The sequence below is a fragment of the Notolabrus celidotus genome, chromosome 22 (assembly GCF_009762535.1).
Source record: "Notolabrus celidotus isolate fNotCel1 chromosome 22, fNotCel1.pri, whole genome shotgun sequence".
Taxonomy (NCBI): Eukaryota; Metazoa; Chordata; class Actinopteri; order Labriformes; family Labridae; genus Notolabrus; species Notolabrus celidotus.
The window spans coordinates 2,576,433-2,860,150 of NC_048293.1; the positions used below are offsets into that span (position 1 = coordinate 2,576,433).

Sequence of the window (283,718 nt, forward strand, 5' to 3'; positions counted from 1 at the left end):
TGTTTTCCAGGTTTTCCAGTTTTTCCAGGACGCGTGGGAACCCTGCATGAGGTTCAATCCAGCTGACATAAGTGGTCCAAGAAGCTGAAATTTGTGCTTGTAGATCGGATGGGAACTTATGTAAGTTGGACGACAGCGAAGGAGAAATGGGGGTCAATGAGGGCGGCTGTGGCTGGGAGGTTCGATCCCAGCTCTTGCAGTCACATGCCGAAGTGTCCTTGGACAAGACACTGTACCCCAAATTGCTCCCACTGTCATTCAGTGGTGTGTGAATGTGTATGAATGAGATTAGCTAATACTGATGGTCCCTTACTATGAAGCAGCCTCTAGGACTAAATAAAGCGCACAAGTCCATTTACAATTTACCATGAGGTTCCAGTTTGTTCAAGCCCCCAACAAGTCACAGAACAAGCTGAGTGGGGTTGCTGCCAATGGGGTGAATGATCATCACAGCTCATGATGAATTTAATGGCCTCACAAACCACCGCCATCTACAATCCTGCCACCACTTGTGTCTCTTTCTTTCTATTTCTCCACCGTCGCTGTTTTGTTCTCTGGTGGGACTTTTGAGTCTTAGCAGTGCCCTGTAGTGGATGCATTTTCAACATCCACCCATTCTTCACAACCTAAAGGAAGCATATAGAGCTTTTAAGTTGAGTTCAAAATAATTGATAGATTCAGTTCCTCTTCCTTACTTCATACAATAATTATAGGGACTTCAACATAGAGGACTATATAGTGAGCTTAAATGTGAATGTGTACATTGTGGGATGCTTAGAGGCCATTATACACGGTAGGATATTTTTCACTAAACGTGGCCACCTAACTACACAGTGGGCCTTACAGAGGGTAATGATTTAGTTGAGACACAGCCTCAGTGTTTTGAGTTCATTTGTGCTTTCACTTTGCTCACACTTTGTAATCTAAGTTTGTCATCCAGCAAATATGCAGGGCCGAGTCAAAAAAATATTAACTCAGGCACAGTCCAACCTACGTCAAGGCAGCCTAATTACGTACTTCTACGCATGTTAACAGACCTCATAGTCACTGTGTTACTTCAAAGACACAACTATTCTCCAAATTAAATGCATACATGAATAAAGGGCCTCTGAACAGGAATAGTAGTTGCTCCTGTGAGGCACAGGAAGAGACCTGTTTGGCTAAAGGCCTAAAAGCTGGAGCTGGTTTGCCTCCGTGACGCTCAGGATCAGCCCAACCCCGAGCAGGATCACAGCGTTCCCCGATTCATAGCAGGAGGAACATCTGGTTCTGTTTAGGCACAGTGTTTATTCCACGCGTCGTTCCAAGGGCTGTTTGTAATGCGTTCCTGTGTCTGTGGAGTCAGTGAGGTCCCAAAGACAAGAGTTCAGCCATGAGATAGGGAAGTTAATGCTCCCCCCTCGACTTCAAGATTGTCCCTGAGCCTGCGCTGAAATGGATTTAACCTTTTTTTATCCTTGACCGCCGGATAAGATCGTGTCCTTTCTATCCTCTGTTTTCCATCATTGTTTTGTGGCTGTGTTTAGGGTAAAAGCAGGTGGCTTAACTCTGCCTTTGGACTGGGAATTTCCTAATTCAGCCAACAAATCTGAATCACTAGCGGTTAACACTTCCATTTAAAAGCAAGCTTTTGTTTTAGGAGGAGAAAATTGCACTGTTAGAGCCCTGAAATAGAAAGTAGAGGCCATGGCACATGCTCATTTCCTTTCCTCAAGGCTTATTTTGTACTGCTCCCAAAACAAAACAATAAAGTTATAGAGCTAAACAGAACACTCAACCTGTAAATTGTATTTTTAGAAAAGTGTTGTAACAGAAATTTGGATAGAAACACCAGAATCTTTCCCTTTACTGTTCCAACTCCCTACGCTAAAACCACAATATCCACTGCTACCATCCTTTCCAACTCAAACCTCCAGGTCTAACCATATTCCCAGTCCCATTCCCACTCAGCACTCCCAGTATACCAGTTTCCTCTCCCAGTTTATCACCACCACCACGCTGATCTCCCTGACAATTAGCAGGAAGTGGATGACCTCAGCGTTCTTCAGCTCAGGCACTGTGACCTGCAGGCTGGTTATCAGGGGCACCAGGGATACAATGGAGCGTGTTTTCTGAGGAAAAGGTGTAAACATATCAGCAAGGATTGTTTAGAGGCCTCAGCGGCCTCCAGCTCTGGTGCCAGACTGGCTGAAGATAAAAAAATGCAAACCAGCAAGAACTATTACCACATTATGAGTTGTGGTATTTGAAATGAGCTGTAACAGGCAACGCAGCAAATCTGATTAACAGGTAATAGTTTCAGACTTGCTATTTTTATTTGTTGTATAACTCACAACTTTCATAAAAGCCTTAAAGAATTAACAAGCTGTAATCAGGTCGTGTTTTGAAATACAAGTAGTCTCTAATGGAGGCAAAGCTTTCATAAGTACCATAAAAAATGATATATGAGACACACTTTTAATGGCAACTCAAAAGTGAGCTGCACCTTATACATCCTATAAACAACCGGTTATGTGGAGAGAGGTGTTTAATTATTTAATCTAGCTAAAGCTTTGTAACGGACATCATAGCCACCAGTGTAGCCGACAACATCACCCACTGCAAGTGACATGCCACAGTTGACATTTTGCTCCGTCGCACAAAGAATGCTGGGATATACAGGAATATGGATCAGGATGCACCACTTTTCAAGAACTTCACTCCCTAGGTCACAACAGGCGTTTTTCGACTAGAGGAACTTCACCCCAGAACTAGGGGCTTTACCCCGGAACTACGTGCGTTTCGACCGACAGACCCAGGGCGAAAAAGTAGTTCAGGGTAGATAATCTTCCCCCCTAAGAAGCCCCTGCTAGGGGGGTAGTACTTTCCAAAGGTCCCGGGGCATTTGGGGGGCAGGGCCTGCAACGCTGAACGTGTCTGATTAGTAGATTAACCGCAGTGTTTTTTATTCCGCCCGCCGTCCACAATAACATCACACACATCTGTGATTCACTTGATTTCTCTTTCTTTCATTAGTTTTTATTTGTTCTATCTTTTTTGTATGTGTGTGTACTTTTCAAAAGAAGAAGCTGTGATTCTCTTGATTTAGCAGCTTGTAACAGTAATCTTCTCTCAGTCCACCGTGAATGCGTCTCTCCCGGTGTTACGGTTTTAAAAGTGACCCTGTATCTGGAGACCTTCAGCTGAACATGTCAGTGTTTGTGGAGTTTACACAGCTGTTGAAACACAGAGGGAGTTTTAAGATTCAATATCCTCATCAGATATTTAATGATCGTATAAAGACGTTTATGAGGGATGCATCCGACTGAAAGTCGGCAGCTAACAGGGTCGCTGTTTAAACCAAAACAACGGCCGATCTCTGCCAAACTTTTTTGAGTTCAAAAGGATTTTAAAGCCGTGTTGAAACGTCTTTGCTACTCGCTCTTATCTCCTCTCACGTGTTGATTCAGGGAATCCATCTGTGATGAAATATAGCACCATCTAAAACAGCGCCAGCTGCTAACAGGCTAACTGTTGTGTTGCTCATAATCATACCTGCCTGTCCGTTTGCTCCTATGGTGTCATCTGTGATAAATGGCATTCATCTTTGTTTTACTGCCCTCTACTGGTCTGGTGGTGTAGTGCATTTACTTTTTATTTTCTCCATACGTCACTGGCCTGATTTGCACAATCTACCCGCGGTTGAAACACAGACAACAATAGGGGCACAGGAACCTTTTAGTTCAGGGGAAAGTAGTTCTGGGGGCTGAAAGACCTTGGAACTCTTGGTCGAAATGCACCTAACCATGCATTTAAAGAAAATGCTGGTATACTAATAAGTCAATAAACCTTTGGAGTGCTAATCTGATTGAAATGACTCCTTAATTTAAGGCAGCAAGCGACCGGAGGAGGTAGGTGCCACCAGTCACAGGTAGTGGGTCTGTACTTCCCAGCCATCAAAATGACCATAGGCTGAGCTAAACTACCCAGCTAGTTGAGCTCAGCTTAGCTTGGAACTGCAAACTTAAAACAAAGAGCTACACTGCTTCACAGGGACTGCACATTGCTGAACTTACTAGGAATGGCCACACAGGAAGACCATTAAAGCCTTTCATCCCTCTGGTGGACCCTCATAAACTTCCTGCATCTTTTATACCAGTGCGACCCATATTCCAGGGTTTACCGTAACTAGGAGACATTTTCTGTTGGCACTGTTTCCTCATGAATCCAGCCTGCTTTGTTATGCTAACTTTAGGTTAGCCATTCACTACACTACTCTAGGTAGTAACAGCCTTTAAGTATATTTTGCAAAATTCTCAGCTTTACTTGTAACATCACAAACGTTATTCAGTCAATAGATTCATCTTTGATTGTGTGAAAGTTGTTTAACTTCTCTGCTACATTGAAAACTGTGTCTCTCCATCTTTCATCCCCCTGGTGCTGTAGTTGTGAGTGACTCATTTTACAGATAACACTGTGAGAGAATATTGGTATTCAAAAGTTTAGACACCAGATGTTAGACAATCCCACTTTTTTTAAATGCATCAAATTAAAAAAATGTATTTGCCATCTCACATTTTAAATGCATTCCTGTCATTTGTAACCAAATGGAAATAGGACATTTTAAAACTGTGAGCTTGATTTGAGCAATGAAACATTATAGAAAAAGTTCATGGAAGCTAATCACTTCATCTTTTTTGTTAGACATCAAAGGCTTCTTTAATGCTCACACTGAGACTGTGAGAATCGGTTTTCAGTCAGATCAGACGGACTAATGTGGTGTTGAGGAGGGAGGAGCTGTACAGGTGTACAGGTGCTTTGAAGCTGACTTGCTGTTGGGATGGGGGGTGGGGGGGTTCAGGGTTTGATCACTGAAGTATGGTGGGAAGAGGGGGAGCAAGAGCTGGAGATGAGGTCACTCTTGGAGAAAAAAAGGCATCAGTTAATCATTGTCTAACGTGTTTAAAGAGGAGAGACTGCGATGTGCTCCTGGTTTTCTTTGTAGTGAGTGTGTGTGCTCGATGTTTCCAGAAATGAAAGGCGATGAAAGTGATGGATCACAGGTTAAGATTGTCACGCTCTGGTTTCTGTGGCTGGTTAGGGCTTTCACTATTCAAAAATAAAAAGGGCACATATTTACTGTTAGCTATCTGTTTCATATTTATTGTGTTATTAAAAATTCATACTTTAAGTATATGCTCACTTAAAGATATGACAAACACTAAGTACACTGCAACATTGTAAAACAAAGTGTAGGTTCTCCTCTAGTTAGAATGAAACACATTTTTTGGCTGCAAATTTCTTATGAACCCAAATTAACTCATAAAATGATCGACCCTAAAGCTCGTCTGGCAAAGATATATGGAACCGTTTCCTCTTTGTGTGATCGATGTCAACATACATCAGCACATTACACCCATATGTTCTGGAGCTGTCCCTCTCTGAATGCGTTCTGGTCTGGGGTATTTGGAACATTGTCTATTGCAACTGGAGTAAAACTGGTCCCTAATGCTTGTACTGTTTTGTTTGGTGTGTCTCCTCCTCTGTCTGCTCTTTCTCCAGCCAAAAAGGACATGTTAGCTTTCACGACTTTGCTGGCCAGAAGGCTGATATTGTTAAATTGGAAATCCTCTGCCCCACCTACCCATTCAAGCTGGATTAAGAGTATACTCTATTTTCTTAAACTTGAAAAGATTAGGCTGACCCTTGGTGGCAGGGCTCACATCTTTAAAAAGATCTGGGACCCTTTCTTGTCTTATGTTGAGAGCTCGGCTTGCTGTGTGTCTTTAGACTGAGCATCAACATGGTGTGTCTCACTATGTTCAGATTATTGCTTTCATCAGTTTATTTTGTTATATTTGCTTTTTATCTCAGGTTTTCCTTTTTTTGGAATTCTATCTAGTTAGTCTGGAGGGAGTATGTGTCGGGGTGGGGGGTTATTTGTTGTTTTGTATTTAGTATGTCATTTGTGTGTTTTTTTTTTGTTCAAAGAAAAAAGGAAAATGTGTAAACTTTGAATTTTGGATGTAACTGTTTTTCTATGTGAAAATCAATAAACAAAGTTTAAAAAATAAAATTAAATTAAAAAAAAATAATAATAAAATGATCGACCCTCTCATAGGGGAACCTGATCCTTTTGGAAACCTGGCCTTGCAGTTTGTTCCACGTCATAAACATGAAAACAAAAAAACATCTTTGAAGCAGACTTCCTGATTAAGACAACAGGTACAGTTCACGGCATGGAGCACACAAGGTGGGTGGTGCTCTCACAGGTTACTGTTCTCCATAATTAGGCCATTACAGGATGAGAGAGAAACAGGCCGACCTGCAGGGGATTAATAGCTTTGTATCCCACCAACAACCATCCTGCCAGAAACTGTAAAAAAACATTTACGATGGAGGGCAAAGCAGTAAAATAAGCCTGAAAAACAAACAGTCACCAGGACTGTAATTACACATCTATACTTTATGCCAGATTAGGTGCTTTAATAAGAAGTATGATTAATCCGCTGGCAAGCACAAACAGGACCATGGTATGTTAATGTCCTTACAGAGGCAAACATTAACACCCTGTGCTGCTTAATCATAAACTTTCAGAGGAATCCGGAAACAACGCCTGGATAACTGTTTGAAGTAAAGAGACAACAGGAACGTGTCGTCTCCTCGTGCCTCGTCATGTTGATGTCAGTCAGAGGAAAGACACTCAAAGCTGCGTCATCAGGACAAAAAACATGGAGATCCAATGAACAGGAGGAATCTCAGTTAGGTAAGAAACACCTGAGGAGCCTGCAGGGCTGACTCAGACTCAGTATGCTGTTTAATCACGTACAGGGAATGTACCTTCAGGTGTCTATTTTGACACAGGACACTTCTGTTTCATCTCAACTCAGTCGTGTGCCGAGGTCGGCCAGAAGTTTAGACTTGTTTTTATAGAAACAAGAACTATTTTCAACTCTGTTTATGTCGACTTTAAAGGTGACATATCATGCAAAATTGACTTTTTAATGGTTCTCTACCTGAAATATGTTTCCCTGGCATGTCTACAAACCCCCCGAGAATGAAAATAATCCATTCTGCCCCTGTTTTGATTTCTCCACCTTTCTGTAAATGTGTGTGAAACGAGCCGTTTCAGACTTCAGTGTTTTTGTTACGTCACAACAATATCCGGTCTGTCACGGAGTCAGCGCTCGGAGCTTGTTCAGCCCATAGACTGTATAAAATAATACTGAATCCCTCCTCCGTTTTTCATTACCTGCACAAATGTGTGCTAACAAGGAGCTTAGGAGGGAGGCATGCTAGTTGTAGGCTGTCTTAATAAACACAAAGGTCGGTTTTACTCCCCACGTCTGCAGATTTGAAGATCTAGTGGATGATTTTTATTTACCATGGATAAGTGCTAGCGCTAGTTAGCATAGCCACATAGCTACATGTTCATAGCTGTAGCTGTGTACCAAGACACACGTCGACATACTGACAAATAAAACAACAAGAAACACAGAATCTGTGACCAATCCTTCAGAAAGGTCCTGCTGCCTTTCTGGTAGAGGTCGGTTTTACTCCACACGTCTGCAGATTTGAAGATCTAGTGGATGATTTTTATTTATCATGGATAAGTGCGAGCGCTAGTTAGCATAGCCACATAGCTACATGTTAGTAGCTGTGTCCCAAGACACACGTCAACATACTGATAAATAAAACAACAAGAAACACTAAATCTGTGACCAATCCTTCAGAAAGGTCCTGCTGCAGGCGCCTCTCCGTCAGGATCAGATTCTGGATCAGATTCAGACGGTTGAAGTAACGTGATCTCTGAGCAGCCGTGTATATTCAGCCAACATGTAAACATTAGATCAACGTGCTGGAGAGCCGAGGCCACACCCACTTCCTGAGGGGGCGTGGTCAGAGAGAAAACAGAGTGTTCTGAGGTGGACTGAAGAAGAGGGTTCTTCAGGCAGACCAAAATCTGATTTCAAAGTGGTTTTTTGAGCATAAACTTTAAAGACATGTTTTGGGGACCTCTTAGACCAATATATGTTGATGAAAAAAGCGTGATATGTCACCTTTAAGTAAACCATCTGATTTAAAAATTTCACTCTAGCTTTTTAATTTTGCACAAGTTTTTTCTTGTGTTTCAAGGTTAAAAGAATTTGGTTTTTATCCCTGCTCTCCAGCCCTGCTTGATCAAGCTAGGTCTAAACTTTACCTCAGATCCAGTTATATTTACAGTCTCTGTAAGTAACCAAATACGTCAGACTGAATTACAGGAACACGGGTTAAAAAAAGACCCAAAACAATGACACATTCTTTATTTGCCCTGATACTATAGCCACAAATAATTCAACACGTATTTGTTTGGTATATTTTTAACACCACAGGAAGACCACAGAGTTTCTACTCTATATTTAACACTGTAACTATGGACCTGACATTTTTTTTTCTGCAGAGGGTTTTCCTCTGTTTTATGACAGATCAAATGGAAAACATGAATTTGAAGGGGGCTGCTTGGGGTGACGAGTCCACAGAGTGTTCCTTGGAGTTCCCCTCCAACCTCTGACGTTACCTTTTTGGATCCTCGGTTCAAACTCACAACTTTCAATGCCTTGTTTTAGACACAGTAATGTTTTTTTTTATATTTCGCAAAAAAATGGAGAATTCACCATTAAAAGAGCTATATTTACCAACTGTGGGTGGTGGAGACCAAAAGTGGAGCTAAAAACAGAGTAAGAACTGCACTTACATTTGTCAGGTGCCAGAGAGGAAAAACTTAGGATTAGTGCTGATGTTGGTGCTGTGTATATAAATGGGCAACTGTTTGCTGTCAAACTTGCAATATCTAACTTATGAGGGTTTATAATTCCAATTATGTTTAAATTTCTTGTTTTGCTGCCCTGAAGAGGCCACAAATAAATCAGGTACTGGATCAAAGTTACTTTTAAAAAAGAACATGTAATCTGTAGTTTTTGACAATGATATGTATGACTTTAAATTAGGATGCCACTGTATTTTTGAGTGAATCTATAAATTATCCAATGAAAAGTCTGCCCCGTTCTTGCTTCAGTGGTTCCTTGAAAATTGGAGCATATGAGCATGATGAGAATGTGTCCTCTCCACTGATCTGAAAACATTAGCAGATTGTGGTTTATGTACAGTGTGTTATGGATGTTGTTTAGACATGTACAGAGGAAGCTGCTGTGTTGGGCTCCATGAGAGAGGCAGAGCACAGCATGAGTCACATAGCACTCATCTCAGTCACTACGAAAATCACAATTCTTCACTCTGCTCATTACGAGTGATGATCCGCCAGGAAACTTCCACTCATGAGTTTGTTCATCTTCCTCTGTTGTCCTGAACGTCTCCTCCTCTGTCTACTGAAGCCTGCTGCTCATTAGCATGACACACAAAACATCTCAGATCCAGCAGATCGATGTGACTCGACATTGAGTTCCTTTCAAACTGGCCTTTTGGGAAATTTGAGTAAACGGGGTAAAAATGAGGTTAAGATCGCATGCAATGGCACGGAAAATGGAGTCCAGTCTGAGCCGGATTAGTTTCTGAAGCACTTGAAACAAACATCAAAAGTGTTTTATAAGAACAAAGGCTGCAAATGAAGATCAGAACCACAGATAGAACCACAAGACAAAGCACACACATCATGAACTCGAAGGACTATAAACCGGGAGTATGTGCGAGAGGGTGTGGGTGTGCGTCTAAATGAACCAAGAGCCATTCTTTTCTGATCATTACCTCCAGTTTCTGTACTAATAGATCCACCCAGGAGACGAGAATGCACATAAAACAGGGATTTCTATTTGTGAGGGTAATGACAAGGGAAATTACTGACGGCAGCATCCTCCATGTGCAGACAAAGAGCCCCTTTGGAACATCAGAAAGTGTTTTTTTCTCTTCCTTGGTCTCCAAAATGTCTCCTCTGTTTTGTTTTTCCAAAAGGCTAAAGAGGCTTCCCAAAGCTGGATATGAATAATTAAAAACTTCCTGGTTTGAATAATTTCATTGTTTGATGGTATTTACTGCCTGTAAACACAGTTACCTGCCTGCACTGAATTGTGTTAGGCCAATTTAACTACCAAAACAGGAAGCTGAAGAGACTTAGTTCAAGGCTCCCATTTAAATGCTAAGCAGACAAACAGAGAATCACTGAAAATATAAAAAGTTAGGCATGAAAGGAAGTCCTTCTCCTCTTTTGCTGAGAGCAGAATGACTTAGCGCTGCATTCTCATGTTTGACTCATTGCATACAAAGTGCCTGTTACACTCAGTTCCCACAAAGCCCCTGTTAACTGTTTAAAATGTGTGAAATACTTGATTTCCATTGGTCAAAACTCCATAACAACAGTCCTTCTCAACAACAACAGTGACACTTGGAGCAACCCGATCACAAACATCGTATCAAATCAACCCACAGAGTCCAGCACATACAGTATCCCCTCTGCCTGTTGACACTGTGGCAAAAACATTAGCGTCCATAAGCATTCTAAATAATAAGGCTAAACAACATGGAGGACATTTTTAATATCAGATGCTGTTAGAGCATCCCTAAGTTGTGACATTTGCCTCATCTTTGTTGAAAGGTGTCAACTGCAAAGCTCTGAGAAGGAGAGCTGAATGGCCAAAATAAGATAGTGAACATGTTTATCATTGTACATTGTGAGAAGCTAACAACAGAAACCCCCACTGAAATACATATAGCTCAGGTGATTGAAATAGTTTCAGATTATTAAGATTATGTAACATCCAACATGTGAAACTGAAACTTCACCCAAAGGGTGAAAACAGGCTAAAAACTATGTCAGACACACAATAAAAGCTGAGCTACTGTGACCACACTTGTATTTCACTGCCTCAGTCAATCTTCAGATTACTGTCTGCTTTCATGGCAGGGCCTGAAGCCACAGGGAAAGACAGGCTGTTAACTTTAACTGAACCCTCTTTGCAGTTTTGTTGTGTCATAACAGAAAGAGGACAGACAGAGAATAAGAAAGACAGAAATATTTTCAGTGTTCACATTTTTGATGTGTTATTTCTTATATTTTTGGTTTTGTATATTCTGTTTTCAAATATTGGTATATTATACTTTTGTATTTTGATGCTACAGAAATAATAACTGAATGCCAACTGACCCTATTCTCATGGAGGCCATTTATCTTTAACCTTACCCTTAAGGTTGGAAATGTCGTACCTTTGTAGTCCAGGTTGAAAATCATACACAACAAAAATCTCAAAATTAAAAATAGAACAGACTGCAAACTCCCCAGTCATTGAGCCATATTTGAAATATGAAACACCACTTAAGGCTGATTTATATTTCTGTGTTGAATCGACGGCGTAGCCTACGCCAGGGGTCCGTGTAGCTCCCGTACCTACGCAGAGGCCTACGCACGTAGCTGACGTGCACCTCCTCCAAAATGTAACTACCAGTAGAATCGACATGGGCCGCAAGCCCAGTGATTGGTCCACTCGGCGGCATTGTATTTCCCACATTTACAGGACTTCCAGGACTTAATTGGCTGCTCATCAGCCGTGTATTTCATCTCCTCCTCTCTATTCTTCATGTAATCATGTCTGTATGATAAACAGCAACATGTATCAGCTGTAGATTAACAGAACACGCTCTGAATCTCTGTGGAAAAGTAAACAGAGATCGTAGCGGGGCCGGAAGGAGACAACCGGCTATCAGAGAGACCACACTGCCCTCTAGAGTTTCGGTGGAGATTGCTGCGCGACACGGACACAACGACGCACAAGTATGTAGTGCTCATGTCCGCGTCAGCCACTGCTGCGTAGGGGAGACGCAGAAGTAAATCAGCCTTTAGTGTTACCGTACAGTACTGCAAACTAGCTTATACAACCGTTAGCTTATCGATTATGTTGTAGAGTACAATACAATGGCAATTGTTGCTGTTGCTGTTGCTATTTTTACCAGCACTTATAGTTTAAGTTTGTAGTGATCAGCAATTTAGAAATGCAATGATCATGCCGTTGCTGGGATTGCAGCACAGGATATTGCTCCATCTATCCTTATCAGAGATAGCTGGGGCCCTGTAGCTCCTCAGGCTGCTCTCACATTTCTGTCCTGTAACTATTGACTCTCAAGATTAGCTTGAGACAGAAGCTAACGTTTTTGCCACAGTGTCAACAGGCAGAGGTAAAATGTGCCGTACTCCTTTACGCGGGTTGGTTTGGTATGATGTGTGTGATTAGGTTGTCCCAGCTGTCACTTGAATGGTGTAAAAAACGTTACTCTTTTTCTGCTGGGTTTGGAGAAAAGGTCATAATACCAATCGGTACTCATCGGTAAGTGGGGTAATTTGAGACTATCGTGAAATCTCTGTGTTTTCCAATTCCTTTGTATAAAGCAATGTTATTATTCCCCTCGTTCCCGTTGTGGCGGACCAATCAGAGCTAATCTCCAATCCTCCATCATGATTGGTCGAGTGGCGGCCCCACTGCGTCGCCCTGATTAGCTGGGAAGCCACAACTTCCTTATAGAATGCACACAAGGATCTGTTGTGGTCGGGGTTACGACAGCAGAGAGGGGAGGGGTAGGGCTGACATTTGAAATCTCTCTCAGAACTGATGTTTATATCACGACTACTAACAGCAGCTTTAATCACTGTTGTTTTGGCTTTTGACCAATCAGAATGAAGTATTAAACATGGCAGGTAATGGCAAACGATAAAAAATTGTCATTATCTTTGTGTTCATTCCACTAGCAAAGCTCTAACACATTAGTACAACACATCACATTTGAGCTATCGAGCCAGAGTGTAGCTTCAGACGAAAATGGCTGCAATGACAATGTGGTTATTAAAGCCTTTGAGTTTAATTAAACTGAAACATTTGAGAGACAGATGGCAACTAAGGGTGAGGTCTTTGTCTTTTCACAATAGCCCCACAGTTAAACTAACAGCACTGGCTGTGGTGTTGGGCACTTACGCCACTGCAAAGCCACAATCATGAGGAGACGCTGGGACGGCTCACCAGTCCCAGTGGGATATGATGTAATCAGACGGGCGGCTGGGGGGGGGACCCAGAGTGTAAATGTTAACCCCAGCACCACTCACAGATGTCAGATATAACCCTATACTCTGTCAGTGTCAGGTCGCCCTACAATTACTGACTGTAACAAACCATCAAGTCTCTGACTCCTTACCTCACTGAGTGATTAGTGCTTTGAGTAAATAGAGTCAGCAGGATGACCTGATGTCTACAGATCAAGTAGTGCTTATCCATCACAGTCATGCGTTATTCAAATGGACAATGAAGTCCTCATATGTATCTATTTAATGTTAATTACTCCAGATTATCTTGCCAGTGCTATGTGGAAATGACCAAAAGTGATATAAAACGAATTTTACTTTATTAATAGACCACCTCGTCTAGACAAAAAAGGAGAGGTGTATTTTTTCACATTTAGGGCCTGTGTCCACTGACAGCATTGTTTTGGCGCTCATCATCCCAAATACATTGTTTTTTGGGGCCTCAGCATCCTCAGTGCAAAACATCCTAAAGGTCAGCTGTTTTTGGCGCTGCACTCTCAGTGATCTAAAAGAATATTTTAGCTCCCTTAAGGACACCTAAACAGGTCCTGATCATAACTGCATTACCCTATAACAAAAACAAAAAAATAAACCAATTCAAACATTATATTTATCTAAATAAATGACACAAATTCAATCTTGTGCTAAACTTCCATCACTAGAAATAATGTTTCTTTGTTGTTGATCAATTATGTATCAATTATATATCACCAGCAGGCTGACTTACTGGCTCACTGTGTTGTTTCACCTCAACAGTTCAGCCGCTGTTTTGTTTTCTGCCTCTTTTTTATGTCCAACATAATTCTCCTTACAATATTACTGTCACATGGAAAAAAGTACAAACCATTAAACCTTTAACAGTGAGCGCACAGCGGGACCAATCTGCCTCTCTCGTACTTCCCGAGGGCCCTGAAACTTTTCATCCAGGTTGCTATTTATAGCTCCTCTCCTGACAGTGTGGGACACATTTAGAGTGATGCATAGGATGCAAACATTGAGCCTTTGTGTGAGCACATGATGCTCTGAGCTGGAGAGCAGACAGAACAGGATGGTCCCTTCACTCCACATGTCTATGGTGGACAAAAAAGGCTGACCTCTAAGCTCCTGTCCCCTCAAGTGCTATATCAATGTCTCTGAAGAGAACACAGATACTATGATTTTGGTGCAGAGGTGCTTTTTTTTAATGAAAGTTGAGTTCAGGTCAGGTTATATTTTTATTCTCCCACAAGATTATATTATGTTCCCAGCAAAGCATAAAACATGAAAAAGCAAAGGGCAAAATTATATTTGTGCCTCCTTAAAATGTCATCATGTCAGCTCTGCATCTCTTTTGTTCTTCCAAGCTGAAAGTTTTTCACCTACTTACCATACAATCTTTAAAAGCAAAACATTTTTATTTCATGTACACAAGTACAAATATCCAATGCTTGGTCTCAAATTATATATATCATGGCAGCTGCTCATCAAAAAAAAGTTATGCTAAATAATATGTTCACAAAGCGGATAGATTTATTTGTTTCTTATTTTGTTAGTAAGAGATGCTTTTAACTCCTTAGTGGTAAGTAGAATCAAAGCTGTTTAGAGGTTTTTGTGCTTTTCCAAGATGAAAAATAAAAGAGAGAAATCAAGAAAATGATTGAAATTATATATGTATCTGCTTTACCCTTAGCTTCATTCGTTAGCATGTTCTGCAGACAAATTTTGACCCTTGAGGTACTTCAAAGGAGAAGTAAACTAACTCTTTAAGCTAACATAACATTAGCTTAGCTTGGCTCGCTAGCTAGCTGATTGATTCTACTTCAGCATTTGTTTATTTCAGCTAACAAAACCAGTGGTTATTGGCTAGACATCAGAAGCCTGTTAATGTCAACCACTTTTGGGAATTTCATAACAAATACTTTGTATTGTTATTAGTATTTCTGGAAATGTAATCATTGTACGCTGCAACGTGAGAATGAAAAGATTGTCAGGCATAGTAGCAGCAACATGCTTATTAGCCTTGGAAGTGCTAAAATCAATCAATCAATCAATAAAGCTTTATTTATAGAGCACCTTTCATACAAGTCAAATGCAACCCAAAGTGCTTTACAGTGACTGAAAACAAGAAAGAAGCAGAAATAAAATAATGGCAAAACATATTAAAAAAATAAAAATGGATTTTAAAATAGAGACTAAAATAGAGACTAATGCACACCAACGACAGTAAAATATGTGTAATTAAAATAAGTCAAAGCGTCAAATTAGCATTAAACATATAAATAGTTAAAATAAATAAATGTAAAAAGGGGTAAGGATAAGAGTTGAAAATAAAATTAAAGGTGACATATCATGCTTTTTTCATCAATATATTGGTCTAAGAGGTCCCCAAAACATGTCTTTAAAGTTTATGCTCAAAAAAACACTTTGAAATCAGATTTTGGCATGCCTGAAAAGCCCTCTTCTTCAGTCCTCCTCAGAACACTCTGTTTTCTCTCTGACCACGCCCCCTCAGGAAGTGGATGTGCCTCGGCTCTCCAGCACGTTGATCTAATGTTTACATGTTGGCTGAATATACACGGCTGCTCAGAGATCACGTTACTTCAACCCTCTGAATCTGATCCAGAATCTGATCCTGACGGAGAGGCGCCTGTAGCAGGACCCTTCTGAAGGATTGGTCATAGATTTAGTGTTTCTTATTGTTTTATGTGTCAGTATGTCGACGTGTGTCTTGGGACACAGCTACGAACATGTAGCTATGTGGCTATGCTAACTAGCGCTAGCACTTATCCATGATAAATAAAAATCATCCACTAGATCTTCAAATCTGCAGACGTGGGGAGTAAAACCGACCTCTGTGTTTATTAAGACAGCCTACAACTAGCATGCCTCCCTCCTAAGCTCCTTGTTAGCACACATTTGTGCAGGGAATGAAAAACGGAGGAGGGATTCAGTATTATTTTATACAGTCTATGGGCTGAACAAGCTCCGAGCTCTGACTCTGTGACAGACCGGATATTGTTGTGACGTAACAAAAACACTGAAGTCTGAAACGGCTCGTTTCAGCACACATTTACAGAAAGGTGGAGAAATCAGAACAGGGGCAGAATGGATTTTTTTCATTCTCGGGGGGGTTTGTAGACATGCCAGGGAAACATATTTCAGGTAAAGAACCATTAAAAAGTCAATTTTGCATGATATGTCACCTTTAAGGCTACAAATGTCAATAAAACTGAGTAGATAAATACAAATAAATAAATAAATGAATAAATAAATTAAAAAATAAGCTACAAAAATAAGACAAAAAGTTAAAATTTGTAAAGTAATAAAGCAACATTTAAATCAATATAACAGTAGAAAATAAGTAATAAAGTTGTTAAACCCTACATAAAAGCCAGACTGTAAGGTCTATTTCTGAACACACAGTAAAGAGTATAAAATACTTGATGTGAGTAAGAGTTGTGAATCCTGTCTCTAAGAATAGCACTGCGTTGGAGGATTAGAAGCAAATATTTCCACTTAAGTGTCACATAAAAATGACAAGTAGAGCCGTTACATAAACACAGCGTGGTGGTATTAACATTAGAACTGTCTCTTATCAGTAATTGTGCTGATTCATTGTCTAATCCTTGAAGACTTCTTACACCCACCCAACAAACCCGTCTCGGGGAACTTAATCCAACATCCTCCTCACACCCCTCCCATAGCTGGCACCCGCGTTATCTCTCCCTGTGGAGACACAACACACAGGGAGTTAAACATGTGGGAGGACAGTGAGTTTGTCCATATCAGTGCGAGTAGTATATCTGACAGGTTTATGTAGGGGAGCGTACCCAGCCTTGAAGACATGCGTCAACAGGATTTATAATCCTCCGTGTAGACACTCAGAGCATCATATCTTTCTTTATTCTAGCAACAAACATGACACAAATGTAAGAATGTAAGAATCCAGGGTCAGACAACACCTGTGGGGTCAGACCTCTGTAATGGGATATGTTTGCACTTGTTGGTGTTGCCTGTTTCAGTATCGGCTGCTGGAGTTTGGGGAGGTTAAATATAGGGCAGTTTTAGCTCCTGGACTTTGAACGAGTTGCCCGAAACCAAAACCTCTACAATGAGGATAAATATTTGCTTTTGCCCCTTTCCTTTTCCATTCTCTGTACACCATTGAATTACGTGTGCAACCCTTTTATCTGTTGAAAAGAGCAGCATGCCCTTTATTTATCCTGTTGTGTCTGTAGTGAAGATTGAGTTTTAATATCTAAGTTTACAGGATGTTATCAAGGTCTTAGATTTAGACTCAACACAGATAAAAAGCAAGGTTTCTGATGGATGTTGTGCCTTAAGAAACACTTGACATCCCTCTCCTTGAAGGCTGCACTCTGCTCGGCATAAGTGAGTCATGATGAGATAGATTTTGAGTGTCTCTTTTTGATACCCTATCAGCTTTACTAGATGGACAAATCATGAGAAGACTGAACAGATGGAGGCAAAAGTAGACAGAGAGACACAGACTCACACCAAAGCTTGAGGTGTCAGAGCTGATGGTTTTCGTGTAATGTGAACAGAAGAGCACACAGTCTGCTCTTTTCATCTTGGATTACACCGCATCTGCATGTTTTTCAGATGAAGTCATCCTTTACTCTTTATTTTGACTAGGAAAACATAAAGAATGCTTTGAATGAATGGAGGCAACCACTAAAAGCCAAAGCGTGGGATAGCTGCAGGATCACATTCAAAGGAGCAGCTTTGGCCGCCAATCATTTTCATGACACGTTTCTATTGTGGTTTAATTTTGGATGTAGCTCATGTAAGGCCTGTTTGAAGTGATAGCATATATGAGAGAAATTACAAAAATAGAGCACGATCAAAACACGGACTCACATCAAAGACAGAAGGGATTTACACAAGTGAGCATCAATGACTCTTGAATTTTCGGTTCAGTCCGTAGAACCAGAGTTCTTTCACGAAACAGCAGGGAACTGTTCAGATTAACCAACAGCAAACATTTCAGATTAACCCACTACATCCTTCCACATGACCAACAGGCAAACTAAGCAACAACTCAGGAAAAAAGTTATATAATTACAGTTGGAGAGGATGAGATAACACTTTTCCTAACACATAGAAAGCCTGATATCTGGCCTTGAATGTTGTCCAACACTGAACACTTAACATCACTCCTTTGCATGAAGAAATACACACTACTTCTGCTCACTTTCAAAGACAGCATACTACTAAACCTATATTGATGTGATATGATGTACATGTTATTTGGCCTGACTCAGAACTCTGAAAGAACCATATCCAAAAACAGTCAGAACACCTACAAACAAGCTATTCTTCTGATACCATGACTTTTAACAAAACACTGCTTTACTTTGTATTTACCTGTTTTAAGTGACTTAACTTGGAATTGGAATTCTAAAACTATGTTATAAATAGTTGTTGACATTTTTGCTAGCTTAGCTAACATTCTACACCCAGCTAGCATAGCACTGTTGTTATTTTATCAATTTTACTCAAAAAACAGCTGCTGTTAGTGGCAGCTATGTTATATGATATTTATGTGTAAGATACTGTTTTGGACACAACTTGATTTTTTTAAGGTGACTTAAAATTGTGCTATCTGACATGTTGTATTTATCAGCCTTTTGCCAATACTTGAAACCCTATTTTAGGCTGTAATATAATGTGAACTCCCTAGTCTCCTCCCTTCCCTTTTCTTCTGTTTCCCTTTCCCTGTGTGTTTTGTCTTGTGCTCCTGCTCACCTGGAGATGGGGGTGGACTCAACCATTGACATAGAAAGAATAGACGCCGCATTGGCTGCTGGGGCGCAACAAATACGGCCGCCATCTTGGTCCGGTCAGCCTACCCATGATCCTACCTGTAAACGTAAACTGAAGCAGCAGAGACTTCAAGATTCCAAAGCACTGTGCAGCAAAATACCTAAAATACATCACATATATCACATATCAGAATATTCTATTACTGTTAAGCCCACTATGAATATTAAAATACGCCAAACCATGTGTCCTGTATAATACCAACATGTACGACGTTTGCAGAAAAAAAAAACTGCATGAAAATCAGTTTAGTATTCAGCGAGTTATGATTGATTAAATGCGCTGACACTTAATTGCGCCTGCCAAACAGATTACACTGAGTGGAGCAGGTGACCAGAGCAAGATGGCGGCCCCATGGCTCGTCAGCGCCAATAGGTAGTAGCGATCGATGCGGCATCTACTCTTTATATGTCTACGGACTCAACAAACCTGCTGCTAATCACCAATCAAGCCGTCCACTCTGTCTGCACTGCTTAAGCCCGACTCAGTCCTCAACTCATCACCAGATCGTCCGTTTACCAAGCGTGGTGTTCAGCTCCGGCCCTTTCTTGAGAAGTGTTTTTTGAACTCCTTTTTTGTGAAAGAAACTAAGTTTGTCTCTCCCTGTGACCAGATCTTCCAGCAAATTACTTCAACCAAACACCCAGCTCCACAACCACAGCCAGCAGGCCACTCACCATCTGTACTGCACCCAGGACACCTGAACTCTGCCTGCACCTCCACTCATTAAAACCCTGTTTTCAAAACTCCATCCGTGGCTCCATTTGTGTCTGAACTACTGGGTCCTAACCCGGATTTGTTACAACATATATGGTTTTGATGTAAGATTTTGACATATACACATACGCCTTTTACCATTACCTTAAGAGTCCAATTACACAATAACGGTTGGCTTGCAGCTTCTTTTAAAGTCCTGTGTCTGCAGAGCCCTAAATGTCGGAAACTTTGACTTTGAACAAAACACTACTTTATTTTATGTTTTTACCTGATTTCATTTACGTTACTTTAAATAGGAAAACGCAGCATTGAAAATGTTATGCCAAAACTATTGCTGGCTTAGCTAACGTTCCACTCTAAGCTAGCACAGCGCTGTTATTGTTTGCTACGATCAAATCCCCAATCAAAGCCAAAGGTTGGAGGGAATATGGAACATAAAGAGAATGCAATAAACAGGACTCCAAATTTATGCCAGCATGTTTGCAAGGTGTGTAGAGAAATTTGTGAAACTGCTATCATGTACTTTTGGAATAAAAGTACATGATAGAGCCAAATAATGTCCCCTAGAGTTCGTCCACCTTTAATTAAAACCAAATGGGAAATGATATTGAAACTACAAAATCAGGGGGCAAGAAGCATGACTCTATATTTATGCTAAGATGTTTGCTAGGTGTGCACATAGTTTGCCATTTCAAGCTGAGAAGGTGAAATTATTCCAGCTGAACTCCTCTGCCTTGTATTATTCCTGCAGTGGTTGCATTTGGTTGTTGCTCTACCAGTCACCTGTTAAATAGCTTAAGTCTCTATCACTCTCCCCACTCTTACTTTGCAGTCAACCCCCAACTCACATATTCAGAGAATGTTTTTATTGCAGTAAAGGGGAGGGGGAGGTCATCACAGGAGGGGGGGGTCATGCTTCAATACCCTGCAGATAAAGGTGCCACACTGCTGTACCCATGTTCAGCATGCAGGCAAAGTATTAACCTTCATGTGCTGACATTTATATGTTGGGTTGATACATTAGTTAGTAAAGTAAGCGGTGCACTTACTGAGCATTGACAATGGGGACCAGAGTGAACATACATGCACATTCCTTGCTGTGGGGGTGGGGAGGAACTAAAGGAAAAGGGGAGTTTGTTTGTTTTGTTGCTCCCGAGCCTCCAGCCTTTCCACGGCCTCCAGCTCTGTGACCTCCACGGCCGGGAAGGATCAGTGATTACAATCAATGTTAATCCCTGATAGACACCAACAGAAGATATTCTAATCCCTGCTGCGACAGTCATCCATAAAAACCTGATCCTGCGAGATGGTGGACAAGGTGAGCCTCTGTGATTTATGACTCGGGAACAACCAGTGACCCGTGATGGGACAGACAAAAAGCTGTTGACTGAAAGCTGCTGTTGAGATTTCACCAAAAGGTAAACATCTTAATTCATGATAATGGACTTCGGATGTGCTTCGGAAGTAACAATAAACTCCAGTCTTTCAGTTTGCAGCTAATCGTCCAGAACTGTGGGGAGTGGTGGCTGATGGAGAAAGCTTTTTTTTTTTTTCCAAGGTGTCATGTTTGTGCTTGCTCAGGAGCTTTTCATTGACACACTTTAACCTTGACTGCCAGACAACACATAATATTAATATATGGGAGTTAAAAATAGCACAAGTCACAACCGGGCCACAGGGGCTGAGGTTTAATAGCTGAGTTGCGTGCTATTTTTATGCGCCTGTTCAATATGTGTTTACAGTGACAACATGCTGCAGGGACTCATATTGACATGAAGGAAAATTAATTGCAACCCAAGCAGAAGAGGAATCTGGATGTCACCATAAAGGACAAACACTCTGTTGAACTGAGCTAGAATTCAGGCCCGGGGACAGCCAGCCATCCATGCATTCCTCCTCTATAACCTTCCTCTGAGGTATAACAACCAGCTGAGACTGACCAGCATCATGTCAGAGTCCTTTATCTCTTTCTCTGGCCTGCCATAGTGAATTCAAACCAGCACTGACAGGCAGAGAAAATCAATACCTGTTTACGATTCTTATAAAAAGTCCATTAGGCATCTGTTTGAATTGTCCGTTCAATAATCCTCTAACCTGATATGTGAGTGGTCAGAGAGGCCACCCATGGGCAAAGCACATACACATTTTGCATCATACAATACTCGGAACTGCATTCAAGTCCTGCAATGAATAATTTAGTGCTTGTAACTTAGTGATCTTTATTATGTGATGCCTAATACTTATTCTAATCAGTCTGATTACTCTATTGTGAGATTTTCACAATGAAACAATGATACACAGAGACAGACAAAATTATCTGTGGATCAAAAGACAAAAAAAGTTGCCTTTTTAAACTTAATTGAAGCAGCTTAAGTGTTTTCTTTTAAACTGGAATCAATCATTTCTTATCCCTTATTCCAACAGCACCAGATCAAAACAAAAGTTATCTCAGGGCCCTTGATAGAACTCTTTTTGGCCTAGTAATCCATTATACGTAAATCTCTCTTGTCAGTAAAGATCAGCCTCTGTCAGTATCCAGTCATTTTTCCTGTAATGTAATACTGTTGGTATTTCTTCAAACTGACTAACTGGCTAACTGAGAAATGCAGCATCTGGTTGTGAGAGTTGTCACAGTGCCAAGTGTGTGTGTGAAAAACTCGGGGACAAAGCCAGGTATGACAGCTGGTGCCCGTGTTGACTCACAGCTACTGCCGCGACCTCATGTTGCTACATTAGCCAAAACAAAACAACAGCCCTCTGCACCCAAAACACACACACACACACATACAGACTCACTGTTTACTGTATCCTGGCTCGTATTTGTGACTGTGGTTGAAAGACTCATTAAAATCAGGGACCAATATCTACTGTGAAAATAGAGAGAGCGACAGTAGAGCTAGCTTTTTTTGTGTTTTGTATCAGAGGGATGGATGTGTTAGAGATGATTATTTTAACACAGGATGAACAAAGAAAGCCCCACTATCCGGTTTTAAAGAAGACTAATAAAATAAACAAATTCACTACAGATGCTAACAGACAGATGCTAGCTAAAATAAGCTAAAAATGTCCAATAGAGTTAGAGCTAACCCTAACTGGTTTCACGATTAACCAGTCTTTAAAATACGTATTTAAGTGTAAAGAAAAAAAAATGTACATTGAGTGTTTCTGTCGTCCCTATCAAAAAAGTGACAACAGAAACAAAGTGGATATTACTCAGACGGGAGCATGCCTATGTTCCCACATTTCCTTTTTCATACATTAGTATCAGCTTTTATCCCCCTTACTCCTAATTTGGTAGCCAATTACACCCAACCTATTATCCAGTGGCAATAGACTACAGATGGAATGTAGCTTTAAAGCAAATCTGGTGCTTCCAAAAAGTCTTGTAGGCTTGAAAATGCCCTAGAAATGTGGGAACATAGGGATGACCCCACTCAGACTATGTTCATACAATGAGAACCTCTAATTGCTGCATCTATCTTATCCAATGCAGCTACTGAGATGTAACTTTCCAGTCTGAGTGGGGTGTCAGAAATTTGTGAAATGCTCAATTTTTATCAATATCTTCAGAATATACAGTATATTCAAAGAGGGTGGAACAACATGCAACAACCCCTACTAGGACTTTGAATCCATTCTATTGTGACAAGGACTTTGTACATGGGGCGCCTGCTCTACCAACAGACCTAAACCGACGCCTTTAATTGCATGAATTTTTAACATATCAGGTAAAGGTAATCTGTATTATGTTTAAACAGCTATGGAAACAAGGCCAACTGAAAGACAACTGGGTTGCTGGACATACAATAAGGAATAAGGAAATTGTGCTAATAAACTTTATCTCTAATAACTAACATTCTTTATCTTCAGACAGTGTTGTGTGTATACTATTACGATATAGGGTTACATAAGCTCAATGAAAAAAGCCAGTGTAGAGTTACCATTGTGTATTCTTTTCACTGTACCATCTGGTGACTTACACTCCTCCATCCCCCTCCATTACTCTCCCACTTTCTTTCTTTCTTTCTTTGTGTATGTTTTCCTCGGTCACTCACTCTCTCACTCTTTCTGTCTGTCATTCAGCGATGAGCGCTCAGAGAAACGAGCTGGTGACCGTGCAGATGTGTGTATGACTTGTTTCAGCAGCGTTGTTTGGCCCTTTTGTGTCAGCAATACAGCCGCAATTGTTCCTGCTAAACAATGAATAAAAAAAAAGTGCTGTTGGTGAATCACATTGTAGTCAAATGAGAACAAGCAATGTTTAAATCCAGAGGGAAATGGGGGAAAAAATCTAAGGGAATTACTGGCATTTGATATCAAAAGATGCACCAAATCAGTTCTGTGTGTGTAACAATTAGACAATACAACAAGCTGTCTAAACTCTGCTCCATTATTTCTGCTTACAATGCCATTACTGGTGCCATAGAGAAATTAATGGACAACATCTGAAGGGGGCTTTGCTACAATAACTTATATAACCTTCACCCCCCCCTGCCTGCAGGGATCCCAGGCTGCTTTAGAGAACTGTCTTTATCGTGCACCAGGGCTTCAGAATTACAGCTGTGCTTTGCCTACAATATTACAAGATGAGAAAGTTTGATTCTTAAACTTTAACGTAATCTTTTTCAATAATGCAAGCAGGAAAGATTACTGTACTCTGGAGTGTACCTTGTGGCCTTCAGATCCCCATCACACTGTGTAATTTGTCTTTAAAGCAAAAATCACTCCCCTGTTCCCCTGATATTTCCCCCTGGAGTAAAAATGTTGAATCATGGATTTCATGCAACTGACCTGCCCTCTGCCTAATTGCCTGAGAACAGATCCACGTTCTTAGTTTTTCAGAAAACAGGACATAAAATAAACATGAACGGCACATATGCAGATAGAACCATTTGATCTGGCGCTCCAAACCGGGGGAAACTTCCACATTTCCTGTCTCAACATTGTTCACTTATAACGGTATCCTTACATAATAGAGCACCAAATGGCAACAATTAAACAACATCTGCTGCAAAGTGATTGAACGCACGGCTTCTTAGACTCTGCGTCCAAGTTCAAACACATGCTGTTGTCAGATTTAAGCTGAGGCAATTTACAAGCATTCCTATGAAGGCAAAGGGAAAACACGAATAAAAGGGCCATCAAGTTCAAGTATTAAGTGTGCAGACTTAATGTGGTATGCAGACAAAATAAAGTTTCCAGTAAACTTGGGGAATGCATCACAGCACTTTCCAAATGCAATCATTTGGACCCTACTTTAATGGTGTTAGGACAAAAATAATCTCTATTTACTGATTCTGCATAAATACACAGAATCTCTGGGTGCAGGACTGGATTTTGGTATGGGAGTGTTTGGACAGTAATGGGGAAAGCATTTGATACTGTTGACGATGTAATTTTGCTTTCAAAGATGTTTAAAAATTGCATCCATGGTGTTCACAATACAGCACATCATGTATTTATTCATGTTCATGAGCCACAATGAAATATAATTGGATATGGCGTACCTCAAGGATCCATATTAGGCCTCTTTTTATTCTGATTTATACTAATGATGTTGCTTCAGTATCAAACATTACAGTCCCATTGCTCTTTGCAGATAACACCAACTTTTTGGTTTCAGGTAGAGATGTCAGAATACTTTACTTTGACTTGTTGATCAAATAGATACTGGAAGGGAGTCTCTCCACACATTTCCATCTTTGTTAAACTCTTTCTGCAACTTGGCGAGACTGACGAGTTAACTATCAAACCAAGCTAAGGTGTGAAACCATCTCTTTAGCTCTGTATTTCTGTTTTTCAACAACCATTTCTTTACTTTTCACTTATACAACAACTAAATATTGACCAGGAGAGACCCAAAAAGTATCAAATTGTGTGCTTTCATCTCCATATTGAAGAACAGCTGAAACCTATGTACGAAGGGTCTCATCCCACCTGTGAACAGGAGAGATGTTCTTGGAAATCTAACGTGTGCTTGACTTCATGTTGCAGAATCAAGAATCTGTTGGGGCATAACCAAACCAATACTAAGTCACATTTTTATGCCACACCATACAGCATTAAATGGACAGTAGTGTGCACCAACTTTATGGCATCAAGACCCTGTCAACATAACCCCCTGTGCACACAGCCTAGTCCGTATAGAAATAAATTCCCACTTTGGCGTTGAAGAACTTGAATTATCTGCAACTATACCTGACCTCAACCAAATCCAAAAACCTTAATGGGGAGGGACCTGGATCAACAGCTGAGAAGCGGACCTTGCCGCTTTACATTACTTGCCAAAAACCAAAGTCTTATGGCTGAATGAATGCGTCTCTGCAGCCAGGCTCCAAAATCTTGTGAAAAATGTGAAACTAGAAAAATTGAGGATGATTCTGCAGCTCTGAATTTTGGTGTATAGTTTTAGTTAATGTCACTCAGACAATATCCAAACCCTTTTGAGATTGAACAACATGCAAAAAAAATTCCCAGCTTGTTTACAGCATTTGCAAATGTTTACAATAAATAGCCGAAGAGGTATTTGCTAACCAAATCCAGTCTTGCAGTGTACAAAACAGAATCTGCTTTGTGTGAAAACGTCATGCTATGATGCTCTTACCTTGCTCTGGGGGGTGGAGTTGCTGCATGTGTCACATTAAGCCAAGAGAAACAGCTAATGGCAAGGATTCTCCATCATGATTGAAGTCCAGTGGGAGTCGGCTGGAGGGGGGGAAGTCTGGTACTCATCTTCCCCTGGGGGAGACAGAAACACAGAGGGAGTTATTTCAATTAGTCAGATGGTACCACAACAAAGAGCCCAACCTGCTCCCTGCTGCAACTCCAGCCTGGGCCGAGACAGCTAATCAAATCAGGATGGGGATGCTGCACTCGAGTAGTAGAGCATGTCAGGTATGTTAGTTAAGTAACGGGGGTTTGTATTTGTTTTCAATAATTTTTTGGGGTGGTTAAGTGAACACAGATTCTATAAATGAGTGGTCAGAAAGGAAGTGGTGGCATCAAGTAGCATTGTTTGAGCATTACACATAATATGCCCTCTATGTGCCACTCCCAAACATCCACCAAAAAAGATGGATTTACCTTTGACTCAGCTTCAAACGTGACAGTAACCTGATCAATTCAGTGTCTGATCTCTGGATTGGGGATTTGTGGTCTGCAGTTCCCCTTGTTGCTTTTTGAAGCTAATGGTCTCTGGGTAGCTTTGTTGTTCACAGGTCCCTTTCTGATGTCACTTCAAAGCCATGTACAATCTGGGCCAGAGGGGGTTTTAGCCTGGCTTGACCAGGCACACTTCCGCACCCCTTTTCATGTTTGGCACTTCATTTCTTCTCCCTGACAAGCAGTGGGAGCAGAGTCAGGGGGCCCCCAAGCACTAATTACAGGTCACCATGTCAACTAAGAGGGGCTCTCCCCACTTTTAAACCTCTGACATCTCAAGAGGGAGAAAGAGACTTTGGCATACAATGAATTATCTTTACAAAGATGGGAATGAAGTATGTGTACATTTATTATCAAGGCCCAGCTGGTCTCCACAAAGAGCCTATAATATTCTCTCCCACTTATGTAATGTCGACATTCTTCAGCATCATCCTCTTGGCTTCCCACGCTCCCAGTTTCCCTAATAAGTACTCTTTTGTCCAAGATTTAATTAAAAGATAGCAGCGCAAAAACATGACAGCTCGTGAAAGAGGTCTGCTTTCTTGTCTATTTATTTTGGCCATCTAAAAGTCAATGTCCTTGATGTTGTCGTACTCTATAATAAAGCCTGTAATAGTTCTGAAATTACATGCATGTTATTAAAGCTCCTGTGAGGACACTTTGGTTTGATTTTGGCACCCCCTGTGGACAAATCAATTTAACTGTTTTTGTTTTGTACATTTGTAAGTTGTTTTCTAACAAAAGATATCACCCTGCTTTATTCAAACACTTAAATGTATCACTCATCACAAATTTTGGCTAAGGAAAATTTAAAGAAAAGGGCTCTTGGGGTAGGATGCAGTTAATCCATTCTACTGAAATCTGCCCCCTACAAGCAGTTTGACATTACAAATAACTGTAGGTCTATAAAAATAGTTGTGATGCTGATGCTTTTGTAGGTTATAAAGAGGCATAAATATGATTTTCAGTATTTTTCATAACCAGCTAAAAAAAACCTCACAGGAGCTTTAAGTATTCCATTATTTTGATTGACACCACTTTTAAAGCTGCTGTTGGTAGTTGTGATATTAACATCAGTTCGGAGAGAGATTTCGAATGCCAGCCCTACCCCTGTCCTCTCTGCTGTCGTAACCCCGCCCACAAAAGATCATTGTGCGCATTCTATAACGAAGTAGTGGCTTCCCAGCTAATCAGGGCGACATAGTGGGGCCGCCACTCGACCAATCAGGATGGAGGATTTGAGATTAGCTATGATTGGTCCGTCATAACGGGAACGAGGGGAATAATAACATTGCTTTATACATAGGCATTGGAAAACACAGAGATTTCGCGATAGTCTCAAATTACTTCACTTACCGATGAGTATCAATGGGTATTATGACCTTCTCTCCAAACCCAGCAGAAAAAAAAGTAACATTTTTTACACCATTCCTACCAACAGTTCCTACCAATTTCATTTCATTAGGACAATGTGAAATCCTCCAACATGTGATTGGATATTTACAATCTTGGTATCCTTTTTATTCCTATGAAAAGATTTATTACACGGTTACTGCATTTCTCATTACATTCCTGGCAAAGTAAGGCGTGCAAAAGGCAACCAGCTGCAGGGTGTTGGTGTGGAGCTTAGAATAAGCTGACCATATCACAAAACTTATTTTTTAACGAGCACTCTTCTAGTACAGGGGTTCACAAAGTGGGGGTCGGGTGATGTCTTCTAGAATGTTTTTTTTTTTAAGTTATCTAAAATAGTACATTCAACCTATTATAGTAAAAAGTAGTAGCTAACCTTGAAATAAAACCTTGAAAATAGAAAATGTGATGAGTTTTCTGCCATTTCTTTATGACAGTCATCTGGCAAAAATAGACCTATATGACATCCTCATATACTTTAGGTAGGTAGGTTAATTTTCTGCAGACCAGCTAAATGAAGCCACATTAAAACACTTTGAGGGACAGTGGGATTCGCAGGTCTTTGGCACTTGTATTTTGAGGGTCGCAGGATGAAAAGTTTGGGAACCCCTGTTCTAGTACATACGGTGGGTTGACGCTGTTACTATTGCTCCCTGACGACTTCCAAAATTAATGCGGCAGAGCTCCAGTCCAGCAGAGTCGGGAGGAATGGAATGAGAGGCAGCCGTGGGCGATACCAACTTGGAATTCCATTAGGGGAGTGCACTGCAACCACCACGGCAATTCCTGAAATGAAAGCTACACACGTGTGTTTGAGTGTGTAACTGAGTGAACTTTTACTTTATAAAGCCATATTTATTTTACTTTAACTGTTGGTGTCTCTGTCGTTCATTTAGGTGACTACAGAATGTATTTTGATATCCCGTTCCCCCCTTTTCCCCTCTTCCCCTGACCGCACATGTATCCTCTGTACTTGTTACAGCTCCAGGAGGAGCAGAATGTGGCTCTAGTCGAAGGCAGCAGAACGGCGCTCTGCTCTGAAACTTACTGAAGTCCTTCCCTAACTGTGGATATTTCTTCTCTTCTTGTTTTTTGTGTCAAAATACCAACAACACCTTTCGGATTAACACTTTTTAAAACCAGGAATAACTTGTTTTCTCCTCTAAAGGTGAGTTTCTTTAACGAGCGAGATGCTTAACCTTTTTTATTTCGTCACTCCAGGAATCTTAACGGTTACTAATGGCAGTGACGTCATTTTGTAGTTTGAATTATTTCAAGTGTTTTATTTGAAGTCGTTTTATGTAGTTTTTATCTCAGTTTGACTCTAAACTGTTGTCTAAATGCGGTTGCAAAGCAAAGTTGGAACTGTTAAGTTGTGTTGCTTCACCAACGGGGATGCTGCCAGGATACTTCAGCCACGACATTTGATTCCCGAGTCAAGCTTCCTCTGTTAGGTGGAGTATTTAACCTGATATGAAGCAGATCCGTGGAGGTAACACAGTTGGAAAGCTGAATTTAATTGTTTATTTCCACCTTGTTTCATCGTATTCAAACTTAATCACGTACCCTTCTTGTTCTTTCTTTACTGTGCCTCAATCCCCACCTGGTCCTGTCACGGGAAAGTAACATGCAGTGTAAGTTAGTATCTACTGTATGTTAAAGACCTAGCATTAGTCGAGAAAACTGCTAAAAGTCTTCCTTTTATTGTTGTGTAGTCACCATGCCATTAAATGCAAAACACATCCTTCAGGAGTAGCCTGCTGCAAGGAAGTTAAGGTGTCTGGATTAGCATAAAATAATGTATAACCTGAACCTTGTTTTCTTCTTGTCAAAATGCAAAGTTGTTTTCTTAGCACTCAGGAATGCCAACAATTTCCCCTTCAGTTTAATACTAGACTAGAGTGTAATCAGGAAGAGAGGGACATGGGAATCCTCACGTTTTCCCCACTGATTGAAGGCTGTGCATGGGTATGTGTTTGGGACTGAAGTACCTTGCTTTTCTTGGTATGTCAGAGGTCAGAGTTGAGCACTCCCTGAAGACATTGATGACTTAATGCCTTGCACAAAAGGACATGGGCAGAGAGGATGCTCTGCCAACTAAACTGTGTTCTGAGGTTTATTTTTGTAACCACCCTCTGGAGTGTATGTCCCTTGCTTAGTTATTCAATTTTCTGCACATAGTAAACAAGTTGTCTGTTTCATTTCTTCGATTTTAAATGTACAGATCTATTTTCTCTGCAGACTCGAGCTCAGTTAAAAGATCCCCTGCAGGGCATCCTATCTATTGAAACTCATCCCGTACACACGGTAGGTTAATCAGTGGGTTATCTTGTGTGGCCCATTCCCAAGCATACACCCTGGGACATGCCAACTAGGTCTTCACTCCAGCTGTGTGAGGGAAAACCGATAGAAAAACAACTCGTGTTTTTGAGACAGTGACACTGTGAATGGGAGCGAGAGAAAGGGAGATAGTGCAGGTGCTGTCTGGACAGGAAGAGCTCTGCTTGAGTAGGAAACAAAAAAGGAAACGCGTGAACAAAGGTGGTTGGTGTGTGTGTCTCTGTGTGTGTTGGTGACTCATTCAGATGAATCTCTGCTGGAATGTGTGATGGGATGGTCCACAATTGCACAAGGTAACATCCCTCATCCCACGTTTAACTAAACTTGAGCAACAAACATGTGTTGCCATCTCTTCTAACCTTCTTTGAATGTACTGCATCAAAAACTACATGATACATGACAATAATTATTGCACAACTGCTGGGTCTTTTTGTTTTCTGAATTTCAGTCATTTCCTCAGTTTAAACTGAGCTTCAAAGCTCAACTGAATCCTTAGCCTCAGGGCTGGCTTTTTCTAAAGCTAAAACTGTGCCATGAATACAGAAACTGTTACACAGAGTACCTGAGCTGAAGAAGAAAGTATCTGCAGTGCTGTAAACAGATAACTGGAGATAACCTGTCAAATGCTTTTTACATAATCCACATCACAATGCAAATTCTCCAAGGAGAGCGGCATATACTTCAGGAGCAAAGTTTCATACTGCTCAAGCTTCTCTTGAAATTGCCTGTTCCTAAATTCAACACTTGGTCTGCCTTCAGCCTAGAGCTGGGTGATAATATGAATAAAACAAATGTTCAATAAAAATGCAATATATTTAAACCTGTAATTACAGCCCCCGACCACTAGAGAAGGAGGGGGCGCTAATGTGCCTTAAACGCTAGTTGTCACCCAACATTAACCAGAAGATGTTGGCATTAAACAGCCAATTATGTTGCAGGGTGAGAGGTAGGCGGGGCTTAAAGACCTTTGGAGCAGAATGTAAACACAGCTGAATCGAGCGACAGCGACACTGAAGGAAACTCAAAACCTAGCAGCTCAAAGCAGAGTCGTTAGTCTGACACTGAGTCGACTCAGCAGTAACGGTTAATGTTATACTTTATTAAATATATTTTCAGGATGTGGGTTAAAGAAGAGCACCGAGGTAACTTCTGCTGTGGATTCAAACACGTTCACTGTCCATCGCGACTATCGTGAATAGATGTGATGCATTCACTGCACTGTGGGAAACAATATCACTGCGCCCGTAACCCTTCATAACCTTACAGGGGAGTGCACTGCTCAAAACAATACTCTATAAACTGATACACAGAATACAATTTGATATTTGTTGTACATTTTTATCAAATTATCTGAGAAAAAAAAGAATCTACAAGCTAAAACTTCACAAAAATCTCATCTTACACAAAATTCCTGCTTCCTGTTTGCACCATAGACTGTAAAAAATATGCACGTAGTATCGGTGACGTCACCCATCTGTTTCTGAAGAGCTGTTTTGAGACCAATCGGCTGCGGCAGCCATATTGCTTCTGTCGAGCCAGTGTGACGTAAAGAGGCGGGCTTTGAGCCTCCTAGCCAACAGCTGCAGTGTTCCCACAGTCAGCTGTGCCTCTCATTTGAAGACTAGTAATCTCAATATCTTCAAAATTGCCGAATTAGAAAAAAATTCCCCCCCCTCACAGTGAGAGGACATCGAGAAATGAGCTATTCAGACTACACTCATCTTTTGTACCAGGCTGTAAACATGTTTATTAATGCTGCAAAGATCAGCTTTTCCCCATTCATGTGTATGTGACTTCCGGTACTTCCGGAGCCAGCCTCAAGCAGATCCTCGATGAACTGCAGCTTTTAACACTTCCACATTGACTCATATTTTTAGACCGGAGGTTGCCGCTTGGTTTGCACCATAAAAAATGATGGATTCAAGATGCTCATCAGAAAGCTAAATCCAGATACAAGCTAACAAACTGTCTTCTACTTTCACTCGGGGGCAGAAATCTGCCTTTAAATTTAAATGAAATAATGATTTGATATTTATCCTGATAATATCTTCTTCAATATCGCCCAGCTCTACTTCAGCCCTCTATATGATAAGATACAAGAGGAGCCATATTTCTGAAGGATGAGGGTGGTGCAGAAAACTGTTATTGCTACAAAGAAGGAGAAACTTTATCCCATACTGTCCTGTTGCATTTGTATGAGCTATCTCCAATGTGTGTACGCTGTCAGATTACCTTCTTGGTGTAAGTAATACAGGTGCCTGAAGTGCTCCACTCATATCACTGAACACTGTGAGGGTGATGGAAATAGAGCCAAAAAGGCCATATGTTTCTAAAGATTAAACTTGTGCTCTCTTTTCTGGGTTTATGACCCTTTGAGTGCACGGTCACCAACAGCATGCCTTTTCTGTTACTGCAGGGATGTTGCATGACTCCTCGCATTCATGTCTCAAGTGCACCAAGGGAGAGAAGAAAAAATAGGTCAGTTCTTCCTGCATTTGTCTCTTTTTCTCCCCTTTTCCTCGGATTGTGTTTTCCCCCCGTTTGCTTACATTGCCTTCTTAGTGCAGCTCGAGTCCTTTCAAGGAAGTGGACCAAAGAGATTTAACCTGCCAGCATCCCCCCCCCCAAGGATATTATCAGCTTATCTGAAACGCTTTTTACTACAGCTTGCAGTGCTTCCTGTAGGATTTTGTTGATTTTGGCGGGGATTTGTTGCAGGTAGACGTGTTACTGAGACCTAGGTTCAGTCCTGGTCACTCTTATGGGAGATACCCAAGTTTAAAAATAGCTTGCAGAAGCTTAGTTATGTCTCTGCTGTAGCTTCAATTGAGAGTTTCGCATTAGTTTTGGTGCACTGTGAGAAATAGAGCCAAAATATTGGCTTCTTATATCTTGATTTATGGTCATTTTCAAGCTTTGAAGCTGAAGGAATTGCTGGGGAATTCATGCAGCTGTACGTTGTTACACTCTCTGCCAAGTTTCAGATATCTACAGGCACTTTTTTGACAGGTGACTTCTTCTCTTTTTCCTCAGTGTGACTCCAAACAATGGCAGATCGTCCTGTTACAAAAGTTAGGCCAAAGAAAGAGATCAGATGACTTTCAACATCCTTTCCAGTCCAGTAAAACAGTAGATCTTTGCCTGAAACAATACAGCAGGGTTCGGTTTGGGTTTTTTATAATTGCAGCTCATTTTTTAACCCTCTCTTTTAAAGCTACTTGCACTATTTCGAGCGTACGTAATGGTCGGGTGGACGTCCTCGTGGTGTGTTGCACTGCGATTGCTAGTTTTGTGGGGTTACTCATGCTCTGTCCAAGCCTGAAAGCTGGGCGGGGAGGGAAGGGAGCGACTGCTGACTCTGTTCTAACATGTCTGGCAGTGCCGGCAGTTTAAGATGTATGTGTGTTTGTGTGTTTGAGTGTGTGTGTGTGTGTGCCCTTACTCTTTGCTTGGAGCCACATGGAAGCCAGATGTTGTGAATGTTGAAATAACTTTTCCATATTGGTGACTGAGCGTAAGCTGCTCTCTTCTGTGAAAACACTGACCTCAAACTCTGTGTTATTCTTTTGGTCACTGTTAAATGATTTGGATTTAGTTTTTTGTTAATACGTCATATCCATTGAGCACTGACCTTCGACCACAAATCTCTGCTTGAAAAAAAAACCTCTTAACTGATGTTAATTTGAGGTTGCTGCTTGAAAAACACAACATATTGTTTTTCTGAGAGTACTGCAATACACTGAAGCAAAGAGTGCAAAACATTCCTCCTCTAGCTCAATAACAGATGGACAAACTTGTCCTCAAAAAAGCAATTAGCCAGTGGTGTTGATCAGGCATTCCCACATGTACAAAGCCATAAATCACTTCCAAAGTCCTGTAGCTAACATTTATTTTTCTACTCTGATGTTTCTCAGACGTTAATCCTATGAATACTATCAGCAACGGTTTTCTAATATTCAAATATTCGTTCACTGAGTAAAAATTTACAAAGTTAAAAGTTACTGCAAATATTTTCTCATTTTAAAAGTACAATTTTTAATTGTTTTTACCGGTGCTAGGTTGTGATATGGTATTCCCTCCAGACGGTGGCGACACAGCGTCTTAAAGCTGTTTGCTAACGGCATTAAGTAACAGAAGAAGAAGAATGCTAACTGCATTAAATAGTAAAAGAAGAAGAAAACATTAGCGACAGTCGCAGCGACTTTCTCTGTTTCTGAATCTCACACTACTACACACGTGTTTCCAGAGACTGAGCATGGATGTAAAATGTAAACACACACATCGCGTCACAGAAACGCCGATGTAAAGATCGAGACAGACGCTGTCAGTGCCCGCTACTAGCAGCACCTCGTCCTGCTGCTGGTTAACATGACTCCCACACAAACACCAATTATTATCTACTAGTATTTTGGCTTGAAATGCCCATCCTTAATAAATACCAACTACCCTAACTTCTGGTTCTGTTTCATATTGCAGTTAATCATACTTCAGACAAACGTGAATGGATTCCTCTTGTGAAAAGCATGAAATAATGCCTCTTTTCTTCTTATTCAGCCTTTTAATCCTCTATGGATTACATATTGAATTGCGCCACCAAGAATCCCAATTGAATCATGACTTTCCCTTAGATTCCCACCCTTAATTTAACCTTCAACTGTCCACAAAGCTCCTGCCAAGTGTGATTTATGACACTAATTTCCACGGTACACTTCTTTGCCCTGATAGGTTGTGCTACAAGTCCTGAAGAAGTGTTATCCAACCAACGATTCAACACAGGCATTTGAAAAGCTGTCATGGTGGCAGTTTATAGGCTGAAGGCTTTCAATAGCACTTTCATTTTATGTCTCAACAATACAAAGAATGTGTCATTGAGCAGGCAAGTTCTCTGTCGTCTTAATCTGGGAGTCATTTCTGAACAACAGGTGCCGGGAAGATTAAAGCCAAAAGCCAAAAGAGGTGAAAAGTCTTCAAAATTGTAGAACAATGAGAGTTTTCTGTCCAGTGAGTTCAGATAATGAATGTTAAACATTTTGCAATGAAGGTTGTGGTCGAGCTTCAGGCCACCCACCATCCAATTCCTCCAGTTTTCTTTGTGAATTATGTAACAGTTTGACAATACCATGCTGTGTCCAGGCCTGACCTTTAGGGGTTAATGAGGGTGACATTTGATGAAGGGGGACAGCAGGCGTTCACTTCTCTGATGTTGTGTCTCTGTGAGCAAATATACAGATTACACATAACATAATTCCTTGGTTCTTGAGTTGTGGATAATTACCATATTTCAAATTCTGCATTTCAACAACTTGGGATTAGTCATGAAAATCTGTTTTAGTTTCTCAGACTTTTAGTTTGACTCTGAGCCAGAAACAGACTGTTCCTCCCTGTCAACCCAGTGGAAATAGACATCACACATATCTGCCAGATGATCTTATGAGTAAAGGATCATGGGAATCAGGGTCTTAAATATAGGTGTGTGTTTTCCCTCTGCCTCTGAGATTAGGCTTTAAGGCTAAAAGCACACACACACAGCATCCAGGTATTTATGGAGGAGCAGATAAACATTCCTTCAGGCTCTATTAATATCAGCAAGTGATACACTTATTTGTTTACACCACTTTTAGACTGTCTGCACCAGAGAAGGTCAGATTTGAGGCAAAAGAAAAGCTTTATTCGCCAAGTATAACAGCAGATATCCGGTACATAACAACAGCCACTTCCCGACATCATGACAAGCCAACCAGAATCTAAAATAGAAGCCCAGGCCGTCTAGTATTTGAGGTTTGGATGGCCAAACATGTCGCCCACTATCGTGCGTTCTTTCTGTTTGTTTTGAAACACTCAGCCCCTCCTAGTTTATCAGCGGGTGAAAAAGTGAAGAGAAGGGAAGTCTGACTGTGAGAGCTAATGCCATCTTGTGACTGATGTGATTTAGAGCTACTCGTCAGCTCAGCAGCATTTCTCATCAGCTGAATAAACAGATCTCTTGGCAGCTGGCTGCAGAAAGAAAACGCCTGTATCCCCGCTCGGATCCAGTCGTTGGCACTATTTATAAAAGTTGTGCCCTTTCAGCAAGGGCAGTTTGTGTCAGCATCTGCAGACCATGAAGCAGGCTTCCTCCCATATGACTGCCTTCATAAAATAAGAGATAGGTTTTTTTAGACTCCTAAAAAAGGGATATATTCCAGGTTCATGGTGTGAATAACACCAGGTGTGATTCTGTGGTCCTTTCTGTGTCTGTCTGATGCAAGTTTTGAATACTTCTGTACATGTTTGCAGTGTTTTTACAACACATTCCCATAACAATGGATTTCAAGCTCAGAAAGAATGAAAGAAAAATAATGTACATTTATGGCTTTTGATTATTTTGTTAGTAGGGATTCTTTGCAACTTACTTCGTCTATTTAAGATTGACATACAGGCTCAGTATATTTTGTTTTTAGCTCACTCTATAATTTTCTTGTTGAACTAATTTGATATTTTGTCCATAAAATATCCGAAAAATCGCACACAAAAAATCTGTGTCCGGTCTGCTCCGATCCGTCACAGAACCAGATTTGATATGTTTCTATTCTAGTCAATGTGTTAACTTCCACTGGATCCACACCATCTCTGATCCGGCAGGTTGAAGCCCTCTGGATCAGATACAAAAGACAGGAAGTCAGGTTTCACCAAAACAAAATGAAAACATCCGGTTAATTTTCAGAATAAAACACTCTGTGTTATCACCAGATCGTATTTCACTTAACTACAACAACAAACCAAAGTCATGATGAGCGGAGCCAGGCCTGGAGTCAACAGGTCAGAGGTTTTCAGAGGACCAGAAAGACAACATGGATGAGGAGAGGAGGAGGAGAATCCTTGATTCAGTGATTACCACTGGAAAACCTCGGTCACATGACTCCAGCTGTCCGGAGGTCCTGCTGCGTGCTGCGTTCTGAAAATGCAACCAATGGGTGTTGACGGACGAGACAGCACGGAGCTGGACCGCATTGGATCAGAGATGGACCAGACATGGATTGGTGGAAGTCCCAGATTAGTTTATCAGATCCATAAGCGATTTAACAAATTTATTAGGTGTACTGCAGATCCCAAAAACATACTGAAAACACTTTTTTCATATATAGTTTATGTAAAAAATATGGAAGATTTGGACTGAAATAATATCAATGTGACGGCTTGTTCTTGAAAAACATGAAGTAAAAGAGTAAGATCACAAAAAAGAAGTTTGCGCTTGTTCTTGCTTTAATTAAGATACATAATGGAGACAACTGTGATGAAAATACCTTCTTATTAAATAGTCTGATCCAATCCAAACTTTAATGGCATGTTCTTTGACACATGATCTGCCTTTTAACGAAGTTTCATGAAAATCAGACAAGTCATTTATCTGCTGTCCTGCAAATACCATTGTATAAAGCATAATCTACCTGTTTGTTAATCCATGGTTGAAATACTTGCAGATAATTCTTCCAGTCTTAATTGTTCAGCTCTGAATAGTTCTGATGCTCCTTGCAAACAAAAAACAAAACAAAAACCAATGATCTAAGCTGAAGAAGACAAATGCTGTTCAGCTCCAGATCAGGGGTTACGGTGTGTGCAGGTTCCAGGATGCTGCTCGAGGATGCAGTTTGTGAGCACATGGAGACAGTGGCGCTGCTGCTCGTTGTGTGTGCATGAAGAATCAAAGGCCGCCATTGTTGGAATGAGAAGCAGATGTTAGTGAGGAATTCTCCTGACTGCAGCAGTTTTTCCTTTTTCATGCCTAAGCTTCGAAGCGCTGCCTCCCCGTGCTCTCCCTCTCTCTCTCTCTGCTGCGTATATCCACCCTGTACTCTTTCTTTGTCTCTTTGACACAAACTCTACCTGGAGCTATTCTTAAATCAGCGTGGTGACAGTTTCCTTCACTTGGTCTGTTCCTCTTCTCCTAGCAGAGGAAGTTTTCTTTGGCTCCACCATGGACATAAAGACACTTTCCAGCCCTCTGATGCCGGTGGAGGAGGGAACGAATGAGAGAAAGAGAGGTATAGTTGTTACTGAGGCCCTTTCTATCCTGGAGAGGGATTTGGTGTCAAGCCTGAAGTCTGAGGTTTGCCACGTTGACAGAGTCCCTGTTTGAGGCTGAAAGGCCGGAGGAAGCTCTGCTGGCTGCTTCAGATGGACTGTGGTGTTGCATCACACTTTGCACAGCAGAGAAAGGGGGTCGGAAAGCAGCAGTAATTTCATTATCAAGCACTCTCTTCCCTCACACGCAGCGTTCATGCTCCACAGTGTGTAACAGAATCCACCCTTTCATTTCACGGTGGACATTCCCTCTGTGGTGATGTCTCATGTGTAGACCAGACATGACACAACAGCGTTTGAAAGCCATCAATAAGGACTTTACTCAGTTACGTCTGAGGTATCCGCCGCTACAGCAGACCAACGCTGTTCACCGCTGACATTTAACAATGTGATTAACATAAGAAGGATGTGTCTTTCCAACTCAGGAATCATATTTCTGCCTGAAAATGCAATATGATATGACTTTTGCTGAGCCCACTTCAAGGGTTATTAAGTTTTCTACAGGGAGATGTAGGTGGATGTTTAGATGTTCAACCTTATACTGGCATTTAAATCCTTGCACAAATTCACCCAGGAGGAATTGTGCTTCTTTGATCCTTATGAAACCATTTGAGCTTCCAGATGAACTGAAGTTTGCTTCAGTAACATCAGCTTAATGTTTCAGCAAAGCTCAAAAACACTCTATCTCCTGAGACAATATCCATACCCAGCTTCCTCATCGTCTAATTTCAATCAGTACACAACTAAATCTTGGATCTACTTGTTCCTTCTTCCCTTCTTCACTGGCATAAACTGTAAAGCCACTCAACGGTCTCTGGACTCTCATTTTGAAGCCTCAGGTAGGGCATTTGTGCAGTCACCAAATGCCAAACTTGTCACATTCAGCACATTGGGTAGGTAACCTAAAATGTCAAGTAAGGTGACTGTATTTCAAGTCTAGCAGCCTGTCACTCAAAGCAGCCACTCCCTTCAAATGTTATAGCTTGAAGCCTTTTTATCATTTAATTGGAGTGAGTTATATATTAAAATAATAATTCTCAAGTGAAAAGTGACAAATAGGCAAATTAGCAATGAAATTATGAATAAATAAATAATGATATATGGGGCATTTTAACCTGGAGGTGTATTGATTTGGCGAGAAGTCTTTCCTTTGAGTTTTTAAGTATTGTGAAACTGAAAACACTGGAGGGTGCATGCCAGGTCTATAAATGGCAGCATAACCTGCTAATGAAACACCACCGAAGAACACCACATGACTACACCTCAACAGAGTGAAATCCAGTCCTAAAAACACTGTCAAACAAACTCCAGCCTCCTGCCATCAAACCTTTCTTCAAGTTTAAATCCAGCTTTAGTTGGACAGTGTTGTTTATCACTTTTTGTGTCTATCCTCTCACCAATCTGGCAAACAAAACAATTAAAGGCTAAGTATTTTCTGCAGATATATCAGTCCCAGCTTACTGGAACCACTCTTGATCTCTGGAGTGGAAGCGCGAGATGAAGGGAAGTGATCCAATTAGTTGGATCTCACTTCTAATTAACCCTGCTGCCATCACACACAGCTCAGCTGTTCTGTAGTAACACCTGACATATGGTCACGGCTAGAGCGCAGGAACTTACACTGGATGTTTGTGCGTGCATGTGTGTGTGTGGATGCATCTGATGTACAGTACATGTCTCTCTTCTTCTATCTGCATCTACATATGTGTTCCTTTGTGTTTGTGGTTGCAGTGTTGGGTTCAGTGATGTGTTTAGTTAAGGTCAGCAGCAGCGCAGCGAGTCGTCCTAGTCGGAGCTCATCAGCAGAGTTTGCTGAGTGGCCGGTTGCCCGCCACGCTGCACATCCAATGACCAGCTCTAATGAGAACTGATGCTGAATGTCAACAGTATGTGTATTTATGGCTGCGCTGCCCACAATGCTCCCTGTCTCTACTGCAACAAAGCAGTGTTATATGTGGACAGCAGGCATACTGAAGGGGTACCGAGTCTGAGAAGCACTTTGTGACTCTGCAGCAGAGGTCCAAGCCTGCAGTTAAAGCTGTGTTTATTAGTTCCATCCTGGTCAGTAATTTAAGGGAGGTTTCTGTATCTGTAAGAACTCACTGACACCAAAGCAGATTTCTACTTAAATATTTAATGTTTCAGCTTGTAAAGGCAGTGTGAGTCTCAAATCCTAACTCTTCATGTCTGCGGTCAGCTGGAGGGAGCTTCATACTGCAGCAATAAGCTGGTCTGTTGGTTTGTAAAAACAGACCTGAACTCTTTAAGGTTCCTTGTTGTGAACGGACCTTTAACCCCCGGTAACTTCTTTTTAAATGCTAATTGTTCTTCTCGCTGTAATGTGCTCCTTCTGTTTTGGGCTTCAAGGGTGACTGTCAACAGGAAGAAGTGATAATCTGGATTGATTGTTCTTAAACATTCTTTTGTCTGGTGTGAGACTTTTCACACCCACTGAAGGCCTCACGTCCTCGGGCACAGCTCATGCTGTGTGTGAGCTACCTGCTGCTCTCAGGACAACTGAGTGTTGGAGGTGTGTAGATACTATCTCTCTCTTGAGTGTGTGTGTGTGAGAGGGTAAATGGTGGATGTGGTCATGCTGGGCTATATAACAAAATAGATCATGAGGATAGAAAAAGGACTGTTTTACTTGGTTGTCTTGCAAATTACACAATGAGGCAGAAAAGATGTGATGCTGCAAGTTCTTCTTTACAGCACAGATAGAGGCTGAGAATGTGAATGGATGAGAGCAATGAGAGTAAATGGGACACAGAATGGGGTAATTCAGAATAAGACCCCTACCAGCTAAGACAAAGCAAGGGACTTGTTTTAAAATCAAGCGCCAACCTAAAAACTGCAGTTCCTCGAGTGTCCACTTGAGGCTGGCTGCGGAAGTACAGGAAACCTAATCGTACAAATTCAAAAAAGACGATCTTCACAGCAGAAATAAACATGTTTACAGCCTGGTATATAAAAAAGGAGCTCATTTCTCGATCGACACACACTGTACAGGGGGGTGGATTTGATTTGACCCCCTCCCTGACTTGATTGACAGGCGGGAACACTATAGCTGTTGTCTAGGAGGCTCAAATCCCACCTCTTTACCTCTCACTAGCTGCAGTTAGGTTGACTTCAGCATTTCCAATATGGCTCCCACCTAGAGCTGGGCGATATTGAAAATGATGTTATCATGATAACATATTTCACATCAGTCCATATCGATAAATATCACGATTTAAATTCAAAGGCAGATGTTTGGTCCTGAGTGAAAGTTGAAGTTTGTTAGCTGGTATCTGGATTTAGTTTTCTGATAAGCTTCTTGAATCTATCATTTCTGACAGTGCTGAGTAAGTAAGATGTGCAAGTTTTCTTCAGTGTCGCTGTCACTCGTTTCAGCTGTGTTTACATTCCGCTCCAAATGTCTTTAAGCCCCGCCTACCTCTCACCCTGCGACATGATTGGCTGTTCAATGGCGTCTTCTTCTTCTGTCTAATGTTGGGTGGCAACCAGCGTTTAAGGCTCATTAGTGCCCCTCCCTTTCCACTACGTCCATTATTTATACAGTCTATGGTTTAAATACATTTATTAAGAAATGAAGAAGAATGAAAAGTCTTAAATAGAACAGAAAACCATACCTGGAAAAATGGTGCAGTCGACAGGTCCCTGATTAACTCAACTTTTTGATAAAAGACAAACAAACAAATATGAGTCAGTACTTTTTTATTTCTCCAACATGAAGGTCACAATGTTAAGAGAAGCAGGCCTCTTCAAGTGCTCAGTTTGTATAAACTACTGTGTTTCTCATGGAATTCACAGGAAGTGATATTTTGATATGTCTCATTTTCTGGACGTGAGATTATCATATTTGGGTACTTTTTGGAGACTATTATTATATTGCTCTGCTGTAGCTGATGTATTGCAAAAGTAACTGAATTGTAAATATTTAACCAGGATGAAGCCAAATTTCCAAACACTTCACATCACAACTCTTTCACATGACTCTTTTATAATAAGAGGTTCTCTTTCAGTTCAAAACGTTCATTTCTTTCACCGCTGCAAAGATCCATTTGACCCCGCTCTGTAGATGCCAGCTGACGGTGAAAAAGTCAAACAGCCAGAGGCGACTGAACGAGTTTACAGGACTGCTGCCAGGAGGAAAAACATGACGCTGTTTAAACTACAGAGCCAGCATCCATTTGACATCTAAACCCAGAGCATGAGTCTCTCTACAGCTGTTAAAGTCGACATGTTTTTTGGCTGCGGCTGTATTTCCAGTTTGATGTTTGAATGCCTTAAAGTTAAACAGATTTCTGTTGTGCTTCGAAGTCATGAAAATCACTCACTCACTCCGTCTCTGTGTTTCCTTTGTGCCATCATTGCAGTTCATTAGTTCCTCTCCAAACAGATGTTCAAATGTTTGACGGGAGTCACCGACATACCCCTGACATTATGTCACATATTCATGGACACAGGCAGGAATGTGGCCCTCTCTTTTTTTCTGCATCTGTTTTTTGTTCTTTACTTCTCTTCGGGGACATACAGATTTCTTGCAGGGTTGAAAACTATCATTTTTATTTAGATTTTCAAACCGATTCATATTTTTAGGGTCTGTCTCATTCAGTAGAACACATCTACAGAGATCATAAAGCAGAACAGTGTTTCCTGCTCTAACATTAAATCCCTCTGTTTCTCCGTTTCCTCCTCAGTGGCTGACTGCAGCTCGGGTCCACATGCTCTGCCTTGTAAGTGCTGCTTGGCCTGCTGAGCCTGAAGGTGCTGGTGTGTCTGAACTGGGTTGCAGCTGAAACACAGAGTGCCTGCCGGTCTTGGTGGTGTCGGTGCCTGCGGTGGAAGCAGGCGGAGGGGGCCTGTCCTATCTGAGCCACACGAAGATGAACAAACTGAGCTTCCACAACAACAAAACCATGCAGGACCGCCGCTGTGTCTGTGTCTTTTTGCCGAATGATGACACACTCAATGTCATAGTCAATGTGAGTACAAATGTGAATGATATTTTAATGATAGGTTAACGCTGAGAGTAATTAGACGAAATTGATCCCAGCTTCATATCTGCCTATTAAATGTGAAGGTACAGTGAGCAGCTGGTTAGCTTTCAATCAACCAATCAATCAATCTTTATTTTTATAGCACCAAATCACAACAAACATTATCTCAATAAGCTTTTATAAACATAGCAAGTCTAGACCACTCTATGTTAAATTATTAACAGAGACCCAACACCAAGACAGGGTAAGACTCAGTCTGACCCCACCTTAATCCACCATGAGCATTGCCCCAGTATTTAGCTAGTTACAGTGGAGAGGACAAACTTCCTTTAACAGGCAGAAACCTTGAGCAGAACCAGACTCATGTTAGACAGCCATCTGCCTCAACTGAGCTTTAAAGATTAGAAACAGGGATTATTAATAACAACTAGCATTGCTTTATCTATACTAGTAGCAAATAATGCTGTTCAAAGATAACACTTGTAGCAGTACCTCTTCAAAATAAAAAAAGCACTAGAGCTATTTTTATTTTTGAAGCAGGAATATGTTTCATTTGTTTTCTTGCATGTAACCTGCTGCTACTTTATTAGATTGAGAAAGTACAAAAAAAAGTGACTTAAAGAATCAAGTAACAAACCATGCCATGTCATCAAACATGATTTTTTTTGTTATTGATTTAATCAAAATCTTTATTTTTATTTAAATTCTTTACAGATGAACTAAATTTCCTATAACTTGTTAAAATGCCCTTTAGAGTTGCTGATACATTCACTTTAATTATAATAATAACATTAATCATATGTGTATTTGTATAGCCCCTTTTAAAACACAGTTACGAAGTGCTTCACACCAAAGATGAAAAAAAGAAGAATACAAAATCCACCTGGACCAAGCTGTTTTCAAAGCTACCTGATCTCTCTGTAGCCACATATGTATTATGATATCACTCTCCTCACCTGACCCTGCTCAAGTCAGGGAACCAGCTTCACAAACTTGACTTTGTTGAGCTCACACTGCAGGGTTAGGATTTCAAAATAAATTGTGGCGAGTAATTCTTGGCAGCTGTGAGCTGGTGTTTATGAAACACTGATTTGGTGTTGCAGAAATCTCAGGAATGAATTTAAGCTCATCAGAGATTATGCAATGTTTGATTTATTGCTTTTATAACAACTGCTCTGTACACACTGCTCTATTGTTGGTGACCAAAAAGGAGGGTTCCTGTTTGTTTTGAAATATGTCAAGGCATGCACATCTTTCACAACAACATGGGATACTGGGCAGGGTAGCATATGGCATGGTCTCTCAAAGCTAAACTTGTTTCCTCTCCTTGTTTCCTCTCCTCCCCAGGTGAAGACTTTGTGCCAGGAACTGTTGGTGCAGGTGTGTGACCTTCTGAGGCTGAAGGACTGTCACCTGTTTGGACTCAGTGTTATTCAGAGTAAGACTTCTAATTCCAGGGATCCATTCAATGTGTTCTACCTTTATGTCGGGCTGTTTGAAGTTTATCTGTTGTTTACTTTTCTACTCATCAGTTGAACAAAGCATACCTTTGTTGTCTTTGTTGACCCTCACACTTTTAACTTAAGGGCAGAGAGCCCTGCTTAAAAGTATTCTAAGTTAATGGTTACATCATGCTCACTGTGGAGAGATGCAGTCATAAAAAGCAGCAGAGCCCCGTAGAAAAACAGTGTTACCAGGCAGCTACTTTCCTCAGACCAATAACTTGGCTGGGAAACCGGAATCTGCCCTAAACGCAACATCTCTCACCTACGTGTCACGGCACACTCACAGAAACCAGCGCCTCTGCGTCCTCACTGGCTTCCATTGTGCAGCAAGTCTACAGTTGTTTTTACGGTGACGGCACGGTGAGGGGCGTACGAGTGGAGTGAGTCACTGTGTCTGCACCGCGGCCGGGCAGACAGTCGGTGACAGTTGTAGGCAACTGCAAAGGGGAGAGTAAATTGCAAAGGCAGTGTTTTCAGACAGCTGGCCTTCGAGATGGGCCAATGACAGCCCGGCGGGTCAGTTGAGCAGGAGCCAACGGGTCTGATTGTGGGACATTCCTAAAGTGCTTGTCTGAACAGCATGAAATCCCCAAGGCAAACAGAGGCCACCCACTCCCTGTGTGTCACCCACTGTTCCCCCGACCCCGCTGAGCAGCTACATCAGGCCCAGGTTCAAATATGTCAATGTTTGCTTGGTATTTAGAGGACAAAAAAACAAACCTATTTACAGGATTTATACATGCAGGAAAGTAGTAAGTGCCAATTCTCCTCTTTGTTTAACTGGCTACGATGGGTCAGGTAGCAGAAAATGAATGCACCTATTTTTAAAACAGTTATCTGTTTTCAAACCTTACAAGAAAAAATGGCAATATTTCACTGATTCTAGCATTGGACGTACACTACCAGTCAAAAGTTTGGACACACCTTCTCATTCAATGGTTTTGCTTCATTCTAACTATTTTGAACATTGTAGATTAATACTGAAGACATCAAAACTATGAAATAATCTGGTTTTGCCATAATCTGGATTACAACAGTAGTCAAATTGTGTACTAACCCTACCTCTGAACAACACAACTGATGATCTCCAACACATTAAGAAGGCAAGTCATTCTACAAATGAACTCTTGACAAGACTCATGTTAATTAGAAACCATTCCAGGAGACCACTTCATGAAGCACACTGAGAGAATACCAAGAGTGTGCAAAGCTGTCATGAAGGAAAAAGGGGGCTACTTTACAGAATCTAAAATATAAAACAGATTCTGCTTTGTTTAACACTTTTTGGTTCATTCAATAATTCCATATATGTTCTTTCATAGTTTCCATGCCTTCAGTATTAATCTACAGTGTTTACAATCATTACAATAAATACAAACCATTCAGTGAGAAGGTGTTTCCAAGCTTTTAACTGGTAGTGTATGTAAACCTCCTGAATTATAAGCCCTATTTTCCAGAAACTGTATATCCACTAGCTTTTGCGGTGCAAGACAGACGAAACAAGCAGTGTTAGGAGTCTGATTTTGCAAATAAGGTGTTGAATCTTAAGAAGAGCTGTCAGAAATGAGTTTCTTGTAAAGTGACATAAAGTGACGGACACAAAAAGAAGTATCAAGGTTGAATTCCTCTAAATGTTGAGCACAGAAACCCTCTCTCGCCCCCGGTCTGCTTACTTTGCAGACTACTTTGGATGTTTCTCAATGGAACATTTTCACAGTGATGTTTTTAGATTGGCCTGATCAGCAGGATATTGTTTCTGGAGACAGATATTGCTAAAATGAAATACTTGGATTCTTTAAACCCCACAAATCAAATATAATTGAACTCAATTGTTATTTCTTGGCAGCAGAGGTCTCTGTGGTGGAGAAAATCAAATCAAGACTGTCTTTGTGGGAAGACAATCAAATTAAAGTGTTGACAACAAGACGATATTCAGGACATCACAGTTATGTCTCTCTACTTAGAGTCATAAAATTGTCTTCTAGCCGTCGTTACAGTGTACAGATCTGATGAAACTATATTTGAATGTTCTCTCAATAAGACTCTGCTCTTGTACTTCACTGTCAGCTCTGCTTTTCAGTGGGTTTTCATTGTATAGAAACTCACTCAGAGTCGTCAGATGTGAAAAACTCATGAAAGACGTGAGTTCAGGAGCAGATTAAGACCTGGCAGAGTGAGGTGAGGGAGCGAGGAGGAGCAGCACAGGCTCTGAGTACAAAGAGAAGTGCACAGGCTGTCTGATGTGACGGCTCTGAGGCACACTTTGAACAGGGAGCACTCAGGGGGGATTTCACTGTGCACACACAAACATGAAGGCACCTAAACATCCACGTATACACACACACACACACACACACACACACACACACGCTCTGATGAAACAGAAAATGAGAATGTGAGATAAACCTGTAACTCTTCTCCTCTGACAGATAATGAACACATCTATATGGAGCTGGATCAAAAGCTATCCAAATATTGCCCCAAAGAATGGAAGAGAGAAGCCAGCAAGGTAAGAAGTTCAGACAAACAAAGTTTAAAAAGCGAGTGAGTACAGTAAGTCCTGGTTTGAACACTACACAAGGGAGGAGACACGTCCATCACCTCGGCTGTAACACAAAACTGGATTGAAGATTGTTTACCCAGAATATATCTGCAAGATTGTTCACGCATATTTACTGTATTTACCATTTCAATAGTCAGAGTGTTTGGAAATAAAAATACAATACAAAAATTCAGTCAGTGGATAGAGTTGTTGAACACAGGTTTTCATTTACAACCCTCACTGTGACACACTGAACAAAGTCACTGAGAATTTATTTAACATATTTGTTTGTAGGTGAGACTTATAGGAAGGGTTTCTGAGCTACTTTTGAACTAGCTTGGTACGCTATGTCGGTCTGCCTGTAGTCTTTATGCTAACCACTCATTTCCTCAGGTTCCAGCTCAGTACTTACTGTAAAACTCAGTGTTTAAGATGCACTTTAAAAAACTTGTTTTTGTCATCTAAAAGGTGAGCTCCATCTTATACATCAGTGTGATCAGTATACCAGAATAAAAGTCAGAGATGGTATTTCATTGTGTCGAGCAATTGCTTTAATGTGCAAACCATGCTGAGATATACAGTGAGGTTTACCAGGCTAGTGGTACCACTTTTAAACAGCTTTTCTTCCTCATAATGATTTATTCAAAGACAACTGGGTTATACTATTCAGTATACAAACCTTGTGAAGTGCTGGTTTGATTGAACAGGGTCCTCAATTTAAGACAAGTGACCGGCGAGTCTGCAAATTGGGCAGGGGTCTGTGCCAAGCGGCAACCTCCGGTCTCAAAATATGAAGCCCAATATGAAGCCCATGTTATAACACCAGAAACCACATACACACCAATTCAAAAAGACTATCTTTGCAGCATAATAAACATGTTTACATCCTGGTTCAAAAAACATCTTGGCTCCATGTAGAAAATTTCTCTATCAGCACACACTGTACGGGGGGTGAATTTTGTTCTAATGTGACGGTTCAGAAGATATTAAGATTACGAGTTTTGCCCATTTAAGGACATGACTGACTTGACTGACAGGCAGGAACACATAGCAGTTTGCTAGGAGGCTCAAACTCTGCCTCTGTACCTCACACTAAGTTTGGTTGTGTTCAACATTTCCAATATGGCTGCCTCCGTTGATTTGCTTCAAAACAGCGTTCAGGAACAGATGGGTGACGTCACGGATACTACGTCCATTATTTATACAGTGTATGGTCTGTACCTCATAACAATAAAAGTTATGGCTGGCTAAGCTCAACCACAGTAAAGGTAGCTAGCAGGGTTGCAAATTTAACATGGTGAAAACAGATGTTAATAGAAAGAGCTACACAGAAACTGAACATGGTGGACTTTCATGAATGGAAATCATCATGCAGGATGACGGTTTCCACCTTTTCCCCTTCCACATGTACATGTGAAGCCTGATGCTATCAAAAGTTAGTAAAAAATAAATAACTCTTCCTTGTTTCTCTTTCAGGGCATCGATCAGTTTGGGCCTCCAATGATCATCCACTTCAGAGCTCAGTATTATGTAGAGAACGGGAGATTAATCAGGCAAGTTAAGCCTTTTGACAACAACTAATTATAACTGCAAACTGTCCTAACATCCCTCAGTTTGACACCGGTCACCCTTTAATCCTGTATCCTCTATCTGTCCTGCAGTGATCGGGCAGCCAGGTACTACTACTACTGGCACCTGAGGAAACAGGTGTTGCTCTCTCAGTGTATCCAAAGAGAGGAGGCTTACTTCCTGCTGGCAGCCTTCGCCCTGCAGGCCGACCTCGGAAACTTCAAACGAAACAAGCACTTTGGGAAGTACTTTGAACCTGAAGCCTACTTCCCCCCATGGGTGAGCATGTCCAATGAGCACCATGTGTGTGTGTGTGTGTGTGTCCAAAGATGGCAAACTTGAAGAGACCATCTTAAAATGTGTGTGAGCATTTTACCAAAAATGAAGGCTGCAGGCTGTTTTCATTTTCATGGTGTTTAAACACTGATATCATTATATTCAAGAGTTCCGCATACACAAGAGGCTTATAAGTAATGTTAAATGTGAGTAATACTGTGAACACATCACTGCGTTAGCCTGATATATCCTTCTGTGGTAAGTCTGTCTGATTTCTGGTGAGTCACAGTGACTGTCCTTGTAAAACATCAGTGACTTTAACAGTTAGAAGCCAAACGTGACCCAGATTTACCTGCTGCATCACTGACTGAAGGCTGAAACATACAGGGAAGGTGTGTTAGGTGTCCTGGTCTGCATTGTGTATGGTATGTGTGTATGTAGCCCACTTCCATTAATCACTTTGTCCAAACACTTAGCGACAGCTCCTCATCTGGTGTGTGAGTGTATGTTGGGGGGGTCGGATAATGAGAACTGGGGCATTAAGTTTATTTTTGTCCCTGGAAGTGGCACACATACACAGACCGTCTTTTTTTAATCTTGAAAAATGCTCCCAATGACATGGCTGTACCGGCACCCTCCCCCCTCTCTCCAAGTATGCTATGACAGCCACACCCGTCTGATTGGCCTTCACTTCCTGTAATTAACCTCCTGCCTTCTTATCGCTACTCCAAACCAGCAGTGACAGGAAATTGCTCGATGATGAGAGCTACTCTACTGTAAGACCCCCACAGATTCAGATGCTTAGGAAGTCTTCAGAAGCCACATGTGAAGCTTAGCGGGTGTGTTTCTGGCTCGTGCCTCTGGGCTCAGTCTCTCCAGGTTGACATCTGTTTGGCCTGCAGCGACGAGCTTCATTACCTTTATTGGCAACCTGCGCTGCCAATCTGCCGAAATGACTGTGAACAACTGGAGGGCAGCCAAGTCTGATGTGTCACTCTTTCTCTCCCTGCTCAGGTGATAGCAAAGCGTGGCCGTGAGTACATCCTGAGACATATCCCCAACATGCACAAAGACCAGTTTGCTCTCACGGCTTCAGAGGCGCACCTCAAATACATCAAGGAGTGTGCCCAGCTCGATGACGTCACTGTCCACTACTACAGACTCTACAAGGTGAGAGATGGGAATGTTTTCAGGTATACAGCTACATGAGACAACTCAGAGTGGCATTGTTGTTTGTGTGCAACACAATTTACACCTATTTTTAGATGATTTTCACAGGTATTAGAAGGATGAACTTCCTGACACAGAGCATCAAACCAAGCAAGCAAGCAAAATAAATTGATGTATATAAAGAAAGAATGATATCTACAGTATACATTCACACACAGACAAGCTCCAACAGCTGTTTTTGATTTCTGTGCGAATGCAGGAATCCATAAAGTCAATATACATAAACCCACTTAATATCTCCCATTAGTAATCTTCATATCTCAACTATATGTAGAGGATTGTTCATAAAGACTGGCCCAAAGAAATACAAGGATGTAATATTGATTTAAATTGTTAAATTAATTTAAATTAGTTAAATTGATGTCAGAACCAGAGCACAGATTCTGTTGCACTCTAGTTTTGCTCTTGCTGAGGGAGCATCTGCTGCATTGACATCTTATTGGATTTCAGTTTTTTTGACCACTCACGTTTGACTTCTTCTGATTTAAATTTGATCTTTTCTCTTCCAACAGGACAAGAAGGAAGTAGAGGCATCTCTAACATTGGGACTGACTTTACGGGGAATCCAAATATTTCAGGTATTCAACGCTTCTTCCTTATTCTGAGGATTTGATTGATGTGGTATTCAGGATTTTATTTCTACTTTAAACTTTACTTACGGTTATCTTATCTCTGACATGAGAGTATAGAAAACATTTTCCATCTTAACACTTAATTTGAATTTATTGTAAAAGTAAAAAAAATATCCTTTTAGTAAATCTAACATATCTCCCTTATTATCATCCTATATACTATGTTTCATTTTTCAGATGCTCACATAGTTTCTAGTGATTTATAACAATATGAATAACACATGAAAGACTGAAGGATTTATCATTTAAAGCTCCTGTGCAGAGTTTTTGGCTGGTTAGGAAAAATAATGGAATTAAAATTCGAATTAAAAGTGTTGCATTTTTATGACCTACAAAAGCAAACAAGACCTTTGAAGACAAGATTGACAATTTCTATCTTTTTTATTGCCTGTGGTCACTGTGGTGATCTGACTGTAGGTGTCAGATGAGACAATTTACAGCATGCTGAACATACAACCATTTTACTTTATCCAGCATTTTAATGTTCAAAGAAAGCAAGATGAGATTTTTTGGGGTTACAAAACACAACTTAGACATGTACAAAACCAGCAAAGACATTAGAGGTATCCCTTTGTCTGCAGGGGGTCACCAAAAACCCAAACAAACAAAGTTCCTCACTGGAGCTTTAATCAAAAAATAATGACACAATCTAATCAGTGGTGGACTTCATCATATAAAAATTAGTGCCAGAGGAAAGGGGAACGCAGATTTCCTCTTCAGCTATTGATTTTTGGAAAACTCATGAAAAAACTTGATAGATGAAATAAGATGGCAGCAAAACATGACAGGACATTAAGTTATGAGTCATGAAATTAAAGGTACTTTAGAAGAGATTCTTTGCGATGTGGTGCTGCAGTGTTGTCATGAAAAAGGATCTCCATCCTGTGCTTCATGTGTTTGTGCTTCTCTGTCGCAGAATGTCGGGACTGTGAGGCAACTGTTGTACGACTTCCCCTGGACCAACGTGGGGAAACTTGTATTTGTGGTGAGTCAGACACTCAATCACACCTTTACTCTTCTTATAATGAAACCCAAGCATCCCCTGCTTTATGGGGATCTTTGTGAAATTCCTGCTCCTGCTCAGGGTTGTGGAAATTTTGACGCAGGGCTTCTTCCCTCCACACTGCTGCTTTATCTTGGCCTGCAAGTCCTCTGGAACTAATCAGGGATTTAGGAAGACTTTCCCACACACACACAGTCCCTGTATACTGTATACATATTTTCATGTAATCAGAAGCAGTATTTTCTCTCACATGAAACTCTCTTGATTTATTCCTTTTATCAGTTTTCATTTGGAAAGCCTGTTTAATCTTCTCATCTGTGCTCTGAGTCAGCCTGTCGTGGAGCTGAGTGCAGCAGTCGGTTAATTTGCTTCCACCGGGTTTCTGTTATCTAAGGAGGGGAAGGAGAAGCTCACTATATATCTGTTTCACTGCGACGGCTTCACATTTGCTTCCAGTCGGCCATTAATCACAACCTAAGGAGGTCATTATTGCTTCTCACTGCCGTTGCACTCAAATGGAGCACTTTTGATTCTAATTTTAGCTACTACTTCTGTATTTTTATACACTTTCAGGGACTTTCAAGGGAGGATAAATGTCTGTAAATCTCCTCAGAATCTTGCTTTGTAGTCCAAAATGTTTTGAAGTGTTTTGGCACAAACATCCATCACATCTGCCAAAGAGTTCACGTTAAACACATCCTGTTTTCCTCATTCCTTTTTTTTTTGTTTTGGGTTGTTTTTCTTCGAGTTTGCAGCCAGTTGCATCGGGAGAATGATTCGGCCGTGGCGTGGCGGCTGTGGTTTTCACTGTGGACGTGAAGGGCCTCTCGTGGCCCCGTCCCACCCTTCTCCTGAATAACAGGCTTTCTCCTCCACCACACCCACGAGTCACGTCATCTAGCACCGCTGCCACCGCGGCTCCAGCTCCAGCCGAGCGAGCCAGCGCGCGGAGCAGGGGCGGAGGGGCGTGCGGGTCGATAAACACCAGATGTTGCAAAGGTTTCAGGGGGATTTTCTGTTTCGGATATTGGCCCGGATTACTCAAGCTCATCTATGAATCAAGGTTTGATTTGAAGGAGTGGTAGAACTCAGTCTTTCTGATGCAACAAGTGAAGGAAAGTTGCATATGTGCATCGTCCAAATGAAGTCATCCCCCTCGTGTCCTGTGGTGTTGGATCGGCGACTCTACCTCAGCCTCTCCAGTTCTCTGGATGATGTCGGTCTTGTTGAGGGATTTTTGGATGAAACGGCCCCTGAGTGATGCTGGGAGTTTTCGATGTGGGTGGCCTCTTTGGGAGGAATTTCTGGAAAGAGGAGAAAGTCGACCAGCTGTCCTCAGCAGAGAGTTTAGACTGGCTTATCACGTGTACAGCATGAAACGAGGAAAGTGGCCTCTAAAAACCTTTGAATAACCGAAAAACCTGACACCAGTCTGCTGCTGTGTGCATTTAGTCTGCAACCACCAGCAGAGCAGCAGTGAGTCATCACGTTTACTTACAATTATCTTCATGTTGGAGTTTACAAAACGCACTTTATACAAGGAAGCAGGTAGTTCAGATAATTAAGGAAGGGAAAGTAGATGGGTACGTTCACTTGTTTGATTCCATACTTGGACATTGTACTGTGACAGCAGGTTATCAGAGCATATGTAGACTGAGAATACACACACTAAATAAACTCTATTACTAGAAGGAGAAATATAAACATCCAGATATTCTACTCAACAGCCTAGAATGAAGCTTAAATATAACTACAGCGTAAACATACTCAGCAGGGAGGTAGAGGTGTTAATGTGACAGTGAAGTGATCAGAGGTGTTTAAATGCAAAAACAGTCTAAACAGGTGCTATCTGCAAATACCACATACACTACAGAGGTGTTCATGTGCATATGTAACGATGAAGCGTTTTTAAACTTGCAAAGATGAATCAGCCGAAATGAAAATCAAGCCGGAGCGGTCACTCTGCCCTGTGGTAAGTGCTCAAGGGTACAGGTTAGCTGGGGAAACACAAGCAAGAGCAGGGTTTACAACTGTACCCAACTGTACTGGACCACTTGGTGGAAACACACCATAAGAGAGATTAATCAGGATTTTCTATGGTGCACATAGAAAAATACAAGCATGTCAAGGCTAGGGACAATCATAGAATATCTGAGCATTGCATCCTGAAAGCAACAGCAACAGCAACAGCAGCAGCAGCAGCAGCAGCAGCATGTAAAGGATTATAAAAACATGTATTAAATAATAAATATGCCCTATCCTGTGATTAAAGGGAGTGAAAACCAAGCAAGAACAAAAGGAATCTTGAAATAAAGGTTAAGAAAAGAGATCTCATGCAGCAGTGACGTTATTTGTTCAACTCAGCGTGTGTCATCCACAGTGATTTACCCCCCAGAACGTTTCCAGTCTTTAACTGGGGGCCACCAGAAGCTGCAGAGGAGCAGCTTAAAGATAAATAAGACGGGGAAGAGAACATCTTCAGTTTTCTGTTTAAATAGGAAGTCCTTAACATTTTGACTCTGCTCTGAGAAAAAAACCATGCAGAGAGCAACTGTCTGTGAACTGTTTGATGGTTTAAATGAGCTTTTTTTTCCTTCAGCACAGAGCTGCTTACCTGTAATGTGCTTCCCTACCTGTGCTCAGGCTGTAAACACACTTGGATCAAGCTGGTTTCTTTTTAAACGCTCTGGATAAATAAAGTGAAAGTGCATTACTGTGGTCACAAATGTGCAGCTCTTTGCATTTCCAAGGGCTTTAAAACCCGTCGACTGCCTTTAAAAGTCCCAACCTTTGCAAAAATGTTTATAGGTCTGTATCGAAAAAACCCCACTGACACTGTAGACAGCTGTTTTTGGGTCGAGCCTTTGCCAAAAGGCGCGGAAGAAAAGCACAAACCCTCCATTTTAGTTTTTCCGTGCGTTCGTCCAACATGTCCTCCTCCTGGAAAATGATCAGAACCACTTAAAACAAGCTTTGTCTCAGTGTCTGAATGAAGAAATGAAGAACTGATGGTCTAATTGTTGCATTGTGTTCTGCTACAGAGCAGTTTTCAAGAACACTCTTTTCCTCTCCCTGAGTCGCCTTCAGGCTTCTCTGGCACCTCATCATAATTTCAAATTCACATTCCTCATAATCTCATTTTATTAACCGCTATAAATCACAGACTGCTGTAATCATGCTCTAACTTTTTTCTCTTTCTTCTTCTCTCTCAGGGAAAGAAGTTTGAAATCCTCCCTGACGGTCTCCCATCAGCCCGGAAACTCATCTACTACACAGGCTGTCCCGTGCGCTCTCGTCACCTCCTGCAGCTGCTCAGCAACAGCCACCGACTCTACATGAACCTGCAGCCTGTGCTCAAACAAGTCCGACGACTGGAGGAAAACGAAGGTAAACCTAAATCCTGATTTTTGTTTTTTAATTTATGTATCGGTTCGTATCGTGCGCCGAACACATAAAAACATACAAACTTAAACATCTAAGATAAGATAAGATAAGATACTCCTTTATTCGTCCCACAATGGGGAAATTAATGGAGTTACAGCAGCAAACAAAAAGAAGAATTTCAACGAGAATACATATATAAAAAAAGTTCATCAAAGATGACAGCTTGGCCATAATCCTCCTGTCAGCCACCACCTCCACAGGGTCCAGGACTGAGCTTCACCAGTGTGTTCAGTCTTGCTCTCCTGTATCCTGTCCGCCCACAGCAGGTGAAATCCTTCCAATGTGGCGTTCGTGTCCGGTGTTAGCTCTGTTAGCATGATGCTACTCTGGTGCTGGGTTAGCTTGTCCACCTTATTGTAGATGGTAGTAAGGACAGGTCCATGACGTCTATTTTAGCTTGCACCTCAGTACCAGAACGTCTTGCCTCCTTCTCCTCAGCTCGCAGGGAACATTGGGCCTAGCATCATTTAGCATGCTATGGGCTGCTGACAGCTGATCTCGTATGTAAACAATGTTACCATGGATACACGCAGGATCTCCGTACACAGACAGGAACAAAAATAGTTAAAACACCACTGCAAACGTAGACAGTTTGGTGTCTATGGCAGATGAGTCATTAAAAGTCATGACAGGCTCCAAATACAAAGAGAACTAAACAGATATGAATAAAGAAGAACAAAGAGAGAGCTGCTGCAACAAGCAGCCACTTGAGCGGCGCTAAGCAACGGAAAAAAGATAGAGGTCATATTGAAGCGGACACCTCCAGATATGTTCAAAACTGCAGTTCATAAAGTGTCCCTTTGAGGCTGGCTCCGGAACTACCGGAAACCACATACACACCAATTCAGAAAAGACGATCTTTACAGCAGAAATAAACATGTTTACAGCCTGGTACATTTTTTCTAACGCAGCAATTTCAAAGATATTAAGATTACAAGTTTTCCATTACAGAGGCACAGCTGACTTGATTGACAGGCTGTAGCTGTTAGCTATGAGGCTCAAAGCCCGCCTCTTTACGTCACACTCGCTCTACAGCAGTTATGTTGAGTTCAACATTTCCAATTTGGCTGCCGCCGACAATTGGCCTCAAAACAGCGCTTCAGAAACAGATGGGTGATGTCATGGATACTACATCCATTATTTATACAGTCTATGGTCATATCCTTATGCCACTACTTTGTCAGAATAACAACACAATAGGGGTCCTGTGAGATCCTGAATTTGCCGGAGGCCAACACATGGTCCAACATGTAACCCCTATAAATCTCCAATAAGCTAATTACACTGCTAATGTATTAAGTCAACAGAACAATGTAGGTATTAGCCAGCTTTAGAAGTGCTGGTAGTTGATTAAGTCACCCTTGCTAGCTAGCCAGTCAGCTATTTGTCCATGTTTTTGGCTTTAGTGCTAAGCTCGGCTAACTGGTACCTGACCTTAGCTTCACAATTCACTAGTAGATTCTCTTATAGAATTCTGCACTAGAAACCACATCATTTCTTTCACCCCTTTGACAGGTTTGATATAATTCAACCTAGAAATAACATTTTGAACAATGTTCAAGCTGTTTAGAAAAATAGCACTTATTTCCCTTATTAGTTAGTATGAAAAACAATTTAACCATTCATCTATTTGACTGTAAAATAAACTCTCCAAAGCCCAATTTGACCTCTTCAAACTATTTTAATTTGTCTAACTACCCCTCCAAAATCCTAAAGATTCCCCATTTACTGTCATAAATACAGGAAAAGAACAAATACCCACATTTAAGAAGCTGATACTCAAAAATCAAAGAACTTAAATTGCTCATCTAAATAGTTTCTTATGAATGTTCTTTGCACTGACTAAACTACAAATCCAGTCACTTTTTAGTATGCATTCAAATGTGTCTTTGTCTGTTTCCAGAGAAGAAGCAGTACAGGGAGTCGTACATCAGCGACGCTCTGGAGCTTGACATGGATCATCTGGACAAACGGTCTCGAGCCAGCGGCAGCAGCGCAGGAAGCATGTCTCATCACAAACGCCTCTCCCGCCACTCCACCACCAGCCACGGCAGCTCGCACACCTCGGGCATCGAGACGGACAGCTTCAGGGCCCCCGGTCAGGCCCCCCACAGACCCCTACGGACCTGCAGCTCGTCCACAACCAGCCACGGGAGCTCACACACCTCTGGCATCGAGAGCAGCGGCAAAGAACGCATACTGGACGATGATGGTGAGAGAACTGATTTAGAGTTCTGCAAAAATAATGAAAACGCACTAGAAACATTCTGGATACTGGTTCAAAGTGAACCTCCTCTTGGGATGTTATTGTGAGTTTTAAAATTGAAGACATTTATTCCTGCAGAGATTGAGATGCTGGTGGACGACCCCAAAGACTACGAGGAGCTTCATGAGATGGCTCTGGACCAGGAGCTGTGTATCCACATCACAGAGGACATGTTGACCATGTCACCTGATCAGAGCAACGGATACTCAGGTATGGATACTTACTATTTCTGTTCTCCTCTGAAGTATTGTTTTATTTTAGTAACAATTAGAAGACAGGCAATGGAGTGTACGTCCAGGGTGACTGTGTCTGTATCTGTGAAATCAGTAATAGAAGCTGCCAACAGAAAAAGTTGTTTTTAAGAAAGTTTAACATTCTCTTTCGTTCTCTGCAGGACTGATCGTAAAAGACGTCAGCTCGTCCACATCCAGCTCCTCTGAGACCGTGGTTAAGATGAGAGGACAGAGCATAGAGTCCCTGCCACAGGTAAACCAGACCTCATTCATCACAGCAGACAGAGTGCACCTGTATTAGCTTAAAACACTGTGTCCACAAATACATGGCAACGTTCAAGAAATAAAAATAAACCCTGACAAGCTTCAGTTGTGGTCCAGAAAGTTCCCTACTGTTGGATATAATTTATGATCTACAAGAAAGCAGCAGTGCTGTAGAGATGGATGAAGTGATGAAGTGATGTTTTGGGGTATTTTTGCCTGTATTGGTCAGGAAAGCCGGAGAGAGACAGGAAATGTGGGGAGTAGAGAGTGAGGGAAGACATGCAGCTAATGGTCGAGGCCAGGAGTCCAATTTGTGTCCACTGCGACGAGGACTACAGCCTCCGTATGAGGGGTGCGTGCTTAGACCGCTTGGCCAACGGCACCCCTACTTGTGATTTTTAATTTGCTGCTTTCTACCCACAGACATCAGCCTGCAGGAAGCCTCAGTCTTCCACGGATCGCCACAGTCAGTCTCTCGATGACATCAGGCTCTACCAGAAGGACTGCCTGCAGTGGGCGGAGCTGTGCCAGGACACCGCTCACAGCTACACGTTCGGCTGCGCTCAGGAGCTGAGCGACGGCGGCGGAGGTTACCAGGGCCTCGCCGAGCAGCGTGCCGGCATGCTCAGTGAGCAGCATCCGTTTCCCATAAAGAGAACCAACAAGTACTTCTCCCTGGACCTGACCAGCGAAGAGGTCCCTGAGTTTGTGGTGTGAAAAAGAGGAGACCTCAGGGTGACCTTTTTTTTTACTCGGTGTCAGATGTGGAGATGTTCGAGCCCTCAGGGAATGAGATGAGAGAGCAGCGCTGGAGAGGTGGTTTCTATTGTTGGCAGCAGTCATTAATAAACTGGCAACAAGTCTGCTGTTCCTCGACGAATAACACATGAACAAACATGGAGGAGTCTGACTGAAGAGTAACTCTGAGAACAAAACAAAGAAAACATGCGTCTTAAAACGTAACCTAAGCTGCTCCGCTCTGAAAGGAACAAAAGGGATCGTGTCATCTTCTTTCAAGAAACATTTTTATTCAAATGTGTCTCACTGACTGTTCAAGAACCACACGTCGTGTTTGCCTCCTAAAGAGTGTGTGTGCATGCAGGCGGTGTTACAGAGACTCATGCGCAGACACAAAGAGCATATCAAAGATCTTTTCTGGAGGACACAAAAGACAGATCACTCTGAGCTGCAAACCAAAGACAAGACAAGAAAAAAAAAAAAAGCTTCACACATTTCAAAGTTGTGGACGGCGGGAGGGGAAATGAACTTTAACCCTCCCCTCGATCTCTCCTGCACCATTTCATCGAACCACGACAGGAAGTGCAGCATGCCAGCTCCCGCCTCTCAGACTGGACTCTGAATCATGTGAACACACCCGACGTGCCTTCATCTCTCTATGCAGGTGTCAAACCGTCGCCTTGACAATCACATACTTTCAAAGTTCAAGCCATCAAAACTCAGAGCTTTGCTTATTTCTTAACACGAGACACACACACTCCTTTATAAGATGAAGCCAGTTTTTACAGATTTATTTAAATGTCGAAAGGATTTTAAACATTTCTATGTCTTTTAGAATCAGACTGAGTTTTCAGGCAGGAATGAGGTCGAGTTAGTTCCTGCATGTCTCGGCTTGTGTCGAGCGTGAGGCCGGAACAGCTTCCCTGAAATCTTCTCTAAATTGAGGCCAGGTGAGCTGTGGGCCAAAACAAACCATACAAGTCGATGCAAACACGCAGGTCTGCTCGGGTCTGTTTTATTCTCGTCCTCCTTTTCTTTTCATCCATCATCTAAAACTGGAATTTGTTACATGGTTTTTATTTTGCATCCTTTCTGTTTTACCTGAAAGCTTTGTTCATGTTGTGTTTTTGTATAAGCTGTCCAGACTTGTGTATGTTGAACAGGTATTCTTCGTGCGGTTGGTTTCATTCAGTATTACAAATATGTTAGTGACAGTATTAAGGACGTGTGATGTTAGCGGCTCTGATCAAGACTGGTTTTATCTTTTCTTAGCCCACAGACTCAAGAAGACTGTGGGCTCCACGAAGATGTTTTAAAGCTGTTACATCTCAAATCCCATTCTCAATGATTTTAACTGGTGTGAATGAGGACAGAAGACTTACTTAATGAGACGTCTTTACCCAAAAATCATGCAGTTAACATTCAGAGTGCCACAGTTACATCCTCTTCTGATTTTAATCAATAACGTCATGTTTTTTTAAGATCCAACATTTTGAAGCTTTTCTTCAGGTACATCACTTCTCCTGTTTGTACAAGTTTGGAAATACTGCACTGTCATGTTTCACTGAGATCACAGAGTTGCATTTTTATTTAACTGAAGTCATCAGTTTGAATTTCCCTCGGAGCTCCAGTGAGGAAACTAGCCAAGCTATAAAACAGACTGAAATCAACACTAGCAGTGAGATCAATAAGGTCAATATCATACTTTCTAACGCTTGTAACCACTGCAAGGGGGTAGATGTCAAACTAAACACATTAGACTGTGATAAAGCAGCAGAATTAGATTTCTTTTGCCAGAAAACACTACCAGCAGAGAGATGCTATCAGTGGATCTTGTTCTCACTGAACAGAGCCAGACGACCTGTCTCCATTTTTATGCAAAGCTAACAGCAAGGCTGCAGGTGTTGGCTTCATTCCTGTCTTAAAAACTTGGGAGTGGTATCAATCTGCTCCTCTGAGTCTGTGCAAGAACAGCAGCTGATCATTCTTTTTCTGAAAACTGCCAAAATGAATGAACTGTTCAGTGTTCACTTTGTTTTCTTTTTCAGATCCCGTTTGTTTTTTCAGCTTCTCTGACATCTTCAACAGGTCGTTTCACTGAAGGTCTATCAGCTGTTAGTGAGTAACGACAAAGCTGTGACGATGAACCTCATCATGTTTTATTCACCCTGACTTTGAGCCTAAGGTCAGAACAGTGAAGTGTGTCAGTGTTTCCAAACTTCTGCATGAGACTTGAACTCATTTTAAATCACTGTCGCTTGTTTTGAGACATCGTGTCAGCTTCATCTAACCCCGTGTTGATTTACATCCACATTCTTCACATGCAGGCATGAAAGCGCCTGAACACGTTTTTAAAAGAAACATTCATGTTATAAAAATAAATTAATTTGATACCGCTAAATAATAAAGAATGACTTTTATATTCTTACATTTTTCCTCTTACTGTTAAAAGCTATATTTCTGCTCATTCATGGAGATTGTCATATTTTGATGGACAGAGTTTCTTATATTACAACTGTATGTGTTGAGGTACATAGCCATACACTCATAACCCATGTCCTTAAAGTCTTCATAATTTGTTCTTCCTACATTTTCTGACTTCAGTATACGGTCAAACTTACAACCTGTAAGAGTTTGTATGTCTGTGTCCTTAATCCTTTCTGTGAAAGGATCTCCCTCCCTGTAGTTAAAAAAAGAAAAGAGATGTTATTATGAAGTCTGGTTTGTGCCTTCTTGGTACTAATGCCCTCAATATCCAATAAAAAGGTACATTTATTTGCCAAAGTTGTGCTGTTATGTGTTGATTTCAAAGTGATGCATTTGATTTACTTTTCACAGCTGCAAACATGAAACAAGGAAATCATACATGTAAAGGGAGAGAAAGATGAAGGGATTTCTGAAAGTTTAAATAAAAACACTGATTTCAAACACTTCACCTGTGACCCCTTCTGACTCTTTCAGTTTTCTCTCCAATAATAAAGAGTAAACTGGATTGGTAAGTTGAAATAAATAGACCTACCTATCATAACATCTAGATATAAACGTTGATTAGCAGATGAGAATACTTTTGAGACACTGATTCATGTCTTCAAAGTGTTCCATGAGTGTGTGCTGCCCTCTGGTGTTTACTCACATCCATGTAGGTCTCAGTTTGGCCTGAAGGTGGCGATGTTGACTGGCAGATGGGACACCGGCCAGGCTTGTCCTCTCTACAGTCCAGTCTCTGCCACAAACAGAAAATCACCAGGCAAGGATGAATAAAAAAAAAAAAATAAATAAAAAGCTGGCAAAAAACCTCCTGCTTAAGCTAACTAGCTTGATGCCAGCAGAGCAGTAGCACCTGCCAGTTCATCTTCAGATTGATATGGTTTGGTGGTGAAGCCGTTTTTATGTTAAAATACACTTAAATGCTTTAATTTGGCTTCATTTGTTTTCGATGTCAGTATAAATATTAACATCTATTAACAATAAATGCTTCTCTGCAAAGAGTCTGGAGTAAAAACACAAAACATGTATCTATAAATTTAAACAAGAAAGAAAACAGCATTCATCATCATAGTCATCATGATTTCATAGTCAAAGGTTGTTCAGTCTTAAACATGTGAGACTAACATTATTAACCTGTTTCGCTTTTCACATTTTGAGTATACATCAGTACTGTATCACAGCTCCACTGTCATCAAGCCTCTGTACTTTCATACTGATCCTGCAATGGATTGATGGTGTCCCAGTGTGTTATTTCACATTGCTCTATGACACTGGTGTCATTACAGCATTAAAGCTAACTACCCTGCGGATGATGTCAGAGGAAGTGGCTGAATAATGAATATGGTTAATTAATAGGGTTAAGTATCTATGACTATATATATAATCATCCTAAAAGGTTAAAAAAAAGCAAACGTATAATCATGGACGCCTGAAGTGGACATGGATCTAAACATTTCTTCAACTCCATTTCCTCATAGTAATGAGCAGTTGTCTCGCTTTCTTGGCTAATTCATTTTATTGTCTCTGGAAATTTCGAACAGATGATTTCAACTCATCATCTCATGATGACAAAGCTTGTTTTTCATGCTAATGGGACAATTTCCTGGGGATCAAGGGAAAACAAACACGAGGCTGCTCCCTGTGATAGGCTGGACCATGACACTGTGATGCCACTGCTGATACTTATAAGGTAAGTTAAGCCCATTTATATGTTTGTTCTGTGCTCTTAATCCCCTGGGATACAAGTTAGGATCACCTGGGGTGAAGTCAAGATCACCACAACGAAAATTGATAAGCAGAGTGAATAAAATGCATGGTTGCTCAGGACTTAGGACCAAATGTAATAACCTCTGATTAGTTAAACATTTTTAAGTGGTTCTTCTTTAATTTCTGCTCTTTGAAAAGCCCTCTGCATCATGTGACCACCTTGCTGATAAGGACCACTAGATCTACACTACCAGTCAAAAAGTTTGGAAACACCTTCTCATTCAAGGGTTTGTATTTATTTTCATTATATAACCTTCAGTTATCAGGCCCCTCTCCTTTGGAATCATCTACCAGTCAGGGTCCGGGAGGCAGACACCCTCTCCACTTTTAAGAGTAGGCTTCAAACTTTCCTTTTTGATAAAGCTTATAGTTAGAGCTGGATCAGGCTTGGACCAGCTCTTAGTTATACTGCGATAGGCTTAGACTGCCAGGGGAACTGACACACTGAGATCCTATCTCACCCCCTTCCCCCCAACCCCCTCATCACTTACTTTAACTTTGCCTGTCCCATTAAAGTTACTAACCATAGACCTTTCTGGAGTCCCTGAGCTCCCTTGTGTCATAGGTTCCTCTGAGCTGCTGTAGGCATCCTCCTGCTGTGGACGTTCCGGACTCCAGCGGCAACAGCTTCTACTACTCATCTCATCACTATCACCGCTCCCTCTCTCTCTTATTCTCCTCTATCCCTTTTTACAGACCCAACTCAGTCGAGGCAGATGTGTGTCTAACATGAGTCTGGTTCTGCCTGAGGTTTCTGCCTGTTATAGGAAGTTTGTCCTCTCCGCTGTAACTAGCTAAATACTGCGATGTGCAATGCTCATGGTGGATTAAGGTGGGGTCAGACTGAGTCTTATCCTGTCTTGGTGTTGGGTCTCTGTTCATAATTTAAAATAGAGTGGTCTAGACCTGCTCTGTTTGTAAAAGATATCTTGAGATAACGTTTGTTGTGATTTGGCGCAGGAAAAATAAAGATTGATTGATTGATTATTGGAAACACTGTAGATTAATACCAAAGGCATCAACACTATGAAAGAACATATATGGAATTATTGAATGAACAAAAAAGTGTTAAACAAAGCAGAATCTGTTTTATATTTTAGATTCTGTAAAGTAGCCCCCTTTTTCCTTCATGACAGCTTTGCACACTCTTGGTATTCTCTCAGTCTGCTTCATGAAGTGGTCTCTAATTAACATGAGCCTTGTCAAGAGTTCATTTGTAGAATGACTTGCCTTCTTAATGTGTTTGAGACCATCAGTTGTGTTGTTCAGAGGTAGGGTTAGTACACAATGGATAGCCCTATTTGACTACTGTTGTAATCCAGATTATGGCAAAACCAGATTATTTCATAGTTTTGATGTCTTCAGTATTAATCTACAATGTTGACAATAATTAGAATAAATAAAAACCATTGAATGAGAAGGTGTGTCCAAACTTTTGACTGGTAGTGTAGACAAAAAATGGTGAGGACCAGGGAGGTGGATCTTTTGTTGAGCTGTGGAGATTTCCCTGAACTGTCCAGGGAAACAAAATAAACACACTGATGTAGAATTTAAGAGAAAACATGGACGCTTTCCTCGGTGAGCTCCACCTCCTTTCTCTACCATAGATAACGTGTCTCCCTCTCTCTCTCCCCTCCGAGCTCCACAGCTGTACAGGAAATCAGTCATCCACCATCCACTGCTGTCGCCATGGCAACACTGAGGGGGAAATCCATTCTCTCCATCTCTCTGTCCCCACCCCCCTCCTCCCCTCCTCTCTTTTGTCTTGCTGAATAAGGTGTACATCCATTCAAAACACGTACGTTTTTATTTTTTTATTTTTAACATATTCAGGAGCTCAATGAAGATTTTAGTAAATAGAATATTTGATCCCTTTCATTCCATATTTTCCTCCTCTCTTTCACCTCAGTACATCTTATTTTTGCATCTAGGTGTGTGTGTGTGTGTGTGTGTGTGTGTGTGTGTGTGTGTGTGTGTGTGTGTGTGATCATTTGAGCTGATTGTTTGAGAGTATTAGATGACACTGTGTCTCCAGCAGCAGTGGTGACCTCTCTCTAAATCCCATGGGGCAGCAGGGCAGAGCAGCTAGCGAGGCGGGGCGGCTCTGCACGGCTCGGGCCGGCAGCTGCCTGGAGGAGCCAGATGGTCACAAATCAGAAATAAAATCCAGGCCCCTCCCCCCCGCTGGTCGTGATAACCCCACCCCATGTAGAAGCACATATAAAACCACTGTTAGTACAGGATCATTTGAGCAACCTTCATCCTCCTCCTCCTCTAAATCCAAAATCACTGTTATTGTTTGAACGCTGTGTAAACTCAAGCAGCATTTTATCCTGCATCTAATAAATACTCTCAGCCTTTTGAATATTTTTGCGCCACAATTCGGGTCATGAAACCCTGAAAATGTAATTCATTTGGTCCTATAAAATGTCTTCTAGTTCCTGAAAAGCTCACATATGTTTCAGCCTCAGCCTCATAATGAAATACTATTCATCACACAGGACAATGCATTGTTTAATACTGAGTCTGCTACTAACCACATTCGCCCATGTCCTCTGAAGGGTGGATTAACTGCACTTAATAAACCAGCCTATTAATGAAAACAGCTGCACTGACACCACAAGGTTCAGAGATGATCCTCAGAGCCGATAATAAAACATAGTAATCAGATTACAAATAAACAAATCTCTGGGTTTATCTCCTCTCTGGTGATGGAAGAAGGGAGGGGTTTCACTTTTACTGACTGCTGATGCTTAACAAGGCCATGACGTACTATAACTTAATGTAGCAGTTCATACCCAGGAGTAGCACACCTGCACTTCAGAAGATAGCAAAAGTTGATGGTAGAGTTAAAATTGTACCTTAAATTAAGGATTATAAATTAATTTTGGCGAACGGTAAGCAAACAAATTAGCTGTTTAAGTGTTAGCTAATGCAGAAAAAGTTAGACTACGTAGCTTTTATAAATTGGTAACTGGTTGTAAAAAGTGAGCTCTAAGTAGGCTACAGGATACACTGTTTAAGTTAGAAAAAAGTATGCTGGTTTCTAAGCAGTTCAAAATTGTAAGCTAAAACTCGGCTAATGGATAACACTTGAAAATAGTGAGCTTAAAGTATGTTAATGTCCCTACAGGCATATCTTCAGATTACTATAATCAGCATTAACAGTTAAGATAGTTACATTAAAATAGGCTAAAAATTAGAAGTTAAAAAAAGGGGAAAAAAAATGTTAAAATGTTTAACAGTAAAATCAGTTAGCTTAAAGTAGGCTTGTGGATAAACCATAGACTGTAGAAATAATGGACGTAGTATCCGTGACGTCACCCATCTGTTCTTGAGCGCTGTTTTGAAGCTGATCGGCGGCGGCAGCCATATTGAAAATGGCGTACTCAACCAGTCAAAGTGTGAGGTAAAGAGGCGGAGTTTGAGCCTTCAAGCCAACAGCTATGTGTCCCCGCTAAGCAGCAACCTCCGGTCTCAAACTATGAAGCCCATGTGGAAGTGCTATAAACTGCAATACATTGAGAATTCGCTTGAGGCTGGCTGCAGAAACACCGGAAACTACATAGACGCCAATTCAAAAAAGACAATCTTTGCAGCATTAATAAACATGTTTACAGCCTGGTTCAAAAAACAGCTTGGCTCTACGTAGCTAATTTCTCTGATGTCACACACTGTACGGGCGCAATTTTTTAAATAAAGCAACGGTTCAGAAGATATTAAGATTACGTGTTTTTGCCCAAATAAGGACATAACTGCCTTGACTCCCGGTCGGGAACACATAGCTGTTGGCTAAGAGACTCAAACTCCGCCTCTTTAATTCACACTCTGCCTGGTTGAGTCTCGCATTTCCAATATGGCTGCCGCCGTCGATTGGCTTCAAAACAGCGTTCAGGAACAGATGGGTGACGTCACGGATACTACGTCCATATTTTATACAGTCTATGGTCTCCGCCTGTCAGTCAAGTCAGTCATGTCCTTATTTGGGAAAAAAATCGTTATCTTAATTTTCTGAAATCTTCTGAATCATCGCGTTGGAAATAAATTCACCCCCCGTACAGTGTGTGCTGATAGAGAGATTAGCTACGTAGAGCCAAGCCGTTTTTTGAACCAGGCTGTAAACATGTTTATTTCTGCTGCAAAGATCGTCTGTTTCCCATTCATGTCTATGTGGTTTCCGGTGTTTCTGCAGCCAGCCTCAAGTGGATCCTCGATGAATTGCAGTTTACGCTTCCGCATGGGCTTGATATTTTGAGACTGGAGCTTAACACTTGGGATAAACATGTGTAATACTAGCTAAGGTTAAAAGCTAGCTAGGTTAACAGCTGAAAACATAAAATATGTTATTAGACATACAGTTAAAATAATAACCTTAAGTGTGTAAGTAAAAAAACACTTTAAATACGTTGTTCAAATCAGGCTGACAGACATTTTTTGAAATTGTTAGCTTTAAGCTAGGAATTATCTGATGACGTTATCTCAACTTAATTGACAGACCCTTTCATTTTTTAGCATTAAGTTGGCAGATGGGTGAGCAACATATACAGTATAGTAAACTTAAAATTGAGTAGAGTTTAGATATCCAAGTGTAAAGATTCACATTTGTTAATTTGAGTGAAAGAAACAGTTAAAATGTTACCTAAAATTAACGCTTATAGAACAATGGTTCCACTGCTACCACAGTAACATGAAATCCTAAAATAAAACAGAACCACTTTTAAATGACTTATCATTGTAAATAACAGTTCATAAGTAAGTGTTTCCATTAAATGAGCCACCCAGTTAATAATGAAATGAACTTGGATATGAGGTCTGTCAGGCTATAAGGCTTGAAACTTGCTTTCGGGGACCCAGGAAGGGCTATCAGAGATCACTGTGGTATCCTAGTGACAGAGGCTTCCTGTGTTCGCCTCCACAGGAACCATGACTCACTTATTCTCCATCTTCCTCCTCCCTCTATCTCTCCCTCTATCTATGCTTGGTTGTGTACTGTAAGTTTCTCAGAGAAAAACATCTGTATGAATGGAGCTGAAGAAAATGTGATTCACAGAAAACTTGAGGTTTGGGTTCAGTAGGGCCAGGATGAGTAACTGGCTGAGTTTGCCTGCAGGCGAAGCACGTAGACGCATGAAAGGAGATGAGGATCTACTGTAAGCTGATAAAGCATGGATACTTATGTTAATACATTTGAACATGTGTAAGTTAAAAAGTTGGTAGAGCAGGAGCACCATGTGAAGAGGTGACAGTCCTTGTTGCACAGGGTCGATACCTGGTCCCAGCATGACTTGGTGCATGTTGTTCCTGCTCTCCCTCCCCACATTTCCCATCTCTCTCTCTCAAGCTGTCTTATCTAAATAAAGCCAAAACGCCCCCAAAAAAATGTTAAAAAAATAAGAAAGGTACAATAATGTAATACAATCATCCTGACAAGCTGATGTCTCACACTGTGTGTAAAATATTGAAAACCTGCCCAGGAGCACTTTCTTTTCATTTCACAGTTTTTCAATTAATGCAGCAACTGGAAATGAAAACCCAGAATATCTGGCCTTCATTCAATGTGAAAATAAATGTAACACATTTTCTGGCTGAACTTAACATTGAGCTGGTAAACCTTCCTACTGTGTAACACCTAAACTGTGTAAAACATGGGCATAGTTTCAGGATCGTCAGCTGGTGGTTACCAGATATCTTGTTGTGAAGGCCAAAGATGGTGGCTGGAAATTCTGACTTCTACCAACTTCTTGTGTTCTTGTTTTCATTTGGATTTTTTAAAGAGAAGATAACATCTGCAGACAAATTTCATGGGACAATAAAGGACATCGTATCGTATCGTCGAGTTGGAGTTGAGGCCATAACCTTTCTGCCTTGCAACAAACTAAACCCTTCCTTACAAATATACTACAAATTAAGAGTGAAGATACTTTGGTTTTTGGTGGCAAAAAACCTCCTTGGTTAAAAAAACAAACCCTTTCTTTTTTTTTCCTTTAACAACTTTGTATTGAGTTTAAACAAAGAAAATTACAATACACAAAACAGTGCACAGTGCACCCACCCAAGACCGCTAAACAGTGCATCCAATACAAACACAGAAAACTGACTGCATAACATAATAGTAATAATAATTTTAATGACAATACTAATAGAAATCAAATAAAGTAAATAAGTGGATACAAATAAAATGTTTAAAAAAATAAGCAAATAGAAACAAAAGAAAAACAAACAAACATGGAATTTAATCTGAATTGACATTGAACAGATATGTTCACAGATAATATAAGATAAAGTAAAATGTTGTTTCCAGTCCACATGTGAGTAACCAGACATCAGAAGCCATGTCATGTTGCGTGTCCCACTATTGGGGGTTGTAAGAGGGGTCTTCCACTCTGAAAAGTGCCCTAACCTCAGAAGTAGTTTCTTTAGGTCTAAAGGCAAACAGTCTAGGGATGGTGACCAAACCCTTAAAAACTGCTCATTATTTCCTTTCATGACAGCATGTAATCTTTCATGAGGGAGGATGTTAAAAATCTCCTTGTACCAGAGCGTAACACTTTGCAGAGAGTCTTTAATCCAATTGTTCAGGATGCATTTTCGAGCAATTAAAAGGAGCTTCTCAAGAAGTTTGAAGTGTAATGCAGGGAGGTGCAGTTCCTCGGAGGGAAGGGCCAGGAGAAAAACACCCGGGTCTTTTTTTTATCTTTATTTTAAATATCCCACTAATTACCTTAGAAATACACAACCAGAATCTGGAGATTAATCTGCATTCCCAAAAACAATGGAAGTATGTCCCCCTTTCCGAGTGGCACTTTTCATGTTGTGCAGAATATCAAACCCTTTCTGATGGATAGAAACAGCATGCACACACTCAACATGATTTTGAATTCTGATTGTATTCTTTTCATCCATAAAATCCAGCGTATCAGCTGTTAGATGCGAAGGATTAACGTGTGCTGTAAGCTGTTTATTCTTCTTGTCTGATTTTTTTTAACAGTTGCTGGGATGGTCTCTCTTTTTTAGGTTGTTTTTATCTGTGGTGGATTCACTGTTATAGTCAAGTGGTTTTGAAGATTAGAAGCCTTGACTCTGGCTGTGCGCCTGTTCTGTGTGTCATGCAGGATGGCGCTGTCTTTGAAGGTTGAATGAGTTACTTCTCGCATGCAATGCCTAAAAAAAACACAGTAGATGTAATTGAGCAGGCACATTTTAGTTAAGGAGGACAATGAGCAGCTGAAAGACCTATGTGAGGACTATTATGAATACCTATGAAAGTTAAAATCCAGACTGTCAGATTTCCTGGTATGCATTTGTTTATTGTTGCTGTTTAGAAGCAGTTGAGGCTTTTCCTGTGGACCTTTGGGAGTTGAAGGGAGTGTGTACAGATAGCAGAAAGAGAAAGACAGAGGGAGGGAGGAGGAGGAACAGGGTAGTTTCTTGCAGCCTGAGCATTTGGCGTTTGGCTGAAGGGTGGAGACTCAGAGCAGCAGTGAGGAGGGAGGCAGGGAGGATCTCAGCTGGAGCAGAGAGAGAGAAAGAGAGAAAGGCATACAGAGAGAGGAGTGTGTGTTGTGAGCGTGGATGCACTCGCCTGCTTCGCTCAGTGGCTGACTGTGTGTGACAGAAAGAGCGTGGATACTACTCTACGGGACTGAATGTGTTCGGGGTCACAGACGGAGACAAAACACACAAAGAAAGGTAGGAATTGATTTCACTCTTTTTTTGGGTGCGGCTTTTATTTTTCAGTTTTTGTAGCATGTGGGTTAATTAAATCTAAAGCAGGGTGTGTTCCAGAGCAGGAGGAGGGGGATTTTTCATTTCATGCTGTTGTTTTGTCAGCGTTTCGAGGGGCGAGATTGATGCTGCTGGCTGGTTTACATCATGGAATCCCCTCCTCCCACTAAAATCTGTAAAAAACCTCCTCGTTGTCAGGTGGGCTGCTGCTCTAATTCCCCCCATCTTGTACCTCATTTCATACATGTGTACATCTGCAGGGAAATAACACACTGCCCGTTTCCCCCTGTCATTTTCCTTCTTCTATCCTCAGGATTGGGTAGATCTTATAATACAGAACTAGAGGAATTAAGGGCATCTATTTCAGGGGGATATCAGCTGGAACAGAGGGGGTGAAAAAGCTACATAAAGAGGGAGAGCTGTGAAGAAAGGGGGTGTGATCGAAAGAGGCAGCAGAGAACCATAGAGGAATCCCACAAGCCTCCTGTAGGGTTTTTCCTTTCATTCGCAACTCTCTCTGTACCGTTATGAGAAAGCAGTCGACCACACACAAGGTCTATGTAGTGGTTGTACAAGGCAGATGGTCGGAAGAGGTGTAGGAGGAGGAGGAGGAAGAGGAGGAAGGGGGGGGGGGGGGGGGTTGTGTTTTCATGTTGCTCATAGACAGATACAGTCACTGACAGCAGCATGCATTCACAGGAAATCCAAGAAAACCAACGCAGGCGTGTTGTTTTTCCCCACCATTGGCTCGAAACACTAGAGAGCATCGTCACATACAACTCACGCTTAATTCATCCAATCATGCGTGTGGGGTTGTGCGTTATATACACAAGCCTGTCAGAATTACACAAGAGCACACGTACAGGCGACTGGTACTGTATCTCAAAGGCGAGCTGCTTCAAGGCCAAAGATTGTTCCACAACACGTTGATGATGAGACTAAGAAAAAGTATCCAAGGATAGGAAAGAGAAATCCAAACCCTGGGAGAGGAAAATGAAAAGAGTGTTTCAGAGGAAAAGGGAGGAATGATGGACAGAACGAGTTTCCATCCACACCTTATTGATCGCTCTGACCTCTCTCCACTCCCATCGCTGCCTTTAAACAAGAAGTCATGCCAAAGTCTGCGCTGATCCTGGCTTTACTTCTTAAAAGCATCGTTCTTGTCGGAGTCATCTCTTTTCTTTTCCAACTGTCTTCTGGTAATTCAGAACAGAGAAACTTCTCTGCCAGTATTGCACGAGGACGTCTGGGGAGTATGATATGATAAGGCAGGATGTTGTTGCACTAAATGCTTACACCTTTGTACACAGTGCACTTGTTTGCTTCTGCCAGTGTTGATTCTTAGTCTTACATCTCTCAGACTGTGATGTGGGCTCGCTTCAGAAAAAGCACCAGGCACCACTGATGGCAAAAATGACCAGAATCTCAAGACGGGCCTTTAGAGAACCAAGTTTTTAAGGTGCCAGTCCTATTCTTTGTTGAAGTCTGACTCCAGCCCAAGTCTTGAGAGCTATTTTCTTTAATGGCATTTCTGAGTCATGTTTGAGGCTGGGTTCAAAAAACACAAAAGGTATTTTTGCTTGTCAATGTCTCATCAACTTTTTTGGTATTCAAGTTAACTTTCAAGTCTCAAGTTCTCTTTTCATGGCCTTTAGTCTGAGCTAATTCAATGTTTCAAGTCTCAAGTCCATCTCAGCTTTGTCTCCAGGTGTTGTTCTTATTCTTTGTTTGGACCAAGTCAGGTCAAGCTTTTGAAGAGTTAAGGCTGATTTATACTTCTGCGTCTCCCCTACGCAGCAGGGGCTGACGCGGACATGAGCCCCACATACTTATGCGTCGGTGTGTCCGTGTCGCGCAGCAATTCTCCGCCGAAACGCCTGAGGGCAGTGCGGTCTCTCTGATAGCCGGCCGCCTGCTTCCGGTCCCACTACGATCTCTGTTTACTTTTCCACAGAGTTTCAGAGCGTGTTATGTTAATCTACAGCTGATACATGTTGCTGTTTATCATACAGACATGATTACATGAAGAATAGAGAGGAGGAGATGAAATACACGGCCGATGTCCGGGATCCCGGAAGTGTTGTAGATGCGGGAAAGACAAAGCCGCCGAGCGGACCAATCACAGAGCTTGTGGTCCGCGTCGGCTCTACGGGAAGTTACATTTTGGAGGAGGTGCACGTCAGCTACATGCGTAGGCCTCGGCGTAGGTACGGGAGCTACGCGGACCCCCGGCGTAGGGTACGCCGTTGATTCAACGCAGAAGTATAAATCAGCCTTTAGGCCTCAACAACAAAACTCAAATAGCAGTCAAGTCCAAGAAAAGACCCAGGTCCTCATTTATGGTGCTAAAGTTGATCTGAAGTTAAAGTATACCCTGAGTCTTTTGCACCTAAAGGTTCAGTGAAGCTGAAAGTCCCTGATGTAGAATCATGAGATCTGAATGTTTTCTGTTTCAATGAATCCTCAAGAGTCAAGTTTAATAATTATAAAGTTTGAAGATAATATCTTTCAAATCTGAATTTGAAGTCTACAAAAGCTGCTTGTAGTCTTTTTTATAAAAAGTTAAATAGTAACAAAGAAGTAAAGACAGGAGAGGTCAGAGGAGATGAAATGTAACAGTGTAGGTACAGGATGATGGCACAATACTGTGAATGAAGGAAATACAATGCTACCAAGCAGGTCAATCACAGGGCTTGTGGTCTGCATTGATTTGTCATGTAGTTTTATAGGAGGTGCACATCACATACGTTGGCTTCGGCAAAGGTACAGGGGTTCAGGAACCTATGGTGCATGCTTTGTCTCAGATTTGATGCAGAGTATAAATCAGGCTTTAAGGTGAAAAGTCTCCAGTCAGGACTTTGGTAAATTATGCTTGAGGTCCAAATCTCAAGTTTCTGGTAGGTTGGTGGAATTCTATGATAAGCAGAATCCTCCTTCAGCAGAAATGCTTACAACACTACTCAGTCATGAATCAGTCAGGGTCTGCCCGAGCAGCACACTCAGGCTCTCAGCAGAATCTAAACAAGTCCGGATGTTTGTAATATTGTTAACAGCCCAGGAGTCGGGCCTGTTATTCTTGGCATGCTGATTGATTCCAGAGGAAAAGAAAGTTCATGCCTCCTTGCTTAAAACAAATGCAAAAATCCAGCTGAGTCCTCAAAGTGAGGAGAGATTTTAATGTACATAGTCATTTTGACACAGAGTACAGGAACTTAAACTTAATTTGACGAACCACACCAGCACCTTCCTACATACTGTTTCAAGAGAGGAGAAGAAGAACCTCCTGATGGCTCATTTCCCTACAAAGAGGCAAAGGGGGGATTAACGGCCCTTTTATTGACTGCCAATTTTCACCAGCTGGTGTACATTTTTTCTATTTTGATAACTTTTTTTAAGTGTGTGACTGTAGTGTCAATGGTTGTTTCAGCCCCATTACACTGCAGTTAGAAAACACACTTGTAAAGGATTAAATGACGAGTCTTTAAACGTTTGTAAAAAAAAAAAAAAAGGAAACAAAAACATTTGGTCACTGCTTTGATCTAACAAAGAAGCAACACGCAGCGCCTTGATCGTTTGATTTAATAAACATAATAGACCACATTTGTGCTCCCTAGAGCAATAAGCCTTCTCCCTGCTGCCTCCTTGACTCCCTGGGGATGCATCATTTCCTGGGCCACTGCTCTCTCCCCTCCCCCCTTCTGGGACCTAGATTAACCCCCAACACACACACACACACACAAATATGCATACACATACACACAGCACAGTTTCTAAGATGGTAGGATGGGCAGGGCATGCTGGGGATGGCACAGATGTCTGGGGTAATCGAATAATCACGGGCGGTGGTGGTCTGACTAAGGCACCGACACAAGAGTGCAAAGGTCAGTGTACATTTAAGTTGAAAGCTTCAAATCAAATGTTAATCACATGCAGGAGAGTTATTTAAATAAAAAGACGCAAACAATATAGAAAGGTAGAAGGTAGCAGAATCCAGAAAAAGAGAGCTCTGTATGTGAAGTTTTAACTAGACCTGCTGGAAAAGGAAAGAAAAACCTAATACACAAAATTAACATTTGATTCACGTTATTCATAAAGACTACATGTTAACTTTTTTTTGGGAGTGACTCATCTGAATCTCATTTTCATTTTGAGTTGCTTGCAGGAATATAAGATTTGTAAATCATAAACTGCAGGTTTAAGAGTTTCAAGATGTGCATATTGTCTAAAAGCAGTTACTGCAGCTGCACCAAACTCATACACAGATCATACTGCTTTTGAGGCATTTTCCATTGGACCAATTTGTTTCATCTAAAGCTATTATGTTGACCTGATTTGTTTCTAACTCATGATGTTTACCATTTTCAAATTCCAACTACAGTCATTGCCTCTATAGTCACAAAAGTGCATTATCAAAGTTAAATATCTTGAGATTGATTAGCTTTCATATGAATGTGGCCAGTAATCAAAGTTAATGCATTTAAGTTTTAGAAAGTCACGAGAAAGTAACTGTCTTAGCAGTTGAAGTGCACCCCATGTACAGTGGCTACAGTCCTCATCACAATAGTTGCTTGTTCAACTCCTGCGACCCTTTGCTGCAGATCCTTCCTTGCAGCTCTCTACTCCCCACATCTGAATGAAAGAACTACACACAGTCCCCCCTCATACAGTATCAATCCAAACCTCTTAAGCACTCCTAGGATATCCAACCTTTTTTTCGCCTACATCTGTTGGCATGATGTTTGGAGATCTGATGTCCTTTGTTTTAGGTAAAGTTGTGCCAGATGGCCCCGCGTAACTGAGTAACCCTACATCTGTATACAGAGTGAACAGAGCAAAGGACAGCAGGCCTTTGCAAAGTACTGAACTGCTCACTGCCCAAAAACCCTGAACTGGGGTGCCAGTTTGGTTCAGTTGGTGGAGCAGGCGCCTGAAATACAGGGGCTGATTCCCAGTCCCAACATGATTTAGTGCATGTCCCCTCTCTCTCTCTCTCTCTCTCTCTCTCTCTCTCTCTCTCTCTCTCTCTCTCTCTCTCTCTCTCTCTCTCTCTCTCTCTCTCTCTCTCTCTCTCTCTCTCTCTCTCTCTCTCTCTCTCTCTCCTCAAATTTTCTCTCACTCTCAAGCTGTCTAATCAAATCAAGGAAAAAATGAAAAATGTAAACATGGAAGAAGTTTATGTTTCTAGTCTTCCTCTCTGATATATTATTTTGGAGCTGAATTTTTCCGAGGTTACACCTTCATGGTTGTTACAGCCCAGAGGTCGGCTCCACGTCCAGGTCTGAGTCCTGTGTGACAGAAATAGCGAGGCTCACTGTATCCTATCTTTTTCTCTTTGTGTTTGAGCGCACAGGAAGGATTGTCCTTTCTCCTGTTCAAGGGCAGAGATCTGTGCTCTGTTACATTCAATAGTCTCTTGATCGTGTTCATTAATAACTCTGGAGGTCAGTTTTAAGTTACCTTCCCTTTTTGTGGTCGCTGTAGAAAGCCATTCTGAAAGATTATCTTACACCATGAATTGGTCTATTTCATCTCCTTGATAAACTTTTTTTCTATTTCCAGCTTTTACTTTTTAGTTTTCTGACCCTGTGTAACTTCTCCAGTCAGTTTATGACTCTGAAAGTCCGGCTGAATGTGTGTCCTGTTACACCATGACATCTCTGCCTGTATCTTATTGTCCTATGACAAACTGAGGATGGTACAGTCACTCGGTCACACTGTCAGGGTTGGATGACTCAACTTTCTGCATTCGTGCGACTGCTTGTACATGCTCATGCACCACTGCTGTTACATCTTTCCAGAGAAAATGAAAAACAGACGTGCATTTTGGAAAATCAGCAGAGGGGATTTTGTAGTACAACACAAAAAAAGAAAACTCAGTCAGCAAAGAGATTTGTGTCAGCTTTTATAGTAACAAGATGGGAGTCAGTGGGTTTTTTGTGGGATAAGCAAAGCAGCTTTTCAGTTTCCACCTTTGGCACGATAAGCTCAACTGCTTTAAAGGGTTAGTTCTCTCAAATACAAAGGAACAAGCCTGTATTTTCTGATGGTTCCATACACTTAATCAAAACAAAACAGGTTGATTTTAAAATCCTGATGATACCAAACTAATCAGCCAGCTATACGTCATATTTTTAACCTTCTCGGGATGCTTGAACTGTTACAGACCAAAAATGGGAGGCCTGCTTTTGTCTACCTGTCTGAAATCAAAGGTACACATTTTCAAAACCACTACAACTTCCATTTTCTTTCGGCCACCATCAGACACATTTATTACAGAAGACTAAACCTGCGCAGTTTAAAAACCCCAAACAGTCGCAGCAACAGGGTTGGCGGGGCTTTTCGGCTCTCAAAACGTAGCCTTGGTTTTCTTTGAGTACGGGTCCCACCCTGCCTCCTTTACGCCCCTGCAGACCTTCACACGTTAACCACAGACTCTCCAGGATCCAGAAGGCTAAGCTGGGGACAGATTTTTAATTACCACGCTCTAATTTCACACCCTGGGCATCACAGAGGACAGATCACTCCCTGCCTGGTGGTCTCAATTTATCTCTTTGGAAGGTGAAAAAAAGCAGAGGATAAAAAGGTGTGCTCCAAGGAAAGAAAAAGGAGGGGAAAAGAAATGAGCTGAAAGTCAGCGTGTGTGGGTGTGCGTCAGACATCATCACTCTCGACAGGCCAGGAATTATATTTTCCTCTCCAGGATGTTTCCTGCGGCGCTTAATCACCCTTTAAGTCAGCGACACCCCGAGTCAAGCAGCAGCTATAATCACATCAGTAGAGGGCCTCGTCACGAACACAGACCCCCTGAAAAACCCAGAGGAAGGGGTTCAAAATGGCTCCAAATGGCAGGGGAAGGGTGGCAGAGGGGGGTCAGATTGATTCGGTGGTGTTATCAGCAGGACAGAGCGAGCTAGGGGTGTTTCAGTCCCATCACTGAACACCTGCCTGCCCACAGGGAGGGATGGAAAGCAGAAGGCTAAGACACAGGAGAGAAATGGATCACCAGTCACATCTCATACTGCACCTCTCGGACTTTTTGTTTAGTTCAAGATGCTTGGCTGGCATAAAAGTGGAGAACAATATCACTAAAGCATTAAGATTAAAAAAAAAAAGCTTGCATCCTCAGTTCTAACACTCCCTGTCTCTCTTTCTCTGATCTCTTTGCTGCTCTGCAACATAAATATGATGACTCTAACAGTTCACAGGGAAATCTCACTCAGCGATGTTTTTTTTCTTTTTCATTTGAAAGAACAGTTTGCTTTCTTGCATTTTTGCAGCAGAGTAAACTGATCAAAGAGGGGAGGGGAAACTGAAAGATGTAACAGGAAAGTCAAGACTCAGATTCAATAAAAAAGTGACATGCTGGTGCTTCTAACTTTTGATACATCTCATTTCCAACTTTTCAATTCATCGTGGATGAGGATGTCAAAAAATATAAACCTTTTTTATTTTGGCCTCATGGTCTAAAATACGTTTCCTCAACAACAGTAAAGAAAATCATTATTAGTCAATATACAAATTCTGCTTCTGAACATGATTTTATAGTTTTTAGCCACTTATGTCAGCTGGAAAAAGCTCTTAACCCAAAACAAACACTATTTTTAAGTTGATATACAGAAACGTTTTTAATCTGCTATGAAGCAACTTTTCTTTCTCATCCTAACTACCTCCAAACAGAGGAACATAAACAACAGACGCTTGTATCGTTTGTTAGTCTGGGAAACTCCCTGATGTCAACACAGGTCTGACGAGTGACAAGCCGGATGTCTTTGAGTAAAACTCAACACAGCCATAAATAATGGGTCATGTGATCTTAACTCTGTTTGCAAGTGATAAACTAGGGAGGTAAGGTCAATATTTGCAATTGGTTGTGACAGTGTTTTGCATATTTACACTGTTGTAAGAGTCTTGACACACCAACAGTGTCTTTGTATGATGAAGGAATATGTTTTGTCTACAAAAAAAAATTAGCATGAAAGGATATCGTCACCCTTTTTTTTTTAGCATAGCAGAGTTTGAAATTACACGTTACCAAATGTTGCACAAACACTTGGTCAGATTACTCATCTCCTTTACTTGTTTTTGTCGAGACGGTTCCACAAAAAAATCCAACCAGAGAATATTAAACGCAGACAAGGTTTACATTTTTTTATACCTTCCTGTTTTTTGACATTTGGCATCCAAATCTCTAAAACTTCTAGAGAAAAGTTAAAGTTTTGTGACGGCATCAAATGTTCCCTCTTTGTTTTAAATGTCTAAAAAAAGATGCCCTTTTCCTCCAAATATCCACGAGACCGTCCTGCTACAAACTGCAGCACCCCAGCAGATGGTTTGAGCATCGCTGCTCTGATGAAAATGATTAAACAGCTTACATAACACAGTGTAACAGTGGGATTACAGGCTCCAGCAAACGCAGAGAGGTGACAAAACAGTACAGTAGGGCCTCGTGCTCTTTTTTCCCTTCTTTTTGTAAACAGTAAGCAGTTTCAGTGCTGCTTGAGTACTCTGCTGAAGGGATTTCAGCCCGTTGGAGAGGTTTTTTAATGGATGCCTTACTCTAACGATGCTTTACCGTTGCATGCTACCATGATTTACGATGGCTGGAATTCCCTTCCTCTGCAGATATACTCATGCAGAGAAATTGACCCATTTGTCATAAGCAGCAGAAAACTGATCTGCAGTCACAGGAGTGTTAAGAATGAATGTGTTGGAGCAGAGAAAAGAGAGTTCAGGGAAGAGGAGGAGAGTTGAAAGGTTCAGGAATGAAAAAAACATCACTTAAAGGAATTGTTTGACATAGTTAGGAAATACAGCTATGAGCCAAGAGTTACATGAGGCTACTTACTCCTCTTTCATAACTGTTCAATAAAAAGATTAAACCAGTAGCTGCCAAGCTTTACAGAAAAACTGACAGGATTGGCTTTATCCAAAAATGTGAAAGAAAGGGAAGAAAAATCTGTCAACCATTACCTCTAAAAATCAAACAATCAAAAATAAGAATTATATATTTTTTAATGGTTCATATCAGAATTTGTACAAGACCCAAACCTTCACAAGATTAAGTCTGAAAAGGTGTGGAGGCTAATTACTAGGCTCTGTTCTAAGCTGGCGGTAATGCCTTTATAACTTCATAACCAGAAACCCCGTCTTCAAGCCAAACTAAACTAACCAACTCCTCACTATAGCTTCATATCCAATAAACAGAACAGGTATGATGGTGATCTCAATCTTCTTACCTCACAACTGAAAAACAAGGGAATCAGCTCATTTCCCAAAAAGTGGCCAAATATTTCTGCTAAGCTATCCTAATCATCGCCGGCTGTAGATTTCTCTAACAGACAGGTATAAGCATGGAATGCATCACTGCAATCATTGATCCTTAATACGCACAATTCCCAGAAACTATCCCAGAATGTATACTAAACTAAGAGAACTATTTCATAGCTGTAGCTGAATCTTCTCGTCTCCTTTTTGTAACACCAAGACAGAGATGTAGTCGCTGTTTCCTAAGCTCTGCTGGCTCCAGCTTCACATTAAGCACACATATAGAGTAATATTTCTATTTGTATATCACCCACTGCGAAAAAGCGAACATCCAATAACTAGCCCAGTCAGATATGAGAACTTCTTATCCATCATTTGTTACCTTATGACAGAGCTGCAGCTGTATATTATTCATACAGATACAGGTATGGCAGTAGGGTCAATTTCCATGTCTCAATCTAGGCAAAAAGGAAAAAAGCAATCTTTTAAGATAACTATCTGTGGGCTAAAGCTACATTTTTAATGAGTGGTATCAATCTTCTCATCTACCATTTGTGACCCTGTAGTAACTCTGTAGTTGTGTTGCTTCTCCATCAGTGTCTCTCTTCAAAAACTCCCCCCAGCCATGTTTGTAAGAGCCAGCTGTGACATTTTGGCATACAGTGATCAAAGCACAGTGACACACACACACACACACACAAGACTTGACGTAATTTATCTGGAACGCAGACATGAGAACACAACAAAGAGCTTCTGCCTCTGATTCTCACAAGTTCAACCTCTCTTTATCTCTTCTTCTATTTGCAGAGAGTGGGGCGGAGGTAAACTGCTGACTGAACTGCAGGCAGACAGCAGGGCCGAGTGCGGAGGAGTAAGCAGACAAGGTAAGATACAACAAGAGGAGAAGGCACTTTCGTAATATTACAGCATGAGTGGTCAGAATGGAGCAAAACTTGGTCTGCTTGGTAGTCACTGGAAATTCGTGCAGTCCTGAAAAGCAGCTTCTGCAACGTTTTTAAAAAGCAGACACAGTTTAAGCCTGGGTCTAAAAAAAATGTACTATCAAACAGCGCCCGTCGGGATGTCACAGTTATCAGCATGTTGACACCATGTGCAACATCTCAGGATGGTATTTGGGGCAGTTGACAGATAGGAAGGAGGGCTGCACAAGTGATTTAATGATATACAAAGCGACAGAGTAAAATTATATCCTCAGGCAGGAAAAAGAACAAAACAGGAACAAAGTACAATCTGCACTAATTAAACTACTTTAGTTTCCTTTAGGGTATCAGCTATTGAATGCATGGGCCCCTATCTACACAACCATACCACTTCCTCTCTTGATATGAAAATGTCAGGGTGGCTTTCTCTCACAGCCCACTGACTGCTGACTGAAGCTGAAATCGCTTATATACTCTACTTATATACACACTTTCATCTAGAAGATCTAAAAATCCTCTCCCTGCAGCACTGCTAGCAGCCCTGGTGATAGGTTAGTATGCTAACATACTAAACTGAGATGGTGACCATAAAGAACGTAGTTGGTGCTGCACATCAGACGGTCAAATCATCAGGTAGCATCATGTGATTAGAATTGCGGCTGTTGCAGTCCACGTTAACACGTCAGTGGGCAAGACACTATCAATGCTAACATGGACAACTAATAACCAGTATGAAAGCCTGATCAGCATACAAACAAATGCTACATGTGAACACCTCAATTGGAAGAAACTTGTCAGGTCCAGCCCATTTGGAAGGAAATTTCAGTCTGATCAAGAAAGGTGGTGTATGCTGTTTGTTATTCTGATCAATTCATATAAACACTTGATCTGATAGTTTCCTTCTGGATGGAGTACAATCATTATTACTGCCTATGTCTGTCTTGGTGACATGATGGGTTTTCCACTTTCGTTATTCCTAGAATGGACAGAAATATTGCAAAGCTGCCATCAGAAGTCAAGTCAACTTTATTCATATAGCACAATTAAAAACAACCAGTGTTGGCCAAAGTGCTTTACAAGGTAAAAAGTACATGAAGACAACAATTAACAACACAACGTATCGGGATATTCATGTCCTCCTCACCAGGAGAAGGCCAAAAAGAAGAGATTGGTCTTCAACAAAGATTTAAAACATCCAACAGTGGGGACTGATCTTAAATGGAGTGGCAAGACATTCCAGAGCTTGGGGGCCGCTGCTGCAAAGGCTCGGTCGCCCCGGGTTTTAAGCTGAGTTTTATGCACATCCAGGAGCAGCTGGTTTGTTGACCTCAGTGCTCGAGCTGGGTTGTGAACATAAAGGATATCAGCCAAGTAGGATGGTGCCAATCCATTTAGGGCTTTGTAAGTTAAAAGTGCAACTTTAAAATCAATCCTGTGACGGACTGGGAGCCAGTGGAGAGCACACACAGTCAAAAAGAAATAAAGAAAGAAAGAAAGAAAGACATCCAAAGTCACAGATATAAGCAAGGAGAATAATGAAATATCAGGTTTATAGTGAAGGCCGAGTAGAGGAGCAATATGGAGGCGTGCAGTGACATCCACAAAGTTTTGGATATCCATCTGAATGATTTTAACCAGGCTGAAGAAAAATTGCACATGCAACCATAGCTACTGAATCCTGACAGTAGCTATGGTTGACAGTAGTGAATGTGACAAGTAGTGCAACAGTGCTCGGAGCAGTGAGACGACAAGAAAAGCGAAGTGCAAGTACAGTCCATTTCCCATTTATGCAGCTAGCATGGCTGAGGATTCTGTAAAAATCCAATCAGCATTCTCAAAGATCTAAGTTTTGTCCTCAGCCTTTGCTCTTGTGGTTATTTGTTTTTGGGTTGTGACCGTTTCTTTTCATTAGAGTATCACATTTGTTTTCTTTTCCCTTGAAATGCAATTAGTTTAAGCTTTTATTGTCTGCTTATATTGCCCTTTTCTTTGTTGGTTCAGCATAGTAAGCCATAATATAGTAAGTGTTTTGTGGCACGTCAGCTGAGACCAGAGAAAACAGCTTCCACTTACTCACTATGTGACACTGAAGGGTAACAAAGTCAAGTGGTGAAGTTAGAGATTAAACAGACACTTGTTCAAACCAAAATCTACAAAGGTAAAGGAGGTAACACATCAAACCGGGTGTTTCTTTCTTTGTCTGCCAGCCCCTCAAGACAGTTTCCTTTTGCTTTTATGGTTATTTATATAAAACATTGTCCTACCCTCTCAGCTCCACTCAAACCAGGCTATTGTGTCACACTTTCTGTTTTTTTATATATAAAATAGAGCTCTACTCTTAATTCATCCCAGAAACCATTAAAAGTTATCAATACTTGATTTGATGGCCTTTTTAAAGTTTCCCCTGAGTGTTGAAACAACGCTACGACCTCATTACAAAAGACGACAAAGACTAATTTGTTCTCGTCAATCACACCTTTGTAGTGAGTCTGTGGCCTATTTTTGTTCTTTGGAAAAACTTGTTTCAGACTCCCAAGGTATTTGTCCACGTTCTCAATAAAAGTCATCATTTATCCAACATTTAATACAAACAATGCTCAGAGGTATAGAGGTACTTATATGGTGCTGGACTTTGCTGGAAGCTCAACCCTTGGCATCCTCAGAGGGACACTAGATGTTAGTATTTCAACCTCACAAAATGCAGAACCCTGGAGTCCCTAGAGAAGGTGTAATCCAAAAATCCCTCCAGCTGATGAAAGAAGTGGAACAGATTCTTTCAAACTTCTTGTCACAATTCTCTGCATTTCTCCAAAAAGGGAATTTAAGACACAAGAGTAGATTAAACATCACCTCTTTCAAGGAGGTTATGTTTTCGGTACCATTTATCAGTTTGATCAGGGGGGAACTAGTGACTCTAATAAACATGAAAACACATCAAGTAAATTTTGGAGCAAATCAGACTCAAAACAGGCAATCATTGTTCATTAATGATCGCCAAATTGTAAGACCAGTATCCAGATAGTAGCCGATACAAGCAGTGTTGTTGGTGTTCGGTTTTTAACACGTTTAAAAACTACTCGTCTGATTTTCTTGAGCTTTGGTGGGATGGTGATGAATGTGCCATCAACAAACTTATAATACTATAGAGTGGATCTGGAGTCAACTCACGAACTGGACGGATATCTGGACTCAAGTGTAAATATTTTTTCATAATGCTTGGCCTTCCACTTTACTGCTTAGAAACTCCTTTGATGATGCTAACACCAACATATCTGTAAGGGTCTATGTTTTGTTTATGACACCCATCTGAGTTTGACTTATAAAACCATGACCCTAAAAGGTGAGGACGTCCTCAGAGTGAGAACATCCCGTATCCCTCCGCCGCACTGACTATAAAACATAATGTTTATGTGACACTGTTACTAGCACGCACTCTGCTGCAGGTTGAGCTCATACATCCTCTTCAGATGGTCGCTCGGTTTGCTCTGACAGCTAGTTGAGATTCTGCAGAAGTGTTCAGGGGAAATGTCTCAGTCCTGAAAATGAGAGAACAGGGTAAATATTGGAGGCTCTCTCCAAAATGTTCATATAAAAGCTATTTCCACAGACCATTAACATGACAAGGAATAATATACAGGTCTATTCACTCTCATATTTTATGTTGAAACACGAGTATTTGCTTCATATTCTATAAAAAGGGATGGACACCCGCTCGCTGAAATGAATAAAGTACAACATACTATAAAGTACTCACTTTTTACACATATGTCTGAATATACATACATCAGTTTACACTTGTACTACTGAATGAATCAAATTGGTAAAGGTGCTCTATAACACTGCCATCTAGTGGTTGGGGGGTTTGCAATCGAATCAAAGTACCAGCTGTCTTTGCATGTAAACATAAAAAAAATTAGCTAATGTGTTTTGAAAATGAATTTAGTTTTACGAATTTCCAATACCAAAGTGTGTCATAATATCTTACACCTCTAGTATAGAAGGAAATAATAAGGTTGTATCATCTACCTGGAAGTAGAAGAGGAAAATACAAAAGAGGACAAAAAGGGAAATATTGGGCCTTTAATCTCATCTAGTCAGATGTAGCTGAAACATTTCTGAACATGGACTCTGACGAGCAGAAAAACACACTAATAAACCTGATTAACGTGTGAAACAAACAATCTGGTACCTGTGAACCTGTGCAGCTTTTAAAAGACGATCACATCATCAGGGTCGGTCTGTGTGTGACACTGGAAATTCTTGCATCAGTTCACCGGTCTGCAGGTGCACCACTGTGGGCCATCAATATTCATGCTCAGCTCCAGCAGCTTGCTGAGATCAGTCTTAACCTCACACTGAGTCACACCGCAGCGCAAACAGACGGATGACGGAGGGGAGGCACAGGGAAGATTGATCACGCAGCAAGGATGACGCTGTTTCAGGGCGCCCACAGCTTGAGCCATTTAATCAGAGAGGTTAGGAAAGATGAAGGAGCGCCTGAGGACACGGTGCTAAAACTGTGCACGGAGAAAGACGTGTGAAAGGAAAAACATGAATGAGAGAAATATAATTCAGACGCTTTTAGAATGGTTTGAGGAGAATGAAAACAATCTGAACCACATGTTGTATACTTCAGATTCCCCAGATGCCAACCACATCAAACCTCTGGAGAACTTTGATGTGAGTTGTTGTCCACCATCAGCAGTCTCAGAGGAATGGTGTCTATCCTTCTGGTCCATTTTGCAGAGTTATGAGTAGAGGATATAACCGTACTATTTGACATGAAACAAAGTGATGGGAACTATCTATTACTTCATACAACCAAGAAATCGGACAAGGTGATTTTTAAACTAGAGTTTGAGATCATGACTGTCATGACTTTATATTTCCTGTGATCAATGATTCAGTTATAACAGTATGCTAAGATAAAAATACAAATAAAATAAAAATTAAAAAAAGATATACATATGAACACAATAAAAATTATATATATATGAATAAAATGTCAATCAAATAATACATAAATATGAATAATACAAAAATAAAATAAGATAAATAAGAATAAAATAAGAATAAAATAAAAATAAATGTGAATAAAATAAAAATAAAATAAGATATAAATATGAATAAAATAAAAATAAAATAACATAAATAAGAATAAAATAAGATAAATAAGAATAAAATAAAATATAAATAAAAATAAAATAAGATATAAATAAGAATAAAATAAAAATAAATATGAATAAAATAAAAATAAAATAAGATAAATAAGAATAAAATAAGATATAAATATGAATAAAATAAAAATAAAATAAGATAAATAAGAATAAAATAAGATAAATAAGAATAAAATAAAAATAAAATAGGATATATCAATCAATCAATCTTTATTTGTATAGCACCAAATCACATATAAATAGGAATAAAATGAAAAGAATACAAGATAAAATACATAAAAAATTTAATTAAATTAAATTAAATTGAAATTAAATTATTTAAAAAAAAAATAGGATATACAGAAGTGCAGAATAGTTAGAATTATCTATGTACAAAAGCACTGGGAATGACTGTGATATATACAAGGATGTTAAAGTTGTAGGGATATTAAGAATTCTTGTGTTTTCTTAGCATAGATGAGTATTTCTTCACAGGAAACAGGTTTTGTCCAAGAGGTCTGGATACTATTAGGTGACAAATAAACTCCAATATATCAATCATCTCTACAGCAAGCAAACAGAGCCTATGAAGCTGTGTAAATACAGTGATACTGGATGGCTTTGGAGCATCTGCTACCAGTGAGACGACCTTTGTTAGCTTGGATCAAATCATGCATTTATTGATTGAGGATCCATCGAATGATGTAGTGTGACCACAGTTCCCAAAGGATTGAAAAAGTGACATGATCAAGCATAAAAAAAAACATCATAACTATTGAAGTTGTATTTGTTTGATTTCTGAAGCCTGAGATGTGAGTTACTCAAAACAGAGCTGGATCAAGAACTGCCCCATTACCCTGCTGCCACCTTTCCTGCCTCCCCCTCAACATCATGTGCTGCCAAGCAACTGACACCATAAATAATAAGCCTGTGTCTGTCTGTGTGTATGTTTGTGTGTTTGCAGGCGTGTGATAATAAACATGGTATCTGTAACCAGCACACCTCTTTGCATGCCCTTTTATGATTGTACTTGTGTTAATCAGTGACACACTCTTTGAACCACAATGTCTGAGGTGTTTGAATGACTTTCTCCTCCACGCAGGCCGAGCACACAAGGCGTGACTGACAGGGTCAATGGCGAGCAATAACACGGCGAGCATCGCTCAGGCGAGGAAGCTGGTGGAACAGCTGAAGATGGAGGCCAACATTGACAGGATAAAGGTGAGCAGTACCTCACCTTTAGGGAGTACTTGAGTTTGTGGACTTCATATATTTTTTATGTGGCTTGAAGGAATAATTCACTTCTGTCCATCAGTTATGTAAAAAAGCTGGTCGTGTGAGGCTTTTTGCCAACCTTGGATTAGGATATCTTTGAGACACAGCTAGCTCACTCAGCTCTATAAACATTTGCATACGAGCACCTTTAAAGCTCACTAATACGCTCTTGTACTGTTGTGTTTCACTCCAGCAAAAACAGAAACATAGATCAAACTGTTCCCTTCACACTCTCATGCTTGTGGAATTAGAATTAAGCTTAAACTAGGATGCAGTTAGCTTAGATTAGGAAGGAAAAATAATTAGCCTCTGTCTCTGCTACAGTTCAAAGATTACTTCAGACTCTTTTTTAAAGGATCACTGATGTAGGGTTACAAACATTCCGTTAACACACAGAATAAATATGATAGACCGTCTGATTGATCTGTGATGATTGGGGACATCATTAAACAAACAAATAGATGGTGAAGAATGAAGGCTGATTTATACTTCTGCGTCTCCCCTACGCAGCAGGGGCTGACACAGACATGAGCACCACATACTTGTGCGTCGATGTGTCCGTGACACGCAGCAATTCTCCTCTGAAACGCTTGAGAGCAGTGTGGTCTCTGATAGCCGGTCGCCTGCTTCGATCTCTGTTTACTTTTCCACAGAGATTCAGAGCGTGTTCTGTTGATCTACAGCTGATACATGTTGCTGTTTATCATACAGACATGATTACATGAAGAATAGAGAGGAGGAGATAAAATACACGGCCGAAGTGCATCCGATGAGCGGGGATCCCAGGAGTGCTGTAAATGTGGGAAATATAAAGGCTGATTTATACTTCTGCTTTGAATCGACGGCGTAGCCTATGCCGGAGGTCCGTATAGCTCCCATACCTACGCAGAGGCCTACACAGCTGACTTGCACCTCCTCCATTGGTCCGCTGAGAGGACCAATCACAGAGCTTGCGGTCCGCGTCATTTCTACGGGTAGTTACATTTTGGAGGAGGCGCACGTCAGCTACATGCGTAGTCCTCTGCGTAGGTACGGGAGCTACACGGACCTCCTGCATAGGCTACACCGACAATTTGACGCAGAAGTATAAATCAGTCTTTAGGGCAGATGTGTGTCTAACATGAGTCTGGTCCTGCTGGAGGTTTCTGCCTGTTAAAGGAAGTTTGTCCTTGCCACTGTAACTTGCTAAATGCTGCAAAGTGCTCTGCTCATGGTGGATTAAGATGAGATCAGACTGAGTCCTGTCTGGAAGATGGGACTGGATCTGATCCTGTCTTGATGTTGGGTCTGTGTTAATAATTTAACACAGAGTGCGGTCTAGACCTGCTCTGTTTGTAGGAGCGTCTTGAGATAACGTTTGTTGTGATTGATAATGAAACCCAAAGAGGGATTACCAAATATAGGCTTTTTGGGGGGGGATTTTTGCCTTTAATGGATAGGACAGCTGAAGAGAGACAGGAAATGTGTGGAGCAGAGAGGGGGGGGGGGGGACAAGCAGTAAATGGTCGAGGCTGGAATCAAACATATGACCTCTGCAATGTGGGCTATAGCCTCTGTATATGGGGCACACGCTTAGACCTCTAGGCCAACGGTGCCCCAATTACTAAATATAGTTGACAAAAACAAAAAAGTATAGACTCAAACCCTTAACCTGTTTGTATAATTCCACTGTTTTCTTCAAGTCTCAGTATGTCTGTGATAATAGAGTTTTATGTAATATCAATGTGTGTTTGTCTGTTTCATACCAGGTCTCAAAAGCAGCGGCAGACTTGATGTCGTACTGCGAAGCCCACGCCAAAGAGGACCCTCTGTTATCACCGGTCCCAGCATCAGAGAACCCGTTCAGGGAGAAGAAGTTCTTCTGTGCCATCCTGTAAAAAAAAAACAACAACAACAACAACATGGCCCGTCAGCAGTCTGCTCAGTGTGGGACTTTGAACTATGACGTTCAAAAATACGTAGAAATCTTCTAGCAGGGGGGCACGATGATGATTACTGCCCTCCTTTCTCGAACAGCACCTTGTGTGTGTGCGATAATTAAAACCCACAGAGTTTACGTGTAACTGTTGCGGGGGTTTTGATTGCTTTTTTGAGGGGTGTTGCAGCATGTTGAAAGGGGTCTGTGCTTTTAGATGACACAAAAAGGATGATAATGATGAGGAGTGTGATTACATGACAGACAGCCTTCTAAGTCTTCAGGTTGTGGCGTGTACAAAAGAAAAACAGATAAAATGAGAATAAAAATATTTCGTTGTTCTTCGGGGACTTGCAGATGTTCTGTTGATAAATGGTCTGTGGGTGAGTCGGGCATTGAGGGACAGCAAACAAAAACACGCCTTCTGCTAGACGCCACCTGATTATTGGAATGTTTTTTTTAAGTTGTTTATTTTACATTTGTTTTAACTTTACCTATCATCTAGTTAACTTTCTATAAGTGTGTGTGATTACTGAAAGAGCTCTGTTCACTTTCTTTTCTTACACAAACAGGCTACGACGCTTTTTTAATGGGAAGTTTGAAACGTGCGACTCTGTGACTCTCTTTAAAAGTACCGTGTGAAACCAGTCTCCGTGTATCCACATCTATCAAATGTGATGCAGTTTGTCTCCTTCAGATTCAAACCCTCTTTCTACTGTTTGTATAAAATAACTAGCAAGTAAAGTGTGCTGTGCTGTGAGTCCTGAAGGTTTGTGTTTGTATCATTAACTATTGCATGACATGGACAGATGGTCTTATCTTCTATTTCCTTTCATGTGGACATTGTATGAAACGGGGGCGGCCTCCAGCTGGAAGTGCCAAAACTAATTAAAACTAAATGTTTTAACAGACATCTCTCAAATATAAATCACTCACATTAAAAGCACCACAAAGCAGGAGAAATTAAAACGTTCGGATATTATTTATTAGATAATCTGATGTAACAGGCATCAATTTATGGACTGATTTCATGATTCTGATCTTTAAAGCATGTTCAAAAATGAGTTCAACCTATAATAAATATATTTTCCCTTAGGTTTCTTTAAATATTTGACAGAAAAAGTCCTTTTATAGCGTCCAACAGAAGAAACAAAAAGGATTTCGTAAATAAAGTACATGTCCTGACTCTTGATTGAGGCTGTATGATACGGCAAACCTGTGAGTGACAGCAGGTTTTAAAGGCGACACCTGACTCCAAGATATTGAAGAGAACTCTGTAATTCCCACTGACATACAGCTCTCTTAAAAATGTTCCCTCCCCTCAGAATAAATAAAGAAGTCTGATATTGGTTAATACTTGTTTGAACAATTCAGGTGTATAAAACAGTGTTCTGCAGTTTAGGAATAATATCTAGAAAAGAGCAATATCACTCTACTGCAGGAGATTATAAGCCCTCTACAGTATGTAATGTGAAACTGCATGAATGAATCATGTTAGTCAGACATTACAGGTCATATACAGTGTAACAGAAGAATGCAATTTAATATTTTACAGCTACAAGTGTTCAAACAAGGCTTTTCTGATCAGAATCAGGTGCACAGCAAAGTTAGTCATCAAATACAATACATGTTCCTGAGTATACAGGAAAGATAGTAAGCAGAAATGTATATAAATGTATGTACATTACCAGTCACCTTCTCATTCAATGGTTTTTATTGATTTTTATTATTTCTGACATTGTAGATTACTACTGAAGACATCAAAACTATTAAATAATCTGGTTTTGCCATAATCTGGATTACAACAGGAGTCAAATAGGGCTATCCATTGTGTACTAACCCTACCTCTGAACAACACAACTGATGGTCTCAAACACATTAAGAAGGCAAGTCATTCTACAAATGAACTCTTGACAAGGTTCATGTTAATTAGAAACCATTCCAGGAGACCACTTCTTGTTCTTTCGTAGTTTTGATGTCTTCAGTATTAATCTACAGTGTTTACAATAATTACAATAAATACAAACTCTTGAATGAGAAGGTGTTGTAATGTATAAACCTATGTTACGGCTTTATCTTAGCTGATTGGTCATTTTAGATTCTAGACATTATTGAGACACTTTCCTATACATAATTATAAATTACAATCATTAAAGGTCACCATGATAATACAATCTTCATCTGCTGCAGACAAGGATGCTGCTTACTGTTGTATTAAAATCTGCAACACAAATTAAATGGAAAGTCTTGGAGGAAAATAACATCAGAGAGAATACATGGTGAGTTACTACATTGATTCTAATGCTGCAAAAGCTAATAATCACAGGCATGATGGCATTAACATACTTCAAATCAACACCACTAAATACTAGTTTGACTTACTACACACTATGGTGAAGGCTTGTTGTCTAAGACAAAATAAGGTACTCCTTTATTCGTCCCACAGCGGGGAAATTCATGGAGTTACAGCAGCAAACAAGAAGGTAGTGGGACTCGAATCTGCACCAACAGAGGAGACTCCTACCCTGACGTGATGGGACGATGCTGGGGTAAAGACATAAGAATACAAGCACAGTCAGTGTGTTGGCTTATTTAAACAGTGGGATTCAACACTACGTAGCAATAAATAATAATAATAAATACGGAAAATTAAATAAAAATATAATAAAATATTTTCAGCGTGCATACACATGAGGAAAAAGTGTTATTGTCAGAAGTGGGATTCGAACCCACGCCTCCAGAGGAGACTGCGACCTGAACGCAGCGCCTTAGACCGCTCGGCCATCCTGACATATAAACCCGCTTTTCCCCAGTGCCAAAATAAAGTTCAATACCCTGTTCCAAAAAAATCTGACTTAACATTTTTATTTAAGTCATCTGGGGAAAAATTAGGCACGTGAGGAGACGTTAGAACAACTTATATAGACGCCATAATCACTTAAAATATGCGTCATAATTCTCTGCAGTTACAGTAGTGTTTACAGTCACCGGCTAATGTTAGCGAGCCACTGAGGCGCTGAAGTTGGTTTGTGATTGGTGGCTTACGTTGCGGTAGTTCAAGGTAATCGGAATTTACAGTGCTGGCTGGCCAATCCTCCGCTAAATGGCCGTTAATTATTATAAAATTGAGTTTGACATCTTTTTTAAAGCACTAACGATGTCCTAAAACTAAAATCAGATTAGTAAAGTCTCAAATTTACATGCAAGAAGATAGGAGTTATTTCTATTTTAAGTAGTTTTCACAGTAGGGCCACATCGGACCAGAACTTGGTTAAAACGTTTTTGCTATTGTCAAATGTAGACTTGATAATCCCAAAGATTAAATTTGTTACATGTTGATACTGAACAAAAGAAACACCCAAAACGTCAATAAATCAGATTTGTGGTAGTTTGCTCGCGGGACTCGAACTGGCCTGCTAATTACCTTTAGCTCAACGTTATTAACCGAGCACAAGCTATAGTGCGACACAGTTTTATCTTCACAAGCTATCGTGCGACATAGTTTTATCTTTACAAGCTCTTCACGGTACAAGTGAGAACAATATACGAATATGAACTTACCGTGTTTGTCGTGTATTCTTGGTGAAAAGGTCTTCATTTTGGAGAGAGCTAGCAGCAAACGGCTAGCGAGTGCGAGTGCGAGCGCGAGCTCAAGCTAGCTTAATAAGACTCCGAATCAAGCGAGATAAAAACAGTTTCGCAGGAATAGTGTCAAAATGTCAACATTATCCTGTCAGCTCTGACTCGAGCTGGATTCAGTAATAAAGCACGAGCAGTACAAATAGACTTAGCACAACGTTTAAAAAGGTCACGGACGATTCTCCCAACATGGTCCAGGAAAAGTTTTATAACTGCGTCACACTCTACATGCCAACATGTGAAGGGGGCATGGAGCAGAGACTGTGGAAGGGAGGCGCCGCCTGGCGATGCGTTCAGGTATTGCAGTAAACGTGAGCACCAAAGACTTTTAGCTTCACGAAATAAACACATCTTTTAAATCTCGTCTTAAAACCCATTTTTACAGACTTGCTTTTATGTGACTTTATCTTTCTAACCGAATTTACTTCTATTATATTATTCATTTTAATTTTTATCCAACTAATTAATTGTTTTAAATTGTATTTGATTATTTATTGTTTTTGTTTGTGTTTTCTTTTATTATTTTTATGTTCCTAATTTATCCTGAACATTGTTTCTAATTTTCCCCATGTGATGTCGTCCTCTTACTATGAAAACCTCTTTTATTGTCCTTTTAATGCTTTTATTTACTTATCCATTGTTATTTATTTATTTTATGTATTTATCCTTGAAAAACCCCTCAACAATGATTTACTGGTCTATTGTCCCACCTTTTCATTCGGTTTAATTGACGTGTATTCCTTTTAACCTCTTGCGTTGAATTTTGTCTTGCATTGTTAAAGTTCCTTCCCCCTGTCGTTCGAAATATTTGTTAATATATGTTAATTGAACCATGCTTTGTTTGTCAGAGCACTTTGTAAACATTTGTTTTTAAATATGCTGTATAAATAAAGTTATTATTATTAGTATTATTATCATTATTGTGAAGCAATATTTTTGTTTGAACACAGCGATGCAGGAAGTTAATTGGAATCATCCGAGATGTACCTGAACGCGTCATAACAACCTCTAATCGAATGTGAATCTGACTTCAGCGCCGTCATTCATCAGCTGCCATGCATGGCGGCTGTCAGCGTCAGTTGTAAAACGTCCAGATATTTCTGCTGTAGCTGCAGCTAGAGTTAGCTGACGAGTATGTCAAAGTAAACAAAATTGTTCCTAAATTAAAAGTGAAGATAGAACAAAGTTAAACTGAGTGGGTTTGGTAGAGAGACGGTAAGTAACATGGCGTGTGGTTTGTACTGAGGAGCATTGCTTTGACTGTATAAACTCTCAGTAGAAGTCTGTGGGGGTTGGTGAGGCCTGTGGAGTTCATTTTCATAATAGACAATGTTGAAATATGTACTGCTATGAAACTAATCCTCCTTACAAACACTGAACTATCAAGCTCTCCCTGTTTGCAGAGGGAGGGCTAGACAAATAGCTTGAGACTGTCAGACAGTCTGCATTCACTCCTATAGAGAGTGTTTTTGCCTTCTCAACCAATCTAACTGGATTATTCATCTTATTTGAAAGGTAATAATTGTTAAAATTCTTGCCACAAATGCCAAAGTCATTGTGTTTATGGTTATGTGTGTCAGGAGTTGGTAATGACAGAGTTTCATGAGAAGATTGCACTTATTTTAAAGAATAGGTCTGACATAACTTAATTGTTCAGCTAAGATGTGAACCTGTCTTTGGTCTCACCCTGGTTACTTAAAACAACCACGTCTCTTGTAGTTATCTGAGTAAATAAACAGCCTTCCTGACTTTGTCTCTCTCTCTTCCTCCCAGTTTGACAAGCATGGCCTCCATGTCCCCGAACAACTTCTCCTGGGTTGAACCAGGCAAGTTAGCCGGACTGGCGTTACCGAGGATGACCTCTGATTACCAGTACCTGCTGGACAACGGCATCAAACACCTGGTCTGCCTGTGCGAAAGGAAACCACCGAATCATGACACGTGTCCAGATTTACAGCTGCACCACATAAAGATAGTGGACTTCACCCCTCCTTCACCGAGTCAGATTGATAGATTTCTGTCCATTGTGGAAGAGGCCAACGCCAAGGGGGAGGTAAGGGCTTAGGTTCTTGATGGTCAGTGTTTGATGGATGGTTAGGCTTATGAAATATATGAGGACTCCTGAGGGTTGGGTCTAGGACGGCTCACACTACAACTGAACACATTTGGCATCAAGTTTATTTGACTTTGACAAAACTCCTGGAACAGTGGAAAGGAAAACTTTAACACCCCTGCAGTTCATCCAAAGGACATTAATCAAGTTTTCAATGGAGGGAATACTTTGAGGACTCTGTCAGAGTTCAGGTTTTGTTCTATACTTGAGTTCTTAAAATTTTCACAAAGCTTAGTGTGTTCAGTTTCAGGTTATCACATTTCAATTCTCAGACACATTTTTGCTCCTACATTTGTTCACAGCTTCTTATAAAATCAGGTTGCTGTTATTTTATCATAAATTAATTTCTCATCATTCTTATGTCCTTAAACCTAAAGTGATGTCCTTAAAGTGCTTGCTCTGAGTGATATGGTCAAAACATATCCAGTCTAACAGACTTCCTGTGAAACATACTTCATCTTGTCATCAATAATCAAAATATCTGGCGTGTAGTTCTCTGTGAACTTTTCAGAAATGGACCATCTGCATCATCTCTACTCACAAAAGCAAAATGCAAACTCTGTCTCATATCACTGACTAACACAGGATGCGTTCTTTCTTGCTGCGTCACACATGACTCAACAAAACAAACACTGCTCTGTTTTTCATCAGGGTGTGGGAGTTCACTGCATGCACGGTCATGGCAGAACAGGCACCATGCTGGCCTGCTACCTGGTGAAGACGAGGAAGATCTCGGGGATCGACGCCATCAATGAGATCCGGAGGATGCGGAGAGGCTCCATTGAAACTCAGGAGCAGGAGAAAGCTGTGGTCCAGTTTTATCAGCGTGTAAAGTAGCTGTGAAAGTTCAGGAGCACAAACGGCAATCTGATTTTACAATTCACGAGCTTGAAATGAGAATGAAAAGTGACTCAAATACTTTGCTAAATTAATATTTTATTGTCTAATACATGAGTTTAAAGTTCAAAGAGCTGATACATGAAACAAAAAAGTCCTGGAGATCAATACAGCAGCTTGTATTGACATGACTCACAGTATATCCTGCTGACATTTTACTAGGACACAAACTACATACTCAAGCTGCCTTATTTACACGGTACTGTATGTTTTATACTATTACTAGCACAACAGTAGTTACGTTCATCCCTGGAAGTTATCTCAACAAGGCTTAGGAGGTCTGTCGGAACAAGATCAAAGAGTGTAATGATAACTGACATATAGTGGAATCCACACCTCAATTTTAACATCAACTTAAGAGGCCAATAATGTACCATTGTGATCACTTTGAGATTGATTGAATTAGTGATATAAGCACTGAAAGCCAATCAAAATCAAACTGCATTTATAATTCAGATCATCAAGATACAACTAACAATTCTGACTCAGCCAAAAGTAGGAATTCAATTTGTCTTTGGGCTCTCTTAAAGCTGGGGTTGGTAGTCTCGGAAAACCAGCATGAATTTGAATGTAGCATTTCCTCATGACTCTGTCTAACCCCTCCCCTCCTCCCTCAGAGCTCCTACAAAACGACGCCCCCCCGCTCACATGCACGAGCGCCGCTGATTCTCGACCATATGATGGTGACTGATTCAAAACCGGTCCTCACCAAAACATTCTCATAGTGAAAGTTAGAAACACAAACAAACATGGTTACTGTTAGTACTCACAACTATCATGCTAGCATTATCCAGTTGTACTGGTGACACGATATCAGGAGAAAAGTTATAACACATATATAATACTGTAACAACTCTACTGTTTGTTAAACGTGTTCAGTGTAGATGCTCTTAATTCCTACAGTGTTGACAGTCAGTGAAGGCATCAGGAGAGGTGTAGAGTGTGTGAGTGGGAGAGAGGAGAGACAAGAGGAGAAGTTCTTCATTCATTCAAACATTGATTGTTGTTTTGTTGGTTGGCGTGATCACGGCCGGCAGTGACCGGTTATTAAAGATCAACGTGTTCACGAATCGGCTCGTCATCACTACAGCGTCCGGACGGACGCTACAATAAATATATATTTTCTGTAGGACTTACTGAACGTCATTAATTATTCTGCTTGTTGGTGAGAGCTTTTTAGACTCTGATCCGGACTACAGTCCTGAGCAAAGCACCTCATCAGGTCAGAGGGGACAGGCCCGAGGACGAGCGAGAGGCAGAACGGCTGGACGGGATTTGATTGGTTTAAAATTTAGGGAGCCAAATAACGGTGATTGGTTGTTGTTTTCCCAGGTTTACTCCGGCTGTAGATAGCAGCTTTTTATCACTCTTTTGTAGGAACACATCATGTATTGATTACCATCAGGACATAAAGATCATTTTAACCAGTATAACAAAAAGTGTATCTAAATCTGATTACCAACCCCAGCTTTAACTCCTCTTGAGGATTTTTAAAAATCTCATATTCTTCTGTTTTTTTCTGTTTGTTTCACTGCACATAATTAACATGTCGGCAGTATCAATGTTCTCCTGCTCCAACTCATCTGAGCTGTATGCTTTGTGTTGTTTGTCAGTGTCATTACACATATCATTAAAGTTCTTTTATTTAATTTTCCTTTATGCACTCGAGGCCAGGGAAAAGAGACGCTGACGCTCCTTGAAGGTGAGCTTTTCAGGAGCTGACGCCCTCCTGGTTTTCTCCTCCTGGTTCCTGTGAACAATTTAAAAAGTCAGCAGGAATACTTGAACCGAGGGGAGTAACTTTCTGGGACACAAACGGTAGCCTGTGCTGTTTTAGAGTACGTTCATGTAGGGTCTGCATTTTCATTTTACTCAGGGATCTTTCAAACACTTTTATAAATGTTGGAAGAATTGAATTGTGATAATGCCTCATGAAGTTAAAGAAGTACAAAGAGAAAGATAGTTTTATAGTGTGTAAACATTTCACTGTCTTAAAAGTAGAAACGTTGCAGAAGTAGCAGCTTGTAAACGTATTGAAGCTAAAACTCACTCTTTTGTTGCCTCTTTGTTGAAGTCTTGAATTTGTCCACTCGGTCTTTGATCTGCTTACAACATGCAAATGTTAAATTGTGCAATAAAACAATGCCTCATGTTTAAAGTCTTTTGAATAAAGGACACTGAAAACAACATAGTACAGTTTGTTGAATTTTGTTGAGAGTAGTTACCTGTCTTTGCATTTTCTTTCCTCTGAGACAGATGAGTGTCTCCCTGCTTCTCCTGCTCTTTGAGTTCAGTGATGATGTTTCCAGCAGAGCTTCTCCTGTTCTGAAGGTAGAAAAGATCATGGAAACAGTCATCAATGAAATGTCTCCAATTAACACAGAAGAATCCATAATAATCAACTTTATGTTCATTTGAATTGATTCAATGTAATGTCAAATATCTTTGTAATCCGTAACTCTAATTTCAAATGGGAAGAATGCAAAATGTATTCAATTTCAAGCAGATGAACACTGACCCCAGACGTTACATTTACATGCAATACTCTACAAGAAGTACTGATAATGGTCTGAACTACTTACAGTACTGTTTACAAGTTGTAATAAACATGCAAGGTGAGTCATAATGACATGAAATATAATTAAGAGCATTTATTCTACAATATTTGATAAAATATAAAAAAATCAGGTCCTTTGTAGTTTGTACTTTTAATTTAAATTGTTGTCTACTTGAGTTAATGATTTCCTGCATTCCCCAGAATGCATTTGGAAACATCAGAATTTCCTGAGGATCTTTAAGTATTCTATAAAGACTCTTCCTTTAACTTACATTGTTGTGCCTCACCTGCGTCCTCTCCTCCAGCTGCTGTATCGTCACCATCATGTCCAAATCCTCATCCTCCTCCTCCTCCTCTGCTCTCTGCTGAATCTCCTGCAGCCTCCTCTGAAACTGACACTCCAGGCTGAGCTTTCGGAGCCGGTTGTTCTCCTCTGCAGACAGTTTCACTTTCCCCTGGAGCTCCTGCACCTCCTTCTCGAGGAGCTCCACCGCCTGCAGCCTCTGCTGCTTCTCTAGCTTCTCCTGGGCTTCCCTCCTCCATGGGTCGGACAGCTCCAGGGGGTCTTTTGGCTTGGCGGGGCCCGGTCTCTGCTGAGTGGGAGGTTCTTGGAAGGAGACGTGTTTTGTTGGAGGGATGCTCACTTGGGGTTTTGCTGCTGGAACTTTGTATGTGGCGGATATTTGCTGCTGTGACAGAGATGAGGGGTGAGGTAGCTTCTTGATTGCAGGGATGGGACACGCATAAATATGGTTGGCTGTGTTTTGAGGACTCTTTCCATTAACTTTAAGAGTATGGCTCATTTTCAGTGCCAGCAAAGACGAGCTCTGGAAGGTTGTGAGTGGAGGATTTGTGTGTGTGTTCACTACTCTAGTCACAGGGATATCGATGCGTATCGGCTGGATTGAAGGTGTAGGGGTTGGATGTTGTGAGAAAGGAGTTCTCCAAACTCCAGCGCTACTTGTACGGTTTCCTTGCTGTTGTCTGATAGGAGAAATACTATCTGAGAGGAGGTCATGAGTAGAAACACTGGAGCGGAGTGGGAAAGATGAATAGTGGCTCATGGTTTGCTTTGCATGCTGCTCCCTCTGCTCCCACAAGTTCTGCTTCTCGTCCAGCAGGGGGCCTCCACTGTCCACGCATAAGTTCTCCTGAGACTGAGCTTGACGCTGAAAGGAGAAACATGGAGAATTTTTTTGCACTAACAACTTCTATTTATCATATTAACAATCAGAAATGGAAGATGTTCTAACATTGTTACTTTAAGGGAAATGCCAATCAACAACGTAAAAGTGTCTTGATTTTTTAGGACTGGTTTCAAACTCAGGGACCACAAAAATTGTAAAGGAATGCATTTATATAAGAAGTAAAACAAAAAACACAACTGAATTTATCCTTTCAAATTGGTTTTGTACTTGCATAGTTATTGTTTTTGATGTAATATATTCCACTAAATGAAGAGAAGTAACATATAAAACATCTCCCTCTAAACAGTAAATTAGAAGTGTAAGGGCCTGTGTCCACTAAAGGCAGTTTTCGCTCTGGCAGCACCCACAACCTATATTCCCAAGCGCTTCACTCCAGTACTTAATGTTGCTTTGATGGTGATATGAGTATGAACCCAGAGGGACTCAGCATTTCATTTAGACTCACCATGAAGGTCCTCTTGCTTGCTCTCTGTCCGTCTAAAGGCATCAAAGACACCCTGAGAGGTTGCTGTGGTCGCCCAGATTCAGATATATTCTTGTCCTGGGATTTAGGGGTCGGGAGGGTCAAATATTCCCTGTGATTTGTCTGCATACAGAAACCGAAGGTAAATTAAACCAGACAAAAACATTCTTTCCAGTTTGGGAACTTTTGGGTATTTGACTTTCTTCTTAAAATTTCTACAAATATTAGTCAGAGAAACATATAAAAACCTCTCACATCACTGGTACAGAGGTTGATACTGGATACAGCAGCAATGTTGTGTACTCTCACAACAGGGTCAATATTTTCATCTCCATCTCCAGGGGCATAATCTGTTGAAACAGGAAGAAAAAAATACAAAGGAGCTCTTGTTATGACTTGTCCTTGAGCATATATCACATTTCAGTTAATGCATATGAATAAATAGAATAGCTACCGCTGGTCATATTGGGGTTGGAGCGAAAAAGTTGCCTGTTTCTCTGCATCATCTGCTCCTTCTTCCGTCTGCTGCTTCCATGCAGTGCTTGTGAGGGTCCAGGATCCACAACACTGTACACAGTGTGTGTTTTATAGTTTGGAATAGCATAGATTTCATCTCCTAAAGGAGGAAGAAAGAATTAGATCCAGAAGAGCAGACAGTGAGAAAGAAAACAATGGTTTAAGTTTTATGTTACCTGCAGTTTGCTCTGAGGTTGGATCACTCAGTAGAGCCCCCAGGCCGTGGTAGCTTGCTCCAAACTTTGCAACTTGTAAGGTCACAACAGGACCAGTCTGCATCATGATAGCTGCTGCCCTAAATTAAATATTACAAAGGTTATTCTTTAGTTTAAATAAACTGTCATTAAAGCAACCTTTCCCTTCATTCTGAAACTCTTAAAGGACAGTAAAATATTCTCCTCATACTTTTCAATCTTCATCTGGGAGTTCAACACATTTCTCTTTCATGTTAAACCAGTCGAGAAAATAGAGATAATACTGCAACGCCTGTTGATCATCTGGAGAGATTACTTTGTAATAAACATTCAGTAATTCCATATATAGTTCATACGGTCATGTATGAATGTATATCTACCTGTGTTTAGGATTCAATGAAAATAAATAACAGGTAACAGGAGAGTCTACTGCAGCCTCTCTGTGATGTTGTATTTCTGCATGACAGAAGGTGCTTTGATTTAAGCACTAACTCCAGACTGCTAGAATACTCACAAACAGGCCAATGCTAACATTTATTTCACATTAATTACGTATCTTAGTATAGAACGTGTTTGCATGCTAATATTCATTAACTACCCGCAAAAGAAAAATAAAGCAGATGCTGTCTTTAATGTGAAGTCATAAATTTTTTTACAGAGGTAATATACTAATTGAAATATTGACCGGATGCTAGTGCAAGTCGTAAAAATGAAGTAATCACCAAATATGCATGAATGTCTTTTCATGTCATTAATTTGATGTAATCCCAAAGTGTTTAAGTTTGCTCAGTCTGAAGTCCTGGCCAAACATAAACTGGTTAAAGCCAGTTGAGAGTAAATGGCCAATATGTGGCAGATACCTTTCCTGGCTGATGCCGACCAAACTCTGACCGTCCACACTGAGCAGCTGATCCCCAGCTGTTAACCTGCCATTCTGCAAAAAGTAGAGACACAAATGACTTCTTCAATACTGAAACCTTTCTTTTATTTTAGTCTATTCATCACTCTATACACTGCACTTCTTAGCTAAGAGAAAATGTCAGATCTCACCATTTCAGCCGGTCCTCCTTTCACAATTGATTTGATGTAAATGCCAAGGTTACCTTGCCCTGCTCCCTGTGGCAAAAAAAGAGCAAGGGCATACATTGAGTTTGTCATTTCACTGAAAGTTTAGTGCTTAAAAGGTTTGTTTGCATCAGAGCTACGTCAAATAAGTCGACAACTAGACAAGTCACCTTGGCAGCCACAATGCTGACCCCCATCCCACTGTTCAGAGGTTTGTTAAGAGTGATGGTCACAATCTCTGGCTCTCTGTGTGCCGTCTATAGAAGAAAATGAAATGAACTATATTATTGATGTATAATACTGCTTTATTTTCTGAGTATTCTTTGTATCTGGAACAACTGAAGAGTCAGGGATTTTGCTTACCAAGTATGTTCTGTCTTTAGAGGAGGTTAGTTCCCTGAAGTACACAGTCCAGTCACCTCTAGAGTTTGGCTGGGATGATAAAGAGCAGAGACCTAGAAGGGAAGATGTCAACACAAATATAAAACCCATTATGTGTGTTTTTTTTTCATCTTATTTTAAGAATGGCAAAATATATGTCAAATATCCCAGACCTTTCCGGCAAATTGGCTCCAAAAATTCCCTAAACCCTGGAGGGATTCCTCTGACAGTGTCACAGGAGTATCCTCCCTCTGGCAGCAGGAAGGGCAGGTGGAGGTCGAGGCTCTCCTCCAGCTGGATGTCCCGTCCTTCGCTCCGAATCAGGGTATCTGCTGAGGCCTCCGCAGCCGTCACTACAGCATCGATCAAATCCTGCAGCGAGGATGACAAGTGGATCAGACGGCAGATATATTTCAGGAAAAGGTCGTTCTAGTGTATGGATTGGCATTTGTCATTCTGTGACAAAGCTTCAGGGAAGGGACATCCAATCTGCCTGCTGTGTTCCTCAGCAAAACACTGAGGACCTTCCTGCTGATGACCCTGACTTCATTGTGAAGGTGGAAAAGTATAGTTAAGCAAACTTTATTATACTCTTTTATTACTATAGTGCTTGTGACTAAGCTGCAGAGGTACCTAGTAGCAATTAGTATCTTTAATAGCACAAGTTGGAAGTAGTAGTAGTAAAAGTAGTTGTGATCTGGTGCAATACAAATAAAGATTGATTGATTGATTGATTGATTGATTGATTGATTGATTGATTGATTGATTGATTGATTGATTGATTGATTGATTGATTGATTGATTGATTGATTGATTGATTGATTTTTTCATTTTTTTAGGATACTTTACAATGCACTACATTTCAGAGGATATGAGCAGAAAAAAATTTAGGCATCTAAGCCAAATCTATGAAGGCCTAGTAACAGTATCACTGAGGTTAAAGTAAAGTAGTAGTGGATTACCAAGTAGTCATTGGTGCAAAAGAAGGGGCTACTGTAAAGAATCTAAAATATAAAACATATTTTGGTTTGTTTAACACTTTTTTTTTTAATTAAATAATTCCATATATGTTCTTTCATAGTTTTGATGCCTTCAGTATTAACTTACAGTGTTTAAAATAATTACAATAAATAAAAAAACGTTGAATGAGAAGGTGTTTCCAAACTTTTGACTTGTAGTGCATTCTGATGATTGAGTATAAATGTTATGGATGTATGGTTTATGGCATATATCCTATCACACTAGAAATTGGATAGTAAACTCGTGCTCCACTAGAGGACAGTATTGTATTTGAGCATTGACCTGAGCCCATTCATCAAGTTATTCCCCCTTAATATTGACTTACTGTAAGGCTTGGTATTGCTCTCCTCACTACAGGATTGGTGGTTAAGAGTTTCTTTTACACATATTAATTTCAGCAAAATATTAGAGATTATTATTTAATTCAAAAGCATTATGTTTATATGACATTTCTCTTAATTTTTTTTTCATGTGTAGTTCATTATCATATTATTAATCATTCATATTTTCAAATGTATAATATTGAGCCCCTGTGCTGTGGTAAAGGCTGCTCTTAAATGTATCCAGCTCTTAATGTTAACCATTAAAATGTGAAAATGTGAAATACCTCTCATATTGCTCTTTTAAAATACAATGCTGTGGTTTATGCTCTTATTACTAGTAGCACCCCAATTCAAAAGCCTATCATAAGGATTTATCACCATATACAACAGCACAGAGAGAAAACACATAAGCGTGATAGAAATGGTAATAAGAGGACATAAAAAAGCACTCACTGGGGGGATGTGAGGCTCAGTGGTTGCATAGAGGTAGCCAGCTAGCAAAGTCTTCAGCTGCAGTGAATTCAGCTTAAAACAGACACTCTGGACGTCCTTCGCATCTTGCATCGAGTACTTACTCATGGTCAGGAGCATGGTTGCCTGGAAACAGACAGAAATTTTTATTTTCTAACATCTTGTACAAACTAATGTATGTGCTCTAGTATGAAGCAGTTAATAATCCAGTCTAGTTTCACTGATTTTATGAGTTAAAAAATCTCTTTTTGTTTCAGCAACATTTGGACATGCACAGTGTGGAGGGACTAACCTGGATAATGTGTCCAAGGTGGCAGTCAGCAGCCAGCTCCAGGCCCTGCCTCTCTGCCCAGGCTTCGATGGCTGTCAGCCTCTGGCGGAGAGCAGCTCCCCAGTAGTGCGAGCGCAGGCCTGGGGTTTTGGCCTCTTGGCTCATCAGCTGATTGAACAGCCAGGCACTGATGAAGTGGAAGAGTTGGGAGAAGAGCTGGATGGTGAGGGCAGGGTTGACCCGGCAGCGGCGTAAAAGAGACATGGTGTTCATCAAGGTGTTGAGCACCAACTCTGCAAAAAGGCAAGTCAAAGTTTAATGGGCTTTGAACTGGGCGACAAACAAGAAGCATGAATAACATTGTGTGGGAACATTTACCTATACCAGCAGGCAGTCTGCCGTGTTGCTCAGGATCATTTAAGAAAGTTGGTAAATGCTTCCTTAACTCATTCTGCAGACACTGCAGCAGAAACCTGAGGGAATAAAACAGAACATATAAGAGAACTGTGCACTGTATTTAACATCAAGGCTGTAACTTTTGAGATATCTGTTGATAATGTTCACAGTATATTAATTAGTTGTTTGGTGTATTTTTTTTTAAGTTATATTTTGGCCTTTTACATCTTTATTTATGTTGGAGAGGTCAGTGGATAGAGCAGGAAACTGGGAGAGAGTGGGGGAATAACATGCAGGAAAGGGGCCGCAGGCTAAATCCAGGCCGCCCAGTATATGGGCGTGCAACAACCATTAGGCTAAATCTGCACCCTGTTGGGTATATTTTAAGCCAAAAAATAAAGAGCATCCTATCAAATCCCTCTTTGACATACATATATATGGCATTTCTGCACCACATGTGCTGCTCAGTTATAGCAATGTATCCTTTTATCTGCTGTTAGTGAACTATGGGCTGTAATATAAACACATTAAGGCCACTCATTCCTTCCCTATAGACAACCCTATAAGAAAAAAAGCTCTACATGTAAGTAACACAGAGCTTAAGAGCTTATATATACTGTACCTAACCTTATTGTTAGATTGCCAGCTCAGGCTTGTTGTTGCAGTAGAAAAGGAGCTATTTTTAGAACTGTTTGTTTGGTGGCCAGTGATATGTAGCGCCTCTGGGGTGGAAAGTCTTGAATAGGTTGAGAGCTGGTCAAGCAGCAGGCTAAGATATGATGTCAGCTGTATTTGTGATTCTATGTTTTTAATGCAGTGACTCTTGATGGATGTTGAAAGGCTGTGCTCTTGGTTTGGATTTATGTATCTGTGAACTCTCTGTGGTCTCCTCTGTACCTGTAAGCTTTGTGCACCAGGTGGGACAGATCCAGCTGACTCTGCTGTGTGAGTGAGCTGAGGTCTTTGTCATGATGGAGGAAGTTCAGCAGCTCAGAGGTGTTGGCCACCCAGAAGGCGAGAGCGCCAGCCATGGTCTGCTGCCTCTGCAAAGTAAATTTAGCAGCAAAGTTACGTAATCTCACAACATACCTTGAAGACATGACTTTGATTTCTTAGCTTTTAAACATTTCAATGAAGTCTGTTTGGTTTGATTTTGCAGGATAGCAGCAAATAAAAGAAACAGATTCCCAGTTTGCTGTCTTCATCACTGTGAGCAAAGGTCAAAAAGAAGTAAGAGGTCTTGCCTGGATAACCTTCCCTGTCATCACCACCATTTTGTTCGTGATGGAGGCTACACTTTGTGATGGAGGAGAGCTTCGCCGGTGATGCCTTTGCAGAGAAAAGCGTCCCACAGCATAGAGGACGTATGCAGGTGAGAGCTTGAAATGAACTGTGGAGCTGTTGGTGTAATTTATGACTGCAGACAGGAAGGCTTCCTCAGCTGTAACACAAACACACCAGCAGGGGGCAGGGGGGCATTGTGGGAATAAAGGTGAGCTTAAAACTGACAGGCATGTAAGTAGGATGAAATCTTTTTCATTTCATACTCACAGTTATCACAGAACTGAATGCTGACGGGTAATCTGTCTGTGTGCTTTGCTCCTGTATTTTAAAGAAGAGAAGACATCAGCCTCTGTTTTTGTTACAGTAATGATGCCTGGACTGACTGCTTATTAACAAAGCTGCCTGTTCATCATCATTTATCTTTTTATATTTTGCAGATGACTTACCCTGGTCAGTCTGCCTCTGTTGCATATTTGCCTCATGGTTGGACACACAAATGCTGTTGTTGTTCAGTAGAGATTCAGTTGACCTGGATGTTTGATTTAAAGGTGGATGTTGTTCTGACAGTTAGGAAGGCCCTGAAGCCAGCAGTCCGGAAAATAACATTTTATTGCGAACAAAGATGAATCTTACCCGTACTCATCCTCTGTTGTTTTAGTTTTGTTCTTCTCTTTCTTCTTGTCTTTTCTTGACAGTGTCCTCTTGAAGTTTTGGATCACGCCTCCCTTTTCCTTCTCTTGACAGTTTTCCTTTTTAAACACATAAAACAGCACAGATATGAGATGATGTGTGGGCAACTACAGAATGAAACTACAGACAGTGAAATGTGTGTGGTACCTCAGAACTCTGTTTGTCTCTCTTGAGCACAAAACGTCCTTCTCTGTTGTCTGTGGTCCAGTGTAGCTGTACAACCAAAGGCCTCTCATCCAGATCCAGTTTACGTTCTTATTACGACAACAAATAAAGGGGCTGAAGTGTTTTTTTGAGTTGAAAGAACCAATACTGCAAACACTTGAAAAATGGTGCCGGTTTGGGATAAGCATCCTTCTGAACCAAGTAATTAAAGCATCAACATTTTGTTTACTTGTAAGTTTCTGTTCTGCAAAAATCCAAAATCCAGTTGAAAATTAGTCAATAGTTTTTGTTGAAAGAACCAGGCTATGGTAACATTCAGGCTGGACTAAAAATGGACTATTTTTCAGTTCTAAAATCAACACACAATATAGGTTTTTGCGTGTTAACAATATACAGATCATACATTTTAAACTTCTATGTCACACAAAAGACGCAGTAAGACTCTAAACACTTTCCATCATGGTGTTTTTACCTTTACTGGCGTGGATCTCAAACAAGGAATAACTTGTCGTCAGCATTTTCATATCAGGCCTGAATTTCTCTGAAAGAATTCCAATGACCTCTTGAGTTGAAGAGCAGCTGGACACACGCAGACACTTTGTGGCCACATTTCCTCCAACATGATCCTCAAAGTAGAAGCGCATCACACCATGAAACCCCAAGTCCTGCCATGAAACCAAATCCAGGATAACTTATTCATCAATCATTAGGTTATGACACTGAAGAGGCTAGTTTTCCTTTTTATACAACACCGCTATCCCTGGAATATTTAAAATATGTAGTATATTTTTCTTGAATTGTTTTTCTTACTCTGTTTGCTCTTGAAATAAACTTATCAGATCTTGAGGCTGAACAAATTCTCACATTTGAGAGGCTGACAGCAGTTTATTTTCTAATGTGCCTTACGGTGTAATCTCACACTCTGACATCTTGTTTGCACCAACACAATCGTGCTAGGTGGCATGCAATGAAAGTGATATTACCCCCATGGTGCTGTATCTTCATTTTAATGGTATTTTTATGGCATTTTAAAATCCTGACACACAGACTTACTTTTGGTGATGTAACACAAAAGTTGCTGTAAATGGTTGCTTTAGTTTCTGAGTTTATTTGCACTAAAATTTTGGGCTTAAGAAATCCCTTAACTAAATATAATAGACAAAATTCACACAACAGAAGCTGAGATAGGCTAATTTGGGGGTTAAATGCAAAGAAACAGCACATAAAATGAAATAGCAATAAAGTAGGATAAGCTAGGTAACAAAAGTTAGCAGAGCAGAAAGTGATGGAAGTGACAGGAGGCAATGACTTTTGGTCTTTAAAGAGGTCAGACTCCAGAAATGCTGGATACTACATTTCCCTAAATGCAGCATTTTAGGCCAGTCAAAGTAAAGAGTGTATAACTTCTCACAAACAACCCCATGTCTTCAACACACAGTGCATCAACTATAGAGAAATATACTTAGAGTTGGTTTGTTGGAACCTTTTGTGAATATAACTTTACATCATGAGTTGCATCCTAAGCAGTTTTGCAAAACTAACAGTTTATCAACACATGAACACAAAATCTAGATGCCGTCTAAAGCTTGTCTGCAGGCGACTCACCTCATCTGGTTGGCTTATTTCAAAAAGGTCCAGCCTGTTGTTATTCCATTGTCTGATAACTTGAGCTAATTTCTCCCGTCCTTTCTCCTCCGGCATTTTTCCCTAGTTTCCTCAGGAGTTTTAATCTGACAGGCTGCTGTAGAGTTTCTCCAGAGACAGGCAGAGGGGACTATCCTGTGACAGAAAAAGTTCTCAGCCGTCCTGGGTATTGTATCCGCTTGGACCCCACCCCGTCTTCAATATACTCCCTGTTAGTTATACACCCATTGTACTGTGAAGTGAGTTCTTAAACTTAATTGAGTACTTCATCCCCACATCCACATCCCCTTTCCAAGCCCCCTCGTCCCTCTGCCCCTATTTAACGGGTCAGTGGATCTTTGTTATGTGAGGGAAACAGTTTCTGAATCATATATCCATAACAGGCAAATCATCCAGCACCAAAATAGATCAGTCATTCATTGTTTTTACATCATTTCCACAAACAAAAGTGCATTTTTGACATTCCTTTTAATCAATTCACCTATCTTATCTGTTTTAAACTATGCATGCCTGAACCAATCTATAGGGGTCATCATGTTGTGCCGATTGTGTGCAGGAGTCTCAGACGTTTCCACATTCACCAGGAGAGATTTCCGTCCCATCTTTATTAGCGACATGGATATTTACGCTTGAGGGAATCCCACTTCTCATGCATACCCAGGATTCTCAACACAATTTACGGTTTCATGTCTCCCCATTCAGTCAGCACTATGTATGTAGGGCAGCTTTTGTTGGCTGCTCTGAAGCTTTCTGGGTAAAACTACAATGGAACAAAAGCTTCAACAAAAACAACTCTTAATTAGGTATACGCTAAAGCATTAAAGCTGAATAATCAAGGGTATTGTTGTCTGGATGTGAGAGGATTCAGAGAAGATGCTATTAACAGAAACTTGAATTTGGGAAACAGGAACACGGATACAGCACAATTCTTTTTATTTAGGTAAAAGTCAAAAGAAATGGAAGTATACAGTAACTCTGTCAAGGTTACATAACAACATACAAGTGTAGACACTGTAAAACTGCATCGTCTTCTTCATTGATTTGACTGATGCTGCCTCTCTGGAGGATCTCTAAACCCTCTCAGCTATGGAAGACAGATGTTCTAATCAAGAATTATTTTGACAAAGTTTATTACAAGTCCTTCAAGGTTGGATATCCCCAATACCAGGTTGAATTAGATGTATATGTTTACTTTTATGATGATGAAGTAACAAACACACTGAAATAACATGAAGCCCTTTAAATTTGGCACACTATATGTTTCCGAGCTGCTGAATCAAAACTACTGAAGGTCCGAGCTCAATATTATTAAGTTGATCAGCTGATAAGAATTGTATTTAAACTGGAAGAATGTGGCTCTTGAATCTAATGTAAGTCCATCAACAAAAATCTTGGACCCAGTTTTATATTTTGTAACTACAGGATACAATTAGGCTGAACTCCTGACCCTAACCCAGCAACATCTACAAATTGCTGTTTTAGCCTAATTAATTTGTGTCTGAGTGATCTATTTTGTTATTTGCAGAGGAAAATAGTGGTTCAAGAGAGTCTTCAAACTAGCTAACTACAAAAATATCACCAATAATTGAAAATGACCAGGAAACAAACCAGCATTAAGAAACCTTGAAAAGCAGTCAGGTACTCAAACTGTTTTAAATATCAAAGCAACGTTGATGCTGGTTGGGATCCACAAATTGGGAACCTCTACCTTCTGACATAGGAATAGAAAATCTATGTTGGGAAATGAACACTGTAACACTGAAGTTGATAGACTTTGTGTTGTTTTCTATCAACTGACATTGGTAATTATGGTAATCTCTATCACAGTTCTTTCATAGTCCCTTTGAATGGCTACCATGGACACAGTTGTACTTACAGTGTTGTATCAAGCTAGCAGAGTTGTGGAGAATTGTAATGGATTGTCAGAAACTATTTGGCTGAAATATCTTTATTCATTTTATCAGCCATTGGCAGATTCATCAAGAAATAAATTCTGGACCCTGAGCCAAGCCTTCAGTTAAAGCTCCTAGCCAAATACGCGGCTGAATATCAGAAGAATTATCCTAGAGCGCCTCAAGAGCCAAATTGTTGGGTTTCTAATAGCCACATGGTTGCATGGTTGGATCTTCATACATGAAAAAAACAAACCTAAGAACATTTTTCTTCTGATTTAATCAGTAGATATTATTAAAGATTACTTGCTAAGTAGCAGACATACAAAATACAGACAAAAGGTGCAAAAACAACAATCCTGCTGTTTCATAGTACATCAGTGTCAGCTTTTTATGTGATGTTCAATCAATCAATCAAGCTTTATTTATATAGCACCTTTCATACAAATAAAATGCAACCCAAAGTGCTTTACAGCGATTAAAAACATGTTAAATTGCATAACCCTAATATACGAAACCAAGGTGACATAAATCCCTCTATCTACATAAATATGATTGCACTGCTATAAATTAGAATTGTTGAGGTGTGAAGTTGTAAAGCTATGTCTGTCTTCAGTACATTTTTCATAACATCCTCTGTTGCATCCTCTCACTGTGCAAGTGTCTCGTTAACACCTTTAAGGTCTCAGTATATCAGGTGTAATGAAAGTGTGCAATAACAAACATAGTACTGGAAACACAATGCATATGTTCCAGTCATGATCCAGCTCTTGATGACCTGATTCATATAACCATGCCGTTTGTCTCTGCAACCTTTAACTTCTCCTTCCCCCTAAAAAAAACACAATTACAAAAAGAAGGATTAGACCGTGAACCTTCCTGCCCCACTTCTGTTTGGCACCTTCCCCGCCATCTTCCCCCTTCTTGACACCTTTTTCCTGTTGTGTTGGAAACACCTTTCAGCTTCATTTATTCACCTTTGCTTTTTCTGGTATACCTGAACCTTTGGAGACAGAGGTTTTTTTTTTTTCTGTCGTTGATTTCAATCAATCTTTGAACCCATCAGCTGTCAATGAATGAGAGTTTAGCCTCTGGAAGCAACAGTAGATTTTCTTGATTTCCTATTTGTTCAGGTTAGAAATCCAGGCCAAGACTCCCTTCTACATGTGCTAATTATTTTTTATAGTCTGACTAGCAATATAAGAAATGGTAATGGCATTGGGTAGAAGAGAGGAGTCATTGCCAGGAATGTGCAAATCGTATGCAAAATCTGTTCAGAGATTAGATTTTTATTCCCACTGTTGGCTGCACTTTCTATGAACTGCTTTAGATAGAAGCTTTAGCTAGTAAGGATAAAAAAATATATTATTGTGAAACTAATTTTAAATTGATTTACCCTCTTAGATTCTCCACCTCCTCGATGGTTTCTGGCAGTGCCAGTCCCTTCATCTCAGGTAACAAAGTCACTAATCCACTGTACAGCACCGACATCCCACCTAAAGCAACAAGGCATGATTCAGTCAGAAATCAACAGGCACACATTGGTGAGTTTGAATATTTCCTCATGTACTTTTTTACTTTAGAGTACTAGGGGTACTCAAGGATTGTGGCAGCAATTACCGTAAAGCAAAAGAGGAAGCTCCGTCCAGATACTGGCCAGTCTGTAGAGCAGAAATGGGGCTACAATGGCTCCGAAGTCACTCGCTGATGAACACACCGACACACCCAAATTTCTGTTGGAAATTAAAAGTTAATCTTTCAGAATCAAGTGAGACATTCAAAGTTTATTACCCTTGTGCTTTGTTTTTGAATAATGCTGGTCACGAAGCCCCAAATTTGATGCAAACTCTTAATTGAAGAACTGGCAGGGTATAATGTTTGCACCTCCTTTCTCCTTGCCTTTCATTCATGGTTGCATTTTGCCCTTTTCTCTTTGCCGACACTGTTTATCAATGGTTGTCTTTTCTTCTTCTTTTTCATGTTATTATTCAAACATTGGTGTTTTAAAACAACCAAGAAACTCACATGATAATATTCCTCAACATCTAATATTATAAGGGAATTGTAAGTGAGACAGTAGTAACAGAATGGACACAGGGCCTTTTCTGACCAGAGGATGTACTGCTCAGAAAGACCTAATAATACTGTGTAGTGTTTTACCTGTTCTCAGCTAATCCGACATTAATCGCCCATTATCAGTACTTACCTCAGAGGAGTTGGATACATCTCTGCGTTTGCAAAGTTCAGTGTCTCAAATCCAATGGCAACAGCAAGCCTCCCAATGGTTGCAATACATTTTTTCAACAAGTCAAAATCTGTGGTGCAGACAGAAGGGACAAAAAACATGAAATAAATTGGATCCAAATAAAAGCAACATCTCTTTACCAAACAAGAACTTGTATTTTCTACATCAACAATAATTTAGTGTAGAATAAAAATTCTGACGTGATCCAAATCTGTCATTGCACCGACGATTATTCTTACCCCTGGAGATGAAGGGGACAGCAAGACAGGCAGCACCAGCAGTTAAGTTGGTGATGGCCATAAGGGAGCGTCGACCAACTCTGTCGACCAGCAGGTAGAAGATGAGGCCGGTGGGAAGCTCCACCACAGCAGAGATAAAGAAATCCAAGTAAAGGTTGTCGCCTGTGATCCCCAGCCGCAGGATTAGGCCTTGAAACACAACAGTACTTGTAAACCTGCATGAGAACAATATCAAGAAGAAAAGCCTTTTTAGAAAAATACAACAACAACATAAGACAAAATGAATGTGAAATTATTCCAACTCACCAGGCGTAAATTAAAATGAGTGTGTTTTTTCTTACACTTGGTGTTCTAAATAAATCGGTCACTGATACAGGATTTACTGTTTTCTTCTCCTCCAGAAGAATTATCTAAAAAAATATCACATTCAGTGGTTAATTATATTTAAACACTTCCAGTTTTGCTTTAAAATAAATGATAATTCAAAAGGTGAACAAAGACATGAGCAATCGTTTCATACCTCTGGAAGATTAGGTGGTAAATATCTCCCATTGCGTTTTGCAATATCTGATACAACTTTCATGGCCTCTGCAGTTCTTTTTTGTGAGAGCAGCCATCGTGGAGATTCAGGCACAATCCTTAAAAACAAAAGCACATCTTGATTGGATTTAATATTGCAATGCAGATATATCAAACTGCCCCATGCAAAGGAGATCCCGTGTGTTTACCAGTGGTATGAGATAAACAGAATGCAGGGCAGACTCATGACCAGCTGCAGAATCTTCCAGGAGGACAGGAAATAAGCCAAGCCGGGCAGGATGACCATGCCGATGGAATAGAAAGTCCGACTCACCATGGATACAAATTTCCTGTTGTGTGATCCAAAGAACTCAATGACTGCACCAAAAAGAAAGGATGAATTTAATGACCTCAAAATGAAAAATGACGTTAAAAAAACATTCAAAGAGTGATTTGTGATTTTATTTACTAAGACATAAAATATTTTGTTATATACTTTTTTTTTTTAGCTGGAACAAATGATGCTACACTTGGCACTCTTGTGGCCCAGCAGGCAAGGAGAGCTCATACGTCATTGGGTACTGAAGTCCAAGGGAATCCTGATCTATGCTCAAGTCAGGCAGCATGGCATCAATAAGCTGCCAAGAGCGTGTTGTGTTTACTTATTCAGCCATGTGTTCCTGACTCCAGTGTTTGCAGTTCTGGTTGTTCAGTCGTATACGTGTATAAGGAAACGACTAAACATGGCAGCCAATTTTAACCCGTCAGTGCATATGTACTTAATTCCCCTCCTCTTGAGTTCTGAAGTTTGAGCATACCGAGTACATAGGTAGCTGTCCATGCTCCCTTTCCAAAAAATCCTTGCAGAAATCGAAAGGTGAGCAGTAGCGGGTACCATGGGGACAGCATCACGCCTAAACCTGAGATACCAAGGCCGAGCATCGATGCAATTAAACATGGCTTTCTGCCGAATCTGTAAAAAGACAGAGTATCATCAGTGTTATTGTCGGTGATTAAAGTAACTACATTTTTTTGTCATTGCTGATTAAAACTGTATGGAAGAAAAATAGAAACTGAACAGTGTATTGCAGACCTGTCAGCCAGGTATCCAGTGACAAAAGCTCCAACAAAAAAGCCCAGTGCCAGGAAAACTTGATTTAAATCAGCTAGCCAGGATCTCTCACAGACCAAAGAGAACTAGAAGAAAGAAAAGAGACAGATCTTTAAAGAAGTCAACTGATTTTGGATCGTTATTGGGGTAACTTTGACTAGAACTAAACAGCTTGATTGGGGAAATAGAAAAAAAAAACCAATATTAGGGGAGTCTCAAGTGTCAGAATTCAAACGTACAGAAAGAAATGAAACATACCTCAGAAATGATAGTGCTGTGGCTTTTATCAAACACCCATCCGCTGTCACAGCTCAGCAACTGGGTTTCATTAGAAGGCAGCAGCCAGGTCCCATCATTACATTTGTTCTGACTCTTGTCCACGGTCCAGTCCACGCCAAACCTCTCACACCTGCTGAAGGATCCTGACTGATCAGAGCGGGGAACAGTCATTTCCTGCACCTCGAGGTCTGTCCAGCCACATTTCTCCTGGAGACGCTCAGATTCAGGAATCCAACACCAGTGATCTGGAGTGTACCCTAAGAAAACAACCCCAACAAGAACAAAAGCAAAGACTACCAACGGTAAAGAGCCAAGCAAAACAATCCTCTTCTGGAAAGGCCCAAAGTCTCCTATGTGCTCGATGAGTTTGTTTACGTTTGCCATCTTTGTGAATGAACTAATGTCTTGTATGAGATGCTCTTGGGGGAAGCGGCTCCACTCTGAGAATGTCTAGGAGGAGGCACGTTTTTAAAGAAACCAGTGGGGGCTCCAGTGTTGACCAAAGTCCTCCTTTCTTTCTACTTATTAAGTTACTCGTCATCCTTCCAGGAAACTGAAGAGCAGGCTTCTCATCACATACTTGGCAATTAACAAAACCTATACACTCCTGGTGACCCTGAACTTCCCCTTCCTTCTGTCATCATACTGAGTCCAACAAGGATGAATTTACTCTGTGTGCCTCTTCTAGAACATCTTAGTCCAAAGTATTTATTCCCTGTCCACTTTTCAGGCCATAGCACTGGGATGCTTTCAGTTATTGCAATGCTAGTGCTTAGACTTGTCAGAGGACAACTGTGATCGTTAAAGACTGAACCATCTCAACAATAATCAGATTTCCCGAAAAATTTTGTGCAGACATTTAGATTCCAAGTTTTTTTTTTTTAATGTATAATAAGTAATTTCATTGAGTTTTTTTTAAAAACAGGAATAAAAACAAAGACAAAGCAAATAAAATGGACTATGACAACTTTAGATAAAATAAGTAAATATGTAAATAAATACAAAAAAATAATACAAATAAATAAAAATAAATGAATAAATGAAAGTGGTTGGCAGGAAACAGTGGGCATTTACATTTATGTTTTTATTTACATTTATGTTTGCATTTACAAATTAAGGGCAATTCCCATCCATTCTTCACAGGGTAACGTTGCTTCCCCCAGTCTTAAAGTCAATGAAGCTGTCCCGTTGTTCTGTAATCATATCGTTTCTGGAGTTTAATTCCCCCAACATCTTCTCCCATGAAGCAACTCCTGTCATCATTTCGATTCAAAGTCAACTTAAACTTAGTGTCACAAAAATGTGTTGTTCCTTGTTTTTAGAGTTTGGACGACATTTTACTGCAGTGCTGTGAAATTCACTACTGCCAATCCTCATCCTTTACTTGCAAAGCTAGCAACACCCCCCCCTCTGGGACATTTATGCACTGATTCTATCTTAAACAAACATCTTAGCTCAGCCATCCATAACTTGAAATGTGTTCACTTCTGTTCAGATCAGAAATCATCAATGTTGCTAACTAGATGCTGCAGCTAGAATTAAACTTCAACAGGGCTTCAACACTATTTTTTATTTTAAATTTCAACAGGAAAAAGGAGCATTACTTAATCTGAAAGGTGCAGTGCCTTGTTTATAACATTATGTCAGCTTTAAGCATATTTCACTGACTCAGTGGGCCAAATTAGATTAATGTGTAAAACACAGTAGACCTATATATGGTAAGAACATAGCATGATATAAACATTAACTTAAAATTGTACTTGGGCAACAAGGTGTACTATAAGCCTGGTTACTCTTTCCCTGATAGAACTGAGATGGACTTTTTGTCACGTGGTTTCCAAGAAATGTGGCTTGTTCATTATCCTTTTTTGAGCTTGAACAATGTGATGCATTGTGCACGTGTCAATCCAAAGAATCTCTCTTGCTCGAGTCAAGACCCTTTAGTTTCATCTTAAAGAATAAGCCTCATATCTGTTTTTCCTTAAACAACTTGGTACACTCCAGAACCTCAGACAGAGCTGCAGTCAATACATTTGCTTTCACAGGAGGTCATTCAAGTTCCAGATCCTGTAAGAATGTTTGGGTGAACCAATGTGCAAGATACTTAGATATGTCTTATTGGGACTTAAAGCTGCTGTTGGTAGGAATGGTATAAAAAAACGTTACTTTTTTCCTGCTGGGTTTGGAGAAAAGGTCATGATACCCATCGGTACTCATCGGTAAGTGGAGTAATTTGAGACTGTTGCGAAATCACTGCGTTATCCAATGCCTTTGTGTAAAGCAATGTTATTATTCCCCTCGTTCCCTTTATGACGGACCAATCAGAGCTAATCTCCAATCCTCTGTCCTGATTGGTTAAGGGGCGGCCCCTACCATGTCCTCCGATTGGTTATGAGTCCGGCACTATCATGACTGCACACGCCCATCTGTGTTGAGGGGCTAAGAGGAAATCTGGTTGGGAGGGAGAGTGTTGACATTCGAAGTCCCTCTCTCTGAACAGATGTTTACTCTGTGACTACCAACAGCAGCTTTAAGGTTTAAATATGTTCATCTTTGGATAATTTGTATTAGTTAAGTGATTAAAGTCGTTCATATTAATGAATTGGAATCTTTAAAGTATAACTTATTTTGCTTAATTGGGACCTCCAGGAGAGCTCATGTTTTCAGTAAGGGTGAAAAAGTAGCATAATTACAATCAGCGACTTTTAGCTTTAAAGCTATGTTAATGACCATACTTCCTAGGAGTTTTCACACACTCTTTGTTCAAAATGCTGAAAGATCGCCACAGCATTTGAATTAATTTCCATGAAATGTGGTTCCAACTTTCATGGTCCCCAGAAGCTTTGTCCCTAAAACTTGGTTTTTACTAGCATCACTCTAGCATATTGTCTTTTGGTTTTTCCTTGATGTATCTATGAAAATGATTTGTCAAGAATATTGTTATAGGCTTTCATGGTCCCCAGTGGATGAAAACTACCAACTTTGTATTCTCCTTGTATTATTCATTAAAATTGACTGTCCTTCTTAGTGGATTGTTTTGGGACTGCACAATATATTGTTTAACCATTGCAAATGGGATGTGCAATAGTCATACTACAGGGCTTTTTATAGCAAAGATTTGACTTTAAACACATGATGCTGCCTTTCTTTTGGTGCATAATGCAAAACAAGTCACTAATTCTCACCTACAAGAAAATTCTGTTCAGCCCTCCATTAGATCGCCAACCAATCCAACCGCTGAGCGCTAGAGTCTGCATGTCACATGACTGTAAATAAGCACATGACGCTGCTGCTGGCAGATATTAAAGGAGACATATCACGCTTTTTTCATCAATATATATTGGTCTAAGAGGTCCCCAAAACATGTCTTTAAAGTTTATGCTCAAAAAAACACTTTGAAATCAGATTTTGGCATGCCTGAAAAGTCCTCTTCTTCATTCCTCATCAGAACAGTCTGTTTTCTCTCTGACCACGCCCCCTCAGGAAGTGGATGTGCCTCGGCTCTCCAGCACGTTGATCTAATGTTTACATGTTGGCTGAATATACACGGCTGCTCAGAGATCACGTTACTTCAACCCTCTGAATCTGATCCTGAATCTGATCCTGACAGAGAGGCGCCTGTAGCAGGACCTTTCTGAACGATTGGTCACAGATTTAGTGTTTCTTGTTGTTTCATTTATCAGTATGTAGACGTGTGTCTTGGTACACAGCTACGAACATGTAGCTATGTGGCTATGCTAACTAGCGCTAGCACTTATCCATGATAAATAAAAATCATCCACTAGATCTTCAAATCTGCAGACGTGGGGAGTAAAACCGACCTCTGCCAGAGAGGCAGCGGGACCTTTCTGAAGGATTGGTCACAGATTTAGTGTTTCTTGTTGTTTTATTTGCAGTATGTCGACGTGTGTCTTGGTACACAGCTACAGCTACAGCTACGAACATGTAGCTATGTGGCTATGCTAACTAGCTCTAGCACTTATCCATGATAAATAAAAATCATCCACTAGATCTTCAAATCTGCAGACGTGGGGAGTAAAACCGACCTTTGTGTTTATTAAGACAGCCTACAACTAGCATGCCTCCCTCCTAAGCTCCTTGTTAGCACACATTTGTGCAGGTAATGAAAAACGGAGGGGGGATTCAGTATTATTTTATACAGTCTATGGGCTGAACAAGCTCTGAGCTCTGACTCCGTGACAGACCGGATATTGTTGTTACGTAACAAAAACACGGAAGTCTGAAACGGCTCGTTTCACACACATTTACAGAAAGGTGGAGAAATCAAAACAGGGGCAGAATGGATTTTTTTCATTCTCGGGGGGTTTGTAGACATGTCAGGGAAACATATTTCAGGTAGAGAACCATTAAAAAGTCCATTTTGCATGATATGTCACCTTTAAGTTAGGCAAGGCATCTTTCAGTGCATGTCGTCCCATTGTAGCCACAGATGCAGGCTGTCCACAGGGTTATGCTGTGATACTAATTGAAAAGTGGCTACATCTAAAGTATAGTATTGCATCAGTCACAGGCAAGGTTCAAGGTTCAATGTTCATTTATTGTCATTCAGTCACATTTAAAAACATGAAGGAACGAAACACATTACTCAGGTCCAGCAGCATACAGAATAGATACCAAGCTAAAAGTAGACTCTACAAATAAAGAAATAAATATATAACCTCAAGCCTACAGTAAGTAAATATAAAAACGTAGTTTAGAACCAGCGAGAAAGTGCAGTAATGTGTGTATGCAGTCACAGCAGTAAAGTGCAGAGAACAGACCTAAAGACAGTTCACAAGTCTCACAGCTTCTGGAAAGAAGCTACACCTTAGCTTCGTTGTTCTGGCTTTTAGGCTGCGCAGCCTTCTGTCTGAGTGCAAGATGCTGAGCTTTCATTTCCAAAAGCTTTTGTTAAAGGTCCGCGGGGGGCACAGGAGCTTGGCGTGTCAGGTCCCTTGTCATTCAAAGCCTATGACAGGATAACTAGGGATTGGTCTAAGCTTGAGCCAGCCTTAAGCCTTAAGCTTTATCAAACAGGTATGTTGTAAGCCTACTCTTAATAGTAGAGGGGTGTCTGCCTACCAGACCTTGACTGGCAATGATTCCAAAGGAGAAAGGCCTGATAACCGAAGGCTCTACCTCCCATACTACTTCAAGGATCTTAACTTTATTCTAGTTTTTATAGGAAGCTATGGAAACAAAGCTAACTAAGGAGACATTTAATCTCTTTTGCTAATTTTGGTCAATACCAGAGCTGCAGCATTTTGGACCAACTGAATAGACATTTGAGGCTTATCAGTGCAACCTGCTTATCCATAATTGCAAAAATCCAATTTAAAATATATGAAATAATAATCTGCTTTAAAGAAATTGTCAAACCCCTGTTACATAGCTGACCCAGTTTTCACCGTGTGATCCACAGACGTGAAGGTGTACACTTTAGGGCTTGAAGTCGTCATCATGAAATACAATAATATAAACATTAACCAAACCGGAGCACTGGAGAACAGTAGAAGTTCAACCCAGACATTTTTCTGAGAAATGTACCCATGAGTGTGACACACTTGGTACATGTGACGCTGCATATTAACCTATACACAGTGCCTGTCTTATATGTCCTATCTGCCCCCAAAAATGTTACATGATTTGTAATCTGAACCTCTCTATATTTGTTATTTTTTATTACACTTTGGTTAGATTAAATATATTGCTTTTCTGTGCACTTATTTGTTATCTGAATTGCTTTTTCTTTAAATACCAAATATCTTGAGCCTTGAATGATCCTTGTACATTGCTGAAGACTCTCTTATGTTCGTCAAGAGCCTCAGAAATGAGAGGATTTATAGCTTTGTCACACTTGAGAAAATAATCCATAATTATTGTGAAAATTAATCACCTAAGAAAAAAGAAACGTGTGTAAAAAAGTGTAGCATATTATTGTCTGTTGTGCTGTTTAAATTTTTATATCATTACACACCACCTTTGCAACCATCTGCCAACCTTACATACTACCTTTATAGCTTTGATGTATTTTTTTGTGGTTTGCGAGTAGATAAGGCACCTTCATGCACAACATAAAGAGGAGCAATTCATTATTTTCCTATTTGCTGTAAATGGGGTTTCATTGTGCCCTGTTTCCATAAAAACCCCATACCATAAAAAGCATAGATATTTCTCAGTGAGGTCAAGCATTGGTTTCTAAAGAGGGCTTTTGAAGCCAAACAATGGCGGTTACCATATTGGAAATGTTGCCTTGACCAAACTTCAGTCAACCTAGATCCAGACAAAGAGGTGCAGCTGAGGCAAGTCAGTTGGCTGCGCTTCTTAGTCCTAATAGCTTCAAACATAGGAGTCATATAAAGAAATCACCCCTCGTACAGAATAAATAGATTGGCTATTTGCACCTAGCTGTAAACATGTTTAATGTTGCTGTAAAAAAAAAGGGCATTTTAACATGAGGTGTTAATGGGATGTCTTTGGCTTTAGCAGCCAGCCTCAAGCTGAAACTCTTGGAACTGCACTTCTGCACTTCTGCATCAGCTTCATTTTTCAACGCATCATTCATCTTTATATTGAGATTTATGTGTTAACTTTTAAAAGTGAGCACAGTCAGAAACTCAACAAGATGAGACCTTTTTTTTAAATCTTGCTTTAAACTGATTGTAACAATATATGGCAAACCATGCAGATTGTCATAGCGGTAAGGAAACAAATAGTTTTTTCATCTGAAATCACAGGTTTCTGTTTCTATTGTTCAGTGTTGTGCACAAAGGAAGCTTTATCTTTGTAAGACAGATACAATGTCTTCCACTGGGGGTCTGTCTATGGGGCTCTGACAGCAGTGAGAGAACAGCACCCTCCCATGTTCGTCCAAAACAAAGTTGCCTCCCAGCTGAAAAACACAGATAACAATCAAAGGGTTATTTTATGAGGATCACAAAGATAAGCTGTACATATTTATGTAAAAATGTGACTGTTGTGAGAGATTAAAAATAAAGTGTAGAATTTCTAAGAAAAATATCTGAACTTAAAGGTGACATATCACGCTTTTTTCATCAACATATATTGGTCTAAGAGGTCCCCAAAACATGTCTTTAAAGTTTATGCTCAAAAAAACACTTTGAAATCAGATTTTGGTCTGCCTGAAAAACCCTCTTCTTCAGTCCTCCTCAGAACACTCTGTTTTCTCTCTGACCACGCCCCCTCAGGAGGTGGATGTGCCTCGGCTCTCCAGCACGTTGATCTAATGTTTACATGTTGGCTGAATATACACGGCTGCTCAGAGATCACGTTACTTCAACCCTCTGAATCTGATCCAGAATCTGATCCTGACGGAGAGGCGCCTGCAGCAGGACCTTTCTTAAGGATTGGTCACAGATTTAGTGTTTCTTGTTGTTTTATTTGTCAGTATGTCGACGTGTGTCTTGGTACACAGCTACGAATATGTAGCTATGTGGCTATGCTAACTAGCGCTAGCACTTATCCATGATAAATAAAAATCATCCACTAGATCTTCAAATCTGCAGACGTGGGGAGTAAAACCGACCTTTGTGTTTATTAAGACAGCCTACAACTAGCATGCCTCCCTCCTAAGCTCCTTGTTAGCACACATGTGTGCAGGGAATGAAAAACGGGGGAGGGATTCAGTATTATTTTATACAGTCTATGGGCTGAACAAGCTCCGAGCTCTGACTCCGTGACAGACCGGATATTGTTGTTACGTAACAAAAACACTGAAGTCTGAAACAGCTCGTTTCACACACATTTACAGAAAGGTGGAGAAATCAGAACAGGGGCAGAATGGATTCTTTTCATTCTCGGGGGGTTTATTTGACATACCAGGGACACATATTTCAGGTACAGAACCATTAAAAAGTCCATTTTGCATGATATGTCACCTTTAATGTTCATTTTGCTTTATGACCCAAAAATGTCAAAACAAACTGATATGCACAGCTGGTTGTGACAACCCTTCTTTTGCTGCTTCTTTGTTTGTACATGAATCAAGGTATATTATTGTACCTGAAACATGTCGTCTTGTATTGAGGGCAGCCCTCTGGGAAACTCCATATTGTCCACCACGTATTCAGCATAGAGCAGCATGTTCCTGAAGTTCAGAACTTTCTTCAGAGACGCTCCCAGGCCGAAGGCAGTGTATATCTACAAAACCCAACAGACTTGTTAGATGTTAAATTGGATTATCACAAAGTCAGGATTTTAAACTTCGTCCCAGTGCTATGAAATTAGTAATCAATACCTCTCTAACCCACATTTAAAAAATTGTGCAGACCTACTAAAACATATATCTCTTAATTATCACTTATGACCTGTCGAGGTTTCGCTTTGTATCTATATTTTGATTTTTTTTGGTGACATCTTTGGCCCTCATCCTATGGGCAGTTGTGCGATCAAGTGTTTAGTATGAAGTGTGTGCTCTGTTGACCTCTGACCTTCCTGTCAGAGTCCAGCAGCATGTCATACTGACAGCCAGTCTCCCGCAGCCAGTGTAAAGCTCCCTCCTGACACCCAAATGAAAGGACCACCACTTGAATTGAGTGTGCGTTCAGGGACTGCTGAAAAATCGTAATATACAGACTGAGTCAACTTACATGAAGCATATAGCTGATTGGATTTTAATTGTATGCCTGCAGTGTTAACCAGTGAGGAATAATTTACTCAGGATTCACTGAACATGAACTAACAGCAGCTTACAGGGCAGTGAGCCAACGTAACTGAAGAAAATGTGATCTGTAATAAACATCATGTATGCAGTCTTTCTGGGTTACCTGGTTTTTCTCCAGATCTTTGAGATGGAGACGGCAGAGTAGACAGGAGAACTGACGGATCAACACCAGCAGGATCTTTTTACCTCTCCCAAAATATTTCTCTAATGTTACTGCTCTGCAAGTCACACAGAAACAGTCAAATACATAACACTGCTAACAAAAAGACTTCCTGTCATATTTTTTCTTCAACTTTTCATGAGTTTAAATAAAAAATTACTAACAAGGGTATCAAAAACGGTGTGATGGAACATTAACAATACCTATCCGTTTACTGTGCATAGAGCAAGTCTTAGATTGTTTATTTATGCCTTTATAACATGAAAGCAAAGACAAAAAGGTTTTTTATTTAGTACAGTTTAAACTGGTAAAGTCTCTGGCTTTACTCCACAAGTATAAGTATGTGAAATAAAAAAAATGCAACATACTCTCCTGTTCTGGCGTCAGTTAGAGGTGTATCAGGTGAAAAGCATTTTATCTGTGAAGTACCATCCAATCTTTTAGCACTCAGTTGTAACTCATCATCCAAATGTTGCAGAAAGGCATCCCACTGCACCTGCAGTACATCGGCCACAGTTGGTAAAAGCTCATCACTCAGACAGTGTCTCCGGTAAGAATGTTTGAAAAATATCTGATTCAGGAACTCACTTCTAATTCCTGAAAGTCCTGCACAGCGTCCTGTAGAGCAGCACAGCTGGAGAAGCAATAAAACATGTTTGTTTAACTGTTAGTGGGCTGTGATTGTGAGTTGCATCACAAAGTTACTCTCTTTGTAGTCTTTTTTTACTCTGTCATTCTTTCAGCTCCAGTAGCTTTAGTGAGTGAGTACAACTCATCTCCTGCTTTTGAAATTGTAATTCAGAGTGTAAAATATAAAATCAGATATGTTCAAAAAACTTAATGAAAGTTATTTCCTAAAGGGGAGGGCCGACTTAGTCTCTTATAATAGTTCAGCTTAGTCTTTTCCTCATTGTTGCAAGTTTTTGGTGCAAATTCTCAGTGTATGGGAGGCTACTATAAAAAGTTGGAATGGGTTGTGGCTTTCAGATATTCTGATGTTTGTTTGACTTAAAAATAATTGAATATTTTGTTTGGTCCTTTGAAAGTGAACAAAAATAAGGTAAAGTGCAGATTTTGCAAGTAAAAACATATCTAGATCATATGTATACATACCAAACGATCATATCTACAACATCTATACACAGTCATGAGTCTCTCTCTCCCCTTATGTCTGCGTGGGCGGTCAAAGGGTGGAGAGGACTACCTAAATAATAGTGGAATCGTCCCTGCTGACTTTTAGGCAGTACTTTTGCTTGAAATGCCCATCGCTGATAAAAAACTTAAATGTTCTAGTATTATGTGTGTTATGTTTTAGGGTACATTTACCATGTAGTGGCAACTGGACCACTGTTTATAATAATTTTTGGCATTTGTGGCATTATTACAGCCAAAAGAGTTATTTAATCACCAAGCCTTAAATCCAAATTGATAACTTGTGTCAAGTCTACCCAGAGGAACATTTTACTGCTCAAGACTTTCTCTTCTAAGTCTCTGGAGACAATATTGAGATTCTCACTTCAGCCTCATTCAAGTTTCAAATTGTTCTCATTCATTTCTCATTAGTTTCTCCTAGAAATTCACTAGGAGAAATAGTTGAGACCATGACGTGAGTCTTATTTGAGACTTAAATGAGAGATCTCATTAATGGCTCATTTTCTTCTCCTTTTTTAAAATACATTTTTGGCCTTTATTTGACAGGACAGCTGAAGTGAGACAGGATATGTAGGGAGTAGTGAGCGGGGGAAGACATGTAGGAAACGGTCGACCAGCCGGGAATCGAACCGACAACCCCTCCGACGAGGACTGTAGCCTCTGTATGTGGGGCGCTTAGACTGCTAGGCCACCAGTGCTTCCACCAATCCATCCCTTTAACTGTAGTAATCTGGCTAAATCTGGTCAGCCCTTTTGCGGCCCACATTTTAAATAAATCACCATACCTGGTATGAAATCTCTATCTTTTGCAATTTCTCTCAAATCCACTAAATCTTTGTGAAGTTGTTTTGTTCCAAACAGACTTGTAAAGGTGGGACCATATTGTGAAGTCAAAAAAGAAATCATTTGACATCTAAATAACTGATCTTGCAAGTGGTTCAAATGTTTGAATGAGAATTGTAAGTTTGAGGACAATTACATTGAAATCTTAATTTTGCAGGGCACTATAAATGTTCATGAAAAGATGAGCTCAGGCTCCTTCTTTGCTCCATCTGAGCTCAACTTGAGACACAAACACTGAGTCTGACAAAAACAAATGGATGAGGTTAGATTGAGACAATTGAGAGAGCTCCCTGATTTCTCCACCTGAGCTCAAAAGGAGTCACAACACTTGAGAAATATCTGAGAATCATTTCAGATTTTGATGAGATCTCCTTTTGAACTGAAAGGGAGACTAAGCTGAGACTTTTTGAAACTTTTTTTCTGGAGGCAAGAATGAGAAACAGGAGACATAAGCTGTAGTCTCATTTTGCTTTCAAACAGATCTCATTGTTGTCTAGGAGACAGAAATGAAACACTTTTGAGATCTCTTCTCTAAATTTCTTTTCCTATGGGTATAGTCCAAAAGCAAATAAAAAGGATTGATTTACTGTCAATTGATACCAAAAACACAGATTATCATTATTAAAATGCTTGATTTAGGGAGTGTTCAGTGTTCATTTTAAATGTAGGGGTGTAGATAAATTGATTTGGGAAATTAGACCGAACTGTTTCAGCTCCGGGTCTTACTCTGTCTTTTTTCTCCAAAGGTCCTCTGCTTCCTTTTTTCTTTTAACGGACAAACTGTGATAATGGAAACAGACAGAAGTTAATATCTTATCTTCCGACGTCAACACAGAATGTGTGCTGCTCAGTGGTGTTCATAACCTTCTGTACAAAGCTGCGCCGGCTTCAATCAGACCCAGCAGAGACTGTTGTTGCTCTATGCAGAGTTTCTGCCTGATAAATTCATCGAGTGAGCCTGTGTTAGATAAAGTCACTCAAGTTAGTATGTAACAGTGTTGAGTTTGTCTTGTACTGTATGTGTAATGATTGATAAGCCCCACTACTCATGATATAATCTGAAAATGCTCAAATTATCAAACATGGTATCTGCATGTTTCTGTTTACATGAATCACCAGTCTGGCCCGGTGATAATGCTGCCTACCTTCCTTGCTCTCCGTCTTGGCGAGGTCCAGCAGAGTTTTTCCAATTTCAACAAAAGCTGTGAGAGCTTTAACACAAGGTGCTGCAGTGGCGTCTGCTCTGTTGGCCATTTCCCGCTTCAGTGTGGTTCAGTAGTCGTTTCATAAGATTATGCAACATGTTATCAGTGCACCAGAGTAAAACAATCTGTGCTTTCTCTCAAAGTCCACCCTGCGTTAATGGGCAAATAAAAGATTTGCTATTGAAGCTCAGTTTAAGGATTGTTCCACTGATATTACACATGAAGATTAGTTTACTGAATAAGAGGAAGCAGTTTATGAGGATTGTGATGCACTCTTGGGCTCTGGATAGAGCTCTAATCATTCATAGAAAATAGGTAAAGAAAACATAATTACTCATCATTTGAGTTTTTGTAGGTTGACCTATCTTTTGCTATTGTACCTTTAACAATCATTTATCGCAGGTTGGAGTAATTGTACTGTTTTATTTCTTAGTACAAGTCAGCTGTGTTTTATGGAAGGCCTAAGTGGACATGCATCCATTTATTTCATTTCCTCTATTTTCCTGTGATCAAGAGATCATTTAAGTTGCTTTCTCAAGTTCACAAACATCAATTTCTTCACTGATTTCCTCAGTAACTTTTTTTAGATTGCAAGTTAATCATCAGGTTACTATGAGAAAACAGTCTTTGTTATAAAAATGGTAATGAGATAAATTAACCTGTTTTTTATTCCAGAGATAATGATAAAAATAAGTTGAGATCTTGTTGAGCCGCATTTTGTAATAACGGTGCATTTTGTAATAAACGTCCAAAATGTAATAACTTTTTCATTTCATTTTGTAATAAGCCGCATTTTGTAATAAACTGCCGCATTTTGTAATAAACTGCCCCAAAGCATTTTGTAATACATTTTGCCGCATTATGTAATAAGTTATTACATTTTGAGAAGATTATTACAAAATGCGGCTTTATTACAAAATGAAATGAAAAAGTTTTTACATTTTGGACGTTTATTACAAAATGCACCGCTATTACAAAATGCGGCTCAACAGATCTCAAGAAAAAAACCTGACATTATTCATCATCGCAGGAAAACAATCTGACATTATTCATCATCGCAGGAAAACAACCTGCATGTCCACTTTGGGCTTCCGTAGAGTTGCAATACATTTCCACTTACTATGATTTTCCAATTTAGTTTGCACATTAGTGGCAGCATGCAACATATTACCTTAAGTAATTGTTTCATATGGCATAATTCTCTCTGTATACGGATTATAAACTAACCTTAAAGGAAAACTGAAGTGCACATTGGATGTATGGTAAAAAGAAACTTGCCAAGTAGTTGCAAATGATCTGCATAGATAAAGGCCATGGAAGACATTGGCTTTGTTGTGATGGAAACACTAATACAACAAGCTCCAGCCTTAGTAATTTATCAAAATACTACAGTACCCATGAGCCTCTGCTGTTGACTATATGGAAAAGAAGTTTCAGGTGTGAATAAAAATGTTTTAGGATTTGAATTGTATCAAACTTGATGGACGTCTCTTGCTGAAATGCACCTTGGGAACAATATTTCTCAAGTTAAGACTCTATTTAGCTTTACAAACTTTTACCTTGACTGTGAATAAAACAACCACATTTATAGAGTTATTAATATTTGTTCTGGTGGTTAATCAGTTGAGCTCTAGACTAGTCTATGCTTCGTTTGAGAGTTCAGCCGCTCTGCTCCCCAACTCTGAAACTCTCACCCACCTGACCTCCATGACACTGACTCACTCCCACATTTTAAATCCAAACTCAAAACCCATCTGTTTAAACTGGCTTACTCCATCTGACCACAACTCCACTGTCCATTATTTTAAAACTTTTTAAATTGTATTTTAATAACTGTTTGTTATTTAAAATCGGTTTGTTTTAATGATGTAAGGGGACCTTGAGTGTCAAGAAAGGCGCCTATAAATAAAATGCATTATTATTATTATTATTATTATTATTATTATTATTATTATTATTATTATTATTATTATTATTCATCTAAAATGATCTTTTGTGGAAAATATTAAAAGCCAAAAGAGCTTCACCAATAAGAGAATACAGAGAGGGATATTGCAGTTAGCAACTTTATCTGTGCGCAGTAAATTAGGAAGGGTATAAACACTCTTAACTTTCCCTCTTATAAAAGACATAAAACAGTTAAGTGGTTTTTGGCAAGTTCTTCTTGCAGGCACTAGAATTAAGCTTCTCTTAAATCTTGACACATGAGGATCAGACACTACACTCAAAGCCAGCATTTTTCTTTTTATTGCTACGAATCTCGCATGAAATATTTTTCTCTCTCAAAGTAGTGAAAGCATTAATCAACTGACTCCATTTCCAAATCTCTCTGTTCTTGGAATCCATCCTCTGCCTTCTGGAGGAGATCGCCGTTGCTCTTCTCTATGTGGTGCTCCTTTGGCTCCTCAGGGCCTTCAGAGAGTCCTTTCGATTGGCTGTCGGCTATTTCTGTGGGTACAACATGAGAGATGGTGAAAGAACTGGCGATATCCTTCAGTCGTGCCTGCTCGGATTTTAGTTTAGCCAGTTCCTTGGTGAGTGGAGTTTCGACTGTTGGTGTCTTGGTGGAGGCCGCAGGAGCAGGAGCTGCAGGGGCTTCAGGAGCTGCAGGAGCTGCAGGGGCTGCAGGGGCTGCAGGGGCTGCAGGAGCTGCAGGGGCTGCAGGAACTGCAGGGGCTGCAGGAGCTGCAGGGGCTGCAGTATTCTGGACAGGCTGGTCTTCTTTGGGGACTTCAGGGGTCTCCAGGACCTCAGGGCCTTCTTTCTCTGTTGGTTCAGTTGGGTTGCTGTCTGGTTGACTCCCAGCTTCCTGCACTTTCTCATAAAGATTCTTCCTTTCCTCTTGTAAAGCCCTGCAGAGATTCTCAAGCTTCTGGTTCTTTACCGTGACAAGCTCAAACTCCTTTTCCTTAATTGCTTTCTGTGAAGTATTGTGAAAAATATCAGTAAAAATTGAGAAATCTTCCAGTGAAAAGAAAGTCAAATACATGTTTTGTGCTATAAATGACTGAAAAACAATGTTTCTCACATCTGCCACCATGTCAACAAGACTCTTGTTGCAGCCGTCAAAGCGAGTCTTCCAAGACTGACACTCCTTTTCCAGCTTTTTCATCTTCTTGGTCATCTACAACACACACAAAAATCAAGTTGCACAACGCACAATCAAAGCCACTTCTAAAAATAGCTGCTGCAGTACAGTTTAGGATTATACAACTTGCCAGTTTAAGTGTAAATCTCATGGGATTTGTTTCAAATTTTCCTGTTTTTATCATGTTTCATTTGCAGATAAACAAAGTTATTCAACCATAATCATGAAGCTGTCTTCAAATACTCAGTCTTACTTTGTCCATATCCTGTTTGAAGCCGCTGTAGACACTGTTACTCTTTGATACTGTGCCCTGGATCTCATCAAACTTCTTGGAGTACATATCAAGCTGAGGAGAAATGGTGGAAGAATATCATGAGCCTCCAGGGACACAGACAATTAAGACAATGTTGTCCATGATGCCCCGTTACTGTACCTGAGCCCTCATATCATTTTCTTGCTCCCTAAAGGCCTTCACTTGAGTTTTATACGCCACAGCCTGTTTCAGCATCTGCAAGATATTAAAATGTTCAGCAAAAATTAGCATTAGTGCATACAAACTGCAAATATGTGGAGCTCGGATCAATCAATAAATCTGATACACAAGAACATACAAGCTCTTTCTCCAGCTTGTGCCTCTCCTCGGCCTCCTTCATTATCATGTTTGCCTGCGTGAGTTTGGTATCCAGCAGCTTTTCTTTCAGGTCTCTGTGTTTGAAGACCTTTTCCAGGTTCTGAAAGACAATCAGGTGAATTTATGAGACGTTTTCACACCGAAAGCTGTTTCATTTCTCGCTAAGGGCGCTTTGGCCACATAAAACTGAAATACACCAGCTCATAAATGTAAGACCTGGGTGAAATGTGCAAATAATTCATGTGTTTGAGACTGGCAGAGAAGTCCAGATGTGGGAGGTTGTACATAAGTATGTTACAGGTATTGTCAGCGAGTTTTAGACTTGGGTGTGTGTGGTGTATGTTTGTGTATATATGTATGTATTTGGTAGGATCAGTACCGCCTCTCGCTGGTCGTATTGTGAAATGAGCCCCTTCAGTTTCTCTGCCAGAGCGCTGTTTTCCTGGCACAGCTTGGTGTTTCGGCTGCTGTGTTCCTCGATTTGGGTCTGAATGTCAGTCAGTGTCCCCTGGAAGTGAGTGGTGATCTCTTTCCTCTTCAGGTCGTCTTCTCTGCACCTCTGCAGGGTCTCTTCCTGTATAGCAGGGATGGATGTTACAGATCAAAGCTCAAAATTTCAGTGACGGAGAGAAAGGGGCTTTATCTGCGATTTTATAAGGAGGGAAATCTTTAAGTTTCATCTCTCTTAGGTCGGTATATGTTCTTGCGTAAATTGAAATTAACGTAATACATTATTAATCTCTCTACTTTGTCCCTTTTGGCATGCTGTATTTAAGCTCCCGCAGTGTCTTCCTGCTTCCTTCTGCGGCTATAATGGAAAATATTAACACCACTCATCTTTTGAATCGCACATTTCCCTTTAAAATACCCCCTGAAGCCTCAGTTGACAATTCAAAACTAATATGCACTTTGTGTCAAACAGATTAAACTATCACTGAAGTATTTTGAGTTTGAGCTACCAGCCAAGAGCTAAGCATACAGGTGCAGCTAATCAGACTGATGTCAGAGGATGATCATTTCAAATATGAAAATGTCCCCAGATAAGCGGGAGAAAATGGATGGAGGGATGGATGGATGGATGAAATGTTAAACACACAATTGAAGATGCAATTAATAGCAATTAGCTATTGAAACTCAGTGATCAACCATGATTTAAAAGATTGTTTGACAGTCCAAATCTCTCTTTCTAAAAATCCCTGTTATTGTACCTGCTTCTTGTGTTTAGTTGTTTCATACTGCTTCAACTCTACTTCAATAAGAAGCCAACTTAAGGCTATAAAACATGATAAAGCTGTCTATTTAGTTTCATATTAAAGTCTGCACTGCTTTTAAAGGCACACATGGGAGCTAAATCTCAATTAATTCTGTGAGTGGTTCGTGTCCCGGATGCATGTTTCCCCCCACTCTCTAATCCCCACATTTCCTGTCTCTCTTCAGCTGTCCCATCAATACAGGCAAAAATGCTTCTAAAATATCTGTTTATCAACTGAAATGTTCTAGGTTAATGGTTTTGAGTAGAAATGATCAAAAGCTTCCAAAAGTAAATGTGATTCCCTTATGTTGCTTGTTTTGTCTGACAATCAAATAGTAGAAAATGATCTGATTTCTGTCACATGACTCAAAGATAAACAGGAAATTCTCTCAGAAGAGAAACTATAATCAGAAGTGGGATTTCTTCTGAAAGTTTCTGTACATATAAAACACAATTCAGCTGATGCTGTTAAGTAGATGACATTTCCTTCTGTTAAGCTGTTACCCCATGTAATTTCATGTACCAGTAACCCTTTAAATTTACACCAAGTCTCTGCTGCTGATGTCTTTTTAAATTGGATTTCATTTCTGTGTGGGAGTAAAATATAGAGCTGAGTTTTTGGTATGTGACTGTTTCAGTTGTTAAAACGGCTAAGAGTGGGAAAAGTTCCTTTGAGTAAATCAAAAGTAAAATGAGTGCCAACTATTTTAAAACATCAATCAATCTTCTCTTGCAAAGACAGCTGATATTCGCTTGCTTTCATGAGGTAGCAGACAGAATGATCAGTTTGACGGGTCTCAGGAAATCTGTGAATAATAGTTTTGAATAATAGCACATGCTGTAAATCAACCATTCGAACAGTCTTACTGTTCATACTAAAACAAAGAACACCACTCTTAGATCGTGTGAAAATAAGTTGTAGATTAACTATTTTGTCTAATTTTCCCCAATAAACACTGTAATAGGCGTTATTCGACTTTGAGATCTCTCTACTTGTACGAGAAATAAAATCTGCTTTTAAACAACACATGTCTTCTCAGCATGACGTGTGGGTGTGGCGGTTTAAGAGGTCATAGCCTGAGCTCTGACATAATGGTTGATCTCTGATGTCAGCTGATGTCACCTCCTGTTGGGTACAACATATGGCAACAACAGCCGGCCCACACCAAAAAAAAAACAACTAACAACAAATGGTGATTTGAAGAGCCCTGATTAGAAACCAGCATTGTGGAGGATTAGTCAAAGTACCTTTAAGGTTTTGTTGTGCCTCTGCAGCTCCCGGCAGAGCCCCTCCAGCTTGCTGCGAGCCAGCACGGCCCGGCTGTGCTCGCTCTGCAGCTGATCCTTCTCCTTCATGACTTGAAGCAACTTCTTCTGCAGAACCTTGAGCTGCTTCTGGTCACTCCGATGCTCCTCCAGCTGAAAAAAAACCACACAGAAAAATCAACCATGTGTCTATTAGGGGAGAGATTCAAACCACTTGTATTTTTTTATCCTTTCTGTTTTTTGTATTCATTCACTCACCAGCTCAGCGTGCTTCTTGATGATGGCTTCCAGTTTCTGCTCTGGAGTGTTGAGCTTGTTCAAGCTTTGCATCAGCAGCATGGCTTCTTTCCCTGAACAGCCGCAGATAACTTCATGTCAGTCAGGTTTAAGCTTAAATTATTTCACATAATAACCCCAGAGCAGGAAGAGACTCAGATTAACTCACAGAGATGTACAAACAATATGTAGAATTATTTATAATCATGAAATAATATTAAGGCTACGTCTCTGGGATTACGAGAAGTCCATCACTGTATGTGGAATCGGTATTTTACCTGCTTGTCTGTTGCAGATGGATGCACTTACACGCATTTCATCTCTGCGTACACACCTATCAGTTTCAGTACTACTTGGACTGCTGCTGACTGAGCTGAATAAAACCCACTCCAGCTATAATCAATGAGACATTTTTAGGGTAAAAAAAAAAACAAACACCTAGATTTTTGAGCATCTTCTTCTCCAGTTTCTGGTCCTTGCGGCTGTCTGACTCTTTGACGGCTGTGACCTCCTCGGTGTCCTCTGGCTCAGCGGGAATCTCGGCATCCTGGTAGGTGCTAATGATGTCCTCCAGCTGCTGGGCCAGGTCTTCTGTCAGGTCAATGTGGTGACCCTCGGCTGGCGACGCCTCAGGACCCACGGGTGCAGGGATGCTCTCCTGACGAGTCTCCATTATTCTGAGCTAGGACTGGGAGGGAAACATTTGGTCTCTGTAATGAAGCTGGTGTTCTTCTCATCATGGCATTTTGTCCTAAAATTAGTCCCTCGTGATAAAACCTGACCTGTTTCTAATATCAGTATTTTTTTTTAAAGACAATAAGCATGCTTACAAGGACAGACATCCACAACAACAGTCACTTTGCTCTACTTACCAACCAGTGTTTATCACTTTAAAGATAGTGTCTAATATTTAAGGTTATTTATAACAAACTTGGTAGAAATGGAATATAATATTCATAAGAATTTTATATTTGCACACTTGCACAACCATGTTTCTACAGCAGCACAGAACAGACAAAATAGTAACACACGCTTTCATGTATTTAGTGTGTTCAAAGATAGAAGAAGAAGAAGAAGAGAGTGGTTGTGCATGAAATATTTTCTAGTGATTGTATGAGACAAAGTAATGTTACAGGTTATTAATGACTGTTTATAGATTTATTTAGAGTTAGTATAGTTGAGAAATTGTAAGTTGTTTTACTGTGTCTGTCTGGTATATTGTTTATTAGAATGGAATCAAGCATCATCTGTTGAATTTTTGGTTTTGTGACACTAAAGGAACAACAGAATAAAGTTGTTTTTGTTTTTACAATATCCAACGGCTCAAGAGTGGATGATTGCTCCGGATGCAACAGGGAGACACGACAGACTTCCAGCTAGCAGTGCAGTTTTGTCAGCTACAGTGATTATTATTTTGATATTAAAAACTTGAGAATCATGATTATTATGCATCACAGGAGCTTCTTCTTCCTTTTTGCCATTTCTACACACTGTATCTTAAAGTGGTTACCTGTCTGTCATGGTTAAGTGACTCCTGCTTTTGACAGCCAGTTTAGAATTATTAAATCTGCACAGCTGAAGGTAGAGATTATTAAATCTGCACAGCTGAATGTAGAACAGATCTAATAATTCAAGTGGATTTGCTTGAATAAGTTCACCACAAATTGTCACCTTTCATAGAAAGATTGTCACAGATCAAAGTAATGATTGGTCTTTCTACCTAGCCTGCAACAGTGTGACAGTTAGCCAATGCAAACAATACAAAGAACATGAAACTGAAGCAGGTAGATTAAGTGACTCCATTATAATGTAATAATTAAAAACTCCTCTTTCCCTACTTAGACAACATGCTCAACAAATAGGTGTGCCAGCCTCACATATTAGCTAATAGTAGCCTTTTTTAAGACTAGGGATGCAGCAATCTGTCAATTATTATATTAGTTGAAAGGTTTCAAATTCACCATTATGTAGGTTTTTTTTTTTGTCATTGTCTGGCCAAGATATGAAAAATGTTCCACAGTTTCAGCATTTGAAGATTTGGTAATGCTGTGGGATTTTATTTGAGGATGTTTTTTATATTCTGGTCTGCCTTTTTTTTTTTTTTGTCCAACCAGTGAGGATCAATCACAACCACGAGACTAACAGATGATACAATTTACCGTGAGCATGAAGCAGATACTTCCATGGTGTCTTTGAGAACAGCTCTTAAAACAGCTGTTTATTCTATACTGAAGCAGCCAGTTGTGACTTTTTGAAATTACTGTGGCATCTGCAGACCTACAGTGTTTCCTGGTCTTGACAACATGTTGTGCAATCAAGGGATGTGTTGGGATATTTTTCTTTTTACAAGAAAGTGATTCAACCCTGGTCAATGTCGGTGATAGGAAAGGTGACTATTTTACGACAGTGAACAGCATTCAGTAACATGGTGCCTTAGAGCCTGTCCTTCTTGTGTTGTACAGGCACAAAGCCAGAGCCTGTTTACGTGCATAAAATTAGTGCAGCCTTCACACTGCCTGTGCTTTCACAAGCAGAGCACATGGCACCTGTTCCAGAGCCCACAGGCTATTTTAGGAACTTCTTTATATGGGCAAGTTATTTATTTATTTCTAATCCACTCTTATTGATGTCAATGTCAGCGGTTGTGCATACAAAAGCTGCATTTACAACTATTAAAATATCAGTGTTACATAAGTGACCCCCACTATATTCAATATTTCCAAAGGAGGCCGAGATCCAAATGGAAATTCAACTAAAAATTCATGACAGAAGTAAAAGCATTGATATTTACAGAGTGGTAGTGCACAGGCACATCAATCAATTAAAAAGAATACGTCCAATTTCAAAACAAAACGTATCTCGTAGGTTCAGAAGTGACACAAGCATGTCTCGAAGGTTGAACTTCTCCTACAGAAAGCCATGAGGTTCAAACAGTTGTTAGTACTTTAACTTTTAAGAACAAGAAGCAGTTTGAAAATCATCTTAACCACAGAGTGTTAGGTTATTTCTATGCAGTATGAAAGTAAATCTCACAAAGAGGCAGGATAGTGAGCAAACAGGGTCTTACCAGGACCAAGGGCCGGAGAGGGAAAAGGAAGAGTGTCGAGGGGCTTGGACAGGCTGCCACCACAGATACAACAGCTGTGATAAGAGCGCCTCAAAATAAACCAGAGGAGCACGGCTCACCCTCAGCAGAGAGAGGGAGGACAGAGATACTGTATGTGTCTGTCTCTGTTCAGGACACCTCACTTACTAAATCATAGTCCCCTGGTTGTAGTCTAAACAAGAATTGACCTCAGTGCAACACAAAGTTGCTGTTTGCAGGAGTACGATCACGTTTCATCATTCAGATGTGTTTTTTGTTTTGTTCAGATCTCCAGCAGCCATTTTACGCAATGCCTCTGCTGCTTTAAACCAATGCAGCACCAATTTTATTTTAAGCTGGGATGCTGTTAACAGCCATATAATTATTCTAACAAATGAGCCTGACAGGCCCAGTCACTGAGCAGCAGAGAAAAAAATTAACTGTCTCTCTGATTGGCCAGAATTAGAACAGACCTCCTTCCTTGCTCAAAGAAGATAATGCACTCTAAGATCAGAGTCATTCCCTAGCTTAATACATGCCTCACACATGCAGTATTCACTGTAGTGCTGCTGATACACAGTGGTGGTTTGCTGAATTTGATGCAACCTGAAAATGGATGAATATTATCCACAAGGTGAGAGCTATTTTTGGAAGCATTCATTTATTTTTTCTTGTTTCACGTTATGACTGCAGTAATAATTTTTCACCAGAGGATGTCACTGGTCGGAGTCTCTGCAGTTTTTCACTCTGGAAATATTTTTTTCCCAAACTCCCCCTCAAGATAAAAAGTGAATGATTTCTTCTGAAAACCCTTCCTTGTGTGCTCTAATTTGAACAACCATGAAGGTATGCAAGCCATTTTGAACAACAATGTTAAAAACATGAAATAAGCTGCAACACACACCCTTTGGGTCCGAAGTAGATTCTTTTAAAACAATTTTGAATTTAATCTGAAAAAGTAGAGCACCAAACAATAAAGTCCCCATAGCATAAAAGAGGCACTCCGTCTTGACTTGCCAGTTTTGATGCAAAAAGCGAAACAACAGATTGGCTACAGAGGGTTTTTTCTCCTCAAAGATTTTTAGCTGAGAGGTAAAATGATTTGTCCTCCGTGTGTTTTACAGGGAATTTCATAGATATGAGAGGCACAATGCAGTTCACTTAATATGAATACACAATAAAAACAAAACACAAACACATTCTGAATACATACTGTATGCAAAAGCAAAAAGGCTTCACTTTCCCTTCACATTTCATGAGCACTCTGCATCTTTATCACAACAAATAAAATCACATAACCGTGAAATCAAAGCTACATACATCTTCAGAGAGGGAAACAAATTAAAGCAGTGCACCTTTGAATTTTTTATGTAAACATGAGTGAACAAAGTGTTTTCAGATTTCAAAATCTATTTCCCAAACTGGTAACGTAACCACTTGAAGATGTGATGTGAATACACTTTTTTTTTTAGAAGATGAGACACACGGTGTTAGGGATCAACACTGTGCTATTTTCGCCCTCATTACACCTCCATTACGTCAACTGCAGACATTTTACCTCTTAGAGAGATATAAACAATCTGCATTAAAAAGTTTTCAGAATTCAACACTGCAAAAATAGTTTAAATAATAAAAATACACGTATATTTACAGAGAAGAAGTAATGCATTTGGTGAACGATTACTTACATTTTGAGTTGAAGCACAGTTATAGTCAAACAACTCACGCTGTTATAACATCATTACTTTAGTGTTACTAATAGTAAGTGATATTGATTTATCCAGTTACACTTGAAATGCAAGAAAACACACTTTTGACTGATCATCATAGCCCCTTAAAATTGTGTGCAACATGTTTCACAACATGGGAAACGTGACAGAACGACTGGAATGTTTCAAAATCACAAGAGAACGTAACATGTTTTACTCCCCTGTGTTCTCTGACCGAGTCAGTTAAACATCAAAGATGAAAGGATGAAAGTGCATCGTCAAAACTCATAAAATGCTTATGGTCATCCGTATAAGAAAGAAATAAAAGCTGTTCAATAAAAGCAAGTACATGAGATCAAAAGCAATGCCAGCGTGGCTCACTGCATAACTGCATCACTGCTGCATAAGTACAGATATACCATATAAATAGTAGTCAAATATTTACCAGTATCAATAAGTGCTCACGTTCTAATATATAAATACATCTTACAGTATTCATAATTACATAATAACTTCCTCTATTTTTGTGCAATAGCAAATCCCATGCATTTTTACCAAGATAAAAACCACAACATTAAGAGAAATGCAACAAAAGAAACGTTATTTAAGATTGTTTCACATAAATCAAGCTGCAACCGTCTGTCAGAAGACCTGACCGAAAAAAAGAAGCTTTCCTTTGAGAGAATGCTCTGACGGCGCAGACATGTCTGAATAAAGAGTACCTCGACATTTTCCTTATTCAACAGCAACCCTCGGATAACAATGGATGAAAAGCAAAATAAAGGCACAAACCCTTGCTGCTTGATTAGAAGCACCAAACTGCACAAGAAGCGTCTACTTAAAATTTGGTCAGACTGTTTCATAGTACACATACTTTTCCTCTTATAAATAGTCTTCATTTACTGCACTACTGTATCACATCTTGATATGATTACATTAAACAACAGTCTATTTTCAAAGTACACATACAGTAAAATACACTGTTTGTATGCATCTAAGAAGGAGTATATGTTAAGGACATTTGTACAGAATCCATAAATATAATTTATGTGCAATTGTACGCAAACTACTTTGTCAAACAAAGGCATATTAGCATAATATCTTTCCATATTGCACCTGCACCCAATAATGATTTTCATCTTCCCAAGACATCCCACTGCTCATCCAATAATTTCAAAGAATCTCTGAAGAGAAGAGCACATCAGACAGTTTTCCTCTTCACTGTGAAGGTTTGGTGTCCGCTCAGATTTAAAATGAGCTGTCTGGAGTGTGTTCAAGACCAGAGGAAGTGTTATTATATTGCCTCTAATGGGATAAAGATGGAGTTATATGCCTAAAGGGCAGAGGGCAACAAGATTGCAGTTGTTGCAAAGGGGCGTCTGTTCCTGTGTCAAATCAAGAAGACACAAAAAAGAGGCTTCAGTGAGGGTCTTCGGTGGTAATTTTCAATGAGGCAATGGCTTTCAAGCAGGTCTGGACATTCTCCTCCTGTCCGCTGTCCCCGACACTGAGGTCGAGGGTTTTCTCCTGAGCAGCCAGCTGGTCCTGGCCTCTGATGTCCTCTCCTCCCGTCTCAAGCCCATGAACAGATCCCTCCATGCTGCTGCAACGCTGGCCTTCATTGCTCTGGGGTCTTGGCACCAAGGAAGGGGTGACATCAGTGGTGGATGAAGGTGGGGAGTGTAACATCTGGAGCCCTCCGACAGGAGCGATGGGGAGCAAACTTTGGGCCTGCTGCTGGGAGTGAAGTGGGAGGTGGCTGAGGATGTTCTGGTGATGAGAACTGGCAGCACCAGGCAGAGTAGAAGCCAAGCTGCTCCTTTGATCCTGAAACGACATATTGGCAGCGTCAGCAGAAGTTTCAATATTGCCAAGATGATTTCTCATGTGAAAATAAATTACAGTAGGCAAAAATGTAGAAATGTGAGAAATACATCATTTCTTTTGTAGAAAACTTTAGAGAGCACATGGAGATCACATTCCACCAATTAGGTTGTAGTCAGTCCCTCACACACAACATATCGCCAACATTTCAGGCCTTGAATAATAAACTATAAATAACTTGTTTAATCAACTAGTAATCCTGGTGCCAACTAGTGACCGTGAAGACATTTAAATGTTTGGTCAACAAAACACACATCCCAAATACATACCATTTCCATTTCAAGGGCCACTTGGTGTTGAGCCATTTCCATCTTTGTCTGGTGTCTGGTTTTATCACTGCTGCCTCTGTGTTGGTGCGAGCCTCTGCGTGGAGAAACTGCCCTCAGCACAACTCTTTGCCGGCCTCTGACTGACGACTTTCCAGCAAGCTCTGTTCCAGGAGACATGGGACGTTCAATTGAGGCCGGGGAGAGGTGCTGAATGGCTGTCAAGCTAGGCGAACCCGGCCTTAAGGAGGAGGTATCCCATCGAGGAGAGGAGCGGCCACGTGGGGAGATTTCTCTCCTCGGGGACGGGTAACGCAGACGTGAAGGGGAGGGCTCCCTGATGGGGGACTCCCAACCAGGAGAGAGCAGACAAGAAGAATAAGGGTCGAATAGAAAGCTGGCATGGTCTGGAGACAGCAGAGCCAGAGAATCTTCATCCATGGACTTCTCTCTCTGATCTGTTGCCAGCATAGGACCTGTCCGCATACTAGAGGACTGTTGCCGGAGATCAGGATCAGGAAGAGAGGTGAGGGAACAGCCGTGGATAGCAGCAGTAGCTGTGACTGACAGAGAAGTGACTCCACATGGCTGAGGACTTGTGCTTCTTGAGCGCAACTTTGGAGTGGAGTCACCCTCATAATCATCATCCTCATCGTCCTCTTCATCAATGTCATCAGCTTCTTCATCCATGCCGTCAGAGTCTTCTGCATCTGAGAACTGGTGTTTGGTTGGGACCACCACCTCCGTCTTGGATTCTTGTTGGTTGTCATCAACTACAAAAGATAAACAAAAGTTTAGATTTGATCCGCTGTGATTCATTCATCTGCAAGAATGTCAAGTCAGTATCTTACCATGTTCTTGGATCTCTGTGTCATCTAATGTCACTGATACTCCAAGTTCAAGACATTTCTTCATGTGTGCCTTTGACTTCATATGTTTTGTCAGGTTTCCTGTGAAAGGATAGAACAAATACTAAGTTATGTTTGTTCTTGTAAAGGAATTAGTGTGCAATTTTTTTTTAAGTCCCAGGAGCTTTGCTGCTATTTCTTTGTGGGTAAAAACTTCTAAAAAATCACAAACTGCAATTACGTTAAAAAGAAACCTGAAAATGTGTAAGTGTGAGGATCCTTACCTTTAGTTTTAAAAGCAAAGTTGCACACCCTGCAGATGTATGGCCTCACGTCTGTGTGCGTCCTGATGTGTTTTTTCAGCATGCTTGGTTTTTTACAGCGAATGCCACACTCTTCACAAATGTATTTGCCCCGACCTCGACCTCTGACGTACACATAGTCTTCATTGGACTTGAACCTGAAAAATGTATAAAGTTCCATTGAAGACAGGCTGTGCTTTAAACAATCCTGAATAGATAAAGGAGCACAGACTTAAACATAGTATAAGGACTGACAGCCTAGCTGTATTTGCTGTCAGCTGAAATGGCAAGTGTTATGATAATTAATATCTTGACTGACCCTCCCTCGAAGATCTTAATGCGTGTTGGCACTGTTTGGGTTGTGGACGCCTCCCTCTCTTTCCACTCCTCCTTGGTAGTTTTCACTCTGCTGCTGGTGTCTTTCACCTTCTTCCCGTAGGTGATGTCCACCTCTTTGGGCTCTGGTTTCCTCTGCAGCTGAATCAGACGAATAAACATTTTGTTAACATCCCTTTTAAGTGGACACTGCAATGACAACGTAATGTGATGCTTCCAGCAGCGTAAGTCACACATGGTTGTAGACAGCATGTTTTGCAAACAGGAATTAAACTGCAGCTGCTGATGCTGGAGGAAACCCAGTACAGGTAACTAATTAATGTGTTGATTATAATGTTTCTATTATTGGAGAGCTACACTAACCATGAGTTTATGTCATTATGTGTCACATTTATCAGCCTAAATCAAATTCAATGAAGCAGTGCTTTTGCCAAGACGCAGGATTTTTTATTTTGAATGCATTTTAGTATTTGGTATTGAGTATTTCTACTTCCAAGACAGTATTTGTTCATGGTAACTGAGCAACTGATGAATAAATGCTTAAAACATCAAGTAGCAGAAAAAGGATTTCTTGCCAACAGGAGCTGAATCTTCTGCCAAAAGATTTTTAGAGCGCAGTGTTCTACATTCAAGGTAAAAGGGTCCTTCAATAAAGCACTTTCCATACTGTTACCTGCAGCTAACATTTGGGCCTACCTACCAAGGGGGAAAACTGCCCACTGCAGCTGAAGTATTTAGCTTATTCATTTAATTCCTTATAGGTTGAGTTAATATTAGAAAGACCTATTAATTTATGCCTCATATTTGAAATGAGACTGTTTTTTATGCACAACATGGTTCTAGAAACACTGTGAAGATGGGATAGTTTTTTTCACCTGTTCCATGGTCTGCCTCCACAGGATGAGGGATGAAACCAGTTTCCCCGTTCCAGCCTGAGACATGGCAGCCACTGTGTATATAACCTTTTCTCCCCTCTGTTTGGACCGCAGCAGAGCCAGAGCAGCATTGGTAGTCAGTTCCAGAGGGTTGGGGTTGTGGGAACTCACACACCAGGTGGCGTACACAGAGAAGAAAGGGGCGTTGGTGTGAGAGCAGCTCGGCTTGGTGTAGTTGAGATAACACCAGCTCACACCTGTCGTCGTGCGAAGGCTTGGAAACTGAGATAACAGTCTTGAATGCTCAGTGTCTGAGATCAGGATATCTGGACTGGTAACCAGCTGTGCCATCGTATCCATCTGCACTTGTTTCTCCATGCCAACCTCTTTCACTTCACTGGCTGACATCATGTAGGATGGTGAGCCGGTTTCCAAGGAGCTACTTTCCATAGTTGACTCAAGTCCGTGGTCAGTTGGCTCTGTTACTTTCTGCTGAAGTGTGATAAATTTACTCCTATGTGAGTCATCCTGAGCATGAGGTGTTGATGCACCCTGCTTCTCTGACCTTTGCCCCCTCTCTTCGCTCAAATTACATTTTCCCAATTCGACAGCACTCAGCTCCTCTACAATTTGGCCAAACATTCTTTCCTCTTTCACACGTTTTTGCTGCTTGACCTCTATGAAAAGGTCCAGGCTGCTAGCAGGGGACAGCATCCGTTTGTTAGCGCCACCACTGGAGGCGTTAGTGGTTGAGATAGTTCTTGAGGTCAGAGAAAGAGGGATGCCTGTCTTGAGTTTAGCTGATGACAGATCAAGGGCTTCGACAGTGAGGTTTTGCATGGAAGATGGTCTTGTATGAGAATCTAAATTTCCAGACAAACGGGCAGTTTGATTCTGAGGGGTGGATGTAAGGGAGCAAACGCCTTCATACTGATTGTCAATTATCTGAGATACTGAAGTGTAGGTGATACTGCCAAAGGATGGCACATGGGTCTGTATTCTCACAGGAACTAAGAGGCTCGGATGAGACAGCTGGGGAAATGTGTTCCCGGTGGAGAATATTGGCAAAGTCTGTGGCAGGACAGCAACTGCTGTGAATGGGGGAGACGTGCTACAGAAGTGCTGCGGAAACACTTGTGACGGGACTTGTGTTACCTCAGTGTCCATATTCAATGACTCCTGTCGCACCAAGTTTCCCCTCCTTCTCTCCCTCACAGCCGAGTGGCCAACACTGATGTCCACGTGTCTAACTTTGGATGTTGGAGAAAGACTGCCATAGTCAAATGATATGCTGCGTACCTCTGGGAACTCCTTGCGCAAGTTACACGGCGCCTGCTCTGAGGAGGAGCGTCTCATTTCATGTTGTTGACGCTGGTTAAGCACAGAGAGGGAGTGCCCACTCCCTGGCACAGCTAAGAGCTCTAACGGTTTGCCAAATTCATCTTGCCTGGCTGGAGAGACTGACTTCAAGCTCTCCTCCCTGTCAAAGGAGAAGGTGGAGCTATAAGACAAGTTGCTGTCTTGGCTAGGGCTGCGAGAGAGACTGGTGCAGGCAGACTCAAAACTAGATTCACCAGAGGAGTGCTCAATATCAGCTAAGCGAAGCCTTTTTTTCTTTGGAGGGAGCTTTTCTGGAGGGAATTGTGCTAAAGTTTCACTCCTTTGAGGCCACTGAAACTCCTCCACGTGCTTCTCTGGCTCCTTCACCTGCACCTCTGGAGCTTTTTCTGGACTGTCAGGCTCTACTGTGACCCTAATTTCTGGGACTTGTATGTTGGGCTGTCGCACAAGTTTAGGGCCTATTTGAAACGATTGCCTGAGGCTGCTATCAGTCCTTTCCAACTCATATGATTCACTTGCCTCCATAGCTTGAAATGAAGAAATACTTTCCTGTCTCTGCCCTTGATACTTGTACGATTCTGTCTGTTCAGAGAGAGGCCTGTTTATTGAGTTTGTGTGCTGGATAACAGAAATGACATTCCCTAAAGTTTTTCGTCCAGACATCTCAAGGCTTACTGATATGTCCATGTCACACCTGTCCACCTGTGTTAGCATACTTGAAGAGCGTCCTTTTCCTAAAGCCGTAATCCCAGCTGCAGGTTGTTTTGAATCATAGTCCTTGCTTAAATCAAACATCTCTTCACACTCGTGATGAACTTCATATTGACCTGCCAATTCTTCTTCTTCCCTCTTCTCCTTTCGACGCTTCCTTGTTGCCAGTTCCATTGCATGTCTCTGATGGCTCATATTAGTTGCCATAGAGGGGTAACTTTCCATTTCCAATCCATGAGGTGCATTGCCACTCTCGCCCATCTTTCCATGGCTGTCAGTGTCTGTGTGGCCTTCATGTGCAGAGTGTTCGAAAGCAGCTTGCCGCCTTAGTCTCCTATTGCCTCCAGTACTTGTTCTCTCATCAAACGAGTGGCTGCCTCTAAGGGCTTGAGGCATGGTCAGACAAACTGCTGAGGCTGCTGGCATGGAGTTGCTTCTGATCAGAAGCCCCACATCAGAGCCAGCATCTAACTGGGGTTCTTTTAGCTCTTCCCTCGTGAATGACTTTGTGTTTATTTTGATTGACTCAACAGTGTCTTTTTCTTGAGTGAACACACGGGACACGCCTTTCTCAGCACGTTTTGTGGTATACTCACTTGAGTCTGTGCTACAAGCCACAAAGGCTGCTGTCTGTTTAGGGCTTGGTCTGTAACACTTCCCAAACATAATTTCTTGATAGGTCTTTGCGTTGGTGTTGGGGGGACCAGTCTGGTGCTCGGTACTCTCAGAGCGCGAGAAGTAGCCAGAGTCCGTGCTGCCCTTGCTAGACTGACTCGGTAGGGACAGATTGTGCTCCGAGTCGCTGCTTCTTTTTTCAGACAGCCGAAGTGCGAGCCTCTGTTTGATGGTGCAAGATTGAATTGCACGGCTAGCCTCGGAAGCGGCAGGAGGTGCATTGATTTCTGGGGTCTGGGATGAACCATCCTGAGCTGACATCGACGTGGCTCCCTTTTTCTGAGCAATGAGATTTAGTACTTTTACAGCAGTGTTATCTGATCCCTCCACTGGAGAGTCCAGCAGCAGCAGCGGGTCATTAAGAGTGTCCTCGTCCGTGTCCGTGCTTTGCTCAGCATCAGAGAATAACTCTCCTTCCCCTTCAAAAGACCCCTGGTCTGTATTGGCATTATAAGAACCAAGTTCTGAGAGTGGCACTGTTCCAGCTTTTACCGAGTGAGCATGGGACTTTCTGTGTTTATATAAATTGCTCTTGGTTTTGAAGGAAAACCCACAGGGGACACATGGATAGGGCCGTTCCCCGGTGTGCGAGCGTATATGTTTCTTGAGCACACTGGGTTTGGCACACGCCCTTCCACAGTAATCACAAACATACTTCCCGGGCTTTTGTGGCTTCTGTTCCACCTTGCTCACAGTCTCCGACAGCTGATCCATCCCTGAATGGGAGCACTGTTGTTGGACTTCAGGTGAACTGGTGGACTTCATGTGAGATGCAGGTCCTGGTGACTGTGCAGAACCTAGCTGACATAGAGCTTTCTGTCTGCCACTAGGAAACTGTTTTGTGGACTGTCCCGGATATGTAGACCCCTCATGGTCTGGATGGATTGTGGACTGGATTTGGGAGTGCTGATCTTCTAACTGCAGGGATTTCCCTGAGTCAGACATTTCTATGAAACCACTTGTGTCTCTGCTCTGGTCTTCTTGCAGTTGTTGGTGCCACCCCGTGCCTTCTGATTCCACTGATGGACTCCTTTTAGTCTGTGCTGCCTCTGAGGTGCATTTCTTCTGTGCAACATTTCTGTCCTGACCCTCAACAGAGCTTTTCACCCCTGCAGTGGCTTCAAGTGACTCCATGAATTCAATGTCACTTTCTTTGGGATCAATTTTCAAGGACACCGTCTGTTATGTAACTGTAGTGATATTAACATATGTGTGAATGATTCCTGGGAAGGGTCATCTGAAAGAAATAAGACAGAGATGGCAATTAGACAAATGAAATAAGGATGTGTGAAAAAAGAACAATCAAGATGAGTCTGAAAAGAAAGTTTCCCCTTAACAATCAAATCAGCAGTTGAATCTGATTCCCTCTTTGAGAGAATGCGTTATTCAAGACTGTTTCCCAAAAGCCTTCCTAGTAAAACTGGAGTATAAAAGTCATAATGAGCTCAATTACAGCAGGAATGGAAATATTTTCTCTGTTGCCGTCTCTGAAAACCTCTCGTCAATCCTGGCAGATGACCTAAACTTGCTGAAGCCCTGTTAGGGTGCATAGACTTGTGTAGGTATTTAAGGCACATACTTTTAGAATATGTGTGCCATAAATGAACTTGTTAATGTTATTAGGGCATGTGTGAGCTAAATAGGGGTCTAATAGACATCCAGTTCTTGGCCAAAGCACCATCTGCTTAAAAACAAAACATTTTTTCACATTTGTAAATGTGAGATGTCACTTATTCTTTAAGTGCCAATATGTGTTACCATATGAAGGAATGGTTGTGTAGGTTTATTCCATACCCTGAGGAATAAGTAGCCAGAACAATTTACAGCCAAGCATACAATACCTATAGTTTTTCAAAATAAAGATGTATTTTGAAAATCTGTATGTATTGTATGCTTAGTTGGAAAATATAAACAATGAACCACCCGGGTCTTTGTCTCATAACTTTCCTCTGTATGGTTTCTGTCAACATGGTGGGGTACCTCAATAGTAATAGAAGTTTATATGGCAAGAATCAGTGACCAAAATAAAATACTTGGATCTCTGCAGAAGATGGGGAATTCAATTTTAAAAAGTGTTGATAAATGTTAGTTTTTCAAATTGATGCACCCCACTACACACAGATGAGACAGTCAAATCATGTGTGATGAAGTGTGAGGAGTCCACCTGCACCCCTCTTGATGCAGTGTCTACATAAAAATAGTGAAATGCTTTGCTGAAGTCCTAAACTAAGCCAGGATGGTACTCTACATGATCGGGTGCCTTGTTCTTTCGGGATCAAACCCTTTAAACTCGTCTGTGTTACAAGTGTCATCAACTCCACTCCGAGCTGCCGGGGACTACATACTGCCCTGTGCATAAACATTCCCGACTCATCATCATCATCATCCCTGTGGTTAAAGTGAATTGCTTTTGCCGCTACACTTTCGCCTCATACCATGGGGATGGATCTCTGAGGGCACGTCATTTCCATCTTCTCAGTATCAAATGCTGTGTCCTCCCTAACGAGGTTATGTAAGATTATCTGGTTCAAACCCTCTGAGTTCCCCTTAATTAGGACATCCTCCGACTCTCACTCTCTTTCTCTCGCTCCCTCTCTTTGTTAGCACACCGCACACTCCTCAGGCATAAACCAGAGGATACAAATCCAAGGTGACTCTCGAGATGCCAAGAGATGCTTGAAAGCAGCTGTAAGGATAATATATCACATTTTCTTTTCAATTTGTCTTTCTCTTTTTTTTTCGCAGATGCCCATTGCCTCTTTTGGCTGTTCATGCTTCTGTAGCTCTGCTTTCAAACAGATTTGATGGCTTCTTCCAGAGCCGGATAGAGAAAAAATATGAGAGCATATGAAGGATGGTGAGGGCTGCCTCGGATTGGAACGTTCCATGTTTCAACGAGGAGGTTTACTGAGGTAAACTAAGTGGGGTGCCTGGGGGTAACAAAATTCAGAGGCCTGAAAGGGAGCTCCCTTTCAAGGTCGGTCTGACCTCATTGCTTAGTTTCCATCCTCTGTAAGCTACAAGAGAAGGGAAGGGGGAATATGGGTGCAGAGTGACAGCAAGATAAGACCCTCAGAAACAATGCATACCTTTGAACTAAGCACGATAGCGAGGGAACAGAGCCGACATATTCAGAGGCTCACTGACAAGTCCCTCAACATATTCAGACTTTTCTGTATGAAGCCTGTACTTGCAGATCTTTCCCCGCAAATTTATCTCGCTCATGGCAACAAGCACTAACCTTTACCAAAATATATGACACAGCAGCAATGACGTGCAACAACAGGAGGCAGGTGGGTGGCAGTAGGTGTTTTTCAGGATGACAGTGGGCTGACGGTGGTACAGTATGATCGCATGGATGGAGAAATGACTTAATGGATAGATGTATTTAATCAACAGACATTCCTGGGGCACATCCTATACTGCTCTTCATACAGAAAAGGGGACAATGACCAAACACTTGCTGAATATGGAGAGCATCATTATGCCACTGCATTACATCATTAGAGGCAAAGTTGGCCATGAAAGGGAACAGACATGAAACCTCACGCTGACAACAAATCCATAAATATCATAAAGAGATGACCGGCTTCAGAGAAGCTGGATGGTAAAACCCTCTGTGGTTCTCTTGGAGCAACATAGCACATAGCATGCAGTATCAACCGTCAGCCCTGACTGTGATCAGAATGACATAAAGCACACGGTCTGATGGGAAGAAAGCCTCGACTCATACAGCAGCTGACATTCAGATATCAAACATAATCCTCATACAAACCTGACATTTGAATAGTCCCTTGTCCCATATCGACAGTCACATGTGACATTCCTCATACTGCATAGTCCATTTCTCCATTCTCCTCATGCCCGGGTAACAATAATGAAATAAATTAGCAAGGTAAAGTCCCATCAGTCATGAAGCTGCTGGCTGACTGGGTGTACATTAGAAGATCTATTGATGCGAGCTAGTCACCAGAGAAAATACCCAACCGTGACGTGCGGACCCAGGCACAAAAATAGCAAAGGGGCCCTGGGAGGGATTACACAACAGCCCACGTTTAAGGACGCTTTTCCTCTCACTCTCTCTCTCTCACACAGCAGCAGCTGCCTCACTCTACACACAAAGTGGGGGAGTCAGATATCATGATGCAAAGAGCTGAACATCACCTTTCTAGACAGCCAGAGCTCATTCATCCCCAAGTTTAACTCTCTATTCCAGTCTTAAATGAGACATCTTGGATGAAATCATGCAGGTACATGTATTCATTCAGATTATAATCTATATACAATCATTTGTACGGGGTATGCAGAGCAGAAGGTACAGGCAAAAGTGACAAGCTCTCTGAAAGGCACTAATCACATGGTGCTGCAGCCCTGAATATACATTTCCTACAGAGTGATCCTATTCAGTTTGTATAGTGAGAGGAACTCAATGAAAAGACTTCATGTGGCTGGCTGCGAGGATGCTGCAAAAATTAGACATGTTCTCTGAATCCTGAGACACCCACAGCCGGCTCTGAGCCAGTTCTTCCCATCACGACAGGATTTGCTTTGTGAATGGAGAGAGTCGTGATGAGGGTGTCATTAACACAGCAAAAAGTAGGACAATACAGCAGATTATGTGCAGCTGCAAATCTCATCCTCTGAATCAGATGTATGAGTTCAGTATGACATGGTGCTTTTTCAGACTCTACGTTAATGCAACAACTTCTGAGTCTACGCTATTTACCAAAAACTTCATATTGTGATGATGCTGTTTATTATTCTCCAAGCCACAGACTGTATTATATTATTTTGTATTGTTATATTATTGTGTTAACTTCAAATGCTCCACAATTCATGATTTGTCATCATTTAAAATTGAGACTAACATTTCTGAATGTAGCAAGTATCAATTTAGTTCAAAGGAAATGCAACCTGGACCAATGCATCAGATACCATGAAGAAGTACTCTTTTACATTTCAATGCTACAGACTAATACATATGTTAACACTGTGTTGAGCAGTTACTGTTTACAGTCCTGACTGTTTAAGTTCTGACGACCACTCACTGTGAACACAAGCATTTGCATCTTATAAATGCTACAATGTGGCATAACAGTTGCTCAAGCAGAGATGATTCATTCATTAGCAAATATTGATTCAGCAAATATCTATACTGACCTCAAGTGTGCAAACATTTGCTTTCATTGCCAAAACAAGTCACATGGGTTAAACCAAGGAAGGTTATGTCAGGACAATCTGTCTTTACGGTTGTGTTAGGCAAATACTACTCCACAAAGATGTGTTGAATTACCTACAAATGTACTGATCCAGCCCAGACAATAGTTGAATACTGCAATTTCAAATCATTTTCTATAATTCAATGTGCGTTTTTTTTTTATAATGTTGTTCTGTAAAGTAATGATCTTATTACATTTGTCTTCTCTTTGGCGCCATCTGTGGAGATAAATGATAATAGCAGGATTTTTTTTGAGGGGGTGCATAGACTGTATATATAATGGACGTAGTATCCATGATGTCACCCATCTGTTCCTGAGCGCTGTTTCAAAGCCAGTCGGTGGCAGCAGCCATATTGGAAATGCGGAACTCAACCAGGCATAGTGTGACATAAAGAGGCGGAGTTTGAGCCTCCTAGCCAACAGCTATGTGTTCCCGACCGGGAGTCAAGTCAGTCATGTCCTTATTCAGGCAAAAACTTGTAATCTTAATATCTTGAACACAATATCTTATTGGGGGCGGCAGTAGTTCAGTCCATAGGGACTTGGCTTGGGAACCAAAGGGTCGCCGTTTCGAGTCCCAGTATGGACGAACTTTGGCAAGTGGACTGGTGGCTGGAGAGGTGCTGGTTCACTTGCCTGGGCACTGCCGAAGTGCCCTTGGGCAAGGCACCGAACCCCCAACTGCTCTGGTTGACGGCAGTATCCTCACTCTGACATTTCTCCCTAAGCATGTTCACTGCATGTGTGTGCATTTGTATGAAAAAAAACTGTATGTGTAGCATGTCCAAAATAGCATGAGTGAAAAAATTTAATTTCCCCCCTGGGGATCAATAAAGTACGTTTCTTTCTCTTTTGAACCGTCGCGTTAGAAAAAAAATCCAATTCAATGTGTGCCGATAGCGAAATTAGCTACGTAGAGCCAAGCCGTTTTTTGAACCAGGCTGTAAACATGTTTATTAATGCTGTAAAGATCGTCTTTTTTGAATTGGGGTGTATGTGGTTTCCTGTGTTTCTGCAGCCAGCCTCAAGTGGATTCTTGATGAATTGCAGTTTATAACACTATAGTAGCCATTAACTTGCAATGCTAACAGAGACTGGAAAAAACTATGGCCAGTGTGTATTGTCATTTGAGTAACTGAATAAAGAATGCTTGAATAATGAGATTTTTCATGTAAATTTCGCCACCAACAGCCAGTTTGTTATACTACTACTAAGTGAAGTCTATGTGCCAATACACAGGTACCTGACTCGGGTTTGACTACGTTCAAAACAATCTTAGATAAACTACTGATAAGGCTAAAGCTGTAAAAAGGTGTAGTTGTCAGCAAAAATTGATGACAAATTAGAATTTTATAGTCAATTATTTTGTCATCACACATATTTAAAATTGAGTTGTTTTCCAGCGCTTAGTTGCCGGGTCATCTCGCAACCGTACTGTCACTGCTGAGCGTTGCGCTCGCAAAACAGTGACAGGGAAGCGACAGGCAAAGAAAACTTAGCAAAATGGTAGCGACTGCTGGCCATCGTGTCCTAGAAGTTTTTCTTCCTCTTCTCCTACCACTAAACAGTTGAACAAACTCTAACAACATTACTATAAAGGACACACTAAACATTAAACTCATCCAACTTACATGAACAATTTATGTTCAAAGCCAAAACAAAGATGAGCCTTGAGTTCAGATATCTAAAGGCATGTTGTTAGTCAATGATTATAAATAAGCACCATTAAATAATTGCGCAATGTGTTATCCAAATACTCATATGTTTGAATAATCAATACCTAGTTTATTCTGAAAAATAGTTGTTAGACGCAGCTTTAATTAGGGCAACAAATTAAACCACCTATAGTCTGATTTCTGCTGGACCGGCACCAGGTGAAAAAAGATGACATTTCTCTGCCATTTTTAAATCCACAGTGATTGCTGAATATCTGCCAAAAGCCATCTGTTTGATAATTTGATTTGGATGCTGCTCTTGTGTTTTTGCACTCCAGTAAACTGGGGTTTCCCTCCATGATCTCAGTGTATTTATGATCACCCACCTCAGTGATTTATGTGAAACTCTGGCCTTTCAACACAATATAATTTACACAACTATAAATATCTCACCCGCTTTGACCATCCTCCTCAGTTTCCCTCTGTGCCATTGGGTGAGAACAACTGGGTGCCTCTATGAATAGGAGTCCTTGGCTTTGGGCTACAGCTGAGGCATATTTAACAGAGGTCTTAACATGAAGCTTACACAGCAGAACAAAGGCTTCAAACTTATGCAACAACTTCAGTTTAACTTTGCTGTAGAATTCTGAATCCTACCAAAATGGCATGCCTGTGTTTCTTGTGCAGCAAAACTGTAATTTCATAGAAAACTTCCCCTCCCTGTGAGCCAAAAAGCAGTGAATGCAGAGACTGTGGATCGACAGAGTCCCTCCACAGTATGGAATTGCAGAGAGCTATTATTAGATATTGCCTCTAACAAGCCGAAGATGAAGTTGAAGCTAACTAACTGCACTGTAGCTGAGATCCATTATGCTGTATTCAGTATCTAGAGGAGCGGCACTAAAATGGCTGATACTCTATGTGCAGTGAAGGTCAAGTCGCCCATCTCTATAAATATAATGGTCTGTCCCCCAGGATGTTCCACACTGCTTGGCATTTCCACTATCTAAAGCTACACCGCTGACCGGCTCAAATCTGCCACAAATTTGCATGTGATTGAATGCCACACATGCACTCGTCTACTAGCGGGCCTCTAATGATATTAGCGGTTAAACAGATGGGAGGGGAAGGGGGGGACAGAGGGGACAACACACACACAAAGAGAGAGAGAGGGAGGGGAGGGGTTGGGATGATGGAGGGGGAGGGGGGTGGTGTTTATGAATGGAAGGAATGAGGTTTTCCTCCCTGCAGGCTGTAGTGGCTGTCATATGGCTGACTGAGATATCACTTACAGGGGAACACTACAGGTTGAACAAACAGCTGATACAAACACCAATGAAACACTGTAAATAAAACCGAAGTCCACCTCTCGCTCGCATCAATCATTCATTCCAAAAAGAATTTATTCAAAAACTTCACCTGCTTCACCTCCCGGACCATCGTTTCATTTATCCGTCTCTTTAAATCAGCCTCTCGGAGCAGCTGTACTTACGCCATTATCGCAGCAGTACCTGAAAATAATCTGACATGATTGTGTGTTTCCATGGAAACCATGCCAACGTCTGTAGCAGTTTGCAGCTTCCTGTCTACATATATAATTACCACAGCAGATTACAGCAACAAGCCTGCAGAAATGAGAGGAGAAAACAGGCTTCAGCCACACAGTGCATCAATATCTCATCATGCAGTGTTACAGGTTATACTTATTGAGATGGAGGACGTAAAAATAAAGCTTCTTCTGGTGTAAACTCACATAAAAATAGTCCTTGAAGAGAAAGGAGATGTAGTCTTGGTCTATCATCCAAAATGCTGCATTCGTTTCGGTGAAGGCAGTGGTTATAGAAATGAAAAATAGATGCTGAATGTAAGGTGCTTAACAAAATGTCTTACATGGTACAACGGCTTCAAGAAAATGTCAAAAAATGACTCTAAATATAACACTGATCACTTACTATTGTAATTAGGGATGGTCCATAGCAATTTACTTCCTAGTCGTTAAAAGGAAAATTACAATTTTTACTATCCGACTAGTCTAAAGGTTAGAAAACACTCAGAATACAGCCAACATGGCCGAACGTGATCACACAGTTTGTGATAGCAATGTCTATTTGGTTTACTGAGTGTGGATTACACTAGCAGAGCAAGCACCACCAGCCTTCGGTCCTCTTTGCACGTAAACATAAGGTCATCATATGTCGGTCCCATGTTCAAGCTCCATGTCCCGAGTCCCAACAAATATCTATAAAACCCTAATATATCCCTATTTGGAACAATAGCTGTCTCATGTTTTAACAAGTTGGAAAACCCAAAACAATGCACCTAGCTTGATCTGTCTATGTATATCTGTTACTGTTTTAACCAAAAGAAAACCATCTCCAAATGCACCACAAGTCAGTACATGTGTCAATCAATCTCAGTAGCTGTTGCTTAGTTAGCCTAGTCCTAACAGGAGCTGCTGCATGAGGTCAGGTTTATGGGTCAGGTAGGCTAGCTAACATATGCATGCCATGAGAAAGTCAGCATCTTCCAGAGAGCTCCAGGAGAGTTACAGCTTCTTTCAAAAAGTACTCTGCAACAAATATTCAGCATTTTGCATACATTGCAGACTTACACATTAAAACCAGCAAACACAAACAGTGGGTACCGGCAGGAAGCAGCACTGGTGCAACCAAGTGCAATGTGGCATAATCTGGTGACAACCAACTTGATTGCCCACCACTTTGTAAAGCACAACCAAAGCTTTTACATTTTACAACAAGCGTGTGTGTTTGCACTATAGCTGAGTTAATTGTGACCAAAGTGTCCCAATATGAAGGTTCTAAAGTCTAGTCACTCTCGGTTCCAGGCCACATTCCTGTGCATTGCTGCGGTCGATTTTCTACGGAATTTAATCTCAGAATTCAGACTTTTTTCTCAGAACAAAAACATAAAAAATATATATTGGACCTTAATTTTCTTTTTTCAGTAATCCTCTTCCATAGTTATTATATACAACTCATAACAGTAAGCTATTGATTTAGTCTATGATTGAGTTCTGCCCACATATGTTAGAGCTTTAATTCTTACATTTAAAGATAACTCAGTTGTAATCTTAAACATTGACTCAACATGTCCGCTAAGTCTTTTTAAAAATGGTGGTTTGCCCCTTTAAATCGCCATTTTCCAGTAAAGAGTAGAATCTCTTTAGTATTCTCCGTCTTGTGCACATCTGTCCTCACATGATTTACATCCTCACATCCCCCTGTTGTGTTATTGGTGTTGTTGTTGTTTGGGGGATCAGCTGTCAGGTGGGCTGGGGATAGCCTGCTGAAAGAGGGGGAAATGCAGGGACGTGAGAACCCCTTGCAAACCCCCCATCTGCACGTCATGGAACATTTGCAGAACAGGGACCTCCCACCTTAAAGGCGTGCAGCAGAGAGCAGACACAACACAGAGATCTGCCCTGCACCGGACTCACCATCTTAGGTGACATACACCTCTCGCTATCGGGGATCAGTGGAGGAAGCAGCCAGCTTTAAAAACACTGTGCGAGCGTGGAGAGTGACGCCGCAGGGCGCAGAGGCTTACCAGACACTGTGCGACATGCAGAAGATTTCATTTCACCGACATTTCTCTCATGCATGACACGGGATCTGGTTTTCCGGGTCGTGTGTGCTCAGCAGGGGGTGTACAGATCCGTTTTGCGCCGTCAGCGTGCTTTAAAAAATGCACCGCACGACCAAGATGTTATTCCCGAAGTGAGCAGCAGGGGGCGCTAAGAAGGTGTAATACCTGAGATAACACTGGCATGAAACAAGGAGTCCTTAATTCCAGATGATACAATCAAAACGTATTAGAAATTGAGATTTGTTTGGAGATATGTCATTTATTTCCCCAAGCAACTTTTATAAAATAAAAAAACATGAAGCTTCAGTGGTTGAAGATGTTATTCAAACATTCATTCACATATAAAACACTGGCTTCAACACTGCATACATTGGTGCTTCTGAATTTAAGATGAACCTCACTTATGGGTCATTCCAGAATTGTGGGTACATTTCGTGTCTCCCAGATAAACCTTTTATTATTTCCCTCCACAAAAAAATCTTTATTGAATCAACTTTGAGTAATATCACTAACAGTGTTATCCTTTCTCTAATAATAATAATGCTTGATCTATATTTTACACACAATTTATATTTAAAGGTTGTATTTTAAATCATATTAGATTTGTTCATTATTTATATGACCAAATTTGTCCCTAACATTGATTTCGGCATTGAATATTTTAAATCTTACAGGTTTAAGCTTAGCAAATGCTAAAAATGTTAAATTTAAAGTGTGTTCTATGAGAATAACAAAGAAAGATGGATAAAAACTGTACAATCTTTCATTTTCTTTCTATACCCAAAATGTACCCGCAATTCTGGACTGACTCAAATGTAGCCTTGATTTAAAAAGAAATTACTGCAAAAGTACAGAAAAATGTATGCACATTTCAATGTTTTACCAAAAGTACACAGTTATATATTGCGTTCAGGTTGTAGATCAACTTTGAAAGTAAATAACTCAGAGCTGCAACAAAGACTTTAATACATAAAGCCAAGAAAAAAGAGGATGTAATAATATTTACACATGTATTGAAAAAATGATCATTCTCATGTGGTAATAGTGCATTAGAAAGCGTCCCTATAAAATCCCTGGGCTCTCTCTGGCCTGCAGCTCTGTCTCTTCCTCTTCATGTGATCTGGTTTTAAGTGGCACCTGTCAACCTCAGTGTCCAGGCCCACTGGCATGGCATCTGTCTGAAGGACAGCTGGGGCAGGAAGACCCGCAGTCCGCTGGGCTTTACAGGCTCCCACTGCAGAGACCCGTGACCGAGGAGTGCAACCTTTTATAGAACAAAAGAAACACGTGAACAATGTTGAAATGTTGACAGAGAAGGGGTGGAATAAAGGGTTTATTGTATTGGACATTGTAGCAGGGTTTGACCAGTTTAAATATATTGAACCTTTAATGATTGTGTTATCTTTTTTTTTTTGTGACTGTGATGCCGGTTCCTGCTAATTCCCGGGAGCTAAACTACATCGTAACAAACAATAACCAAACCACATAACTTTGAATATTTGATCAATTCATGCAACCAATAAATGCTCCTAAATCTAAATTAACCAATAAATGCTCCTAAATCTAAATTAACCAATAAATGCTCCTAAATCTAAATTAACCAATAAATGCTCCTAAATCTAAATTAACCAATACATGCTCCTAAATCTAAATTAACCAATAAATGCTCCTAAATCTAAATTAACCAATACATGCTCCTAAATCTGAAAACAAATGGAGAAGTTGATTGGCAATCATATTCAATAATTTTTAAATATGGCCATTTGCTTGTTATTTAACCACTACATATCTTTGTTTATGAGACAGTTGAGAAAAACTTTGCATCCAGTAAAAACTGATGAACACTTTTAGTATTTTCCTACATTTAATTGACTCAACTTTTCATCATAATACAGAGGATTAGATGTTAGATGAAGTAATAACTCAAATATTTGTCAATTTTAACATCCTCTACTTTAATCAACTTAAAGCTCCACCTGTCGTACCTGAGTCTGTCCTTGTGTCACAGCAGGTTCATTCAGAGTCACGGATACTTCATCGGGCCACTCCAGTAAAATGGCAAAGATGCTCCCTTCTTGTGGTCTAGAGGTGTACCTGTTGGTGGCCCATTCAGAAAAAGAGAAACAATATTTATAAATATAAAGGTTTTTCTGTTAGTTACAAAAATAATGAACATAATAAAATCCATAATCAGATGCATTAAGTTTTACTTGATAAAATTAGATTAGAGTAGATGAAACGAGTTAGAGCAAAATAAGAAAGTCAAGCAAGACACGGTGTCAAACAAGGACTTATGTCTATCATGTCCTTAATTCTAAGTTAGCCAACACACAGGTGTGAAGGGGACAAGGTGTCATCCTACAAAACCACAAACTAAATACCTAAATCATCCTATATTAATCCAGCAATCTGATCATCCATCCATCCATCCATCCAGCCATCCATCCATCCAAAAGACCCACCAGATGTTAGGAGTGACAGTGTCATTTTGAACCCTCCATGCTGTCGTGTTGTAAATGGCCTCTCCGTTAACCTTCAGCCACTGACCCATCTGCCTCAGACGCTCCTCAAAGATCGGGGCGATGCGTCCATCATGTGTCGGACCAACGTTCATCAGCAGGTTTCCTCCACAGGACACAGTCTCCACCAAATTCTGAATCACACGTGTGGAAGAGTTACACAGGCTGCTTAAAAAGAATCTATAACTTCAGGTTAACTTAGGGTTGGATATTAGGTAATAAAAGCAGAAAGGATTTAAAAGAAGATCTCTGTGAGTGCTTACTGCACAAAGATTGCTGCACAGCTAGAGGTCGCTGTTTCATCAGAGTAAAAGTAACCAAAACTTAGAGAGTAGAAATTTTAACTGAGTCTGCTGACAAAACAATAATGAGCAATAACTCCTATAGCCAATAACCATTAAGGTTTTAGCTTTTCATGTGTAATCGCTGCTCTTCTTTTTATAGTTTATAATATTAGAGTGACAAACTTTCAGGTTGAGTAATTCTGATGATTATCAATGACTCTCTGACATTCCTTTTACCAAACATTCGAGGCAATAAAATGCAGTTTGACTTGCAGATATCCTCAAAAGGTGCAAAAACACACGCAAGAAGGAGGGCATGTTATCAGAAAGAGAATATTACATGTAAATGTTATGAAATAAAATGAAAGAGGAGAAACATAATAGGGTAATAATAAGTTCATATGCTGTCATTGTTTAATGGAGACAAAACTTTTTGTCTTTTTCCCATCAGCAAATTCTTAGCCTCTTTTTTTTTTCTCCTTTCTTGGATGGGAAAGATGGAGAGAGACAGGAAAAGTGGGGAGTGGAGAGTGGAGGAAGACATGCAGCAAATGTTAGAGGCCGGGAGTCAAACCTACTACCACTGCAACAAGGCCTGTGGCCTCTGTATGTGGGGCGTGCGCATTGACTGCTAGGTCAAGGCAACTTAATTCTTAACTTTCAAAACTGAAATTCTCAAACAACTGTAACTCAAATTTCACTTCCTGACTTCTTCTGGAGCTTTTGGGACTTTATCATAGTTTTTGAAACAGTGGCTAAAGTTGACCTTAAGTAATAAAAGTCCTCAGAATCTTGTAGTATGGATGTATCATGTAGGATTTTCATGCTATGGATGAAAACCCTGCAATGGTTTTGAAAGCTCCAGAACCGCTAGTTAGAAATGACTTGAATGATGCTTCAACAAATCCATATGTCAATTGTTAGAAGTTATTCTGATGTATTGGCAACATTTGAAAAGTTTTATACTAAAAAATGCAATATCTTACCTTATTTCACACAAAAACCTGCAGCACAGAGTTTAGATGGTAGAAGTATTTTACATGATTACAGTTGGTGGATGTTTGGAGTGGTTGTAAAATGCCCCCCTCCACTTAAATGTCTTAGCTTTAAATTTGATGTGTGAAATTTTTGTAAAAAATAAAGAGCTTGTTTTAGTTTCATGCACATTTTCCAGCTATCTAAGCCATTTCATAGGAACACGCTCCTGTGACCACATCACCCCCGTCCTCCAACATCTTCATTGGCTCCCCGTCCCCTACCGCATACAGTTTGAAATCCTCCTCCTCACCCACAAAGCCCTCCACCACCAGGCCCCTTCCTACCTCACTGACCTCCTCCACCACCAGGCCCCTTCCTACCTCACTGACCTCCTCCACCACCAGGCCCCTTCCTACCTCACTGACCTCCTCCACCACCAGGCCCCTTCCTACCTCACTGCCCTCCTCCACCACCAGGCCCCTTCCTACCTCACTGACCTCCTCCACCACCAGGCCCCTTCCTACCTCACTGACCTCCTCCACCACCAGGCCCCTTCCTACCTCACTGACCTCCTCCACCATCACACTCCTTCCCGTAACCTGCGCTCCTCACACGCCAACCTCCTGTCCCCACCTCACAGAACCAAGCATCGAACCTTGGGGGGACAGAGCCTTCTCAGTAGCCGCCCCCACCCTCTGGAACTCACTCCCCTCCCATATCCAAAACTGCTCTGACCCTTCAGCTTTCAAATCTCTTTTAAAAACTCACCTTTTTAAGTTAGCTTTTCATTTGTGATTGTACTGTTGTGTTGTTTTGTTTTATCTGTGTTATTTGTTATTTGTTTTTTTTTGCCTGTATTGATTTTAACAATTGTACAGTGTCTTTGAGTTTTTGAAAAGCGCTATATAAATAAAATGTATTATTATTATTATTATTATTATTAACACTGATGGAATTATTGAAGACACTTCAGACATCATAAAGCAGTTCTCAGGTTAATGGGGTTTTCAGTTCTCACCGCTACAAGCTGCTCGATGGTGAGGATGTCACTGAGAGGAGCATTTCGCCTGTAGCCCCACGACTTCGTGTCGATGGTCATGCAGTTTTCCCATTTGTGCTTGAGCAGGTGTCCCGGCTGGTAGCGATCAGCACAAGTGTAATATCCTCCATGAGTGCAGATGGAACCGTAGCCCCAGCGATCGTTTGTCACCACTGTGTCTCGTACAGGACTGTGAATGAAAACAGGTTAATGATAAATCCAAAGAACACACACTCACTGTTTTAACAGATCTAACTTCATCACCTGTCATTATACAGCCAGGCTAAGAAACCTGTGCTGTTCCAGTACTTATCAGGTGCGTCTCCATCCCCATCAGACCACAGCACCTCTGGTTTGTACTTGACAATAAGCTCATAAAGCTCGGGCAGAGTTTTACTCATGGGAAAGTAGTTTGTGGTGAAAGCATTAGCAGCGTCCTGTTCAAAGAGCGGATTGAACCACTCGAAGAGAGAGTGGTAGAGCCCTAAACGGAGGTCACTGTTAGCACGGAGGGCACTCGCCACTTCATCTACCACGTCTCTTTTCGGTCCGACGTCCACTGCATTCCAGTTCCAGGAGTTTTTTGAGCCCCAAAGTGTGAAACCTGAAAATTACAGACAAAAATGAATCTCCTGCATGGTTGAAAAGATGCAGCCAAGCCCTTAAACTCCAAATATATGCAATAAAGTTCTGGTTTCATTACACTATACTGCAAGTAGAGCAGGATGTCTATTATACCTTCATGATGTTTTGTGGTCAGGACGATGTACTTCGCCCCTGATGACACAAAGATGTCCGTCCATTCCTCAGCGTCAAAGAACTCAGCGGTGAACTGTGGTGCAAACTCTTGGTACGTGAAGCCTGGAGGATAATTGCGCTGCATGAAGTCAACATACGGCTTTAGCTTTTGCTTCTGCCAGTACCACCTGGAACAGAAAACAAAAGCAAAACATGCTGAAGGAAGACAACTTTGATATATGATGGCAAAGTAAATATTCCTATGCAAATGTTTTAACTCATACATTAGTTCATGGTCTTTGTTTGAAAGTGAACCATTGTTTTTGGTTTGTTTTTGGACATTTTGAGATGAATACGAAGCCGAATCTCAGCTGTAATTTATACAAGATGTTTGATAAAGCCTTAGATTCACTTTAGGATGATCTTTGCTTTGATCAAACAGAAGAATGTAATGATGCTCTAATAAGTAATCATGCAAAACAAGTCCATAAAGCTGTGCTACTTGATATGAAAACCTACATTATATCATAAGATATTGTAAGACAAATGGAATGGACTTGTACTTATGTAACGCTTTTCTAGTCTGCCTGACCACTCAAAGCACTTTTACACACTAGTCATCACATTCACCCATTCATACCCATGGTAGAGGCTGCTATAGTAAGGGACCATCAGTATTAGCTAATCCCATTCGTACACATTCACACACCACTGAACGGGAGAAATTCAGGGTTCAGTGTCTCACACAAGCACACTACAGAATGTGACTGCCAGAGCTGGGATCGAACCACCAACCTTCCAATTGATAGACGACCAACTCTACCCACTGAGCCACAGCCACCCTGTGATCACTTTTGATTGATTATTTTAGTATAGTAGTTTCTTAGTCAAATCAAATCCTGACAATCAGCCATCTATAACCCAAACTTTTCACATTACATAACTGGGTTATTGAAGTTATTGTGTATTTTTTGCTCATATTGACATTTTCTTCTTCATCACTAGAAATGGTCCAATTGTCTTACAATGATCAATTTCCATTTTCCTATCAATCAATCAATCAGACTTTTTTTATAGTGCCTTTCATACAATGACATTGTAACACAAAGTGCTGTACATAAAAACAACTGCAAATAGAATAAATTAAGAAAAAGATCCCACCCCCAGCCCCAACCCAAAACCCACCCCACAAGCCTAAGGTTAAGAACACAATATATGCAACAATAGTAAAAAAAATATAATAAATATAATAAATAAATGAAAAAAAATAATATAAAAGAAGTTCCTGAGCAAACGGAGGAAACCCTCTCATGATATCTTAACGAGGAAACGCTGGAGGTAAAATAAGATGTTAAAACTCAACACAGGAAATTCAAATCACCAAAATAAAAATACATTTCTAAGATAATAAAACACTAAAATATGAAACCATTAAAAGAAAATAAGATGCTGTACTTCAAATAAATAAATAAATAAATAAATAAAAGTGAATACAATTTAAACTAGATAATAAATAAATAAATAAATAAATAAATAAATAAATAAAAGTGAATACAATTTAAACTAGATAATAAATAAATAAATAAATAAATAAATAAATAAATAAATAAAGTAAGGTGAAATAAAACTGTTATAAGAAAGAAACTCAGTTAAAAGCGAGACTAAAAAGGTTGGTCTTGAGTTGGCTTTAAAAATGTTGATGCTCTGTGCAGCCCTCAGATGTTCAGGTAGGGTGTTCCACAGACGTGGGCCGTGATAATAAAAAGCTGCCTCACCGTGGGTCTTAGTTCTTACTTTTGGTACAGTTAAAAGTCCACAAACCGGAAGACCTGAGGGCTCTCACTGGCTCATACAATAAAAGCAAATCTGATAAATAAGAAGGGCCAAGACCATTAAGAGATTTAAAAACCAATAAAATAATCTTAAAATCTATTCTAAAAGATACTGGAAGACAATGCAGAGACTTTACATTTAGTGTAATGTGGGCTCTCTTTCTGGTCTTTGTCAGCATTCTAGCAGCTCAGTTTTGGAGCAGCTGAAGCTGAGACATGTTCTTTTTGGGAAGACCAGAAAGAGCAATACAATATTCAATTCTACAGGTTATAAAAGCATGAACTAGTGTCTCTGCATTGGCTTGAGAGAGAAACTGACGCACTTTGGAAATGTGTTTCAGGTGATAAACAGCCTGTAAGAGATGAGGATAAAAAGCTCACCAGAACCACTCGCTGCCGAAGCTGGGAACAGAGAAGACCCCCCAGTGAATGAAGATCCCAAACTTGGCCTGATCGTACCACTCAGGTAAGGGTCTGGAGTCGATGGATTCCCAGTTTGGTTCGTATTTAGCTCTGATGGTTCTGATAAACAGCAATGAGCAAAGGAAGGGGACGATCAAAAATCCCATGTTTAGGTCAGAATTGCCCTGGGTGGCAAAATATCTGGAGTGGTGTTAAAGTGTCACATTACGACGTGAGAGAGAGCACTCAAACTGGGAATACAACAGAGTGGAGTACTCTGCATTAGAAGGTAGGATTCTGCATACACGTTCAGGAAGACGCAGCTTCCTTTAACTGGGAATGTGTCCTGTTTTGGTCCTTGATGCGCTGATGACGCTCAGCCAATCAGATTGATGGTGCGCCGCTCTCTCGGGCGACGCTGCATTTTAAATCTCGTACTCCCACAAGTATACGCATGCGCGGTCTGCCTCTCTTTCCGGAAACGGTAATGTTTTGGTTGTAAATGTTGAACACATGCACGGCATGGCGACGTTGACTGCCGTTATCATATCTCTTCAAGGGGTTTTGACAGGTTATTATAATGCTTCGAAGAGTTAAGGTGGATGAAATGCATGTGAAATATTTATAAGGCTCTAATTTGTGCTGTTATTGTTTAAAGGACATAGAGTAAGTGGTTGAGAACTACAAAAAGGTGAGCAGTCCAAACTTAGAACTGTTAAGAATGAGTTGTATAGAAAAGTGACTCATTTCTTCATTGTATTGTTTCTAAGGGTGGGTTATAAGCTCTTGCTGCAGTGGCCTTCAAGAAGTTTCCACAGAGCAACAGAGGGGGCCTTCTCTGCAGGTAAGATCCAGGTTTAAAGGCTCAGTTCACACAAATAACAAGACATGTCTTTCAATGATTGTGTTGTTGTTGTCGTTATATGCTTCTAGCTACATGTTCTGCAAGTGGGCTAAGTGACATCCCAAGGTGATGGCTCATCATTCCAGGAAAGCCTGCTCCTCCACCAATAAAAAATGTTATTTTTGAGTACTAATTTCAAAATCACTATCAGGTCCAGAGTGTTAGTATAATGGCAAAATAATCTCAGTGACAGATATTTTAAATCCTAGACCACTCCACAAGATGACTTTTCTGAATTCCTCCCATTTAAAAGAGCGTTGGTTTTCATCCTTACACATGCACATGAGCAATTAGACTAAACAGAAAAATTAACCCGATATTTAATCTTCAAAAGAGACACATTTTAATGATGTCTGGTGAAGTTAGCTCGTGTCCTTGTGACTTGCGCTTACAAACATGCTTAGATCCCTGGCATCCTCATGAGCATAAAGCTGTTCATCCAGAACAGGTATGACACTAATAAAGGTGTGGTTCTGACAGATGTCTGTCACAGGGCCCTATAGCTCAGTGGTTAGAGCACTGGTCTTGTAAACCAGGGGTCGCGAGTTCAATTCTCGCTGGGGCCTTTAACTGTTTTAGAAACATCTTCAGAGGGTCAAAGGTCATCGATACAGGACCAGGCTCTCGGTGAAACAATGAGCATCTTCTAAACTCACTTGAACCTGAAATACTCGATCATGTTTGGATTGTAGGAGGAGAGACAGTAACAAGGTGTGACGTGAGTTACCTCCTTGAAGTCTCCTTGGTAAAACTCAGACTCTATAAAATGTATTTATTTGTTTTAGATAAGACATATTCACACTTTTTGATAATGATAAAACCAAACAACATACATTTACTGTTTGAATTCATCTCACTTTATATTCTGCAAGTAGAGAGGAGGGAGTCTAGATGCCTATCATCCCTTCATGTTGTCTTTTGATCAGGTCGATGTACTCTTCCCCCTGATGAGACAAAGATGTCGGTCCATCCTTCAAAGAACTCAGCAGTGAACTGTTGTGCAAAGTTCTGGTACGTGATGTCTGGAGGATAATTGCACTGCATAAAGACAACATATGAAATACAACGTAGAATAACCCACATTTAAGATGTTAAAAATGGGGGGTGGGATTCTTTGCAGGTAAGCTCCAGATTTAAAGGGTCAGTTCACACAAATAACAAGTCAAGTCTTTCGATGAATATTATGATTTTATTGTTGTTGTTATATATTCCTAGCTTGATTTTCCCTACAAGTGGGCCAAGTGACATCCCAAAGTAACCTGTTATCAGTCCAGGAAAGAAATTACTTTTCGATTGTATTCCAGAAAAAAATATTTTTTGGGATACTACACACAAAATCATGATCGGGTCCAGAGTGTTGGAAAATGTCAGAAAAATCCCAGTGACAGATATTTTCAATCCTGGTCAACTTCACAAGGGTTAGGAGATGACTCGTTGTGAATCTCTGCCATTTGAAAGGCCACATATTTGATCCTTAAACATGCCCGTCGACCCTTTAAGAAATCAGAAAAAAGTGACCAAACAACATACATTTACTGTTTGAATTCATCTAACTTTATATTCTGCAAGTAGAGAGGAGGGAGTCTAGATGCCTATCATCCCATCATGTTGTCCTTTGGTCAGGTCGATGTACTCTGCCCCTGATGAAAAGAAGATGTCCTTCCATCCTTCAAAGAACTCAGAAGTGAACTGTGGTGCAAAATCTTGGTACGTGAAGTCTGGAGGATAATTATGCTGCATAAAGTCAACATACAATATACAACATACAATAACCCACATTTAAAATAATAATGATAATAATAATTGTGTTATTGGAGTTACTCAAGGGTTTTTGCTCATATTGCATGATCTTCATCAGCAGATAATGTCCAGTTGTCTTACCATTAATCACTTTTCATTCTTCCTGATCACTGCTAAGGAATTTCTGCTCACATATAGTTTTGTTTTGAGTTTACACACATAAGTTCATGAAGTAATGTCTTGGCAGGGACCACTTCATTACTGTTTGGAAACTTTCAATCAAACTGCATGATCTTCATCTTCAGATAATCTTATCTTAACCTTAGATTTCATAGAAACTGTAACTACTAAAGTAACATAAAGTTAATATAATATGTTGCCTGTGGCTGAGTAATGACATGTTTGAGTTTCTGCAGGTTTCCAGATTTTATCTTTCCCTGCCTCGGTGTTCATCCTGTTCAAGAAGTTTCTCCAGAGCAACAGAGGGGGGCTTCTCTGCAGGTAAGCTCCACTTTTAAAGGGTCAGCTCACACAAATTACAACAACATTTTAAAATCTAGATAACATATAGTCTGACAAGCCAAGTAGGAGAGATATCATTTTCTGATTATTTTCCCCAAGAATAATTTTTTTAATACTGCACACAAAACCACGATCAGGCCTAGAGTGATAGTATAATGGCACAGAAAATTCTCAGTGACAGATATTTAAACTCCTGGACAACTCAACAAGGGTAAGGAGATGACTTTTGGGGATTCTCTGCCATTTAAAAGATTGAATATTTCATCCTTGCACATGCATGTTCACTTAAGTAATCAGAAATAGTTAACTCGATATTTCACCTTCCAACACGAGCCAAATTCAAATGATGTCTGATGGAGTTAGCTCATGTCACTGTGACTCTTTGCGTTTAAAGATGTACCTAGTCCCCTCCTGAGTCCCCATGAAGCCTGAGCATAACGTTACTAATCCAGAACAGGTATTGACACTAATAAAGGTGTGGTTCTGACAGATGGCTGTCACAGGGCTCCATCGCGGTACCCGACGACCGCTCGTCCGTATCCCTGACTCCTATCACAGCGCCAGCTCCATCTTTCGTCTGCCAATCATATGAGCAAGTCTATCTTTCGTAATTCAATCAAATGCCCGTATCCATCTTTCGCCGAACAATCACGGAGCGAAGATCATCTTTCGACGAGCCGGCCAATCAGGGCTCGCTCTCGATCTTTTGGTGAGCCGCCAATCAGGGCTCGCTCTCCATCTTTCGATGAGCCGGCTACTCGGGAGCAAAGCTGGGGCCGGGAGCTAGATGTCAAAGAAGAGGTACGCTCCGAAAGAACGGCGAAAAATACCGGCGAAAAGAGTTCAAGGTACAGTATGTCTCAACGAATTTCTATACTTTTATCTATGTATTGGTAGAAATGTCCAAGCTATGTTCTCATTGTGTTGTTTCACAGTGAGGGTTAATACCTTGTTGCGAAAAACGGTCGTGTAAGTAAACAAGCGGTCATACGACGTAAACAAGTACATTGACACTTGTAAAGCTGTCGACGGCAGAAAAAACACAAGATAGATCTAAAATAGTCAGAAAGCTTAATGTAGGTATGTATTACATACATGTGTACACGTACGGCACACTGTTTAGTTACAAATTGTTCATTCATTCATTCATTCATTCAAAACGCCGGTAAAGCTTGTGTTACTTAGTGTCTCGCTAGCTTGTTACATAATGGCGGAATGGTGGAGGAATGTAAATAAGTACATTCATTTTATTAAGCGCGGACAATAAGGCGCTAAGACGCAGTTCGTGCAGAGATCGTGATATAATGCTAATGGTTATGGTATGTTATTTGTTCAGTGGGGGTATAAAGCTACCCAGGTACATTTGACTCAGTTATACTTGAGTTGGGATAGTGTATGTTTTTATTGTATTTTTTTACTATATTTCATTTTCAGACAGTGTTATTCTTCAGTGTAACGTGTATCTCTAAGTGGGTTGAGAAAAATCTCCCACTTCTTAAACCAAATTGGAAAAGGTTTCTTTTATCATTCTATAGTGCCAGTAATAGTATCTGTGTTTTGAGTGTATATTTTTCAACCGTTCAAATTTTTATTTTAGATGTCTGGAAAGTCACATAAGGCCATGGATGATGCCCACTGGCACAAACGCCTGCAAAAGTTTGCAGACACCGGTGTTTGGTCTTCCGGTGAGGGCAACAGACCCGCACCCCGCCAGAAAAAGTGGCACAGCTACTATCAAATGGTAAACTTTTACAAGTACACACACATCATACGGAAATCCACTTAACTGTCATTTCTAATACATAACTAGCATGGTAAATGGTGGTAAGTTAAGATTTCATACTGTTTCAGTGCTTTTGTTAGTTTACAGTTAAATTGTGCAGTTCTTGCAGCTGATATTGCTTTACCTTGTGGTTACAGATAGAGAAGTGCCCTCTCCAGTTGAGAGGACAGGCTACCCTTGTTCAAGGACCTCAGAGCTGTTCTTGTGGCTTTCACAAGGTAACCTTAATTAAATTCAACATACAACTACAAAGGGTTAAAGTGATTCCTCTGAATGTTGACTGCTTATCTTATTATGTACACTAACAAACTTATTACTGTTGTTTTATTTTTTTAGGCAAGGGAGCATGCTAGGGCTTTATCATCTGGGGGTGTGCAACCTCAATCCAGTCAGTCCACAGCAGGACTGACCGGATCCACAGCCACTGCATGCACAGCTGGTCCATCAACGGGAGCAAGTCCTGTAAAAAAGACCAAACTGGTTTTGTCCATGGTAAACGTAACCTTCTTTATAAAGCTAAACACAATACAGTTATTATCAGATTGTTACACAAGCCTCTGAAATATGTATTTTTTGTGACATAGAAATAGACATTTTAATTATTGGTTATATTTTTCTGTTGCTTTATTCAGTTTGAAAGATCGAGGTTTGGCTCCCACGTTCACACGCCAAAACCAAACCTCAATGTCCAGAGAAAAAACGTTCCTCGGGTAAGTTTTAAGGACTATGACTTAAGGTTCACAAAAACCTGTTGTGCTGCTTTGTATTTCTGATAACAACTGTCTACACAGACACAAAGTAACCCTGGCTCTGCTGCTGCCACCACTTCCCAATCTCCATCTTCATACAACCCTCCATCTCCTCACCATTCCCCATCACCTCGCCATTCCCCATCTCCTCACCATTCCCCATCTCCTCACCATTCCCCATCTCCTCACCATTCCCCATCTCCTCACCATCCCCCATCTCCTCGCCCTCGTACCCCTGTGTGCCCATCCCCATCTGACTTTTTCCTAGCTCCACCACCAGCTGTGAAAAGACCAGCCCCAGTTCTCCCCGTGCCAGTGCATGTGGCTGAGATGGACCCTGTAAGTTGCTTTTTAAATCTTTAACATAACACATACTATTTTATCCATTACTGTTTAATGTTGCTTCTCTTCATAACTATGCTCCTATTTTATCACAGCAGGACCCCCTTCAGCCACAGTCTTCTGGGGCACTCCCACTCTTGTGGCCAGAGACCCTCCCTGTGCAAGATCACAAGTGGGTGTCTGCAGCTCTTTTTAAGGTTGGAGCAAGTGGAAAGCTGGAGCTGCGTGACTCCCTACAGCTTTGGTACAATCCTCCACCACCAGCCCTGTTGTACCACCAGGCTCCCACCCCTGACCGTTTCTTCTCCCACCGTCTCTTCCTGTGGATGCCATATAGGCTGTGGAAGGTGCGGTTTGTTTGTACCAACCCTAGCTGTACAAGACATCCACTAGCTGGGGGTGGCTTGCACAGGAGAGTCAGGAAGGTGCTAGACATAGACTGCTTCTATGTCCTTGCTACAGAGACACTGATCTGCAGCAAGTGCAGAAGCAGCTATGTCTCTACTGGTCAAAACATCCTCCAGCAACTTGACCTGGCCCACCGATCCGAGTTCAGGGTCATCCTTACACGCAAGTAAGTAATACAATACACTGAATTGTTAACTTTTTTTTCTACAAGGTTTTTTTTTTTTTTTTTTGAGTAATTTATTTGAACACTCTTTCTAAGGTACGCCTGTGACATACGTGTCATTCGCCTCATGCGTGAACGAACACTTGGAAATGGGCCTGCACGAATCGTCAGACAGCTGAAGGAAAACCACAGTGAGGTAAATTGTAAAATTCACAACAGCATTATGAACCAAGGACTATGATGCCACATAAAACACACACCCACACCCACAGACTTCTTTCTCCACAGTGGCTAATTCACATGAGACAATCACCTCTGCCTGTCAATTTTTGCTCTTCTAGACTGATTAATATACCTCACCATACTTGTTCATTTATTCTTCATTCTAGATAAACTCCAGCAAAATGTAAAATATTATCATCTATCCCATCCATTATGTAAATACCATTACTCAATTATGTTTTGGTCATCTATACTTTTTTCAAAGACCTACTGACTCTGCTGCTTTTAATAAAGCCACCGTCACTTAAAAAGCACCAGTGTTTTTGTTTGGGTATTAGTAAAGATGTATCTTCTATAAATTAATGTCATTTTAGGAGTGGCTCCAGCATGTAGGCAGATACACCTCTGAGTGTGTTGCCTTCATGTCCAACCCTAGCCTGCTGCCACACAATTTCCAGGAGCCCCCACAGCCAGAAGTTATCCCCAGCTACAAATGGATCCTGACTGTTTACAGCCACGATATCCTCAACAGGCTCGAGGATATCAATGCTCATATCACCAGCACATACGGATCCATTTTGAAGCTGGACTCAACTAAAAAGGTTTGAATTGATATCTGGATAACTGCATTCTTAATTAAAGTTGGGACTTTGATTCTGAAACAGTAATTTACTTCTAAGGCTCCTTTAGACTAGAGTAACACATTTTTGACACATACGATCCTTGAAATCATTTCACATGTTGAGAAATCGTTTTACTTGGAGATAAATTGTACATTATTATAACCTTTATTAAACCAGGAAATGCTCATTGAGATTAAAAATATCTTTTCCAAGAGAGTCCTGGCCAAGATAGGCAGCAGCACAGTTACACACTTACAGTAGACTTAAACACAAATAGCATACACATACAACAGGTACACAACGAAGACCTCCAGATAAACAGTACATGATTCAGATCATGCTGTACCAACACAAATTCTAACAACTCTGTGTCTAATTATTTATTTTCAGATCACTAAGAAGCTGACAGGGCCTGCTAAAGGCACGGCACAATGGCTGACGTCAGTGGGAAATGAGGTGGGCCAGGTCCTCATCAGCGTCCTGACGGCAAATGAAGGTCCTGGATTGGACCAGATGGCTGCAGGCTTGATACAGAGGTATCAGAAGGCAGGTGTGGCTCCCCCCATTGCTTTGTATGTGGACTGTGGCTGCTGCAAAGAAGGGGGTGAGACAAAACTGAAGATGCGCTTCAGTGGGTGGCCAGATCTCATTGTTCGCCTTGATATCTGGCACTTTATGCGGCGGCTGGCAGTAGGCTGCACCACAGACGCCCATCAACTGTATCCCACTTTTATGGCCCGCATGTCAGCATGCATTTTTGAGTGGGATGCAGGGGATGTGGCTCTGCTACGAAGGGCCAAGAAGGAGCAGCTGATGCAGCAGAACTGGCCTGCACTTTCTGAGAGGGAGCTGGACCGCCACATAACCAAGGCAGAGCTGGCCTTGCACTGTAGGAGGAGGACCAGAGGAGAGGCAAAAACTATTCTCCTCCTTGATCAGCTTCTGTGGGAGCTCATGAGTGACAAGGGGAAGGATGCACTCGGTGTTCCCCTGTTTAACATCCAGAGGATGCAGCACATCTGGAAAACCCAGAAGCGGCATGTGACATGCATTCAGGATCCCCAAGATGTGTCACTTTACACCGAAACAGGAACTGTGTCGAAGGGAGGTGTCGAACTAAAAAAATACAGATGTGCGAGGGGCTCCACATCCCTGGAATCCTTCCATTGCCACCTCGTACGATTCGTTCCAGGTTTGTGTTCATGATTTATGGTATTAATGACTTAATATTCCTGTCTTTATAAAAACGTATTAGTAATCTTACAGATGCAGCTACAATCTGTATGCACTCAATGATATTTTGTCATATATTCTATCATTGTGCCACCTTCTGGTCAAAGACCTGAACAACACAATGAATCGATGAAAGATCTCTTAATGCCCTTGGTCATTAAATGCACACACACCAGAATGGCAATATTATAGAAAAAATACTAAATTGAGCTTTGAAAATTTGTTGTTTGTTTTTGCATGATACCACAGTTAACCTTTTCCTCCCATTTAAAAGTTTACTTTGTGACCTCCTGAAATAAGAAAAACAAGCTTTTCAGTAGGGGGGCTGATATGAAACTTTGCTCAACATAATAATCTCATTTTGCAAACTTTTTCTATGTCTTTCTTTTAGGAAACAGCGCCAATGCTTTGAATTTTCAAATTTACCTCCTGGATGGCCTGCACCGCTGGAACCAGAACCGTGCTGCTGAAGCTATTGCAACTGAACCATCTCCGCTGCATAGTTACACAGGAGAGTTGGTTCATTGCTTCAACAGCCAGTACGAGCAAGTGTTTGGCAGGAAACTGGATCCTACCTTTGTGCCACCTGCTAAATACACAGGTGAGGGTTTTGTAATTACTGCATTGAAAACATCTTGTGTTTAGGGTTATATATATATTTACAGTGTCTGTATGTGTGTGTGTGCAGGTCTCATTTTAATTTTCTTATATTTTCTCAGGGGAGCTGATTGGTTTGCAGTATTTGCTGCAGCAAAACAATGAGCCACTGCAAAACATGCAGAGCAGTTGCGTGGAGACCTCCGAGCAGCTGGAGGACCTGGATGTGGAAGAGCAAGGGGAAGATGATGAGGGATTCATTGAGGAAGTGGGCCAAGAAGCCACTGTGGCAGAACTGGTGGTATGCGAGGAGGTTCAGCCACCCAGTACCTCTCCTACCCCCAGCACTTCCTTGACATCCAGCAACTTGTCCCCTAAAGCGCCTCTCCACCCACCAGCAGAGCTCTCTCCTCCAGCTCCTGTTGCTCCTCCAACTCCTGTTGCTCCTCCAACTCTTGTCCCTCCTCCAGCTCCTGTTGCTCCTGCAGCTCCTGTTGCTCCTGCAGCTCCTGTCTCTCCTCCAGCTCTTGTCCCTCCTCCAGCTCCTGTTGCTCCTCCAGCTCCTCCAGCTCCTGTTGCTCCTCCAGCTCCTGATCCACATGCCCCTACCCAAGCTGTGGATGCAAACAGCCTGCCTGGGATGGATAGAGTGGATGCTCTTGCTGAGTACCTGGTGGAGCTCCGCCATCAGACAGGTCTCACTCTGACCAATCAGCAGGCCTACACCATCGTCAGTCTGTGGCAGAATCTCACAGATTTTGATAAGCAGCGGGTGGTGTATGCAGCTCGACACCAAGAGAGGCTGTTGACTGGTCGCTTCAGAACCCCAAAACAGCAGTCGGGTTTTACCCCTGGAGTGGATAGCACAAAGAGGTGTGTCATTGGCTCAAAAGGCTCCCCTGCACAGTGGCCAAGCTGCTGCAGACTCATTGAGACCATCTTTGTCAGGCTTTGTGACATCCATAGAAGCCCCAAAAAGAAGGAGAAGGAAAGCCTGTCAAGATGGTCTCTTATCCTGCAGGACTACAGGAAAATTAGGCAGCTGCTGCTTGGCAACGGAGTGGTGATGGAGCAGACTACTCTTCAACCTGTTGAGGTAAATCAGAACACCGTGATACAGTGGCACAATAAACGGCTGAAAAATCAAGAGGTTGGAGTTCTTTTGAAGGATGTGCAGCTGCCTGAAGCACGGCCACTGGCACCTGTACCTTTACTGCCTGCCAGACTGCAGCCCCTGTTTCCCGTTCAGCATCACCATCCCGATCAGCTGCATACATATGTGTTGCCAGCTAATACAGCAGGTCAAGCCAGGAGGAAGATCCGGCAGGCTCCAGCCACCTTTGTCCAGCCTCCAGCTGCCTTCATCCAGCCTCCAGCCACCTCCTTTCAGCCTCCAGCTTCCTCCATCCAGCCTCCAGCCACCTCCTTTCAGCCTCATGCTGCTTTCATCCAGCCTCCAGCCACCTCCTTTCAGCCTCATGCTGCTTTCATCCAGCCTCCAGCCACCTCCTTTCAGCCTCATGCTGCTTTCATCCAGCCTCCAGCCACCTCCTTTCAGCCTCTAGCCCCCTGCATCCAGCCTCCAGCCACCTCTTTTCAGCATCCAGCTTCCTCCATCCAGCCTCCAGCCACCTCCTTTCAGCCTCTAGCCTCCTGCATCCAGCCTCCAGCCACCTCCTTTCAGCCTCCAGCTTCCTCCACCCAGCCTCCAGCCACCTCCTTTCAGCCTCTAGCCTCCTGCATCCAGCCTCCAGCCACCTCCTTTCAGCCTCCAGCTTCCTCCAGCCAGCCTCCAGCCACCTCCTTTAAGCCTCATGCTGCCTTCATCGAGCCTCCAGCCTCCTGCATCCAGCCTCCTGCATCCACATCCAGCCATCCTCCAGCCACCTCCATCCAGTTAATACCGGGGCCCAGGCCCATTCAACCAAGGCCCATAGCTGCACAGCGGCAGCTGTTTCCCGCAGCTCAACCTGGACCTGCTGTGCCACCGTTGCCCCCCTGCCCTGCCCCTGGGTCATCCACCTCCTTGGCCGACAAACCCCAGCAAACTACAAAAAAAAGGAAATACACACGCACAGCAGTATCCAATGTGTGTAAGAAGTGCGGTTCCTTCCGTACACAAGAAACTGGCCACAGCCAGTACAAGGGTAAAATATACTGCCCCGAAAGAGAAACTTGTACAAGGGAGGAATGGCTAGAGGCCATGCAGAAGGCAGCTTTTGAGCGAAGCCTTAACATAAAGTTTTAAAAAAAAAAAAAGAGTTAAATGTGTATATATGTATGTACGTATATGTTGCTTGTTTAAAGATTTTTTTTAATGTTAGTTAATACTTTATTAGTGCAGCCCTATTTGTTTGTTTAATTTAGTATTGTAAATCCATTCAATCATTCAAATTTTATTGATATTTTTATTTATTATGTCATTATTTATATTATTACTGATTTTATTATTTATTTTTCTGTTGTGTTTTTTTGGATTGCATTTTTCTTAATTGTTTTGGAGTTTCATTTGTGTGCCTGTTCGTGATCATATTTTGTTTTATTCATTCCTAGTAATTAAAAACTGTTCTAAAAGCTCAAACAAAATCTTACAGTGTTATTTATTACATTTGAGTGTCAGCATATCAATTGTGGTTCTAAAGGCATAAAGTAACACCATTAAAATAAATACAAATTTAGTACACATAAATCCAAAGCCGATAGAACATCTTCTAGTATAACAAGTAAGATCTATAAATACTGCTATACTGCTCAATAATATGAGTAATATATTTCACACAAAACTTGCACTGCAAAGATAATTGATCATTTTTCACAGATTCCAGAACATTTACATGCCTAAACTGATGTGATCAGAAATTAACTGCATTGAAAACACAATCAACAAATTCAGTTTTGCCCATGGCTGGATTCGAACCCGGATCCTTCCTTTTTTTCTGCATTTTTTTCTTCCCTTTTCTCCCCCCTTCTTCCCCTTCTTCCCCCCGCCATACAGACAATTGTTCCCCAGCTTTCGCGGTACCCGACGACCGCTCGTCCGTATCCCTGACTCCTATCACAGCGCCAGCTCCATCTTTCGTCTGCCAATCATATGAGCAAGTCTATCTTTCGTAATTCAATCAAATGCCCGTATCCATCTTTCGCCGAACAATCACGGAGCGAAGATCATCTTTCGACGAGCCGGCCAATCAGGGCTCGCTCTCGATCTTTTGGTGAGCCGCCAATCAGGGCTCGCTCTCCATCTTTCGATGAGCCGGCTACTCGGGAGCAAAGCTGGGGCCGGGAGCTAGATGTCAAAGAAGAGGTACGCTCCGAAAGAACGGCGAAAAATACCGGCGAAAAGAGTTCAAGGTACAGTATGTCTCAACGAATTTCTATACTTTTATCTATGTATTGGTAGAAATGTCCAAGCTATGTTCTCATTGTGTTGTTTCACAGTGAGGGTTAATACCTTGTTGCGAAAAACGGTCGTGTAAGTAAACAAGCGGTCATACGACGTAAACAAGTACATTGACACTTGTAAAGCTGTCGACGGCAGAAAAAACACAAGATAGATCTAAAATAGTCAGAAAGCTTAATGTAGGTATGTATTACATACATGTGTACACGTACGGCACACTGTTTAGTTACAAATTGTTCATTCATTCATTCATTCATTCAAAACGCCGGTAAAGCTTGTGTTACTTAGTGTCTCGCTAGCTTGTTACATAATGGCGGAATGGTGGAGGAATGTAAATAAGTACATTCATTTTATTAAGCGCGGACAATAAGGCGCTAAGACGCAGTTCGTGCAGAGATCGTGATATAATGCTAATGGTTATGGTATGTTATTTGTTCAGTGGGGGTATAAAGCTACCCAGGTACATTTGACTCAGTTATACTTGAGTTGGGATAGTGTATGTTTTTATTGTATTTTTTTACTATATTTCATTTTCAGACAGTGTTATTCTTCAGTGTAACGTGTATCTCTAAGTGGGTTGAGAAAAATCTCCCACTTCTTAAACCAAATTGGAAAAGGTTTCTTTTATCATTCTATAGTGCCAGTAATAGTATCTGTGTTTTGAGTGTATATTTTTCAACCGTTCAAATTTTTATTTTAGATGTCTGGAAAGTCACATAAGGCCATGGATGATGCCCACTGGCACAAACGCCTGCAAAAGTTTGCAGACACCGGTGTTTGGTCTTCCGGTGAGGGCAACAGACCCGCACCCCGCCAGAAAAAGTGGCACAGCTACTATCAAATGGTAAACTTTTACAAGTACACACACATCATACGGAAATCCACTTAACTGTCATTTCTAATACATAACTAGCATGGTAAATGGTGGTAAGTTAAGATTTCATACTGTTTCAGTGCTTTTGTTAGTTTACAGTTAAATTGTGCAGTTCTTGCAGCTGATATTGCTTTACCTTGTGGTTACAGATAGAGAAGTGCCCTCTCCAGTTGAGAGGACAGGCTACCCTTGTTCAAGGACCTCAGAGCTGTTCTTGTGGCTTTCACAAGGTAACCTTAATTAAATTCAACATACAACTACAAAGGGTTAAAGTGATTCCTCTGAATGTTGACTGCTTATCTTATTATGTACACTAACAAACTTATTACTGTTGTTTTATTTTTTTAGGCAAGGGAGCATGCTAGGGCTTTATCATCTGGGGGTGTGCAACCTCAATCCAGTCAGTCCACAGCAGGACTGACCGGATCCACAGCCACTGCATGCACAGCTGGTCCATCAACGGGAGCAAGTCCTGTAAAAAAGACCAAACTGGTTTTGTCCATGGTAAACGTAACCTTCTTTATAAAGCTAAACACAATACAGTTATTATCAGATTGTTACACAAGCCTCTGAAATATGTATTTTTTGTGACATAGAAATAGACATTTTAATTATTGGTTATATTTTTCTGTTGCTTTATTCAGTTTGAAAGATCGAGGTTTGGCTCCCACGTTCACACGCCAAAACCAAACCTCAATGTCCAGAGAAAAACGTTCCTCGGGTAAGTTTTAAGGACTATGACTTAAGGTTCACAAAAACCTGTTGTGCTGCTTTGTATTTCTGATAACAACTGTCTACACAGACACAAAGTAACCCTGGCTCTGCTGCTGCCACCACTTCCCAATCTCCATCTTCATACAACCCTCCATCTCCTCACCATTCCCCATCACCTCGCCATTCCCCATCTCCTCACCATTCCCCATCTCCTCACCATTCCCCATCTCCTCACCATTCCCCATCTCCTCACCATCCCCCATCTCCTCGCCCTCGTACCCCTGTGTGCCCATCCCCATCTGACTTTTTCCTAGCTCCACCACCAGCTGTGAAAAGACCAGCCCCAGTTCTCCCCGTGCCAGTGCATGTGGCTGAGATGGACCCTGTAAGTTGCTTTTTAAATCTTTAACATAACACATACTATTTTATCCATTACTGTTTAATGTTGCTTCTCTTCATAACTATGCTCCTATTTTATCACAGCAGGACCCCCTTCAGCCACAGTCTTCTGGGGCACTCCCACTCTTGTGGCCAGAGACCCTCCCTGTGCAAGATCACAAGTGGGTGTCTGCAGCTCTTTTTAAGGTTGGAGCAAGTGGAAAGCTGGAGCTGCGTGACTCCCTACAGCTTTGGTACAATCCTCCACCACCAGCCCTGTTGTACCACCAGGCTCCCACCCCTGACCGTTTCTTCTCCCACCGTCTCTTCCTGTGGATGCCATATAGGCTGTGGAAGGTGCGGTTTGTTTGTACCAACCCTAGCTGTACAAGACATCCACTAGCTGGGGGTGGCTTGCACAGGAGAGTCAGGAAGGTGCTAGACATAGACTGCTTCTATGTCCTTGCTACAGAGACACTGATCTGCAGCAAGTGCAGAAGCAGCTATGTCTCTACTGGTCAAAACATCCTCCAGCAACTTGACCTGGCCCACCGATCCGAGTTCAGGGTCATCCTTACACGCAAGTAAGTAATACAATACACTGAATTGTTAACTTTTTTTTCTACAAGGTTTTTTTTTTTTTTTTTTGAGTAATTTATTTGAACACTCTTTCTAAGGTACGCCTGTGACATACGTGTCATTCGCCTCATGCGTGAACGAACACTTGGAAATGGGCCTGCACGAATCGTCAGACAGCTGAAGGAAAACCACAGTGAGGTAAATTGTAAAATTCACAACAGCATTATGAACCAAGGACTATGATGCCACATAAAACACACACCCACACCCACAGACTTCTTTCTCCACAGTGGCTAATTCACATGAGACAATCACCTCTGCCTGTCAATTTTTGCTCTTCTAGACTGATTAATATACCTCACCATACTTGTTCATTTATTCTTCATTCTAGATAAACTCCAGCAAAATGTAAAATATTATCATCTATCCCATCCATTATGTAAATACCATTACTCAATTATGTTTTGGTCATCTATACTTTTTTCAAAGACCTACTGACTCTGCTGCTTTTAATAAAGCCACCGTCACTTAAAAAGCACCAGTGTTTTTTGTTTGGGTATTAGTAAAGATGTATCTTCTATAAATTAATGTCATTTTAGGAGTGGCTCCAGCATGTAGGCAGATACACCTCTGAGTGTGTTGCCTTCATGTCCAACCCTAGCCTGCTGCCACACAATTTCCAGGAGCCCCCACAGCCAGAAGTTATCCCCAGCTACAAATGGATCCTGACTGTTTACAGCCACGATATCCTCAACAGGCTCGAGGATATCAATGCTCATATCACCAGCACATACGGATCCATTTTGAAGCTGGACTCAACTAAAAAGGTTTGAATTGATATCTGGATAACTGCATTCTTAATTAAAGTTGGGACTTTGATTCTGAAACAGTAATTTACTTCTAAGGCTCCTTTAGACTAGAGTAACACATTTTTGACACATACGATCCTTGAAATCATTTCACATGTTGAGAAATCGTTTTACTTGGAGATAAATTGTACATTATTATAACCTTTATTAAACCAGGAAATGCTCATTGAGATTAAAAATATCTTTTCCAAGAGAGTCCTGGCCAAGATAGGCAGCAGCACAGTTACACACTTACAGTAGACTTAAACACAAATAGCATACACATACAACAGGTACACAACGAAGACCTCCAGATAAACAGTACATGATTCAGATCATGCTGTACCAACACAAAATTCTAACAACTCTGTGTCTAATTATTTATTTTCAGATCACTAAGAAGCTGACAGGGCCTGCTAAAGGCACGGCACAATGGCTGACGTCAGTGGGAAATGAGGTGGGCCAGGTCCTCATCAGCGTCCTGACGGCAAATGAAGGTCCTGGATTGGACCAGATGGCTGCAGGCTTGATACAGAGGTATCAGAAGGCAGGTGTGGCTCCCCCCATTGCTTTGTATGTGGACTGTGGCTGCTGCAAAGAAGGGGGTGAGACAAAACTGAAGATGCGCTTCAGTGGGTGGCCAGATCTCATTGTTCGCCTTGATATCTGGCACTTTATGCGGCGGCTGGCAGTAGGCTGCACCACAGACGCCCATCAACTGTATCCCACTTTTATGGCCCGCATGTCAGCATGCATTTTTGAGTGGGATGCAGGGGATGTGGCTCTGCTACGAAGGGCCAAGAAGGAGCAGCTGATGCAGCAGAACTGGCCTGCACTTTCTGAGAGGGAGCTGGACCGCCACATAACCAAGGCAGAGCTGGCCTTGCACTGTAGGAGGAGGACCAGAGGAGAGGCAAAAACTATTCTCCTCCTTGATCAGCTTCTGTGGGAGCTCATGAGTGACAAGGGGAAGGATGCACTCGGTGTTCCCCTGTTTAACATCCAGAGGATGCAGCACATCTGGAAAACCCAGAAGCGGCATGTGACATGCATTCAGGATCCCCAAGATGTGTCACTTTACACCGAAACAGGAACTGTGTCGAAGGGAGGTGTCGAACTAAAAAAATACAGATGTGCGAGGGGCTCCACATCCCTGGAATCCTTCCATTGCCACCTCGTACGATTCGTTCCAGGTTTGTGTTCATGATTTATGGTATTAATGACTTAATATTCCTGTCTTTATAAAAACGTATTAGTAATCTTACAGATGCAGCTACAATCTGTATGCACTCAATGATATTTTGTCATATATTTCTATCATTGTGCCACCTTCTGGTCAAAGACCTGAACAACACAATGAATCGATGAAAGATCTCTTAATGCCCTTGGTCATTAAATGCACACACACCAGAATGGCAATATTATAGAAAAAATACTAAATTGAGCTTTGAAAATTTGTTGTTTGTTTTTGCATGATACCACAGTTAACCTTTTCCTCCCATTTAAAAGTTTACTTTGTGACCTCCTGAAATAAGAAAAACAAGCTTTTCAGTAGGGGGGCTGATATGAAACTTTGCTCAACATAATAATCTCATTTTGCAAACTTTTTCTATGTCTTTCTTTTAGGAAACAGCGCCAATGCTTTGAATTTTCAAATTTACCTCCTGGATGGCCTGCACCGCTGGAACCAGAACCGTGCTGCTGAAGCTATTGCAACTGAACCATCTCCGCTGCATAGTTACACAGGAGAGTTGGTTCATTGCTTCAACAGCCAGTACGAGCAAGTGTTTGGCAGGAAACTGGATCCTACCTTTGTGCCACCTGCTAAATACACAGGTGAGGGTTTTGTAATTACTGCATTGAAAACATCTTGTGTTTAGGGTTATATATATATTTACAGTGTCTGTATGTGTGTGTGTGCAGGTCTCATTTTAATTTTCTTATATTTTCTCAGGGGAGCTGATTGGTTTGCAGTATTTGCTGCAGCAAAACAATGAGCCACTGCAAAACATGCAGAGCAGTTGCGTGGAGACCTCCGAGCAGCTGGAGGACCTGGATGTGGAAGAGCAAGGGGAAGATGATGAGGGATTCATTGAGGAAGTGGGCCAAGAAGCCACTGTGGCAGAACTGGTGGTATGCGAGGAGGTTCAGCCACCCAGTACCTCTCCTACCCCCAGCACTTCCTTGACATCCAGCAATTTGTCCCCTAAAGCGCCTCTCCACCCACCAGCAGAGCTCTCTCCTCCAGCTCCTGTTGCTCCTCCAACTCCTGTTGCTCCTCCAACTCTTGTCCCTCCTCCAGCTCCTGTTGCTCCTGCAGCTCCTGTTGCTCCTGCAGCTCCTGTCTCTCCTCCAGCTCTTGTCCCTCCTCCAGCTCCTGTTGCTCCTCCAGCTCCTCCAGCTCCTGTTGCTCCTCCAGCTCCTGATCCACATGCCCCTACCCAAGCTGTGGATGCAAACAGCCTGCCTGGGATGGATAGAGTGGATGCTCTTGCTGAGTACCTGGTGGAGCTCCGCCATCAGACAGGTCTCACTCTGACCAATCAGCAGGCCTACACCATCGTCAGTCTGTGGCAGAATCTCACAGATTTTGATAAGCAGCGGGTGGTGTATGCAGCTCGACACCAAGAGAGGCTGTTGACTGGTCGCTTCAGAACCCCAAAACAGCAGTCGGGTTTTACCCCTGGAGTGGATAGCACAAAGAGGTGTGTCATTGGCTCAAAAGGCTCCCCTGCACAGTGGCCAAGCTGCTGCAGACTCATTGAGACCATCTTTGTCAGGCTTTGTGACATCCATAGAAGCCCCAAAAAGAAGGAGAAGGAAAGCCTGTCAAGATGGTCTCTTATCCTGCAGGACTACAGGAAAATTAGGCAGCTGCTGCTTGGCAACGGAGTGGTGATGGAGCAGACTACTCTTCAACCTGTTGAGGTAAATCAGAACACCGTGATACAGTGGCACAATAAACGGCTGAAAAATCAAGAGGTTGGAGTTCTTTTGAAGGATGTGCAGCTGCCTGAAGCACGGCCACTGGCACCTGTACCTTTACTGCCTGCCAGACTGCAGCCCCTGTTTCCCGTTCAGCATCACCATCCCGATCAGCTGCATACATATGTGTTGCCAGCTAATACAGCAGGTCAAGCCAGGAGGAAGATCCGGCAGGCTCCAGCCACCTTTGTCCAGCCTCCAGCTGCCTTCATCCAGCCTCCAGCCACCTCCTTTCAGCCTCCAGCTTCCTCCATCCAGCCTCCAGCCACCTCCTTTCAGCCTCATGCTGCTTTCATCCAGCCTCCAGCCACCTCCTTTCAGCCTCATGCTGCTTTCATCCAGCCTCCAGCCACCTCCTTTCAGCCTCATGCTGCTTTCATCCAGCCTCCAGCCACCTCCTTTCAGCCTCTAGCCCCCTGCATCCAGCCTCCAGCCACCTCTTTTCAGCATCCAGCTTCCTCCATCCAGCCTCCAGCCACCTCCTTTCAGCCTCTAGCCTCCTGCATCCAGCCTCCAGCCACCTCCTTTCAGCCTCCAGCTTCCTCCACCCAGCCTCCAGCCACCTCCTTTCAGCCTCTAGCCTCCTGCATCCAGCCTCCAGCCACCTCCTTTCAGCCTCCAGCTTCCTCCAGCCAGCCTCCAGCCACCTCCTTTAAGCCTCATGCTGCCTTCATCGAGCCTCCAGCCTCCTGCATCCAGCCTCCTGCATCCACATCCAGCCATCCTCCAGCCACCTCCATCCAGTTAATACCGGGGCCCAGGCCCATTCAACCAAGGCCCATAGCTGCACAGCGGCAGCTGTTTCCCGCAGCTCAACCTGGACCTGCTGTGCCACCGTTGCCCCCCTGCCCTGCCCCTGGGTCATCCACCTCCTTGGCCGACAAACCCCAGCAAACTACAAAAAAAAGGAAATACACACGCACAGCAGTATCCAATGTGTGTAAGAAGTGCGGTTCCTTCCGTACACAAGAAACTGGCCACAGCCAGTACAAGGGTAAAATATACTGCCCCGAAAGAGAAACTTGTACAAGGGAGGAATGGCTAGAGGCCATGCAGAAGGCAGCTTTTGAGCGAAGCCTTAACATAAAGTTTTAAAAAAAAAAAAGAGTTAAATGTGTATATATGTATGTACGTATATGTTGCTTGTTTAAAGATTTTTTTTAATGTTAGTTAATACTTTATTAGTGCAGCCCTATTTGTTTGTTTAATTTAGTATTGTAAATCCATTCAATCATTCAAATTTTATTGATATTTTTATTTATTATGTCATTATTTATATTATTACTGATTTTATTATTTATTTTTCTGTTGTGTTTTTTTGGATTGCATTTTTCTTAATTGTTTTGGAGTTTCATTTGTGTGCCTGTTCGTGATCATATTTTGTTTTATTCATTCCTAGTAATTAAAAACTGTTCTAAAAGCTCAAACAAAATCTTACAGTGTTATTTATTACATTTGAGTGTCAGCATATCAATTGTGGTTCTAAAGGCATAAAGTAACACCATTAAAATAAATACAAATTTAGTACACATAAATCCAAAGCCGATAGAACATCTTCTAGTATAACAAGTAAGATCTATAAATACTGCTATACTGCTCAATAATATGAGTAATATATTTCACACAAAACTTGCACTGCAAAGATAATTGATCATTTTTCACAGATTCCAGAACATTTACATGCCTAAACTGATGTGATCAGAAATTAACTGCATTGAAAACACAATCAACAAATTCAGTTTTGCCCATGGCTGGATTCGAACCCGGATCCTTCCTTTTTTTCTGCATTTTTTTCTTCCCTTTTCTCCCCCCTTCTTCCCCTTCTTCCCCCCGCCATACAGACAATTGTTCCCCAGCTTTCGCGGAGTGGTTAGAGCACTGGTCTTGTAAACCAGGGGTCGCGAGTTCAATTCTCGCTGGGGCCTTCAACTGTTTTAAAAACTTGTACAGTAGGTCAAAGGTCACCGACTCAGGATCAGGCTCTTGGTGCAACCATGAACATCTTCTGAGCTCACATTGAACCTGAAAAACTCAATCATGTTTGGATTGTAGGAGGAGAGATAGTAATAAGGTGTGACATCAGTTATCTGCTAAAAGTCAGTCTCTATAAAGTGACTCTATTTGTTTGTTTTAGATACAACATGCCCCGGTGTTCATCCTGTTCAAGAAGTTTCTCCAGAGCAACAGAGGAGGACTTCTCTACAGGTAAGCTCCACGTTTAAAGGGTCAGTTTACACACATTACAACAACAACATAAAATCTAAATAACTGTGTCCAGCCAGGTAGGTGAGAGATGACTTACTGATTTTTTTCCCAATTAAAAAAAATATATATGATATTACACAAAATCACTATCAGGTCCAGTGTTAACATAATAGCACACAATAATATCAGTGTCAGATATTTCAAATCCTTGATAAGTCCACAAGGGCTAAGAGATGACTTTTGTGAATATCTGTTATTTAAAGATTTAATATTTTATCCCTACTCATGCATATGTTCACTTTTAGGTAATTTGAAAAAGTTAACTCAGTATTTAATCTTCAAAATGAGGCAAATTTAACTAATGTCTGGTGAAATTAGCTCTTGTCATCGTGACTCTTTGTCTTCACAATCTTACTTATTTCTCTCTCGTGTCCTCATGGCGCCTGAGCATTAAGTCCTTTATTCAAAACAGGTATTGACACTAATAAAGGTGTGGTTCTGACAGATGTCTGTCACAGGGCTCCATAGCTCAGTGGTTAGAGCACTGGTCTTGTAAACCAGGGGTCGCGAGTTCAATTCTCGCTGGAGCCTTAAACTGTTTTAAAAACTTGTACAGTAGGTCAAAGGTCATCCATACAGGACCAGGCTCTCAGTGAAACCATGAGCATCTTCTAACCTTCCATTGAACCTGAAATACTCGATCATGTTTGGCTTGTAGGAGGAGAGACGGTAACTAACTTGAAACCTTTAATCAAACTACATGATCTTCAAGAGCAGATTATCATATCTTAACCTTAGATTTCAAACAAGAACAAATCCTCTGGAAAAAAAATAATTTTGAGTTTCTTTTCGACAATTCAAAAAGGAAAACTCTGTAGACTGAGGATAACTGTGGAACATCAATAAATTTTTTTCTTTCTTTCTTTCTTTCTTTCTTTCTTTCTTTCTTTCTTTCTTTCTTCATTCATTCTCCAACTCCCTTCGTTACACTGTATTTAACAGTGGCAGGGAAACTAATCAATGATAGACAACATTTTGCTAAGTGTCCCAACTGTCCCTAGACTTAACTTGCATATGGAGTTATGTGTTTGTAGTGTGGTAATTGATTGTTTAAGAGATGAGGGAAAATTCTCACCAGAACCACTCGCTGCAGCAGCTGGGAACAGAAAAGACCCCCAGTGAATGAAGATCCTAACTTTGACCTGATTGCATCACTCTGATAGGCAGTGGCGGTTCTAGACCAATTTTGCTAGGGGGGGGTGGCAAAGCAGAGTATAGTTGTTAGGTTCTTTAGAGCTCTGGGGAGAGCTTGATTGCCGCTGAATGTCGTCCCCCATGTTGGATTTACTCTGGGAATGCTCCAGTTTCCCCAACTAAAATTTAAAAAACCCACCTCTTCTCTCTTCAACCGTCCTGCATATATAAAGCTTAGATTAAAAAAAAATATATATATATTTTACTGCTGTTTTTTCTCTGTTGTAAGAAGTTAACAAATGTTTCCCAAATTTATTTTGTCTTTAAAATATTACAGTTAGCTATAAAAATAGAATCCTGAAAAAACTTTATATTTTGTGTCTGTTTAAAAAGTTAGTTAAGTTAAAATTAAAAACACCCCATAACTCAACATCACTATAATTGCTTTTAAGTTGTTCACTCCTGTCATATTCTTGTATTGATTGTTCTGTCTCTAGGTTTCTCTGTATGTCCTCTCTGTTGTTTTTTTTTAAATGTTTTATTAGCTATTAAAAATACATAGTATTTTCTCAGCTAACAGTGCATATTCAATCTGTTAATTACTACATGGATAGAGCTGTCACAATAACAACATTTCAGAAAAAATCTTACAATAATGACTCCTGCTTTGATATCACTTCATCAGAGATGTATCTCTTGCACACCCAAAATGAGTGCTTGTACAGAAGAAGTCATTGAAAGTCTCAAAATGAGCATTCCTCATCCAGGTGAGGTGTGAGAGTCGGTGCTCTCTGTCTGTCTATTTTCATTTTCATACTTATTTCGTACTTATCATTGTGCGGTGTTGTAAAGCTCCCTGTCAGCAGTCTGCAGGCCAGGACTACTAAAAGTCATACGTGGACCAGGTGACATTGCGGTCTGTCTCCTCTGCTCTCTGTCTGTCTGAAACCAAGCGGCAACCTCCGGTCTCAAATGATGAAGCCAATGCGGAAGTGATATAAACTGCAATACATCGAAAATCCTCTTGAGGCTGGCTGCAGAAACACTGGAAACCACATAGATATGAATGGGAAAAAGACGATCTTTGCAGCATTAATAAACATGTTTACAGCCTGGTTCAAAAAACGGCTTGGCCCTACAACGCTAGTCTCTCTATTGGCACACACTGTACGGGGGGTGAATTTTTTTCTAACGTGACGATTAAGAAGATATTAAGATTATGAGTTTTGCCCAAATAAGGACATGACTGACGTGACTCCCGGTCGGGAACACACAGCCATTGGCTAAGAGACTCACACTACATCACACTCTGCCCAGTTGAGTTCCGCATTACCAATATGGCTGCTGCCGTCGATTTGCTTCAAAACAGCTCTCAGGAACAGATGGGTGATGTCACGGATACTACGTCCATATTTTATACAGTCTATGTCTGAAACAGACATAAATGTAACATGTGCATCTCCTGAGACGCTAAAGACTGAACAAAAAAGTAATATTTGCTGACCTGGGTTTGGGGAGAGACAGCAGTGTAATGGAAAATTGAGCACCTTTCTGCACATTTCTGCACATTTACACAAAAGCGATACCAAAGCTTTTTTTATTGTATAATATTTGTTTGGTGTGGAGGGGGGGCCACAGGGGGGCCCAGGTTCAGTTTTACAGGGGCACTGGCCCCTGTTGGCCCCTCCCCAGAACCACCACAGTTTAAATGAGAGTTGGTACTAAGTTAACTTTCCTGGTAAAATAAAGGTAAAATCATAGACTGTAAAAAATATGGACGTAGTATCCGTGACGTCACCCATCTGTTTCTGAAGAGCTGTTTTGAGACCAATCGGCTGTGGCAGCCATATTGCTTCTGTGGAGCCAGTGTGACGTAAAGAGGCGGGCTTTGAGCCTCCTAGCCAACAGCTGCAGTGTTCCCACAGGCAGCTGTGCCTCTCATTGGAAGACTAGTAATCTCAATATCTTCTAAATTACCGAATTAGAAAAAAATTCACCCCCCTCACAGTGAGAGGACATCGAGAAATTAGATATTCAGACTACACTCATCTTTTGTACCAGGCTGTAAACATGTTTATTAACGCTGCAAAGATCAGCTTTTCCCCATTCATGTGTATGTGACTTCCGGTACTTCCGGAGCCAGCCTCAAGCGGATCCTCGATGAACTGCAGCTTTTAACACTTCCACATTGACTCATATTTTTAGACCGGAGGTTGCCGCTTGGGTAAAATAAATCAAAAGCTATTCAATACTGTCAGGTATGTACATTGTGTCGTGAAGGAAAATTTGATTCAGGTGAAAAAACGCATTTGGCATTGTTTTTCACACACATCCAAAGATCAAAACTACTTGAAATTTACATCGCTACCGACAACGGTGATGTCACATTTCAGATGAAAGGATTCTGACTTGTGACATCACAAGGCCACACCCAAAAAACCACTATGACATCACCGTTGGAGGTATACAGACCCTGAGGACTCTTGAAAACACTTCTTAGTTTCCAGCTTACAGAAAGGTGCCCGTCAGAGCAGCCCTGCGATCCAAAGACATAGACTTTTCAAAAAACACACAAGATTGAACAATATCGAGATGGAAAACAACTTGATTTTGATCACGTCAGAATCTCTCCGTCCCCTTGTGGACAAACACTTCGAGAGGATTACTTCAGCACAATGGAGTATGTTAGCAGCAGGAGTATGGGATTCAGACACAGGAGACACCCTGACTGACCTGCTGACAGAAATAGTGCAGACTCTTTCCGCAGATATCCTGAACATAATGATGCCAGTGTTTCAGGAGCGTCTGTTCGGGAATGAGTCTGAGAAGAACATCGTTCAAGCCATGGAGGAGGTGAATTTGTCACCATGCCTGGGTGACTCCATCCCAGAAAGCTTTGCAGCAGCTCTTCAGGTACCAGCAGAGAAATGTGAGAGTGCAGAAAAGCTGACAGATTTGGTAGAGAGTGAAGTTTTACAGAAGGTAGCTTCTGTTCTTTCAGTGGCCATCAACAACAAGAGTTGGCCAGAGGATCCTGCGGTATTTGTTCCAGCATCCACATCAAAAATGTCAAGCCTGCGTCGCATGTTAACGCACGCCACAGAGTGTTTGAAGGCGTTTGTAAACAAGCACTATTTTGGAAGGTATACATGTATTGAGATTTCTTCCTACATCAGTAACAGATCCCAATCAGTAAATGAAGAAGAAGAAGAGAGATGTGCATCGGCTCCCAGCAGAACATCGAGGATCTCTGTCCTCTCAGCGACCAAAGCTGTGAGTGAAATCTTAGAGAAATGGTCCGATGAGAAGCAGGAAGTCACTGAAGACGTAGAAAAGGCTACCACACCCCCAGACACCTCTCGTGATGCTGAGATAGCAGCAAATGAAATAGTCTATCAAATTATGGAGGACAACGGAGACATGGACTTTGAAGATGCATGCAGTGTAGTCGGTAGCCCTGTTAAAAGACACTTGAACATGATGTCGATCCATAACATGGTGAAGGACTTCTTCTCATCAAGAGATAAACATCCAAAGGAGGAGAAGAAAGAGGATGTTAAAGAACAATTTCATAAAGTTGTCGCAAAGCAGTTCCAGAAGATGAAAACAGAGCTGTGGAGCACGTTCGGGAAAAAGGACAGCAGCCATGTGGTGAGTCTGGAACAGGTTTCAAAGTCCCCAGAGGAGGCTGTTGGAGTTATTCTTCCTGGAGAAATACCAGACCCAAAGCCCCCCAAGCCCAAATGTAGGGTTAGATTAGAGATGGACAACGTCGAAATGATCAGTGTGAGAAAGCAGAACTTTTCTCCAATAGACTATGAAAGCATTAAAAGTGATGTTGACCGCTTGTTTCACCAAGTCAACTCCCAAGACACAGTAGACAGTGAAACTCTGCAAATAATCATGAGTGGCAACGAGATCAAGAAGTTTACAAGGGAACTGACTGATAAGATGTACGATCATTTGGTTCGGTCTCAAACGTATCGGCTTCCCATGGCTACACCAGGAAAATGTCTGTCTGACTCGGTCATCTCTCAGGCCCACGGGAAACTCGATTTCCAAACTTCTCCTGAGGTCCTATACGTCATGACAGAGGATGCAGTCAGAAAGTTTATGCAGAAGGTCGCACTGTGGATAGAGACGGATCCAGCAGAGAAAACAAAATTAAACAAGGATGTGTCCGGGGCATTGACTGACATTGAAAATGCAATCACAATACTGCAGCATGCACCAGAAGAAAGCAGCTACAGGCAGTCTGTTGTACCCTCGGATGCTAGCCAGCAATCAGCAAACAGTGTTGCCTCATCAAATTCATCCATGTGCCATAACTACTCCCTCAACACTACACTCCCCCCCACTCCATCAACTAGCCTCATCATGCCAGCACTGACCTACAAGCATATGACTGTTGCTGCAAGAATGACCGAAAACCTGGTCTGTGCTGTGATCATTGAGCTCCAGTTAAAAGCCTCATGGGATGCCAGACTGTCCCTGAAAACAGAGGATCTCAACGACCTCATGGAGCGACTGTCAAACAAAGTCCTGAATGACAGTGACGTCCCTCCCGTCAGCCGAATTAAAAGCAGAAAGGAATTCATCAAGGGCATGTTGAAGGACCTAAACAAAGAGTTTGGCTCTCCAGGAGAGACACTGTTGGCAGCGATACACCAAACGACATCTTTTAACGAGGCTGTCCTGAAGTATCTGAAGATCCGACTGAGCACCCCCCAAGATGTCCCAAAGCAGAATATAGTTGTTAGGTTCTTTCGAGCTCTGGGGAAAGCTCTGACCAGGCCCTTTGCAGAATGCTTGACTGAGAGCAACTACGAGGACTCACTGCCCCCCCGCCCCATACACAAAGACACACACACACAACTCAGACAGCACCCACGATCTTGATCGCCGCTGAATGTCGTCCCCCATGTTGGGTTTACTCTGGGAGTCTCCAGTTTCCCCAACTAAAATAAAAAAAAAACCCACCTCCTCTCTCTTCAAAAGCTTAAATAAAAAATAAATAAATAATAAAAATAATAAATGTAAAAAAAATATTTTACTGCTGTTTTTTCTCTGCTGTAAGAAGTTAACAAATGTTTCCCAAATTGATTTTGTCTTTAAAATATTACAGTTAGCTATAAAAATAGAATCCTGTCTGTTGTAAAAAAGTTAGTTAAGTTAAAATTCAAAACAAGCTACTTTTCTCTGGTTTAAGCAGTTAGGTTAAAGAGCCAATACAAATCCCCCCCCCCCATCCCCCCATCACTATCCTAACCCCAGCCCGACCCCAAATCCTCCCACAATCCATTTGTAAGGTTTAGAACATGACATGCTAAAAATTAGAATAATAAAAAAAAGAATATGAATATGTCATGATATCTTAATGAGGAAACACTGGGGATAAAATAATGTTAAAATTCACCAAAATAAAATAAACTAGAATGGTTGCATTTCCTGAAAGCAAATGCGTTGAAATGCTGAAGCTGAAGTCTGAAAGCTGTAAACACAGTTGAACATGTGGAAATGTGAAGTAAAGAAGAAATAAGCAAAAGTAAAAACAAAAACAGAATAAGTAGGTTCAAGGTTCAAAGTTCAAAGGTTCAAAGGTTTTTATTCTCAATTTTCACTGTATATACGAGATATAGAGGAAAAACAAGATGTTGTTTCTCTCTTCCAGCTTTTAAATATCTAAAATTTAAATATAAAATACAATAAAATATAATACAATACAGTTTTATAAAAACAGCCTATGTACACAGTGCAGTCAGTGCAGCGACAGTTTAAAAATAGACAATGAAAATAAAAATAGATAACAGTGCAAATGATATTAAGGTGCAGACAGTATTCAAGATAATATGCAAATAATAATGTGCAAAAAGCAGCTGAGGTAGAGTCCTTGTATGTAGTGTGTGTGTGTGTGTGTGTGTGTGTGTGTGTGTGTGTGTGTGTGTGTGTGTGTGTGTGTGTGTGTGAGAGTGAGAGTGAGAGTGAGAGTGAGAGAGTGAGAGAGTGAGAGAGAGAGAGAAAGAGAGTGAGAGAGAGAGAGAGAGAGAGAGAGAAAGAGAGTAAGAGAGAGAGAGTGTGTGTGTGTGTGTGTGTGTGTGTGTGTGTGTGTGTGTGTGTGTGTGTGTGTGTGTGTGTGTTACAGTCCAGGTAGTGAGTGGAGTTCAGCATCCTGACAGCCTGATGGAAAAAGCTGTTCAACAGTCTGGTGGAGCGGGCCTGGAGGCTCCGGTACCTTTTCCCTGAAGGCAGGAGACTGAAGAGGGAGTGGTAGGGGTGGGGGGTGTCACCAGCGATGCTGATGGCTCTGCTGGTGAGGCCGGTGTGGAAAATGTCTGTGAGGGGGGGCAGAGGAGCACCAATGATCCTGCTGGCTGTGTTCACTATGCGCTGTAGAGTCTTTTGGCAGGAGGCAGTGCAGCCAACAAACCACACAGCGACGCAGCCAGTGAGGACGCTCTCGATAGTACCTCTGTAAAAGGAGAACATGATGGGGGGTGGGACTTGTGCTTTCTTCAGTTTGCAGAGGAAGTAGAGCCGTTTTTGAGCCTTCTTGGCCAGCGATGCAGTGATGTTAGTCCAGGAGAGGTCATCAGAGATGTGCAGTCCCAGGAACTTGGTACTGCTCACCCTCTCCACAGCAGCGCCGTTGATGCCGCTGTCGGCCTCTCCTGAAGTCCACGACAATCTCTTTGGTTTTCCTCACGTTGAGGAAGAGGTTGTTGTCGCTGCATCACTGGATCAGTTGGCTCGTCTCTTTTCTGTAGTTGGCCTCATCATTGTTGGTGATGAGGCCCACCACTGTAGTGGCGTCCGTGAATTTGATGATGTGGTTGGTGCTGTAGGTGGGCACCAAGCGGCAACCTCCAGTCTCAGACGATGAAGCCAATGCGGAAGTGCTATAAACTGCAATACATCGAAAATCTGCTTGGGGCTGGCTGCAGAAACACCGGAAACCACATAGACATGAATGGGAAAAAAGACGATCTTTGCAGCATTAATAAACATGTTTACAGCCTGGTTCAAAAAACAGCTTGGCCCTATGAAGCTAATCTCTGTAATGGCACTGACGTGACTCCCGGTCGGGAACACACAGCCATTGGCTAAGAGACTCACACTACGTCACACTCTGCCTGGTTGAGTTCCGCATTACCAATATGGCTGCTGCCGTCGATTGGCTTCAAAACAGCTCTCAGGAACAGATGGGTGACGTCACGGATACTACGTCCATATTTTATACAGTCTATGCTTTTAACACTTCCGCATTGACTCATATTTTTAGACCAGAGGTTGACGCTTGGGCGGAATGGAGTCTTCTCAGAGCATGTGATGTCAGCAGGCTGTGTCCTTTGATCCCTTCTAAAGAACGAGCCTGCTCTCTTCTGATTGGCTGGTTCCCTTCTTGTCCACTTTTGATTGGCCAGCTTTTGAATGCGCATATCTATGGCTCTAGAAAGGGCCATAGCATCAGCTGTAGTGTTTGATGGCAGACGGTATGCACCTTATTTTGTGCGGTTAAACAAACGCAGGCAGTTAACGGTTATTTTGTGAAGCACTTCCAGTTTCTTACATCCGGTCAATGGTAAACACCGTTAACTTTACCCATTCAAAGCCCACAGAGCAGCAAATCTCTCCACAGTTATGTCTTCGAGGAAAACAGGAAGTGGTTACCTCTTTGACAGAAGCAGGAGAAGGCAGGGAACATTTTGATGTCTTATTTTTGTATGTGGAGTTAATTGTTTGGATTTTCTGGCAGTCTGTTCAGAGAATTTCAAAGATCTCATCAGCAGGCCTCAGCCTCTGTTTGATGACATCACATGCTCTGAGAAGATTCCATTCCACCATACACACCAATGTTAAAGTTAGAAAAGCAGCAAAAAACTTTCTGTCATTTAAGCTGTAAAATATCAAAAACTGTCAAATATTGAATACTGCATTAATAGCTGAAAGATTTGTGAACATTTTAATGCAAAAATGAAGGCTGTAAGTTGAAGTATGCTGAAGCTGTAGAATCTCAAAGTTGAATGAGTGAAAGGCAAATTTGCTGAATTGTCCCATCTGTTTCTATGTTAATTTTTTTTTAAATAAAGTTAAATAATTCAAGAAGTATAAGATGAAGAACGTACTGAATTAATTCAATTTTTTCACTCGTGTTATTTTTCGGTCATGTTAGACAGTTTTTCGGTATATACATACACATGCAGTGGACATGCACTTAGGGAGAGATGTCAGAGTGAGGATGCTGCCATCAACCAGCATACTCCAAGCAGTTGAGGGTCCGATGCCTTGCTCAAGGGCACTCCAGTAGTGCCCAGGCTAGTGAACCAGCACATTTCCAGCCATCAGTCCACTTGCGAAACTTAGTCCGCACTTGGACTCGAACCGGCGACCCTTCGGTTCCCAAGTCAAGTCCCTATGGACTGAGCTACACTACTACTGATGAGCAGGAATGATAAACGAAAAGAAACAGGTTAAAATTCTCACTTTAAGTCAAATGCCCAGGGTGGCAAAATAATTGTAAGGACTTGGTGGCTGTCACATGAAAACGCATGAAGTGATGATAAAATGTTAAATTAAGAAAAGTGAGAATGACTACTTAAATGGGGATAAGACAAAGTGGAGTACTTTGAGATCCGGTTGGATTCGAACCCACCACCCCAAACCAGCACCACACTGAGAGTGTTTCTCGACGCTCAGCAAATCAGATCAGATGAAACGCCGCTCACCCGGGCGACGCTGCCTTCGAAATCTCGCGCTCCCACAAATACACGCATGCGCGGTCTGCCTCTCTTTCCGGAAGTAGGTAATGTTTTGGTTATGAATCCTGAACACATGCATGGCTTCGTTGACTGCCACTGTCATATCTCTGCGAGGGATTTTGACAAGGTGTAGTAATGCTTTCCAGGAATTCAAGTGGATATAAAACATCTGTAATATCTGTTAGGGTTTTAACTTGATGTTTTCTGCGTTTTAAGGACATAGAGGAGGTGGTTTCGAATTCCAAAAAGGTGAGCAGTCCTAACGTAGACAAATCAAGAATGACTTTAATAATATAGTTACTTATTTCTTGATTTAATGTTTGTAAGGATGGGTTGTTGGCGCTTGTAGCAGTGGCCGAGCATGCTGGAGAATTTGAGAAGATTATTGAGTTGTCCAAAAGGTAACTACGACTATTAAAGATACATACATTCAATATAATATGTTGCCTGTGGCTGAGTAATGACATGTTTGAGTTTCTGCAGGTTTCCAGATTTTATCTTTCCCTGCCTCGGTGTTCATCCTGTTCAAGAAGTTTCTCCAGAGCAACAGAGGGGGGCTTCTCTGCAGGTAAGCTCCACTTTTAAAGGGTCAGTTCACACAAATTACAACAACAACACAAATCTAGATAACCTGAAGTGTGTCTAACCAGGTAGGTGAGAGGTGAGTCACTAAATATTTTCCCCCGAAATGTTATTTTTTGAAAGTGCACACAAAATCACTATTAGGCCAAAAGTAACCTAACCTAACCTTAACCTAATGGCTCAAAACAATCTCAGGACAGATACTTCAAATCATGGACAACTTCACAAGGGTTAGAAGACGACTCTTTGTGAATCTCTGCCGATTGAACGTGTGAATATTTCATCCTTACACACGCACATGAGCAATAAGAGTAAACACAAAAAGTTAACTTGATATTTCATCTTAAAGGTGAAGCAAGTTTAAAAGATGTCTGGTGAGGCTCACTCATGTCCCTGTGACTCTTTGCCTTTGTAAACGTACTTATTTCCCTCTTGAGTCCCCATGAAGCTTGAGCGTGAAGTCATTAATCCAGAACAGGTATTGACACTAATAAAGGTGTGGTTCTGACACCATATTTCACAGTAGCACCAAGGAAACAAGTCACCCATAGATACAATATTGCAAAGTGTCCCAACTCACCCTAGAATTTCCTTGTATGTGAAGTTATGTTGTTGAAGTCTGGTACTTAATTGTTTTAAAGAGGAGAAAAAAAAGCACACCAAAATGTTATGTTTCATTACTGCAATCAAAATCATGATCAGGTTCAAAGTGTTAGTGTAATGGCACAGAAAAAAATGGTGATAGATATTTAAACTCCTGGACAATTCAAAAAGGGTCAGGAGATGAGGTTTGGGAATTTCTGCTAGTTAACAGATTGAATATTTTATCCTAGGACATGCATGTTCACTTTATATCATCAGGAAAAATTTAACTTGATATTTCATCTTCAAAATGAGCCAAATTGAAATGATATCTGGTGAAGTTAGCTCATGTCACTGTGACTTTTTGCCTTTTCTAATTTACTTATTGTTCTTACTTAGGTTAGGAGATTACTCTGTGAATTTCTACTATTTCAAAGATCGAATATTTTATCTAACGCATGCACATGGACACTTGTAGTAATTAGCTTAATATTGTCTGGTGAGGCTCACTCATGTCCCTGTGACTCTTTGCCTTTGTAAACGTACTTATTTCCCTCTTGAGTCCCCATGAAGCTTGAGCGTGAAGTCATTAATCCAGAACAGGTATTGACACTAATAAAGTTGTGGTTCTGACAGATGTCTGTCACAGGGCTCCATAGCTCAGTGGTTAGAGCACTGGTCTTGTAAACCAGGGGTCGTGAGTTCAATTCTCGCTGGAGCCTTAAACTGTTTTAAAAACATCTTCAGAGGGTCAAAGGTCATCCATACAGGACCAGGCTCTTTGTGAAACCTTGAGCATCTTCTGAACTCACATTAAACCTGAAATACTCGATCATGTTTGGATTGTAGGAGGAGAGACAGTAACAAGGTGTGACGTGAGTTACCTGAGTAAGTCAGACTCTATGGATTGACTATTTGTTTTAGATACGTCATATTCACACTCATGACAATGATAAAGCCAAAGAAAATACACTTACTGTTTCAATGAATCTCACTATATATACTGCAAGTAGAGAGGACGGAGACAGGTCGTCAGTTACATCAGTATTTTGAAACTTTCAATCATACTTCATGATCTTCATCTTCAGATAAACATAACTTAACCTTAGATTTCCAACAAGAACATGTGATCTTTTTTAACAACACAAAAAATCAAAACTAGATGGACTGAGGATATCACTGGAACAGGAAAAAATAACACTTTCTTTCTTTCTTTCTTTCTTTCTTTCTTTCTTTCTTTCTTTTTTTCTTTCTTTCTTTCTTTCTTTCTTTCTTTCTTTCTTCAAATGCCTTCATTACACCATATTTCACAGTGGCACCAAGGAAACAAGTCACCCATAGATACAATATTGCAAAGTGTCCCAACTTACCTTAGAATTTACTTGTATGTGAAGTTATGTTGTTGAAGTCTGGTACTTACTTACTTAGGTTAGGAGATTACTCTGTGAATTTCTACTATTTCAAAGATCATATATTTTATCTTACGCATGAAAACTTGTAGTAATTGGAAAAGGTTAGCTTAATATTGTCTGGTGAGGCTCACTCATGTCCCTGTGACTCTTTGCCTTTGTAAACGTACTTATTTCCCTCTTGAGTCCCCATGAAGCTTGAGCGTGAAGTCATTAATCCAGAACAGGTATTGACACTAATAAAGGTGTGGTTCTGACAGATGTCTGTCACAGGGCTCCATAGCTCAGTGGTTAGAGCACTGGTCTTGTAAACCAGGGGTCGCGAGTTCAATTCTCGCTGGAGCCTTCAACTGTTTTAAAAACATCTTCAGAGGGTCAAAGGTCATCGATACAGGACCAGGCTCTTTGTGAAACCTTGAGCATCTTCTGAACTCTCATTGAACCTGAAATACTCGATCATGTTTGGATTGTAGGAGGAGAGACAGTAACAAGGTGTGACGTGAGTTACCTGAGTAAGTCAGACTCTATGGATTGACTGTTTTAGATACGTCATATTCACACTCATGACAATGATAAAGCCAAAGAAAATACACTTACTGTTTAAATGAATCTCACTATATATACTGCAAGTAGAGAGGACGAAGACAGGTCGTCAGTTACATCAGTATTTTGAAACTTTCAATCATACTTCATGATCTTCATCTTCAGATAATCATAACTTAACCTTAGATTTCCAACAAGAACATGTGCTTTTTTTTAACAACACAAAAAATCTAAACTAGATGGACTGAGGATCTCACTGGAACAGGAAAAAATAACACTTTCTTTCTTTCTTTCTTTCTTTCTTTCTTTCTTTCTTTCTTTCTTTCTTTCTTTCTTCAAATGCCTTCATTACACCATATTTCACAGTGGCACCAAGGAAAAAAGTCACCTATAGATACAATATTGCAAAGTGTCCCAACTTACCCTAGAATTTCCTTGTATGTGAAGTTATGTTGTTGAAGTCTGGTACTTACTTACTTAGGTTAGGAGATTACTCTGTGAATTTCTACTATTTCAAAGATCATATATTTTATCTTACGCATGAACACTTGTAGTAATTGGAAAAGGTTAGCTTAATATTGTCTGGTGAGGCTCACTCATGTCCCTGTGACTCTTTGCCTTTGTAAACATACTTATTTCCCTCTTGAGTCCCCATGAAGCTTGAGCATGAAGTCATTAATCCAGAACAGGTATTGACACTAATAAAAGTGTGGTTCTGACATATGTCTGTCACAGGGCTCCATAGCTCAGTGGTTAGAGCACTGGTCTAGTAAACCAGGGGTCGCGAGTTCAATTCTCGCTGGAGCCTGGAACTGTTTTAAAAACATCTTCAGAGGGTCAAAGGTCATCGATACAGGACCAGGCTCTTTGTGAAACCTTGAACATCTTCTGAACTCACATTGAACCTGAAATACTCGATAATGTTTGGATTGTAGGAGGAGAGACAGTAACAAGGTGTGACGTGAGTTACCTGAGTAAGTCAGACTCTATGAAGTGACTATTTGTTTTAGATACGTCATATTCACACTCATGACAATGATAAAGCCAAAGAAAATACACTTACTGTTTAAATGAATCTCACTATATATACTGCAAGTAGAGAGGACGAACACAGGTCGTCAGTTACATCAGTATTTTGAAACTTTCAATCATACTTCATGATCTTCATCTTCAGATAATCCTAACTTAACCTTAGATTTCCAACAAGAACATGTGATCTTTTTTAACAACACAAAAAATCAAAACTAGATGGAATGAGGATATCACTGAAACAGGAAAAAATAACACTTTCTTTCTTTCTTTCTTTCTTTCTTTCTTTCTTTCTTTCTTTCTTTCTTTCTTTCTTTCTTTCTTCCTTCCTTTCTTTCTTCAAATGCCTTCATTACACCATATTTCACAGTGGCACCAAGGAAACAAGTCACCCATAGATACAATATTGCAAAGTGTCCCAACTCACCCTAGAATTTACTTGTATGTGAAGTTATGTTGTTGAAGTCTGGTACTTACTTACTTAGGTTAGGAGATTACTCTGTGAATTTCTACTATTTCAAAGATCATATATTTTATCTTACGCATGCACATGGACACTTGTAGTAATTGGAAAATGTTAGCTTAATATTGTCTGGTGAAGCTCACTCATGTCACTGTGACTCTTTGCCTTTGTAAACGTACTTATTTCCCTCTTGAGTCCCCATGAAGCTTGAGCATGAAGTCATTAATCCAGAACAGGTATTGACACTAATAAAGGTGTGGTTCTGACAGATGTCTGTCACAGGGCTCCATAGCTCAGTGGTTAGAGCACTGGTCTTGTAAACCAGGGGTCGCGAGTTCAATTCTCGCTGGAGCCTTAAACTGTTTTAAAAACATCTTCAGAGGGTCAAAGGTCATCGATACAGGACCAGGCTCTTTGTGAAACCTTGAACATCTTCTGAACTCTCATTGAACCTGAAATACTCGATCATGTTTGGATTGTAGGAGGAGAGACGGTAACAAGGTGTGACGTGAGTTACCTGAGTAAGTCAGACTCTATGGAGTGACTGTTTGTTTTAGATACGTCATATTCACACTCATGACAATGATAAAGCCAAAGAAAATACACTTACTGTTTAAATGAATCTCACTATATATACTGCAAGTAGAGAGGACGGAGACAGGTCGTCAGTTACATCAGTATTTTGAAACTTTCAATCATACTTCATGATCTTCATCTTCAGATAATCATAACTTAACCTTAGATTTCCAACAAGAACATGTGCTTTTTTTTTTAAACTAGATGGACTGAGGATATCACTGAAACAGGAGAAAATAACGCTTTCTTTCTTTCTTTCTTTCTTTCTTTCTTTCTTTCTTTCTTTCTTCAAATGCCTTCATTACACCATATTTCACAGTGGTACCAAGGAAACAAGTCACCCATAGATACAATATTGCAAAGTGTCCCAACTCACCCTAGAATTTCCTTGTATGTGAAGTTATGTTGTTGTAGTCTGGTACTTCATTGTTTTAAAGAGGAGAAAAAAAAGCACACCAAAATGTTATGTTTCATTACTGCAATCAAAATCATGATCAGGTTCAAAGTGTTAGTGTAATGGCACAGAAAAAAATGGTGATAGATATTTAAACTCCTGGACAATTCAATAAGGGTCAGAAGATGACTTTTGGGAATTTCTGCCAGTTAAAAGATTGAATATTTTATCCTAAGACATGCATGTTCACTTTAAATCATCAGGAAAAATTTAACTTGATATTTCATCTTCAAAATGAGCCAAATTGAAATGATATCTGGTGAAGTTAGCTCATGTCACTGTGACTTTTTGCCTTTACTAATTTACTTATTGTTCTTACTATGGTTAGGAGATTACTCTGTGAATTTCTACTATTTCAAATATCATATGTTTTATCTTACGCATGAACACTTGTAGTAATTGGAAAAGGTTAGCTTAATATTGTCTGGTGAGGCTCACTCATGTCACTGTGACTCTTTGCCTTTGTAAACATACTTATTTCCCTCTTGAGTCCCCATGAAGCTTGAGCATGAAGTCATTAATCCAGAACAGGTATTGACAGTAATAAACGTGTGGTTCTGACAGATGTCTGTCACAGGGCTCCATAGCTCAGTGGTTAGAGCACTGGTCTTGTAAACCAGGGGTCGCGAGTTCAATTCTCCCTGGAGCCTTAAACTTTTTTAAAAACATCTTCAGAGGGTCAAAGGTCATCGATACAGGACCAGGCTCTTTGTGAAACCTTGAGCATCTTCTGAACTCTCATTGAACCTGAAATACTCGATCATGTTTGGATTGTAGGAGGAGAGACAGTAACAAGATGTGACGTGAGTTACCTGAGTAAGTCAGACTCTATGGAGTGACTATTTGTTTTAGATACGTCATATTCACACTCATGACAATGATAAAGCCAAAGAAAATACACTTACTGTTTAAATGAATCTAACTATATATACTGCAAGTAGAGAGGACGAACACAGGTCGTCAGTTACATCAGTATTTTGAAACTTTCAATCATACTTCATGATCTTCATCTTCAGATAAACATAACTTAACCTTAGATTTCCAACAAGAACATGTGATCTTTTTTAACAACACAAAAAATCAAAACTAGATGGACTGAGGATATCACTGGAACAGGAAAAAATAACACTTTCTTTCTTTCTTAAAATGCCTTCATTACACCATATTTCACAGTGGCACCAAGGAAACAAGTCACCCATAGATACAATATTGCAGTGTCCCAACTTACCTTAGAATTTACTTGTATGTGAAGTTATGTTGTTGAAGTCTGGTACTTACTTACTTAGGTTAGGAGATTACTCTGTGAATTTCTACTATTTCAAAGATCATATATTTTATCTTACACATGCACATGAACACTTGTAGTAATTGGAAAAGGTTAGCTTAATATTGTCTGGTGAGGCTCACTCATGTCCCTGTGACTCTTTGCCTTTGTAAACGTACTTATTTCCCTCTTGAGTCCCCATGAAGCTTGAGCGTGAAGTCATTAATCCAGAACAGGTATTGACACTAATAAAGGTGTGGTTCTGACAGATGTCTGTCACAGGGCTCCATAGCTCAGTGGTTAGAGCACTGGTCTTGTAAACCAGGGGTCGCGAGTTCAATTCTCGCTGGAGCCTTGAACTGTTTTAAAAACTTGTACGATACAGGACTAGGCTCTTTGTGATACCTTGAACATCTTCTGATGTCACATTGAACCTGAAATACTCGATCATGTTTGGATAGTAGGAGGAGAGACAGAAACATCGTGAGACATTAGCTCACTCCTTGTACTCTCCTTAGAGTTTTGTGTAATTGTCAGCCTCTTTAAAGAGAGTTTGTTTGTTTTAGATACATAAGATGATGTTGAAACTAAACATTCTGGTCTGTCTTTCATGCAGGATCTGGATGCTGCTCTGCCCATAATAGAGAAATACAAAGACCATCTTATTGCCATTGGGGAGGTAATGATTCACTCTCTCTAATATGACTCCAATCAATAGCAGCTTGCTGTCCTGGCTCTGTTTGCTTTCATGTTAACACGTGAGTCTTGTGTCTGTTGTTTCAGGTTGGTTTGGATTTTACCCCCAGATATGTCAGCTGTGACTCTGATAAAGAGAGCCAAAGGCAGGTCCTCATTCGTCAGGCACAGATAGCCAAAGAGCTGGATCTCCCTCTGTGAGTCATACTGTACCAATCTACAATACACATTAGAGATTATGAAGGGCTGTCAGAGATAACACAGTAAACATGCAAATTCCATTTAAGGCCACTGATTTTTTGGATACACAATTAACGTGTTCTGGGATTATGACTCATAGTCCGCCCTGTAGTTTTGGGAAATCAGGAATCAGCAATACAGCAGTGACGTGGATGACACGCAGCAACATATAAAGAAACAGTCTTTTAAATTGGCAAGTTCAGCTTCAAAGTCCTGCCACAAGGTTCTCTTCAAGACCAACATTATTTGCATTTACTGTCCATGTGAGTCGAGTTACCAGCGATGTACGTTGAGTCTCTTAATACCTCTTGTTGATGTAGAGAGCCCTCCCCCACCTCACCAAAGGCAGGCCACACTGGATAGTTTGAAGCAGAGACGCTGGACAACTCTACAAACAGCAAACTTCCACTAATGATAGCTAAATGGGTAGCTACAGCTTGCAACCTAATTTGTAAATTGAAATAATTAGTATCCTAGAGAGCCACTGTTGTAAACAAGCTCATTTGATTTGCCAAATCAAGTCAGTGGTAAGATTTGCTGTGGCTCAGTGGGTAGAGTTGCTTGTGTCTCAATTGGAAGGTGGGGGATTTAATCCCAGCTCCTGAAGTTCCATACTGAAGGGCAAGACACTGAATCTCAAATTGCTCCTGCTGTTGATGTATGAATGGCATTAGCTAATACTGATGGTCCCTTATGATAGCTACACAGCTGCTGAAAATGAGTAATCCATTAATATTGAAGTTAAATCCATGTTGTTGTTGTTGTTTTGTAGAAATGTTCACTCACGCTCTGCAGGAAGACCCACCATCCACCTCCTGAAAGAGCAAGGTACAGTTCAGATTCTGTATTTGTCTGTTGATGAACCATTTCGTTTGATGTTTGAGGAGAAACTGCATTTCCTCCAATCTGCCACTAGGTGTCGAGAAAGCCCTGCTGCATGCTTTTGATGGTAAACCGTCTGTTGCCATGGAGGGAGTTAAGGCTGGATATTTCTTTTCTATCCCGCCATCCATAATACGGAGTGAACAGGTACAGCAGAGCGCCACATCATAATACATATACATATGCATATATATGCATCAGAACTAGAGTTTTACATTCTGTCTTTTTCTTTTTCAAACACTTTTGTCTTTCAATTACTTAGATAATCATTTGAAATGTATGTGTGAAATTGATACTGATTTTAAACATCTTGTCTTGAGTATGTGAGCATTTACACTTTCATCAAACGTCCCTCCTGACAGCACTGACATGTTTATTTGGTTTTCATGGCGTTCTTCTAACGCGTGCGGTGTTAATGATTGATGATGTTTTTGTGTGTATTTTCCAACAAGAAGCAGAAGCTTGTGAAACAGCTGCCATTAGAAAACATCTGTCTAGAAACTGATTCACCTGCTCTCGGTCCAGAAAAGCAGGTAAGGGACTTCTTCCAACATGAGTCTAATGTGAACATTTCCCACTCTGAGTACTATAAATACTGACAGACCTCTGCCACATGGAAATTAACCCACCTGATACATGATGACCTGTTTTATCAGATTCATTCCAGCATCATTTTTTCTCCTTAAATTTTTCATTTTTCTGTGTACAATGGTTATTGTTGTTTTGTTTTTTGTATTTATGTCTGCAGGCTTATTTTTTAATGTGTGAGCATGGAGAGCAAAGTCAAAGGGGAGTCACATACCTTGTTTGTTTACACATACCTGACCAATAAAGCTGAGTCTGGTCTTCTGATTTAAAAAAAAAAAAGTAGCTAAAATCAAAGTACAAGTTTGTTGATGAACTTTCTTTCTATAAGAAGCAGTAATTTATGCCATGACCTGTGTTTTGTATACTTTTGCAATATTTGTCTTTGAGACACACAGCTTAAATCTATCGTGTTGTAAAAGCTTCATTCACTTACTCTTGTTATTTCCTTCTTGTTTTGTGCCCTGAATGTAGGTGAGAAATGAGCCCAAAAACATCTGCATCTCTGCGGAGTACATCAGTAAGATTAAAGGAGTGTCTCTGCAGACGGTGATGGAGGTGACGACACAGAATGCTCTCCGACTCTTCCCAAAGCTTAAGTCTGCCATCAGACCCTGACAGACACTGTAAGATTCATGTGAACGGGCTTGAACATCTTCAAAATGACAAAATGTAGGAGTCTAATTTAACTAAGATGGCCTGAAGTGTAAATTATAAGTGTAAGAGCCACAGAGTTGAAGCTGCATGTGGACAGTATAATTGTGCCTGAGACCTGAAAGCTGTATATGTCCATTCATTTTAAATAAAGGAAGAAGATAACAACTTACCACACAACTTGTATATGTCTCATGTAGGTGACACATCTTAAATATCCAGCGTTACAAAAACACTTTGTCATGTAACAAAACAACAGCTGACATCATCCACAGTCTAAAATTATAAGTCAAGTTAAATAAAAACCCTGACACATATTTTCTACAGGCCTGTGAAGAGTAATGATATCAGTTATGTCAATGTTGTGGCTTTTGATTTATTAAATGTAATAGCCCTGGATCATCCACAGTTCACAGCTGTATGGGGTATTAATGCCTTCAAGTCCTTATCATACCCTGCTTTGGGATCTGTTTCACCCTGTTGTTGAATACTTAGGATGTTTTAATGCTATACACTATGAACATGCTTATTTGCTTTGGTTGAATGGATTAATTTTATATTGATGAGTTATTTTGAGATTTATGGGCTATATCTTTTAGACTACACCCCATGGAAACCAATTTCCTCCTTCAAAGACACTAGCACAGCCTAACACATCAACTCCTGGCTGGCACTGTCTTAAAAATATCTGCCGTAAAGTCAGGATAAGTGATTTATGGGCTTAAAGTGATTAACTAAGGAATATTTTACATGAAAAAGAAAATATCAGAATTAAATCTAGAATCATGGTTTTGGTTTTCACAAAGGATGGGACATATTTTCATCATTTCAAATGTCTGACATCAATGCATGACACAGGTATGATAATACATAATTAAAAAAGCACACTATGAAATTATACAATATTAATGCACAGCTATTTTAAATACTTGATTCTGATTGGTTAACCACTGCATTCCGAGGTCCGAGTCCTGCTCACCATATTATGTCCCATTCTTAAATAACAACTCAACTTTATTTATAAAGCACCTTTCATACATTAAAACATGCAGGCCAAAGTGTTTCACGGAATAACAGAGACAGAAAGCAACAGCAAGAGGTAGAATTATAAAAGGAATAATTATAAATAAAATACTTAAAATTAAAGGCACTATGAGGAGTTTTTCACCAGCTGAGAAACAGACTGAAACCAACACTGATGCCTCTTTATGACCTTCAAAAGCAAACAAAACCAAAATTAACAACACTGATACCTTCTCTGTTGTCATTTTAATGCCTTATACCACTCAGTGAGGGTAGGTGTCAGACCACATGATTGACATTTGACTTTAGAAACATCATTTTTTGGCTGTTTTCATGGCAAATAATCATATTGAGTGATCAATCTGGCTGTTAAAAGACAACAGGATGAGGTTTTTGTTGAAAACACTACTTTTGCATGTACAGAACAAGAGATAAGAGGTATCACTTTGTCCACAATGGGGCACCAAAATGTATATTAATCAAAAGTTCCTCACAGCAGCTTTAAGTAAAATCAATACAGTAAAATTAATACAATAAATAATAGTAGAAAGAGAAGTTAAAAATTAGGTAGCGTTAACAAGATCAGATGAATACAAGAAATAAATAGATAAGTACACAATTAAATATGATAAATAAATGTTAAAGCAATGATTAAAATAATAACAATAACAATAACAATCCACTCACTGTGCATCATGCCTTATCTCAACAGACAGTCTTTCATTATAACTTTTTTTAATTATGATAATGAAGATCCAGTTTATTTCAACCCCATGAAGGCTTGTTTTCTTTCTTTTCTTTCTTTTTTTTTGTTGACTATTTTTACGGTTGAACGTGAGATGAAATACGTTTTATATCAAAATTCTCCTCGTAAGAAGAGTTAAGCCTACTTTCTTTTTAGACTTTTATTAAGTCTCAACTTTACTTTTCATTTTTGAGTTGTATTAATAGAATACATTTCACACAAACAGAGGTCATTGACCCCAAAAACACATTATTTTTATTTTTTAAACATGTTTTACTCAGCGTCACATATATACATACATATCTCAGTTGTTGAAACATGGTCAACATTTTACAGGAATTATTTACAGTTCTGCAAACATAAAATAAAAATGTCATGTTAACATCTTCAACCACATAATGAGGAGACTATTGAAAGTAGAGGGGAATATTTGCTTCTTCTGCATCAGATATATCTGTCCATGAACACACAAGCATAGTTAACCTTTCACATACATTCACTCAATGAATGTATCTACTGACATAACCAACAGTAACCAAAGGAAGTAAAGAAGTAAACTGAGATCATATAAATCAGTCTCTTATCCTGTGTGTAGTGTAAGGTAAGCCCTGACAGGAGCCCATAGAACACTTTATTTGAATGTTGGTATGACTAACCTATTCAAGGACTTTACTCAGGAGAACTGATAAATGGTTAAAAAAGTACAAATTTCGATGTGGACTGAACGCATCATGTGTGCACTTCACGGACCGCCCTTTTCGGACACGTCAGTATTCACAGGAGGAGCGACTGACAGTCCGTGGAACCAGTGCGGAGGTTTGCTGTCACCCTGAGCTGGCGACTGGACTCTGCCTCATTGGTCCGTTTTGGGTGAACTGCCCTCCGGGGTCGCCTCAGGAGAGAATTAGCATGTCCTTCAGCGTGTCGCGCGCTGGAGTTTAGGTGTTTACATGAAATTGTGTCAAGTCAAATCAAGGTGAGGGGGGGAAACTAGAGTCGCACGATGCTCAGTGTGTGCTCACACAGCTGAAAGGACTTCTGCTGTAAAGTTGGTGAGTAGGATTCACACTTTTGTCCCTTTTTTCATGTGTCTGTTTGAGTGAAGTCATCTCTAAAAACATTTGAGTCCAAGTTGAGGGTTTCATGTTTGTTTTAAAACTTCTCAGTACATGTCTTTTTCTCATGTTTACTCTGTTATCACACAGGCAGCCATGTCAATATTGCACTTTTATCAGTATTTGATTAGGTTGTATTTCCCAAGCATGCAGTGGACATGGATTCTTGTTTTACCCCACAAGCATGGGAATAAAAACGGATGACCAGACCCCTCAGCTTAACTCTTCCATCAACCTGTTACAGAGAGCATCACCTTGTTCTCCCTGGCTCCACAGGTCTGAAAAACACCACCATGACAGGTGACACAGTGGTCTGGAGGGGTCTGACCTGGATGAAGCAGGCGGCCAGTAGAGTCCCCCCAGGTGGCCTGAATGGCACAGGGAACCAGAGGGTGGTAAACTTCCATCATGCCACCGGACCAGGGAGGGTGAGCAAGTCAGTCGTGATTTGGCAGTTAAACAGCTGCAGAGAGGGGTAGAGTTTCACAAACATGCAACCCAGATACCTTCTGTGTCTGTTTCTGCACCATCACCTCATCAACGCTACAACAATAGTGAGTTGAGAGGCAGATAGTACTGGAGTTGAAACTAATGCAGAGTTTTAAAGTCAGACTGATCTTTAACAAAAACAGCAAAATCAACAGGTTTATGCTGGGAGTTTAAAGCTCCTGTGAGGATATTTTTACTGGCTGTGAAACAGACTGGAAAAATATCCATGCTACTTTATGACTTCAAGAAGCAAACAAGACCATCAGCGTCAAGATGGGCTGTTTTTAAGTAGTTATTTATGATGTCTGAAACCGCTACACCAGGTAGGTGTCATTGAAGTGTAATTTACTTACCTTTGCCACATTTCCCACAGCAAAGATCCTCAATGATTTATACATTTGACTATAAAAATATCAGGATGAGATTTAAAAAATGTATGGGAAAAAGTCAGCATAGATAAGAGGTAACACTTTGTCCACAGGGGGCGCCAAAAATGACACAATCTGAAAATTCCTCACAGGAGCTTTAAACTTCAGAAAAATTCCTAACAAAGGTTTTTCCCCTTTTTAATTGTTTTTGTTTGTTAGCTGTTGAAATAAAAAGCCTCATCCTGTTATCCAACATTTCAGCTCCCACAGATTTTCGAATTTGCAACTTGACACGTTGACATTTTTAGATTTCAGTGAAAAGACGAAGATTTAGCTGAAATAATAAAAGGCTTGAAGAGTTGAAACTGTTTTGAAACACTTTTCTTTTACTCTTTTCTTTTATGTTTCATCTTCATAAATCATATTTTCTGTAACTGATTGCTGCTTCTGAAACAGGAAACTCTTTTTTGAACTTATTCACACAGTCTGTTAGCCTCAGGTTGGGTACATCTCGCTCCATTTGAGAGAGATTTCCATCTGACCTGATTCAGGGCAGGCCATTACAACTTCAGTATCTAAAAAGACTTAAGGTTCATTAAGATGACTGGAGGCAGTTGATGCAGTTTCAAAACAACCCAGACAGCTGCTGCTGGAGCGAGTTTTTCTAAACCCATGATGATTTCTTGATATCAGACAAACTGGGGTGTAGTTCATACAAGTGTTAAGTTTTAGCTAATAGATCATACCATGCCTAACATTTGTGTGTTACGTCAAAGCTTAATGAATTGGATGTTTGAACTGCCTACCTAGCCTAGCATCGTACCATGGAATCACATGATTCATTTCTCTGATTGGTTGAAGGGCCTTGAAAACGCTCCTTGGTAATTAGAAATTGGGATCCATGTTGACACCCATAGCACACGCCAGCTACTTTATTTTCCCAGAATTCAATTCTGGACAAGCTAAAAGATAGATTTGTGAAAAGATTATTAAAAACCTTTAATAATGGATTAACTGTCAGGCATTTATTTAAAGATCGGTGGCTACACACTATGACACCATGCCAGTGGTACAAAAATCTCCATACCCTCAGTGTTCTTACACCTAAAACAAATGTAATGTAATGGGTTACTAAATGGGCTTTAGGGGCTTTGTAGGTTTATTTATTAATTATTTAAAGGTGACATATCATGCAAAATGGACTTTTTAATGGTTCTCTACCTGAAATATGTTTCCCTGGCATGTCTACAAACCCCCCAAGAATGAAAAAAATCCATTCTGCCCCTGTTCTGATTTCTCCACCTTTCTGTAAATGTGTGTGAAACGAGCCGTTTCAGACTTCAGTGTTTTTGTTACGTCACAACAATATCCGGTCTGTCACGGAGTCAGAGCTCGGAGCTTGTTCAGCCCATAGACTGTATAAAATAATACTGAATCCCCGCTCCGTTTTTCATTCCCTGCACACATGTGCTAACAAGGAGCTTAGGAGGGAGGCATGCTAGTTGTAGGCTGTCTTAATAAACACAAAGGTCGGTTTTACTCCCCACGTCTGCAGATTTGAAGATCTAGTGGATGATTTTTATTTATCATGGATAAGTGCTAGCGCTAGTTAGCATAGCTACATAGCTACATGTCGTAGCTGTAGCTGTGTACCAAGACACACGTCTACATACTGACAAATAAAACAACAAGAAACAGAATCTGTGACCAATCCTTCAGAAAGGTCCCGCTGCCTTTCTGGTAGATGTCGGTTTTACTCCCCACATCTGCAGATTTGAAGATCTAGTGGATGATCTCTATTTTTCACGGAGCAGTGCTAGCGCTAGTTAGCATAGCTACATAGCTACATGTTCGTCGCTGTGTACCATTACACACGTCTACATACTGATAAATAAAACAACAAGAAACACTAAATCTGTGACCAATCATTCAGAAAGGTCCTGCTGCAGGCGCCTCTCTGTCAGGATCAGATTCTGGATCAGATTCAGAGGGTTGAAGTAACGCTATCTGTGAGCAGCCGTGTATATTCAGCCAACATGTAAACATTAGATCAACGTGCTGGAGAGCCGAGGGCACATCCACTTCCTGAGGGGGCGTGGTCAGAGAGAAAACAGAGTGTTCTGAAGAGGACTGAAGAAGAGGGTTTTTCAGGCAGACCAAAATCTGATTTCAAAGTGTTTTTTTGACCATAAACTTTAAAGACATGTTTTGGGGACCTCTTAGACCAATATATATTGATGAAAAAAGCGTGATATGTCACCTTTAAAGTCTAGCTGTTTTGCCTTTTTTCCAATATGCTAGGCCCACTTAAAGTTATATATATTTTTGGGCAGTTTTGCCTTTAAATGGACAGGACAGCTGAAGAGCGACGGGAAATGTGAGGAGCAGAGAGTGGACATGCAGTAAATGGTCAAGGCTGGAATCAAACCTATGACCTCTGTGACGAGGGCTACAGCTTCTAAATATGGGGCACGTGCTCAGACTGCTAGGCCAACAACGACCCATGCTAGGCTAATTTAAACAGCTTATTGTATCTTCACGTTATCAGCAGGCTTGAAAGTCATATTGATCTCCTCCTCTAATTACAGAATGAAAGCATATTTCCCATAATTTGAAACTATTCCTTTGACTACCACACTCATATGATTCTCTGTTGTATTTTCCACCTAGGAGATGTTCAACAGACAGCAAAACGTCTGCGTCGGAGCCACATCAGCACAGATTCACAGGTATTCCACTCTGGGAGCTTGTTTCAGTACCTGTTTCATTGGAGGTGTAAACGGAGGACAGAGCACGTGCAATACAGGAACCAACACTAAACGTCTGAAGTACCACAGGAGCTGGTCGAGCCAGCTGCTCTGTGGACACGCTCGGTTATTTAACCAGGACAACTCCACAGCCGGACGACTCACTTCAGAGGACATCGAGAAAGAAGGAAACGCCAAGAAGACAGAAGTCAAGCAACATAAGCAAGTGGTAACCTGTCTCACTCATTTTACTATCAATATTCCATTAGTATCCATCAGATCTTCTTTTAGAGATCATCTTTTTAATGTGGATTACGTACGTCTTTTGTCCTTTGAGTTGAGTCTTTTTTGTTTTTCAGCTCAGCGACAGAGCCAGAGAGAGAAAGGTTCCCGTCACAAGGATAGGAAGGCTGGTGAATTTTGGAAGTAAGTTGTGTATGAACCATAGGTTGTATAAAATATGGACAACATGACAGTTTCCCTGAAAGTGAAGCCAAAAGATTTAGAACTCCCCCCTACTGACTGGCTGCAGTACTCAAGTTTTTCCTCTAATCTGCACCGTGTTGATTCAGAGCGTCTCGGAAAGTTGCTCATAAATGTTATCATGGTTGTGAGGAAATGTCACGCTCTTTCCTTCCTAAAACATGAAGGCACCAGAAAAAAAAATGGGACTTTTTGTTTTTGGATCTATAGCAGCCACAATGTAGCTGTCTGTGCTCTCCACTTCACTGATGACCCCTTTGTAAAGAAAGGCCGGTACAAGCTGGATTTGTGTCTCAACTGTTACTGAGACCAGGGGCTTCTCCATCTATAAAGACCTTCCATAGAGGCTCAGAAACATAAGCTGCAAGTAACATTAGAACAGCAGGCTATATAACAACAGCTAACAGCTGATAGCTATAAGGGGGCGCTGACGACTAGCCTTAGACGTTTGTATTTTAAAGCTATAACTTTTGTGTCGTTTCAAAGCTGACAATCACTCGAAAAGCAGCCAAAACAAAGTGTTGAAGCTGAAATGAGTATTTTGATTGTTGGAGCTATTTGTTTATTTTTTGTATTTAGTTGTTTATTTAGTTTGGAATTAATAAGTAGTATTAGTTGTTAGATTTATCTAAACTTTTCTTTTTATAACTTATTTAAGTTAGATTTATGGGGTTATATTTTTTACTAGTCATTTGTTTAGTATATTTAGATCTTTTGTATGTTTAGTATTTCTTTTGTTTGTTTTTGTTTGTTTGGTAATTAGGAACTGTGGGCACTGGAGGTTATTTAGGTAGGTAGGTGGCAGAAGGCCGGCATGCACCTGGGTGGGCCTATGGTTTTTTACCAGAGCAAGAGAGGCAGCAGGAGCTGTGATTTTCTTTGTTCCTTTTTGTTTGCTTGCTTGCCATCAAAAATAAACCATTGGAAACCGCTGAACTTCTGCATGGACATTAGACTTCTTTTGCCTGTGTACATCACATCCCCACGGTGCATCAGTGACCCTTTGATTAAGTTTAGTTAAAGTTTGAGTTTGATACTTTAATTATTCTTTGAGTTTTTTATGACAAATGGCCACTACATTGATGGATGCCAGTTTAAGATAAATTAGCTTTTTTAAACTCTAAATCATGCAAAGCCACTCTTCAGGTGTACCAGACTGACATTATGAAAGCTGCAAAAGAGAGTAATAGGTCTCCTTTAAAGGATGTGTTTTGATTAGCCGATGTAGTCCCGTTAAATATTTTGAGTAGCACATGTAGAGGGCATCTGACCCTCAGTGACTCCAGCACAGTGCTCTGGATCTATTGTTGAATGAGTATGCAGAGACCAGTTGCTCTAAGGGCCTCCTGGTCTCACTTTCTCACTTTGTTGTGCTGTATTTTTTCGGAGTTAGTAAGTCGTGTTTGCATTCAGCGCCTGTCACTGAAACTCACCGTGTGTTTCCTTTAGGCTCAAAAAATGTGTTGAAATAATTTCCTTCCTCATAAAATATTTGCAAATCAGATTTTTTAAGGGTTTTTTGACCAACACTGTTTACATCCATGTGCACTTCTTCTTCCCTTCCTCTGCTGTTGCATTGTGTCAAACAAGAGAGAGACCAATGCTTAACACCTCTAACTTGATAGTGTTTGGTCTTTCTTAAAACAGAGGGATACTTTCAAGGTGACATATCACGCTTTTTTCATCAATATATATTGGTCTAAGAGGTCCCCAAAACATGTCTTTAAAGTTTATGCTCAAAAAAACACTTTGAAATCAGATTTTGGTCTGCCTGAAAAGCCCTCTTCTTCAGTCCTCCTCAGAACAGTCTGTTTTCTCTCTGACCACGCCCCCTCAGGAAGTGGATGTGCCTCGGCTGTCCAGCACGTTAATCTAATGTTTACATGTTGGCTGAATATACACGGCTGCTCAGAGATCACGTTACTTCAACCCTCTGAATCTGATCCAGAATCTGATCCTGACGGAGAGGCGCCTGCAGCAGGACCTTTCTGAAGGATTGGTCACAGATTTAGTGTTTCTTATTGTTTTATTTATCAGTATGTAGACGTGTGTCTTGGTACACAGCTACGAACATGTAGCTATGTGGCTATGCTAACTAGCGCTAGCACTTATCCATGATAAATAAAAATCATCCACTAGATCTTCAAATCTGCAGACGTGGGGAGTAAAACCGACCTCTACCAGAAAGGCAGCAGGACCTTTCTGAAGGATTGGTCACAGATTCTGTGTTTCTTGTTGTTTTATTTGTCAGTATGTCGACGTGTGTCTTGGTACACAGCTACAGCTACAGCTACGAACATGTAGCTATGTGGCTATGCTAATTAGCGCTAGCACTTATCCATGATAAATAAAAATCATCCACTAGATCTTCAAAGGGAATGAAAAACGGAGGAGGGATTCAGTATTATTTTATACAGTCTATGGGCTGAACAAGCTCCGAGCTCTGACTCCGTGACAGACCGGATATTGTTGTGACGTAACAAAAACACTGAAGTCTGAAACGGCTGGTTTCACACACATTTACAGAAAGGTGGAGAAATCAGAACAGGGGCAGAATGGATTTTTTTCATTCTCGGGGGGTTTGTAGACATGCCAGGGAAACATATTTCAGGTAGAGAACCATTAAAAAGTCAATTTTGCATGATATGTCACCTTTAAGATGGTCAGGACAAGTGTTCTGTGCTAGAGCTGCAGATATAACTTAATGTCTAGCATGTTTGTTCTTTTAATACATCTAACAAATTGAAAATATTATATTGACACTGTATTTGCACAGCCAACTTCCAACTGTCTTAAGAGAAGTTGTGCAAACACGTTTTGCAAATGACATTGGCAGCATCGATACTTCCTCCAGAGCAGCAAGGACTCATGAGGACTGTCAAACAGCTCTGCAGGCTGTCCGTTGTGCAGAGTTTCTGTAATGAGATATGACTTTTATGTGATTTAATGGCATGTAGTCAGCACATTTCATATGCATTTAGTATGAATTGTGTTGTCTAGTGTTACAAGAGGAGTGGTTATTTCATTTCTCCTCTTTCTGTCTGTACGTGGAGGAGTTTCAGCGTCAGGTTTAATTTTAGGATTATGCAGAGAGGGTTTGCATTGATGACCTCGGTCAGTTTGTTTGCTCGGTGGAGGAAATGCTGACGTGCTCCTGCACAGGACTGAAGTTACAGAGTATCAATAGCTGAGAAAATGTTGCAGGGTCCTGCTGGAGATTTGAGTTAATAGAAAACATGTTGTTAAATCGCAGCCTTGTCTTCATCAAAGGTCAGCATGCTTACTCTAGTATCGGGTCTAACTCAGAGACTCTTTCTCTCATCGCTTTAATTTCTCCCTGGACTCTCACAGGATCTCAGTGTTGTGCTTGAAAATAAGATCCACCTCTGATTACTGACTGATTTTATCACATCTATTTTTATAAAGCTGTTGTTATTGATGTTGTCAGATGCAGAGTAAGACACTGATAAATTACACTGATAAATTACAAGACTGATAATGTCTGCTTTATTAGTGCACCACTACACTCACAGAAAATTAAGTTTGCAAATGATTTATACATTTTCTGTTGTAGAATAATACAGAAATATAGCAATTTGCCAAAATGTTGATTTCAGATTATTTCTTACACGAGAGGTCATATACAGTGATGCATTTATGCTGTGGGCTTGTGTAGGAGCCTATATCATCTATTTGACATACTGTAGTGTGTAAAGCTCATGTGAGAGTGTCTTCATGGATTATAAAACAGACAACAATCAACACCGATGCTTTTTGACAACCAACAAACGCAGACGACACCATCAGCATGAATAGTGACTAAACATATTAAATTATTTTTACTGTCTGAAGCTGCTGCTGGAGGGTAGGTGTCAGACAAAGTGCCAAAGTTACATTTTACAAGGTAAAGGTTCACGATGAGTGATCATAAAGCAGAATGGGGGCGGCAGTTTGGCTCAGTTGTTGAATCCCCCATAAACACAGGCTGTTGTCCTGAAAGCAGGCGGCCCAGGTTCAAATCCAAACTACTGTTCTTAGACTCCATCTCTTGTTTGTTTTTTAAATCATTTTAATCTATTTCATTTACTTTGCAGGTCTGGCGGTTGGACTCGGCTTTGGGGCGATCGCAGAAGTAGCCAAGAAGAGTTTAAAACCTCAACAACAAGGTGAGCAGAGGAAGAATTTTATTTCAAGAGTTTAAAACAACCCCTTATAAAACACTTTTTCACCAGAAATATTTCCAGGGAGTAACAATTTTGATTTGACTCTCTCCTGAAAGAGTTTTATTGTTTAGTTAAGTTTAGAAAACTTGAATGTCCTCCAAGAGGCAATTTGTGGTACAGCACAGCTTTAAAAAACACAACAGCATGAAAGGTACACCAGACACACAACAAAACAATCCAAACAACCCGTAGTAGCTGTTACACAGTAGTAGTCAGTGCTAGCCCAATGTGAACAACAATCACAGTTTAAATACAAATACATAAAACAACATTGGTTGTAGACAGCCTTAATTAGATCACTGGTGCATCTTATTTAATTGAGTTGTTGCCATGGGAATGAATGAGTTTTTAGCATGATTTTTTCTTATCTTTGGTTATCTATACCTCCAGCCAGAAAGGAGAATGTGACTCACACATGAACAAAACAGGATTAGCAGAAAGATAAGAGGTTCACTTTGTCCACAGGGGGCGCCAAAATCAGCACAATCAGAAAGTTCCTCAATGGGGCTTTAAAAAGAGTTTATTTAAGACTACAGAGAGTAAGAAAAGGGCTTGTATCATGGACAGTGTGATCAGCCACACTAATTTACTTTTTATCTATCCAATTGAGAAATAAAGAAGCACAGACATGTCAGCTTTAAGGCTGAATTTTGTGGATCAAGATCATTTTGATTCAAATCGTCTAATATCTCCATAAAGAGGTTCAGCTCATTGATCAGAAACATTTTCTACTACAGAGAGAAGAAATGGATTTATTGGGATAAACCCCTTGAGATGTATAATCTCGTTTTAGAGGGGGTCTAACACACCCTGAGATATTCAAGGGTAAAGTACACTGAGGTGAGGTTTATAGAACAATCTACACAGGCAGATTCATAGAGAAATATAAACCACACTGTGAAAGGATAGGGTTAAAACAAACGTCTAACACAAGCTCAAACAGTAGGATATAAAACAAGACCTTTTAATTATATGCATGCATTCAAGTGTGTGGCATTAGTCATTTCAAATGATGAGACAGATCGTGATGAAGTTTGATCAAATGATTTCTGAGCTTTTATGATTCATTTGAATGTTTTCAGAGTCAGAGAATACACTATATTCTGTCAAACAGTAGGACTGTGTTGAAGTACTGCAGTAGATAAATATCAGAAATAAAAGCAGCATCATTCAAATCCCCTGCTGAAGAACAGTATCCCCTGTACTGAATGACACGTTTGTCTTTCAGGTGATAAAAAGTCCGTCCTGAACTCCAGCGCCTTCCTCTCTGAAGCCAACGCCGAAAGAATTGTCCGGACGCTTTGCAAAGTCCGAGGTGCTGCGCTCAAACTCGGACAGATGCTCAGCATTCAAGGTGAAGTGTCATCAAAAAGCGTGCTCTGATTGTATTCATCGTATGTGTAGAAAGTCTTCTTCTATGACAGAATATAAGCACATGAGAACGGCACACCCACTGCTGATGCACGTTCTGGACAGTAAATCCACTTTGTGTCAGTGTGTAAATAAAGGTTCAGCTTTCATCGAACACAAACAGTAAACTGATCCTCCATCTTCCCAAAAAGTCTTCATCATGTTTTGGAGTCCGACTCGCTGGCAGACAAACAGAACTCCTTCACCATCAGGGAAATGTCATCACTTAAAATAAACCTTGGGCCAGCTGCACACAATAAGTGCCATTCCTGTCGAGCTATTGAAGGCAGTCGAGGCTAAAGTGACAGCGTGGCCTGTTCACTTTAAACAGCACACTCACCGTACAGTCATGTTGTGCTCTTAGACATTCACAGCACAGGCTGTACCTCTTGTTTTATCATTACTACAGACTTTGATGAAACCGACATGCCGCCCAGCACCACTTGTCGTGCTTTCAGAACCCTCAGGGATTTTCCATTTCATTTTATCAACTCATTTCCTCTTTCGGTCAAAGACAGTGAACTGAAGAAATGTACTGTACGAGTGACAATAACAACAACCAGGAGTTATTCAACTCAGGAAGAAATGTTCTGATATTTTCAGATATTCTTTTGAACTTGTTCAGCTGTAGGTCATAATCATCAGTACTGAAATAGAAACATCTCTGTTAATGAGGAGGGTCAGAGGACACTTTTTGAAACTGCTTTTGATATGTGTTTTCTCAGTCTCCATTAGAAGCTGTTTGCAGGGTATTAAAGCTGGGGTTGGTAATCAGATTTAGATACACTTTTTGTCATACTGGTTAAAATGATCTTTATGTCCTGATGGTAATCATTACATGATGTGGTCCTAAAAAAGAGTGAAAAAAAGCTGCTATCTACAGCCGGAGTAAACCTGGGAAAACACCAACCAAACACCGTTTTTTGGCTCCCTAAATTTTAAACCAATCAAATCCCGTCCAGCCGTTCTGCCCTCCTCCTGCGCGTACATTTTCCCGGCGTGCACTCCTCCGAGTCCCCGTCTCCTGCCTCTACTTCCCCTGACTCTACTGACTGCCCCTCTCACTCGTCCTCGGGCCTGTCCCCTCTGACCTGATGAGGTGCTTTGCTCAGGACTGTAGTCCGGATCAGAGTCTAAAAAGCTCTCACCAACAAGCAGAATAATTAATGACGTTCAGTAAGTCCTACAGAAAATATATATTTATTGTAGCGTCCGTCCGGACGCTGTAGTGATGACGAGCCGATTGGTGAACACGTTGAGCTTTAATAACCGGTCACTGTCGGCCATGATCACGCCAACCAACAAAACAACAATCAATGTTTGAATGAATGAAGAACTTCTCCTCTTGTCTCTCCTCTCTCCTACTCACACACTCTACACCTCTCCTGATGCCTTCACTGACCGTCAACACTGTAGGAATTAAGAACATCTACACTGAACACGTTTAACAAACAGTAGAGCTGTTACAGTATTATATATGTGTTATAACTTTTCTCCTGATATCATGTCACCAGTACAACTGGATAATGCTAGCATGACAGTTGTGAGTACTAACAGCAGCCATGTTTGTTTGTGTTTTTAACTTTCACTATGAGAATGTTTTGGTGAGGACCGGTTTTGAATCAGTCACCATCATATGGTCGAGAATCAGCGGCGCTCGTGCATGTGAGCGGGGGGGCGTCGTTTTGGAGGAGCTCCGAGGGAGGAGGGGAGGGGTTAGACGGAGTCATGAGGAAAAGCTACATTCAAATTCATGCTGGTTTTCCGAGACTACCAACCCTAGCTTTAATTAAGTCGCTTGATCTCCGTCAGCAGATGGTGCAGAGCTCAACAGTTAATCCTTGCACTAACAAGTCACTTAATAGACCGATGCTTGTTTTAACTGCTGAAAGAGGACGTTTTTTAAACATGGGGTGGTTAGATGCATTTTTACAGCAGCATCACCTTTCAGAATAAAAGAAAAGAGTTTCCAGATGTTCATGTGATACCAATGTAAGCACAGAAAAGCTACCAAAAGAGCCTTTTCCATGTGTTTTACAAACACATGTATTCACGTTAATGCCTTTTTCTATGTTTATTCTATTAATGAATGAAGAGAGTTTTGATTTGTTTTGGGGATAGTAAAATTCCTGTTTTTTTCCTGAGTTTTTTAGTGAATTATGTTTCTGAAAAACAAATGCTGAACTTAAGACTCATTCCCAAGAGACCCTGTTTTAAAGACTGCATGCCTAGCAGTTTCCTCACATGATTTTCACTTTTCCATCTTTCTTTTTTCTCCTTAGATGACGCCTTCATTAACCCTCAGTTGGCCAAAATCTTCGAGCGAGTTCGACAGAGTGCAGACTTCATGCCTCCTAAGCAGATGATGGTAGAGTACAGAGTTTTAAAAAGAGATGTCTAAATTAATCAAATCAGCAGAGTCCATACATACAGGTACTACTCAGGAAATTAGAATATCCTGAAAAAGTGCATCGATTCTGTAACTCAACTTTAAAGGTGAAATGTACATATTATATGGACAAACAGTATGCAAATCAATATATTTCAAGCTTTTATTTGTTTTGATTTTGCTGATTAGGACTTGCAGCTTCAGAAAACCTCAAATTTAAAAACTCAGAAAATTAGTATATTGCTTGAAATCAATAAAAAAAAGGATTTTAAATACAAAAATGTCAGGCCTCTGAAAGTAAAATCTTGCATCTGTACTTAGTACTTGGTTGGGGCCCCTTTTGCACGAATGACTGCCTTAATCCGGCGTGGCATGGATGCTACCAGCTTGTGGCATATCTCAGGTGTTATGGAAGACCAACGTGCTTCAATCGCGGCCTTGAGCTCTTCTTTATTGTTTGGTCTCTTCACGTTCAGCTTTCTCTTGGCAATGCCCCACAGATTTTCTATGGGCTTCAGGTCAGGTGAGTTTGCGGGCCAATCAAGCACAGTAATCCCATGGTTGTTGAACCAGGATTTTGTACTTTTGGCAGTGTGGGCAGGTGCCAAGTCCTGCTGGAAGATGAAGTCCGCAGCCCCATAAAGCTGATCCGCTGAAGCAAGCATGAAGTGCTCTAAAATGTCCTGGTAGACCGCTGCGTTTATGCTGGACTTGATAAAGCACAGAGGACCAACACCAGCAGCTGACATGGATCCCCAAGTCATCACAGACTGGGGAAACTTAACACTGGACTTCATGCATCTTCTATTGTGCGCCTCTCCGGTCTTCCTCCAGACTCTGGGATCTTTGTTGCCAAATGAGATGGAAAACTTGCTCTCATCAGAAAAGAGGACTTTGGACCACTGGGGAACAGTCCAGTCTTTCTTTTCTCTAGCCCAGCTAAGGCTCCTCTGGCGTTGCTTGCTCGTGAGGAGCGGCTTGACAAGAGGAATTCGACATTTGAAGCCCATGTCGAGCATCCGCCTCATGTCGTTTCTCTTGAAGCAGCAACTCCAGCCTGAGTCCACTCCTTATGAAGTTCCCCCACACTTTTGAATGGCCCTTTCCTGACCATCTTCTGCAGGCTGCGGTCATCCCTCCAGCTTGTACACCGTTTTCTTCCACACTTCTGCCTTCCACTTAACTGTCCATTAATGTGCTTTGAGACAGCACTCTGAGAACACCCAGCTTCTTTTGCTATCACTTTTTGTGTCTTACCCACCTTGTGCAGGGAGTCAATGAGGGTTTTCTGCACATCCAAACAAGACACAGACTTTTTAAAGGCTCAGGACCCTTTTGCAGGTGTTTTGGATTACTTACCTGATTAGTGTGTGACACTTTGAGCCTACAATACTGAAGCTTTTCACAGTATTCTAATTTTCTGAGTTTTTGGGTTTGAGGTTTTAATAAGCTGTAAATCCTAATCAGCAAAAAATTACAACAAAGAAATGCTTGAGATATCTCACTTTGCATGTAATGAGTCTATAAAATGTATTGGTTTCACCTTTTATGTTGAGTTGCCTGAATAAAACAACTTTTACACGATATTCTAATTTTCCGAGTAGTACCTGTAAGTCGGTTTCTCTCCTCTCTGTAGAAAGCAATCAGCAGCGACCTCGGCCCAAACTGGAGGGACAAACTGGAGTACTTTGAGGACAAGCCGTTTGCAGCAGCATCCATCGGTCAGGTGCATCTAGCCAGAATGAAGGACGGCAGAGAGGTGGCCATGAAGATCCAGGTAATAAAACACAGAAATCAAACACACAACCATGAGAAAATACCAAAAAGGAAATGTTGCAATCACATGTGTTATTTCAGTATCCTGGAGTTGCCAAGAGCATCGACAGTGACGTGAATAATATCATGACTGCTCTGAGCTTGAGCAACGCGCTGCCTGAAGGTAACATTGTTTGAAAGTGATTTATCAGGTTTATGATAGCAGCAGCTTTTTAGTCAACAGACTTCAGCACACAGGCGCCATGATTCTCATCTGTTTAACGTATGCCCACCTTTCACAGGTCTGTTTCCTGAGCACCTCATAGAGGTCATGAGTCGTGAGCTGGCGCTGGAGTGTGATTACATAAGAGAGGCCAAATGTGCTAAAAAATTCCAGTAAGTTGTTCTTTCTTATTCTTGCAACACATCCTGACGTCTGGTGGGTTTGGTTAGAATATGCCCAACATCATGTGTCATGCTACCAAACTATCATTTTTTATTTGTGTTCATCTTAAGGTTTTAAACGAGGGCAGTTTTTCTTTTGACTTAGCTAAAAAATATTAAGCTGTGAGCAGCAAATATTTTAAAGGATACAATGACAGTTTTCTAAAAAAGTAGCCAGAGAAAAAGGAAAAAGAAAGTATCATCATTTTGTGTTTGAGAACTTTGGTTTGTTACTCTCTGTCGAGGGAATCTCATCTGATATTTAATGGAAATGTTAACCCTCCTGTTATGTTGTGGGTCAAATTGACCTTTTTTAAAGTTCAATTTTTTAAAAACTTTTTAAAATATTTTTTCGTGATGAAACTTCTTCTGCTCGGCTTAATTAGCGTAAACAACATATAAAATGAAAATGGCTTATTTCACACATTTGCACCCCCCCTGCATGTTCATATTACATAGATACTGGTTGCGGGTCAATTTGACCCTGCAGTCAAAGTGGAGGCTAAAAGAGGTGAAGTGTCAAATACTAAATGTTTCTTTGTAACTGTGTTCATGAAAAACAAGTGAATTATTATTGAACCATGATCTGTGTGAATTAAAGAACATGATTGCACTAAATATTGATTTAAACAGTTAGTAATGGAGTTAATAATAAGATTTAAAAGATGTTTATTGTGATTTATTTGGGGTTCTGACACTTTTGGATAATTGAATATGCCCCGGGTCAAGTTGACCCAGAAACATTATTGCTGTCCCTGAGAAACAAACAAAACAGGAGGGTTAAGCTAAAGCTAGCAGCTTTTTACCCTTGCTTATCCTAGCATGAAGACTGGATGCAGGGAAACACAAGTTTAACATTATGCATAATGATAGTCTAAAAGACTGATTCTCCCGTCGGTAGGAGAAATAATCTGTAAGCCCAGTAACCCGTTAGCTTAGCCTAGCTTAACATAAAGACTGGATGCAGACAAACTGCTAGCTTGACATTGTAAGATTATCTTTGTGTGGTTCCTGTCAGATGACTGACACCACTCTAATGTCTCAAGGATGAATATTTAGTGTATGCCAATCGGTTAGCTTAGTTTTGCTTAACTTAGCTTAGTTTAGCAAAAAGTCTGGGAACATGTTAGCTAACCTGGCTGTGTCCTGTAAAAACTAAGAACACCAAGTTGTTAACATGATATTTCCTGTTTTTTAAGCTTAACTAAAGCCAACTGTGATTTTTCTTATTTGCTACCCAAATAACTGTACACATTAGGCAAAGTTTTTGCATTTGGCAGAATCAAATGCTAAGTTTAGCAGCTGTTGGATGTGTTATATGTACCCTATAGATGTGAGAGTGGTATCATTTTCTTGTATTAATCTTAAGAAGAAGAAGAAACATACTTTATTAATCTCCATGGGGGAAATTCAATTTTTCCACTCATGTCATTTTTTGGTCATGCTACACACACAGTTTGGTATATACATACAATTTTATGAACAAACATGCAAGGGACATACACTTAGGGAGAGATGTCAGAGTGAGAATGTTGGCATCAACCAGCGCACCCTGAGCGGTTGGAGGTTCGGTGCCTTGCTCAAGGGCACTTCGGCAGTGCCCACGCAAGTGAACCAGCACCACTTGCCAAACTTTGTCCATGCTGGGACTCGAACCAGCGACCCTCCGATTCACAAGCCAAATCCCTACGGACTGAGCTGCTACCGCCTCAAAAGAAAGAAAGAGAATGGTCTTAGTTTCCCAAATGTCAATCAAAGTCTGTCCAGCACTTCAGCTGTCACATTAACAATAGTTATGTTCTCCTGTGCACCAGAATAGTCTCTTTGTTGTTGACACTTTCTCACAGTTATGTGGGTCAGGTCCAGGTGTCTTTTAACTTTGTTGTTTGTGCTTCAGAGAGCTGCTGAAGGATCACCCGTACTTCTACGTACCCGATGTGATTGACGAGCTGAGCAGCCCGCACGTCCTCACCACAGCGCTGGTGCCCGGTTTCCCTCTGGACCAGGCCACTGACCTCAGCCAGGAGCTCAGGAATGAGGTATGACGACCGTGAACCTGCGGGACAGTTTACACCTGTGTCCTGCCAACGCGCCGCTCGCATTGTGGTTTTTGAAGGTCTCTGCACTTGGCCCGTGATGCTTCCAGAGTCATGTCAGCACATCGCAGAGCTTCACTGTCACTGCACACAGTACATCATCTTAAAATAACACACAATGAGCTGTTTTCATTTTCTCTATCTCATTTCTTCCTGCTAGATTTGTGAGCAGATTTTGATCTTGTGCCTGAGAGAGCTCTTTGAGTTCAGATACATGCAGACTGATCCAAACTGGTCCAACTTCTTCTTTGATCCACAAGCTCACAAGGTCTGCTCCTCAATAGCTCTACACATGCACTGATATTTTTTATAATTATTCTGTAAGTGTGCTGTTATATATCATTTCACTGACATTTGTTTTTGAATCTTCAGGTGGCACTGTTGGATTTCGGGGCTACTCGAGGATTCGATAAGAGCTTCACAGACATCTACATTGAGGTGAGAGGATGTAGAAAATACAGTTTCATCCAGTTTATTGTTATATAATAGCACATTTTTATTTCAACATACCAAATTATTCAGGTTTAACAATCTTTTTTTATTATGTTTCATCATGACAAGGCCTTTGTTGTTATAACTCCAGATGAATCCAGACAGTGAGTTAAGAGAGAGAGTACAGTCTACATGTTTTCATTTAAATTTTACTTAATGTTTGGGATTTTACAGCTGAGGGTATTTGCACAACAACATATAGATTTTTTAAAGAAGGAATAATGGACAGAAAGAAGATAAAAGATGTCCTTGTAACATGAAGACTTTGATGGTAAAACATGAGGGTGTGCTTTAAAAAGTATTGTTATGGTGTCTGCAGAGGCCAAGCCAAAGCTTTAAGCCACTGAGGCTCTGCACCTGGAATACCTATCTGACACGCTGGAGTTACCATGCTTGATGAATTAAAGTCCAAGTCATATTTGCCAGTTTAACTCTGGGTCTGTTTATCTTCGTGATATGAGCTCCAAAGTGTCCAAAACATGACATTTCACAGACGAACATACACACATAACTTCTGCAGCACCCTGCAGCACCATGCTGCTTCAGTGGTCAAAAACTGTTTAACCTTCCGGGCGGAACACCTGACCACACAACAAAGGTTCCTACCTTAAATAGACAATGACCCTGTACGACCTTAAGTACGGACACAGGTCACACACACACATTCATTCATGATCTGCCTTTACAGTGGCAGTAACAAAATGACAGTTATGGATTAAATGGTTAGAGCTTTTTCACATGGACACTTCTATTTCTCCTATCAGGTTATTAATTCAGCTTCAAATAAGAACAGAGAAGGTGTTCTGCAGAAATCCAGAGAAATGAATTTTCTCACAGGATACGAGTCAAAGGTAAGAAACACAAAACTCTTTCTGATAATCTAGAGTTGACAGTACTGAAACCGGCTGCAGAAATGTCACATATCACTTAAAACGTAGGATCTGCTGTCTGTGAGCACATCAGTCTACCAGTTAAAATCATTTATCATTCAGCAATATCCATCCATCATCTATATCACTCATCCTGTTTGGGGGAGCTGGAGCCTACCCCAGCTGTCTCGCCCTGAACAAGTAGCCGGCCTATCACAGGGCCATTTAGAGTGACACTGTTTGAAGAAGCCAGAGTACTCAGAGGGAGAACACCCAAACTCCACACAGAAAGGCCTGCGCAGTGATTCCAATCAGCAGCCTTCCTGCTTTGGCAACATTAAAACCAGAAATAAAGTTGTCCATACTCATATTGACCTCTACTGGTGATCAGGAGGAACTGCAACAACTTGGTTTTGAATTAACTATAGCTTTTGATTCCTGAACACAAAGGAAACGCATCACAGAAGGAAATCTTTAAAATATAAAAACTAGAGTTTGTAGTTGTAGTTGTTAAAGTAATATTTATTATAAAACTTGATTTGATTACTTTATAATGTGTGCTTATTAAAGCTAAAACCACACAAAACTGAAAATTGAACGTCAATGAGATTAAAGTTTGTGATTATAAAAAGCATGAATATATTACTTAGTATATAATTGGATTTCTTGGATTTGCAGAGCCAGGCTAGTCGTATACCTCCGTTCTCAGTCTTACTGCTAAGCTAGGCTCACCATCATCATAGATAACTATCAGCTATCAGACATGTCTATCATCTTAGCTAGATATAGATGTTTCATTTCCCTACATGTAGAACCTTTGCTTCAGAGCCTGTGAACTGAGTGTTATTTCCTGACCTCAGGCGATGGAGAACGCCCACGTGGATGCTGTGATGATCCTTGGCGAGGCCTTCTCCTCTGAGGAGCCCTTTAACTTTGGCTCTCAGAGCACCACCGAGCGGATCCACAGCCTCATCCCTGTGATGCTGAGAGAGCGACTCACGCCGCCACCTGAGGAGACGTACTCCCTCCATCGTAAGATGGGCGGCTCCTTCCTCATCTGCTCCAAACTCAAAGCTCAAATATCTTGCAAGAAGATGTTCCAGGAGGCCTATACAAATTACTGGAAGGATGGAGGCCCAGAGACCACAAACTGAAGCTAAATATTTCCATAAAGGTTGCTAAACCAGAGTTTTCTGGCTTTCTTACCCCAAACGTTCTCACCTTGGAGGATCATTTTGTGCAACCTGGGCCAGAAAATGTCTGTATGTCAAAAACATTCACATATCTGTGTGCTTTTTATTCCATCACTCATTGTGAACAGGACTTACATCCAGACTAAAACAAACTAATGTCTGAAGATAACATGTAACTATTGTTTAAATGAATATATGATGCTTATTGTGCAGCCTAATAATGCGTCTGTATGTTTTGAAGAGCTGTATTTCTTCTGACCAGGACTGTCAGTTGAAATAAATTAACTCTGACTGTCACAAGAGATTTGTACTTTATTTTAAATATGGATTTATGTTCTCATCTTTAATGTTGCAAGAAAAAGAAGACCTCTAAAGGCTTAAATATTTTGTTTATATCAGAAAATGACAAAACAAACAATAACACAACACAGGAATAATTTTTAACTTGTGTTCAATTAAAAGAACTTACTAACTTAACTTTAACTGTAGTAATATGAGTGTGGACCTAACTTAGGACAAGAAAAATCAAACACCAGTTCCTAAGTCTCTGTCTCTGTCCTGGCTCAATATAAAGATCTAATACACAAGTATCCTGAAATCCTGAAATCCTAAACTCACCTTATTATAAAACTGCCAAAATGTCCTAATGCTCCCTTTTCCACCAAATACTGACCCGGCTGTATTTATAAAAAGTGCTTTAAAAAGTGATCATCAGGCCACACAGTTACATCTCTGCAGAGATCATTTTGAAAGTCAAATACATACGGTAACAGGGTTTCTTATATCAGCTGTTACATAAATAAAATGTAAATTATTGGTCACATTTTTCCAAACTGCTGGGTCTATAAACAGTAGCACTGAGGGCTGCAGAGCGGTGTAAGGATTACAGCTGAGAGCCATGCATTACAGGAGTCATTGAAATCGTTGTAAACACAAACCCCAGGAGCCTTTTTGTGCAGGAGTAACCAGTGATTGAGCAAGTTCCTGCCCTGTTATCAGTCTATCGCAGTCCCGTTTACGTCTCTTTAGCGCTCCACTTGGATTGTGATACTGGAGAACCCGAACTCAGAGCGCAGGAGCTTTGTTGTCTTCGTGAGGACCATCTGTGAGTCAGCGTTTCCTTCTGAGGAGACAAATAAAAGCAGCATGTTCTCAAAGTTCTGGTTCATGACCACTTCAAAGATTTCACAGTAGGATATGTTTGACATGATACATTTAGGTGTCTTGTTTGGTGTTTTGTAGGACTGTATTCCTGATCTGTGCTCAGCAGGACCTGTTTCAGGTAAGAACAGGTTTTATTGAATAGAGCTCTGATTAAATAAGTACAAATTAAATTATTCAGTCAAGCTAATTCTGTTAAATAGCTGTTTTAGAGGTGAAACCTGGACAAGAAGCAGTAATAAATGATGCAGATCAAACAAAAATAATTTTATAATTTTATAATAATTTTTAAATTAGCAGCTAAATTGTGAAATAAGACATAAAAAATGAATTCTGAAAGCAGGATAGCCTCTGGTGTTACAGGTGGGAAGAGATACTGATTACTGGTATACAACTTTATATTTTTAAAATTTAATTGGCCTAAAATGAACTCGGTTAGGCTATTGCACGGCTGTTTTTAATACATGTGTCTGATTGGTTAATTACAGCTTTAGACAAGCTAGTCGCTAGGGACACGGTTCTGCTCACACAATTTGGTCAGTTAACTGTAAATCATAGTAACCTACCGAAAGTCCAGTAAGCTACATAAGATGATGGTTTGATTAAGGCAGGAAAATCAAGAAAAGAGACTGAAACAGAGAGGGCATGAGAGGTTAAAGGTTGAGGCATGATGGCTGTCTAACATGAGTCTGGTTCTGCTCCAGGTTTCTGCCTGTTAAAGGATGTTTGTCCTCTCCGCTGTAACTAGCTACTAGTACTGTGAGGTGCAATGCTCATGGTGGATTAAGGTGGGGTCAGACTGAGTCTGATCCTGTCTTGGTGTTGGGTCTCTGTTCATAATTTGACATAGAGTGGTCTAGACCTGCTCTGTTTGTAAAAGAGTCTTGAGATAACGTTTGTTGTGGTTTGGCGCTATACAAATAAAGATTGATTGATTGATTGATTGATTGATTGATTGATTGATTGATTGATTGATTGATTGATTGATTGATTGATTGATTGATTGATTGATTGAAGACACTCATACCAGAGGCTAGGACCAAAGGTTAACACAGGTGTAAGAATCTAAATGTATGAGCTACAACATATAATTTTATAAAACCAAAGATGGCGCATGAATTAATTTAGGGACTTAATTTAGGCTATGAGATATGAGGGTGTTTGAGGACTGACAAATGGAAATGAAAATGTCAACGACTGACAGTGACAAGGCAGAAAACAATTCTATCAAGTGTGCGAGGAACTTCACGCTGTCCTTTTCACCATGTTTTTTCCACCTTCAGTGGAAATGTTCAGTGAATTTGGAGTAATAAAAGCTTTGTTAGCTCATATTAAGAGTTCAATTCTATCGTGGAGTAGTGAAGGTAAAGTCCAATTTTTTTAAATTATATTTTTCATCGAAAATACAAAAAAAATGAAAACCACTACAGCATCCATTTGGTTTTTTATAAACTTTTTAAACTTTTTTAAGTGACCCAGCACTTGGTACTCTGGTCATTATGACATATCATGCAAAATGGACTTTTTAATGGTTCTCTACCTGAAATATGTTTCCCTGGCATGTCTACAAACCCCCGAGAATGAAAAAAATCCATTCTGCCCCTGTTCTGATTTCTCCACCTTTCTGTAAATGTGTGTGAAACGAGCCGTTTCAGACTTCAGTGTTTTTGTTACGTAACAACAATATCCGGTCTGTCACTGAGTCAGAGCTCGGAGCTTGTTCAGCCCATAGACTGTATAAAATAATACTGAATCCCTCCTCCGTTTTTCATTACCTGCACAAATGTATGCTAACAAGGAGCTTAGGAGGGAGGCATGCTAGTTGTAGGCTGTCTTAATAAACACAAAGGTCGGTTTTACTCCCCACGTCTGCAGATTTGAAGATCTAGTGAATTATTTTTATTTATCATGGATAAGTGCTAGCGCTAATTAGCATAGCCACATAGCTACATGTTCATAGCTGTAGCTGTAGCTGTAGCTGTAGCTGTGTACCAAGACACACGTCTACATACTGACAAATAAAACAACAAGAAACACAGAATCTGTGACCAATCCTTCAGAAAAGGTCCCGCTGCCTTTCTGGCAGAGGTCGGTTTTACTCCCCACGTCTGCAGATTTGAAGATCTAGTGGATGATTTTTATTTATCATGGATAAGTGCTAGCGCTAGTTAGCATAGCCACATAGCTACATGTTCGTAGCTGTGTACCAAGACACACGTCTACATACTGATAAATAAAACAACAAGAAAAACTAAATCTGTGATCAATCGTTCAGAAAGGTCCTGCTACAGGCGCCTCTCCGTCAGGATCAGATTCAGAGGGTTGAAGTAACGTGATCTCTGAGCAGCCGTGTATATTCAGCCAACATGTAAACATTAGATCAACGTGCTGGAGAGCCGAGGCACATCCACTTCCGGAGGGGGCGTGGTCAGAGAGAAAACAGAGTGTTCTGAGGACTGCTGAAGAAAAGGACTTTTCAGGTATGCCAAAATCTGATTTCAAAGTGTTTTTTTGAGCATAAACTTTAAAGACATGTTTTGGGGACCTCTTAGACCAATATGTATTGATGAAAAAAACGTGATATGTCACCTTTAATTGTTGATGATGATAATGGAAGGTCTTAAATGGTTTGGTTGCTTCATTGTAGATGTTCCTTATTTTGAAAAAAAAAACAACCTTATTTACTTTGTGCATTTCCTTTACACTGCTTGGCAGTACCTGCACCCAAATGGACTTGAAGCCCTTTGTTACTCTTACTGATCTTGTTTCCTCTTGTCTAGATCTTTGCTTGTGTTGTTCTTGTTCTCGTATGTACGTCGCTTTGGATAAAAGCGTCTGCTAAATGACATTGTAACATTGTAGCATTGTAACTTAATCGCCATGTTTGAGTGGGGTGGAGGGATAATGTATATTGAGCTGGTAGTTTTTGAGGAGGAGCTCATTCAGGGTGCTTTGTAATTTTTCCAGCTTTTTGTCCTTTGCCAGTCACCAGCCTATCTCCACCTCTAGACTGTGTGTGGTGAGGAAAGGTAGAGTTGATTTTAGTCCGTACCTGTGGTCACGTGAACAGAAAGTAAAGAGTGGTTCATGTTGAGACTCCACATGTGCAAGCTGTGAACAGCAACCACTCCTCTGACAGACAGCAGCAGATCTCTCACAGCGTTGAAGTTGATGAGCTGAGGAGCGCCTACAGAATGAAGAAAGACCATGTCAATGCTATCTAACAAATTAAACACATGACCTGCAGTCAGTAGAAACATAATGTGGACACAGGCATAGCTGCAGTGTGTTTACCCTCCATCAGTATCCGGAAAATGTCCTTTGTGACTGGAAGTGTCGTTCCGAGGACAAGAACCGAGAACAGGAACGTACAAATCGGATCTGCCACTTTGTACTCAGGCTGCAAAGTCAACAGAAGTATAATTAAAGATAAAAAAAGCATAAATGTTTTCTAAAGTCTGCACTCAACTCTTATTCCTACTAAATGTAATGACAGCTCAGGTGGGTTGGATCACACAGAGCTGTAGAGGGGACAACAGCCTCACAGAGCTGCCTTCATGGCTGTGGACTCTCATTGTGACCTTCCAGTAAAAATCCCTTTTTAATTTCAGTTGCAGTGATGTTAACTCCTTTAGTATTTCAGCTGACACTGACCCAGAAGTGGATGATGGTGGCCGCCAGCAGGACTCCCACACTTTGCAGCAGATCTCCCACCACGTGGATGAAAGCGGCCTTCACGCTTGCGTTGCTGTGGCTGTGATGATGACTGTGATGGTGACCGTGACTCTGACTGTGTTTGTCCCTCTGCTGCTGGCTGGTTGAAAAGCCGTGGCTGTGTCCGTGTGAGGCTCCAGACTGATGGAGGATCAGGACCATCCTTAATAAAACAAAGTGAAACCAGGTTTTAATAGAGCATCTGACCATTTTTTAAAAATACATTCAGCCTGATTTTGACCCAGTCACACTCACAGGACGTTGACCACCACAGCACATCCGGAGGTTATGAGCATGATCTGACTGTCGATGTCGTAGTCCGCCTCAGTGATCCTGTGCATGGCCGAGATGACCAACAGTGCTGTCACCAACCAGATGGACACAACGGACAGCAACATGCCCAGAATCTCTGAGCGCCACAGAGCAAATGTGAGACTTGCACATTAGAAATGTAGTCATACACATAGTAAAAGTGAGAGTGTTGAAACAAAGAAGTGTGTGGTAAACTTTATCAAAAATGACAAAAAGTGGTTGAGAGTAAGTATCTTCTCATCTCCCTCTCAGCATAACATCCTGACATTAATACATCTGTGTTTAATCATCTTATCAGCACCTGCTCGATGCCAGCCAAACGTCATGGTGTGTGTTTGTGGCCTGGACGAGATCCACAGAGAGAAGAGGCTGATCACAATGCTGCCAAAGTCCGTCAGTAGATGAGCTGCGTCTGTCATGATGGCCAGGCTGTGAGCAGCGTATCCGCCTGCACAGAGGAGGGAGATTTTATTCAGGTGAGTAAGAGTGTGTGCTACATGGGGGACCTAAGTTATGAAAACCCTGACAGGTGATATTCTTTCTCACGTTAGATATTAAGCTCTCTCTCTTCAATCTTATCTTTGTCTGTATGTAGAAAACTGAAGGATGAATGGGGTTTTCAGAGTTAATGTACTTTTTTTGTGAGTATTCCTTTAAGACAGGGGTGTCAAACTCATTTCAGGTCAGGGGCCACATACAGCCAGAGTTGATCTGAAGTGGGCCCGACCAGTAAAATCACAACATAATAACCTATAAATAATGTAAACTCCAAATGTCTCCCTTTGTTTTGGTGCAAAAATCAGGAGAAGACATCGAACGTTTTGATGTCTCATTTGTGTATGTGGAGTGAAATTTGTGGATTTTCTGGCAATGTTTCCAGAGGCCATGTCCCATTGTTTTCCCACCCTGCCCACTCTAAGATTTGAACCTCTCACTCTGCTCACCAGAGTTCCATCCCACACACACCAATGTTAAAGTGAGGGAAGAGCTGAAATTTGATGAATTTTTTGAACAGTGAAATCTGTGAAACTGTGAAAGGTATCAAAAAAGTGAAACACGTGTAGATAGCTGACAGTCTTGTGAACAGTTTAAAGTTTGAATGGAGTCTATAAGTGAAAGTATGCTGAAGCTATAAGCTGTAGTAGTTGAAGAAGTTGAAGTGGATTTGAAGATTCTGCCCCATCTGTTTCAATGTCAAAAAAAAAGTTCAAATAAAGTTGAATAATTCAAAAAGTATCAGGAGTGGAAATGTGAAAAGATAAAGTTATACTTAATTATGTTGAAATGCTGACTCAGCATTTCAACATAATAAAGTTGAATAACAATATGCTGAAACGGGCAGATACAAGCACCTTTATTGGTGCATTTGATCAAATGATACTAATTGAAGTGGTTTTGACTGATTGGCGGTGGGATCTGTACAGTCATGGCCAAAAGTTTTGAGAATGACACAACTATTAATTTTCACGAAGTCTGCTGTTTCAGTTTTTATAATGGTAATTTGCATATACTCCAGAATGTTATGAGGAGTGATCAGCTCAACTGCAATTAATTGCAATGTCCCTCTTTGCCTTGAAAATGAACTTTATCACCAAAAACACATTTCCACTGCATTTCAGCCCTGCCACAAAAGGACCAGCTAACATCATTTCAATGACACACAGGTGTCACACACATTAACACAGGTGTGGGTGTTGATGAGGACAAGGCTGGAGATCAATCTGTCATGATTGAGTGACTGGACACTTTAAAAGGAAGATGGTGCATGACACCATTGTTCCTCATCTGTTAGCCATGGTTACCTGCAAGGAAACACGTGCAGCCATCATTGCATTGCACAAAAAGGGCCTAACAGGGAAGTTTATAGCAGCGAGTAAGATTGCACCTCAGTCAACCGTCTATCCGAATTATCAAGAACTTCAAGGAGAGAGGTTCAATTGTTGCCAAACAGGCTCCAGGGCGCCCAAGAAAGTCCAGCAAGCGGCCAGGACCGTCTCCTGAAGGTGTTACAGCTGCGGGATCGGGCCACCACCAGTGCAGGGCTTGCTCAGGAATGGCAGCAGGCAGGTGTGAGTGCATCTGTACTGCACAGTGAGGCGAAGACTTTTGGAGGAAGGCCTGGTGTCAAGGAGGGCAGCAAAGAAGCCACTTCTCTCCAGTAAAAACATCAGGGACAGACTGATATTCTGCAGAAGGTACAGGGACTGGACTGCTGAGGACTGGGGTAAAGTCATTTTCTCTGATGAATCCCCTTTCCCATTGTTTGGGGCATCTGGAGGAAGGCTTGTTCGGAGAAGACCAGGTGAGCGCTACCATCGGTCCTGTCTCTTGCCAACAGTGAAGCATCCTGAGACCATTCATGTGTGGGGTTGCTTTTCGGTCAAGGGAGTGGGCTCTCTCACAATCTTGCCTAAAAACACAGCCATGAATAAAGAATGGTACCAGAACGTCCTCCGAGAGCAACTTCTCCCAACCATCCAAGGGCAGTTTGGTGATGAAGAATGCCTTTTCCAGCATGATGGAGCACCTTGCCATAAAGCAAAAGTCATAACAAAATGGCTCGGGGAACAAAACATTAAGATTTTGGGCCCTTGGCCAGGAAACTCCCCAGATCTTAATCCCATTGAGAACTTGTGGTCAATCCTCAAGAGGCGGGTGGACAATCAAAAACCCACAAATTCTGACAAACTCCAAGCATTGATTATGCAAGAATGGACTGCCATCAGTCAGGATTTGGTCCAGAAGTTGATTGACAGCATGCCAGGGAGAATTGCAGAGGTCTTGAAAAAGAAGGGTCAACACTGCAAATATTGACTTATTGCATGAATTCTGTGTAATTCTCAATAAAAGCTTTTGATACTTATGAAATGCTTCTAATTGTATTTCATTATACCATAGAAACATCTGACAAAAAGACCTAAAAACCCTGAAGCAGCAGACTTTGTGAAAATGTAATATTTGTGTCATTCTCAAAACTTTTGGCCATGACTGTAGAAGTTGAAGAAGTTGAAGTGGATTTGAAGATTCCTCCCCATCTGTTTCAATGTCAAAAAAAAAGTTCAAATAAAGTTGAATAATTCAAAAAGTATAAGGAGTGGAAATGTGAAAAGATAAAGTTATACTTTATCATGTTGAAATGCTGACTCAGCATTTCAACATAATAAAGTTGAATAACAATATGTTGAAATGAGCATTTCAACATAATAAAGTTGAATAACAATATGCTAAAACGGGCAGATACAAGCACCTTTATTGGTGCATTTGGTCAAATGATACTAATTGAAGTGGTTTTGACTGATTGGCGGTGGGATCTGTAGATCAGACGATAAATCTATTTTCTCCACATGCACAGTCACATAATAAACTGAAGCTTTTAGATAAACATGTTTGGGTAAATTAAGAAAATTATACATGTATGAATAAAATAATAGAGATGTGAAAGGTAACTGGACAGGCATGTATTCACATACAGGTAATCTGTCTCCAGTTGTCAAGGCCCTCTGTACACAAAGATTAAAATCCAACTATTTAAGCCCTTTACAAACACTGTCAGTGACCATCTTTTGTGAGTTGGTGACCTACATTATAGGTATCCTAAAAGTACCTGGTTTTGTCTGTGAAAACTACCACTGTTTACTATTACTCATTCAGGCTTTAGGACATATGTTAGAGGTGCAATCAGGTATGACAAGGCTCCGTCTTCTCACCAATCACCTCTCCAATCATGAAGATGAGGCTGATGAAGCAGGCGATGGAAAGTTTCCTTCTGGCCAAACGTCTCACATCGCCTTCAGCTCCCGACACCGTGTCCGTCTCCGGGCACAGACGCTCAGGCTGCCACAGACCGTCCATGCTGGACACATCGTCACTGAACTCTGATGATGCAGAGTCTGAGTAACGTTCACCTGGGGAACTCGTCCTGAGGAAACACAGAGCTGTGAATAATTCCCTAAAAAACAACCTTAAAAAAGTGAGCTAAGGTAGGGAAATAAAATAATACCTGTGCAGACATTAAAGATGACATGAGAGGATAAAAAAGGGCAAACATACCATCCAACAGGCTCCAAATGAGCCTCAATCAGGTGCAGTTTCTCTGACTCAGCTGAAAGCTCCATTTCCTGCTGTGACTGCTCTGAAAGGACTCTCTTTTAGTCTGAATAGAGTTTAAGTGAATCTTGCCACCTGCTGTAGCACGTGTTATCTGACAGGGGTGGAGCACAACAGGAACCAATGACAGGTTACTAATCTCAGGGTGCTGGACACCTACGCTGAGCTGTTGGAATTACAAGACGACTTTATGAGGTCTTTCATTTCACCCAAGTTTATTGATCCAACAAACACTGATGTTACAGAGACAAACATTTTAAAACATGTTCAAAGAAAGAAAGAAAACAGGGAATGTTGAGATGATTTAACTAAATATGTCATTTCTCTTTTACATCTGACATAAACCTTAAAAAAGAGAAAATCCCACTCACATGCATTCAGGCACTTTTGTTAAGTCAAGTATTATTTCTAGTTTATAAAATCAACAGAATTAAATTAATCTCTGGGATTGTTAGAGCTCTACAAAAATACAGAGGATTGTCCAAAAGCTGATAAAAAAAAAAAAAAAGTGAAAATTGTACACAAACTAAAATATCTGAACAAAACCCCATAAAGCACAAACAATCCTACACATTCCTGCACCCAGCAAAAACAGAACAAATGTAAACATACTGAGAGATGGTATAATTTAATGTGTTATCTTAATATACACTCAATTTCTCATAAAACTTTCAATCAAAAAATATATAAATCTGAATTTACATAAAAAAAACAATCCTGACTTAAACAAAATATAAAGATACATAAGAGCACAATTTAATCATTGCACACACACAAACATACACACACATTCACACACACCACAGAGATCGCTGTCTTTAAAATAAAGTTTTGACACGTGGATAAAACCCTTGAGGTCGAACAAGAACCCAGAACATTAGACACGAAACCTGATCGGCTGGTTTTACCGTCAAGTGTAAGAAGAGTCATAAATATCTGAAATATCTGCGCTGTCTGAACTTCATCAGCAGCAAAAAAAAAAGAAGGTTCATGCTGATGTGTGTTTATTCTTGAGGTCACTTTATGTGCAGCCATGGCAAAAAGAACAAGTTCCACTTTAAGGATTTCCTCAACATACTGGGAAACCCTTTTTTTGCTTCCTTTAGGAGATGAGATGTATACCACTACTAGCCTGAGTCTGCACTAATGAAAGTTTTATGCATGTCTTTTAACGCCTCTAAGGCTCCCTAATGGACACATTGTTAGGAGTTTTGTTTTACATGTAGACAAACATCAAATTGTTTCAAGGAGAGTCAAGTGCTTGAACTCTTTTATTTTTAAACAAAGAGCATATTTATCTGCCCGTTCCATCTGTGGAGTTAACTCTAAATAAAAACACAGACTGAAACCCCAAGGTGACTTCAACCTAGCAACCTTGTTACACTTGATTCCAGTCTTTATGATAAGCTAGCCTAATCACATCCTGGCATCAGCCCATGCAGAATGCCTGAAATACTGTTTCATGTTGCATGAAATCCTAAAATCAATAGAAGTGTTTTTATTTCTGTTAAAGCAGTATGAGTCTCTTAAATCATTCTCATCAGGCTTTAAACAGGCAGTTACATCCAAACAGTTACACTGCACTGTTTGTTTCAGGGAGAATATGGAGTACGTTTGAGGAACATCGGTGGAAATAAAGATCATTTCAGTAAGCCCTTCTAAAGTATGTCACTTTGTACAGTATGAGGAGTCTTCAAGTGGCTGACCTCTCACTATTTATTATGTTGCATAAGAATTTCTGAGCGGAGCAGATCTTTAGCAGATATGTTCTCAGACCATTGTGGCAGTTTCAGGATTTTAATCATGAACTCGATATATTAAAGTGCACATAAAATTATACCAGAGCTTTGATCTGCATGGCTAGGTCCTTACATATCACTGCAGCCCAGAGATTACACCTCAAGAATAAGAAGTTAAAAAAATAAATACAAGATCGCAGTGGAGACAAACCTATTGGCACTTAGAAACAGAAACTATGGCACTTTAAAAAAACGCTTCTCGATTCGCTTAAAAACATCGGAGATAAAAATGAGTCCTGCATGACGGCCACATTCGACGCCTTATCAGTCGCTGCTGGTGCAGATGTGGTGTGATCAGACAGTCCAGACTCCGAAGGACTCCACCCATTCACTCATTTATCAGCTGAAGGGGGACAGCAGGGTAGAAGGTCAGGGTCCTGAGGTGCCGTTGGATGCGTGGGGCTGAATCACAATAGGTGCGTTCTCGCCTGGTGATGTGAAAAGAAAACAGATGTTTTTAAAAGACAAAATTCTCTTTTCTTTATCTCCTTTTCATTCAGTGAAACAGACTGTTTATAAAAAGTGGATGTTGCCTACAAGGAATGGAAAGTGAAGATGTTGTAGCTGTCTGTTAAAGCTGCTCTAGCTTAAAGAGACATCTCCACTGGTAGCCCAAAAAATGCAGATTAAATTGAAGTCTATGAATAAGTTAACCTAATTTAAATTGAATTTATTTCATGACTAAGTTTTGTCCACATCAGATTTCATGTCTACAACTGGTTTCGGGTCATTTTCAACAAAATGCAATGTTTATCTTGTAAATAATGAATAGATATATAATGTACCCATTAAGTGTAAAACAGACATTAAAGCTTGCTATGATTCAAGGCCTAAAATATGTCCCTTTAATTTAGCTAAAAGAATGAGCATCAAAATTAAAGTCACAGCAACCGTGAGTTATTAATGCACCCTGCTGACAAAAGGTAGTGCTAGCATAAGCTGATGACTTCCCATCTGGTAACCACATGCCCTTCAAGCTCCGCCCTCTTTTCTTAAAATAATGACTTGTGGCTTCAAAAAAAAAAAGTAGTCCACAAACCAAAAGCATGTTGCACCAAGGCTTCATCCACTTCTTATATACAGTCCATGAACAATTCAAGATTGTACTGGAAAAAGAGAGTATCTTTTTTTTATTGTTATTGTTAATGAAGAAGATTAAATCAGATTTGAAATGATTCAGTTAATATTTAGTAGTATTTAGTATTTCAATTAAAAAGACGACATTTATCAGGGATTAAATGAAAGAAAATGTTAGGCAAAAATGTTAAATATTTGCTGGTTCCAACTTTTTGAAGGGATTATAATTATTTTAGGGTTGTTGGATCAAACACGTTGGGAAACTGACTTTTGTTTTTCACTATTTCCTGGTGTTTTTTAATATTACATTAATGCTGTTTCATGCGTTTATAAAATACAGATCTTAGAGATATGGCGATAAATTAATATGTTGAGAGAAAAATGTTATCAGCCACAGGACAATTTTATTTTAACGTCATATATAAACACCAGAAAATATTTCTTCTCCAAAAGTTGGAACCAGACAATCTTTGGCATTCTTTCACTACCTAGTGTATGTTTTATTCACCAAGGAATACATTTGTAAAGTAACTGACATGACAGATTGGTTGATAATGGAAATCCTTCTAAGTAGGAGTTGACATGTTAACACAAAGATGAATTAGAGAATCGTTAGTCTCCTCAATTATCTCCCAGATTGAGTCTACTGATCTTGAGCTCCTGGAACTTTAGGAGCACAATGCATTCATTAAACAACGACAAGTAGAAGCAGGAAAGATTATCCATTAGGACGAAACAGATATTAAATAACAGCTGGAAGGATTCTTCTACAAAGTTATTAACACAATTAAGTGCCAGTTCCCCCAGCACTGTTAGAAGCTGTTAAAACACAAACGTGTCCACGGTCCGCTTTAGCTTTTGCCAGATAAATAAAGCAGCACAGAGCGGCAGCCAGCTGAGGTGAACTTTACCTGAAGAGATGACAGCTTCACCTGAAGCGTCAGTGGCAGCACTAGGGCTCGGCTGAATTATTATTACACGGTGTCCAGCTGTGAAACAAAATGTAGCACTGAGCAAACCCATGCAGCCACATGTCTTACTGAAACAATGACTGCTTACTATCACAGCTAGAGACAGACAGAGAGAGAGAGAGAGACAGAGAGACAGAGAGACAGAGAGAGAGACACAGAGAGAGAGAGAGACTGTACAGTGACTGTATCTGTACAGTGTCAGAGATACAAAACAAAGATGTATCCTGACCAAATACAGGCTGAGTGACCACCAGCTGGCTATAGAGACAGGGAGATACAGGCAGACATGGCTGCCCAGAGAGGAGCGTCTATGTGCTCACTGCTCTACAGGGGACATAGAGACAGAGATGCACTTCCTCCTCCACTGCAGCAAGTTCTCTTCTCTAAGAGATTCCCACTACAGGGACATTACTAACATGGTACCAAACTTCCCAACATTAACCCCAGAAGAGAAACTGTCAGTTCTCCTGGGGGAAGGGTCAGCAGCTCCTCTGGCTGCTAAATATGTGTCTGCCTGTCACAGCCTGAGGGACGCACCATCCCATGGGGTTTGATTTTGGGTGGAGGTTTTGTGAGCGCGCCGAATCGGGTGAGGACATTGAGATATGCTGTATAGGTGACACCATCGTTCATTAATGCATATAAAATATGTAATATATGGTTGATATGTATGTGATGAATATAATATGTAATGAATATGGTGTGTGATTAATGTATATATGGTGAGTGTAATGTGTTGTGAATATATATAATGTACTGTATGAATTTATGTGCTTTGGCAATAATATCTCGTTGTTCATGCCAATAAAAGCAAATTTGAATTGAATTGAATTGAATTGAGAGAGAGAGAGAGAGAGACAGAGAGAGAGACAGAGAGAGAGAGACAGAGAGAGAGAGAGACAGAGAGAGAGCAAGACAGAGAGAGAGAGAGAGAGAGAGAGAGAGAGAGAGAGAGAGAGAGAGAGAGAGAGAGAGAGAGAGAGAGAGACAGTGAACACGACCTCGCCATTGAGAGAGGACGCCACCGACAGACCTGGCTCCCCAAAGAGGACAGAATCTGCACCCACTGCACCCAGCATGAAGTGGAGACAGAGCTCCACTTTTTAACCACCTGTCCTCTATACCAGGACATCAGGGACACATTCCTCCCACTGATCACAAACACACACAAAGAATTTCATTCACTTGACAACAAACAAAAACTGATGTACCTGCTGGGTGAGGAACCACAATGTGCAAACACTGCAGCACGCTTTATCAGCTGCTGTGAGCGGGAGAGAGCGTCCAACAGCTCCAAACCCCCGTGAACATCCCTGCACCATCATCTAACTAGACCTGTACACACACACCACAGAGCTGTACATACACACACATCACAGACCTGTACATACACACACCACAGAGCTGTACATACACACACATCACAGACCTGTACATACACACACCACAGAGCTGTACATACACACACATCACAGACCTGTACATACACACACCACAGAACTGTACATACACACACCACAGACCTGTACATACACACACCACAGACCTGTACATACACACACCACAGACCTGTACATACACACATCACAGACCTGTACATACACACACCACAGACCTGTACATACACACACCACAGACCTGTACATACACACATCACAGACCTGTATATACACACATCACAGACCTGTACATAAACACATCACAGACCTGTACATACACACAACACAGACCTGTACATACACACAACACAGACCTGTACACACACACACACCACAAACCTGTACACACACACATCACAGACCTGTACACACACACACACCACAGACCTGTACATACACACACCACAGACCTGTACATACACACATCACAGACCTGTATATACACACACCACAGACCTGTACATACACACACCACAGACCTGCACATACACACATCACAGACCTGTGCATACACACACATCACAGACCTGTACACACACACACACCACAGACCTGTACATACACACACCACAGACCTGTACATACACACATCACAGACCTGTATATACACACATCACAGACCTGTACATACACACATCACAGACCTGTATATACACACATCACAGACCTGTACATACACACACCACAGACCTGTACATACACACAACACAGACCTGTACATACACACACACCACAGACCTGTACATACACACACCACAGACCTGTACACACACACACACACCACAGACCTGTACATACACACACCACAGACCTGTACACACACACACATCACAGACCTGTACATACACACACCACAGACCTATATGTACACACATCACAGACCTGTACATACACACACCACAGACCTGTATATACACACACCACAGACCTGTACATACACACACCACAGACCTATATGTACACACATCACAGACCTGTACATACACACACCACAGACCTGTACATACACACACCACAGACCTGTATATACACACACCACAGACCTGTACATACACACACATCACAGACCTGTACATACACACATCACAGACCTGTACATACACACATCACAGACCTGTACATACACACACCACAGACCTGTACATACACACATCACAGACCTGTACACACACACACCACAGACCTGTATATACACACATCACAGACCTGTACACACACACACCACAGACCTGTATATACACACATCACAGACCTGTACACACACACACCACAGACCTGTACATACACACACCACAGACCTGTATATACACACACTACAGACCTGTACATACACACATCACAGACCTGTACATACACACATCACAGACCTGTACATACACACACCACAGACCTGTACATACACACATCACAGACCTGTACATACACACACCACAGACCTGTACATACACACACCACAGACCTGTACATACACACATCACAGACCTGTACATACACACATCACAGACCTGTACATACACACACCACAGACCTGTACATACACACATCACAGACCTGTACATACACACATCACAGACCTGTATATACACACATCACAGACCTGTACACACACACATCACAGACCTGTACATACACACATCACAGACCTGTACATACACACACCACAGACCTGTACAAACACACACCACAGACCTGTACATACACACATCACAGACCTGTATATACACACACCACAGACCTGTACATACACACATCACAGACCTGTACATACACACACCACAGACCTGTACATACACACACCCCAGACCTGTACAAACACACACCACAGACCTGTACATACACACACCACAGAGCTGTACATACACACACCCCAGACCTGTACAAACACACACCACAGACCTGTACATACACACATCACAGACCTGTACATACACACATCACAGACCTGTACATACACACATCACAGACCTGTACATACACACATCACAGACCTGTACATACACACATCACAGACCTGTACACACACACACATCACAGACCTGTATATACACACATCACAGACCTGTACACACACACATCACAGACCTGTACATACACACACCACAGACCTGTACATACACACATCACAGACCTGTACATACACACACCACAGACCTGTACACACACACATCACAGACCTGTACATACACACACCACAGACCTGTATATACACATATCACAGACCTGTATACACACATCACAGACCTGTACACACACACATCACAGACCTGTATATACAGACACCACAGACCTGTATATACACACATCACAGACCTGTATACACACATCACAGACCTGTACACACACACATCACAGACCTGTACATACACACACCACAGACCTGTATATACACACATCACAGACCTGTATACACACATCACAGACCTGTACATACACACATCACAGACCTGTATATACACACATCACAGACCTGTACATACACACATCACAGACCTGTATATACACACACCACAGAGCTGTACATACACACATCACAGACCTGTACACACACACATCACAGAGCTGTACACACACACATCACAGACCTGTACATACACACATCACAGACCTGTATATACACACACCACAGAGCTGTACATACACACATCACAGACCTGTACACACACACACATCACAGAGCTGTACACACACACATCACAGAGCTGTACACACACACATCACAGAGCTGTACATCTTTCCTCTTTAAATCTTTATATTTTAATTTTACATTTCTGTAAATAATCTATAGTCATCTGTAAAAGATAAAAGAAAATATTATTATTATTATTATTATTATTGTTGTTAGTATTACTGTTGTATTTATTATTTTTGTTGTTAGTATTATTATTGTTATTTTTATTTTTATTATCATTATTATTTTTATTATTCATATATTTTCTTTCTTCTATACAGCTCTGTTAGTTTAACATTTAATCTTATTATTCTGTAATTGTTTGTAATTTTGTGTTTCATTTCTTTTTAAGCTTTAGCAATGATTACGTATGTTTTCCATGCTAATAAAGCCCTTTGAATTGAATTGAATTGAATTGAGTGACAGAGAGAGAGCGAGAGAGAGAGAGAGAGAGAGAGAGAGAGAGAGAGAGGAGAGAGAGGAGAGAGAGAGAGAGAGAGAGAGCGAGAGAGAGAGAGAGAGAGAGAGAGAGAGAGAGAGAGAGAGATCTGAGCAAGATTTAAAGGAATAGTTTGACATTTTGGGAATATGCTTATAAACTCTTTGTACTTCTGAGAGTTAAAAGAAAACATAAACACCACTCTGAGCGATAAACAGAGAAATGAGAAGTAGATGGTTGGCTTAGCTTAGCATAAAGCCTTGAAATGGAGGAAGTATGTGGTGTAGCTAACTCAACTCGTGTACATGTAGTTGTGTTCTCTTTGTGGACCTTCGTTATCCCTCATCAGTATTCAAAGCATTCCTAACTGAAATGTGAGAGCAACACGAAGTGAAACCGTCTCGACTTCGAGACAAAACCAGCAACCAAACTGGAAAACTGGAAAGCTGGGTGAGTCTGAGTCAGTAGAAGTGCCACAGTCGTATTAATGGAGGCTCATTTGGCAAATCTGAATCTGGGGGTTTGGAAAAGGATGTCTTCTTTGTCAGTATTGTTAATGTTATTATTACCATAGTTATTATCACAATTACTTTATTATGTTATTATTGTTGTATTTTATTTACTTTACTTATATTATTTATTTACTTTTACTCCTCCTTAAAGTGCAATTTTAAAGAAAGGCCAGTTGATTTATATGACTGAAATAAGAGAAGTGATTTTAGAATTGAGATATTTGAATATATATTTTCTCAAAAGGTAAATTCTCACTAGATTTAACGGCAATTTAGTGTTAACGACATCCTATTATCAGTCACTCCATCTTATCAATTGATTTAATACATATTTTGTTTACTAAAAAAGAAAGAAAATGTCATGTTTTTCAGATGTATTGAAAAGTGTTCTAATGACATGATATCTCAAGAAAAAGAGAATTACAAAAGAAGGTGAGGCTCAGGTGAGGATTCCCTCTCTTTCCAATCTGTGATCTGCAATGTTTTCCAAGCAAGTGGAGCTGAGCAGAGCCGCGTAGTGTCATGCAAAAGAGTCATTACAGCTGTATCGCTCTCCTAATCTCACTTTAAGCCAGAAAGCAAATAAGCTTATTTACCAAAGTGTCAAACTATTCCATTCATTTACATCTTGCTTTATTGTTCACGTAAGACTCTTAGGTTCACACTTGCTCTGACAATCCAGAAAACAAGTCGCAATGTAGAAATCAAGCACCTTAGCTTATCATTTAATTCAATCTTAACTTTATTATTAAAGAGTTCAAACCATGTATTTTGTCCCTGAAGAACGTTCTCATTTAGACACTGGATTTAATTTAGAATTCTGACATTTTTCTTTCATATCACAACTCATATATTTCTACAGAGAGTAGAATAACAAAATGTATCATTGACACTTTATAATTCTTCCATCAAACTCACCCTCCCACCTGCTCGCTTGACCACCATGAGGTGGAGGGCCTTCAGCCGCTCGGCCCCCCGCCTCTGGAACTCTCTCCCCGAGGACTTACAAAAGTCCACCTCTCCCATCACCTTCAAATCCCGCCTAAAAACACACCTTTTCCACCAAGCCTACTCACTCTAATCTGTCTCTGTGGGACTGGAATGACTTCCCCTCCCCTTTCATTTTTCTAGTACTGTATCTTTATTCGAATGTATTTATGTATTTATTCACTGTTGACTGTTGCTTTTATTATTGCTATGTTGTAATGTGACCTTGAGTGTCCAGAAAGACACCTATAAATAAAATGTATTACTATTATTATCTTTCCTTTTTAGAGGCTTCGCCCTGACTGACTGAAAGTTGCTCTTTGTCCAACTAAAACTTTGGTTGATATTACAATAAAGCAAGTATTCACAACAGAAAGTAATAAAAAAGTGTTTTTGAGTCTAGTCTTGTCTCCGTGATTTCCTCCATCTTGGATCAGATTGTTCCGTTTGTATCACAAGATTTAGCCAACCCTGGAGTTCTCCATACAGATTTTGAAATATGATAAGTTCTTACTTTCGCTTTAACTCACCCCCGTCTGTGTGCAATCTCACGTAACAGACACCATCGAGGCAAAACAACATGTGATTTTACACAAGTGGGAGAGCAGCAGGAAGATGTTCTCTTTATCTCTACACAAAGCTGAAGAGAACCCAAAAGGAGTGAAACACTCACCTGCATCCTGATCTCTGATCTCTGCCTCAAGGTCCTCTGGGTCCATGTAGGCAAAATGTTCCTCTTCCTCTGAGGATTTGCATTTCCCACAGCAGAAACAGCAGCAGCAGAAACAGCAGCAGCAGGTGAAAATACCGCAGCACACCACAAGGGCCTGAAAACAGGAACAAACAGCATTACTTAAAATTGTAGCGAATTTAAATATATAAAGGCAGTTATATTCTAAAAAAGCAGATCAAAATTTAACTTGTATTCTAATGCTCTTATAGATTTTTGAAACATCACCTTGAACCAGCACTTGGACATGAGGAAGTAGTATTTGACGCTCTCGTCCCCAAACTGCTCCGCCACGTACAGGCCCATGGAGCCGTACTCGTCGTAGATCTTGCGTTTGTTTTCATCACTGAGGATCGAGTTGGCGTTGTTGATCTCTTTGAATTTCTCAGCAGCTTCTGGATTGTCTGGGTTCTTATCAGGGTGATGCCTCAGTGCCAGTTTCCTGCAAATAAATGGGTGATGATTAAGAATGTAGGTGTCCACTCCACTGAATTGTATGATTGTTTTCATCCTAATCTGTAGCAGACCACCCTTAAGGTTTCTAATACCAGGGATTCAGAGCTAAAAAGAAATGCATCAATAAATGTTAGTGGCAAACTCCTACAAAAGGTTGTGTCATGCTTGGCCAGCCCAGTAAAAAAGTCTGACTCTGCCACTATAAAAACATGAGAAAAAAGTCTCCTTACCTTTTTAGTCTCACTTTTAACTGATTTACATTCTTATAACAGTTTTATTTATTTATTTATTTATTTATTATCTAGTTCAAATTTTAGTCACTTTTATTCTATTCCATTCATTTATGTACTTATTTATTTTATTTATTTTAAGTATAGCATCTTATTTTCTTTTGATGGTTTAATATTTGAGTGTTTCGTTATCTTAGAAATGTATTTTATTTTGGTGATTTTAATTTCCTGTGTTGAGTTTGAACATCTTATTTTACCTCCAGTGTTTCCTCATTAAGATATCATGAGAGCGTTTCCTCAATTCGTTCAGCAACTTCTTTTAAATTTTTCATTTATTTATTTTATTTTTATTGTTTTGTATTTCAATTGTTGCATATATTGTGTTCTTAACCTTAGGATTGTGGGGTGGGTTTGGGGTCGGGCCTAGAGGTGGGATCTTTTTCTTAATTTATTCTATTTTAGGTGGTTTTTATGTACAGCACTTTGTGTTACAATGGCATTGTATGAAAAGTGCTTTATAAATAAAGTCTGACTGACTGACTGACTGACTGACTGACTGACTGATTGACTGACTGACTGACTGATTGATTGATTGATTGATTGATTGATTGATTGATTGATTGGTTGATTGATTGGTTGATTGGTTGACTGATTAATTGGTTGACTGGTTGACTGATTGATTGAATGTAAACATCAGTTTTTGATTATTTTTTAAATAGTTTCATAATCATAAAACTCCAGACATATTCTGCACAAACTCATACTTAATTAATAAGTTCATAAACATGTGTAAACATGGAACACTGCCTGAGATCTTAGGCTCTGAAAACTGCAGCCTTATGTAACCAATAAGTTCTCCCATTTTAAATATTTGCTAAGTTTGTTTGTTCTGTGTACTGCTTCAAGTATTCACGCATTGGTACCTGTCTGTAGCCTTGCACACAGAACGTCAGTTTATCCATGTAAATAAAGCCGTTTCAAAAATTGTTGTTGGAGACGTCAAGCATGTGTTGGGATAGCCCAAAATGGGTAGGGCTCTGGGAGAATATCCATAAATACATGACAGATTTTGGTATCAACTTTACTTTTACATTGTGCATACTCCTCTGAGAATATGACTGAGAGAGATGTGGTTTCCTTGGTGAGAGTTCTGCTTTAAATAGCCAAAAGACAGTAAAAGCATCCTGGCTGTAGCTACAATTTCCCAGCACGATGCAATAGAGGAACAGGGTAAAATGACAGGGGAACTGTACGGTGTAAAGTCAGCTGGTTGTACAAATAGAATCCTGACAGAGTGAGCAGGGCCCTGACATGAAGGGATTCTTATTCACATAACCACCTTCTCACTATATATTATCCTGCTGTGATATTTATTTAGTTTGTTAAATACACAAGTCTGCACAATATATTAACTTACTGATTATTTTATTGATTTAAATGTGATTTATGATCACAACTTATAAGATAGTCCCTCTGATTCCACAGTCACTAATGCTTCCACAGCAACTGAGTCTTATGAGCCCACTTCCAGGACGAGTGAACAAACAAGTAAACTAAACTTTCAATTCAAGGTCAAGTTAAATTATCACCTGCTTATTTGATAAACTGCATCAAACTGAACATTTTCAAAAAAGTGTCAAAGTGTCAGAAATGTCAGAAAAGGTAAACAGGAACACTTCTATGTTGACATTTTGTCCTCATTCAGCTCTCCTTCTTCTCAGAGCTCTGCGGTTGACAAACCTTTAAAAATAAATGTTGTTCATGTTGTTTCACTTTCTGATTTAGGTAAGTAAGGTAAGACATAGTCATCACACACAGGTGAAATGAGGCAGACTCCTTTACACAGATGGATTTTATATGATCAGGTTGTCCCTGGAGTCCCTTTTGCTATTGATAATTAGTTCACGTTGTTATGGAGTTTTGTCCAATCAGGGTCAGTGATTAGTAAGACAGTCAGGTAACATATGACCTTATCAAAGAGAATATCACAGAAAAATTACAACTAACAAGGTTTTTATTTCTGAAATATGAGGCTGAGTGACTCAGGCAAGTCAGTTCTCTCATAACCTTTATTTTAGTTTATATATATTTAATTGATTTTATGTATCCCTGCTGTATTATTTATTTAATTTTATTTTTTTATCTTGAATGCACTTGTTTATGTTGTCTGATAAATCAGGTACTAAGACTGAATGAGATGTGGAGATCCTGAGTATATTGACAGTCCGTTGGGCCATTGTCTATGGGGGGGGGGGGGTGATAGGGACAAGAAACTCCTTCAGAGGCTCATTGGATCCACTACCTGCAGACAGAGGCTTGAACGAGGAGGTTTCTTTATCCTGTTTCTTGTAACATTTATTTATTTGTCTTTGGTCTTTTGATGACCCACATTTGGATGACAGTAGAGGTTGTGGGGGGGGGGGGGGGGGGGGGGGGATTTTTTTATTGATCTTTGTGTTTTTTGTACATTCTTCAGTCTGGAACAGCAATCAGGTGTTTTATTGGCCCTGTTGGAGCCATGAAGGGATTCAAGTGTTTATATTATGTTATTTTGAGGTTTAGGGTAGGATATTGTTTGTATACTGTTTGTGGTGTTATTATGGTGTTTGTTTACAATAGGGTTTATTGTGGGATCAGTTAATTAGGTTATTTACGGGTCATGTGTTAGGGGCGGGGATATTGAGTTAATTTAGGCCACCTGTGTTCCTTTGTTTTGCAGGTAGAGAGAGGGGGTGAGCTGGGTCTCCGTACTTTTTGTTGACCGCTTAGTTTTCACTTATGAATGCTATTTTCGCTTAATTTACGCTCAGTTCAAGCTATCTATCACTTATTTTTGCTATCTTTTGTTTGTGCACTTTATCATGAGTTTATCATCCTTTTTTGGCAATAAAAAGTTAAACTTACTTTTTTGTGCATTAGTGATTTTTGCTTTAGCTCGTCTGACAATAACTCGGCCCAGCGTCAGCCTCTCAGCGGTTTTTGGCTCTTAGTAGTCGCTACAGGCCCGATTTGGTTATTTCTTGGTTATATCTTTGACCATTTTATGCAATGTTTTTCTTTGTGCAGTCTACAATGACCACAGAGCCTTGTATCTTGATTCGTGACTGACTGTTCCATTTATGTATTTGTTTATTTTCGGCTCCTGTGTTGTTCTGTTGTTGATTGTGATTCATCACATTGTGTTATTATTTGTTATTTCCTGTTAACTCAAGTTGTTCCTTTGTATAATATTGTATTATTTTGTCAAGTTGTTTTTTACTGTGGTTTCACACCTGGTGATTTACGCTCATAACAGAGACACACCCACCTTGTGCGTGTGCTGATGAAAGCCTCGGGCTGAAACACGTTCGTTTCTTTGAGCTGCTCTATTTCTACTTTAAAAGTTTTGAACTTATTGCGAGTGCTGACATTTTTTCAACTCGTTGTCCTTTTGGGTCAGCACCAAATGACTTTTTCAGTTCTTTCGAGTGAGCACTCCATTTCTTTGTCCTATTCCTATACTAGTTCCCAGAAAATATGAAAATAAAAACAAGTTAATATTGAATGTGTCTCCTTAATGAATGTTTTGTGTTAAATAAAAAGCAGGAACAAAAAATGTCCTATGCATTCCTGCACATGCTCAGTTAATCAAATCTCTGTTAACTGAAAATGAAACTTACACATAACACGTAAACTCAGCCCCACTGTCTGATAACATGCTTAAACTCCAATAATCAATGTTCATGATCTCACCTGTAAGCTTTCTTGATTTCATCAGGAGTTGCTCCTTTCTCCAGACCCAGGGTTTTGTACAGACTGTCCCCTGCTGTTGACATTTTACGCTGAGGTCTGTTTGGGTCCTCCATGTTTGAGGATTTGGCGGCTGTGACATTGAAAACACAAACACTTCTCATCATTCCCCAATAAAGATAAGAGAGCACACTACAGTAACTTTAGTGAGCTCAATAAGGAAGTGAATATAGCACCATAAACTTGAGATGAAGCGTGCACAAAGTCCACAGAGGCATGGGAACACACTTTCAACTATGTCAGCTGAGAGGAAGAGATACATGAAAACTTTGTTTTGACTCAAATATTGAACTTCTTTACTTGGTGTTAAACCCTGCGGGGGAAAGTCAAACTGCTAACTGACTTAGCTGTGTGTAGCAACATGAGGAGGAGGAGGAAGTTTCATACCGCACTAATGAATATCGTTGTTTTTGGCCGACTCATAGAGTCCCAAATGTTCCAGTGGTTCGTCTCAAAGTTTGTTCCATGAAGTTAATCAGGCAGACGCCCTTTTCACCGTTTTATTGCCGCTCCGGTCTTCTTCGCGTGATGACCCGGAGGAGCCGCAGTATGAAGCCGGAAGTAAGGACAGGAACTAATCATGTGACGTCACTGGTTAGTTTGGTGCGCGCTCGGCAGCGTTTCAAATACGCAGCATGTGTATCTTTGTGTTCTGACACTGATGTGTTTAATAGGCTGATTCTTATTGGCCAATACTCCACAGCAACGGTCTGTTATTTATAGATAGCATTCTCTGACAGACTATACACAGAGACTATTCTAAATGTGTTCCATAACCATATCTAGTATTTTCCTCTTTTTGGTATCCAAAACTGGCAGCTGTTTATGTAATTACTTCTTGTAGACGAGTTAGTGTCAGCAGTGTCTCGCAATTTTGGTTACTAGAATTTTGTAACTTTTTTAAATGTTCACATCTTTATTTTAATAAAAGGTATTGTCTTACAGTTATGTTAATATTTAGAGAAAGCAAAGAATTAGAATTCAAACAGACGTAAGCTGCAAAAAATGAAAATAATGTACTGACTGATATTTAGAAGATTCAGGCTTTATTATTATTAATAATGGAAGTATGATTTATATGTCTTTCTTACTTTTTTATGTATCTATCTATTATTATAATTATTTAATGTTTGGTCCATCCATCCATCCATCCATCCATCCATCCATTTTCTACCGCTTATCCAGCGTCGGGTCGCGGGGGTAGCAGTCCAAGCAAATTGACCCAGACATCCCTCTCCCCAGCAACACTTTCCAGCTCCTCCTGGGGAATCCCGAGGCGATCCCACACCAGGCGGGAGATATAATCCCTCCACCGCGTTCTGGGTCTACCCTGGGGCCTTCTCCCAGTTGGACGTGCCCGGAACACCTCTAAAGAGAGGCGTCCTTATCAGATGCCCGAACCACCTCAGCTGACCCCTTTCGACGTGTAGGAGCAGCAGCTCTACTCCGAGCTCCCTCCGGATGTCCGAGCTCCTGACCCTATCTCTAAGGCCGAGCCCAGACACCCTTCGCAGAAAACTCATTTCAGCCGCTTGTATCTGCGATCTTATCCTTTCGGTCATGACCCACAGCTCATGACCATAGGTGAGGGTTGGAACGTAGACCGACTGGTAAATCGAAAGCTTTACCTTCCGGCTCCAGTCTCCAGTCTCTGCCACTGGGGATCAGCATGCCCAGGTCTCTTTAATGTTTGGTATCTATTAGTTTAGCCCCCCTGAAATGTTCACTTCTTGTCTTGTCTTTCACTTCGTTTTGTATATTGTGTATGGTATTGTCATGTCTCTCACCCATCTTGTATCATTAAGCAACACTTTAATAAACAAAACTCTTTTTTTTTAAATAGAATATTCAGGCTACCCCAATGGTAAACTTTATTTGGTCTTTTACATTACATGCAAAAATCACCCCTGGGAGATTGATGGATAAAGCATATTCAAAATTGTTTTGTAAGTAGAAAGAACTTCTGATTAATCAAGCTTTAAAAGGACATCATTTCACAAAACACTCATATGCTTAAAATCCTTAACATTAACGTAACTGCAGCTGTTCATGACAAAGTTTCCTGATTCTGTGGAACCACATTCACAACAATCTTCCCCATGTTCTTGTTGGCCTCCATGTGCCTGTGAGCTTCTGCAATGTCCTCCAGGGTGAATGTGCTGTCAATCACTGGCTTTAGAGAGACTGGCTTCTCTGAGAAATATGGTAACGCTCTGCTCGAGAAGGCCTGAACAAGCTCTGCTTTGTACTGTGAAGGGAAGATGAACGGCAAACATGAAGCTTGGTTATATTCATGCAAATATAAGTTCACATATTGGTGTATCATTTCTGTAAGGTTTGAATTCTCACCTGAAGACTGCGAGAGCGGAGGAGGCTGCAGAGTAAGTGGCCTCTCTTGGAGAGCAGTTTGCCCAGCAGATCTCCCTCTACTGTCCGGCCTCCCATGGTGCCGTACAGCACCCACCTGCCGTCCATAGCCAAGGAGCTCACATTTTGCTCCCAGTTTGACCCACCGATGCAGTCCAGGATGACGTTTGCTCCCTTGCCTGTGAACAACATTATCAGTCATCCACTAAAAAGGAACAGATATTTAATCCCTTTCCCTTTAGGCCGCTCATCCCTTCTCTTTAGTGATACAGTGACATGTTATAAATTATCAAAACATCATCTAGACTTCTAAAACTATGTATTCAAACACATAAAGGACATGTCTGGTCATGTTTTATAATTTTCTGTCTGTTAACCAGATATATGCTCTTCCTCTGTATCCTACAGCTCAAGATGTTTTCCAAAAACTGTTGTTGTACTGGATGACAGATCCCTTTATTTCCATGAAAGCAGTAATATTTATGTTGGTCTAATTCAACATACAGCATCTAGCTGCAAAAATACAACAGCAACAAATCTGTCACTGAAACTAGTCCCTCAATAAATACTTAATTTGGAAAGAAATATAGAAAAATTTGACCCTCCTGTTCAATAAACTAAAATTCACCTCCTGTAAAGTCTTGCACCCTCTGTGCAAATCCCCCTTCTTTGTAGTTAAATCCAGCTGCTGCTCCAAGTTCCTCAGCTATCTTCAGTTTTTCTGGGCTCCCTGCAGTAACGACGGGCACAGCACCGAGCAGACGGACCAGCTGAACGGCAGCTGTTCCCACTCCGCTGGCTCCAGCATGAACCAACACCACCTCGCCTTCCTTCACCTGAGCTGAGGAAGATGAGACAGACACAAGTTCAGAGTTTAATACTGCATATACTACTTTGTTAATAAAAGAAAGAGAAGAAGAAAGAAGGTTGGGTCAAAGTTAATAGAAAAAGATTTGTAGATAAACTTATTTGAAATATTACTTTAAATTACCATATTGAGTTTCTATTATCATTATTTCTTTTTATCACTCTTTGAACAAATATGCAAAGAAAAATAAGCTAGCATAATGTTAAAAATGCCAGTTTTAATGATTTTTTACTCTATGCTCTTTCTCTGCAGGGCAATATATATATTTAATCATAAATGTAAAACATGTCCACTGTACCGATGAATACCAGAAGCTGAAAAGCAGTGAGCCAGGCCTCAGGGATCGCAGCAGCCTGGCAGAGTGGGAGATCAGAGGGAACAGGCAGAAGAAGCTCCTCCGGCACTGACACATATTCTGCATATCCTCCTCCACAGAGCAAGGCCATGACCCTGTCATCCGGCCTCCAGACTCTTTTAACCCCAGGACCCAGAGTATCCACTGTACCAGCAACCTCCAGGCCAATGATGTCACTCTCACCTGGAGGAGGAGGGTACAGTCCTCGCCGCTATGCAAAACAGAAAATAAGCATGACTCAGGAATTGTAGCGTACAAGCAGAGAATACTTCAAAATCAGGAGGTTTGTGTATTCAAAAATGTTTACAACTCAAATGAAACAACCACGGGACGACAGAAAAGTTTATAAAGAAGATAGCAGAGCTTCAAGATTTGTAAAATGTATAATAAACCTGCAGCAGGTCAGCTCTGTTGAGGGCAGTTGCATGAACTTTAATCAGGACTTCTCCATCCTTAGGCTCGGGTCGAGGGACAGTTCTGAGCAGCAGATTCTCTGGTCCTCCGGGTACATCCACACACACCGCTCGCATCATCTTGGAAAAGCTAGAGCAACACTTGTGCCGGACCAGTGAAAAGAAAAAAACTAACATTACATTTGTGCAAGTACATCCAGAAAAACCATAACAACTTAACCAAAAGCCCTTTGAACAAAATGCCACGTCTGCTTTCTTCAAACACTCACTGTCTGGTAGGTATATCCTAGTGAAAGTCTTCCAGTGTGCAAGAGGTGATGCATTTAAAAGTCCCAGCAGAGGCCACTGTGGTTGGATTTTTTCAAGAGGAAAAAAAAATGCACAAGTTATCATTAAAAATAAAAACTGCATATTACTTTGACAGACAGAGAAGTAGAATGAACAAAATCTGTGTGTTGCCCCTCTCTTGGTCGATGGTTTAAGGAATCAACAGCAAGTCTAGCTCTTGAAAAATGTACTTATTTTGTGAGTAAGAAGGCTTCTGAGTTTATTGATATCTGGGAGACATTTTTTTATTTTATAAAAAATGTTGACATTGAAGAAGTGCTGGAATTGTGAGGCGATGATGCGATTGACACATTCTATATTTATATATTTATGATGTGAGGATTTTTTTTGCTACATTTTAGTTTTTTATGTATCGTTATTATTATCATATCATTATTATTATTATTTTCAATGTTTTTTATTTATTGTAGGGTTTTGTCTAGAATTTTCTGAAAAAGTGTTCCTCTTATTTTTTTATTTTTACGTTTTCTGTATGTGTTTCATGTGTGTAATATTCTGCCAATTTTGAGGGGGGGGATTCTTTATGTTTTGATACATTCTGTGAATACCCTGTAAATTGTGAAAATCCATAAAACATATGTTTACAAATAATAAAAAAAAAAGGAATTTACAAAATCTATCATTAAATATTTTAAATTGGCTATGTGCTATATATGTTTGATCTGGATAAAATGCCCAGTAATTTATATTTGATGTGTTAATATCCACCTCGTGAAGCTTTGGAGAATATTTCTTTTAAATTTTTAATTCCCTCTGTTCTTCCTAAAAAAAAACTAGGCCTACATCTGTTTACAAATCCCATTAAAATAAAACCTCAACCCATTTAAAGTCATTGTTTTCTTAACAGTAACACCAAGAAGCACCAAGAACCCCCCTGTTTGGTGTCACTGCTTAGATCTAAGTATTCTAGTGGAGTGCAGCTTTAGAGAGCTTAACTGTGGTGAACACACAGACTGTATGGGTGAACATGGGTTGGCCTACTAATAACAAAACTATTTTGGAGAAGCAGAAGTTAAAAGAGGTAGATAAGCAGAACTGATGAGGTGACGAGGGAGGAGAGGAAGTGGTTACACTATTAGGAAAGTTCATTTCGGATATGACCATACAGTCTATGGATATGACAAAAGGTCGAAAGGTCCCATTATTTCATTATACAGTACTGACCCGTTACGCAAAGCGCATGCGCTGATAACACTGAAGTTAGCGTCGTAATCGTAGCATCCGATTCGGCTACAGGGAAGGTTATGGAAACAAGGTTCTGATCCAAAACCACTACACCTAGAATTAACAGTCCTAGATTATCTAAGAGCATCTATAGACTTCTTAAAACGCCGTTTTAGATAAGTGAAACCTTTGATCCATTGGTGAAACTGCAAGAAAAAAGGGCGATTCCACTACTCCCCCCCCCCCCCCCTCTAGACAGCAGTGGATCCAATCCTGATCCAGACCAGAACCACAATACCTAGAGTTTAGGCAAATTTAGATTTGCACTAAAGTATTGCAGAGGCTACAGACCCTTCAAAGCAGCGTTTCAGATTTGCAAAACTCTATTTGTAAAAAAAAATTGAACAGGGGCGGAAAATCAGTGGAATTGCCCTTTCTTGCAACATAACACATACAATAAAGGTTTCACGAATCTAAACCTGTGTTTAGAAGAGCATGTAGCCTTTCTACAATCATTGAGTCCATATATGATTCGGTGTAGTGGTTTTTTAATCAGGACCTTAATAGTAAAATCAGAAGCCACCAGTAAGACGCCAACTTCAGCGACCTCCAGCGCTGTGCCCATTGTCAATAAGACTCCAGATGTTGAAGTTTTTCATTAGAATTGTCGAAATTGATGCATCAGCAGGTTAGATCGTTTTAAAGGTACAAGGTAAACACGTCAATTACTTTATCTCACGGGATAGCATTTACTGTGACAGTACATCTACTCTGTTATCATTATATTCTGCAATGATTTAAAGGAGTGCACTTACCAACAAGGGATGTCAACAGTTCATCAGTTTCGAGATTACTGTGAAAGTTCTTGGGATCCATACTTCTGCCATAGACCCGGCTTGTGTGTTGTATGGCGCGGGAGGGATCAAACCACCAAAGGGGCAGGCTTCTGGACACATCACAAGACATTTTAAAGGGAAACAGCAAACTTACGTTTTCTGTATGTGTTTCATGTGAGTAATATTCTGCCAATATTTGGGGGGGGGTCTGTATGTATTGATACATTCTGTGAATACCCTGTAAAATATGAAAATCCATAAAACATATGTTTACATATAATAAAAAAAAGGAATTTACAAAATCTATCATTAAATATTTTAAATTGGCTATGTGCTATATACGTTTGATCTGGATAACATGCTCATTAATTTATATTTGATGTGTTAATATCCACCTTGTGAAACTTTGGAGAATATTTCTTTTAAATGATTAATTCCCTCTGTTCTTCCTAAAGGAAGGTTTTTTTTTTTCAGGCTCAGTGAAGCCTTTGAGTTTATTTTCCCCTTTAAAGCTCATTTCTATTGTTAAGAGCTTTCAAAATGATCTCCTTCAAGCATAAAGACAGTGTGGAGGGATTAACCTCACCTATACTCACACTGAATCCTTATGTCCCATTACAAAAGTCACATAATGCATATTAGTTTCACAAGCATAGAAGACCAAGAGTACAGGATTACACACTTAAGAAACCACATATGTCCTTCCTTTATTTAGAGAAAATTAAGTATAGTTCTAGAGGTTGTTCAGATCATTTTAAAAAGACCTGGGGTCCTTTTCTGTCATTTGTAAATTCTATTCCCTCTTGAGGACTAATGTAATATATGTTTCATCAGCCAAGTTGTAGAAATTAATTTCAAGATTTTGTTTGTTAGAAATATTTTTTATTTAATTTATTTGATGTATCATATCTTCTTTTTAATTCATGAGTCCTTCCTGTTTTCTTGAAACACATTGGATTGGACTCTAGTGGTTGTCATTGTACGATGTGTTCTTGTTTGTCTGTGAAAATATTAAACTGGGTAACATGCACTTTTTGATTGATGTTTACAGCAGAAAAACCTAATAAAAATATATTATTAAAAAAAAGAAACCAGATATGCAGAATTCTTACTGTTTGTATTTGAAAGCTCCTGTGAGAAACTTTAGGCTTGCATTGATTTTAGCAACACCTGAACCACCAGAAAAACAGTCTCTCCTTGCTAAGTGTGTCCTGTACATTAGTAGGTAGTATCCTGAGTTTAAAATAATCTCATCCTGCTTTCTATGCAAAGGGCTGTTTGTGCAGCATGCAGTTAATCACTTCATCTGACAACTATCTTGTGGAATTGGTTACAGGCATCGAAAATTAGAGAATATAGATAACAAATCCTTGCACATTTGTTTGCATAAGGGCCTTATGTGTCTCAAAAGGGTTAGGGTAAGATAATATGAAGTAATATAATAGTAACAGAGTATTAGATCTGCATAAAAGCAGTGAAAATGTCCCCCTAGTGTTGTTTATAAGGTAAGTCATTACTTTTCAAATGTACAACCTGCGTGACTGCAAACCTGAAGCACCTTGAAATTGAATCTCTTGGGTATGTGGCAGCACACAAAGACCAACAATCACTTCCACTTTTCTTCAAATATAACAGGCTATCATATTACACGCATGACAGCCATGGCAGCAAACACACTCATATGACAGAGCACTCTGGTGGATCACCACACATATACCAGGTAGGGAAAAGACAGCCTTTTCTTTAACTTACAGAACATGACTGAGGTTTTGATTTAACAAACAGAAAATGTATATTTGTCGTTCTAGCTCTCGTATGTAATGGATCACAGTTTCAGAGGACCCGCTGTGCTGAAGAGAAACCTGAGAGTGCTGAACCAAAAGGAGGAGAGAGATCTACAGCAGAGATTAAACATGCTGGACAAACAGTACAGGTACACTTTCAAAATGCTCCAGCAAAGGAGAGACTCGCTGATGAATGAACACAGAAGAGCGGTGATGGTGAAAGTGTGCGAGCCTAAAGCTACAGTCAACATCGCAATGAAAGACATTTGGGAATTAAAAAACACAGAGACGTTCTTCAGAGGTCCTCAAACGTCTGAAGACAGAAGAACGTATTCAGATAAAGAGGAGCATCAGGTGGAGATGAGTTGCTCCATATCAGCACCTCTACCATCTATCAAAGCCGCCAGTTCAGTGAGACACAGAGGAAACATCCAGAGCAGCATGTCGTTCAGGCAGATGAAGAACATCGCAGCTATCGACTCGATATCAGAAAAAGAGCTGGCAAGGCGACGGCAGGAAGCCCGAGAGGAAATGGAGAAACTGAGACGGTTTGAAATGGAGACTTTACACCAGAGGGTGTCAGCATTTATTGACAAGATTAAGGACAAAAGCAACATGCAAGTACAAGTGGAACCTCCATAGAGGAACCTTCTTCTAACTGTTTAATACTTCCAAATCTGCAACTTCAAGGAAGAGCAGTGTCTTACTATAAACTACAATAATGTACATAATTAACAATTATGTTGAGATAATATTACACAATAATATCCATATTCCTCATGGTCGTCAAAGCTGTGTGCACAGGAGTCTCCATGAGCAGGCTGCAGTTGTTCTTCCATTCTGGAGAATCAGGGAGCTCCTTGTCCACTAAAAAATGAATAAAGGAATACAATGGAAATATATAGAGTTTGATATTTCTCTTAGAGAGGCGTACAGGTGTTGATGTTGATGCTGTACTTAAAGGACTACCTTCCTAGTCTTTGCTTAAAACATAAATAAAGCATCTTTTAGTTTTGAACTAACTTCTCAAATGAACTCTGTTTCTTTTAAATTCATCTTTATTAGGGTGTTTCTCTCAAAGCAAAGTTTTTAAAAGTGAATAGGATACGCTAAAAGACTAAGTTAATTCTTGAGAAGTTATTATGAAATTAACTGTCCTTTTTTGACAGAACAAATAACTTCCATTTCTGTAATCTGATACATTTTAGAGTCTCAATTTCTGCTTGCTTTCTTTTTAACAGTGACGAATGCACATGATCATTCCTAAGATCTTGTGAATCACTTTCATGATTTCGTCTTCAATTTAAAGCACACATCCAATTAACAAAGACACATCCCAGTGTCATACATTCTACCTATTTATAACCCTGCTTTCTTACTAATCACCCAGCTGTTATAAAAACTTGATTTTGCTGGGTGGTTATGCAAAATCAGAATCCTGACAGGGTGAGCAGGAACTCAAAGGGAAGTGGAGGAGTCTCACTCACCCTGAAGGGATTCTAATTTGTATAACCACCCGTTCGTTCACTATACATTATCCCTCACACAGATTGATCAGCGTCCGTTCTTACCTTCACATTCACAGTGGACTCAGATGGATCAGTGTCTCTTCTTACCTTCACATTCACAGTGGACTCAGATGAATCAGTGTCTCTTCTTACCTTCACATTCACAGTGGACTCAGATGAATCAGTGTCTCTTCTTACCTTCACATTCACAGTGGACTCGTGTGGGGAGACATCTGGTGTGGTCGGTGTATTCCAGCGTGCAGAGAACATGTGTTTTCTTTCTTGGCACGGTCAACAGCATCACCAGAATTGAACACAAAACGTTACTCTCCATCACCTCCACGGACTTGTGGAGTTCCTGTGAACAAGCAGGAGGAGGGGTGTGTTATTCTTCTTAAACATCTAATGGGAGGAAGTCATGGGCTAGAATATGAGTTTAGAAAATCTAAGCTCAGTTAACTTGATTAAATGTATTAAAAACAGATTTATAAAAATCATATGAAGTTATCTAGCTCCTTTGATATTCAATTTGTCAAACAAAGCAACAATTTAGTGTAATGCAGGGCTGCAAATGAGATTATTTCCATAACTGATTAACCTGTAAATAATATGATGATGTCAAAGCAGCCATTTCATTAGCATGTAATAAACACAAAGACTGGCACCTTAACAAGCTTCAGCTGCTGTTTGCGACCAGCAAAGCCGTTGAGATGTCTGCTAAGAGAGTCCAAAAAGGATGTGATGTCTGTCTGCATGTCGCTCTGCTCAGCCAGGCTGTTCAAGGGAATGAACGGGGGAACATTGTGACGAGTGATCCTCATCCTCGGCTTCACGTTGAGCTCCACATTGTAGGTTTCTAAGTAGACACCTTCATAGGCTGTGGCCAGAGACACACACACTCCTCTGCCATGAGTTGTCTTTGTGACGTTGTACCCACCTGGTGAGATCGACAAATAAAACAGAGAGGGTTAAGAAGGGAGGATTTTGACCATAGTGGGATTAATAACCAAAAGTAACACTATGCAATATAAAACAAGTGGTGAAACAGAACAACTTGTAGTGATACCGATGATGTGATGAGCATGTAGGAGGTCTTTCAGTTGTGTGTGTCTGGCCATAAGTCGCAGGAGTTGTGAGTTTTCAGAGTCTGCATCCATTTTCTCCTCCTCCTCCTCTGGTTCTTCTTCTTCTCCATTTGCACACTGTTTGTCCATAGACGCCCTCAATTTCTGGAGATTCTGTGACAGGATAAACATAAACAGGTCAGCTAACAGAAAACAGAAGTACTGTGGTGTTTTAATGAAGTTATTGGACCTCTCTTTCTTCAGATCAAGTCAAGTTAAGTTCTTCCAAACGTTTTTTTTTTATTAAGAGGCCACTTTATAGGAATGAGGAGACAATTATAGCAAAACCTGTCAGTTTTATGCAACAACAGAGACAGAATCACAAACTACAACAGTCTCCATAATAACAATGGCACGCAGAGATGTTGTAAACACTTCACCACAGTCAAGTTTCTGGGCATAACAATTGACTTGTGGAATCTTGCTTAATTTCCTGATTATATTCATGTATTTTTCTTGTTATATTCATGTATTCTCTCTTAATAGTTATATTCATATGTTTTCTTTTTTGTATGACTTATCAAGTAACAAGCTAATAGTAGGGTATAAGACCAGCGATCTATGCAGGTCCTAGAAAACATGTTTGACCGAGGTCAGATCTATTCGCCTCTGTATCACAAGGTCAGTCAGCCAGGTTGTGGTACTTCATCTTTGCTGAGTTGCTTTGCAAACACAGGAAATGTTAGCTCGTGCTTTTCTTCGCGGTTGTACGTAAGCTTAGGGGATTTCTGGCTACCAATGCCACGCGCTTTATGCTAAATGAATAACCACATGTGCTGATGTGTGCACATTTAGAGTCTTCTATGCATTGTGGCTTATAGGTCACAAGACTGATGTACAGTCATGGACAAAAGTTTTGAGAATGACACAACTATTAATTTTCATAAAGTCTGCAGTTTCAGTTTTTATAATGGCAATTTGCATATACTCCAGAATGTTATGAGGAGTGATCAGCTCAACTGCAATTAATTGCAAAGTCCCTCTTTGCCTTGAAAATGAACTTTATCACCAAAAACACATTTCCACTGCATTTCAGCCCTGCCACAAAAGGACCAGCTAACATCATTTCAATGACACACAGGTGTCACACACATTAACACAGGTGTGGGTGTTGATGAGGACAAGGCTGGCGATCAATCTGTCATGATTGAGTGACTGGACACTTTAAAAGGAAGATGGTGCATGACACCATTGTTCCTCATCTGTTAGCCATGGTTACCTGCAAGGAAACACGTGCAGCCATCATTGCATTGCACAAAAAGGGCCTAACAGGGAAGTTTATAGCAGCGAGTAAGATTGCACCTCAGTCAACCGTCTATCGAATTATCAAGAACTTCAAGGAGAGAGGTTCAATTGTTGCCAAACAGGCTCCAGGGCGCCCAAGAAAGTCCAGCAAGCGCCAGGACCGTCTCCTGAAGGTGTTACAGCCGCGGGATCGGGCCACCACCAGTGCAGAGCTTGCTCAGGAATGGCAGCAGGCAGGTGTGAGTGCATCTGCACGCACAGTGAGGCGAAGACTTTTGGAGGAAGGCCTGGTGTCAAGGAGGGCAGCAAAGAAGCCACTTCTCTCCAGTAAAAACATCAGGGACAGACTGATATTCTGCAGAAGGTACAGGGACTGGACTGCTGAGGACTGGGGTAAAGTCATTTTCTCTGATGAATCCCCTTTCCCATTGTTTGGGGCATCTGGAGGAAGGCTTGTTCGGAGAAGACGAGGTGAGCGCTACCATCAGTCCTGTCTCTTGCCAACAGTGAAGCATCCTGAGACCATTCATGTGTGGGGTTGCTTTTCGGTCAAGGGAGTGGGCTCTCTCACAATCTTGCCTAAAAACACAGCCATGAATAAAGAATGGTACCAGAACGTCCTCCGAGAGCAACTTCTCCCAACCATCCAAGGGCAGTTTGGTGATGAAGAATGTCTTTTCCAGCATGATGGAGCACCTTGCCATAAAGCAAAAGTCATAACAAAATGGCTCGGGGAACAAAACATTAAGATTTTGGGCCCTTGGCCAGGAATCTCCCCAGATCTTAATCCCATTGAGAACTTGTGGTCAATCCTCAAGAGGCGGGTGGACAATCAAAAACCCACACATTCTGACAAACTCCAAGCATTGATTATGCAAGAATGGACTGCCATCAGTCAGGATTTGGTCCAGAAGTTGATTGACAGCATGCCAGGGAGAATTGCAGAGGTCTTGAAAAAGAAGGGTCAACACTGCAAATATTGACTTATTGCATGAATTCTGTGTAATTCTCAATAAAAGCTTTTGATACTTATGAAATGCTTCTAATTGTATTTCATTAGACCATAGAAACATCTGACAAAAACACTTAAAAACCCTGAAGCAGCAGACTTTGTGAAAATGTAATATTTGTGTCATTCTCAAAACTTTTGGCCATGACTGTATGTCTCTATTGTTTCCGTGTGCTATAGCTCTAATCGACACCTTTTACCCTTAACTGCAAACCACACGCTTCCCTCCTCCCCAGGGCACAAAGAGATGTATAAATAACTGAATGCTTCTCTAATCGGACAGAGAACTTCAGATGCTCCTTGAGTACGCTGTAACTTCTCTCTCATGCTGCGTGATTAAACTTTGTGTGTAAACTTTGTCACTGTGTTCGAAGCCTCATTTCTGGTCACTGCTCCGCTGGACGATCGCCTCATGCCGGGCCACGCCACCACAGACTCCAATCTAAATTTTAAGAAACATGTAAAAAATGTCTGCAGAAATGTAACAGCCAGCCTTATGAACTTCGGATATGTCAGCTGTTACCTTTGGCCGCTGCTAAACTGTACATGCACTCAATGTTTTTTCCTCATCTGTCTTATTGTGTCTCGAGCTGGTCTCAGGCTGGAGCAACCACTCTAAATGTATTATACACCCTCTACAAACCATCACTGCAAACTAGGTAAAACAACAAGGAACTACCACTGTAACATCATGAAGAAATATAACTTAATGACCTTTGACAGTTTTCTTTGTTATGTAGATATGTGTCTGATGTATAAACTAATTCATGATCAGGCCCAAACACCACTTAAACAATGTGTGTTACTCTGCAGGAACAATCTTAGGGAGACCAGGGCATCAGCAAGAGGAGACTGCTCAGCTAAACTTAGGAAGACTGCATTTGGACAGTCTGCATTTTCAGTCAGAGCAGCAGGAAAATGGAACTCAATTCCTACTCACTTTAGAGACTGTACACGCCTCAGTGTTTTTAAAAGTACACTGAAATTATGGCGCAAGGAAAAACAATCATGTGATCACTGAGTTGATCCTCTGAATGGATCAAACTAGAGACAATGAAATGTCATTTTAAATGTGTTATTAGTAATTGACTGTTGTTGAGTATTGTTTTGAATGCTAGTATGTTTTTATCATTTGTATTGAACATTCTTTTACATCTTCCTGCCCAGGGACCACAGATGAAAATGAGCTTATAGCTAACTCTGGATTCACAGTTTTTGTTTTGCATGGCCCCTGTCAAATAAACTGATAAATAAATTGTATTTACAAGATGAGCTGACAAACCAGTGTATGGCAGAAAGCACGTGTTTTTCTTGCCTGTTAAACTGTGATTTTTGTGAACATCAAGTCAACACGACATGACATTAAACAGGGTTCCCACTCTTTTCCAGAGATCATTTTCCAGGACATTTCAAGGACATTTTCAGTGATGATCAAGCTGGTATGACAGTCTAAATTGAGTTCCTAATTTAGTTCCTAAATAGTCTAATACAGGGGTGTCAAACTTATTTCAGTTCAGGGGCCACATACAGCCCAAATTGATCTGAAGTGGGCCAAACTAAAATCATAATAACCTATAGGTAACGACAACACTACAGGTTTCCCTTTGTTTCAGTGCAAAAAAGTACATTCTGTAAATGTCTCTTTTACATAAACAGCTGTTGCATTTTTCACCATGATGAGTCTCATAGTGGGCCAAATATTATATTCTGTAAGCACTGAAACCTGCTGCGAACACACCAAACACACAGGTTTCCCAGTCACCTTCCACACAGAGTGTGATGTTTACTGCAAAAGAACAGAGATTATAATAATGAAGAAGGTAAAGTGGACTATTAAGGACCCTGCTGCTCCAGCATGAACAGTTTGCTTGTTGGACAGTGTTGTATGCAGGGGTCCAAAAAGTCACAAATCTCGACCAGATTATGCAAACTGAAAATATTATTTTTCCTCACTTTGAGAAAAACAGTCCCGGAGTGCTGTTCAGATGCGCTCTGTCAGCCGTCTGATTGTAGGACAAATTTGAAACAGTAGTTATGTTTATTTAAAAATTGCAGTTAATGTCTTCTCTGTAATTTTTTTCACTTTGCAAAGTAATCCTGTGGGCCGGATTGGAACCTCTGGTGGGCCGGTTTTGGCCCGCGGGCCGTATGTTTGACACCCCTGGTCTAATATGTTCCTCTCAGTGGAAGTCTACATTGAAGACATGCAGTCTATGGCTATTTATAAAATCGTCTCTTACATGCTTAAAAATTATGGCAAATTATAGAATAATGCAACCGCAGATGTACAGCACTTCACTTTATTAGTGCAACCAAGTAACAATGATGGGCAACTCTCATCTCAGCTTCTCTTTTCTCAAAAAATATAAAATAAGCTAAGTAAAAAACAAAAGAGCCTGCAAAGGACTCTGGAAGCTGCCTTACTGAAATAAATAATGATAATAATAATCAGAGGATCAGTGCATAAATTGACCTAAATAGATCTGAATGACAAAAATGGCTACAACTGTTGAATGGGGGTGTGTTTTTTTAACCTTGTCAGGTCGCACACAGTCATGTTGGAATAATTTTCCAGGACAATCTGTGATTTTCCAGGACATTTGACTTGTTCTCCCATTTTCCAGGTGTTTTCCAGTACTGGAAAACTGGTCAAATGTTTTCCAGGTTTACCAGTTTTTCCAGGACGCGTGGGAACCCTAATTAAAGGTCATAATGTGTAAAAAGTCAGCACATAAAACCAAACTGCTTCACCTTGTGTGTCTCTATCTCTGCTCTCAGCTGGTCTCTCTGGATCCTCAACGCTTCAACTTTAGCTTTCAGCTCCTTTATACGACTCGACTGCTGAGGTCGGGTCTTACGACTTCTGGCCTGAACTTCCAGCAGACTCAGGTGACTCAAAACCCCTGAGGACGAAAATCAGTAGATGAACTCTCAAGCGAAATAACATAAAGGATTTAATGTTGTACTTTGTAACTGTCTTGGTTATATTTGCTACAGCTAGCACTGGCTTACAAGGCTAAAAACAACCTCGGTTTGCTAGCTGTAGGCAGTGCACGGTGAACAAAGAAGTGGCAGTAAGTCCGCATTACCTTTCGTGGATGATACCTCCATGTTTCGATGGTTTGATGTATTTCCCTGTTAGGTTATTTTGCTATTTAGAAGTTTGGATTTTGGCGGCTCGTGCGTCAGTATCCGTAGCCCCGCCCACACGCAGCACCCCGGAAGTAAATTCAAAACAATTTCTGATCACATGGCGCAATGGACCTAGTGGTAAGCCAGATGGTACGTTATTTCAACTGTATTTTCACACTAAAGAGGAATATATCTCCATGATAAGCCTACTTTAGATCCAAAAAGTTATTGGTAAGTCAGAAAGATATTCGAACAAGCTGTTTATTTAACTATCGTGTCGCTCCTAGTAAGCTGTATGGTGCCTTTGACAGTTCAGCCCTACCCGGATGCCAGGGGTGCGATTATGTGAAGGTGAGTCTGGGTTATTATAGTCTGTGTGTTATAGTACCTTCCCGCCACACTTCAGTCACAAACATTTGATCATGCTTTTAGTTTGCAGCTGTAGCTAGAGAAGGTCACTAAATGAATTTATTTACTCAATAAAGTCCACATTTATATCAGAGATGAGTTATTAATGACTAATATAGTTCAAATTACAGTCTTCAACTGAGGGAAATGTCACTTCAGTGTTCCTCTAATATTCCTGGCTGCACTCCTCGCTTATCAGTTTGTTTGCAGAGGCCTAACTGAACTTTGTTCTGTTTTTATTCATGGGTTTGTTTATCCAAGTAGAAACACCTATCATGTTTTGCTTCCAGCTTCTCAAAAATGAGGATTTGCTGGTTTTACTCAGTTTGTATCATAGCCAAGACAAGACACGTGGGAACATCAAGATAGAATCTGGGCCATTTTAGACATGCCTTTTCCCTGTTTTCCATTGTTGAGTTGAGAAGACACAATAGGCTGATTTACTGAGGAAATAATCTTCATATTAAATACCAGTGAGTTGCAGCCCAGGTGTAAATGAATGTGATAATGAATCATCGATATGTGTAAGGCTGCCAACAATAAATCTTTTTTTATTATTGATAAAACGGCTGTTGTTTTTCTTAAATCTTCTTTTTCTTTTCATATTAGACAGCAGTGAAGACTGCTGGTCACCATTTTTAGAAGTTTTCTTGGCCCTCTCACTTTACAAACCTCAAAGATATTATCATGAGAAACTCTAAATGGCAGGAAACAAAATCTGATATGAAAGTCAGCCAGCAATTTTTGTCTTTTTTTTTGCCAAAATGACTGAAAATTCAAGTCACAGGATTAGTAAAATAAATGCTAAAATCTTTTCTTCTTCGTGGCTTTTCATTAAAACTTTATAATAAGCAACTTCTTTCTGCTCATATAATTTATTACCTCATGGATTTAAACTGTGATGGCAGCAAAATCCTTGTATGGGGTTCAGACCAAACCATAATTGCATAGTTCCTAATAACTCCTGCTCAATTTGTTGCTTTTGACTATTAAAACCTGCCACTTGCTGCTGCTCTGCCATCTGCAATATAACAAAAAGGCCAGCAGATGGCAGAGCAGCAGCGCCTCCCCTGACCAAACAAGTTGGGTATTTTTGGATCAGCAAACAGAAGCAGGGGAAAGTTGACGCAGGGGTTGTGTGACCTCTGTATGTTTCCACATACTGAAGGTTGTCTCGTGTAACAAAGCTTGTCTACTGCAAAGAGTTCAGTTGAGGTGATGCAGACAAAAACACTGAAAAAGTGCAAAAAGAAGCTCAAGGGTGATCTAGAGTATGAGGAAGCACAGTGTAATTGTTGATTTATTTATATGCCTGTAAAGTAAAGAGATTTCTGTTTGATTTAAACGCTTCATTAGCTGGATTTTAAAGATAATTAGCAAAGCTGCCAAGAAGGCCAGCACACAAAAAATATCATGTATTAAGCCAGTCACCTTATTTACAGAAGACTGGCCTTCCATTGTGGGACATTTCCTTCTTACAGCAGTTCAAAGGAAAAGACAAGGGTACTCATGTTATAGATTGAAACATTATAAAAGACAAGAATAAAAATGAAAACTAATCAAAATGATGTTTTTATTCTAATCAGTGTTTTTCTGCTTCACTATCCTCAAGGCTGCAGGCCTCCTCTGACTGATGGGTGTGCACAGAGACATTTTCACTCCGTCTGAATGTTCGTCTGCAGGAGAGTCAAACCCTCTCAACCTGCTGCTGAGTCTCAAGGACAATCACTATGGATCCGTCCCACCAGAAGCACTTCACAGTTGTCGACTATGTGATATTCGGTGTGCTGCTCGCTGCCTCGATTGGCATCGGGCTGTACCACGCTCTCTCAGGCGGTCGTCAGCGCACCACTCAGGAGTTTTTGATGGCCGACAGAAGCATGAGTTGTCTTCCTGTGTCCCTGTCCCTCATCGCCTCATTCCAGTCCGCCGTGGCGATCATAGGCGTACCAGCGGAGATCTACACCCACGGTACTCAGTACTGGTTCATCGGCTGTGCCTACATCCTGGGCCTCCTCATTCCTGCTCATGTTTTCATTCCAGTGTTGTACAGACTGCGGCTCTCCAGCGCTTACCAGGTATAAAAGCACAGATGATTAGTTGGACAGGATTTGAATAAGTTCATATTAATAGTGAGTTTCCTTTTTAACCTACAGCTCCGATGTTTGTTTTGTCTGACAGTATCTTGAGCTGCGCTTCAGCAAAGCAGTGCGTATCTGTGGAACTTTGACCTTCATCTTTCAGACGGTGGGTGCAACACTTCACATAATGAAGCACCAAATCTGACTTTTCTCTCTCTCTCTCAAAGACTAATTCAACGTCTTTTCAAACATCTTAACTAAGAGTAGATAGATACAAAGATGGATGGATACTTGACTGTAACTCAGGAATCCAATAAACTTCAAGACACATGTCATGGCAAATTTGTTACAACTGACTTCTCTTCATTGTTTTCTGCTCTTTAATTTAAACATGTTCTATGAAGTGGATTGTCTCTGATTGGTCTTTAACTCATTACAGGTTGTCTATATGGGAGTGTGTGTATATACTCCCGCCTTTGCACTAAATGCAGGTACATAAAGTTCCTTAATATTTAAGTTAACTCACTTACTTTGAGTTGTTGATGACTCATGTTGTATTTTCTTTCAGTTACTGGGTTTGAACTATGGGGAGCAGTGCTGGCCACTGGACTCGTTTGCACATTGTACACATCAATGGTGAGTTATGAAAATAATTTTTCTGCTGCTTAAGTCTTTCAATGTTATTTTAATGTTGGTCTTTAAAAACTCAATATTCCACATAGTTACACTTGTTAGAAAATACAATGCAGCTTGAATTCTAAAAAAAATCCACATTAAAAAGCTCATGAAACAATCCTAGACTTCTATGTATTAGAGTGTTGATGCATTGAGATAACGGGCAAATTTAAAGAATTTTGACAGGTATCCAGTGTTCAGAAAGAGAATATATGTGCTTGATCCTGAATCCTCCACACGTCTTCTCTGTTCCTGACAGGGGGGTCTGAAGGCCGTCATCTGGACGGACGTCTTCCAGACTGTGGTGATGTTTGCAGGGCAGCTGGCTGTCATCGTGGTCGGGGTGCAGCAGACCGGAGGAGTATCAGAAGTTTGGAGGAAAGTCCGTGAAGGAAACCGCATTGCTGGACTCGAGTATGTCCATACTGCAGTCCAGACTTCAGATATACAAGTGTTTGTTTGTTACATTTCACTGTTTGTTTGTTTTTTCCTTTTTACACCGATGTGTAAATAATCCTTACGTTACAGTGTCTGCAAATCTCAAGGATTCTCTCTCCACTGTTTTCTCTATCAGTCTAAACCCAGATCCTACAGAGAGACACACCTTCTGGACCCTGGGGGTCGGAGGGGTTTTCCTCATGTTATCTCTGTACGGAGTGAACCAAGCTCAGGTCCAGAGATATCTCAGCTCTCGCACAGAGAAGGAGGCTGTCAGGTACACAGACCATTGATCAGATTTTTTTATAGTTTTGTTTTCACAAAGCAAAGCCTTTATGACTGACTGACCACGAGACTGAAATATGTCAGCAACAATAAGATACTACTAACTTACATTTCCAACAGCTTCAGCTGAGCTTTTGAAATAACCTTTGTGCTAACATAGTAAACAAAGATGAGAAACTAGACATCATAAAAGCAGAACATTTGCTGCCATTATGGCTGTATCATTGTTTGATGTTGATGAAAGAACAAAGTCAGTGCAGGACAGTGCAGCAACAAAAAGGCAGAGTGCTGCACCCTGCTGTTTGTAAAAAGCAACCTGTATGCCTGTGGTTTAGTCTTGTTTGACTGTTCAATGCTTTTATAGTTAAAATGCTCTTTATCTAATTTTTAACATCATGAGATCTTTAAGAAAGTATTGCTCACATATTATTATTTTCATACTTTTATTAACTGCTGACATCCTTAACTTTTATTGTAATCTTATCAAGCCCTGAAAGAGAACCCTCAGAAATGAGCATCTTACTTTTTCCTCCCCTCTCTGCAGGTCGTGCTACATGGTGTTTCCCTCCTTGCAGCTGGCTCTGGCTCTCAGCTGTGTGATGGGCCTGGTCATGTTTGCACGGTACTGTGGAGAGGATCACACAGACAAGCTGGGCTCCTCTCCACGAGATGCAGTGAGTTCCAGTATCACCTGAATCTTAAACTTTATGTCAAGTGAAACAAGGTGATCGTATCTCCATAGATACAGTGGGGCAAAAAAGTATTTAGTCAGCCACTGATTTTGCTGATGATCCCAAACACACCGCTCGGGCAACGAAGGAGTGGCTCCGTAAAAAGCATTTCAAGGTCCTGGAGTGGCCTAGCCAGTCTCCAGACCTCAACCCGATAGAAATTTGTGGAGGGAGTTGAAAGTCTGTGTTGCCTAGCGACAGCCCCAAAACATCACTGCCCTAGAGGAGATCTGCATGGTGGAATGGGCCAAAATACCAGCTACAGTGTGTGCAAACCTGGTGAAGACTTACAGGAAACGTTTGACCTCTGTCATTGACAACAAAGGTTATGTTACAAAGTATTGAGTTGAACTTTTGTTATTGACCAAATACTTATTTTCCACCATAATTTACAAATAAATTCTTTAAAAATCCTACAATGTGATTTCCTGGACTTTTTTATCTCATTTTGTCTCTCATAGTTGAAGTGTACCTCTGACCACTCTCATCTTTCTAAGTGGGAGAACTTTTTTGCCCCACTGTATCTATGATCTCACTTGTTGAATTAGGAACCCTTCCGGACAGACAGACTTAACAGTGAAATGTAAAAGGAAAATTTGCATCTTTTTTTAGATCTTTTTAGCACATTGGACTCATCATGTAAATGTGGGGCTTCTACTTGAGAGCTAGTGTTATCTGATTTGTATGTTGTTTCTGGTAATGGATGAATATATGCAAATTACTCTAGGTGGCAAGAAATGTTTACAAAGTGTGTTTATTCCCCAGATGGTGATATACTTTGTGATGGACATGCTGCAGGGTCTGCCTGGACTTCCTGGGCTGTTTGTTGCGTGTTTATTCAGTGCAGCTCTCAGGTATTGGCCAGTATGTTTTTGTTTTTGATTAACTCTGACGGCACCGGGGCACTGGGTCAGCTCAGGGGGTAGAGCATGTGCCTCATTTTCAGAAGCTGTAGTCCTCATCACATCTGTTGTAGGATCAATTCCTGGTCCTGACATGAGTCAGCGCATACACCCCTCTCTTTCCTCAAATTTACTGTCTCTCTCTCTGAAGCTGTCCTATCCAAAAAAAGACACAAAGGTTCATTTCATTTCAAAATGTTGTAAATGAAGCTAAATTAAATTGTTATAACCTCATGTTTTTTTTCAAATGTCTGTAATATTTAATGGTTATTTGATTCTGTTTTTTTCTGTTGCAGCACCATCTCTTCTGCCTTTAACTCTTTGGCCACTGTGACCATGGAAGATCTCATCAAACCACATTTCCCAGCTATGACAGAGGCAAAAGCAACCCTGCTGTCCAAAGCCTTGGGTAACTTCTCCTTAAAACTACAATCCAACACACAAACGCACAACACAGAGCTGAACTAAAACGTTGTTGAATGAACTGCTGTAAAGTTTAAGTCTTGTCTCTTTAAACAGCTATGTTCTATGGGCTGCTGTGTATAGCCATGGCCTATGTCACTCACCTGATGGGTGATTCAGTCCTGCTGGTAAGCATCACATTGTTTGATGATACAATAAACAGTATTTGTCATTATATTTGATATTTTTAGCTTTTTTGTGTTTGGTCTACAGGTGGCTTTGAAAATCTTCGGGATTTGTGGCGGTCCAATTCTTGGTGTATTTTGTCTTGGGATGTTTTTCCCCTGGGCCAACTCCACTGTAAGACAAACTTATTAATACATTAAGGTCTCAATGATAAGGATATCACTCGTTATCAGTAATTAAATCATTAGATGGAGTTAAAGTACCTGATACTTGAGTTATACACAACAAACATCAACAAATCTTTAAAAACACTGGGAAACTTGTTTTTGCTTCTGATGTCCAGGAGTGGAAGAAAGTCAAGTTGTAAGAATGTTTAACTTTGACCTTCTTATAAGTGATCATTTTCTGGTTGTTTCCAGGGAGCAGTTGCAGGTCTGGGGACTGGCCTGACTCTGTCTTTCTGGGTCGGTATAGGAAGCATCGTCACTCGAAGCTCCAGCGCAAGAGCACCGCCACCAACATGCATCGCCCCCCTGCTGTCAGACAACACGACTGCTGTCATTCAGACCGCACTTAGCAACGTCACTCATCACAGGTACCAAACACACAAACAGCACTCTGTGTTGTGCTCTTATGCCGCTTACAGTGGGGCAAAAAGGTATTAAGTCAGCCACTGATTTTGCAAGTTCTCCCACTTAAAAAGATGAGAGTGGTCAGAGGTACACTTCAACTATGAGAGACAACATGAGATAAAAAATCCAGGAAATCACATTGTAGGATTTTTAAAGAATTTATTTGTAAATTATGGTGGAAAATAAGTATTTGGTCAATAACAAAAGTTCAACTGACAGCAATGACAGAGGTCAAACGTTTCCTGTAAGTCTTCACCAGGTCTGCACACACTGTAGCTGGTATTTTGACCCATTCCTCCATGCAGATCTCCTCTAGGGCAGTGATGTTTTGGGGCTGTTGCTGGGCAACACAGACTTTCAACTCCCTCCACAAATGTTCTATGGGGTTGAGGTCTGGAGACTGGCTAGGCCACTCCAGGACCTTGAAATGCTTTTTACGGAGCCACTCCTTCGTTGCCCGAGCGGTGTGTTTGGGATCATTGTCATGCTGGAAGACCCAGCCACGTTCCATCTTCAATGCTCTCACTGATGGAAGGAGGATTTGGATTAAAATCTAACGATACATGGCCCCGTTCATTCTTCCCTTAACACGGATCAGTCGTCCTGTCCCCTTTGCAGAAAAACGGCCCCAAAGCATGAGGTTTCCACCCCCATGCTTCACAGTAGGTATGGTGTTCATGGGATGCAACTCAGCATTCTTCTTCCTCCAAACACGACGAGTTGAGTTTTTACCAAAAAGTTCTATTTTGGTTTCATCTGACCACATGATATTCTCCCAATCCTCTTCTGGATCATCCATATGCTCTCTGGCAAACTTCAGACGGGCCTGGACATGTACTGGCTTAAGCAGGGGGACACGCCTGGTGCTGCAGGATTTGAGTCCCTCTCGGCGTAGTGTGTTACTGATGGTAGCCTTTGTTACTTTGGTCCCAGCTCTCTGCAGGTCATTCATCAGGTCCCTCCGTGTAGTTCTGGGATTCTTGCTCACCGTTCTCATGATAATTTTGACCCCACGGGATGAGATCTTGCGTGGGGCCCCAGATCGAGGGAGATTATCAATGGCCTTGTATGTCTTCCATTTTCTTACAATTGCTCCCACAGTTGATTTATTCACACCAACCTGCTTGCCTATTGTAGATTCACTCTTCCCAGCCTGGTGCAGGTTCACAATTTTCTTCCTGGTGTCCTTGGACAGCTCTTTGGTCTTGGTCATGGTTGAGTTTGGAGTCTGACTGTTTGAGGCTGTGGACAGGTGTCTTTTATACAGATAACCAGTTCAAACAGGTGCCATTAATACAGGTAACGAGTGGAGGACAGAAGAGCTTCTTAAAGAAGAAGTTACAGGTCTGTGAGAGACAGAAATCTTGCTTGTTTGTTGTTGACCAAATACTTATTTTCCACCATCATTTACAAATAAATTCTTTAAAAATCCTACAATGTGATTTCCTGGATTTTTTTCTCATTTTGTCTCTCATAGTTGAAGTGTACCTCTGATGAAAGTTACAGACCTCTCTCATCCTTTTAAGTAGGAGAACTTGCAAAATCAGTGGCTGACTAAATACCTTTTTGCCCCACTGTATATATACCAGTTAACTCTCTCTGTTTTCCCTTTAGTCCTCCGTCTGGGCTGAAGTGGTTTTATTCATTGTCCTACATGTGGTACAGCGGGTTCAGCTGCATCTCAGTCATTCTAATGGGACTGATCATCAGTTTGATCACAGGTAGACCGGCTCTTAAATGCACATTTACTCTCTGAAATAAGAGACCTCTCTCAACAATCATCTCTAGTCTTGCATGAACATGTTTCAACTTTGTGTTTTTTGTTTTTTTTTATGAAGGTGCTATGAAAGAAGAAGAAGTGACACCAGGAACAATCTATCCCTTGTTTGGGGAACTGTGTTGTTTTTTACCTGAGCGTCTTAAAAAGAAGCTCTGCTGTGTGACTCCTCTGGGACAGACGGTAAGAAGAATTCAATCTAAAGTGCAGAATAAGCATCACATTTGAACATACTATCACTATTGTGATGACTAATCAGGAAGGTTCAGGAGTTGAGATCCTTTTCAAGTTGTTACCAGCCACTAACTACTGCAAAAACAACAACAACACACATTTAAATGTTAAACAAGTGTGACGAGGGACGTTGGTAACACACCACACTTTAAAGCCTGTATTTAAGCTAGTTCTAAGCAGAATGTCCACACTTCCTCAGAGGCTGCTGTCACCAATGTTTACATTTCAGCTGTCTGGTACAGCAATGATCAATAACATCTAAAAAAATATACATATCACATTTATTAATGACAATAAGATCTAGCATTATTTATATAGTTTTTTCATCTGACAATTGAAGCTCAAAGTGTTTTTCAATCATGAGAAAATAATAATGCTACAATGTGGGCAAAGTTTCAGATTGTGAAACAAGCTGCTCTTAACGGCTTGTTCAAAAACTCACTCAAGAATTAAAGCTAGGGTTGGTTGTCTCGGAAAACCAGCATGAATTTGAATGTAGCTTTTCCTCAGGACTCCGTCTAACCCCTCCCCTCCTCCCTCAGAGCTCCTCCAAAACGACGCCCCCCCGCTCACATGAACGAGCGCCGCTGATTCTCGACCATATGATGGTGACTGATTCAAAACCGGTCCTCACCAAAACATTCTCATAGTGAAAGTTAAAAACACAAACAAACATGACTGCTGTTAGTACTCACAACTATCATGCTAGCATTATCTAGTTGTACTGGTGACACGATATCAGGAGAAAAGTTATAACACATATATAATACTGTAACAACTCTACTGTTTGTTAAACGTGTTCAGTGTAGATGTTCTTAATTCCTACATTGTTGACGGTCAGTGAAGGCATCAGGAGAGGTGTAGAGTGTATGAGTGGGAGAGAGGAGAGACAAGAGGAGAAGTTCTTCATTCATTCAAACATTGATTGTTGTTTTGTTGGTTGGCGTGATCACGGCCGACAGTGACCGGTTATTAAAGATCAACGTGTTCAGTCCTGAGCAAAGCACCTCATCAGGTCAGAGGGGACAGGCCCGAGGACGAGCGAGAGGGGCAGTAAATAGAGTCAGGGGAAGTAGAGGCAGGAGACGGGGACTCAGAGGAGTGCACGCCGGGGAAATGTACGCACAGGAGGAGGGCAGAACGGCTGGACGGGATTTGATTGGTTTAAAATTTGGGGAGCCAAAAAGCGGTGATTGGTTAGTGTTTTCCCAAAAAGTGTATCTAAATCTGATTACCAACCCCAGCTTTAAGTGAGAGCCACACGAGATTTGCTCAATTTGTGATGTCACAGATTGGTGAATCTCTTAAAAAGAGCATAATAAACGGAACACCCACCAAACATAAACGTTCTGCTGTGTTGTGCATTGCTGGGTATTTTATTGTTGTTCCCCTTCTTAAGTTTCTGGGTCAGATTCAGTTTCTAAAAACAATGGCCATATTTCATAACACGAAAGAAACACTGGTTAAATCATGACGACGTTGTAGCATGGTAACAGTGACAGAGGCTTCTGGAGAGCAGAAGCTGAAATGAGAGTTTGCTGAGCCTGAGATAAATAACAGGCCTTTTAAGATATGATTCTACTACTATAAAGCTACTACAGTACAGAGATATCACAGGACATTATAAACCTCAAAATGAGCATAATCAGGGTTCCCACGCATCCTGGAAGCCTTGAAAACAGTTGACCAGTTTTCCAGTACTGGAAAACACCTGGAAAATGGGAGAAAAAGTCAAATGTCCTGGAAAATCAAATATAGTCCTGGAAAATGATTCCAACATGGCTTTGTGTGACCTGACCCTATTAACAAAACACATCCCCATTCATTGAAAGTTGAGTGCACACTGTGCTGGAAAAGACAGACACTGCACAACTTTTTTCACATCTTTTCTCCTTCACTTCATAATCATGCATTCACAGAAAACAGGGGTATAGTGTTCATGTTTTATGGTACATGAACCTTGTAGAGTGCTCTTTTGATTCAAAGACTCTTATATTTAAGTTATAGTGTGACCAGTGGAGTCGGGCAGAGAGCTCAAGGGTCTGTGCCTCACAACTTTCTCTGCAGGCTGAGAGCTCAATTACCGTACTCTAGCTCAGTTGTTCTCAAAGTGGGGTCCTGGGACCCCTGGGGGTCCGCGAACCATAGCGTGGGGGTCCATGAAATCATTTGAATACATTTCTAATAAATCATAAAATTGTGCTGTGTCATTACAAAACAGAATATACACCATTGTTATGATACCATTTGGTGGCTGAAGGGATATGTGAGTCTTGCTCCTGTTAATTTTCTGAAAGTGTTTAAGATCAATTACTTGAAAAGTATAAATGCTGTCATGTTGAGTCCACAAGGAATGACATGACCCTCTGTTTTAAAGTATACAAGTGGTATTTACTTGATTCAAATTGAAGTGTTATCTGTTTATCACTATGGTACAGGTCTGAAGGATTTACATTGATACGTTTTACAATACTAATAGTTCCAAGGGCATCTAAGAGTGCAAATGGTAGTAAGCATGTGCTTTAGTGATGGGAAGTTCTTTTCAGAGAGCCGGCTCTTTTGACTCTGCTCCCAAAGAAGAGCCGGCTCCTTCGACTCCCGAACGGCTCTTAATTTAGGATCTTTTGTAGCCGTATATTTTACCTTAACTTTGCAAAAACTAATAGTTTGTGTTAAAAACCCCTTTTACACACAGTGTTTTTATGAGAAGACTTATAATTTAGGGTTAGGGTTAGGGTTAGGGTTAGGATTAGGGTTAGGGTTGGATTAGGATTAGGGTTAGGGTTAGGATTAGGGTTAGGGTTGGATTAGGATTAGGGTTAGGATTAGGGTTAGGATTATTTAGGATTAGGGTTAGGGTTAGGATTAGGGTTATGATTAGGGTTCGTGTTAGGGTTAGGATTAGGATTAGGGTTAGGGTTAGGTTTAGTGGTAGGGTAAGGGTTAGGGTAAGGGTTAGGGTTAGGGTTAGGATTAGGGTTATGATTAGGATTAGGGTTATGATTAGGATTAGGGTTAGGGTAAGGATTAGGGTAAGGGTTAGGATTAAGGTTAGGTTTAGGGTTAGGGTAAAGACTGGGTTAGGGTTAGGATTAGGGTTATGATTAGGGTTAGGATTAGGGTTAGGGTTATGATTAGGGACAAGGTTAGGGTTGTGATTAGGGTTAGGATTAGGGTTAGGGTTAGAATTAGGGTTAGGGTTAGGATTAGGGTTAGGGCTAGGGTTGTGATTAGGGTTAGGGTTAGGATTAGGGTTATGATCAGGGTTAGGGTTAGGATTTGGGTTAGGATTAGGGTTAGGATTAGGGTTAGGGCTAGGGTTGTGATTAGGGTTAGGGTTGGATTAGGATTAGGGTTAGGGTTAGGGTTAGGATTATTTAGGATTAGGGTTAGGGTTAGGATTAGGGTTATGATTAGGGTTCGTGTTAGGGTTAGGATTAGGGTTAGGGTTGTGATAAGGGTTAGGGTTAGGATTAGTGTTAGGGTAAGGGTTAGGGCTAGGATTAGCGTAAAGGTTAGGGCTAGGATTAGGATTAGGGTTAGGGTTATGATTAGGGTTAGGGTAAGGATTAGGGTAAGGGTTAGGATTAAGATTAGGTTTAGGGTTAGGGTAAAGACTGGGTTAGGGTTAGGATTAGGGTTATGATTAGGGTTAGGATTAGGGTTAGGGTTATGATTAGGGATAGGGTTAGGGTTGTGATTAGGGTTAGGATTAGGGTTAGGGTTAGAATTAAGGCTGATTTATACTTCTGCGTCTCCCCTACGCAGCAGGGGCTGACGCGGACATGAGCCCCACATACTTGTGCGTCGGTGTGTCCGTGTCGTGCAGCAATATTCCCCCGAAACGCTGGAGGGCAGTGTGGTCTCTCTGATAGCCGGCCGCCTGCTTCCGGTCCCACTACAATCTCTGTTTACTTTTCCACAGAGATTCAGAGCGTGTTATGTTAATCTACAGCTGATACATGTTGCTGTTTATCATACAGACATGATTACATGAAGAATAGAGAGGAGGAGATGAAATACACGGCCGATGTCCGGGATCCCGGAAGTGTTGTAAATGCGGCATAGAAAAAGCCGCCGAGCGGACCAATCACAGAGCTTGCGGTCCGCGTCGTTTCTACGGGGAGTTACATTTTGGAGGAGGTGCACGTCAGCTACGTGCGTAGGCCTCGGCGTAGGTACGGGAGCTATGCGGACCCCCGGCGTAGGGTACGCCGTTGATTCAACGCAGAAGTATAAATCAGCCTTTAGTGTTAGGGTTAGGATTAGGGTCAGGGCTAGGGTTGTGATTAGGGTTAGGGTTAGGATTAGGATTAGGGTTATGATCAGGGTTAGGATTAGGGTTAGGGTTATGATTAGGGTTATGATTAGGGTTAGGTTTAGGGTTAAGGTTATGATTAGGGTTAGGATTAGGGTTAGGATTAGGGTTAGGATTAGGGTTAGGATTAGGGTTAGGATTAGGGTTAGGATTAGGGATAGGGTTAGGGTTGTGATTAGGGTTATGATCAGGGTTAGGGTTAGATATAGGGTTAGGGTTAGGATTAGGGTTAGGGCTAGGGTTGTGATTAGGGTCAGGATTAGGGTTAGGGTTAGGATTAGGGTTATGATCAGGGTTAGGGTTAGGATTTGGGTTAGGGTTAGGATTAGGGTTAGTATTAGGGTTAGTATTAGGGTTAAGGCTAGGGTTATGATTAGGGTTAGGTTTAGGGTTAAGGTTATGATTAGGGTTAGGGTTATGATCCGGGTTAGGTTAGGGTTGTGATTAGGGTTAGGGTTAGGATTAGGGTTATGATTAGGGTTAGGGTTAGGATTAGGGTTAGGGTTAGGGTTAGAACCAGAACTAAATTTAAGCCAACAGAACCAGAACCAAACTCATGCAAACAGAACCAGAACCAAACCCAAGCAAACCCAAGCAAACCCAACCAGAACTGAACCAGACCCGAACCAGAACCGAACCGGAACCAAACGAGAACCCAACCAGAACCGAACCGGAACCAAACGAGAACCCAACCAAAACCGAACCGGAACCGAACCAGAACCGAACTAGAACCGAACCAGAACCGAACTCGAACAGAACAGAACCAGAACCGAACCAGAACCGAACCAGAACCGAACCAGAACAGAATCGAACCAGAACCGAACCAGAACCGAACCGAACCGGAACCGGAACCGAACTCAAGCAAACAGAGCCGGAACCAAATTCAATCAAACAGAACCAGAACCAACTCAAGTTAACAGAACCAGAACCAAACTCATGCAAACAGAACCAAACTGGAGCAAACATTATTAATGTCCTCAGGTTGGCATTGAGAAAAATCAGATGCCTCAGCTTGGATGGGCTGATCCGATTTCTCCTCTCAGTGAGTATTTGCCTGGTCTCTGAGAAGAACCCTAACCCTCTCGGAAGGAACAGATGAAGCCAGGATACACAGCCTCCCCTCCATCACCTGTATCCTATATCCTCACATGTGATTGGCCGCATGGCCGCCATGCTGACCAATCAAAACAAAGTTCTGCTGTGAGCAGAGCTGGAGTGGAGCTCTTCTGATTCACTATAAAGCATCGTCTCTCAGAGCCGCAGCTTTTGATCATGACACATCACTAATGTGCTTAATCTGTGTTACAATTATGAGGGGGCCATGGACATTTTTCTCACCTGTAAGGGGTCCCTGGCTCCATAAAGTTTCAGAACCCCTGTTGTAGCTAGTAGGAGTGCAAACTCCTGATAGTGAAAACAAACGGAACAAACAGAGCGACACAGCTTCACAGAAACTCCACGTTGTAGACATCGCTGATCATAATAGACATCGCCATGCAGGAAGACAGTTTACATTTTTTAAATCTCTGAGAGATCTTCAAATACAGAGTGTGTCTTTACACCGGTGAGACTTTTTCAGAGTTTATGGTAACTCAAATAAAAAAACGTGACATATGCTTTGTTTTATATCGACCACTTAGCAGGATGAATATCAGGATTAAGCAGGTATATTTTGAGTTGAGTTGGGTTGAGAAACATTTGTGGCCATTTTTGTTCTATGTAGGTAAATTTAAGCACTGATCCTCTGATCATTATTATTATTTATTTATTTCAGTAAGTATTTGCAGGCTCTTTTGTTTTTTTCTTAGCTCATTTTATATTTTTTGAGAAAAAAGAGGGTTAAGTTTGTTGCCCATCATTGTTACTTGGTTGCACTAATAAAGTGAAGTGCTGTACATCTGTGGTTGCACTATTCTATTTTAAATTTGCCATAATTTTTAAGTATGTAAGAGATGATTTCATTGATAGCCATAGACTGCATGTCTTTTAATGTAGACTTCCACTGAGAGGAACATATTAGACTATTGAGGAACTAAATTAGGAACTCAATTTAGACTGTCATACCAGCTTGATCATCACTGAAAATGTCCTGGAAATGTCCTGGAAAATAATCTCTGGAAAAGAGTGGGAACCCTGATAATGCCCCCTCCTTATATTCAAATGTATGAATTGATATAACGTGCATTAGATTAATCAACAAAGTATCATTATAAAAGTCAGAATAAGAGCACAGAGACATCTTAACATAATTTAAAATAAGAAAGCCTGACTTTGAAAACACTAGCTCCTTCCTAAAACTGTGCAGAGAGGAGTTCTTAAGCTGAAGTTATTAACACAGGTCACTTCATTCTGTGTATTTATCTTGTACAGGTGTCAACACAGCAAATTCAACCTTCTCATCACAAAGAAAGCAACGGATTAGTCTCCCGTTATGAGGACAAACAATCACCAGAGGAGACGGACACTTTTCTTCCTGAGGCTCACGTACCTTTTATGGAGTTTGAAACAGCTGTGTGATATCACCGCTCAACAGTCTTCATGTCTTTACACAAGACACTTAGACTAAAAATAGGGACTGTTAATATGGTTCTCTTTTTCATATCGTAGCCTTTGCTTCGAGACAAAATGGCTTCATTTGGATCTGTACTGTAAAAGCAACGTCAAAGTTGCTCCTGTTTTTTAATCTGCTGAAGTCTTCAAAGAAATCACTGAATCTGAACCTCTTTCAGCATGACGGTTAATTCAATTCTGTTATTTTTCAGCTTCATGTTTACGATGACTGATTCATATCCATACTGCACTAAACTGTTTTCTGAGATCGACATACACATTATAATGTTAATGTGGCTTTACCACTA

At 40.7% G+C, this 283,718-nt stretch overlaps 18 protein-coding genes, 2 long non-coding RNA genes and 9 other non-coding genes across 44 annotated transcripts in view; 18 read left to right on the top strand and 11 right to left on the bottom strand.

The window, feature by feature from the left end:
- Positions 1-26,186: 26,186 nt before the first annotated feature.
- On the bottom strand, positions 26,187-93,729 carry LOC117805797. 3 transcript variants are annotated; one of them, XR_004629523.1, is made up of 5 exons: positions 93,348-93,728; positions 92,169-92,330; positions 89,617-89,742; positions 62,390-62,479; positions 26,187-26,314 (listed from the first exon to the last, which is right to left on the bottom strand). It is a non-coding gene; the product is annotated as an uncharacterized LOC117805797 (long non-coding RNA). The 3 variants fall into 3 exon arrangements; XR_004629524.1 differs by lacking the exon at positions 26,187-26,314 and adding an exon at positions 51,700-53,615 and having other exon boundaries at positions 93,348-93,729; XR_004629522.1 differs by lacking the exon at positions 26,187-26,314 and adding an exon at positions 59,525-61,936 and having other exon boundaries at positions 93,348-93,727.
- Positions 29,128-62,040, top strand: frmd6 (FERM domain containing 6). Of its 2 annotated transcripts, none has more exons than XM_034674349.1 (14): positions 29,128-29,318; positions 43,255-43,539; positions 44,902-44,992; positions 47,489-47,568; positions 49,078-49,154; positions 49,263-49,449; positions 50,461-50,616; positions 51,189-51,254; positions 52,225-52,293; positions 55,524-55,698; positions 57,659-57,967; positions 58,100-58,231; positions 58,416-58,507; positions 58,942-62,040. In XM_034674349.1, exons 2-14 carry the CDS (start codon positions 43,441-43,443, stop codon positions 59,233-59,235), a joined length of 1,827 nt encoding a protein of 608 aa, XP_034530240.1. In that variant the 5' UTR covers positions 29,128-29,318; positions 43,255-43,440; the 3' UTR covers positions 59,236-62,040. The 2 variants fall into 2 exon arrangements, with proteins under 2 accessions (XP_034530240.1, XP_034530241.1); XM_034674350.1 differs by lacking the exon at positions 29,128-29,318 and adding an exon at positions 29,454-29,642.
- On the top strand, positions 70,989-90,697 carry LOC117805796 (guanine nucleotide-binding protein G(I)/G(S)/G(O) subunit gamma-2). The gene is made up of 4 exons (XM_034674352.1): positions 70,989-71,199; positions 81,307-81,383; positions 87,699-87,817; positions 89,620-90,697. Exons 3-4 carry the CDS (start codon positions 87,731-87,733, stop codon positions 89,746-89,748), a joined length of 216 nt encoding a protein of 71 aa, XP_034530243.1. The 5' UTR covers positions 70,989-71,199; positions 81,307-81,383; positions 87,699-87,730; the 3' UTR covers positions 89,749-90,697.
- Positions 92,495-92,577, bottom strand: trnal-cag. Its single transcript has one exon. It is a non-coding gene; the product is annotated as a tRNA-Leu (tRNA).
- Positions 93,730-94,445: 716 nt separating the features above from the next.
- Positions 94,446-97,053, top strand: dusp23b (dual specificity phosphatase 23b). Its single transcript, XM_034675943.1, has 3 exons — positions 94,446-94,640; positions 95,199-95,478; positions 96,190-97,053. Exons 2-3 carry the CDS (start codon positions 95,209-95,211, stop codon positions 96,373-96,375), a joined length of 456 nt encoding a protein of 151 aa, XP_034531834.1. The 5' UTR covers positions 94,446-94,640; positions 95,199-95,208; the 3' UTR covers positions 96,376-97,053.
- A 1,038-nt stretch (positions 97,054-98,091) lies between these two features.
- On the bottom strand, positions 98,092-109,140 carry LOC117806442 (afadin). The gene is made up of 23 exons (XM_034675389.1): positions 109,045-109,140; positions 107,912-108,104; positions 107,422-107,528; positions 107,218-107,333; positions 107,031-107,113; positions 106,545-106,741; positions 106,198-106,343; positions 105,283-105,377; positions 104,926-105,197; positions 104,616-104,759; positions 102,993-103,191; positions 102,802-102,893; positions 102,609-102,695; positions 102,424-102,489; positions 102,234-102,307; positions 101,351-101,474; positions 101,118-101,232; positions 100,919-101,013; positions 100,646-100,786; positions 99,280-100,161; positions 98,661-98,760; positions 98,486-98,537; positions 98,092-98,185 (listed from the first exon to the last, which is right to left on the bottom strand). The coding sequence occupies exons 1-23, from the start codon at positions 109,138-109,140 to the stop codon at positions 98,092-98,094; spliced, it is 3,570 nt and encodes a 1,189-aa protein (XP_034531280.1).
- A 2,618-nt stretch (positions 109,141-111,758) lies between these two features.
- oct2 (organic cation transporter 2) lies at positions 111,759-115,752 on the bottom strand. The gene is made up of 11 exons (XM_034675390.1): positions 115,348-115,752; positions 115,072-115,175; positions 114,797-114,951; positions 114,188-114,356; positions 113,980-114,097; positions 113,766-113,869; positions 113,460-113,674; positions 113,182-113,290; positions 112,596-112,708; positions 112,372-112,471; positions 111,759-111,807 (listed from the first exon to the last, which is right to left on the bottom strand). Exons 1-11 carry the CDS (start codon positions 115,750-115,752, stop codon positions 111,759-111,761), a joined length of 1,641 nt encoding a protein of 546 aa, XP_034531281.1.
- A 6,279-nt stretch (positions 115,753-122,031) lies between these two features.
- LOC117806444 lies at positions 122,032-127,392 on the bottom strand (the record flags this gene model as incomplete). Its single annotated transcript, XM_034675391.1, has 7 exons — positions 122,032-122,260; positions 123,391-123,528; positions 123,819-123,941; positions 124,155-124,269; positions 124,580-124,707; positions 124,800-124,845; positions 127,352-127,392. Coding segments are annotated over 7 exons (705 nt in total), but the record flags the coding sequence as incomplete, so codon positions are not given.
- A 2,254-nt stretch (positions 127,393-129,646) lies between these two features.
- LOC117805749 (beta-taxilin-like) lies at positions 129,647-156,569 on the bottom strand. 6 transcript variants are annotated; one of them, XM_034674288.1, is made up of 10 exons: positions 156,398-156,516; positions 134,363-134,612; positions 133,907-133,998; positions 133,631-133,801; positions 131,510-131,704; positions 131,111-131,230; positions 130,933-131,007; positions 130,753-130,845; positions 130,440-130,535; positions 129,647-130,331 (listed from the first exon to the last, which is right to left on the bottom strand). In XM_034674288.1, the coding sequence occupies exons 2-10, from the start codon at positions 134,595-134,597 to the stop codon at positions 129,711-129,713; spliced, it is 1,698 nt and encodes a 565-aa protein (XP_034530179.1). In that variant the 5' UTR covers positions 134,598-134,612; positions 156,398-156,516; the 3' UTR covers positions 129,647-129,710. The 6 variants fall into 6 exon arrangements, with proteins under 6 accessions (XP_034530179.1, XP_034530180.1, XP_034530175.1 ...); XM_034674289.1 differs by having other exon boundaries at positions 156,288-156,516; XM_034674286.1 differs by lacking the exons at positions 129,647-130,331; positions 130,440-130,535; positions 130,753-130,845; ... (4 more) ...; positions 133,907-133,998; positions 134,363-134,612 and adding exons at positions 137,929-140,545; positions 140,872-141,641; positions 141,720-141,818; ... (2 more) ...; positions 143,230-147,193; positions 156,049-156,136 and having other exon boundaries at positions 156,288-156,516.
- Positions 156,570-156,743: 174 nt separating this feature from the next.
- fuca2 (alpha-L-fucosidase 2) lies at positions 156,744-164,609 on the bottom strand. The gene is made up of 7 exons (XM_034674292.1): positions 164,208-164,609; positions 161,995-162,182; positions 161,521-161,860; positions 161,236-161,446; positions 158,899-159,089; positions 158,422-158,530; positions 156,744-157,700 (listed from the first exon to the last, which is right to left on the bottom strand). Exons 1-7 carry the CDS (start codon positions 164,393-164,395, stop codon positions 157,563-157,565), a joined length of 1,365 nt encoding a protein of 454 aa, XP_034530183.1. The 5' UTR covers positions 164,396-164,609; the 3' UTR covers positions 156,744-157,562.
- A 109-nt stretch (positions 164,610-164,718) lies between these two features.
- Positions 164,719-167,375, top strand: LOC117805754. Of its 3 annotated transcripts, XR_004629514.1 has the most exons (6): positions 164,719-164,919; positions 164,999-165,072; positions 165,825-165,877; positions 166,059-166,143; positions 166,756-166,839; positions 167,289-167,375. It is a non-coding gene; the product is annotated as an uncharacterized LOC117805754 (long non-coding RNA). The 3 variants fall into 3 exon arrangements; XR_004629513.1 differs by lacking the exon at positions 165,825-165,877; XR_004629512.1 differs by lacking the exons at positions 165,825-165,877; positions 166,059-166,143.
- On the top strand, positions 165,626-165,698 carry trnat-ugu. The gene has a single exon. It is a non-coding gene; the product is annotated as a tRNA-Thr (tRNA).
- A 782-nt stretch (positions 167,376-168,157) lies between the features above and the next one.
- Positions 168,158-175,776, top strand: LOC117805751. The gene is made up of 12 exons (XM_034674291.1): positions 168,158-168,242; positions 168,992-169,135; positions 169,315-169,395; positions 169,514-169,669; positions 169,810-169,887; positions 169,969-170,265; positions 170,364-170,842; positions 170,936-171,035; positions 171,436-171,663; positions 172,075-172,876; positions 173,309-173,518; positions 173,637-175,776. The coding sequence occupies exons 2-12, from the start codon at positions 168,992-168,994 to the stop codon at positions 175,760-175,762; spliced, it is 4,701 nt and encodes a 1,566-aa protein (XP_034530182.1). The 5' UTR covers positions 168,158-168,242; the 3' UTR covers positions 175,763-175,776.
- A 2,725-nt stretch (positions 175,777-178,501) lies between these two features.
- Positions 178,502-183,432, top strand: LOC117806446. Its single transcript, XM_034675392.1, has 10 exons — positions 178,502-178,509; positions 178,591-178,887; positions 178,986-179,464; positions 179,558-179,657; positions 180,059-180,286; positions 180,699-181,500; positions 181,934-182,143; positions 182,262-182,501; positions 182,727-183,235; positions 183,364-183,432. The coding sequence occupies exons 2-10, from the start codon at positions 178,879-178,881 to the stop codon at positions 183,430-183,432; spliced, it is 2,646 nt and encodes an 881-aa protein (XP_034531283.1). The 5' UTR covers positions 178,502-178,509; positions 178,591-178,878.
- A 2,583-nt stretch (positions 183,433-186,015) lies between these two features.
- trnat-ugu lies at positions 186,016-186,088 on the top strand. Its single transcript has one exon. It is a non-coding gene; the product is annotated as a tRNA-Thr (tRNA).
- Positions 186,089-194,937: 8,849 nt separating this feature from the next.
- Positions 194,938-205,578, top strand: LOC117805753 (putative deoxyribonuclease TATDN3). Of its 3 annotated transcripts, none has more exons than XM_034674295.1 (10): positions 194,938-195,574; positions 195,664-195,696; positions 195,775-195,848; positions 195,931-196,015; positions 202,966-203,028; positions 203,133-203,242; positions 204,058-204,113; positions 204,202-204,314; positions 204,626-204,700; positions 205,227-205,578. In XM_034674295.1, the coding sequence occupies exons 1-10, from the start codon at positions 195,461-195,463 to the stop codon at positions 205,368-205,370; spliced, it is 867 nt and encodes a 288-aa protein (XP_034530186.1). In that variant the 5' UTR covers positions 194,938-195,460; the 3' UTR covers positions 205,371-205,578. The 3 variants fall into 3 exon arrangements, with proteins under 3 accessions (XP_034530186.1, XP_034530184.1, XP_034530185.1); XM_034674293.1 differs by having other exon boundaries at positions 194,941-195,574; positions 204,620-204,700; XM_034674294.1 differs by having other exon boundaries at positions 194,943-195,574; positions 204,623-204,700.
- On the top strand, positions 197,261-197,333 carry trnat-ugu. The gene has a single exon. It is a non-coding gene; the product is annotated as a tRNA-Thr (tRNA).
- trnat-ugu lies at positions 198,294-198,366 on the top strand. The gene has a single exon. It is a non-coding gene; the product is annotated as a tRNA-Thr (tRNA).
- Positions 199,299-199,371, top strand: trnat-agu. Its single transcript has one exon. It is a non-coding gene; the product is annotated as a tRNA-Thr (tRNA).
- On the top strand, positions 200,338-200,410 carry trnat-ugu. The gene has a single exon. It is a non-coding gene; the product is annotated as a tRNA-Thr (tRNA).
- Positions 201,663-201,735, top strand: trnat-ugu. Its single transcript has one exon. It is a non-coding gene; the product is annotated as a tRNA-Thr (tRNA).
- On the top strand, positions 202,632-202,704 carry trnat-ugu. Its single transcript has one exon. It is a non-coding gene; the product is annotated as a tRNA-Thr (tRNA).
- Positions 205,579-207,939: 2,361 nt separating the features above from the next.
- Positions 207,940-227,547, top strand: coq8ab (coenzyme Q8A, genome duplicate b). 2 transcript variants are annotated; one of them, XM_034675475.1, is made up of 16 exons: positions 207,940-208,226; positions 208,566-208,717; positions 211,817-211,875; positions 211,984-212,122; positions 212,253-212,319; positions 216,471-216,542; positions 217,828-217,953; positions 220,292-220,377; positions 222,035-222,175; positions 222,256-222,337; positions 222,456-222,549; positions 224,495-224,636; positions 224,854-224,961; positions 225,066-225,131; positions 225,950-226,036; positions 226,915-227,547. In XM_034675475.1, exons 2-16 carry the CDS (start codon positions 208,583-208,585, stop codon positions 227,206-227,208), a joined length of 1,698 nt encoding a protein of 565 aa, XP_034531366.1. In that variant the 5' UTR covers positions 207,940-208,226; positions 208,566-208,582; the 3' UTR covers positions 227,209-227,547. The 2 variants fall into 2 exon arrangements, with proteins under 2 accessions (XP_034531366.1, XP_034531365.1); XM_034675474.1 differs by having other exon boundaries at positions 207,941-208,226; positions 211,817-212,122.
- A 42-nt stretch (positions 227,548-227,589) lies between these two features.
- LOC117806519 (zinc transporter 2-like) lies at positions 227,590-236,571 on the bottom strand. Its single transcript, XM_034675476.1, has 8 exons — positions 236,485-236,571; positions 236,142-236,353; positions 232,736-232,882; positions 232,378-232,531; positions 232,063-232,285; positions 231,703-231,808; positions 231,461-231,595; positions 227,590-228,370 (listed from the first exon to the last, which is right to left on the bottom strand). The coding sequence occupies exons 1-8, from the start codon at positions 236,547-236,549 to the stop codon at positions 228,273-228,275; spliced, it is 1,140 nt and encodes a 379-aa protein (XP_034531367.1). The 5' UTR covers positions 236,550-236,571; the 3' UTR covers positions 227,590-228,272.
- A 168-nt stretch (positions 236,572-236,739) lies between these two features.
- dnajc5gb (DnaJ (Hsp40) homolog, subfamily C, member 5 gamma b) lies at positions 236,740-252,230 on the bottom strand. 2 transcript variants are annotated; one of them, XM_034675104.1, is made up of 6 exons: positions 252,026-252,230; positions 251,582-251,711; positions 247,392-247,605; positions 247,107-247,260; positions 240,329-240,406; positions 236,740-238,768 (listed from the first exon to the last, which is right to left on the bottom strand). In XM_034675104.1, the coding sequence occupies exons 2-6, from the start codon at positions 251,692-251,694 to the stop codon at positions 238,710-238,712; spliced, it is 618 nt and encodes a 205-aa protein (XP_034530995.1). In that variant the 5' UTR covers positions 251,695-251,711; positions 252,026-252,230; the 3' UTR covers positions 236,740-238,709. The 2 variants fall into 2 exon arrangements, with proteins under 2 accessions (XP_034530995.1, XP_034530996.1); XM_034675105.1 differs by lacking the exon at positions 240,329-240,406 and having other exon boundaries at positions 252,026-252,225.
- Positions 252,231-253,480: 1,250 nt separating this feature from the next.
- tp53i3 (tumor protein p53 inducible protein 3) lies at positions 253,481-258,147 on the bottom strand. 2 transcript variants are annotated; one of them, XM_034674387.1, is made up of 7 exons: positions 257,969-258,147; positions 255,911-255,986; positions 255,621-255,794; positions 255,172-255,439; positions 254,634-254,846; positions 253,988-254,184; positions 253,481-253,886 (listed from the first exon to the last, which is right to left on the bottom strand). In XM_034674387.1, exons 2-7 carry the CDS (start codon positions 255,962-255,964, stop codon positions 253,686-253,688), a joined length of 1,107 nt encoding a protein of 368 aa, XP_034530278.1. In that variant the 5' UTR covers positions 255,965-255,986; positions 257,969-258,147; the 3' UTR covers positions 253,481-253,685. The 2 variants fall into 2 exon arrangements, with proteins under 2 accessions (XP_034530278.1, XP_034530279.1); XM_034674388.1 differs by lacking the exon at positions 257,969-258,147 and adding an exon at positions 257,154-257,296.
- Positions 258,148-259,175: 1,028 nt separating this feature from the next.
- Positions 259,176-260,741, top strand: LOC117806592. Its single transcript, XM_034675559.1, has 3 exons — positions 259,176-259,494; positions 259,625-259,709; positions 259,798-260,741. The coding sequence occupies exons 2-3, from the start codon at positions 259,671-259,673 to the stop codon at positions 260,413-260,415; spliced, it is 657 nt and encodes a 218-aa protein (XP_034531450.1). The 5' UTR covers positions 259,176-259,494; positions 259,625-259,670; the 3' UTR covers positions 260,416-260,741.
- cenpo (centromere protein O) lies at positions 260,323-267,894 on the bottom strand. The gene is made up of 6 exons (XM_034675557.1): positions 267,749-267,894; positions 267,411-267,562; positions 262,348-262,519; positions 261,947-262,218; positions 261,480-261,639; positions 260,323-260,640 (listed from the first exon to the last, which is right to left on the bottom strand). Exons 1-6 carry the CDS (start codon positions 267,768-267,770, stop codon positions 260,528-260,530), a joined length of 891 nt encoding a protein of 296 aa, XP_034531448.1. The 5' UTR covers positions 267,771-267,894; the 3' UTR covers positions 260,323-260,527.
- The window catches only part of slc5a6b (solute carrier family 5 member 6), a 15,982-nt gene continuing 133 nt past the window's right edge, over positions 267,870-283,718 (top strand). The window contains exons 1-17 of the mRNA XM_034675556.1: positions 267,870-267,929; positions 268,079-268,142; positions 269,812-270,277; positions 270,381-270,446; positions 270,720-270,771; positions 270,849-270,916; positions 271,215-271,369; positions 271,530-271,670; positions 272,223-272,352; positions 273,175-273,263; positions 273,608-273,720; positions 273,831-273,901; positions 273,987-274,073; positions 274,319-274,494; positions 276,146-276,252; positions 276,370-276,491; positions 283,231-283,718. The exon at positions 283,231-283,718 is cut by the window's right edge and continues 133 nt beyond it. Coding sequence (XP_034531447.1) covers positions 269,930-270,277; positions 270,381-270,446; positions 270,720-270,771; positions 270,849-270,916; positions 271,215-271,369; positions 271,530-271,670; positions 272,223-272,352; positions 273,175-273,263; positions 273,608-273,720; positions 273,831-273,901; positions 273,987-274,073; positions 274,319-274,494; positions 276,146-276,252; positions 276,370-276,491; positions 283,231-283,377 — 1,872 coding nt within the window. The 5' untranslated portion in view covers positions 267,870-267,929; positions 268,079-268,142; positions 269,812-269,929 and the 3' untranslated portion in view covers positions 283,378-283,718. The remainder of the gene's footprint in view (positions 267,930-268,078; positions 268,143-269,811; positions 270,278-270,380; positions 270,447-270,719; positions 270,772-270,848; positions 270,917-271,214; positions 271,370-271,529; positions 271,671-272,222; positions 272,353-273,174; positions 273,264-273,607; positions 273,721-273,830; positions 273,902-273,986; positions 274,074-274,318; positions 274,495-276,145; positions 276,253-276,369; positions 276,492-283,230) is intronic.

Bases quoted from the DNA above. Each gene is read 5' to 3' on its own strand.
- frmd6 (XM_034674349.1), top strand. From the start codon at position 43,441: ATGAACAAACTGAGCTTCCACAACAACAAAACCATGCAGGACCGCCGC. The intron at 47,569-49,077 runs GTAAGAAGTTCA...TTTCTCTTTCAG, and splicing joins GGAAGAGAGAAGCCAGCAAG to GGCATCGATCAGTTTGGGCC. The intron at 49,155-49,262 runs GCAAGTTAAGCC...TCTGTCCTGCAG, and splicing joins GAGAACGGGAGATTAATCAG to TGATCGGGCAGCCAGGTACT.
- LOC117805796 (XM_034674352.1), top strand. From the start codon at position 87,731: ATGGCGAGCAATAACACGGCGAGCATCGCTCAGGCGAGGAAGCTGGTG. The intron at 87,818-89,619 runs GTGAGCAGTACC...GTTTCATACCAG, and splicing joins CCAACATTGACAGGATAAAG to GTCTCAAAAGCAGCGGCAGA.
- dusp23b (XM_034675943.1), top strand. From the start codon at position 95,209: ATGGCCTCCATGTCCCCGAACAACTTCTCCTGGGTTGAACCAGGCAAG. The intron at 95,479-96,189 runs GTAAGGGCTTAG...GTTTTTCATCAG, and splicing joins AGGCCAACGCCAAGGGGGAG to GGTGTGGGAGTTCACTGCAT.
- LOC117806442 (XM_034675389.1), bottom strand. From the start codon at position 109,140: ATGCCGGAGGAGAAAGGACGGGAGAAATTAGCTCAAGTTATCAGACAA. The intron at 104,760-104,925 runs GTTAGTCCCTCC...GTCTGTTTCCAG, and splicing joins ACCTTGGACACATTATCCAG to GCAACCATGCTCCTGACCAT. The intron at 98,186-98,485 runs GTGAGTTTTAGC...AATTGTTCACAG, and splicing joins AACAAAGAGGCAACAAAAGA to GAACCAGGAGGAGAAAACCA.
- oct2 (XM_034675390.1), bottom strand. From the start codon at position 115,752: ATGGCAAACGTAAACAAACTCATCGAGCACATAGGAGACTTTGGGCCT. The intron at 113,675-113,765 runs GTGAGTTGGAAT...GTTCTCATGCAG, and splicing joins CTCATTTTAATTTACGCCTG to GTTTACAAGTACTGTTGTGT. The intron at 112,709-113,181 runs GTAAGTACTGAT...AATTTCCAACAG, and splicing joins ATGTATCCAACTCCTCTGAG to AAATTTGGGTGTGTCGGTGT.
- LOC117805749 (XM_034674284.1), bottom strand. From the start codon at position 147,090: ATGGAGTCACTTGAAGCCACTGCAGGGGTGAAAAGCTCTGTTGAGGGT. The intron at 141,819-142,000 runs GTAAGGATCCTC...ATCCTTTCACAG, and splicing joins CTTTGCTTTTAAAACTAAAG to GAAACCTGACAAAACATATG. The intron at 141,642-141,719 runs GTAAGATACTGA...TATCTTTTGTAG, and splicing joins CACAGAGATCCAAGAACATG to TTGATGACAACCAACAAGAA.
- fuca2 (XM_034674292.1), bottom strand. From the start codon at position 164,395: ATGGGATTTTTGATCGTCCCCTTCCTTTGCTCATTGCTGTTTATCAGA. The intron at 162,183-164,207 runs GTGAGCTTTTTA...TTTCTGTTCCAG, and splicing joins TTCGGCAGCGAGTGGTTCTG to GTGGTACTGGCAGAAGCAAA. The intron at 161,447-161,520 runs GTGATGAAGTTA...TTTCATTCACAG, and splicing joins GCCTGGCTGTATAATGACAG to TCCTGTACGAGACACAGTGG.
- LOC117805751 (XM_034674291.1), top strand. From the start codon at position 168,992: ATGTCTGGAAAGTCACATAAGGCCATGGATGATGCCCACTGGCACAAA. The intron at 169,888-169,968 runs GTAAGTTTTAAG...CTGTCTACACAG, and splicing joins AGAGAAAAAACGTTCCTCGG to ACACAAAGTAACCCTGGCTC. The intron at 171,664-172,074 runs GTTTGAATTGAT...ATTTATTTTCAG, and splicing joins AGCTGGACTCAACTAAAAAG to ATCACTAAGAAGCTGACAGG.
- LOC117806446 (XM_034675392.1), top strand. The intron at 180,287-180,698 runs GTTTGAATTGAT...ATTTATTTTCAG, and splicing joins AGCTGGACTCAACTAAAAAG to ATCACTAAGAAGCTGACAGG. The intron at 182,502-182,726 runs GCAATTTGTCCC...TTGCTCCTCCAG, and splicing joins CAGCACTTCCTTGACATCCA to CTCCTGATCCACATGCCCCT.
- LOC117805753 (XM_034674293.1), top strand. From the start codon at position 195,461: ATGCGCGGTCTGCCTCTCTTTCCGGAAGTAGGTAATGTTTTGGTTATG. The intron at 195,697-195,774 runs GTGAGCAGTCCT...AATGTTTGTAAG, and splicing joins TGGTTTCGAATTCCAAAAAG to GATGGGTTGTTGGCGCTTGT. The intron at 195,849-195,930 runs GTAACTACGACT...GAGTTTCTGCAG, and splicing joins ATTATTGAGTTGTCCAAAAG to GTTTCCAGATTTTATCTTTC.
- coq8ab (XM_034675474.1), top strand. From the start codon at position 208,583: ATGACAGGTGACACAGTGGTCTGGAGGGGTCTGACCTGGATGAAGCAG. The intron at 222,550-224,494 runs GTAAGTTGTTCT...TTTGTGCTTCAG, and splicing joins AAATGTGCTAAAAAATTCCA to AGAGCTGCTGAAGGATCACC. The intron at 226,037-226,914 runs GTAAGAAACACA...TCCTGACCTCAG, and splicing joins TCACAGGATACGAGTCAAAG to GCGATGGAGAACGCCCACGT.
- LOC117806519 (XM_034675476.1), bottom strand. From the start codon at position 236,549: ATGGAGCTTTCAGCTGAGTCAGAGAAACTGCACCTGATTGAGGCTCAT. The intron at 232,286-232,377 runs GTGAGTGTGACT...TGTTTTATTAAG, and splicing joins GCTGTGGTGGTCAACGTCCT to GATGGTCCTGATCCTCCATC. The intron at 231,596-231,702 runs GTAAACACACTG...TTCATTCTGTAG, and splicing joins TTTCCGGATACTGATGGAGG to GCGCTCCTCAGCTCATCAAC.
- dnajc5gb (XM_034675104.1), bottom strand. From the start codon at position 251,694: ATGGAGGACCCAAACAGACCTCAGCGTAAAATGTCAACAGCAGGGGAC. The intron at 247,606-251,581 runs GTGAGATCATGA...ATTTATTTGCAG, and splicing joins GAAATCAAGAAAGCTTACAG to GAAACTGGCACTGAGGCATC. The intron at 247,261-247,391 runs GTGATGTTTCAA...TCCTGTTTTCAG, and splicing joins TGTCCAAGTGCTGGTTCAAG to GCCCTTGTGGTGTGCTGCGG.
- tp53i3 (XM_034674387.1), bottom strand. From the start codon at position 255,964: ATGCATCACCTCTTGCACACTGGAAGACTTTCACTAGGATATACCTAC. The intron at 255,795-255,910 runs GTGAGTGTTTGA...TTCTTTTCACTG, and splicing joins TAGGATATACCTACCAGACA to GTCCGGCACAAGTGTTGCTC. The intron at 254,185-254,633 runs GTGAATTTTAGT...TGTTGTTCACAG, and splicing joins GGTGCAAGACTTTACAGGAG to GCAAGGGAGCAAACGTCATC.
- LOC117806592 (XM_034675559.1), top strand. From the start codon at position 259,671: ATGACAGAGCACTCTGGTGGATCACCACACATATACCAG. The intron at 259,710-259,797 runs GTAGGGAAAAGA...TTGTCGTTCTAG, and splicing joins GATCACCACACATATACCAG to CTCTCGTATGTAATGGATCA.
- cenpo (XM_034675557.1), bottom strand. From the start codon at position 267,770: ATGGAGGTATCATCCACGAAAG. The intron at 267,563-267,748 runs GTAATGCGGACT...TTTCGTCCTCAG, and splicing joins GGAGGTATCATCCACGAAAG to GGGTTTTGAGTCACCTGAGT. The intron at 262,219-262,347 runs GTATCACTACAA...CGATCTCACCAG, and splicing joins ACATGCTCATCACATCATCG to GTGGGTACAACGTCACAAAG.